Source organism: Dendrobates tinctorius, unplaced genomic scaffold, assembly GCF_039654945.1.
Source record: "Dendrobates tinctorius isolate UK_male_01 unplaced genomic scaffold, ASM3965494v1 ptg000014l, whole genome shotgun sequence".
In the NCBI taxonomy this organism is placed as follows: Eukaryota; Metazoa; Chordata; class Amphibia; order Anura; family Dendrobatidae; genus Dendrobates; species Dendrobates tinctorius.
The window spans coordinates 4,311,464-4,599,821 of record NW_027361682.1 but is presented as its reverse complement, the minus strand read 5'-3'; the positions used below and the strand labels follow the sequence as shown (position 1 = coordinate 4,599,821).

The window sequence follows — 288,358 nt, the reverse complement described above, 5'->3', positions numbered from 1 at the left end:
AGAAAAAATAATCCGCATACAAACAAATTGGTTATGAAAAACATGAGGTGGTCATTGACCAATGAGGAAATAAAAAAATAGCAAAAATATAATATTTTGCAAGTAGTATATAGCTGCATATAAAGTTTACAAAATTAGCTGAGTTTAGTGTTTAACCCTTTAAGCGCTGAAGTAGTCACCAACTGTGCAATTTTCTTTTTAATCGTGCATACTACTGTATGTGCAGGCATAGGGAGAGAATGGTTTAAATTCAATTATATTATGACTCCTGTAAACTGGATCAGATGGACCTGGTGGAGTACCAGTGAAATGCCCGGTCGGCCCCAGAGAGAGAAGGGGAAGAAAAAAAACGTCTTTAGAAACACAGGCTTTTTAAAGTGCAGGAGTGAGCACACGCAGACCTGACCCACCACTACAACCTGGGCCGGTGTCACCACCCGGCGATCCCAGGCAAGTGCTTTGGCACTAGGTAAACATTGAGAGGGGAGGGGACACACGCTATGGGGCCCGTGAGTCGGGGAAGCCCGGTACCAGGTCTGGCACCATGTCCCCTCCCCTCAAATACTCACCTTTGCTTGTTCCCAGCAACTGCAGTGTCTTCAGTGCCTTCTGACTCTGTCTCAGGGCAGAGGGTGCGATGACTTCACTACAGCTCTCTGTCCTGAGCACTGCAGTGAGTCAGAAGATGCTAAGTATGCCAGACCTGTGGCGGGAATGGAAGAGGTAAATATTTAATTTTTTTATGTATACAGCATTATATGGGTCCCATTATACTGTATGGAACATTACATTGGTCCCATTATATACTGGAAGGAGCAATACATGGCGCCCATTATACTGTATGGAGCAATAGATGGGTCCCATTATATACTGTATGAAGCAATATATGGGTGCCATTTTACTATATGGAACAATATATGCGGGCCATTCTACTATAAGTTGCATTCTATAGGGCTCATTATACTGTATGTAGCAATATATAGGGCTCATTATACTGTATGGAACAATATATGGGACCCATTATGCACCACCGTCCCCCCCTGCATCGCGCATTAAACTTATCGGCATCATAGATGAAGATATAGTTGAAATCAGTGATGGAGGAGAGCTCCAGATGACGCTCCCTCTCCCATCAGTCCCTTCTGCTTGTGACTCAGTGGGCACGCAATGACGTCAGTTCATTGTACGCCATGCTATGCCAGCAGTGGAGCTAATGAGACCAGAGCCGAGCCTGGAGCAGCGCAGAGAAGGAGCAGGAGAGGTGAGTATTGTATATGTGTGTATGTATTATACTGTGTGTATGTATGTGTCTATATGTGTATGCATTTTACTGTTTGTGTGGGCTGCATTATACTGTGTGGGGGCTGCATTATACTTTGTATGTATGCATTATACTGTGTGTATGCATATGTATATATGTCTATGCATTTTACTGTGTTTGGGGGGCTGCATTATACTGTGTGTGTGGGCTGCACTATATTGTGTGTGGGGGGTTGCATTAAACTGTGAATGTATGCATTATACTGTGTATGCATTATACTGTGTGTGGGGCTGCATTATACTGTGTGAATGTGGGGGGCTGCACTATACTGTGTGTGTGGGGGGAACTGCATTATACTGTGTGCATGTGTGCATTATACTGTGTGTGTATGCATATGTATATATGTGTATGCATTATACTGTATGTGTTGGAGGGGCTGCATTATACTGTATGTGGGGGCTGCACTATACTGTGTGTGGAGGGCTACACTATACTGTGCATATACATGTGTATGTGTGTGTATGCATTATACTGTGTGTGCGGGGTGGATTATACTCGAAGGGAGCTACATTATACTCTATGAGGGGGCTAAATTATACTGTGTGTGGTGCTGCATTATACTCTATTAGGGGGCTGCATTATACTCTATGACGGAGCTACATTATACTGTGTGTGGCTGCATTATATTCTGAGGGGACTACATTATACTTTATGAGAGGGAGCTGCAGTTTACTCTGAAGGGGGCTGCATTATACCCTGAAGGGGGCTGCAGTATAATCTTTCAAGTACCATGGGGAGTGTATTATACTATATGGGACCTACATTATACTGTATTGAGGACTATCTGTCCCCATCATTCTTCCTCAAACGGTGTAAAGGACCTTTCTTCCACAGTTCAGTTACATTAGATCTACACATATCCCCTTCAGGATGGGAAGCTCAATCATGTCACGTTACTGTGGGTGGTCGTCCATCCCAAGACAGTCCTTGTTCTTTGTTTTTTTTCTTTGTTTTTCTTCTGATACTGATATATTACTGCTCTAGCATTCTATGCAGTGGTGTTACTTTTTACCCTGCATAATATTCTTACAAGGCTGTATTGGACTTACTTATATGTTTGTATACATACATACTCTCGTTTGTATATTTCTATATGTACATGTTTTAATACAGAGCTTACCCATGTATTAAATATTTGTAATGTATTGACAAGTTTTTTTGTTGTTATTTATACTTTGTAGTTCTGATGAAGGCCTTGTTATTGGCTGAAACGTCAATTCTTTCTATACAGTGGATGTACCTATATCAATAAAATAGCGTTATATTTTTTTGCATCTAACTTGGAGTGCCGAATCTATTTTTTACATTGTGTATATACAGGGTGGGCCATTTATATGGATATACCTAAATAAAATGGGAATGGTTTGTGATATCAACTTCCTGTTTGTGGCACATTAATATATAGGAGGGGGAAAACTTTTCAAGATGGGTGGTCACCATGACGGCCATTTTGAAGTCAGCCATTTTGGACCCAACTTTATTTTTTTCAATGGGAAAAGGGTCATGTGACACATCAAACTTATTGTGAATTTCACAAGAAAAACAATGGTATGCTTGGTGTTAACGTAACTTTATTATTTCATGAGTTATTTACAAGTTTCTCTTTGTTAGACTTTTATCTTTGGGGTCATCTGAAGGCAATTGTCTATGCTGTGAAGATACGAGATGTGCAGCATCTGAAACTATGGAGTGGGAGAAAAGGGTTGCATTGACAATGCAACACAATGGGCAGCACTTTGAACACATTTTATAAGTGGTCATAAACTTGTAAATAACTCATGAAAGAAAAAAGTTATGTTAAAACCAAACACACCATTGTTTTTCTTGTGGAATTCTCAATAAGTTTGATGTGTCGCATGACCCTCTTCACATTGGAAAAAATAAAGTTGGATCCAAAATGGCCAACTTCAAAATGGTTGCATGGTCACCACCCATCTTGAAAAGTTTTCCCCCTCCCATATACTAATGCACCATAAACAGGAGGTTGATATCATCAACCATTCCCATTTTATTTAGTTGTATCCATATAAATAGCCCACCCCGTAGTTTGGGCTAAAAGGAAATTTTTGTGGGAAAAAATTTGATTTTATTTTCTTGGCTCTACATTTATACTTCTGTGAATCACATGAGGGTTCAAAGTGCTCACCAGTCACCACACATCTAGATACATTCCTTGAGGAGTCTAGTTTCTAAAATGGGGTCACTTCTGTGGGGGGTTTCCATTGTTTAGGTGCATCAGGGGTTCTCCAAACGCGACATGGCGTCCTTTCTCGATTGTAGTTAATTTTGTACTCAAAAACTCAAACAGTGCTTCCTCCCTTCCGAAACCTACCGTGTGCCAAACAGTGGTTTTCCCCCACATACTGGATATCTTCGCACTCAGGACAAATTGCACAACAAATATTGGGGTCAATTGTCTCCTGTGACCCTTGTGAAAACAAAAAAAAATAAAATCTTAAGGTCCTGTCACACTAAGCGATATCGCTAGCAATATCACTATAACGTCACTGGTTTTTGTGACGTAGCAGCGATATTGCTAGAGATATCGCTATGTGTGATACTTACCTCTGACCGACTCCCCCCGCTGATTATCGCTGATCGCGCGAGAACGTCCTGGACCATTTCTCGTCGTCAGCTTCCTGCTGGGCTTCTTGTGGCACCGACGAGCGACGCGTGGACGCGGGCGGGAGGACGTCAGGATCGCCTCGTCTGACAGGTAAGTAATGACCCCCCCGACCGCTGCTATGTCGCTGGTGAGATCTGCCTGTGTGGCAGCTCACTAGCGACCACTTAGCGATGCACCAGCGATCCTGACCACGTCATATCGCTGGTCGGGATGGCTGGTGCATCGCTAAGTGTGACAATACCCTTAAGCAAAATTTTTGTGAAAAAAGTGAAATGTTTATTTTTTCCTTCCACATTGCTTGAGTTCCTGTGAAGCGCCTGAAGGGTCAATAAACTTCTTGAATATGGTTTTGAGCACCCTGATGGGTGAAGTTTTTAGAATGGTGTCACTTTTCTGTATTTTCTGTCATATAGACCCCTCAAAGTCTCTTCAAATGTGATGTGGTCCCTAAAAAAAGGGGTACATTTTCCTGGAAAAATGAGAAATCGCTGGTCAACTTTTAACCCTTAAAACTTCTTAACAAAAAAAATTAAGTTTCAAAAATTGTGCTGATGTAAAGTAGAAATGCAGGAAATGTTATTTATTAATCATTTTGTGTGACATAACTCTGATTTAAGGGCATAAAAATTCAAAGTTTTAAAATTGAGAAATTTTCTACATTTTTGCCAAATTTCCACTATTTTCACAAATAAATGTAAGTCATATATAAAAGAAATTTTACCACCATCATGAAGGACTATCTGTCATGAAAAAAGCAATCTCAGAATTAGTGCAATTGAGTGAAGCCTTCCAGAGTTATTACCTAAAGTGAGAGCATTTTAAAAAACGCACTCCTCAAATAAATAGTTCAAAATTGCACTCAGGAAATTTGTTAACCTTTCGGGTGCGAACACAGGAATAAATGCAAAGTGGAATGAAAAAACAGAAAAATTTGTATTTTTTCCTATTTAATGTTGCTTTAGCCTCAAATTTTTCACTTTTCAAGGGATAGCACAAGAAAATGGACCCCATAATTTGTTACAAAGTTAATTATGAGCTTGTAGTGTCGGTGGTGGGGTGCCGAGCTGGGGGGGGGGTGGTCCTACTTTTATACCGCGCAGAGATGACAACAGAAACACGATGGAAGCAGATTCTGGGTGCAACAGGTCCAAGTTTATTTCTTCACTTGCCGTCCGACTGACGGCACACCTCGCGGCCCTCCGTTTCCAGAGCCGCTTCTCACACCATACACTGGAGACGTGTCTGCACACACCGTCCCCTCCTTTACTGTCGACGCTCCTGACAGTTCCGTCACTGTGGCCGCCTTAGGTCCATTAACCAACAGCGCTTCTACTGCTCAGTCGTCGTGTCACATACGGTGTCTTACACCCAGTACCTCGTCTCAACTGCGGTCCTTTCCTGTCAGGACCACCCCCCTGACGTCCTCTCTCCTCAGTCCCCCTGGTCTGGATTCTCCTCAGAGTGCACAGACTGTCGTAGTCCTCCTGTCACTTGAGCTCCCCCTGGGGACTGGAACATTCTGGAACCCTCCCTCAGTATTTATAACTCCCCCGGTTCCTTGAAACTGTCACTCTAACTGTCACCACGCCCCCCATGACCAACGGTTTCTAAAGCCCTAAGCTGCTGTAAAGTCCTTTGCTCACACTCCACCCTGCCATCTAATGGTCATCCCAAGGTACTGCACGTCCACTACACTTTCCTAGTTGTTTCCCCACTGTAATCACTGACTCCTACCTACACTGTGCAAACCTATCTTTCTTCGCTCTGACTAGTCCGTCCGTCCGTCAGGTCACCTTCCCTACACTCCCCCTTCCTTTGTCCATTGTCGTCCTCGACAATCGTAATCCCTGCCATCGTCGTTCTGAATCTACACCTACATTCTGTTGTCGGACCAGAAGTTGAGCCAAACCCACTATCTGCGGGGGCTGAACCATACTGGGAGCACTATGCTCTGAGCAGCCTACTGCTACTCACCAGCGCGCACGCCACATGACAACGTCTTTCAAATTGGGCAAGGTACACCCGTATTCTCTCTACGGCGTGTATCTTTCCCCTACTCTCCCCTACTGTTACCTTTCACTATCCGGTACGCCATGATCGAGGCCACTCACCTACCAGATCATTGCCGGCGCCCGCCTTTCCTTCTTCAGGGGTGTCCGTGGTGTTGGGGACCTGACCTAGGACGGCCGTCTTTCTCACGTCTTCCAACTCATTTTCCTTCTTTCAATTACATGTCATGGTCGGCGTCCCGGTCTCCCAGACCTCCTCAACTCTTAGATCCCTACCGGATCTCACACTTTCCTTTGGTCCCGCAGACCTTCCCTTACCCGGACCTGTTGCATTTTACTTTGCATATTATACATCATACAACTTTATAATAGCACAAGTACCCCATTTTTTTATAATTTTTTTTTTTTCCGTTTTCTTTTGCTCATTTTAAAACCAACATATAACAACATAACATTGCATGTCTTCTTTCTCCCCCCTTCCTTGGACATGGACACTCCCTCTCTTCTAAGTATCCCCGCTCTGTCAGTCTAACAAGTAAACACAAACTATCCTGTAAGAGGAACATAGAAAAACAGACATATAAATCACAGATAAACATTTCTTTTTTTTTTTTTTTTAAAAGCTGACCGCGAACTGTCCTTTTGACCTGCACAACGGTGCAACGAACTCCTGACAGTTCAATCCTCCTTTCGGTGGTCAGTAGTATGGGACCCCACAACCGTGGAGCTCCCAGGATGCAAGAAGTGTCCCTTTCTGCAAGATAGTATAAACGAGCCGTCCCGAGGGTCGTGCAGCCGCCATGCCAGCCTCTCCCCTCTCATGGAGCAGGTTCCAGACTTCCTGCCCCCTGGCCCTCTTCTTCTCTATAACTCCTGCGACCCAAACAGAGGGTCCAGCATGAGCCCTGGAGTCCGGTGGGCGGGACTTAACCGAGGATGACGGCGGGGCAGAGGCGGCTGATGATGTCAGCGGCCCTGCAGCCGCTGGGGCCGGGTGGCGGGCAGGGACAGCCGGATTTCTCGCAGATTGGGCCACAGGGCCTGACACATAAGCCGCAGCCGGCTCCACTGCCAGCATAGCCGCGGCCGCGGGATAGGCCACACCCGGAGTTTCAGACCGAGCCGGAGTAGCTGCCGATTCCGGGAATGAGGTCGCTACCGGCAGGGGACATGCAGCAGCGCCTTTTGTAGACAGTCTCCGCACCGGTGACACCAGACGTGGCGCCACCGGGCCTGATGAATCAGGAACGGGAACGGAGGCCCTGCTCAGCTCAGCGTAAACAGTAAGGGCCTCCTCGGCCAGACTTTCGGATATACAGGGGGCCGTGTGCTGCGGCTGAGTAGCGGGGACTTCTTGCGGAGCCGCTGGCAGAGCCGGGGAAACTCTCACCTTCCCCGACGTCGCGGCCTCGGTGGGCAGACTCTCCGCCAGTATTCTGGGTGGCCGCTCCCGGTGATTCCGCACAGGCTCCGCTTCCCCGCTCACCATCCTGCTGCCTGCTTGTGGCTCTGAAGATGACACTTTCTGGCGGAGCTCAATCTCCCGCCACCATTTCCACTCCAGGCGCCCGTTGCCTCGACATCCACAGCGCCTTATATCGTCCGATGGGCAGCAATCGAATGGCGTCAGACAGCCGCAGCCAAGCTTTTCCTCTGTGCCACTACTTCTGCTGGGTGGGGCGATGGCAGGCCTTTCCACCCACTTGTCAGGGTACAGTATGTGGGAGCGTCGGCCTCCTGGCACATATCGCTGGCCCCAGGGGTACGTAGGAGGGGGCCCCAGTCCATTGGGGACAACGGCAAATACCTGGATCTCTCCTCTGCGCCGAAGCAGCACCGCCATCTTGCTCTGGACCTGGTACCGCCCTGGATCCTCTGCTGACAATGCAGATATGCCACAGCGCTCCCAATTTGTAATCCACAGGTGAGTGATTTGTATTCCACAGGTGCTTATAATCCACGCAAAGCAGTCTGAGTCTTTTTCCATTTTTTTTTTTTTAGGCAGGCCTGCCGCAGAAGATGGTGTATTAGCGGCGGCGATCCTGCCGACTACGCCAAATGTAGTGTCGGTGGTGGGGTGCCGAGCTGGGGGGGGGTGGTCCTACTTTTATACCGCGCAGAGATGACAACAGAGACACGATGGAGGCAGATTCTGGGTGCAACAGGTCCAAGTTTATTTCTTCACTTGCCGTCCGACTGACGGCACACCTCGCGGCCCTCTGTTTCCAGAGCCGCTTCTCACACCGTACACTGGAGACGTGTCTGCACACACCGTCCCCTCCTTTACTGTCGACGCTCCTGACAGTTCCGTCACTGTGACCGCCTTAGGCCCATTAACCAACAGCGCTTCTACTGCTCAGTCGTCGTGTCACATACGGTGTCTTACACCCAGTACCTCGTCTCAACTGCGGTCCTTTCCTGTCAGGACCACCCCCCTGACGTCCTCTCTCCTCAGTCCCCCTGGTCTGGATTCTCCTCAGAGTGCACAGACTGTCGTAGTCCTCCTGTCACTTGAGCTCCCCCTGGGGACTGGAACTTTCTGGAACCCTCCCTCAGTATTTATAACTCCCCCGGTTCCTTGAAACTGTCACTCTAACTGTCACCACGCCCCCCATGACCAACGGTTTCTAAAGCCCTAAGCTGCTGTAAAGTCCTTTGCTCACACTCCACCCTGCCATCTAATGGTCATCCCAAGGTACTGCACGTCCACTACACTTTCCTAGTTGTTTCCCCACTGTAATCACTGACTCCTACCTACACTGTGCAAACCTATCTTTCTTCACTCTGACTAGTCCGTCAGTCCGTCAGGTCACCTTCCCTACAAGCTCGCCCATACCTCACTTGTTGTCAGAAACATCTATTTTAACTAATGTCATAGCTCAGAAAGGAAAGAGCACCATTTGAATTTTGGAACACAAATTTGACTAAAATATACTGCGGACCCCATGTTCCATTTGCAAGACCCTTAAGGTGCCTAAACAGCAGAAACTGCATCCCTTAAGAAGGGGTATAGTAAGCATTTTGAACCCCTAGGTACTGCACACAATTTTATAACATTAACCCCTATCTGCCATTGGACGTACTTTCCCGTCCATGTGACCTGGGCTTTACTTCCCATGGACGGGATAGTACATCATAGCTGATCGGCCACGCTCACAGGGGAAAGTGCGGACGATTGTGGCTGGGTGTCAGCTTATTCTCGCAACTTACATCCGGCACTGAGTGGCAGGAGAGGTCACAGACCGCTCCCGGAACTTTATCCCCCGGGAATAGTTCGATCAAACAAGATCGCAGTGTTCCGGAGGCGGCAGAGGGGCTGATCACTATCATGGAGACCCGATGTCATCATGACGACATCCGGGTCTCCAGAGCTGAAAAATTTCCTGTCATACGCAGTGCATGTCAGGAAGTCTCTCAGTGTCAGTGTGCACAGAATGCAGTGCTGACAACTTATATGGCATGCAGATGCTGCTTCATCTGCATGCCATATAAGCGATCACCCTGCACAAAATCAGTGTCCCATAGTGGGACAAAGAGTAAGACTTAGAATAAAATAAAAATTTAATATTTAAAATAATTGTAAAATATAAAAAAAATAAAAAAATCAATATTTGTTCTATCACTAAATAAATATTTGAATGAAAAAAAATCTAAACAATAAAAGCACACATTTGGTATCGCCGCGTCCATAACGACCCGACCTATAAAACTGTCCCACTAGTTAACCCCTTTAGTGAACACCATAAAAAAAACAAGGCAAAAAACAATGCTTTAGCATCATACCACCGAACAAAAAGTGCAATCACACGTGATCAAAAATACGAATATAAAAAATCATGGTATCACTGAAAACGTCATCTTGTTCTGCAAAAGACGAGCTGCCATACAGCATCATCAGTGAAAAAATAAAAAAGTTATAGCTGTCAGAATAAAGTGATGCAAAAACAATTATTTTTTCTATAAAATAGTTTTTATTATATAAAAGCGCCGAATCATAAAAAAAATATAAATGAGGTATCGCTGTAATCGTACTGACCCGAAGAATAAAACTGCCTTATCAATTTTACCACACGCAGAACGGTGTAAACGCTCCCCAAAAGAAATTCAACAATTGCTGGTTTTTGCTCATTCTGTCTCCCAAAAATCTGAATAAACAGCGATCAAAAAATGTCATGTGCCTGAAAATGGTACCAATAAAAAGTCAACTAGTCCCGCAATAAACAAGACCTCACATGACTCTGTGGGCCAAAATATGGAAAAATTATAGCTCTTAAAATGTGGTGATGAAAAAACTATTTTTTGCAATAAAAAGCGTCTTTTAGTGTGTGGCAGCTGCCAAACAAAAAACCCGCGATAAATAGTACATGAAACCCCCCCCTTTATCACCCACTTAATTAGGGAAAAATAATAAAATAAAAAATGTATGTATTTCCATTTTCCCACTAGGGTTAGAGTTAGGCTAAAGATAGGGATAGGGTTGGGGCTAAAGTTAGGGTTAGGGTTGGGGCTATAGTTGGGGTTAGGGTTTGGATTACGGCTACAGTTGGGATTAGGGTTAGGGTTAAGGGTGTGTTAGGGGTTAGGTTTGTGGTTAGGTTTGGGATTAGGGTTAGGGGTGTGTTGGGGTTAGGGTTGGAGTTAGAATTGGGGGGTTTCCACTGTTTAGGCACATCAGGGGCACTCGAAACACGAAATGGTGTCTGATCTCAATTCCAGCCAATTCTATGTTGAAAAAGTCAAACGGTGCGCCTTCCCTTCCTAGCTCTGCTATGCGCCCAAACAGTGGTTTACCCCCACATAAGGGGTATCAGCATACTAAGCGCAAATTGCACAACAACTTTTGAGGTCCAATTTATCCTGTTACCCTTGGGAAAATAAAAAATTGGTGGCGAAAAGATAATTTTTGTGAAAAAATTATGATTTTTTATTTTTACGGCTCTACGTTATAAACTTCTGTGAAGCACTTGGGGGTTCAAAGTGCTCACCACACATCTAGATAAATTCCTTAGGGGGTCTACTTTCAAAATGTGGGGGAGCTATGGGGGTTTCCACTGTTTAGCCACATCAGGGGCTCTCCAAACGCGACATGGCGTCCGATCTCAATTCCAGCCAATTTTGCATTGAAGTCAAATGGCCCTCCTTCCCTTCTGAGCTCTGCCATGCGCCCAAACAGTAGTTTACCTGAATATATGGGGTATCAGTGTACTCAGGACAAATTGTACAACAACTTTTGGGGTCCAATTTCTCCTGTTACTCTTGGAAAAATAAAAACAAATTGGATCCGAAGTAAATTTTTTGTGAAAAAAGTTAAATGTTCATATTTTTAAACATACCAAAAATTCCTGTGAAGCACCTGAAGGGTTAATAAACTTCTTGAATGTGGTTTTGAGGGGTGCAGTTTTTAGAATGGTGTCACTTTTGGGTATTTTCTATCATATAGACCTCTCAAATTGACTTTAAATGTGATGTGGTCCCTAAAAAAAATGGTGTTGTAAAAATGAGAAATCGCTGTTTAATTTTTAACCCTTATAACTTCCTAATAAAAAAAATTTTTGCTCCAAAATTGTGCTGATGTAAAGTAAACATGTGGGAAATTTAATGTATTAAGTATTTTTTGTGACATGTGTCTGTGATTTAAGGGCATGAAAATTCAAAGTAGGAAAATTGTGAAATTTTCAAAATTTTCGCCAAATTTCTGTTTTTTTTTCCACAAATAAACCCCAGTCATATCAAAGAAATTTTTGTATTGCAAAAATTGGCCTGGTCATTAACATGCAAACCCCCCTTGGGGGTAAAGGGGTTAAGTAAGCATATTGAAAATGTTTTATTTTTTCAGAGAAATGTTGCATTAGTCATAAATTGTTAACTTTTTCAAGATTTAACACAAAAAAGTGTATCTCATAGTTTGCCCCCAACTGTTTTTTGCAAGCCAAGCTGCCCCACATGTCATCAAAAAGTTCTGTTTGGACAAACAGAAGGGCTTGGAAGGGAAAAAGATACATTTGGAATTTGAAATGTAAATTTGATTGGAATAGATTGCAGACATCATGTCTAATTTGCATGGCCCCTGAGGAACTAAACCAGCAAAAAAACCTACAAGTGACCACATTTTTGAAACTAGACCCAACAAGGTATTCAACTAGGAGTGTATTGAGCATTTTGAACCTATTGGTGCTTCACAGAACAAAAAAAGAAAAAACAAAGAAAAAAACAGAAAAAAACAAAAATTTCATTTTCACATAGCTATTTAAAAAAATAGCTATGTGAAAATGAAATTTTTGTTTTTTGTTTTTTTTGTTTTTTTCCAACTAAAATGTTGTTTAAACCCCAAATTTGTAATGTTCACAGTAAACAGGAAAAAACAGACCTTATAATTTGTTATGCAGTTTCTACAGAATGCGATGATACCCCCCATATGTGGCAAAAACTGCTGTATGGGCCTATGGCAGAGCTCAGAAAGGAAATATTTGACTTTTGTAATGCAAATGTGTCTGTGAATGGCATGTCGCATTTGTAGATCTCCTTACATGCCAAAACAGCAGAAACATCCACAAGTGACCCCATTTGGCAAACTAAACTACAGGAATTCATATATTAGTGTGGTGAATATTTTTAACCAACAAACTACATCCCAGAATTTGATCAGATTGGGCCGTGGAAACAAAATCAGGGTTTTTTCTTTAGACTTAAGGTTTTCATTCACACAAAGGTAATAGGAGAAAATGGACAGGACAATTTATTATACAATTGTTACCTTATGTGGTAGTACCCCATTTGTGGTTGAACACTACTGTTTGAGCACAAAGCAGGGAACGGATGACAAGCAGCGCTATTTGGGTTTTTGAATGCAGATTTTGCTTGAATAGCTTGTGGGGTTCCATTAGCCGAGCCCCTGAGGTGACAGATCTGCGGAAAACCCCCCTCCCGCCAAGGTGACCCCATTTTTGAAACATCACAGATTAAGGAATTTATCTAGGTTTATTGAGTTTTGAACCTACAGGTGCCTCACAGAATTTTATAACATTGGAACATGAAAATGTAATATTTTAGTTGTAAAAATGTATTTTTTTATTATCTGCAAATTTGTCACTTTCACAAGGGTTAATATGTGAAACTGGCCCCCAAAATGTATTGCACAATTTTTCCTGAACGTGGTGGTGACATACAAGTCATCAGAAACTACAGTTAGGCCACATGTCAAGGCTGAGAAATAAGGAGCGCTATTTGGCTTTTGGAGAACAGATTTTACTGGAAAAGTTTGTGGGCGACATTTGCGAGGCCCCAAAAGTGCTAGAACAGCAAAAAAAAACATAAGTGACCTGATTGTAGAAATTGCACCTTTAAATGAAGTACTGTAATCTATGGCCGCGGAGACCATATTGCAACATCCATGCCATGCTTTTTTCTGGAGAATTGCAAGTATGTCAGTTTAGTGGTCATTCGTTGTGCTCCCATAAAGTGTAAAGCCCCATATATTGTAGAGCCACCATACATTGTTCCTAGCTTATGTCATAATGCACATAAAATTACTGACAATGAATCAACACCACAGAAAAATTCAGTATAACGTGCCAGTATAGAAACATGTACTTTATTAACTCAAACAGAGTACTTAATACATTACAAAACATATTTAGATAAGTATAAATAAAGGTCACCACTTAGCCAAAATAGGGGATTTCACCATCAAAAGAAAGCCTGATCACCTAGCCCATGTAGTAAGTGCATGTGTATTGACCCTAGAAATAGCCACTGCTCTCTAATACCCGGTACCTATAGTATCCAACCAGGGCTATAAAGAAAATCAATAATAGGGTAATAAACACTTACATGGGTAGTGAAATCCCCTATTTTGGTTAAGTAGTGACCTTTATTGTTCCTAGCTTGTGTAGACAAGCACGTCAAAAATTGTTAGTTAGTCTCTCCCCACTAAAATAAGGCCAAACATGTGGCCGGTTATTGTGGTTTAGGCACAGTGGGGATCTGAAGGAGGGCGCATTTGGATTTGATAGCACAAAATTCACTGGATTTTATTTGAGGGAGTAGGAGCTGTCGCTTTTCCAATGTCTTTTTTCTATCAGTAACATGGGAACCTCCGATATTTCCAGTGACACATGATGGATCTGAGTATGGGCTGGTTTTGCATGGAATAAGTAAGGATTTGTATTTGTAAGATTTTGGAGAACATAACATTTTTTGATCGCTTTCAGTATAAGGCTGGGATCACATTCTTGTGTTCTACGATGAGTACTAACAATGGGATTTCCGTGTAAATCCCAGAAAAATGCAATTCAGACCAAACTCCTGAAGGAACCACTTACGCTATTGAGGCAGATGGAGTCACTTTGGAGTCCATTTGGCGTCTGTTCAAGTGGTATTTATCTGTTTAGTCGTTCACAGAACTGTGGTCAACCACACCTGTGCGCTAAAGACACCCAAAATGATGGGACACATCCATCTGCATCATAATAATGAGTGGTTCGTCGGGATTTAGTCAGAACCACGTTTTTTGGGATTTACACAGAAATCCCGACGTAAGCGCTCACTGGATAGTAAAAGATAAATGTGAACTGAGCCTTTTTCCGATTTTTGGGAGGTGGAATGAACAAATAAGCAGCAGTTTTTTGTTTTGCTTTTTTTTTTAATAAAAATAGTTTTTTCGTTGCCATATTCTGTAACTTTTTTATTTTTGGTGAACAAAGCTATATGAAGGCATATATTTTGAGTGACAATTTGAAGATTTTTTTTGGTTACTATTTTGAGGTATATAATTTTTTTTGTCACTTTTTCTTACATTTTGTCAAATGGAAAATGAACAAAAACCATAAATTCAATTTTTGTTTTTATACCAATTCATTCATTCTTAAACAGTTAACAGACGAGCTAGATGCTGGGTGGCAACTGTCCTGATCATGTAGAGCAGCATCTCTCCAATGCCAATGTTACCTTGAATAGAAGAGAGCGGAATCAAACAACTTGTTTATGTAAACGTTAAATTATATATATGATTCTCACAGGTGTATTTCAATAACAATCATTAGTACGGTAATTGTGTACATTTTCTTATCTAATGTTGCAAATTGTTTTTCCTTTTTCTTGTACATGTGTGCCTTTATTATAACTTGCATATTTTTATTAAATACATTTTCAATAAATTTATAAAAAAAGAAAATCCCTAGTTCCTTGTGTGTGTATCCTTTGATGGCGAACAAGACTAGCTTTCACTGTAAAACATTTCCCACATTTTGAACATGAAAATGGCTTCTCACCTGTGTGAGTTCTCTGATGTTCAATGAGATGTGATTGCTTTGTAAAACATTTCCCACATTCTGAACTTGAAAATGGCTTCTCCTCTGTGTGAATCCTCTGATGTTCAATGAGGTGTGATTGCTTTGTAAAACATTTCCCACATTCTGAACATGAAAATGGCTTCTCCTGTGCGTGAATTCTCTGATGTTCAAGGAGATGTGATTTCTCATTAAACATGTCCTACATTCTGAACATAAAAATGGCTTCTCCCCTGTGTTAATTCTCTGATGTCTAATAAGATGTGATTTCCTGCTATAACGTTTCCCACATTTGGAACATGGAAATTCCTTCTACCCTGTGTGAGTTCTTTGATGTGTTATGAGATTTGATTTATCATCAAAACATTTCCCACATTCTGATCATGAATATGGTTTCTCGTGTGTGTGAGTTTTCTGATGTATAATAAGCTGTGATTTCTTAAAGGGAACCTGTCAACCCCCCCAGGTGTTTTTAAGTAAAAGAGCCACCTTGTGCAGCACTAATGCTGCATTCTGTCAAGGTGGCTCTTTTATTCAGCGTCCCTTCCACCGCAGAAATAAGCGTTTTTAAAATTTAACAGACATACCTGAAGTTTGAGTTGGGGGCAGGTCTTTCCCCTTCGTACACAGACGCCTCTCAGCCATCAGTCATTTCCTCCTTCAGTCTTTGCTCTGCCTCCTCACATTCATTTCAAATTCTGGCACCTGTGCTGTACTATATTTTCTTGGGCATGCGCAGTTAGCGCTGCCCGTGCTCTGACATCACATCATGTCCTTCCTATCGCGCCTGTGTGGACGCGTGGCCAGAGATCCCGCCCCGCAGTGTGAATAAATCAGAAGAGACTGCGGAACGGGAGACAGTGGGAGCTACCGCCAGGCACAGCAGAATTGAGGATGTAACACCCTGCACCGGCACTTCAACACCTCATCAGATGGACTCCAGGAAATCCAGGAACCCGGCACTGTCTGGAGCGGCGTCCGGGGGTCCCGTGATGGACCTGGATGCCTTCTTCCTTTGGGATCAGGGCGCCACTGGAGTCCAGGCACCATTTTGCTTCATGGAGGAGGTGGCTCAGGAGCGGGTGGGAGACTCCGGGGCTGATGTCGGAGAAACTGGTGAGAGGCCTTCGGGCCGTACTGCCGCTGACATGTCTGGGGCCTTGACTCTGCATCAGGGTGATGTCCCAACCTTGTGCTGCCCTGCTGGATTACTGCAGGTGTCCTCTTCTCCTGTCCAGCATACTGCAGTACTGGGCGCTGTGCAGCATGCTGTGGGGAGCAGTCATTTTCCTCCCCCACCTGATCCACCTCAAACCACAGATTTACAACAGTCTATCTCCTTAAAGTCTTATATGGTGGGGAATGGCATCCAGGGAATTAAAGGGGTCTTTGCTTCTCATAGAGAACCTCCTAAGTTAACCCCTAGCCATTCCTGCACTGACAATGGGACTGATTATTTAGAGGGGTCTTCTGATGAAGATGTAGGTACATGCGCAGACTGTGGGGTGGTCCGTTTTTCGCCGCGAACAGACTGGAGACAGAAACCGATGTGCATTCAATAGATCCTTTTTATTGGCCGTCCTCCCGACAACCACAGCAATACGAGAGCCTCCGTACACACAGGCCCGGGTACCTTTGACCTTCCTGCTTTCCTTTACAGTGATGTCCCTCATGGTTCTATTGCTGTGGCTGCCCAAGGCCTACCACCACAGCGCTTTGGCTGTCCGAGTCTGTCCGTCTGGTACCCCGGGCATCCTCTGTCCTGCGGCTATCCTGTCAGGGCCATCCCCCTGACTGTTTCTCCTTCCAGTTCCTTCCGGAGCTTCTCCTTCTTTCGTCTTATTCTCAGCTGCACTCAACTCCTCCCGGACTGGATTCCCTCTGGCTCTCTCTCTCTCTTTTATCCCCTTATCTGGGAATTCCCCTCACGAGCTCCCGTAACTCCGCCCACCATGACTCTGCGGTTTCTTAAGCATTAGCTTCTGTAAAGTCCTTTCCCTACTTTCTCTTTTCTCCCTGTAGTGGCCAAACCTCAGTACTGCACCGTCTCCTTTTCCTGCTGTTCTTTGTCTCCCCCAAGTGGCCAAAACACTATATACAAATTCACCTACTGTCCACCTTACATTCACTGTTCCTCTTCAGACAGGTCCATAGGTCAGTCCACTTCCCTACAAAGGGGCTGGCCCAACAGACGATCATCGACCCCAACAGTGGCTGAAGTTCCTTTCTAATTTCCCTTCAAGGGAGGACTTTAAGGCATTAATAATGGAGGTCAAGGACGCTTGCAGGTCAGAAATTGCATGTGTGCAACAGTATCTGCAGCTTTTGGCGGACAGAATTGATTCTTTGGAAGAAGAGCATGATGAAACCAGATCCCATGTGGCTGAATGGCACCAGACATCTATTATGCAGCAGAATGTTATCAGAGATCTGCAAGTTCAAGTAGAGGATTTGGATAATAGGGGCAGGAGGTGTAACATTAAAGTAAATGTTAAAATAATCCTTCAGGAAATATTCACCTCCATCCTGGACGATCCAGGCTCCACTCCCTTTATATTTGACCAGGTACATCGGGCCTTACAGCCCAAAGGATCTTTTTTTTTCCCAAGAGACATTATTTACTGTCTCCATGACTTTGAAATTAAGGAGAAGAATATGAGGAAGGCCAGGACCCTGAATGAGATTTTGTATCAGGACACCGCCTTTCAATTATTCCTGGACCTCTCTTGCATATCTTTACAAGAGGAGACTCCTCTGGCCTTTAATGTCCACTCTAAAGGATCTCAACATCCCCTGAAGGTGGGGGTTCCCCTTTGGCTTAACTGCCCGGAGAGAGGGCGTGTCAGCGACTCTGCGCCCCCTAGAAGATTTGCCACCCTAGTGTGAGAAACTGGATCTTCAGATCCACAAGATTTCTGATTGGTTCATTTCAGTCCCTGCAGGTCAGCCTCCACCTCCGGTTTGGACTCAGAAGAGAAATAAGGCTCGTCTGAGAAACGGAGGAGAAAAGAGGGGAACATCGGATCTTCGCTGATCTCATGGCGGGAACTTTTTTCTTTTTTCATTCCTTGTCGCATTTTTTCCTTGTAAAGAATGCAAAATATGGTTTTGACAATTGTTTAAGACTCTTTGAATGTATTAGCCGGTGCAGGCTCATTTGTTTAGCATTTTAGCATTTTATAACAGTTTCATAGCCGTTTCTCTTTTTACCCTCTGCCCACCTCCTTCAAAATATCTGATGTCTTCCACTGGTCCCTGTTAAAGCCAGTGGGGATGGTTAGGGAAGTTTCCTCGTCCGATACTCCACCAGCATTGGTAGAGGGACAGCTGGAGTACAAGGTGGGGTGCATCATTGACTCTCGGTGGATGCGCCAGAAGCTCCAGTATCTGATACATTGGAAAGGGTATTCTCTTGAGGTCCTGTCCAGTTCGGTACACGCCGATTGTCTGGTGTGGGCCTTCCATGCCAGATATTCAGAGAAGCCTGGGGAACCAGTGTCCTCCCGTTAAGAGGGGGGGTGCTGTCATGGTTTGGACAGGGTTAATGCCCTGCCCTCTCAGGGTTAATTGTTGTAGCCTCCTTTTGGATCTGGGAGGGATATTTATACCCATGCTGGACTAGGATTCTGTCAGTTATACTCCTGCCCTCGGCTGAGTTAAGTTGACCCTGGTGTTCTGTGTGTTTGTGCCCTGTGCCTGAACTGTATGTTTCCTGGTTCTGATCCGGTCTGTCCCTCACTTTGCTATTGCCTGTTGATTCTATACCTGGTTGTTTGGCTCTTTTGGTAATTGACTTCGGCTTGTCTCCTGACAATGTTTTTGTCTCACTCCTTTTGTCCTGTGCTGTCCTCCTGTTACTGACCTTGGTTAGTCTGACACCGCTCTTGGCGTTGCCAGCTCTTACTTTCCACCTTGTGCTCCCCAGTTTGCACGAGTACTTGCTCTAGCCTTTAAGACTTTCCTGCTCTGGTCTCGTGACCCAGCAGGTCCATGTCTGTGTCTCTGCACAATGTCACTTCTGCCTGCTACTTTCGCCATCCCTCCCCCTCTGAAGAGTCTTCTTCTGTACTGTCCTCTCTCTACTGTGTATGCACAGCACACACTGCCTGTCTCCTGACAGTGATAAGCGAATATACTCATTGCTTGGGTGATCTCCGAGTATTTGGATGTGCTCGGAGATTTTGTTTCTATCACCGCAGCTGCATGATTTACAGCTACTTGAAAGTCTGAATACATATGGGAATTTCCTAACAAACAGGCATTCCTCACATGTATGCAGGCTGTCAAGTAGCCACAAATCATGCAGCTGGGTGACAGAAACTAAATCTCCAAACACTTCCAAATACTTGGAGTCCACCCGAGCATGCTCTGGAAAACCCGAGCAACGAGTATACTCGCCCATCACTACTTGTAACCAAAAGGCCGGACAACTCCTTTCATGATGTTTTCCACTTATAAGTTTCTAGAATTTAATTTTCCTGCGCTGGATTAAAATAATAAAATATGATGTTACTGATCCCAAATTTATCTCTACCATTTTGCCACTGCACTGATCTCCATTTACTGGCTGCAGTAGTGACCGCCCAACTACAGTTCACGTCACTGCTGCTGCCAATCACAGAGCTCAACAGCTCAAGCTGTCTACATGGAGTGGAGTCGCTGAGCTCATTGGCTGTAGAGGTGATGTCTCCTGCACTCAGTAACCAGAGATCATAGCAGAGGCAGAAAGGAAGCCATGGAATCGAGGAGGGTGCATAACATCCTATTTTATTATTGTAACCTACTACTGGCTATTAGAGGCCAAAAACTTATAACTGGAAAAATAGAATTAGACTTACCGGTAGTTCGGTTTCTAGGAACCTTCCACGACGGTATACGAAGGTTGGCTCTTTGCCCTGATGGGGGACAGGAAACACAGAGAGGTTAAAAGGCCCTCCCACCTCCAGTGACTTATAACTGAGACCATAGCACTGGTTTACCTTCCGATTCCCAGATTTTTATGCAGGAGTATAGGGTGGGAATTAGTGCCGCCGTGGAAGGTTCCTAGAAACTGAATTACAGGTAAGTCTAATTCTATTTTCTCTAGTCACCTTCCACGACGGTATACGGAGGAATACCAACTAATTTGGCACTAGGGAGTGACAACAGCCTGGAGAACTTTTCGGCCGAAGACTAGATCCCTACTGGATGTTACGTCCAGTCTATAATGCTTTGAGAAGTAAACAAAGTTTCCAATGAACATAATGGGTGTACTTAAATAATGCCAGAGTAGAAAAATTAAAATGTTAATCACCCAAAATCAGGACAAATTATGGACAACTGCATACTGTGATAAAACACTCCGGGATCGCCTTTGCTGGGGTCAAAGGTCACGTGCGTTCAGCATGAAACTCAGGCGCAGAGCTGGGATTCGTGTATAACTAACCCTGGGTCAGGTTTATTAACGGTGAAAGCAATGCAAAAGGAAATAAAACATAAAACAAATCCTTGCCTGTCCGGCACTAACTAAACAAAGTACAACCTAACTACCAACTGGCGGGCTTCTCCCGTCCAGCCAAACCACAGTTGCAGTGGGCACTGCTTCCACTCACGTGTGTCTCTCACACAGACAGGCTCTCTGTGTTCCCAGGCTGAGACACTCACACAACCACCTGGCATCCTTTTATATCCACCTCCCATTATTCATTAGCAAGCAGGTGCGATACTGACCAGACTAGGCCACATTGGAAAGGAATCTGGGCGAGATATACCTGCCCTCATCCACTATTCCCACATGATTCTCACATATCCCCCCCTTCTGCTCAGACCACTCCGGTCGAGCAATGACACCCGCCAAACAGTGCACTCGGGACAGGGCATCTGCATTTCCCATCTGTACCCCTGGGCGGTGCTCCACCGTAAACGTGTAGGCCTGTAGGGCAAGGAACCACCGGGTCACCCGGCTATTCCGTTCCTTGTTCAAGTGCACCCACTTGAGAGGGGCATGGTCAGTGATCAGCCTGAACTTTCGGCCCACCAGGTAATATTTGAGGGCCTCTAGAGCCCACTTAATGGCGAGGCACTCTTTTTCCTCCGGTACGGTATGCGAACAGACAGGACGGGCCAGCTCCGCTGACAAGGCAGACCGATCCTTCCAGGGCTTTATCAGATTTACATGATAAATCTGTTCAGGTTTCCGTTTACCTGCCTGGTATACTTTGTAGTTTACTTCACCAACTCTTTCCTTGACCTCAAAGGGGCCCTGCCACTTTGCCAGGAACTTACTGTCCACCGTGGGGACCAGGATCAGCACCCTATCTCCGGGTGCAAACATACGGATCTTGGCGCCCCTATCATAGATTCTTTTTTGGGCTCCTTGAGCCTGTATCATGTGTTCTTTGACGATAGGCATAACAGCCGCAATACGGTCCTGCATTTGTGTGACGTGATCTATCACTGTTTTAAACGGAGTGACCTGACCCTCCCAGGTTTCTTTTGCAACGTCTAACAGTCCGCGAGGACGTCGGGCGTACAATAACTCGAAAGGCGAGAATCCCGTGGAAGACTGGGGTACTTCCCTGATGGCAAAAAGCAAATACGGAAGTAAATAGTCCCAGTTCTTCCCATCCTTGTCTATCGCCTTTCTCAGCATCTGCTTCAGAGTTTTATTGAACCGTTCGACCAACCCGTCTGTTTGAGGGCGATACACGGATGTGCGTAACGGTTCGATTTGTAACAACCGGCAGAGCTCCTTCATTACCCTGGACATAAAGGGGGTCCCCTGGTCGGTGAGTATCTGTTTTGGTATACCGACCCGACTAAACACATGCACCGGTTCCTTGGCAATCGTCTTGGTGGCCGTGTTACGCAAAGGGATGGCCTCCGGGTAACGAGTGGCATAATCCAAGATGACCAGGATATGTTGGTGTCCACGTGCAGACCGTGGAAGGGGCCCAACTAAATCCATCCCAATCCTCTCAAATGGGACTTCAATAATAGGTAGGGGTACCAAAGGGCTACAGAACCGGGGCTTGGGTGCAGAGGCTTGGCAGTCAGGACAAGACTCACAATATACACGGATATCGTGATGCATGCCTGGCCAAACAAAACAGTGTAATATCCTTTCGGTGGTTTTCTGGACTCCCAGGTGACCTCCCATCACATGTCTGTGGGCCAGGTCCAGCACCTGCCACCGGTAGGGTTTTGGCACGACTAATAGTTGCACCGTATCTTCCCCCTTTTTCTCTATCTGATAGAGTAAATCATTCTCCAGAACCATGTAAGGATATGCCAGACTAGAGCCAGGTTCTACGGGTACCCCCTTTATCACTTTTACATTTGTCCTAGCCTGAGAAAGGGTAGGATCCTTTATTTGCTCGCTTTGGAAGTCATCTTTCTGAACTTCTAAATCCGGCAAACGGGGAGGTGGACGGCTGTCAGCCTCCTCCTCTTCCCCGGTCTCCTCCGTATCACCCGCTATGACTGAAAACGGGAACTGCAGGTCATTTCCCGCAGACTCTTCCCCCGAGTCTTCCGGGGAGACCTCTTCCCGGGTTCGGGACCCACACGCGCCCTGGGAGAAGAATCATGTACACTATTACCCGAAGGCATCAACTGATTCTCCCACAATTGCCAGAAGTGGGGAAAATCCCGGCCCAGGATAACATCATGCAATAACGCCGGGACGAGTCCCACTTTATGTTGCACAGACCCATAGGAAGTTGTAATGCATATGACCGTGGTGAGGTACGAACAGGTGTCTCCATGCACACACGTTACAGAAAATTTGTCTGATGGTCCAGTCGGGGCTGACACCAGACTGGCCTTCACCAGAGTCACCACACTTCCCGAGTCTAACAATGCCACCACATTTTTGCCATCAACAGTTAAATCACACAAGTGTTTTTCCACATCCTTTTGACCGGCATTCACACTCACTACCCGTGCAACCATAGACATGCGTTTTTTAGCGTCTGTGACGTCGCACTGCATGGGTTCAGTAGTGACCGGACAGTTCGCAGCAATATGTCCCATCTCTTGGCAGCGGAAACACCTAACTGGCCCCTTGCTTAGACCATAGTTCGTTACTCTCGGCCTCGCAGTGCGGGCAGTCCCGTTTTCCTCCCCCACTGTCTTAGGGATTTTTCCATCTCCCCTACTCCCTGGAAAAGTCTTACCGGTTCCACGTGGAGATGATGAAGAACGAGGTGGGGTAGCGTCGTCTCGGAGTCCTTCCGCCACGGAGTAACGTTCAACCAGATCCACCAGTTGATCTGCCGTCGTAGGATTTCCATGGCTTACCCACTTCCTCAGGGCTGGCGGTAGAGCTCTCAGGTACTTGTCCATGACGACTCTCTGGATTATCTCTGGCGCTGTCAGCACCTCGGGTTGTAGCCACTTCTTCGTCACGTGGATCAGGTCGAACATCTGTGACCGCGGTGGTTTATCCGGCTGATAAGTCCATTGATGCACTCTCTGTGCACGGACAGCGGTCGTCACTCCCAGCCGAGCCAAGATCTCGGCTTTCAGTTTGTCAAAGTCCTGCGCAGCTTCAGGCTCTAAGTCATAATAAGCCTTTTGGGCCTCACCGGAAAGAAACGGGGCAATCAGGCCGGCCCATCTTGCCTTCGGCCATTTTTCTCGCAACGCCGTCCGTTCAAACGTAGTCAGGTATGCCTCGACGTCATCTTCTGTCGTCATCTTCTGCCAGTACCGACTCACGTGAATCACTCTCGACTTGGCTTCCAGGTTAACCTCAGGTAAGCTTGCCAAACGCTGCGCCACATGCTGGAGAAGCGAACGATCGGTAACTGTCATGTCCACCAACTCCTTCAGCTGGGCCATCATCACCCGATTAGCTTCTTGCTGGACGGCGGTGGATTGTACCAGCGCTTTCACCACGTCCTCCATGCTCATGCTTGCAACGTGATGCCCGCGTTCTCCACCACAATGTGATAAAACACTCCGGGATCGCCTTTGCTGGGGTCAAAGGTCACGTGCGTTCAGCATGAAACTCAGGCGCAGAGCTGGGATTCGTGTATAACTGACCCTGGGTCAGGTTTATTAACGGTGAAAGCAATGCAAAAGGAAATAAAACATAAAACAAATCCTTGCCTGTCCGGCACTAACTAAACAAAGTACAACCTAACTACCAACTGGCGGGCTTCTCCCGTCCAGCCAAACCACAGTTGCAGTGGGCACTGCTTCCACTCACGTGTGTCTCTCACACAGACAGGCTCTCTGTGTTCCCAGGCTGAGACACTCACACAACCACCTGGCATCCTTTTATATCCACCTCCCATTATTCATTAGCAAGCAGGTGCGATACTGACCAGACTAGGCCACATAGGAAAGGAATCTGGGCGAGATATACCTGCCCTCATCCACTATTCCCACATGATTCTCACAATACATAGCAAACAACAACTGAGAAGAAAAGCAGTCACAAAGCCCAGGAAAAGTCAAAGACATCCTTTATTGAACAATTGACACATAGAAGACTAACAGTAAGGTGCAGGCTAAGAGATGGAATCAGATGGACCCCAGCATATATAAATTGCCCAGGGTAAGCTGGACCCTTATGCAGAAAAAACATACTCATAGGGCATGATGTGAATAGTGGTCACCAAAGAATTGCACAGTATATACTTGTGGGTGGAGTATAATAACAAGACTACTCAGGCTACCCTCCTAGTAGAAATACCATAATCAGGTCATATAGGGAGTAAAGGTGAAGTACCCCTGATAAATCCCCACAGACCTTGCCAGGAGAGAACCACACACGCAAAGAAGCATATCAAGACTCCTTAAAACATACCTTAATGAAGCGCAGTACTGCACAGGACCAGCCCCCCTTACCCCGACGCGCATTTCGGCAGATAGTGCCTTCCTCAAGGGGCATAGAGCAGGGGCAAAGTGCGCGATTTAAATACCTGACGATCCGGAAAGCCAGTGCGGTGACGTCATCCGATGTACGCCGCGTCCACCCGCCTGCGCTCCAGCAGGCAGCCGGGAGTCGGAAACACGTGGGGCCCCACGTGATCCAGAAGCCGACGCACTGCCGTGACGCAAGGCAGCAGACACAGCGGCCATCAGAGAGCATGCGCCGACCACACGGAGGCCGAATAGACCATTACAAGTGCTGGCATCTTTAAATATCGTAATCAATATAAGGCATCACCAAAAAGAGAACACATCACCATATATAGGGATGCATAGGTGTATAAAGCACAAGAAATACATATGCATAAGGATAAATATTAAACCCACAGAAAATAATACATGTATATATACACTCACTGGCCACTTTATTAGGTACACCATGCTAGTAAGGGGTTGGACCCCCTTTTGCCTTCAGAACTGCCTCAATTCTTCGTGGCAGAGATTCAACAAGGTGCTGGAAGCATTCCTCAGAGATTTTGGACCATATTGACATGATGGCATCACACAGTTGGCGCAGATTTGTCGGCTGCACATCCCTGATGCGAATCTCCCGTTCCACCACATCCCAAAGATGCTCTATTGGATTGAGATCTGGTGACTGAGGAGGCCATTTGAGTACAGTAAACTCATTGTCATGTTCAAGAAACCAATCTGAGATGATTCGAGCTTTATGACATGGCGCATTATCCTGCTGAAAGTAGCCATCAGATGTTGGGTACATTGTGGTCATAAAGGGATGGACATGGTCAGCAACAATACTCAGGTAGGCTGTGGCGTTGCAACGATGCTCAATTGGTACCAAGGGGCCCAAAGAGTGCCCAGAAAAAATTCCCCACACCATGACACCACCACCACCAGCCTGAACCGTTGATACAAGGCAGGATGGATCCATGCTTTCATGTTGTTTACGCCAAATTCTGACCCTACCATCCGAATGTCGCAGCAGAAATCGAGACTCATCAGACCAGGCAACGTTTTTCCAATCTTCTACTGTCCAATTTCGATGAGCTTGTGCAAATTTTAGCCTCAGTTTCCTGTTCTTAGCTGAGAGGAGTGGTACCCAGTGTGGTCTTCTGCTGCTGTAGCCCATCTGCCTCAAAGTTCGACGCACTGTGCGTTCAGAGATGCTCTTCTGCCTACCTTGGTTGTAACGGGTGGCAATTTGAGTCACTGTTGCCTTTCTATCAGCTCGAACCAGTCTGCCCATTCTCCTCTGACCTCTGGCATCAACATGGCATTTCCGGCCACAGAACTGCCGCTCACTGGATTTTTTTTCTTTTTCGGACCATTCTCTGTAAACCCTAGAGATGGTTGTGCGTGAAAATCCCAGTAGATCAGCAGTTTCTGAAATTCTCAGACCAGCCCTTCTGGCACCAACAATCATGCCACGTTCAAAGGCACTCAAATCACCTTTCTTCCCCATACTGATGCTCGGTTTGAACTGCAGGAGATTGTCTTGACCATGTCTACATGCCTAAATGCACTGAGTTGCCGCCATGTGATTGGCTGATTAGAAATTAAGTCTTAACACACAGTTGGACAGGTGTACCTAATAAAGTGGCCAGTGAGTGTACATGAAGTCTAGCAAAACCAGAAGTGGAGGTAAAGTGTGTTGCAACAATGGACAAAACTATAATGTAATGCAAAAATGCAAAGGTAATAAAATACCACATTGTTGATACTACAAACCCTCCATATCTAGAGAGATGTATAATGCTCTAGAAATGCTGGCAAAATATAATAGCGGTACAAATCTCCATGGTTATATAGATGTCAAAGATAAATAATGCTTATAGACCATAATAAATATAAAAAACCTCAAGAATATAGACAATTTGCGACACCCTATATAAACATTGTGTTTAGAAAGGAATGCATATATATTTTATACATACATATATTATACACATATATATTTTATACATACAATGTAATATGGGCATACAGCACTCAAAAAGAGGGTCAATAGATATAACGGTAGACCAATACGTATAATATATGCATATATAAAAATACACAGAAAATAATGTATAACCAAAAAGTAAGAAATAGAAAAGAATATTAAAGTCCATTAAAGTAGTACCGGTCACAATCCTTCATAAATCTAGGGGGTGATGCTGGATGTAGCCACACAAATGTAGAGCACTGATGGTCACGGTCCTACATAGATCCGGAAAGGCTAATGAGGGATACAATAGCACACACAACTAAATAGAAAAAGAAAAAAACAATATTAAAATCAAATAAAAGCAATATATGCAGAATCACATCATACCGCAGTGCACAGATGACTATAGAAATGGCGCAAAACTAATGTTTTCATTAAGGCCCAAAGGTTGAATAGTCCTCAGGGTCCAGATCCACCTAATGTAGATTCCAACTGACCAAGGCATTTAGATAGATTGCCTCCCCTAATGTTGATATTGAGGGCATCAATCCCCATCAATCACATTGATGAACTGCTTTAAAATGTCCGGGGATCGTTTTGAGGGTGGCCTCATCCGTATTGCCTGCGGCAGCTTGAACACCAAGAACACGTTCCCGAATACGAACTTTAAATTGTCTCGTAGTCATCCCAACGTAGATAAGCCCACAGGGGCAAGTTGCATAATAGATTACATAACGAGTAACACATGTAATTCGCTTCTTTATTTTAAATGTTGTTGTATCACTCGAAATAGGGAATTCACTACACCTATCTACATTGGGACAAGCAACACAGCGGCCGAACGGAGTACAGCCACCCTCAATGGGAATATTATCCAAGAATGTCCTGGAATGCTGTCCCACATAGTGGCTCTTGGTTAAGTAGTCTCGTAGGTTCCTTGCCTGCCTAAATGTGTTCAGAGGACGTTTAGGGAGAAATTTGCTAATAACTGGGTCGACCTGCAGACTCGGCCAAGCCTTAGTTAATGCAGATCGCACCCTCTCAGCATGGGGATGAAAGGTAGTAATAAATCTGCATTGATTCCCACCTTCAGATCTATCACCATGATGATTATATAGCAGATGGTTGCGTACCGAATGTTTCGCCCTATGATAGGCTTTTTTCACAACACGCCTGCTATAGCCACGTTCAAAAAAACAGATTCTCGTCCTGTCTCTCAAAATCAACATCATTAGAACATATCCGGCGGAGGCGAAGAAACTGTCCCACTGGTATTGAGGACACCATACGGCGGGGGTGACAGGAAGAAGCATGTAATAAAGTGTTTGTGGAGGTAGGCTTATGGAAAATATCCGTATATATATTCCCCTTGTCACCCTTATAAAGGGTGACATCCAGAAAATGAATCTTAGTCATGTCACTTTCAAAGGTAAGGGTAATATTTAGATCACTGCTGCTGAGGCATCCCAAAAATTACGCAAGGTCGACAGCCGTGCCTTGCCAGACAAACAGGATGTCATCGATATACTGCGTCCAAAAAGGGACGCGGTTTAATGATGACAGCTGGCCTGACAAAAAGAGGTCCCTCTCCCACATCCCCAGTAACAGATTAGCATAGGATTGTGACCGTTACTGCTTTAATGGACTTTAATATTCTTTTTTATTTCTTACTTTTTGGTTATACATTATTTTCTTTGTATTTTTCATATATCCATATATTATACGTATTGGTCTACCGTTATATCTATTTACCCTCTTTTTGAGTGCTGTATGCCCATATTACATTGTATGTATAAAATATATATGTGTATAATATACTGTATGTATGTATAAAATATATATGCATTCCTTTCTAAACACAATGTTTATATAGGGTGTCGCAAATTGTCTATATTCTTGAGGTTTTGTATATTTATTATGGTCTATATGCATTATTTATCTTTGACATCTATATAACCATGGAAATTTGTACTGCTATTATATTTTTCCAGCATTTCTAGAGCATTATACATCTCTCTAGATGTGGAGGGTGTGTTGTATCAACAATGTGGTATTTTATTACCTTGGCATTTTTGTATTACATTATAGTTTTGTCCATTGTTGCAACACACTTTACCTCCACTTCTGGTTTTGCTAGACTTCATGTATACAGTGGGGCAAAAAAGTATTTAGTCAGTCAGCAATAGTGCAAGTTCCACCACTTAAAAAGATGAGAGGCGTCTGTAATTTACATCATAGGTAGACCTCAACTATGGGAGACAAACTGAGAAAAAAAAATCCAGAAAATCACATTGTCTGTTTTTTTTTTCATTTTATTTGCATATTATGGTGGAAAATAAGTATTTGGTCAGAAACAAGCAATCAAGATTTCTGGCTCTCACAGACCTGTAACTTCTTCTTTAAGAGTCTCCTCTTTCCTCCACTCATTACCTGTAGTAATGGCACCTGTTTAAACTTGTTATCAGTATAAAAAGACACCTGTGCACACCCTCAAACAGTCTGACTCCAAACTCCACTATGGTGAAGACCAAAGAGCTGTCAAAGGACACCAGAAACAAAATTGTAGCCCTGCACCAGGCTGGGAAGACTGAATCTGCAATAGCCAACCAGCTTGGAGTGAAGAAATCAACTGTGGGAGCAATAATTAGAAAATGGAAGACATACAAGACCACTGATAATCTCCCTCGATCTGGTGCTCCACGCAAAATCCCACCCCGTGGGGTCAGAATGATCACAAGAACGGTGAGCAAAAATCCCAGAACCACGCGGGGGGACCTAGTGAATGAACTGCAGAGAGCTGGGACCAATGTAACACTTATTTGAGATGTATTTCTCCAGAAAATTCTTATTCCACCATAATTTGGACAGCTTGATGACTGAATTTTTTAATGGCCATCAGTTTGTCATCACTCCCGGAGCCACCAGCGCACAGCAAATTAGCCCCACCAATACAGAAAGTCTGTTCCAATTGATTGAGCCATACTTTTTCTTTGGCCTGATAGTTCATTTCATCAGAGTGGTAACCTGTGCATAACACAGCAAAACAGATATAAACAAAGTTTCCAATGAACATAATATACACGGATATCGTGATGCATGCCTGGCCAAACAAAACAGTGTAATATCCTTTCGGTGGTTTTCTGGACTCCCAGGTGACCTCCCATCACATGTCTGTGGGCCAGGTCCAGCACCTGCCACCGGTAGGGTTTTGGCACGACTAATAGTTGCACCGTATCTTCCCCCTTTTTCTCTATCTGATAGAGTAAATAATTCTCCAGAACCATGTAAGGATATGCCAGCCTAGAGCCAGGTTCTACGGGTACCCCCTTTATCACTTTTACATTTGTCCTAGCCTGAGAAAGGGTAGGATCCTTTATTTGCTCGCTTTGGAAGTCATCTTTCTGAACTTCTAAATCCGGCAAACGGGGAGGTGGACGGCTGTCAGCCTCCTCCTCTTCCCCGGTCTCCTCCGTATCACCCGCTATGACTGAAAACGGGAACTGCAGGTCATTTCCCGCAGACTCTTCCCCCGAGTCTTCCGGGGAGACCTCTTCCCGGGTTCGGGACCCACACGCGCCCTGGGAGAAGAATCATGTACACTATTACCCGAAGGCATCAACTGATTCTCCCACAATTGCCAGAAGTGGGGAAAATCCCGGCCCAGGATAACATCATGCAATAACGCCGGGACGAGTCCCACTTTATGTTGCACAGACCCATAGGAAGTTGTAATGCATATGACCGTGGTGAGGTACGAACAGGTGTCTCCATGCACACACGTTACAGAAAATTTGTCTGATGGTCCAGTCGGGGCTGACACCAGACTGGCCTTCACCAGAGTCACCACACTTCCCGAGTCTAACAATGCCACCACATTTTTGCCATCAACAGTTAAATCACACAAGTGTTTTTCCACATCCTTTTGACCGGCATTCACACTCACTACCCGTGCAACCATAGACATGCGTTTTTTAGAGTCTGTGACGTCGCACTGCATGGGTTCAGTAGTGACCGGACAGTTCGCAGCAATATGTCCCATCTCTTGGCAGCGGAAACACCTAACTGGCCCCTTGCTTAGACCATAGTTCGTTACTCTCGGCCTCGCAGTGCGGGCAGTCCCGTTTTCCTCCCCCACTGTCTTAGGGATTTTTCCATCTCCCCTACTCCCTGGAAAAGTCTTACCGGTTCCACGTGGAGATGATGAAGAATGAGGTGGGGTAGCGTCGTCTCGGAGTCCTTCCGCCACGGAGTAACGTTCAACCAGATCCACCAGTTGATCTGCCGTCGTAGGATTTCCATGGCTTACCCACTTCCTCAGGGCTGGCGGTAGAGCTCTCAGGTACTTGTCCATGACGACTCTCTGGATTATCTCTGGCGCTGTCAGCACCTCGGGTTGTAGCCACTTCTTCGTCACGTGGATCAGGTCGAACATCTGTGACCGCGGTGGTTTATCCGGCTGATAAGTCCATTGATGCACTCTCTGTGCACGGACAGCGGTCGTCACTCCCAGCCGAGCCAAGATCTCGGCTTTCAGTTTGTCAAAGTCCTGCGCAGCTTCAGGCTCTAAGTCATAATAAGCCTTTTGGGCCTCACCGGAAAGAAACGGGGCAATCAGGCCGGCCCATCTTGCCTTCGGCCATTTTTCTCGCAACGCCGTCCGTTCAAACGTAGTCAGGTATGCCTCGACGTCATCTTCTGTCGTCATCTTCTGCCAGTACCGACTCACGTGAATCACTCTCGACTTGGCTTCCAGGTTAACCTCAGGTAAGCTTGCCAAACGCTGCGCCACATGCTGGAGAAGCGAACGATCGGTAACTGTCATGTCCACCAACTCCTTCAGCTGGGCCATCATCACCCGATTAGCTTCTTGCTGGACGGCGGTGGATTGTACCAGCGCTTTCACCACGTCCTCCATGCTCATGCTTGCAACGTGATGCCCGCGTTCTCCACCACAATGTGATAAAACACTCCGGGATCGCCTTTGCTGGGGTCAAAGGTCACGTGCGTTCAGCATGAAACTCAGGCGCAGAGCTGGGATTCGTGTATAACTGACCCTGGGTCAGGTTTATTAACGGTGAAAGCAATGCAAAAGGAAATAAAACATAAAACAAATCCTTGCCTGTCCGGCACTAACTAAACAAAGTACAACCTAACTACCAACTGGCGGGCTTCTCCCGTCCAGCCAAACCACAGTTGCAGTGGGCACTGCTTCCACTCACGTGTGTCTCTCACACAGACAGGCTCTCTGTGTTCCCAGGCTGAGACACTCACACAACCACCTGGCATCCTTTTATATCCACCTCCCATTATTCATTAGCAAGCAGGTGCGATACTGACCAGACTAGGCCACATAGGAAAGGAATCTGGGCGAGATATACCTGCCCTCATCCACTATTCCCACATGATTCTCACAATACATAGCAAACAACAACTGAGAAGAAAAGCAGTCACAAAGCCCAGGAAAAGTCAAAGACATCCTTTATTGAACAATTGACACATAGAAGACTAACAGTAAGGTGCAGGCTAAGAGATGGAATCAGATGGACCCCAGCATATATAAATTGCCCAGGGTAAGCTGGACCCTTATGCAGAAAAAACATACTCATAGGGCATGATGTGAATAGTGGTCACCAAAGAATTGCACAGTATATACTTGTGGGTGGAGTATAATAACAAGACTACTCAGGCTACCCTCCTAGTAGAAATACCATAATCAGGTCATATAGGGAGTAAAGGTGAAGTACCCCTGATAAATCCCCACAGACCTTGCCAGGAGAGAACCACACACGCAAAGAAGCATATCAAGACTCCTTAAAACATACCTTAATGAAGCGCAGTACTGCACAGGACCAGCCCCCCTTACCCCGACGCGCATTTCGGCAGATAGTGCCTTCCTCAAGGGGCATAGAGCAGGGGCAAAGTGCGTGATTTAAATACCTGACGATCCGGAAAGCCAGTGCGGTGACGTCATCCGATGTACGCCGCGTCCACCCGCCTGCGCTCCAGCAGGCAGCCGGGAGTCGGAAACACGTGGGGCCCCACGTGATCCAGAAGCCGACGCACTGCCGTGACGCAAGGCAGCAGACACTGCGGCCATCAGAGAGCATGCGCCGACCACACGGAGGCCGAATAGACCATTACAAGTGCTGGCATCTTTAAATATCGTAATCAATATAAGGCATCACCAAAAAGAGAACACATCACCATATATAGGGATGCATAGGTGTATAAAGCACAAGAAATACATATGCATAAGGATAAATATTAAACCCACAGAAAATAATACATGTATATATACATGAAGTCTAGCAAAACCAGAAGTGGAGGTAAAGTGTGTTGCAACAATGGACAAAACTATAATGTAATGCAAAAATGCAAAGGTAATAAAATACCACATTGTTGATACTACAAACCCTCCACATCTAGAGAGATGTATAATGCTCTAGAAATGCTGGCAAAATATAATAGCGGTACAAATCTCCATGGTTATATAGATGTCAAAGATAAATAATGCTTATAGACCATAATAAATATAAAAAACCTCAAGAATATAGACAATTTGCGACACCCTATATAAACATTGTGTTTAGAAAGGAATGCATATATATTTTATACATACATATATTATACACATATATATTTTATACATACAATGTAATATGGGCATACAGCACTCAAAAAGAGGGTCAATAGATATAACGGTAGACCAATACGTATAATATATGCATATATGAAAAATACACAGAAAATAATGTATAACCAAAACGTAAGAAATAGAAAAGAATATTAAAGTCCATTAAAGTAGTAACGGTCACAATCCTTCATAAATCTAGGGGGTGATGCTGGATGTAGCCACACAAATGTAGAGCACTGATGGTCACGGTCCTACATAGATCCGGAAAGGCTAATGAGGGATACAATAGCACACACAACTAAATAGAAAAAGAAAAAAACAATATTAAAATCAAATAAAAGCAATATATGCAGAATCACATCATACCGCAGTGCACAGATGACTATAGAAATGGCGCAAAACTAATGTTTTCATTAAGGCCCAAAGGTTGAATAGTCCTCAGGGTCCAGATCCACCTAATGTAGATTCCAACTGACCAAGGCGTTTAGATAGATTGCCTCCCCTAATGTTGATATTGAGGGCATCAATCCCCATCAATCACATTGATGAACTGCTTTAAAATGTCCGGGGATCGTTTTGAGGGTGGCCTCATCCGTATTGCCTGCGGCAGCTTGAACACCAAGAACACGTTCCCGAATACGAACTTTAAATTGTCTCGTAGTCATCCCAACGTAGATAAGCCCACAGGGGCAAGTTGCATAATAGATTACATAACGAGTAACACATGTAATTCGCTTCTTTATTTTAAATGTTGTTGTATCACTCGAAATAGGGAATTCACTACACCTATCTACATTGGGACAAGCAACACAGCGGCCGAACGGAGTACAGCCACCCTCAATGGGAATATTATCCAAGAATGTCCTGGAATGCTGTCCCACATAGTGGCTCTTGGTTAAGTAGTCTCGTAGGTTCCTTGCCTGCCTAAATGTGTTCAGAGGACGTTTAGGGAGAAATTTGCTAATAACTGGGTCGACCTGCAGAATCGGCCAAGCCTTAGTTAATGCAGATCGCACCCTCTCAGCATGGGGATGAAAGGTAGTAATAAATCTGCATTGATTCCCACCTTCAGATCTATCACCATGATGATTATATAGCAGATGGTTGCGTACCGAATGTTTCGCCCTATGATAGGCTTTTTTCACAACACGCCTGCTATAGCCACGTTCAAAAAAACAGATTCTCGTCCTGTCTCTCAAAATCAACATCATTAGAACATATCCGGCGGAGGCGAAGAAACTGTCCCACTGGTATTGAGGACACCATACGGCGGGGGTGACAGGAAGAAGCATGTAATAAAGTGTTTGTGGAGGTAGGCTTATGGAAAATATCCGTATATATATTCCCCTTGTCACCCTTATAAAGGGTGACATCCAGAAAATTAATCTTAGTCATGTCACTTTCAAAGGTAAGGGTAATATTTAGATCACTGCTGCTGAGGCATCCCAAAAATTACGCAAGGTCGACAGCCGTGCCTTGCCAGACAAACAGGATGTCATCGATATACTGCGTCCAAAAAGGGACGCGGTTTAATGATGACAGCTGGCCTGACAAAAAGAGGTCCCTCTCCCACATCCCCAGTAACAGATTAGCATAGGATTGTGACCGTTACTGCTTTAATGGACTTTAATATTCTTTTTTATTTCTTACTTTTTGGTTATACATTATTTTCTTTGTATTTTTCATATATCCATATATTATACGTATTGGTCTACCGTTATATCTATTTACCCTCTTTTTGAGTGCTGTATGCCCATATTACATTGTATGTATAAAATATATATGTGTATAATATACTGTATGTATGTATAAAATATATATGCATTCCTTTCTAAACACAATGTTTATATAGGGTGTCGCAAATTGTCTATATTCTTGAGGTTTTGTATATTTATTATGGTCTATATGCATTATTTATCTTTGACATCTATATAACCATGGAGATTTGTACTGCTATTATATTTTTCCAGCATTTCTAGAGCATTATACATCTCTCTAGATGTGGAGGGTGTGTTGTATCAACAATGTGGTATTTTATTACCTTGGCATTTTTGTATTACATTATAGTTTTGTCCATTGTTGCAACACACTTTACCTCCACTTCTGGTTTTGCTAGACTTCATGTATACAGTGGGGCAAAAAAGTATTTAGTCAGTCAGCAATAGTGCAAGTTCCACCACTTAAAAAGATGAGAGGCGTCTGTAATTTACATCATAGGTAGACCTCAACTATGGGAGACAAACTGAGAAAAAAAAATCCAGAAAATCACATTGTCTGTTTTTTTTTTCATTTTATTTGCATATTATGGTGGAAAATAAGTATTTGGTCAGAAACAAAATTTCATCTCAATACTTCGTGATATATCCTTTGTTGGCAATGACAGAGGTCAAACGTTTTCTGTAAGTCTTCACAAGGTTGCCACACACTGTTGTTGGTATGTTGGCCCATTCCTCCATGCAGATCTCCTCTAGAGCAGTGATGTTTTTGGCTTTTCGCTTGGCAACACGGACTTTCAACTCCCTCCAAAGGTTTTCTATAGGGTTGAGATCTGGAGACTGGCTAGGCCACTCCAGGACCTTGAAATGCTTCTTACGAAGCCACTCCTTCGTTGCACTGGCGGTGTGCTTTGGATCATTGTCATGTTGAAAGACCCAGCCACGTTTCATCTTCAATGCCCTTGCTGATGGAAGGAGGTTTGCACTCAAAATCTCACGATACATGGCCCCATTCATTCTTTCATGTACCCGGATCAGTCGTCCTGGCCCCTTTGCAGAGAAACAGCCCCAAAGCATGATGTTTCCACCACCATGCTTTACAGTAGGTATGGTGTTTGATGGATGCAACTCAGTATTCTTTTTCCTCCAAACACGACAAGTTGTGTTTCTACCAAACAGTTCCAGTTTGGTTTCATCAGACCATAGGACATTCTCCCAAAACTCCTCTGGATCATCCAAATGCTCTCTAGCAAACTTCAGACGGGCCCGGACATGTACAGGCTTAAGCAGTGGGACACGTCTGGCACTGCAGGATCTGAGTCCATGGTGGCGTAGTGTGTTACTTATGGTAGGCCTTGTTACATTGGTCCCAGCTCTCTGCAGTTCATTCACTAGGTCCCCCCGCGTGGTTCTGGGATTTTTGCTCACCGTTCTTGTGATCATTCTGACCCCACGGGGTGGGATTTTGCGTGGAGCACCAGATCGAGGGAGATTATCAGTGGTCTTGTATGTCTTCCATTTTCTAATTATTGCTCCCACAGTTGATTTCTTCACTCCAAGCTGGTTGGCTATTGCAGATTCAGTCTTCCCAGCCTGGTGCAGGGCTACAATTTTGTTTCTGGTGTCCTTTGACAGCTCTTTGGTCTTCACCATAGTGGAGTTTGGAGTCAGACTGTTTGAGGGTGTGCACAGGTGTCTTTTTATACTGATAACAAGTTTAAACAGGTGCCATTACTACAGGTAATGAGTGGAGGAAAGAGGAGACTCTTAAAGAAGAAGTTACAGGTCTGTGAGAGCCAGAAATCTTGATTGCTTGTTTCTGACCAAATACTTATTTTCCACCATAATATGCAAATAAAATGAAAAAAAAACAGACAATGTGATTTTCTGGATTTTTTTTTCTCAGTTTGTCTCCCATAGTTGAGGTCTACCTATGATGTAAATTACAGACGCCTCTCATCTTTTTAAGTGGTGGAACTTGCACTATTGCTGACTGACTAAATACTTTTTTGCCCCACTGTATATACATGTATTATTTTCTGTGGGTTTAATATTTATCCTTATGCGTATGTATTTCTTGTGCTTTATACACCTATGCATCCCTATATATGGTGATGTGGTCTCTTTTTGGTGATGCCTTATATTGATTACGATATTTAAAAATGCCAGCACTTGTAATGGTCTATTCGGCCTCCGTGTGGTCGGCGCATGCGCTCAGATGGCCGCTGTGTCTGCTGCCTCGCGTCACGGCAGTGCGCCGGCTTCTGGATCACGTGGGGCCCCACGTGTTTCCGGCTCCCGGCTGCCTGTTAGAGCGGGGGCGAGCGGACGCGGCGTACATCGGATGACGTCACCGCACTGGCTTTCCGGATCATCAGGTATTTAAATCGCGCACTTTGCCCCTGCTCTATGCCCCTTGAGGAAGGCACTATCTGCCGAAATGCGCATCGGGGTAAGGGGGACTGGTCCTGTGCAGTACTGTGCTTCATTGAGGTATGTTTTAAGGAGTCTTGATATGCTTCTTTGCGTGGGTGGTTCTCTCCTGGCAAGGTCTGAGGGGATTTATCAGGGGTACTTCATCTTTACTCCCTATATGACCTGATTATGGTATTTCTACTAGGAGGATGGCCTGAGTAGTCTTGTTATTATACTCCACCCACAAGTATATACTGTGCAATTCTTTGGTGACCACTATTCACATCATGCCCTATGAGTGTGTTTTTTCTGCATAAGGGTTCAGCTTACCCTGGGCAATTTATATATGCTGGGGTCCATCTGATTCCATCTCTTAGCCTGCACCTTACTGTTAGTCTTCTATGTGTCAATTGTTCAATAAAGGATGTCTTTGAGTTTTCCTGGCCTTTGTGACTGCTTTTCTTCTCAGTTGTTGTTTGCTATTTATGCAGTTGTCCATAATTTGTCCTGATTTTGGGTGATTAACATTTTAATTTTTCTACTCTGGCATTATTTAAGAACACCCATTATGTTCATTGGAAACTTTGTTTATATCTGTTTTGCTGTGTTATGCACAGGTTACCACTCTGATGAAATGAACTATCAGGCCAAAGAAAAAGTATGGCTCAATCAATTGGAACAGACTTTCTGTATTGGTGGGGCTAATTTGCTGTGCGCTGGTGGCTCCGGGAGTGATGACAAACTGATGGCCATTAAAAAATTCAGTCATCAAGCTGTCCAAATTATGGTGGAATAAGAATTTTCTGGAGAAAAACATCTCAAATAAAATGATCCCCAGAGGTCTCAGGGTTCGCGTGATTCCAACTTTCCCAGTGGCAGAGGACCAGTTTATTAAAAAATGGGAGGAATCCTGCAATTTATGTTCAGTCACACTTATGCAGCTTTTGATTAATTTGAACGATAGTAACATTAACGACCTTGATAAGTCGATTGATGAAATGCAATCATCTGTACGTACTGACTGTTCTAAAGAAAAAATTCAACAGCTTGATAATGATCTGGAGAAATCCCTGGATATGGTAGTGATGAAAATCCAGGAGAGTCAGGTCTCGAAGTACAATAGAGATCTGCAAGACTATCAGAACAATAAAGTGGAGGAAAAGCAATATGAACCTGCCTCGTACACCATCTAGTATCTCGCTCTCATCTTTGAGCGAACAGTCTGATAGCTCTGTTTCCTCGGGTCCTTCACGTTTACGTGATCATTCATACCATCCTTATAGGAGAGGATATGTTCATCAACCGAACCCCAGGAAAAGAGATAATAGGGTGATTAATCTTAGTCAATATACGCTTTCTCCGTCTGATATATCTCTGTTGGGTAAGGGTCTTTCCTTCTTTCCTTTTCACCAACTTCTGAGTTTGATACATTCACCACTGTTAAAGACTTGCACCTATTTGCTAGATCACTGCTGTTGAAATGACATTTCTTCGATAAGGATACTAATACTCTTTTCCCCACAGAGGAAGAGCAAAAAGCCCTGAGAACGTTGGAGGAGCTGGCGGTGGAGCATGTCCACGAAGGGGGTAAGATTCCCCCCTCGATTCGTCCACATTCTATCAAGTTTCCTCCCCTGGCTACCTGCTCTAATATTGAGCTTTTCGTTCAGGTTGTGACTCAGGAACTGTGTAAGATCCCTAGATTTTCTACTAATGATAATCTAACTGGGGAAGAACGTACTAGATTAAAATACTTTCAAACTCTACCAGACGTGGTGCTGAAGCCAGCTGACAAGGGTGGTAATGACGTTCTGTGGCCGAAAAAACTATACGAAGAGGAAGCTTTTCGGCAGTTGAACAATAACGTATGTTATAAGAAACTAACTTATAATCCCCTGAGTGCTTACTCTTCTCAATTGGAGATTATTGTACGCAGGGCGGCGCAGAGCGACATTATCATTAAGGAGCTGGCTTCGGCATTACTTGTCAGTGAGCCAACTGTGGCTACTTTTTATCTATTACCAAAAGTTCATAAAAACCTGAAGTCACCACCTGGACGACCCATTGTGTCGAGGAGGGGAAACTTCTTGGAACATGTTAATCGTTGGATTGACTTCCACCTACAGCCCCTCGTAACTGTTGTCCCTTCGTATCTCAAGGATATGGGGGATTTATTGCGCAAGGTCGACGGCCTATGCCTTGAGGGTGAATCCCTTTTAGTTTCAGCAGATGTGGAGTCCCTTTACACAAATATTAAACATAAAGATGGCATTGCTGCAGTCCAATTCTTTCTCCAGACATCGAATTTGTCGGTGGGCCTGAGGGGACTCCTGCTGGAACTATTGGAATTCACCCTCTCTCACAATTTCTTTGTGTTTAAGGGGTCCTTCTTCCTGCAGCTCCAGGGGACAGCCATGGGGGCAGCCTTTGCACCGGCCTATGCTAATCTGTTCCTGGGGCTGTGGGAGAGGGACCTCTTTTTGTCAGGCCGGCTGTCATCAATAGGCCGTGTCCTTTTTTGGATGCGGTATATCGATGACATCCAGTTTGTCTGGCAAGGCACGGTGTTATGATTGAGTCACCGTAGGAGGCAAAAATAGAAATGCTAGCTAAGTCCAGAAAACCAGAGAAGTTGGCAGCTATCGGATTGCAGACCCCTGAACCTATCAACACAACTAGCAGTAGCCGTGGGGGGCTCCTACCTCCACTTCTGGTTTTGCTAGACTTCATGTATATATACATGTATTATTTTCTGTGGGTTTAATATTTATCCTTATGCGTATGTATTTCTTGTGCTTTATACACCTATGCATCCCTATATATGGTGATGTGTTCTCTTTTTGGTGATGCCTTATATTGATTACGATATATAAAGATGCCAGCACTTGTAATGGTCTATTTGGCCTCTGTGTGGTCGGCGCATGCGCTCTGATGGCCGCTGTGTCTGCTGCCTCGCGTCACGGCAGTGCGCCGGCTTCTGGATCACGTGGGGCCCCACGTGTTCCTGGCTCCCGGCTGCCTGCTGGAGCGTGGGCGGGCGGATGAGGCGTACATCGGATGACGTCACCGCACGGGCTTTCTGGATCGTCAGGTATTTAAATTGCGCACTTTGCCCCAATCTATGCCCCTTGAGGAAGGCACTATCTGCCGAAATGTGCGTCGGGGTAGGGGGGGCTGGTCCTGTGCAGTACTGCGCTTCATTGAGGTATGTTTTAAGGAGTCTTGATATGCTTCTTTGCATGGGTGGTTCTCTCCTGGCAAGGTCTGTGGGGATTTATCAGGGGTACTTCACCTTTACTCCCTATATAACCTGATTATGGTATTTCTACTAGGAGGCTAGCCTGAGTAGTCTTGTTATTATACTCCACTACTCCACCCACAAGTATATGCTGTGCAATTCTTTGGTGACCACTATTCACATCATGCCCTATGAGTGTGTTTTTTCTGCATAAGGGTCCAGCTTACCCTGGGCAATTTATATATGCTGGGGTCCATCTGATTCCATCTCTTAGCCTGCACCTTACTGTTAGTCTTCTATGTGTCAATTGTTCAATAAAGGATGTCTTTGACTTTTCCTGGGCTTTGTGACTGCTTTTCTTCTCAGTTGTTGACTACTTTGAGAAGGTATGGAGTGAAGACCATGTTGCTGCCCTGCAGATCTGCTCTGGGGATGCACCTGCTTTTTCTGCCCAGGAGACTGAAGTGGATCTGGTTGAATGGGCCTTGATCCCCACTGATATATGCTTCCACTATAGCTTTTTTTTTATCCAATTGGCTTTAGTGCTCTTTGCCACCTTTTTCCCCTTGTTTTGGCCTGAAGAATGGACAAACAGATTCTGGTCGACTCTGTAAGGACGGGTTTGGTTCAAGTAATGCAGAACAAGGCGTCGGACGTCCAGAGTATGAAACTTTTCCTCTTTAACATTTGCTGGGTTTTGGCAAAATGATGGTAGGACAATTTCTTGGGACTGGTGGAACTCAGAGACTACCTTCGGAAGGAAGGAAGGGTCGAGATGAAAGACTATTGAGTCGTCTCTAACAAGCAAATAAGGCTCCCTTATCGATAGGGCTTGTAATTCACTTACTCTCCTGGCTGTGGTTAGGGCTACCAAGAACACTGTTTTGCATGCCAGGTTTTGAGGAGAGCAAGAAGATAAGGGTTCGAAGGGTGGACCTGTGAGCCCCTGGAGCACCAAGTTCAGATCCCGTGGAGGGACTATCGTTTGTTTTTAGGATTCATTCTGATGGCCGAAATCATGAATCTTCTGATCCAGCGATGACCTGCCAGATCCTGGTCAAAAACAGAGCTGAGAGCTGAGACCTGGACCTTCAGGGTGCTAGGTCTAAGGCCGATCTCTAAGCCCCTCTGTAAAAAATCCAAAATTTGTGACGTATTTGGCCTGAGCGGATCCGGGAAGTCAGGTAGACAAAAAGATGAAAACTTTTTCCAGATTTTGTTGTGGATGGCGTTAGTTACTGGCTTCCTGGATTTTTGTAGGGTAGCAGTCACCGGATCTGACAAACCCTTGGATCTCAGTACCTGGGCCTCAGTAACCATGCCGCTAGATTCCACTTCTGAGGGTTTGCGTGAAGAATCGGCCCCTGCGAGAGGAGGTCGTCTTCTAGTGGTAAGAGAAACGGCCCATCTACCTGCATCTCGGTGATCAAGTTGAACCAACTTCTCTTTGGCCAGAACGGGGCTACCAAAATAGTCAGGGTCTGGTGTTCTCGTACCTTCCTCAGGACTTTCACAGGATTGGAATTGGTGGGAAGGCATAGGCCAGGTGGAAGTCCCAATTCTGGGCAAGGGCATCCACTCCTCTGGAATTGTCTCTGGGGTTTAGGGAAAAAAAGGCTTCGACCTGCGCGTTTTGGTGAGAAGCGAAAAGGTCGATTTACGGTAGGCCCCACTTGTCTACCAGCAATCTGAAGCTTTTGCTGTTTAGACTCCATTCCCCAGGATGGATGTCCTGGCGACTTAAAAAGTCTGCCTGTATGTTGGAGGTGCCCTTTAGATGGGCCACCGTCAGGGACAACAGGTGTTTTTCGGCCCAACAGAATATTCGAGCGGAGATCTTTTTCAGGTTGCTGAATTTTGTGCTGCCCTGGTGCTTGATATGAGCAACTGTGGTCATGTTGTCTGAATTTATTCGGATGTGATGTCGCGAAATCTGGTGACCAGCCGCCAGGAGAGCTTCTTCCACAGCTTTCAGTTCCCTGAAATTGGACGATTTCCCGCTCGTTGTCTGATCCCAGAGTCCTTGGAACGGAGTATGATTTATTATCGCCCCCAGCCCCTTCTGCTGGCATCCGACGTGACTGTAGTCAGCGGAACCTGGTTTCAACTTATGCCTCTGCAGAGGTTTATGGTGTTCATCCACCATGCTAAGGAGGCTCTTACTCGACCCGGCGTGTGCACTTTCTTGTTCAGAGTACCGGGATGATCGTTCCAGTTTTCCAAGATGTGAGTCTGAAGGGTTCAGGAGTGAGCTTGAACCCAGGCTACTGACTGTATAGACGCTGTCATAGAGCCCAAGACCGACATGCTTTCCCGGAGTGTAGTGGACCTCATGTCCCTGAATTTTCTGACCTTTGATATTAAAGTTAGATGGTGGTCGTCTGGAAGGAAGGACATTTGTTTTGCAGAGTCCAAAAGAACCCCCAGGAACTTCCTGGTCATGTAGGGCTGCAGCTGAGATTTTTTTCAAATTGGGATCCATCCCAGAGACCTTAACGTACCCAGGGTTTTTGATACTTGTTCTTCCAGGGTCGTCTCGGTGGAAGCTATCAGTAGGTCGTCCAGGTAAGGCACTATACAGATGCCCTGGCTCCGGATGAATGACACTGCTTCTGCCATTACCTTGGAGAAAACTCTTGGCGCTGAGGAGATGCCAAATGGAAGGACGTTGAACTGATAGTGCTCCACCTGATGACTCCCCTTTACCGCAAACTCAGATACTTCTTGTGTCTCGGGTGGATTGAAATATGAAAATAGGCGTCCTTTAAGTCGATGGTTGACATAAGGAAGTGTGGCCCGATCAGGGGGATGGCTGACCTTACAGATTCCATCTTGAACTTTCGGTATTTTACGTGCCGGTTCAGTCCCTTCAAATTTATGATAATACGGGCCTCGCCTGATGGTTTGGTTACTAGAAATAACTGAGAGTAATGGCCCTGACCCCACTCTGCTCCTGGGACCGGGGAGACTGCATTTGATCCCATGAGGTCCCTGAGATCTAGCTGCAGTGTTGTCTGGTCTTTTGGGGTCGGAAGGCAAGTAACTTTTAGGCCCTGTTGGGGGAGGAGATGAACTCTATCAATAGGCCCTCCCTGATGACGTTGAGGACCCAGTGAGAACTGGTGATGTTTTCCCACTGATGCACGTATTTTGAGAGTCCCCCCCCCACCGGGTCAAAGTCATTGCTTCTCCGGTTGGGCCTGCTGCTGCTGTGGGACGAGAATGTTTTTCCCCCTACCCTTCGCGTAGCTCCATCTCCCTGTTTTGCCTTTGCCTCTTGTTTGGGAGGTTTGAGCCTGTGGGGCACGAAGGGTCGTTTTTTGAAAGGTTTTTGTTCTGGGAGAGGTTTTTTCTTGTCGGTGGCTTTCTCTAGAATTTCATCTAGGGCCGGCTCGAAGACATATTCCCCTTTAAAGGGTATGGCACATAATTTGGCTTTGGAGGTGATGTCACCGCTTCACATCTTGAGCCAGAGCGCTCTCCTGGCTGAATTGGACTGTACCATAGATCTGGCGGCCACCCTAATGGATTCCATGGAAGCATCCGCTAAAAACCCGTAGCCTTATGCAGGATTGGTAGGGAGTCTAATAACTCACCCCTGGAGGTACCCTGTGATATGTGGGTTTCTAGTTCCTCAAGCCAACGAAACAAAGCCCTAGCGACACAGGTGGAGGCGATGTTAGCCTTTAACGTGGACGTAGATGTCTCCCAAGATTTCTTTAGACTCTATTTTTCTGTCCATCGGGTCCTTCAATTGTGAAGAATCCTCGAATGGGAGCGCAGTTCTTTTTGCGACTCTCGCCACCTGAACGTCAACATTGGGGATGTCCCATTTCACAGAATTTCCTTCCAGGGGAACCTATGTTTCATTTCTGAAGGAGTGCTGAGGTGTTTTTCCTTCAGTTCCCACTCCTGCAAAATCATGTCCAATATGTTGGCATACACTGGGAACCCTATGCGTCTTTCTGTCTTAAGCCTACCAAACATTTGGTCTTTAATGGACTGAGGCTCTGGTTCCTTTTCTAACCCCATGGTGCTGTGTACTGCGGATACCAGCTCCTCCATATAGTCAGAGGAGAAGAGGTATTTTCTCATCTCAGCAGCCCTGGGTGATACGGGCTCCTCCCATCTCCCAGAGGACGATGTATGAGAAAGGTCGGACTCAGAATCAGAGTCTTCAACCTGTATTTTTCTTTTCTTTGCTGGAGAATGGGATATTGGTGATGGCGGAGGAGTAAAAGCCGCTAGGGAAGAATGCACCTCCTGTTTGAACAGGGAGCGAATCTCGACTAAAAGGGACGGCTGCTCTGCTCTAACTTTGTCGGTGCAGGACCGGAAAAGCTTTTTATCCCATAATGAGGGCATTTTAATGTTACAGATTGGGCATTTTTTCCTGGTTGCGGCTTTGGGGGTAGATGTTTCTCCCTAAAATAAGAGGGAGAGAAAAGTCAGGATAAAAGGGGGCCCCCTAAATGAAGTCACCACCCCACAGACCCCTTCCCTGCAACACTCACTGTAGCAGGGGCAGCGCTGGGCTCTGCAGACGAAGGGCATGAAGCGCTATCCATGCTGAGGGATTTTCTGTCTAACTTCATGTAGCCTTCAGCAGGGTTTTTATGCTCCTCTGAGCCAGAAACTGCCCTCCAGCGTTGCATTTTTCGCCCCTCCCCTCCTGGGTCCCTGTGCCGGTGTTAGGAGCGGGTACCACGCACTGTATGGGGGTGGCCATTAGCCGGCGCCCTCCTGGAGCGCCGATACCGGAAGTGACGCGAGCGGTCTCCCGATGTCACTTCTGGGACGCCCAGGTGCCGCGCTGGAGGGGGAGAGGACCGGGGAGCTCCAGGAGGCCCCCGGTCGGGGATCCCTGGCTTGCTTTGCCCTCACGGGTGTCATGATTAGGACATGGTTAATGTCCTGTTCTCACAGGGTTAACTTTTGCCGGCCTCTCTTTGGATCTGGGAGGGGTATTTATACTCACTCCAGACTAGGATTCCCTGTCAGCTATACTGTTATTCTGGCTGTGTGCCTGACTCCCCTGGTGTGCGTGTATACTGCATTGCTTGTTTGATTCCCGTGTATGACCTGGTCTGTCCCCTCACTCTGTACTCCATCTCTCGTTTTCGTACTATTGTCTTCTCCGGTTCTGACCTCCTGGCTTAACTATTGTTACTCCGTTACAGTTTGTCCCTATTGTACCATCTGTGAGAATCATGTGGGAATAGTGGATGAGGGCAGGTATATCTCACCCAGATACCTTTCCTATGTGGCCTAGTCTGGTCAGTATCTCACCTGGTGACTAATGAATAATGGGAGGCGGATATAAAAGGATGCCAGGTGGTTGTGTGAGTGTCTCAGCCTGGGAACACAGAGAGCCTGTCTGTGTGAGAGATACACATGAGTGAAAGCAGTGCCCACACTGCAACTGTGGTTTGGCTGGACGGGAGAATCCCGCCATTTGGTAGTTAGGTTGTACCTTGTTTAGTTAGTGCCGGACAGGCAAGGATTTGTTTTATGTTTTTTTTCTTTATGCATTGCTTTCACCGTTAATAAACCTGACCCAGTGTCAGTTATACCCGGTCCCCGGCTGTGCGCCTGAGTTTCATGCTGAACGCACGTGACCTTTGACCCCAGCAAAGGTGATCCCCGAGTGTTTTATCACACATCCACTGCCTGTTCTGGTTTTCTGATCTATTGCTATGTCCTGACTATTTGCTCTGTCTAACCCTTTGGTACTGTCCTGCTATCTCGTGCTTTGACCTGGCTTGATCTGGTTTACGTCCCTGTCTATGACCCTTGGTAACTTGTCCCGTAGTTACCTTTCTAGGCGTTTCCCTGCAGCTCCTAGCTCTGTGGAGCTTAGGTCACGCCCCCAGCAGTCACGTGCTTCAGGTCCTGATAGTCTAAAGCACGCATCATCACCGCTGCTGCCCCGCTCCTTAGGTATCTTTGAGCACTGTTTTTGTACTCAGGACACGCGCACTGGCTCAGTGAGCTAGTGCAGTGCGGTGTTCCTGACAATGGGGGCGCGGGAAGGCCAGAGCGGGTTCCGAGGTCACCCGAGGGGATGACGGGAGCAGCATCACGAAGGAGGCGGGACACGACCACCAGCTGCCCAGCATTTGACAGAGGTAACCCCTGTACCACGCTACTGCAGTCGCCGGCAACCACAGTATACAGACCTCTCCCTGCCCCATGGGGAACAGGAAAGACACTGGGAGGTGGGAGGACCTTTTAACCTCTCTGGGTTTCCTGTCCCCCATCAGGGCAAAGAGGCAACCTCCGTATACCATCATGGAAGGTGACTAGAGAAATATCATTAAATAATAATGTACACTCGTATACTTCCTTCACTGGCACCGTTCTTCCACTCTAAGCCCCGTGTACCCATGTCATTGTCACATGAAGGCTGCTATCATGGCGGATAATGCTATTTACCTGCAGGTATGTGGTTAATCTGCAGGTAAATAACTTTAGGCTATGTGCCCACGATCCGGACGTTGTAGCACTTTGGACGCTGCATCCAAAGCGCTGCCGTCTATTGAACGCAAGTGAATCCGCATGTGATCATTGAACCATGTGGATTCACAGTGTTCAATACATTCTGTTGATGTAATTTCTGTAATGGAGGCTCGCGTCTACGCAAGACAAATTGACGTATTGATGTCCTGAAAGACGTGTCACATGTCAGTGTCAGCGTGTGATCCACGGGTGTCTGTGGTAGCATAGTAAACATGGGATTTCTTGAAATCCCATCAACTATGCTGTAACATCTGGCTGCCATGGTTTTGACGCTACACAAGTACGCAGCATCCAACCCGCAGCTATTACTGATTGTCTGCACGTGCCCAAAGGGTATGTTTCCACTTTCAGGAAATGCTGCAGAGAGGACACAGCTCCGTCCAAAGCATTGCCCCATTTTGTACACGCGGTGATTCCGCATGTGTTCATTGAAATTTCCCAGGCTATTAATATCAGCCTACAGCTGTATAATTAGCCTTTACAGGCTATTATAATCAGGGACCACAAAAAAAATGACGGAGGGTCCCCCTATTATTAATAACCAGCAAAGGCTTTGCAGACAGCTGAGGGCTGATATTTATAGCCTAGAATGGCGCCATAGATAATGGCCCCCCCAGGCTAAAAACATCAGCTCTCAGCCACCCCAGAAAAGGAGCATCTATAAGATAAGCCAATTCTGGCACTTAGCCTCGCTCATCCCAATGGCCCTCTAGCGGTGGAAAGTGTGGTGATAGTTGGGGGGGTTAATGTCATCTTTGTATTGTTAGGTGACATCAAGCTCAGAGGTTAGTAATGGAGAGGCGTATATAAGACACCCCCATTACTAATCCCATAGTCATATTGAATTAACACACATACACACAGAATAAAGTCCTTTAATTGAAAGAATGACACAGACTCCTTTAATAAATCTCAATTAAACCATACTTACGACAACACCCATTCCAGTGACGCGATTGTTCCTGCAATAGAATGAAAATAACAATATAATATATTCCTCACTTTTCCGCAGAAGATGATAATCCATTTATCCAGCAATGGATTTCATAGAATCATAGAATCATAGAATCGTAGAGTTGGAAGGGACCTCCTGGGCCATCTGGTCCAACCCCCTGCTCAAAGCAGGATTCGCTAAATCATCCCAGTCAGATGTCTGTCCAGCCTCTGTTTGAAGACTTCCATTGAAGGAGAACTCACCACTTCTCGTGGCAGCCTGTTCCACTCATTGATCACTCTAACTGTCAATTTATTTATATTATATATATTATTTATTATATATATTATTTATATTATATATATTTTATATTCAATTTATTTATATGTATGTCAATGACATCTATATAGCTATCTATTCTATGTGTATTTACTGTATGTAATCCATCTCTTCTATCCTGCCGGGTCCTGCTGTGATTTTACTGTAACGGTTGCTAAATTGCTGGCTTTTTATCTATCTATTTTAAAATACTTTAGTGGCAACGCAATTATTTTCCCTCACTTTTACTGACTATTTCTATTTTAAGAAAAAATGCTTGTGTTTCCGATCACGAACTTGAATTTGCCATATTCGTGCCGAATTTATGTTTGGCGATAATTTTCCGAACATATTCGCTCATCTCTTTTCCACATTGCTTCAGTTCCTGTGAAGCACCTGAAAGGTTAATAAACTTCTTGAATGTGGTTTTGAGCACCTTGAGGGGTGCAGTTCTTAGAATGGTGTCACTTTTGAGCATTTTTCTGTCATATAGGCCCCTCAAAGTGACTTCAAATGTGAGGTGATCCCTAAAAAAATGGTTTTATAAATTTTGTTGTGAAAATGAGAACACTTTGGTCAACTTTATTTTCAAATAATTTTATTGTTTTTTTAGAAATAAACAGGGTAGGGAAAGGAAGGTAGGAAGGGAGGGAAGGGAGTGAGGAATAAACAACCTTGTACAGGTACGGAAAAAAATGTAAAAACTAGAGAACCCACAAATAGGCATAGAATAACATATATCGACAACCTAAAAGGAAAAAAAAATCGACAATCCTTATTATGGGGTAACATTCTTGGAAGGAGATACAGCATCCCAGTACTAAAGCGCCCAGGTTTAAACTTCAAAATATAGTGCCTCTTGTTAAATCTATTTGATATGAAATTTGTTGTTCCAGGTCTTCCATTTTTTTGAGTATTTGTGAATGTGATTGTTGTTAATCGCACATCTGCGTTCTAAATTGCTGTGTTGGCCTATCTTGTCAAGTATGTCTGAAAACTTGGGAACCTCTGCTTTCTTCCACCATTGTGCTAACATGGTCTTGGTCACTAAGAGGATGTGTATGATAATGTGTCTTACCGAATCATCAAATTGTTCCATGTCTAATGAAAGAAGTGCTCTTTCGGGTGTAATTGTGAAGTCCTTAGCAATGAGGTTAATGTGCTGTGTGACTTGAAGCCAGAGGTTTTTGATTTTTGAACAACCCCAGAAAATATGGTAGAGGTTCCCTTGGTGTACACAATCTCTCCAGCACAAGGAAGATAGCTCTGTGTTAAAATGCGATAACCTCGTCGGGGTATAGTACCACCTATTTAACAATTTGAAATAACTCTCATGAAGACCCATTGATATGCTGGAATTGTAAGTGTTTTTGATGGCATCATTCCAGTTCTCGAGACGGATATCAGCACCAAAATCGGACTCCCATCTCTTCATGTATATGTTTTTGTGGCTCGTTAGGTCCTTGACGACAGATCTATACAAATTACGCAGACTCCAGAGGTTTTTATTTTTAAGGTTGCACAACAGTGAAGTTAGCATTTCATAATTCAAAGTCTTCCCTTTTATGAATTTCCAAATTCTGTCTTTCAACATGGTGTAAAAGACTAGCTCAGATGATGGTAAATTATATTTAGCCCTGATCTCACCGAATTTCAGGAACTCCACTCCACTAAAAACATCCCGCACCCTTTTAATTCCAGATTTTCCCCAAACCTCCGGTATCTGGAGATCATCCATCAGTGCCAATGAAGAAAGAGGCAACTTTAAGATTTGCTCTGCTTTTTTGATATTTTTAGTCGGCTTAATGAGATCCCTCCAGGCTGAGATTATCGGCCGGAATATAGGATGAGATGAGTTTGCACTGGGCTTTTGCAGAAGGAAGTTAAAGAAAAAACCAGGGGAAGAGTCTTGAGGAGATCATTTGCATATTCCCAGTGCCTTCTGGGATAAGTGAAGAGTCTCCGCGAGCTCAACGATCACTGGGTTTTGGCCGTTGCAGCTGAAAAGAGGAAATCGGAAAATTTTGGCTCATCTTTCATCGTTTTTAAGAAAATCTCAAGATGGAAGAGGCCAGGAGCCATTTGGTGAGCTGCATTTCTTGCTACATGTTCACAGATTTACCAGTGGAAAAGCCAAACTTCACATGCTACAAATGCAAGCTTGTGACCCTATTGGAGGAAAAGTTGCAAAATCTCGAAGAGAGGTTAGCTACATTGAAGATCATTAAGGAAGGTGAAGAGTTCTTGGACAGAGCAGAATTATCTCTTCATGTTACAGAAAGAGAAGAAATTCGAAGTGCACCTGAAGAAACAGAGGAATGGAGACATGTGACCCAGAGAAGCAGGAGGATCAGGAGGCAGTCAGCACCCATACTGCTCAGAAACCAGTACCAGGCTCTCACGCAGGAAAACGATGAAGAAATACATCAGGATAAGACTTTGCCAACAAACAGCAACCTTGTACGCCTTCAGAGTCCTCCTGGATGGAGAAAGAAAAATGTTGTGAAGAAGAAACGGAGAGTGGTGGTCATGGGGGATTCCCTGTTGAGAGGAACAGAGGCCGCTATCTGCAGACCGGATATAACTTCAAGAGAAATGTGCTGTCTTCCAGGTGCAAAAATTAAAGATGTGTCTGACAGGATATCAGGACTCTTCAGACCTACAGATGACTACCCATTCCTGCTACTACATGTGGGGACAAATGACACCGTAAGAAACGACCTGGAAACCATCTGCAGAGACTTTGAAGACTTAGGCAAGAAAGTGAAAGAACTGGGAGCGCAAGTGGTCTTCTCTTCCATCCTCCCAGTGGATGGCCATGGAACAAGGAGGTGGAATAAGATTCTGCAGGTGAACAACTGGCTACGTCGATGGTGCCGTCAGCAACGATTTGGATTTCTGGATCACGGAGTGAACTACTTATACGATGGACTACTTGCTAGAGATGGGGTGCACCTTACGAAGACTGGAAAGCAGGTATTTGGAAGTCGCCTTGCTACACTTGTAAGGAGAGCTTTAAACTAGAACAACATGGGAAGGGAAGCAAAAGACCAGAAAAAGCCATACACCTGACAAATGCTATTGAGAACTCTGCTATTAGAAGTGGAAAGGAAGAACAAAAACGAAAGAATCTAATTAATAAAAATATTGGAGAAAGAGAAACCAATCACAAACTAAAATGTTTCTATACTAATGCACAAAGCATGGGCAACAAACAAGGAGAATTGGAACTACTAACACAGGAAAAGAAATATGATGTCATTGGAATCACTGAAACTTGGTGGGACAATACACATGATTGGAATACAAGACTAGAAGGATACAACTTATTTGCAAGAAACAGACTTGATAAACGAGGAGGGGGTGTCGCATTGTATGTTAGAAATGCGTATATCTGCACAGAGATTGAAGCTTCAGAGACTGGGAGTTCTGTGGAAACTGTTTGGGTAAGAATACAAGGACAGAACAATGGAAAGGACACCATTGTAGGCATTTACTACAGGCCGCCTGTGCAAGCTGAAGATATGGATGAACTCTTTATGCATCAAATGGCCAAGTTCTCCAAAAAATATGACATAGTTGTCATGGGAGATTTCAACTATCCAGACATTTGTTGGGAATCTCTCTCAGGCAAAACTAACAGGTCAAGGAAATTCTTATCCTCTCTTGCTGACAACTTTATCTTCCAAAAGGTAAAGGAGAAAACAAGGGGAACTGCTACCTTGGATCTAATCCTTATAAACAGGGAGGAAATGGTTGAGGAGGTAAAAGTGGCTGGGACCCTAGGAGGTAGCGACCATGCTATTTTAGAATTTTGGATAACTAGAGGCGGAAGACCTGTGAAGACTCAGACGTCAAGGTTAGATTTCAGAAAGGCAGATTTTAAGGGATTCAGAAAGAGAATTGGAGGGATCCAATGGCTGGATATCCTTAAAGACAAAAATGTCCAGGAAGGATGGGAAATCTTGAAAAATGAAATTCTCAAAGCACAGTTGTTAACAATTCCGAAAAGAGGGAAGAATAGGAAGCATTTAAGGAAACCAGGATGGATGAACACAGAACTTAAGCACATGCTAAAAAGGAAGAAAAAAAATGTTTATAAAATGGAAAGAGGGAGGCATATCTAAAGAAGAATATAATGCTGTCTGCAGAACCTGCAGGGCACAAATCAGATTATCTATAGCTGAAAATGAATTGAGGCTTGCAAGAGATGTCAAAAGCAATAATAAAGGATTTTGGGGATATGTCAAAAGTAAAAGAAAAGTCAAAGATGCTATAGGATTTTTACAGGATGAAAATGATGAAATGGTAAGACAGGATGTTGAGAAGGCTGAACTTTTAAATTCCTATTTTGCATGTTTTCTCTCAGAAAGGAAATGTAACATCAACTGTTATTCACTGTCCTATTAAGGGAATAGAAGAATCCAGGATATCTATAAACAGAAAGATAGTGAGGAAACACTTAGCTAACCTAAATGAATTCAAGTCTCCAGGTCCAGATGAATTACACCCCAGAGTACTGAAGGAGATAGCAGAAGAAATTTTTGAACCCCTCTCCATAATCTTTGAAAATTCTTGGAGAACAGGAGATGTGCCAGAAGACTGGAGAAGAGCAAATGTTGTTCCTATCTTCAAAAAGGGGAAGAAGGTGGACCCAGGCAACTATAGGCCGGTGAGTCTGACTTCTATACCAGGAAAGATCTTTGAACAAATTATTAAACAACATGTATGTCAATACCTGGATAAGAATGAAGTGATTAAACAGAGTCAGCATGGGTTTGTAACTAATAAGTCATGTCAGACTAATTTAATTTCCTTCTATGACGGTATTACTGATTGGGTGGATCAAGGAAATGCTGTAGATATAGTATATCTTGACTTCAGCAAAGCATTTGACAAAGTCTCTCATACAATCCTTATTGAAAAAATGACTAAGTATGGAATGGACAAGGCAACTGTTAGGTGGATTCATAACTGGCTTAGTGATCGGACCCAAAGAGTGGTCATAAATGGCTGCACATCCAGTTGGAAGAATGTCTCAAGTGGGGTACCACAGGGCTCTGTCCTGGGCCCTGTATTGTTCAACATCTTTATCAACGATTTAGATGAAGGAATTGAGGGTAAACTGATTAAATTTGCTGATGACACAAAGCTAGGAGGGATAGCTAATACTAGAGAAGAGAGAGAGAGGATTCAAAAAGATTTAAATAAACTGGAGAAGTGGGCAGCAACTAACAGAATGGTTTTTAACAGGGAGAAATGCAAAGTACTACATCTGGGCAATAAAAATGAAAAAAGCATATATAGAATGGGAGGAATAGGGCTAAGTGACAGCACATGTGAAAAAGACTTGGGTATACTAATAGATCACAGACTGAATATGAGTCAACAGTGTGATGCAGCAGCAAAAAAGGCAAATGCAATTCTAGGATGTATTAACAGAAGCATACAGTCTAGATCACGTGAAGTAATTATTTCCCTCTACTCCTCTTTGGTCAGACCTCATCTGGAATATTGTGTCCAATTTTGGGCACCACATTTTAAAAAAGACATCAACAAACTGGAGCAAGTTCAGAAAAGAGCGACCAGAATGGTGACCGGTCTGCAAACCCTGTCTTATGAGGAAAGGTTGCAGGATTTGGGAATGTTTAGTTTGCAAAAGAGAAGACTGAGAGGAGACTTAATAGCTGTCTACAAATATCTAAAGGGCTGTCACATTGTAGAAGGATCAACTTTATTCTCATTTGCACAAGGAAAGACTAGAAGCAATGGGATGAAGCTGAATGGGAGGAGACACAGATTAGATATTAGAAAAAACTTTTTGACAGTTAGAGTGATCAATGAGTGGAACAGGCTGCCACGAGAAGTGGTGAGTTCTCCTTCCATGGAAGTCTTCAAACAGAGGCTGGACAGACATCTAACTGGGATGATTTAGCGAATCCTGCTTTGAGCAGGGGGTTGGACCAGATGGCCCAGGAGGTCCCTTCCAACTCTACGATTCTATGATTCTATGATTCTATGAAAAGCTTTTGCAAAGAACCTCTATCACTAGCATCTCTCTCCAAGCCATACCAAGCCGGATGCGTCATGTTTTCAGTAAACCAGTGCCAGCTCTGTTTAATGAGCGAGGCCTGATAATAAGCGTATATGTTGGGCAGTCCTGCACCCCCATGTTTTTTATTTTTGTACATCAAGTCTGCAGATATTCTTGCTTTTTTACCTTTCCAAATAAATAGTCGGATGAGCTCTTGAGCTTTATCAATGGTTTGGCGCGGAAAGCTAACTGGTAAAGTCCTAAATATGTATAAAATTTTGGGAAGGATAAAAGTTTTGACTGCCAGAATCTTCCCAAAGATGGAAGTCTCTAGCTGAGCCAAAAAGGATAGATCGCCTGTAATAGTCTTTATAATGCTGTCTAAATTGGCCCTAACTGTGGCTTGGATTGATCCAGCTATTCTAATCCCTAGATAGACAATCTCTTTCTCCTCCCAAATGAACTGGGTTTGGGCCTTTATTTTGTTAATTTCAGATTGTTTCATGTTTAGAGTTATAAATTTTGATTTGTTTGGGTTTATCTAAAAATAAGATGCTCTAGAGAATTTTTCTAGTTCAGCTGAAAGGGCTCTAATGGAGTTTGCAGGATCCAGTAGCGTGAGGAATAGATCATCTGCGAATAATCCAATTTTAAAATTTCGTGATGGCAGTTCAAAGCCTTTAATATCATTGTTTATTTTTTCGGCTAGGGGCTCTATTGCAAGCACAAATAGAAGGGGGGACAGGGGGCACCCCTGTCTCGTGCCATTGGTAATGTCGAACGGGTCGGAGAGGAAATTGTTTGCATAAATCCTGGCACTAGGACCCGAGTACAAGGCGAAGACTGTTGATAGAAACTTCTCGTCAAAGCCAAATCTAGCGAGAGTTGCTTTTAAGTAAAGCCAGTTTAGCCTATCAAACGCCTTCTCGGCGTCCAGTGCCAGAAAAGCAGTTTGGGTTCTCAGGTTGTTCGCTAAATTTGTTGGTCAACTTTAAACTGTTCTAACTTCCTAACAAAAGAAAACTGTACCTCAATTATTGTGCTGATGTAAAGTAGACATGTGGGACATGTTGTTAACTATTTTGTGTGACATAACTCTGTTATAAGGTCATAAAAACTAAAAGTTTGAAACTTGCTACATTTTCACAAAATTTCCTATTTTTTCACCAAAAACACAAATCATATTGAATAAATTTTTCTACTATCAGCAACAGCAATATGTCACGAAAAAACAGTCTCAGAATTATCGGGATCATTTGACGTGTTCCAGAGTTATGACCTCATAAAGTGACAAAGGTCAGAATTGTAAAATTTGGCCTGGTCAAGAAGGTGAAAACAGGCTCAGGGGTCAAGCGGTTATGTTTGATAACTATTTTCTTGTAAAGATGTAACCAGACAGCGTGTAATTCAGAATGACAATATACAGTAGACTTACACCTTAATCAGATTCCATCAGTTTTTTCTTTGTTAACACGATAAAATACAATTATTGTATATGTTGGATCTGTTTTTGGTCCCAGTGCCCAATTTTACAATCTGTGTGTCATCCAGTATTTTTTTCATTTGTCAAAGCCTCTCATGTCAACTTCTCAGTGAACAATGGACAGCACCGAGATGTCAACACGGATGACATCTGAGTGTTACCAGTGTTTCTCACAGACACATTTGTAGTAGGGGCTGGCCGGGCTAGGGGGGTGGACCACTGCTTACCAGACGAGGCAAAGACGAGATGGAGACAGCTTCCACTTGTAACAGTTCCGGATTTATTTGTCGTCCTCCTGACGACCACCAAACACGCACCGCAGCTTCTTTACACCACTGTATCGACAGGCCCGGGTACCTATTCTTCAGCTCCAGTCACAGTAACGCACCTCACGGATCTTTCACTGGGGGCTGTCCTAGACCAATCTACCCCCAGTGCTTCACCTGCCCGAGGTCGTCTTCCAATCGGTACCCCAGGGGCCTCGTCTGTCTTGCGGTACGTCGAGTCAGGGTCTCCCCCTGGCTGCCTCTTCTCCTTGCCTGTCCTGCAGTCCGTCGGGTCAGGGCCACCCCCTTGACTGTCTCTCCTTTGTCCGTCCCCCTGGCCGAGCTCTTCTCGCTTTCTCCATCTTCTTCTGAGCTCCTCCCGGGACTAAACCCTCCTGGAGACCCGCCTTCTTCTATTTATCCCCTCTCTCACAGGGGAATTTCCCACCCAGGCTCCTATCTCCCCGCCCCCCATGACTAAGCGTATTCCTAAGCCCAAAGCTGATTTTAAGTCCTGTACTACTCTCCCCTGCCATCTTGTGGTCATTTCACGGTACTGCACTCCCTTTTCTGTCTTTCCCTGCTGTTACCTTTCTAACCTGTCAGTCTCTGTCCCTAGTACACAAACCGTCCCCTCTTTCTACCAGCCACGTCTGTCCGTCAAGTCACCTTCCCCACACATTCACCTGAACGGGAAAGTTTCCTCTACAAATCTAATGAAAAACAGACATCTCCATTCTTTGGCTGACAGCCTCGGGCCGTGTTCACACTTTTTGTTTGGGAGTTTTCTTTTTTTCTCTTCCATTTTAGGAATAAATAATCAGGATTCATGTTCAAAATGGATCTGTTGTACAACCAATGCAATCACAGATATTTGTCCTTTTTAGGAATGGAAACCGCAGTTCTGCATCAAGAGCTTTTTCCGTATTCCAAGAACAATTGCGCCATTTATAGAGTGGAATACTATGCTTTAAAGAAGAATGCTACCGAGGTTTTCATGCTGAGAAAGATGAGAAAGGATGAGAAAGTAAAGGTCTACATAACAGTGCAGCCTGTGGCTCACTAGTAATGTTTCTGCCTTCCATATCAGGGGTACCAAGGTCAATTACCCAACACTGACAAGCTTCAAAAGTTGATTTAGAGAAATCCTCTGAGCACAGTGTCTGGTGTTAGTCAAGACTCTGAATACAGAAGACTCCCTTCTACAGCAGAGAGATAACTATATAAAATAATGTGAAAAGGTTTTTGTTTTGTCTTTTCCGTTTTCTTTCAGCGATAAAACCTTAGGTGTAAAATCCACATAAAAAAATTCAGTGTAACAGACGCTAAAAAATTCCTCACAGAATTATACCATCCAGCAACTGATTAGAACATGTGCCTTCTCTGCAGTTAGTGGTCACTACTCACCTGTGCGGTTATCTGTAGGAATCTCCTCTTTACACAGCTCATCACCCCTCACATATGTCTCTGTAGTATGAATATAGGGCAGATCTTTACCCTGAAAAAATTATTGTAAAAAGTCACAAATGGAGAAGTCATGTGAGATGATTAAAGAAACACGAACACTAGTAAAAGCAATTTGCCAACCAAAAATTTATGCATGGCGTTCATTATGCTCTAAGCCAGCGATGGCGAACCTATGGCACGCGTGCCAGAGAGGGCACGCATAGCCCTTTCTGCTGGCACGTGGCATTGCCGGGCCTAACCTGTAAGTGCTCCGTCCTTCCTCAAATGGGATTCAGCAGCGCAGCTGTGTGCCAGTGAGAGGAAGCGTGGGAGGAGAGGAGGAAGCGCGAGAGAAAGCTGCCAGTGCGAGGAGAGCTCAGAGCAGCGGAGAGGTGTGTGTGAGTGATGGGGGTGGGCAATGATGGGGATGATGGGAGTGATGCAGGGGCAGATGGAGATGGGGCAGGATGGAGACATTGGAGGCAGGATTGGAGACATTGGGGGCAGGAATGGAGACATTGGGGGCAAGATGGAGATGGGGCAGGATTGGAGACGTGACAGGATGGGGGCAGTGTTATGATTGAGTCACCGAGGAGGAAAAAACAAAACACAAGCTCAGCCCAGAAAATCAGAGAGGTTGGAAACTAGCGGATTGCAGACCCCTAATCCTATCACACAACTAGCAGTAGCCGTGGAGTGTTCCTACGGTGATCCTAGACACCTCGTCACAGCCGGAGATCTAAATAAGCCTAAAGAGAGAAAAGGGAAAAACTGACTGCCCCAGAGCAGACCCCAAAGCAATAGGCAGCCCCCAACATATAATGACGGTGAAGCAAGATGAAAACATTAACACAGATAGAAAGATAGGTTGAGCAAACGATGGGGCCCAAGCTAACTAAAAAGGACAGGACAGAAAAGCTGCTGTCTGCAATCCGAGAAAACCCTGCTAAAAATATTACCAACACAACTGATAAGCAAAAAGGACCCTGAAGTCACTAGACTTCAAACCCTATATCAACACTCAGAATATTCTGAAAGCAGAGCAAAAGAGAACACTGATCAAAGAATAAGAATCCAGCACACCCCTAGCCGGGGATGGCTGAACTCAAAAAACAAGGTAAACAAAACCAAAACTAATAAGTTCAATAGCAGAGCAAAAACTTATCTTTGGGAAGCAGGAATCAGACTGGTCTCCAAGAATCCAGCAGAGAAATCACCAGCCACTCAGAAGGGCGTCGGCTGCCTTATATCCAGTCTGAAGTTCCTGTTACCCAGTCACAATCCACCTGATCAGGTGTTTGGTTTCTTTCATCCAAATCAGCCTCACTACCTTCCTTCACCAGAAGAGGGAGATCCTCAGACACAAAAGGTGAATGAACAGATGAGCTCACAACAGGGCAGGATTGGAGACAGGGCAGGATTGGAGACGGGGGCATGATTGGAGACGGGGGCAGGATGGAGACAGGGGCAGGATGGAGATGGGGCAGGATGGAGATGGGGCAGGATTGGAGACATTGGGGGCAGGATTGGAGACATTGGGGGCAAGATGGAGATGGGGCAGGATTGGTGACGGGGCAGGATTGGAGATGGGGCAGGATTGGAGACAGGGGCAGGATGGAGATGGGGGCAGGATTGGAGACATTGGGGGCAGGATTGGAGACATTGGGGGCAGGATTGGAGACATTGGGGGCAGGATTGGAGATAGGGGCAAGATGGAGACAGGGCAGGACTGGAGACATTGGGGGCAGGATGGAGATGGGGGCAGGATTGGAGACATTGGTGGCAAGATGGGGGCAGGATGGAGATGGGGCAGGATTGGAGACATTGGGGGCAGGATTGGACACATTGGGGGCAAGATGGAGATGGGGCAGGATTGGAGACGGGGCAGGATTGGAGATGGGGGCAGGATGGAGACAGGGGCAGGATTGGAGACATTGGGGGCAGGATTGGAGACATTGGGGACAGGATTGGAGACATTGGGGGCAGGATTGGAGACGGGGCAGGATTGGAGATGGGGGCAAGATGGAGACAGGGCAGGATTGGATACATTGGGGGCAGGATGGAGATGGGGCAGGATTGGAGACATTGGGGGCAAGATGGGGGCAGGATTGGAGACATTGGGGGCAAGATGGAGACAGGGCAGGATTGGAGACATGGGGGCAGGATGGAAACATTGGGGCAGGATTGGGGGAAGGGTGGAGACGGGGCAGTATTGGAGATGCAGGGGGCAGGATTGGAGATGCAGGGGCAGGATGGCAGACACTGGGGGCAGGATGACAGACACAAGGGGCATGATTGGAGACATGGGGGCAGGACTGGAGACATGGGGGCAGGACTGGAGACATGGGGGCAGGATTGCAGGTACAGGGGGCATGATTGGAGACAAAGGGGCAGGATGAAAGACATGGGGGCAGGATTGCAGGTACAGGGGGCATGATTGCAGGCACAGGGGGCATGATTGGAGACAAAGGGGGCAGGATGAAAGACACAAGGGGCATGATTGGAAACAGGGCAAAATGGAGACATGGGGCAGGATTGGAGACAGATGGGGCAGGATCATGGGGCAGGATGGATACGATGGAGACAGATGGGGAGATCATATGGGGCACAATGGATACTCATGAGGGTGTGATGGGAGAACATATGGCTGAAGCCAGGAATGAGACACGGGAGCCAGGATGGGGGATATTATTACCATAGGGGCTAATTAAAGGATATTATTACTGCAGTGATGTATTTATTTTAGTTTTTGAGTATACTGTTTTAAATGGGGGGGCAGTCCTGTTACTGTGTAGTGATATTATGTTGCCTTTTTTTCTTCATGTGATGTAATGTAGAAGTTGGGAAAAAATAAGTAATATGTTCTGCAAGTGGAGCTCCAGATAACTGTGTTATTTCATGCAGAGATGAGCCCTGGCTGGAAGATGTGATGGCAATCTGTGCAGGATGAAAGATGAAAAGCAAGGATGAAGGACTTTACCTAGAGACATCACTGGTGAGTTAGTGCGTTACCTATACGCTGACACTATACACTGTATACTATATACAGAGGTCCTGTGTATAATGTCACCAGTGAACACTGTATTACCTGTACGTTATATACAGAGCTCCTGTGTATAATGTCATTAATCACTGTATTACCAGTACACAGACACTGGATAGTAAGTACAGATCCCCTGTGTATAATGGCACTTATGGCGATAGTATTGTTTTTTTAAAACTGATCAGTATTGTAGTATTCAGCCATTATGTGGTGGTAATATGTGGTCTGGACATGGTGTTGCGGTATTTGTCCCTTGTATGTGCTATTATTTGGTCACTTTGTGGTGGTATTATGTGGTCTGGTCATGGTGCTGTGGTATTTGTTCCTTGTATGTGATATTATTCAGTCACTGTGGTAGTAATATATAGTCTGGTCCTGGTGTGGTGGTATTTGTTCCTTGTATGTGGTATTAATTATAGGTCACTATGTGGTGGTAATATTGTGTCTTGTCATGGTGTGGTGGTATTTTTACATTGTATGTGATATTAATGGTCATTTTAACAATTGAAAAATAAATACAAATGTACCTAAATTGTATTGCATATTTTAACAAATATTTAATAGGTTACAGTAGAGTAGAGCTCGGCCAAAAGTGTCTACAGTTTTGTGATGGCGGCTTAACAAATATTTTGGCGAAAAAAAAATCTGCTGGCTATATGTGTGATCTGGTGATGGGAACTGTTAATGTGTGATTGGTGAGAAGTGGAGATTTTCAAGAGAGGGCGGTGGGACTATGGACAGTTTAAAGGGTGGAGGTGGGGCTGGGGTGGAGCCTGGGTGGAGTCTTACGGGGGCCCCGAAAATTTTCCCAGTATGGGGCCCCGAAATTCCTAGTGCCAGCCCTGCCCTTGCCCATATGCTGCAGCAGTTCAGGACTGTGCAGAGGGTGGACACTGGACAGTGTGGAATGGATGGATCCTCTTGGTCTGGCCTGCCCTGCATGCTCCAGGTAAGAGTACTACCAGAGCTGAGCAGGACTGAGGGACTGGGACCGAGGCGCAGGCATGATTTTGGGGGGCTCCTGGGGTGGGGGAGAACTGAACATGGCAGGCATGATTTTGGGGGGCTCCGTCCTGGGGGAGAACTGAAACATGATGGCCTGGCTGCTCATGAATGAGGGGCCCCTGGCCTGGGGAGAAGGGAAGCATGGCCTTGGCTGCTCATGAATGGGGGGCCCCTGGGGAAAAGCATGGCTGCTCATGAATGGGGGGGCCCTGGGGAGAAGCATGACTGCTCATGAATGGGGGGGCCCCTGGGGGAGATGCTTGGCTGGTCATGAATGGGACAGCTCATGGGGGGAGAAGAAACATGAATTGGGTGACCCACATAGGGGGAGATGCAGCATAAACTGGGGGGGGCACATGAGGAGAAGCAGCATAAACTGGGGGGCCACATAGGGCAAGAAGCACTATGCCAAAAGTAGACCGCATATGGGGGAGAGCATTATGAAACAAAGGGAAACAGGGGTGCCTATATATATTACCTATCTATATGTTTACATAACTTTGTTGCCCTATGAAGGACGGGGGGGGCCCAAAAAAATTTCTTGCACAGGGGCCCACTACAGTCTGTCCGCCCCTGGAGTGATGGAAAAGGCAATGATGAGGATGATGGGAGTGATGGAGAAGGCAATGATGGGGAGGATGGGAGTGATGGAGAAAGCAATGATGGAGATGATAGGAGGGATGGAGAAGGCAATGATGGGATGATGGGAGTGATGGAAAAGGCAATGATGGGGATGATGAGAGTGATAGAAAAAGCAATGATGGGGATGATGAGAGTGATGGAGAAGGCAATGATGGGGATGATGGGAGTGATGGAGAAGGCAATGATGGGATTGATGGGGAGAGGGCAATGATGGGGATGATGGGAGTGTGTACCTGTTACTAGTTTGGCGGTTGTTAGCCATCTCAGCATCTGGACCACCAGCGATTTTTTAAATATATTTTTTGTCAAATATGGAGCCGCAGCAGCAATTATTTATACTTTCTCAGTTCACGGTGAAGCCTCCTAGCCTGCCATTCTTGCCAGGTGCCGTCCACAACCAGCCAGCTTCCCAAGCCAGCCATCTCCAAGCCAGCCCAGGATTCAGAAGTCGGCAGTAGCCAGATACAGTAAGTGTTATCACATTTGTCTGACTGTGGCTAAAGAATAGAGATATTCACACTGTGAAATGTAGCAGTGGATTTCAGCATGGAATCTGCTTGCATTCCATGCTAAAATCTATCTATCTAATATTCTGCATTTTTTTCCCTAAAGATCAATCCAACTGCTGTGTCTGGAAAGGGCAGTGTGAGTGGCGCAGTGTGAGTGTGTGATAAGCACGCATGAGCTGGAAGCCCCCCTGCTGAACAGAAGACAGCAAAGGTAAGTTTCAAATCAATGAATTGTTGACATAATAGAATTGATCATCAGGGTTTAGGGACAGCAAGCGCTGTACAGGGAAGAGAGTTGGCAGCTGCGAACCTTCCTCCTGTGCAACGCTTATGACGGTCACTGCTGAGTAGTGCTCATTCACTTTGAATCAGGGCAGCGCTGCAGCACCTCCAGATGGCCACTACACATTTTTCATCACACACTACTGTTTTTAAACCTGTGTAACCTGCAATTCTGGTCTGTGCACAGAAAGGCAAATAAATGTTTTATTCCCTCTTGCAGAGTGCTGCTTTGAACTGTTAGAAAAGTTCAAAGCAGCGATGAGTTCAAAGTGGAGTCAAGGCAAGCAAAGCCCAGTTTCCAATGCATATTTGCCTATACGCAGTGCAAAAAGGACCTCTGAAATGGCGCTACACTGTTGTCACTCCATCAACTGTGCGGCCAGAGTAGTTTATTATATGACCGCAAAGTAGGCTGAGATGCAGTGTGCAGATTGGCTCCTCCTTAATAATGTGCCCCCATCCAGTGGTGCCATGTTGGGGATAGGGAGGAACATAGCTCACAGTGTGGTATAGCTGCAGGGGAGCAGAGCGCTCAGGCCACAGCGTAGGCATTGCAGCCCTGACCCTGCCTTGTAGCCCACTGTAGACTTATCTGTATAAATAGTAAATAGATTTAATAGTAAATCATAGTGTTAGTTATTTTTGATAGATTTTTATTGGGAGTTTAATTTTTCTTTTGTTAAACTCAGTCTTGAACACCCAAAAATGAGTGCAGCAAAAAAACAAAAAAGAAAATCAGATAGTGGAAGATCATTTCAAGAGGTCTGGACAGAGTCATTTGGAGTTGTTGAACACAATGGGAAAGCATTATGTATTCCGTGCAGTGAGTGTTGTGTCGCACATCAAGTGTCATGGTGTGAAGTGGTGCACAAGTAGGTTCCCAAGCCAGTATATATAAGAATAAAACTTGGCACTCAACTTAATAGGACAATCCAAAGGAAAGTTTTATTGCAGTCAGTCCATATAAAGACAAAAGACGTTTCAGTGCCACATGGACCTTCATCAGTCCAACTGCTCAGAAGAGAAGATTGAAGTATATAAGTATATCATAAGCTGATACTGTTAGCCTGTAAAGGGGACAGGTGGGTAAAAGATTCAGGAAAAAAGCCCCAGATACGGGGTTTATATCTGTCTAAATCTCCGCAGGGAATTGTTATTTCATTATTGAGGTTCTTGACCGTTCTACATTCATATTTCTTTGTTATCAAACATGTCAATTTTTTGTCTTTTTTGTTCATTTTATTGTATAATTATTTTTTTTAAAAGTTGTGTTTTAATCATGTGACCTGTTGGGGGAGTGTTTTTTCCCCATTGGGGGGGATAAATTGTCTTATTGCTGTCTCAAATGCAGCTCTGACAAAGAACACACATGGCGTTCGAAACGCATTGCTGTGTTACCGCATCTGTCTCTGCGGCATGCTATTTTAATGGATTTTTAATAAAACAGCCTTTTCTACCAGCTGGACTACTCATCTTTTTGTTATCTAATCATTCAGTTCCATTGTATTATACATTAAGATGCTCTGTGTGCCAGGGAAAGCAGCAAAAAAATTTGAGGATGTCCTTAACCCCTTAATGACCGGATTTTTTTTTTGATTTTCGTTTTCATTTTTCGCTCCCCTTCTTCCCAGAGCCACAAATTTTATATTTTTCCGTCAATATGGCCATGTGATGGCTTATTTTTTGTGGAACAAGTTGTACTTTTGAACACCACCATTGTTTTTACCATGTTGTGTACTATAAAACGGGAAAACATTTCCAAGCGCGGTGAAATTGCAAAAAAAGTGCAATCCCACACTGTTTTTTTGGCTTTTTTGCTAGGTTCACTAAATGCTAAAACTGACCTGCGATTATGATTCTCCAGGTCATTACGAGTTCATAGACACCAAACATATCTAGGTTCTCTTTTATCTAAGTGGTGAAAAAAAATTCCAAAGTTTGCTAAAAAAAATTGTGCCATTTTCCATGACCCGTAACGTCTCCAATTTTTGTGATCTGGGGTCGGGGGAGGGCTTATTTTTTGCGTGTCGAGCTGATGGTTTTAATGATACCACTTTTGTGCAGATATGTTCTTTTGATCACCCGTCATGGCAATGTGTAGCTGACCCCCGATCACGTGATGGGGGTCGGTGATGCGCTCATTTCTGGCGGCGCCCCGGAAGTTCTAGTTAAATGCTCACGCCTATTGTGGGAACATGTCAGCTGTTTAAAACAGCTGACATGTCGCGGCTTTGAGGTAAGCTCACCGCCGGAGCCCACCTCAAAGCAGGGGATACTGACCGCTGACGTACTATCCTGTCAGCGGTCAGTAAGGGGTTAAAGATGTCACAAAGATGGTTAATTATATCATAGCTCGTGCTTTGAATTTTTGACAATTTCAAGCACTTCTTGAGGAGGTTCTGGCACATCCGTGTGCGGTACGTGTTTACGTGGACCCATTGACTTGTATGGGTCCGTGTGATCCGTGCTGTTGCACAAAAATGGACATGTCAGCGTATTTTGCACACGGACACACGGTCCGTGAAAACACGCTGACATCTGCATAGACACATTCATTAGAATGTGTCTATGTGTGTCAGTGTCTCCGGTACGTGAGAAAACTGTCACTATACGTACAGGAGCCACTGACGTGTGAAACTGGCCTCAAGTGTATGGGGTCTTTAATCAAACACCTGTACAGTTGAAATATCTGGCCTCATTCAGACAGTTTGTTGTGTTCATGTGCGCGATGAACAGCACACTGACCCTATGTTAATCTTGCATTGATCCCTTTACCCCCGAAGGTGGTTTGCACGTTAATGACCAGGCCGATTTTTACAATTCTGACCACTGTCCCTTTATGAGGTTATAGCTCTAGAACGCTGCAACAGATCCCACTGATTCTGATCGGAGACTGTTTTCTTGTGACTTATTGTACTTCTTTATCGTTGTTAAATTTCTCCGGTATGACTTGCGTTTATTTGTGAGGGGAAGAAAAGGAAATTTGGCAAAATTTGGGAAAATTCAGCAATTTTCCAACTTAGAATTGTCATGCTCTTAAAATCACAGCGATATGTTACACAAAAATTGTTCACTAGAGATATTTTCCACATGTCTACTTTACATCAGCACAATCTTGGAAACAATTTTTTCTTTTTGTTAGGAAGTTATAAGGGTTAAAAGTTGACCAGCAATTTTTTATTTTTCCAACAAAACTTACAAAATCATTTTTTTTAGGGACCACATTTGAATTAACTTTGAAGGGTCTATATGATAGAAGACAGTCAAAATTGACACCATTGTAAAAACTGCACCCCTCAAAGTGCTCAAAACCACATTCAAGTTTATCAGCACTTCACAAAAAAATTCCATCAGATACAAAAAAAATATTTTGACAAGGGTAACAGGGAAAAAGTGGACCCCAAAATTTGGTGGGTAATTTCTCCTGAGTATGCCGATACCCCATACAAGGGAGAGAACTATTGTTTGGGTGCACAGCAGGGCTCGGAAGGGAAGGAGCATCATTTGACTTTTTTGAATGTAAAATTTCCTGGAATCATAGGCATCATGTCCCATTTAGGGAGCCCCTGGTGTGCCTAAACAATGGAAACTCCCCACAAATTACCTCATTTTGGAAACTAGACCCCTTAAGGAATGTTTTTAGATGTGTGGTGAGCATCTTGAACCCCCAGGTGCTTTACAGGAGTTTATAATGTTGAGCCATGAAAATAGTAAAATCACATTTTCCTCAAAAAAAGTTATTTTGGCTCCAAATTTGTCATTTCCATAAGGCTATGCGCCCACGTTGTAGAACAGAAGCAGATTTTTCCTTAGCAAGACCGCACACCCTTGACTGCAAAAACGCATGCGGATTTTGACGTGTTTTTCATGCAGTTTTTCTAAGCGTTTTGTGAGCGTTTTTTAAGTGTTTAGGAGCAGAAATAAAGTTGGGTCAAAACAAAAAAGGCTCCTATGAGGCCATTTCCTAGTCCAGCCCCTCTTCTCCATTTTTTTTTTCTTGTTGTATTCAGGATGCCACAAGTGCAGCCCCAGCGGCATCTCAACCAAGAAAATATGCTGCTTACGTTACTGAATCTGCTGCACCACCACAGCGAGCATGTAACATACTGTCTGTAGATTTTTTTATCCGTTTAATATTTGGATGTATTTTCTACTAAAGACTTTATATTCTCCCATAGGAGTGGTCTCGGAGGAGAACACCGAAAAGAATGTGGGTTCAGGAGCGGGCAGACAAGGGCCACTTCCATCTCCTTTACCATAATTTAAGGAGGTAAGATATATTAGGGAAAAAAGTATATTGTTATCCGTGTGCACCTAATGTATTTTTTAAATGATTTTTTCTTGGTGGTATCCTATGTTAAGATGTAAAATTTTAATTCGTGTGCTAAACCGAACTTTTTTTTTTGTTTACAGATATCAGGAGAAATTTGTCCAGTTCTGCAGGCTCACGATAGAAGCTTTTGATCGCCTACTCGCTCTTCTGTCTCCTGATCTAAATTTCGTGAACAAAGTCATGCGAAGAGCCATCTCTGCTGAAGAAAGGCTGCTCATCACCTTGCGGTAAGTGTAATATTTTTTGATTTTTAACACATTTTTATAAGGTAATCAACATATGCTGCCACGCCCCAACCATTTTTTTACACCAGTATTCTGGCAGTATTTTTGCGCTTTAGTTTGATACAAAATCAGGAGAGGAACAATGACAGAAAGTTAGAAATTCAAAGTACGCAAGCAAATAAACATTTATCATCCACTCCTAGTTTTCACTCACACGCTTTAATAAAAATACTGTGTCTGAATACTGACTGTATTTCTGGTTTGGTTTTTAAACAAACAAGAAATGGTTAAAAACGTATAAAATGTTAAACAAGAAGCAAAAAAAAAGTTCACTCAGTGCTTGAATCTTATTATTAAAAAGAACATATATATGTTTCCGTATAAATTTTAAATGTGCCATTATAAGCTTGGCTACTTCAGGTTCAATTTTTTTATTTTAGCAAGGGTAACAGGAGAAATTGGACTGCAAAAGTTATTGTGCAATTTGTCCTGAGTACGCGGATACCTGATATGTGGGGGGGAACCACTGTTTGGGCGCATGGCAGAGCTCGGAAGGGAAGGAGCGCCGTTTGAATTCTTCACTGCAAAATTGGCTGGAATTCAGATTGGACGCCATGCCACATTTGGAGAGCCCCTGATGTGCCCTATGAGCCCTGCTGTGCGCAGGCGCCAGACCTCTCCCGACTCCTGCGCACTGCAGGACTCTGCTCTGCCCTCAGCAGGGCAGAGCAGTGCACCTGCGCCGGAGCCACTACAGGAAGGGAAGAAGAGGACTACATCGTATGAAGATAGGAGGCGCCGGACCGGACGGCAACACCCATCGGACCAGACCGCCCCTTCCGGTGAGTATAATCTAACGTATTTTTCTTATCTTTCAGGTTACATCGGGGACTTATCTACAGCATTACAGAATGCTGTAGATAATCCCCTGATGTCAATGCCGGCAGCTCATAGGGCAAAAAAAGGGTGACAGATTCCCATTAAGGCATGCTGTGTACTCCACAACTACACTCGTGAATACAGCACAGAGGTAGATGAGGAGTCACAGCTGTCTGAATTAATTGCATTTTCCAACTTGGGTCAAGGAAGGCAATCCAACTCTGGTACCAGTGTGCGAAAAACCTTCACTGACTACTTCATGAGTCCTGAAGGTACTGTGCACTGGCAATACTCCTGTGCCGGTGTTGAGCAGCCTGAACAACAGAGAAGATCTGATGCCTAGCACCAAACGATCAAGGCCCGTTGTTCTTGCACAGTTATTTAAAAAAATAAGTTAAATAAAAAATTACTTTGATGTAAATTTTAAGTCTTGTCCCCATGAGTTTTTGACTTATCACATTCATGTTCAGCAAACATGTTGTTTTAACAAATCCTATCGCCTACAAACAGACTACACACCCAGAGTAGGTGAATATTTGGAAAAGTATAGACGCTAACTGATTGAAATACATTCAAGATAAGGGGCACACTTTTTATGATCCCAATTTCCATTGACAATACCCTGTAATTAAGCATATACTTTTTATGAAAAATGACCACACAGTTTTCCAAATAATTTTTTTTTATAGATTAGATATGTAACAAACATATATACCAAACGACTTAGCTAAACTTATTTAATATCAAAACAATTGGACACTGTCCAAACTTTTCCATGTCCTTCAAAAATGAACAGTATAACGACCTGTCAACAGGACAGGGGAGGGGGGGTTGGGCCGGTCAGGCGGTGAAATAATGTCCTTAAATATGCTGGTACTCCGGCTCGTACCCATACCCCGGGAACATGTCTTGGGAGGACAGGCTGGTAGGGGACAATGTGTGATGGGCAGTTGTTGGAGGGGCTGGTGGGCATCCAGAAATGTAGGCATCAGCAGAGTCGGGCCTGTATGCTGCCGCCTGCCCAAAATGCTGCAATGTAGCTGCTGGTGGTGGTGGAGGCACACTTGGTTTATTAAATAAATTAATAATCCCCATCATTATGGCTGGTGACGGGGGTATAGGGGATGGGACGTCAACAGCCATTAGCATAACGCTGGCTGCTGCCATGAATATGTTCTGCCTGTCCCGCGGAATGGACCTTAGGTGGCTGGCTAACCATGAGCCGAATTTGTCCAGCTCATCTTGTTGTGATGAATTATCTATCAGAATGAGGGTTCGACTAGTGAGTCTTTCAATCACACTAGTCGAAGCCTTTTTTTTTCCCTTCTTGAGTGCCGCTCTTGTCAATGCCACGGGACAGGTAGTATCAGCCCCCATCCCAGTGGGCCTTGACACGCCACCAGCAGAATTAGACGCAGCGCCAGAGGCAGGAGCAGCATCACTAGACCCCAACGCCACTTCCACAGCAGAGGACGAACCTACTTCAGCACAGGACAATGCCAAACCAGCAGCAGAAAAAGAAGAGGGACCAGACTCTAGAGGAACTGGCGAGGAACAGAAGAAAAAGTCATCTGACTCCTCTCCTACTTTGTGCTCCGTGCTGTTGCCATCATGGGACGTGGGTGTTTGGGCCCTTATATTGCCTTCAGTGCTGTAGAAATAATAAAAAAGCCATGTTAATAAGAGTTTTGGAAAAATTGGAGATAAAAAAAAAAAAAAATTACCTCCGCAAATTCCTGCTGCTCAAAATGAATTGAAGCTGGTTAGCGTAGGGCACCTTCCTCTTGGGTGGCGAGGTGCCGCTTTGCGTCCTCAGGGACTTCACCAGCCGGTCGGTCACCGAACGCCACCTCTTCTTGACGTCATCCACTTAAATGAAACAAAAAAATGATGATTTCCAAAATGTATATTTCAAAAAATTACAAAAATACAAATTAATAAATACTTACTAATTATGTGTTGTCCCACTTTTGGTAGATGAGGCCACTGTGGGTAAATTTCTGTGACTATGGCCGGCCACGCATCCCGTTTCTTATGTGAAGCCTTGTACAACTCGCTAGCGCGGTCCCACACCTCAGGATGTTTCTCGATCTACAATGTATAAGATTACAAGTCAATAAATTTAGTTTAAAAAAAATGTGGAATGAAAACAAATATATCTATCTATATCTACTTTTCAACACATAGATACACTGAAACACAAACGCAAAACCTATGCAGATATGTATAAATCTGTGCATACATGCGCACACACACAACCCCCCTACACGACTCTTTCAACAGAATCTCCGGTACGAGTCGTGATGACATTTTCGACACATACCGAGACACTGATAAACACATAACCAACATATAGCCCTAATGATCTTTTTGCCCCCAATTTTTTATTTTCACAAGGGTAACAGGCGAAATTTGACCTCCAAAGTTGTTGTGCAATTTGTCCTGAGTATGCTGATACTCCATATGTGGGGGTAAACCACTGATTGGTCGCATGACAGAGCTTGGAAGGGAAGGAGCACCATTTGACTTTTTCAACGCAGAATTGGTTGGAATTGAGATTAGACGTCATGTCGCGTTTGGAGAGCCACTGATGTGCCTGAACAGTGGAAACCGCCCAATTCTAACTCCAACCCTAACCCCAACACACCCCTAACCCTAATCCCAACCCTAACCCTGATGTGCCTGAACCGTGGAAACTCCCCAATTCTAACTCAACCCTAACCCTGATGTGCCTGAACAGTGGAAACTCCCCAATTCTAACTCAACCCTAACCCCAACACACCCCTAACCCTAATCCCAACCCTAACCCTAGCCCTAACCATCGCCCTAGCCCTAATCCTGATGTGCCTGAACAGTGGAACCCCCCATTCTAACTCCAACCCTAACTCCAACACACCCCTAACCCTAATCCCAACCCTAGCCCTAACCATAGCCCTAGCCCTAATCCTAGCCCTAACCCTAGCTCAAAAATCATTACAGAACCCGACATGATATGACACATGGTTTACATACAGTAAACCATGTCATATCAAAATGATTTATATATGCCAGTGTTTCAACAATTTAGTAGTTTGTGTTAGGAAAAATTTGGAACTCTAGGGGTTAAATTTAAGGCTATAATTACGGAAAAAAATTGCATGGGCTCCTGCGCAATTTTCTCTGCCATATAGGGAAAGCCTATGCGTGAGGGAAGATATTAATAGCCTAGAGAGGGACCATTGTTTTTGCCCCCCTCCCCGGCTAAAAAAATCTGCCCCCAGCCACCCCAGAAAAGGCGCATCTGTAAGATGCGCCAATTCTGGCACTTACCTGCTCTCTTCCCACTGCCGTGTAGCAGTGGCATATGGGGTAATAAAGGGTTTATATCACCTTGCTATTGAAAGATGACATTAAGCCGGATTAATAATGGAGAGGTGTCAATAAGACACCTATCCATTATTAATCCCAAAGTAATTAAAGGGTTAAAAAATACACACAGACATTAATTAAAAATTATTTTAATTAAATAATGACATACACTTTTTGACAAAATTTGTTAAACAGGCAATCCAACTGAAGCCATCGATCCCCTGTAAAAGAAATTTTAAAAAAAGTAACAATATCCATACCTCTCCACAGTACAGTCAGGTCCCATGCTGTAAATCCATCACAAGTGGTTAACTTGTTTACAACCAGGACCGATGCTAATGCGACCGGCCCGGCTGTAAACCACTGCAGAATGAATGAAATCATATCTGCGCAGCCTCCGCGGCTGACCGGAGATGAACTGATTAGCGTGGGAAATTTCCCACGCTCCTGAGTTCACCTCAGGTCAGCCGGGGACTCCACTCAGCCTCAGTGACTACCACCGACGTCTTCGGGTCCACAACGAGTTCACCCGAGCAGCGCGAGCTGCATTCGGGTGAACTCGTTATACAATGAGCGGGGTCGCTTTACGGCCCAGTTCATTGTATCGGCGGCAGCGGTTTAGAGCAGCTACATGTTATGTGGCTGCTCTAAACTTTAGATCATCGTGGGACACTCAATTTAAATGCATTCTACGGAGGGTAGGTATCTTTTGTGATTTGTTATTTTCCTTTTTTTAAGGTGAACGAGGCCTTTGGGGAAATAGGTGTCTAGGTGAGTATATGCTATTTTTTTTTGTATTTTAGGTGGCAATCGGCGGGGACAGATAATTATAATTTATTTCTACAGGTAACCACTGGCCACCAATTAAATTTATTGTGGAAATAAATATAAAAAAAAAGAAAAAAGGGGGCAAAAAAACTAAAGGGTCAAAGTCAAAATATTGGACCATGCAAAAAAAAAAATATATAAAGGGGAAAAAATATTTTTAAAAAATAAGGTGGGGGGGACCCTAAAAACTATAGGGGAAAAAAAGATATATATATTTTGTGTTTTTTTTTTACAGCAGGAAGAGTTCGATGGGAAATATTTCTCCCATCGAGCTGCTCCTGCTGCTACTAGTAAAGAGGGTACATAGGCCGATGGGAGTAGTTGTCTCATCGGCCTATGTCTGAAAGTTACACACATACACCCCAAATACACCACACACAGAAACACACATAGACATGCACATAGACACTTACCACACTTATCATGAACGGCACATCCAGCTCCATGCGGTCATACCATTCCATGTTAGTGTTGAGGAGAACCTTAAGATCAAATACTTAATTAACCTCAAGACATAAGACATTGAGAGGAGCTACCTACAAAGTGTATTATTTCACCTTACATGAGCTTTTTCAGATCAAAGTGTTACACTAAAGATGGCTGCCATTTCCTGTTTCACCACACACCATGTGGACCATGTGGTGATTTACAAGATGACGCCTACCCTGATGACCTCATGGATCCACCCACATCGGTGCCCACTAAGATGACCTCATGGACCAACCCAGCCTGATGACCTCATGGATCCGCCCATGGACTAGCTCACTGCCCCACCCACTAACCAATGGAATAAATCCGAACACTCCCATTTTAGAGTTAGCCGAGCCCCCTTACAGGGCATATATAAACCTATGTTTGGATAAATAAAGCTCTCTCTTGCTCTCTTGGAGCTGTGCCATAGATTGATCAAAGAGAGGTTATATCCATTGGGCCAGAAGGAGGCAACTAGTGAACATTTCTTATTGTTCAACCTAACATTAGCAGCCATCATCCAGGAAGAAGGGAATGATCTGGGATTTTCGTCTTCCTGGATTATGGGATGCTCATGGGATGGCAGGAACGCCTCCCATGATGTCACTTCCCGCTTGAATTCGGCAAACATTTTTCATATTTGCGATTTCAAGCGTTCCAATTCAAGTCTATGACGGCGGAATCACCGCGATTCTGCAAAATTAATGCACATGCTGCGGATTTTTCCGCAATGCGATTTCGCAGCGGAGAAATCCTCAGCATTGGCACAGCAACTGCGGAATCCCATAGGATTGCATGGGATGCGTTTTAATTAGCGTTTTTTAAGCGTTTCCGCGGCGGCCTTGCCGCTGTGGAAACGCTTAAAAGACGCAACGTGGGCACACAGCCTAAGGATAACAGGAGAAATTGCACCACACAATTTGTAATACAATTTCTCCTGAGTACACTTAAACCCTATAAGGGGGTATACTACTTTTCAGGCACAATGCAAAGCTCAGAAGGCAAGAGGCGCCATATTGGAGTTCAGATTTTGCTGGAATGGTTTGAGGGTGCCATGTCATTGGCAGAGCCCCTGAGGTGCCAGAACAATAGAAATCCCCTATATGTGAACTCATTTTACAAACCACACTCCCCAATGAACTCATCTAGGGGTGCAGTGATCACAGAATTTTATTCCGCTGAGCGATGAAGAAAGAATAAATTATATTTTTACCACTAAAATGTAGTTTTAGCCCCAAGTTTTTAACTTTTTAACCCCTTACTGACTGCTGACGGAATAGTTCATCAGCGGTCAGTATCCCCTGCTTTGAGGTGGGCTCCGGCGGTGAGCCCAGCTCAAAGCCGTGATATGCCATCTGTTTTCAACAGCTAACATGTGCCCGAAATAGGCACAACCAAAATCGCGATCCGCCCGCGCCTATTAACTAGTTAAATCCCGCTGTCAAACACTGGCAGCAGGCATTTGACTAGAACTTCCGGCGCCCGGTCGGAAATGAGCGCATCGACGACCCCCATCACGTGATCGGGGGTCAGCGACACGTTGCCATGACAACCAGAGATCTCCTCGAGACCTCTATGGTTGTTGATGACAGATGACAGTTTGCTATGAGCGCCACCCTGTGGTCGGCACTCATAGCAATGCTGTATTTCTGCTACATATAGGCGATCTGAGCATCGCTTATATGTAGCAGAGCTGATCAAGTATGGCTTGTTTCTAGCCTCCTATGGAGGCTATTGAAGCATGCCAAAAGTTTAAAAAAAAGTGTTTAAAAATAAAAAAAAATAAAAAAAACATAAAAGCTTAAATCACCCCCCATTTTCCCCAATCAAAATTAAGCAATAAAAAAATCAAACCTACACATATTTGGTATCACCGCGTTCAGAATTGGCCGATATATCAATAAAAAAAAGGATTAACTGCTAAACGGCGTACGAGAAAAAAAATCAAAACGCCAGAATTACATTTTTTTAGTCAGTGCGACATTCCATTAAAATGCAATAACGGCAGATCAAAAGAATGTATCTGCACAAAAGTGGCATCATTAAAAACGTCATGTCAACACGCAAAAAATAAGCCCTCATCCGACCTGAGATCACGAAAAATGGAGACGCTACAGGTCTCGGAAGATGGCGCAATTTTTTTTTTTTTTTTTAAGCAAACTTTGGAAATTTTTTTCACCATTTAGATAAAAGAGAACCTAGACATGTTTGGTGTCTATGAACTCGTAATGACCTGGAGAATCATATTGGAAGGTCAGTTTTAGCATTTAGTGAACCTAGCAAAAAAGCCAGACAAAAAACAAGTGTGGGATTGCACTTTTTTTGCAATTTCACCGAACTTGGAAATTTTTTCCCATTTTGAGCACAAGACATTGTAAAACCAATGGTGTCATTCAAAAGTACAACTCGTCCCGCAAAAAATAAGCCATCACATGGCCATATTGACGGAAAAAATAAGAAAAAGTTATGGCTCTGGGAAAAAGGGGAGCGAAAAACGAAAACACAAAACCGAAAAAGACGCCGGTCATTAAGGGGTTAAGGGTGAATAGGAATTTTTTTTACAACAAACTGAGGTCCATCGGGAAATATTTTTCAGGCACAGTGCAAAGCTCAGAAGGCAAGTAGCGCCAGATTTTAGTGTTTTGGCAGCAGAACCTCTAATAAGTAAACCCAAATTACAAACTACACCTCTAAAACAAATTGATCTGGGGGGGGGAGTGATCATACTGACACCATGGGTGTGTCACCGAATTTTATACCATTTGGCAGTGAAGAAAGAATAACTACATTTTTACCACCAAAATTTTGTTTTTACCCCAGATTTTACATTTTCACACAAGAAGTGGGTAAAAATGGCACCATAATTTGTCCCACAATTTCTCCTGAATGTGGCAATATCCCATATGTGGCTGTACAGTACTATTTAGCCATAAGGGGAGACTCAGGAGGAACTGAGCGCTATTTGCCTCCTTGAGCACAGATTTTCCTAGAACAGTTTCGGACTCCATATACAGAGCCCTTAAATGCTAGAAGAGCAGAATACCCCCTCAAGTGAACCCATTTTGGAAATTATACCCCTTTGGGAATTTATCTACAGGTGTAGTGACAATTTTTACTCCATGGTATTTTCCAGAAACAAGCAGCAATGAATGTTGCAGAATTGAAGCTTTTATTGGGGAACATTTTACATAACGTTAGGGATTACATTTATCCGGCGCTTTATGCTGAGCACTTACTTTGGGATTTCCATCTAAATCTCTGAGTGACGTGATTCAGATGAAACACCCGAAGGGATCCATTCACTATAATGATTCAGCACATTTACACTGGACTCGGTCTGCCATCTGTTCAGCAGTGTCTTTCTTTTCAGAAGTGCACAAAACTGTGGACGACGGCACGTATATGCAATCCTATAAAGACGGACACAGGGCAGACGGCGTCCACAGTGCCTCCATCTGCCTCATTATAGGGAATCTTCCACCAGAGGTTCCATCTGAGTCACATATTTCAAAGATTTACATGGAAACCCTGGTGTAAGCGCTCAGCGCAGAGTGCAGGATAAATGTGCTCAGAGTTTTACTGCAATCTTTGGAAGGCAGAATGAAACAATCAACAGCAGGGAAATAATTGGTTTTATTTATTATTTATGCCGTTCCTCATGTGGTATAAGTGACTAAGTGACTTTATTCTTCGGGTCGGTGCGATTACAGCGATATCAGATTTATATCGGGTTTTTATGTTTGGCTGCTGTCACATAGCAAAAGACTCTTTTTATTGCAAAAATTAGCTTTTGCATAACCACATTTTGAGAGCTATTATTTACCATATTTTGGCATAAAGAATCATCTGAGGGCTTGTTTTTTGCAGGACGAGATGACTTTTTTTATTGCTACCATTTTTGGACACATGACTTTTTTTTGATCGCCTTCTACAGGGTGGGCCATTTATATGGATACACCTAAATTAAATGGGAATGGATGGTGATATCAACTTCCTGTTTGTCTCACATTAGTATATGGGAGGGGAAAACTTTTCAAGATGGGTGGTGACCATGGCGGCCATTTTGAAGTCGGCCCACCCAGGTGTATCCATATAAATGGCCCACCCTGTAATTTGGTTTTTGGGAGGCAGAATGAACAAAACTCAGCAATTCAGTGTTTTTTTGGGGGGTGGGTGATAAAATTGATAAGTCAGTACAATTACAGCGATACCTCATTTACATCTTTTTTACGTTTTGGTGTTTTTACACAATAAAAACTATTTTATAGAAAATAGAGTTATTTTTGCATTGCTTTATTCTGAGAGCTATAACTTTTTTTATTTTTCCGCTGATTGCTGCTTGTTTTTTGCGGGACAAGATGATGTTTTCAGCGGTACCATGTTTATTTATATCCATCTTTTTTCATCTAGTTTTATTCCACTTTTTGTTCGGCGGCATGATGATAAAGCATTGTCTTTGCCTTATTTTTTATTTATTTTTAATGGGGTTCACTAAAGAGGTTAACAACGGGGGACATTTTATAGGTTGGGTCATTGTGGACGGGGCGATACCAAACATGTGTACTTTGTTTTTTTTCTTACAAATATTTATTTATAAATACCGTATATACTAGAGTATAAGCCCCGAGGCCCCTAATTTTGCCACGGAAAACTGGGTAAGCTTATTGATTCGAGTATAAGCCAGATATGCATTGTCCCCTCATCCCTGTCCTGCTCTGTGTGGCTCTCCCACCTCCCAGTATGCATGGCTCAGCTCCTCTGACCCATCCTTCTATGTATGGTTCAGCTCCCTGTCCTCCTCCATGCTCCTTAGTGCTCCACCGTCCTGCTCCGTGCTCCCCCATCCTGCTTTGTGATCCCCTGTCCTCCTCCATGCGTCCCCCATCCTCCACTGAGCTCCCCCATCCTCTTCTGCCGGTCCTCCTCTGTCATATTCACCCTCCTGTGCCATTGCTGAACGTCCCCTGCATCCTCCGCTGTCCCAGGGCTGGCAGCTTCTTCCTGTGTTGAGCGGTTATGTGGTACCGCTCATTAAGGTCATGAATATGGACACAATGCCTATGAGAGAGGAGTTACGTCCATATTTATGACCTTAACCCCTTCACGACCTATGACGCCTACGTAGGCATCATGAAAAGCAGTGCCCAAACGACCTATGACGCCTACGTAGGCGTCATGCTATAAATAGCCCCCCTGCGGGTCGGGTGACCGGGGTCACTGAAAGGTCACCCGACCCGCACACAAAGGACCCTTCAGAGTTAACACCTGGGGTGTGGCTTAGCCCCCACGTGCCTACGATCGCTCTGATTGGCTGTTAAAAGTGAAACTGCCAATCAGAGCGATTGTAATATTTCACCAATGAAAATTGGTGAAATATTACAATCTAGCCATGGCTGATGCTGAAATAGCATCGGACATGTCTGGACACCGAGACCCGACCCCCCCCACACCGACTGATGGCACCGATCGGCTGCCGCCACCGTCTGACGGCACCGATTGGCAGCCGCGGTCATAATCTGCCCCCCGCCTTCCCTCCGCCCCCCCCAGCCCTCCGATCACCCACTCTCACCCTCCTTTGTGCCTCCGACCTCCCGCTATCCGTCCCGGTGTCCCGCCGTCCAGCGTCATGGGCGCCGCCATCTTGGAAGATGGCGGGCGCATGCGCAGTGCGCCGAATCGAATCTGCAACGCTGCAGATTCATTCATTTATTTTGATCACTATGATAAACTTTCATAGTGATCAAAATAAAAAAAAAAGTAAATCACCGCCCCCCTTATCACCCCCCATAGGTAGGGACAAATAATAAAATATATATTTTTTTTTTCCATTAGGGTTAGGTCCAGGGCTAGGGCTAGGGTTAGGGCTAGGGTTGGAATTAGGGTTAGGGTTCGAAATAGGGTTAGGGTTGGACTAAGGGTTAGGGTTGGACTAAGGGTTAGGGTTGGAATTGGGATTAGGGTTGGGGTTGGGATTACGGTTAGGCTTGTGGTTAGGGTTAGAGTTGGGATTTCGTTAGGGGTGTGTTGGGATTAGGGTTGTGGTTAGGGTTATGATTAGGGTTGGGATTAGGGTTAGGGGTGTGTTGGGGTTAGGTTTGGAGATAGAATTGAGGGGTTTCCACCGTTTAGGCACATCACGGGGTCTCCAAACGCGACATGGAGCCACCATTTATTCCAGCCAATTTTGCGTTCAAAAAGTCAAACGGTGCACCCTCCATTTCGAGCCCCGACGTGTGCCCAAACAGTGGTGTACCCCCACTTATGGGGTATCAGGGTACTCAGGAAAAATTGCACAACAACTTTGGGGGTCTAATTTCTCCTGTTACCCTTGGGAAAATAAAAAAATGGGGGCTAAAATAATTATTTTTGTGGAAAAAAAAGATTTTTTATTTTTACAGTTCTGCGTTATAAACTTCTGTGAAGCACTTGGGGGTTCAACGTGCTCACCACACATCTAGATAAGTTCCTTGGGGGGTCTAGTTTCCAAAATGGGGTCACTTGTGGGGGGTTAACACTGTTTAGGTACATCAGGGGCTCTGCAAATGTAACATGACGCCCACAGACCATTCCATCAAGTCTTCATTTCAAAGCGTCACTACTTCCCTTCCGAGCCCCAACGTGTGCCCAAACAGTGGTCCCCCCCATATATGGGGTACCAGCGTACTCAGGACAAACTGGGCAACAACTTTTGGGGTCCAATTTATCCTGTTACCCTTGTGAAAATAAAAAATAGTGGGCTAAAAATCATTTTTTGAGGAAAAAAAATATTTTTTAATTTTCACGGCTCTGCGTTATAAACTTCTGTGAAGCACTTGGGGGTTCAAAGTGCTCACCACACATCTAGATAAGTTCCTTCGGGGTTCTAGTTTCCAAAATGGGGTCACTTGTGGGGGAGCTCCAATGTTTAGGCACACAGGGGCTCTCCAAATGCGACATGGTGTCCGCTAACGATTGGAGCTAATTTTCCAATCAAAAAGTCACATGGCGCTCCTTCCCTTCCGGGCCCTGCGGTGCGCCCAAACAGTGGTTTATGACCACATGTGAGATATTGATGTACTCAGGAGAAATTGCCCAACAAATTTTAGGATCCATTTTATCCTGTTGCCCATGTGAAAATGAAAAAACTGAGGCTAAATAAAATTTTTGTGAAAAAAAAAGTACTTTTTTTTTACAGATCAATTTGTGAAGCACCTGGGGGTTCAAAGTGCATACTATGCATCTAGATAAGTTCCTTGGAGGGTCTAGTTTCCAAAATGGGGTCACTTGTGGGGGAGCTCCAATGTTTAGGCACACAGGTACTCTTAAAACAAGACATGGCAACCGCTAAATATTCAAGCATATTTTACATTCAAAAAGTAAAATGGCGCACCTTGCCTTCTGAGCCCTGCCGTGCGCCCAAACAGTGGTTTATGACCACATATGAGGTATCGGTGTACTCAGGAGAAATTGCCCAACAAATTTTATGATACATTTTATCCTGTTACCCATGTGAAAATGAAAAAACTGATGCTAAAAGAAAATTTTGGTTGGAAAAATTAAAATGTCCATTTTTTCATTCCATGTTGCTTTAGTTCCTGTGAAGCACCTGAAGGGTTAATAATCTTCTTGAATGTAGTTTTGAGTAGCTTGAGGGGTGCAGTTTTTAGAATGGTGACGCTTTTGGGTATTTTCTGCCATATAGACCCCTCAAAGTGACTACAAATGTGAGGTGGTCCCTAAAAAAATGGTTTTGTAAATTTTGTTGTAAAAATGAGAAATTGCTGGTCAACTTTTAACCCTTATAACTTCCTAACGAAAAAAAATGTTGTTTCCAAAATTGTGCTGATGTAAAGTAGACATGTGGGAAATGTTATTTAACTATTTTGTGTCACATAACTCTCTGGTTTAACAGAATAAAAATTCAAAATTTGAAAATTGCAAAATTTTCCAAATTTTCGCCAAATTTCCATTTTTTTCACAAATAAATGCAAAAATTATCGACCTAAATTTACCACTAACATGAAGCCCGATATGTCACGAAAAAACAATCTCGGAATCGCTAGGATGCGTTGAAGCGTTCCTGAGTTATTACCTCATAAAGGGACATTGGTCAGAATTGCAAAAAATGGCCAGGTCATTAAGGTCAAAATAGGCTGGGTCATGAAGGGGTTAATGAGCGGTACCATGTGACCGCTCAACACAGGAAGAAGCTGCCAGCCCTGGGACAAAGAAGGATGCAGGGGATGTTCAGCGATGGCACGAGGAGGGCGAGTATGATATCCCAGCCACCGACTCCTGCCACCGCTCCCCCTCCCCCGCTGGTTTCTGCACAATGACTCGTGTATAAGCCGAGGGGGCATTTTCAGCAAAAAAAAATGTGCTGAAAATCTTGGCTTATACACGAGTATATACGGTACAATATCTTGATTTATTATTATTTTAAAAAAATATATTTTTACAATTATTTAGAAAAAAGTTTTGTGTTTTTTTTTACTTTACTTTGGGACAATCATTTTTTGCAGGCTGATCGCTTGTACAGCATATAGATGCAGATACCACAAAGAATCCCCCAATGTTATAAAAGGCACTAATTAAACTACTCCATGACATCTATACCGCACACCAAACATGGTTTTGACCACTATTCAAATTAACCAAGTTTAAGGAAATTAGTATCCAGTGAGAAAATTAAGGACACTTGCACACTACGGTGCAAATAGAGTGTTATGTAAAGTGCCTATAGTGCATAAACAAACAGATCAATAAAGCGCCCAGTGAAGGATTATCTTACAATTTTAGTCCAGTGACACAGTCCCCAGTCCTGCCGCCCCTACACGCGTTACACCACAGCTTCGTCAGGAGGCGTGGCTTAAGCTAGCACCGAGATAGATATAAATAGACACCGGTGTCCAATTGGAAGCGCCGTATGAAGGGTAACGTCAGGTCTCAGCCGGCGCATGCGCGGTGGTAAAACCACTATGTATATAAGCATGCTTAATTTATTATTGATTTAATCACAATTTTGCCTAAAAGTTAAATAAACCCGTGAATCACTAGATATGTACCATGAACACTAAATATTTAATCACCATTTGGATACCATTGATGAAAAATAGGCTCCAAAAACAATGGTACTTCAATTGAAATAATTTTTTTTATTAAACACCAATTGATTAAAATACGGGTATAAACAGAGAGGTGTGTATCCAAACAGAAAGCGGGACTATACAAAGCCATAGGGTATCCAATAGAAACCCTAAATAGGATATTACAACAGTTTTATAGTGCACTCTAGGCACTTTACATAACACTCTATTAGCACCGTAGTGTGCAATTGTCCTCTATTTTCTCACTGGATACTAATTTTCTTAAACTTGGTTCATTTGAATAGTGTTCAAAACCAGGTTTGGTGTGCGGTATAGCTGACAAGGAGTAGTTTAATTAGCGCCTTTTATATTGCATTTTTCAATAGTGTGCCGTGTACGATATTGTCTTTTTGGTTCCCTATGTTTACTGCATTTGCGGTGATTCTCTGTTGTGATTTTATCTACTTATATAATTGTCAATAAAATTTGTAATTTTTTAGCCCAAAATACTCTTGTCATGGCGCTTTTGCTATAATTGGCCTAGTGAGGGATTGTTTTTGGTATCTATATAATCTTTGAGTTGTGTTGATTATTTATTTATCCTGATGAGCAGGGAATTTCAGTGTTTAATAGCATGGAGATGCAGTAGCATCCCCATACTATGCAAATTGTCAGCTCTGTAATGACAGAGGAAGTATGTTATCATGCACAGCACACGATCAAGCAACTTTCCTAGCTCTGGTGACTCGGATGTCGTCGGGTCACCATGGCAACGATCGAGACCCCGTGTAACGCCGTGCGGTCTCCGATCTAAAGGCAGAAGGGCTGTCATCCCTCTGCCAGCTCCTGGAATGCTGCGATTGTGTTCAATTGCAGCATTTAGGGAGTTAAAGTGCCAGGAACGGAATCTCCACGGATATGCTATAAATTAAAGGGCCCAAGATATATAAAAAGCTCCCAAAAGTGTAGTTACTCGCTAATGTGCATTTACGTTGGCTGATATTTGAACTGGCCTATATAAAACAGGCTGTCACTCACCAGAAGCAAAATGTTCGTCCATCGGGTAAAATGTTTTTTAAGCTTGTTTAAATATCATTGAATTGAACAAATATGCTATTCTATACGCACATATCGATTATGTTACAGTTGTTCCGTGCACACATATGTGCGATCAACCTGTCTAAATGTTATTATATGACTATATTTTGCGTTTCCGTGCGGTCGCTGCCCACATCAAATCGCCACATGCGGACGCTTCCGCATACAACGCATGTCCCTGCGTACCTAATGTTAAAGATAGGTACGCAGGGAAATGCTGGGCGCATGCGGCAGTAGGCGGAGCTTCACGGAGGAAAAAAGGAGGGAGTGGCTGCCATCCGCAGCCCTCCTGAATGCTAGTGTGAAACTAGCCTTAGTCAACTGGTCCTGAAACCATGATGACTTTTCACATCCACAGCTCGTCTCTACAGACAACCGCCACACTGTCCTCCCTTATGGATAACCCCTTTCCACACGTTCCTTCATTGTGAACTATTATCTCCACACTATTGATTCCATCTTCAAAGCGTCTGCCTCACACTGCCCCATGACTATTCGACCCTTGTGGGTTCTTCTACCATAAACTAAACAGCTGCCATGAAGAGATGAATTTGGTTTCTCACAATACTTATGCAATCTCTAGTGTTCCAACCTCCATCTACAGATATCAGGGGTACCAGGATGTGGCAAGAAAATATTCCCACATTATTATCCCACCTTCACCAGCCTGAAGTGTTGATGTTGGATGTTTTTCCTTCATCAACACATTCTCAGTATAGCTTTCATACCATAGCAAGGAGAATCTCAACAAGGTTGGTAGATTTTGAAATATTGGTCCTGTCTAATGTAGCATCGATAACCAAGTTTATACTTGCTCAGATCACTCACTCTTCCAATTTAATGTGGATTCTGGCTGATAACTTATTACTCCATTTTATACTATACTCCAGGGGAACAGGTCTCACTCCACACAATGAAGCTCAAATCAGGAAAGTGCCGGTGTCTCTAATACATTGTCCGTTCAGTGTATTATACTGGTGGATAAAACAAGACTGAACACAAGACCTTCACAGCTTCTACACAGCATAGGGGAGATCTCATGACACCTTCTCTCCATTTACCTGATGATCCTGAGGAACATTGGGATCTTCTTGCTTATAGTCCTGTGGAAGAAGAGGACAGGGACATCTCTCTGTTGTTGTCCTCTCACTGGATAGAACTGGAGGAAACACATACAGGGACTAAATTCAATCTTTACATACAGATAATTATAGGCTGTGTTCATTTAGTCCTGCCTATTACCTGGTGATGTGAGGGGCTGGAGAACCTCCATCATGACATCCTTGTGCAGATCTTTGTGTCCTTGTAAATACTCCCACTCCTCCATGGAGAAACGGATGGTGACGTCCTGACACCTTATAGGAACCTGACACATACAATGATACCGTCATCCCCCCCGATCCCTCCATAGCGTTACTGTATAACGTCTCAGCATTCCCAGCAGTGTTACCTCTCCTGTCAGCAGCTCAATCATCTTGTAGGTGAGTTCTAGGATCTTCTGGTGAGTGATGTCCTCATGTATCAGGTGGTGAGGTGGAGGCCCAGTGATTAGGCTCAGGGGTCTTCCCCATCCCTCAGACTCAGGGGCCTGACAGCGCTCACTGGAGGTCTTTACTAATATGTAATCCTGGTTATGCAGAGACACATTAATAAATCTCACTACAGACATTACCAGAGTCCTCACATCTCCCGTTCTGTCCATCGGTTATTCCCATAGATAAGAATGATGTAATATGACGTCATCAGAATCTCTCACCTCTCCAGTAAGCCGGAAGAGGATCTCTAGGGTGAGGTGTAATATCCTCTCCGCCATCTTGTCCCTGTCCCTATCCATCCTTGTAGGGTCACTCAGGAAAATTCTCTTATATAGAAGATCTCCACTGAGAGGATCCAGTATTGTAAGGACCTGAATGGGGAGAAGATGACGATGTAACATCATAAAGATCCCATGTAAGAAATCTCCGGAGCTGTTACCGGCTTCACATGATCACTACATCCAGTCATGGCCCCATCCTGCCCCCGGTATAACACACAGTCCCATTATAGTTAATGTCCCCTGCCCCTTGTACCCAGTAATGGGGAATCTCCAGCACCTACCTCCACCTGCAGAGCCGCACACCACATATATGGCTGTTCTGTGCGCACATGGCCTGTGATGAGGTCACAGGAGGGGAGTAGTCAGGGGTCACAAGATCAGGGGCCTCAGTGTATGCAGGACTCTGCTGTGCGGGATGTCAGGCTATGTTAACACGTTGCGGATTGTAAGCTGTGCTAATGCTGCGTATTTTTCCGTGGCGGAATCGCATAGCGGAAAAATATGCAGCATGCTCATTGTTCGTGTGGAATCGCCGCGATTCCAAACATATAGGAATGCATTGATCCGCTTACTTTCCGCATGTGGCTAAGCCCACTGTTATGAATGAGTCACCGGAGGAGGAAAAAACAAAAACACAAGCTAAGTCCAGAAAACCGGAGAGGTTGGTAGCTAGCGGATTGCAGACCCCTGATCCTATTCACCACAACTAACAGTAGCCGTGGGGGGTTCCTACGGTGCCCTAGACCCCTCGTCACAGCCGAAGAGCAAAATAAGCCTAAAGAAAGAAAGGGGAAATCTAAACCGCCCCAGAGCAGACCCCAAAGCAGTAGACAGCCCCCAACAAGTATTGTCGGTGAAAAACAGATGAATAAACAAACACAGACAGAAAGACAGGCTGAGCAAATGATGGGGCCCAACTAACTAGATAGGAAAGGACAGAAAAGATGCTGGCTGCAATCACGCAAAAAACCCTGCCAAAAATAATGTCCAACACGTCTGATAGAAAAGGCCCTGAAGTCACTAGACTTCAAAATCACTATATCAGCACTCAGGTATATTCTGAAGACAGAGCAAAGAGATCAACTGATCAGAGACAAAAATGGAGTTTAGCCCGTACCAACCAGGGCAGGCTGAACACAAACACTAAGTAAACAGACAAAATCTCATGGAAAAATAGCAGAGCAAAAACTTAGCTTTTGGTAGACAGGAACTAAACTGGATGCCAGAGCTCAGAGCAGAAAGGATCACCAGCAACCCTGCAGGGCGTCGGCTGGCTTATATCCACTCAGAAATTCCGGATGTCCAATCACACTCCACCGACAGGTTCTTCCCATCCAGATCAATTTCACTACCTCCTTTCACCAGCAGAGGGAGTTCATCAGACATCAGAGGTGAAGGAGAAAATGAACTCATAACAGTACCTCCCCCCTTGAGGAGGGGTCACCGAACCCTCATCCACGCCACCAGGGCGATCAGGATGGGCCCAATGAAAAGCACGAACCAATCTTTCGGCATGAATATCGGATGCAGAGACCCAAGAATTATCCTCCTGGCCATAACCCTTCCATTTAACCAAATACTGGAGTCTCCATCTAGCCAGTCGAGAGTCCAGTATCTTCTCAACCTCATATTCCACATTACCTTCAACCAATACAGGGTCAGGAGGTGCCACCACAGGAACTACTGGCTCAACAAACCTCTTTAACAGAGACTTATGAAACATGTTATGGATCTTGAATGTAACAGAAAGAGCCACTCGAAATGAGACTGGATTAAGAATCTCCAAAATCTTGTAAGGTCCAATAAATCTAGGTTTAAACTTTGGAGAAGCCACCTTCATAGAGATATTCCTTGATGACAACCAAACCATATCACCCACCTTAAACCGGGGACCAATGGTCCTATGCCGGTTGGAAAACCGCTGGGCCTTTTCCTGGGAGAGAGACAACTTATCCACCACTTGGTCCCAGATCTGGTGCATTCTCTCCACCACAGTGTCACAGGATGAAACCCAAAGTTACAAAAAAAAGGTGACATCAAAGTGGCAGAACTAGCTCTATTATTTAAAGCAAATTCGGCCAAGGGCAAAAATGAAACCCAATCATCCTGATCAGCAGAAATAAAACATCTCAAATACGACTCCAAAGTCTGGTTTGTTCTCTCCGTCTGCCCATTGGTCTGAGGGTGAAATGCAGAGGAGAAGGACAACTGAATTCCCAGCTTGGAACAGAAAGTCCTCCAAAATCTAGAAACAAACTGAACTCCTCTGTCAGATACAATGTTCTCAGGAATCCCGTGCAAGCGAACCACCTGTTGCAAAAATAAGGGCACCAACTCTGAGGAAGATGGCAACTTAGGGAGTGGTACAAGATGGACCATCTTAGAGAATCTATCACAAATCACCCAAATAACAGTCATTCTCTGAGAGACAGGCATATCAGAGATAAAATCCATTGAAATATGGGTCCATGGCCTCCTGGGCACCGGCAAAGGCATCAACAAACCACTAGAGCGAGAACAAGGTTTAGACCGGGAGCAAGTCCCACAGGACTGCACAAAATTCCTGACATCACGAGACAAGGCGGGCCACCAAAAAGACCGACTCACCAAATCTCTAGTACCAAAAATACCTGGATGACCAGCCAATGCGGAGCAATGAACTTCAGACATTACTCTCTGCCTCCACTGGTCAGGAACATACAATTTTCCAATGGGACAACGCTCAGGTTTGTCCTCCTGAAACTCTTCCAGAGCACGTCTCAAATCGGGCGAGATGGCAGAAAGAACTACCCCCTCACCTAATATGGTAGCAGGCTTGGTCACAATAGGAGAATCAGCAAAGAAACTCCTAGAGAGGGCGTCTGCCTTGACATTCTTAGTGCCCGGAAGAAAAGAGACCACAAAATCAAAACGTGTGAAAAACAAGGCCCACCTAGCCTGTCTAGGATTCAAGTGTTTGGCCGACTCCAGGTAAATCAAATTCTTGTGGTCAGTAAGGACCACGACTTGATGTTTAGCTCCCTCCAACCAATGTCTCCACTCCTCAAATGCCCATTTCATAGCTAACAGTTCCCGATTCCCCACATCATAGTTACGTTCGGATGGGGAGAACTTTCGGGAAAAGTTAGCACAGGGATTCATTTTAGATGTTACAGGATCTTTTTGGGACAAAACAGCTCCTGCACCAATCTCAGAAGCGTTCACCTCTACCTGAAACGGGAGTGAGACATCAGGTTGCCGCAAGACCGGAGAAGAAGTGAACCTTCGCTTCAGCTCCTGAAAGGAAGAAACAGCCTCCGGAGACCAATTCAGCACATCAGCACCCTTCTTAGTCAAATCAGTCAATGGTTTGGCAATACCAGAAAAATTAGCTATAAATTTACGATAAAAATTAGCAAAACCCAAAAACTTCTGGAGGGCCTTCAAAGAAGTGGGCTGAACCCAATCATAAATGGCCTGTACCTTGGCCGGGTCCATTTCAATAGTTGACGGAGACAAAATAAATCCCAAAAATGAAATCCTCTGTACCCCAAAAAGGCATTTCGATCCCTTGACATACAGGGAATTCTCCCTCAAAATCCGGAACACAGTCCGAACATGTTCCACATGAGAATCCCAATCCCTGGAAAAGATCAAAATATCATCCAGATAGATGATCAAAAATTTATCCACAAAGTCTCGGAAAATATCATTCATGATGCACTGGAAGACAGAAGGGGCATTAGTGAGCCCAAAAGGCATCACCAGGTACTCAAAATGTCCTTCCGGAGTATTAAACGCCATCTTCCATTCATCCCCATGCTTAATGCGAATAAGATTATACGCCCCCCTGAGGTCAAGCTTGGTAAACCAGCAAGCACCTTTAACTCTGGTGAATAGATCAGAAATCAGGGGTAACGGATACTGATATTTAACAGTAATTTTGTTGAGGGAACGATAGTTAATACAAGGCCTTAATGAACCATCTTTCTTGGCCACGAAAAAATCCCAGCACCTCAGGGTGAAGAGGATGGTCTAATATGACCCTTCTCCAACGACTCCTTAATATAGGATCGCATAGCCTCGTGCTCAGGTACAGATAAATTGAAAAGTCGATCCTTGGGAAATTTACACCCAGGGCTCAGCTCAATTGCGCAGTCATAACTCCTATGAGGAGGCAAAGACGCAGACTCATTCTCACTAAATACATCATAAAAATCAGCCAAATAGTCAGGAACATCATGCGACGGGGGAGAGGTGGAGAAAACAGGAGCATCACAAAGGGCACACCGACAACCCCAACTCACCACAGACAAAGATTTCCAATCCAAAACTGGATTATGGATTTGCAACCAAGGAAACCCCAGAACAATGGTATCATGCAAATTACGCAACACCAAAAATCTGCAATTTTCTTGATGGTTTGGGGCGACCCACATTACCACCTGGGTCCAAAACTGAGGTTTATTCTTTGCCAAAGGAGTAACATCAATACCCCTCAAAGGGATAGGCGTCCGCAGAGGTGTCATAGGAAACCCACAACGTTTAGCAAAATCCAAGTCCATCAGGTTCAGAGCTGCTCCCGAATCCACAAAAGTCTTAGCGGATAATGTGGACAGGGAGCAGATCAGAGTAATTGCCAGAAGAAACTTAGGTTGAACACCACCCACAGCAAATGTGTGTGCAATACGTTTCTCTCGTTTAGGGCAGACAGAAATAATATGAGAGGCATCTCCACAAAAAAAATACAGCTTATTATGCCTTCTGAACTCCTGACGTTGCACCCTAGACAAAATTCTATCACATTGCATAGGTTCAGACATTTGTTCAACAGGTGGCAACACCTCTCGTGCAGAATGACTAATGACATAGAATCGTCAAGACCAGAGGGAACAGGAAATCCCACCATAGTATCTTTTACGGTTTCTGACAAACCCTTCCGAAAGAGAGCTGCCAAGGCACCATCATTCCAGGTAGTAAGGACCGCCCACTTTCGGAATTTTTGACAGTACATCTCTGCAGAATCCCGACCCTGGCTCAATGCCAACAGGGCCTTTTCAGCCTGATCAATAGCATTAGGTTCATCATACAACAACCCCAAGGCTTGAAAGAATGCGTTCACATTAGTTAGAATAGGATCATCAGGTTTTAAAGAAAACGCCCAATCCTGGGGATCGCCGCGCAGCAAAGAGATGACAATTTTAACCTGCTGTGCGGAGCTCCCCGATGAGTTAGGCTTCAAGGCAAAAAATAATTTACAATTATTCTTTAAATTCAAAAATTTAGACCGATCCCCAAAAAACACATCAGGAGTAGGGATCTTTGGTTCAGCAGCATGTGAATGAGCAAGATAGGTGGAAATTCCCCGCACTTCAGCAGTGAGCTGCTGCACACGATCAGACAAATTGCTTAATCTCCATTGAGAAAAAATTCCCCCTACGGCCTCAGAGAAATAGAGGACAAATCTACACAAAAAAAAATAATTCTGACACTTTTTTTTTTTCTTTTACAATTCTTCCTGCTATTGAGTACCCTAGAATCTGTGGTATGGCTGGTGATTCTGTTATGAATGAGTCACCGGAGGAGGAAAAAACAAAAACACAAGCTAAGTCCAGAAAACCGGAGAGGTTGGTAGCTAGCGGATTGCAGACCCCTGATCCTATTCACCACAACTAACAGTAGCCGTGGGGGGTTCCTACAGTGCCCTAGACCCCTCGTCACAGCCGGAGAGCTAAATAAGCCTAAAGAAAGAAAGGGGAAATCTAAACTTCCCCAGAGCAGACCCCAAAGTAATAGACAGCCCCCAACAAGTATTGTCGGTGAAAAACAGATGAAAATACAAACACAGACAGAAAGACAGGCTGAGCAAATGATGGGGCCCAACTAACTAGATAGGAAAGGACAGAAAAGATGCTGGCTGCAATCACGCAAAAAACCCTGCCAAAAATAATGTCCAACACGTCTGATAGAAAAGGCCCTGAAGTCACTAGACTTCAAAATCACTATATCAGCACTCAGGTATATTCTGAAAACAGAGCAAAGAGATCATCTGATCAGAGACAAAAATGGAGTTCAGCCCGTCCCAACCAGGGCAGGCTGAACACAAACACTAAGTAAACAGACAAAATCTCATGGAAAAATAGCAGAGCAAAAACTTAGCTTTTAGTAGACAGGAACTAAACTGGATGCCAGAGCTCAGAGCAGAAAGGATCACCAGCAACCCTGCAGGGCGTCGGCTGCCTTATATCCACTCAGAAATTCCGGATGTCCAATCACACTCCACCTGTTCAGATGACAGGTTCTTCCCATCCAGATCAATTTCACTACCTCCTTTCACCAGCAGAGGGAGTTCATCAGACATCAGAGGTGAAGGAGAAAATGAACTCATAACAGCCCACCATGCGCAAAGTAAGCGGATCATGTGCAGATGGTAACCAGGGTCTGGAGGAGAGGAGACTCTCCTCCAGGCCCTGGGTACTATATCCCTGTTAAAAAAAAGAATTAAAATAAAAAATCGCGACATTCTCACCTTCCGGCGGAGTCCTTCCCGTCCCAGTGATGCCTTTCGACAATGACCTGTGATGACGTAGAGGTCTCGCGTGATGCTACGTCATCTGGGGTCATTGTCGCAAGGCATCCCTGGTAACGGGAGTTGCTGGGAGCATCGCGAGGATCAGAAACGCTGCGGGGGACGCCGGTAGGTGAGAAAATCACGATTTTTTATTTTTTTAATTATTTTTAACATTCTGTCTTTTACTATTGATGCAGCATAGGCAGCATCAATAGTAAAAAGTTGGTCACACTTGTCTAACACTATGTTTGACAAGAGTGACCAACCTGTCAATCAGTTTTCCAAGCCATGCTACAGATTGCTTGGAAAACGCTAGCATTCTGCAAGCTAATTACGCTTGCAAAACACTAGTTTTACGTGGGAATACGCATGCCAATTCCGCATGCTTATTTCCCGCGGGAGGGAGTTGCGGAATTGCCGCGGAAATTTTCAAGGCAATTCCGAACGTGTGCACATACCCTCATGGTGCTGGATGAGGGGAAGTTTATGTGTGGGGTGAGGAGGGGTTTACTGGGTAGATGCAGCGGAGTCGTGTGTGTATGACGCGTACAGAGCGGAGCCGCGTGTGTACGAGGCGTACGAAGCAGGGCCGCGTGTGTACGGAGCGGGGCCGCGTGTGTACGAAGTGTACGGAGCGGGGCCGCGTGTGTACGAGGTGTACGGAGCGAGGCCGCGTGTGTACGAGGTGTACGGAGCGGGGCCGCGTGTGTAAGGAGCGGGGTCGCGTGTGTACGAGGTGTACGGAGCGGGGCCGCGTGTGTACGAGGTGTACGGAGCGGGGCCGCGTGTGTACGAGGTGTACGGAGCGGGGCCATGTGTGTACGAGGTGTACGGAGCGGGGCCATGTGTGTACGAGGTGTACGGAGCGGGGCCGCGTGTGTACGAGGTGTACGGTGCGGGGCCGCGTGTGTACGAGGTGTACGGAGCGGGGCCGCGTGTGTACGAGGAGTACGGAGCGAGGCCGCGTGTGTACGAGGAGTACGGAGCGGGGCCGCGTGTGTACGAGGTGTACGGTGCGGGGCCGCGTGTGTACGAGGTGTACGGAGCGGGTCCGCGTGTGTACGAGGTATAAGGAGCGGGGCCGCGTGTGTACGAGGTGTACGGAGCGGGGCCGCGTGTGTACGAGGTGTACGGAGCGGGGCCGCGTGTGTACGAGGAGTACGGAGCGGGGCCGCGTGTGTACGAGGAGTATGGAGCGGGTCCGCGTGTGTACGAGGTGTACGGAGCGGGGCCGCGTGTGTACGAGGAGTACGGAGCGGGGCCGCGTGTGTACGAGGTGTACGGAACGGGGCCGCGTGTGTACGAGGTGTACGGAGCGGAGCCGTGGTGTGTGTACGAGGTGTATGGAGCGGCGCCTTGTATGTACGAGGTGTACGGAGCGGGGCCGTGTGTGTATAAGGTGTATGGAGTGGGGCCGCTGTGTGTATGATGTGCGTTTCCATATTATGATAAATAATAATATTATTTCTATATCGCTGACATATTCCGCAGCACTTTACAGCTTAGAGCGGACAGGTATGAACTATACAAAACATTACAATATTGAACAATTCAGTCAGGAGGAGCGAGGGTCCCGCTTACAAGCTACAATCTGTGAGGGAAAACGAGGGCACATAAGGTAAATAATGGGCTTGTTGTGTTTGGTCCAGTCAGGTTATTGTAGAACCACACAAGGAGGCGGCAGTATCAGGTATAGGACGGTTAGTGGAGGGAGGAAACAAGGAGTTTATTTATGAAAATATAGTTTTAGATGGAGGAAGGACGTGATGTTAGAGACAGCGGACAATCACTGGTATTTTGCAGTAATGCAGGGGTGATGTGATACTGGAAACCGAATCTGCTAATGGTTAGACAAATAGCGGTGGTGTATAGAGAGAAGAGGAGAAGACCTAGGACTGAACATTGAGGAACCTCAACACTAAGGGCTCTTTCAGATTTTAGTGTGTCCAGTACGTATGGTGACAGTTTTCAAACGTACCGGAGACACACATGTAGACCCATTCAAGTGAATGGGTCTGTGTCGGTGTGTTTCCATGGACTGTGTGTCTGTGGGCAATACATGCTGACATGTCCATTTTTTACCAGCAGCATGGGCCGATAAATGACCCACACAAGTGCACATGGATGACACAGGGATGTCATCCATGTGATATGCATTGGCACATGAGAAGCAGTGGTACAGTAAGCATGGTTCCCCGGCACCGGGTGCTGAAGACAGCTCTCATCATTTTGCCCTGCTCTGTCGGCAATCATTGCATGCAGAGGAGAATGATGACCGTTATATCCAAGTGATAATAATGAGAGCAGGCTGAGACTGATGTGACTATTACTCCCATCTGCTTACATCTGCTGCTGCTAATAATAATAAGTGAGTGCAGAAGCTGCTGATGGGAGTATACATCACCTGTCGCCTGCGCTATAAATAAAGAATCCGGTGTGGATTTGCCTGCATTTTTATAACCAGCCTGGCAAAACTGACAGCTTGGGGCTGCAACCTTCAGCAGTTTCTCATCGTTAGCAAACCTAGTTATCAAGAATAGAGTTGGCAAGTGGGGTAATATTTGTGGGGTTGATGTCACCTTTGTATTGTCTGGTGACATCAAGCCCACAGGTTAGTAATGGAGAGATGTCTATAGACACATATCCAGTTCTAATCCTATAGTTATGTAAGGAGGTGGCAGAGACCTTCATCTACCTCCACGCTCTTGTGGTTATGTGTGTGTATTATCTTGTAATGTTCATCATATGTATTACTGTATGTGCTGTTTTTGACTTGTCCTAATGTTATGTCTGTAGCTCAGGGTTAATATAGGGTTAAGTTAGTGGGCTGAGCCAGCAGTCTCCAAACAGACAGGAAGTCTGGCAGGTCATGCTCCCCTGTTGGGAGCTTGCCACACCACTGGAAGGGACAGAGCTGCCAGGGGACTATTGGGCACAAGGACTGAGTGTGTGCCCCACCAGAAACTTTTCGCTCCAGAGAGCCTACTGTGATGTATTGCCTGGTCTGCTGCAGCCGTTTCTAGAGATAGGGACAGTTCAGGAATTGTACCTTCTGTTCTCCATCACCTTTATGAAATACCAGTTGCCACTGTTGGGCCCTAGAGAGAGTGATGTGTTGTGCCTCCGGAGGATGCTGTTCCAATATGGAGAGCAGCCGTGATTCTGAGGTAACCCACTGTGACCTGGGGCTGGGACTAGAACTGCCCTTTCATGTGCAAGGGGCTGGGGTGCTCACTGACTGTGCCTTAGTAGACTCGTCCATGACTACCACCCCGTGCCACCTTGTTACATTTGGCATAGTCGGCAGGATCGAACCCAGCAGCCTTGAAACCCTTAGACTGCCAGAGAAGGATCCGGAGTCTACGACCGGGGCAGGAGCAGTTGAGATGGCGTTCCCGGCACTTTTCCCAATTGGAACCGGGCGAGGAACTGACAGTGATTTTGAAATGCTGATGGAGAAGACACCCGAGCCTTGTGAACCGTCGTGAAGGAATTGAAGATGGCGGCTGACAGTGATTTTGAGATGTTGACCGCCGTGAAAGAGTTAAAGATGGAGGCTGACAGTGACTTAAAGATGGCGTCGAACACTGGTAAGGAAACAGCCAGTGGCGCAAAAATGAAGGCGGATGCCGCCTTTCGTTGGCATTATGCAAGAGATTTGGCATCAGAAAAAAGAAGGTCGCACTCCACTGTGATGGATGCCCGCCTGAAATGGGTGCAGGCAAAGAGAGAGCTCACGCCCTCGCAGCAGAATCTAGAGAAACTGGTGAAGCTGCCGGAAGTGACCCCACCCACGAATGGGAGGAGCCTGGCAGAGTGACTACCTGCTAATGAATGAGGCGCCATTGCTGGACATGATGTAGAGGCGCAGCACATCTTTCCTCAGCGGCATCGGCCGTCAAGACTAGAGATGATCTGTGGCCTGGGCGGAGACAGGTCTATGCTTCGAGTCCTGGTGGTCGGAGGAGCTTGAGGAATGGCATCCTTTCCGGTGGCCGTTGGAGAGCGAGGAACACGTAGAACCGGAGGAGCCGGAACCGGAAGGAGCCCAGAGGATAATAGAGGTTGCACTGAGGGGGATCGTTGCGGCTGCAATCACCGGTCCCTGTGGCCACACAGGAAAACTGTCACTGGACGCAGCGGCGTTGAGTTGGAAGTTTCCGTCCGAACGACCTGCTGCCCTGACTGCTGCCCTTTCAACTCCTGTGGCCCGCCGTCGTCTTCAGCTGCACGTCTCCCGAATCCACCATTGTCTCCGGTGTTGGCGAAACCTGCGTCTTTCCGGTCCGCCCCATCCTGTCTGGTGCCTACAGCACGTACATTGAGGAGCCCAGGCTGCCCCTTGCAGGCGAGGCTCAGTGGAGCGTGATCCAGGAAAAGGAGCGGTGAGCGCCACATTGTCTGAGAATTACAGCGCCCAGGCAGGGAAGCTGCAGCTGGCCGGATGATCAGCGGTATGGTCCGGCATCTTGAGCTTGCAAGGGGATACGGCTTTATCCAGGAGGCCGAAACCTAAGCGAAGGTATATGTTAATGCTGGATCTGTTGTTTCTAGAGGTCTCCTGCAGCAACGGGACCATATTGCATTTGTCAAGGAGCAGTGACCTCGAGGGCCATATGCTGTGGCAGTGCAGAAGGCCTCCAATCGGGAGGACGATCTACCGCAGGGGGCCCCACATTATGAACGGCCGAAGAAGCGGTAGCGAAATGCGTCGGGGCAGAGGGACGCCTGGGGGATTCCATGTGCCCATAATAGGTATGTGCCCATAATTAGTATGACTGCCCATTTGCTTCACTAGCGGTTTTTGGTTTTAACATTGTGCTGAGCCTTAGTTCTGACAGCGGTTAATACAGGGGTTACTACATGCTGGGAATTCCTCCTCCTGTTAGCTTTTGCATGCTTTTGAAGCAAGGTTTAATAAATGTGAGCAGGTCAAGCTAGTGTTTTTTGTAAATATCCCTATTGTTGATATTATTGCTGCTAGTCACCTGGGCTATATTAAGACGCAATAGGACGGCATATCCCATTTAGGGTTTCTATTGGATACCCTATGGCTTTGTATAGTCCCGCTTTCTGTTTGGATACACACCTCTCTGTTTATACATGTATTTTAATCAATTGGTGTTTAATAAAAAAATATTTTAATTGAAGCACTATTGTTTTCGGAGCCTAATTTTTATTAATGGTATCCAAATGGTGATTAATTAATTTATTATTGATAGACGTGCCCTATTTGTTCTGATATTAGTTATCATAGTGTTAATTTATATATTTTTTTCATTCAGAAGAGCATCTTTCACTTAGGCTTTTTCCTATTTTCCACATCACCCCCACATAATTATAGTGGGTTAATATTTATTTATTAAGAATATGGGATGAGGATTTCTTATTTTGATGTTTTTATTGACTAACAGCTATATTGATATTTATGTTCACATAATATTTTATATAACATAATATATTATATATATTCATTCTCTGTTTAAACACTTAGATCTTAAACTAAAGTACAATCCACAAAAATGTATCTAGTTCTATAGTGCACACTAGGCACTTTACATAACACTCTATTAGCACCGTAGCGTGCAATTGTCCTCTATTTTCTCACTGGATACTAATTTTCTTAAACTTGGTTAATTTGAATAGTGGTCAAAACCATGTTTGGTGTACAGTATATGTTATGGATCTGCAATATAGGACTATGGTAGAGGGGGGAAAACTGACCCTGCACTATGACTAGGCTGATACCCTACGATGGAGTGGGCGACCCATTCCTTGTGAATAGACCCACCGACGATCCTAAGTTAATCTCAAGCAAAGACCTATAGGTGGTGTACAAAAACTGGTCACCTCCTAATAGAAAACACAGAGAAGGCTGCAGAAACCAACTGAAAACAGAAACTAAGACTAGCAGAACCAGAGGTCCCAGCACTGCACAAATTACACACACAGAAGGCAAAGCAAGGTTCCAAGCCAGAACTCAAGCGGATTAACACTGTTGTCCAGAAAGGAATGGGAGAGAGGTGCAGGTTAATAAAGGGTGATAGAATCACCTGACCCAAGCAAACCCAGCACCAGGGGAAAAAGACCAGCAGCCAGAACACTACAAGAAAATGGCGGATAGTAACAAACTGAACAGATTCTAACAGTATAGCTGTCATGGAGTAGTTTAATTAGCGCCTTTTATATTGCATTTTTCAATAGTGTGCCATGTATGACATTGTCTTTTTGGTTCCCCATGTTTCCTACATTTGCGGTGATACTCTGTTGTGATTAAATCTATATCTATAATTGTCGATAAAATTTGTGTTTTTAGCCTAAAATACTCTTGTCATGGCCCTTTTGCTATAATTGGCCTAGTGAGGGATTGTTTGTGGTATCTATATAATCTTTGAGTTGTGTTGATTATTTATTTATCCTGTTGAGCAGGGAATTTGCAGTAGCATCCCCATACTATGCAAATTGTCAGCTCTGTACTGACAGAGGAAGCATGTTATCATGCACAGCACACGATCAAGCAACTTTCCTATCTCTGGTGACTCGTGACTCATGACGACATCGGGTCACAATGGCAACGATCGAGACCCCATGTAACGTCGCGCGGTCTCCGATCTAAAGGCAGAAGAGCTGTCATCCCTCTGCCAGCTCCTGGAATGCTGCAATTGTGTTCGATTGCAGCATTTAGGGGTTTAAAATGCCAGGAGCAGTCGGGGACCACTCCTGGCAATTAGTACCTGGTGTCAGCTGTCAGAAATAGCTGGCACCCGGCGGCGATCGCCCACACACCACCCGTGTGCGCGGGCGATCGCGATGACGTAATAATCCATCCCTGGACAAATAGTCCCAGCACACATGGATGGAATTTTACAATCAGATGTCAGAAAGGGGTTAATAAATTTAAGATTACTACAACCAACATTAATAAAAGGATGAGAACCACCATCAGGATATTGGTGGAGCTCTCAAAACGGAATCCCCACGGATATGCTAAAAATTAAAGGGCCGAAAATATATAAAAATCTCCCAAAAGTGTAGTTACTCGCTAATGTGCATTTACACTGGCTGATATTTGAACTGGCCTATATAAAACAGGCTGTCACTCACCGGATGCAAAATGTTCGTCCATCCAGTAAAATTTTTTTTAGCTTGTTTAAATATCTTTGATTTGAACAAATATGCTATTCTATACGCACATATCGATTATGTTACAGTTGTTCTGTGCACACATACGTGCCGTCGGCATGTCTAAATGTTACTGTACGACTGCTGATCAGCTTCACATAGCGGGTCGGTGGCAATTTAATGCCTGTGAAGCTCCATTGTAAATACACCCTTAGACCCAGGAACTTTATAGGTGACATTTACTCTGATGGAGCTGTTCTCATTCCTTTCTTAGTCATCTGGTCCCGAAACCATGATGACTTTTCACATCCACAGCTCGTCTCTGCAGACAACCGCCACACTGTCCTCCCTTATGGATAACCCCTTCCACACGTTCCTTCATTGTGAACTATTATCTCCACACTATTGATGCCATCTTCAAAGCATCTGCCTCACACTGCCCCATGACTATTCGACCCTTGTGGGTTCTTCTACCATAAACTAAACAGCTGCCATGAAGAGATGAATTTGGTTTCTCACAATGTAGTCTCTAGTGTTCCAACCTCCATCTACAGATATCAGGGGTACCAGGATGTGGCAAGAAAATAGTACCATATTATTAACCCACGTCTACCAGCCTGAAGTGTTGATGTTGGATGTTTTTCCTTGATCACCACATTCTCAGCATAGCTTTGATACCATTGTAAGGAGAATCTCAACAAGGCTGGTAGATTTTGAAATACTGGTCCTGGCTAACGTAGCATCGATAACCAAGTTTATACTTGCTCAAATCACTCACTCTTCCAATTTTAATGTGGATTCTGGCTGATAACATATTACTTCATTTTATACTCTTCTCCAGGGTCACGGGTCTCACTCCATACTATGAAGCTCAAATCAGGAAAGTGCCGGTGTGTCTAATACATTGTCTATTTGTGGGGAAGGTGACTTGACGGACAGACGTGACTGGTAGAAGGAGGGGACGGTTTGTGCACTAGTGACAGAGATTGACAGGCTAGAAAGGTAACAGCAGGGAAAGACAGAAAAGGGAGTGCAGTACCGTGAACTGACCACAAGATGGCAGGGGAGAGTAGTACAGGACTTAACATCAGCTTAGGGCTTAGGAATCCGCTTAGTCATGGGGGGCGGGGAGATAGGAGCCCGGGTGGGAAATTCCCCTGTGAGAGAGGGGATAAATAGAAGAAGGCGGGGCTCCAGGAAAGTTTTAGTCCAGGGAGGAGCTCAGAAGAAGACGGAGAAAGTGAGAAGAGCTCGGCCAGGGGGACGGACAAAGGAGAGACAGTCAGGGGGGTGGCCCTGACCCGACGGACTGCAGGACAGGCAAGGAGAAGAGGCAGCCAGGGGGGAGACCCTGACTCGACATACCGCAAGACAGACAAGGCCCCGGGGGTACCGATTGGAAGACGACCTCGGGCAGGTGAAGCGTTGGGGGTAGATTGGTCTAGGACAGCCCCCAGTGAAAGATCCGCAAGGTGCGTTACTGCGACTGGAGCTGAAGAATAGGCGGTACAGTGGTGTAAAGAAGCTGCGGTGCATGTTTGGTGGTCGTCAGGAGGACGACAAATAAATCCGGAACTGTTACAAGTGGAAGCTGTCTCCGTCTCGTCTTTGCCTCGTCTGGTAAGCAGTGGTCCACCCCCCTAGCCCGGCCAGCCCCTACTACATTTGGCGTAGTCGGCAGGATCGCCGCCGCTAATACGACACCTTCCGCGGCAGGCCTGCGTTTGAAGAACCTAGAAGGACTTGGACTGTTCGTCTGTGGATTACAAGTGCCTGTGGATTACAAACACCTGTGGATTACAAAACGTTGACCTGTGGATTATAAATTGGATACTTTGTTCCGGATCATCGCTGCCATCAGAGGATCCAGACCGGGAAAGAAACTTCACAAGATGGAGCCCGCGTGGAATACCAATTGGGGCTGCGTTTGGGATCACCAGAGGAAAATCCGAAAAAGGCACTGTGCCTCTCCAGCGCTGGTGACCGCCGGGCAGGAGGAGGTTGGTGCTGAATTGCACTACTCAGGGCTGCCGCTGGGGGAACTGTAACCGACCCCCCTCTGCGGAGCTATCGGGCCTGGAGGCTGGTTCTGCCGGACGGCGGGATGAAGAACAACAGCGGAACTCCAATGACGGGACCGGGAGCTGCGGAGGAGCCGCGGAGAACAGCGACTCCTCACACCGATCCCTGGGAGAACGATGGGACGGCCTGGACAGAGCTGCGGCGCCGGGGCAGGTGAGCGCTCCCCCGCAGGCAGGTCCCGTTCCCCCACTCCATGCTCCCGGAGACTGTGGCCCCTGCAGGGCCGACCAATGCCCTCGTCCATGACCCCGAGCCGCCGCGTCCGGCGGCGCCCCGTCCCGTGTCGCCGGCGCGGAGCGGACTAGCGGCCATCCCTGCCGCACTTTACCCCCCCGGCAGCGGCCTACCTGTCTCAGCCTGCCGCTGCCACGACCGTGCTCCAGTCCGCCACGGAGGCTGGGCCGTTTGTCGTTGCGGCCTCCTTGCTGACAGCCACTGTTGTTCCATCCCCGGCCTTGGCTGCGGTCTGTTCTGCGGCCGCCGCTGGTACGTTTGCGGTGCCAGCCGCGGCCTACCCGGCAGCATCCGCAACCGCTTCTGCCTCGCTCATGGTTCCAGCTGCGGCCTGCTCACCGATGTCCGCGGCCGCCTCTGCCGCGCGCCATACCGTGGCTGCAGCCTGCCCATCAAGGTCCGTAGCTGCTCCGGCCCTGTTCCAGATTGTGGCTTCGGCCGGGTCATCGGGCTCTGCCGCCTCTGCGGAGCCGTCTGCTAACCACACTAGCAGGCCCCAGCTTCACCGCTCCGCTTCTCATCGGTCCACGACCCCGGTCCCTCACCTGCGGTTGGAGCTGCAGGAGCTGGGGGCCGGACGGAGCGAAGCCACCACGTCAACAGAAATGAGAGCGCCCACCCACCACCGGTGGTGGGCTGCTGGTTCCCAAGCGTAGAACTGGCGCGGAACGCGCGCCGTGGAACCACTTTCGGCCCCTTCTATCCCTTTTGACTCATCTCTCAGGAGGGAGATGGCCCCTGAGCCCTGGGCAAAAAGAACACTCAGGGCTCGGGAACAGTCGAGACATCCCAGGAACCTCACGGCTGTGGGGTTCCCCTGCTGGACTGGCGCAGTATCCGCCGTCAGGAGATGGCCCGGACTGTTGGGATTTCGTTGCACCGTTGTGCAGGCCTAAAGAGGACAGTTATGCGTCCAAAGTTGAGGAAAAGGTTTATTGTTTTCTCCTGATAGAGCGGGGATGTGGGAAAAAGTGCTAATGTTAAAGGGAGGGGGAGTAGTTCCATTTTATGTTTGAAAATAATGTGTTTAACGAAGGAGTTAAAGAAAAAAAGAGAGAAAAAGAGAGAAAGAGAAAAGGGGGTTGCTCCGGTTCAGTAACTCCTACTGTTAATAGAATAGTGGTAATCATATATACGGTATGTTAAAGTTGATTTAATAAGTAGTGTGTTTAACAAAAAAATAAAAAAATGTATGTAACAGGTTCCGGGTACGAGGTAGTTGTGACGAAGACACCGACCATGACTCTTTTAATGAAGGATGAGGAGATGAGAGATATCGAACCAGACAGTGGTCCCAAGTCAGATCCCCGACACCACAGACACCCCAAAACGGAAGAAATGGTTGAAGGTAGTGGAAGGGGAGAGCAGTGGGAGGTACACGCCGTAGAGTAGTCCGGGTGGACCTCGCCAACCTAAAAGAAGTTGTCACGTGGCGTGCGCGCTGGCGGGTAGCAGTAGGCTGCTCGGAGCATGGTGCTCCTGGTTTAGTTCGGTCCCAGTGGCGGTTGTGGCCCAACGACCGGTCCGACAACAGACTGTGGATAAGATTCAGAACGACATAGGTAGGACGTACGATTGTCGGGACGACAATGTACAAAGGGTGGGGGAGTGTGGGGAAGGTGACTTGACGGACAGACATGACTGGTAGAAGGAGGGAACGGTTTGTGCACTAGTGACAGAGATTGACAAGTTAGAAAGGTAACAGCAGGGAAAGACAGAAAAGGGAGTGCAGTACCGTGAAATGACCACAAGATGGCAGGGGAGAGTAGTACAGGACTTAAAGGGAAGGTGACATCCAAAAAATTTTTTTTCAGCAATTGAAAAAATGTAAAGAATTAATGTTTACATTTTCTTAAAAAATATTATCATTTGTTTTTAATTTTGTAAAATATGAAAAACAATTTTAAAAAGTTTGGCATTTCCACTTGTTAACACTAGGGGGAGCAGCTACTGAAGTTTGGCACAAAAACCTAGTGCAACTAGCTCACATTATTGCACTGGAGTAAATATGGGTGGAGTCTGCTGACATGGGTGTGGTGTCACTCCTCTCCTCCCCTTCTGGGTGTTTGCTAAGGGAAAAGAGAGGATGACATCTAGGAACACAGTGAGCAGCCATTTTGATGGGGCCTGCAAAGTTACTGACTGTCTTTGCACGTAAAGTCTGGATCAGAACAGGCCACCAATCAGAAGAAATATTTCCTGGATTTCTGTGGAGCAGACAAGCAGACTGTCCATCCATGTGTATAAAACACAGCACTCTATGTACAATCCCTGGCACCGAACAGGGTGCCCCCCATAGACCAGCACACTGCTCTCCTGAAATACTCTGTGCTGCTGTCACCCTGCTCCTCCCCCATATATCTCCCTCTGTGCCCCCCATAGACCAGAACACTGCTCTCCTGAAATACTCTGTGCTGCTGTCACCCTGCTCCTCCCCCATATATCTCCCTCTGTGCCCCCCATAGACCAGCACACTGCTCTCCTGAAATACTCTGTGCTGCTGTCACCCTGCTCCTTCCACCATACATCAGGCCCCTGTCACCTCGCTTTCACACATCGCCAGGACAGGATCTGAGGAGAGGAATGGTGTCTTCGGTCACTGAGGATGGCAGGCAGCAAGGATTCTGGGAGCAGGGTGACAGCAGCACAGAGTATTTCAGGAGAGCAGTGTGCTGGTCTATGGGGGGGGCACAGAGGGAGGTATATGGGGGAGGAGCAGGGTCACAGCAGCAGAGTATTTCAGGAGAGCAGTGTGCTGGTCTATGGGGGCACAGAGGGAGATATATGGTGGAGGAGCAGGGTGACAGCAGCACAGAGTATTTCAGGAGAGCAGTGTGCTGGTCTATGGGGGGCACAGAGGGAGATATATGGTGGAGGAGCAGGGTGACAGCAGCACAGAGTATTTCAGGAGAGCAGTATCACATGGGATGGGATTAGATACACGGCTCAGCAGTCAGTATCACACAGGATAGGATTAGATACACGGCTCAGCAGTCAGTATCACACAGGATAGGATTAGATACACGGCTCAGCAGACAGTATCACACAGGAGAGGATAAGATACACAGCTCAGCAAATAGTATCACACAGGAGAGGATTAGATACACGGCTCAGCAGACAGTATCACACAGGAGAGGATTAGATACACGGCTCAGCAGATAGTATCACACAGGAGAGGATTAGATACACGGCTCAGCAGGCAGTATCACACAGGATAGGAATAGATACACGGCTCAGCACAGTATCACACAGGAGAGGATTAGATACAGGGCTCAGCAGTCAGTATCACACAGGATAGGATTAGATACACGGCTCAGCAGTCAGTATCACACAGGAGAGGATTAGATACACGGCTCAGCACACAGTATCACACAGGAGAGGATTAGATACAGGGCTCAGCAGTCAGTATCACACAGGAGAGGATTAGATACACGGCTCAGCAGTCAGTATCACACAGGAGAGGATTAGATACACGGCTCAGCACACAGTATCACACAGGAGAGGATCAGATACAGGGCTCAGCAGTCAGTATCACACAGGAGAGGATTAGATGTCCAGTGTTTTAAAACAGCAGGGAGCAGCTCCTCCTATGTTTTGCAGGGGCAGCAGCTGGCCGTGTGTTTTGGAAAGAGCAGCTTGGTGTCCAGGAGCTCGTTCCTCTCCTGCAGCTGGTATGTGCAGAGTGAACATCCAAGCCCTGTTATGCTGGAACAGTACAGCATCCAGGGCTTGCAATAGAGTGTAAATGAAGCTAAAAGAAAAGCACTGGGCTCTAATAAGATGGCGCCTGGCCACACCTACAGCTGTGAATTGAGCTGCCCACAGGGGCGTGGCCAGTTCACTCCTGATGCTGCTGCAATGAAAGAGATAGGGTCAGCAGCCGACTATTGTCTCTTATGCCCAGGGACTGCCGTAAATGAGCATGGAAAGTGTCGTTCAGCAGCCAGAGAGGTAAGATGGCAGCCCCCAGTGGCTGCATTACTACAGAAAAAAATAAAATCCATACACACCACTGAGTCAAGCTTAGGGGACAATATCTTTTTATACTATTTTCTTTTTTACATTAAATTATGAAAAAACACGGCACCTTCCCTTTAACATCAGCTTAGGGCTTAGGAATCCGCTTAGTCATGAGGGGCGGGGAGATAGGAGCCCGGGTGGGAAATTCCCCTGTGAGAGAGGGGATAAATAGAAGAAGGCGGGGCTCCAGGAGAGTTTTAGTCCCGGGAGGAGCTCAGAAGAAGACGGAGAAAGTGAGAAGAGCTCAGCCAGGGGGACAGACAAAGGAGAGACAGTCAGGGGGGTGGCCCTGACCCGACGGACTGCAGGACAGGCAATGAGAAGAGGCAGCCAGGGTGGAGACCCTGACTCGACGTACCGCAAGACAGACGAGGCCCGGGGGTACCGATTGGAAGACGACCTCGGGCAGGTGAAGCGCTGGGGGTAGATTGGTCTAGGACAGCCCCCAGTGAAAGATCTGCGAGATGCGTTCCAGCAACTGGAGCTGAAGAATAGGTACCTGGGCCTGGTGATAAGAGATAAGATAAGATAATCCTTTAATCAGTGGTGTAAAGAAGCTGCGGTGCGTGTTTGGTGGTCGTCAGGAGGACGACAAATAAATCCGGAACTGTTACAAGTGGAAGCTGTCTCCTTCTCGTCTTTGCCTCGTCTGGTAAGCAGTGGTCCACCCCCCTAGCCCGGCCAGCCCCTACTACATATTCGGTGTATTATACTGGTGGATAAAACAAGACTGAACACAAGACCTTCACAGCTTTTACACATCATTGGGGAGATCTCATGACACCTTCTCTCCATCTACCTGATGATCCTGAGGAACATCGGGCTCTTCTTGTTTACAGTCCTGTGGAAGAAGAGGACGGGGACATCTCTCTGGTGTTGTCCTCTCACTGGATAGAACTGGAGGAAACACATACAGGGACTGAATTCATTCCTTACATACAGATAATTATAGGCCGTGTGTATTTAGTCCTGTCTATTACCTGGTGATGTGAGGGGCTGGGGATCCTCCATCATGACGTCCTTGTACAGATCTTTGTGTCCTTCTAAATACTCCCACTCCTCCATGGAGAAATAGATGGTGACATCCTGACATCTTATAGGAACCTGACACATACAATGATTCCGTCATCCCCCGATCCCTCCATAGCATTACTGTATAATGTCCCAGCATTCCCAGCAGTGTCACCTCTCCAGTCAGCAGCTCAATCATCTTGTAGGTGAGTTCTAGGATCTTCTGGTGAGTGATGTCCTCATGTATCAGGGGGTGAGGTGGAGGCCCCGTGATTGGGCTCAGGGGTCTTCCCCATCCCTCAGACACAGGGGCCTGACAGCGCTCCCTAGAGGTCTTCTTCACTACTGTGTAATCCTGGTTATGGAGAGACAGATTAATAAACCTCACTACAGACATTTCCAGAGTCCTCACCTCTCCAGTTCTGTCCGTTATTCCCATAGATAAGAATGATGTAATGTGACGTCATCAGAATCTCTCACCTCTCCAGTAAGCCGGAAGAGGATCTCTAGGGTGAGGTGTAATATCCTCTCCGCCATCTTGTCCCTGTCCCTATCCATCCTTGTAGGGTCGCTCAGGAGAATTCTCTTATATAGAAGATCTCCACTGAGAGGATCCGATATTGTAGGGACCTGAATGGGGAGAAGATGACGATGTAACATCATAAAGATCCCATGTAAGAAATCTCCGGAGCTGTTACCGGCTTCACATGATCACTACATCCAGTCATGGCCCCGTCCTGCCCCCGGTGTAACACACAATCCCATTATAGTCACACACAGAGATTTATCCCAGGCTCAGAATCTCCAGCACCTACCTCCACCAGCAGAGCCGCTCACCACATATATGGCTGTTTTGTGCGCACAGGACCTGTGATGAGGTCACAGGAGGGGAGGAGTCAGGGGTCACATGATCAGGGGCCTCAGTGTATGCAGGACTCTGCTGCGCTGGTTGTCATGGTGCTGGATGAGGGGAAGTTTATGTGTGGGGTCTGGAGGGGTGTACAGAGTGGGACTGTGTGTGTACGAAGCGGGGCCGTCTGTGTATGAGGTGTACGGAGCGGGGCAGTGTTTGTACGAGGTGTACGGAGCGTGTCCGTGTGTGTATGAGGTGTACGGAGCGTGTCCGTGTGTATGAGGTGTACGGAGCGTGTCCGTGTGTGTATGAGGTGTACGGAGCGTGTCCGTGTGTGTATGAGGTGTACGGAGCGTGTCCGTGTGTGTATGAGGTGTACGGAGCGTGTCCGTGTGTGTATGAGGTGTACGGAGCGGAGCCGTGTGTGTATAAGGTGTACGGAGCGGGGCCGTGTGTGTATGAGGTGTACGGAGCGTGTCCGTGTGTGTATGAGGTGTACGGAGCGTGTCCGTGTGTGTATGAGGTGTACGGAGCGTGTCCGTGTGTGTACGAGGTGTACGGAGCGTGTCCGTGTGTGTATGAGGTGTACGGAGCGGGGCCGTGTGTGTATAAGGTGTACGGAGCGGGGCCGTGTGTGTATAAGGTGTACGGAGTGTACGTGTGTGTATGATGTGCGTTTCCATATTATGATAAATAATATTATTTCTATATCGCCGACATATTCCGCAGCACTTTACAGCTTAGAGCGGACAGGTATTAACTATACAAAACATTACACTATTGAACAATTCAGTCAGGAGGAGCGAGGGTCCCGCTTACAAGCTACAATCTGTGAGGTAATACGAGGACACATGAGGTAAATAATGGGCTTGTTGTGTTTGGTCCAGTCAGGTTATTGTAGAACCACACATGGAGGCGGCAGTACCAGGTATAGGACGGTTAGTGGAGGGAGGAAACAAGGTGTATATTTATGAAAATACAGTTTTAGATAAAGGGAGGACTTGATGTTAGAGACAGAGGACAGACAATCACTGGTATTTTGTAGTAATGCAGGGGTGATGTCATACTGGAAACCGAATCTGCTGATTGACAAATAGCGATGGTGTTTAGAGAGAAGAGGAGAAGACCTAGGACTGAACATTGAGGAACCTCAACACTAAAGGCTTTTTCAGAATTCAGTGTGTCCATTACGTATGGTGACAGTTTTCAAATGTACCGGAGACACACATGTAGACCAATTCAAGTGAATGGGTCTGTGTCGGTGTGTTTCCATGGACTGTGTGTCTTTGGGCAATACATGCTGACATGTCCATTTTTTACCAGCAGCATGGGCTGATAAATGTCCCACACTGGTGCACATGGATGACACACAGGGATGTCATCCATGTGATACGCATCGGCACCTGAGAAGCAGTGGTACAGTAAGCATGGTTCCAAACCCAGCAGCCCTGAAACCCTAAGACTAAGGGGATCTACAACCGGGGCGTGAGCAACTGAGATGACTTTCCCAGAACCTTTCCCAATTGGAACCGGATGAGGGACTGACAGTGATTTTGAATTGCTGATGGAGAAGACTCCCGAGCATTGTGAATTGTTAACCGCCATGAAGGAATTGAAAATGGCGCCTGACAGTGATTTTGAGATGTTGACCGCCGTGAAAGAGTTAAAGATGGCGGCTGACAGTGACTTAAAGATGGCACCGAACACTGGTAAGGAGACAGCCAGTGGCGCAAAAATGAAGGCGGATGCCACCTTTCGTGGGCATCATGCAAGAGATTTGGTGTCAGAAGAAGATCGCACCCCGCTGTGATGGATGCCCACCCGAAATGGGTGCAGGCGAAGAGGAAGCTCCCGCCCCGCAGCAAAATCTGGAGAAATGGGTGGAGCTGCTGGAAGTGACTCCACCCACGAATGGGAGGAGCCTGGCAAAGAGTGACTACCTGCTAATGAACGAGGCGCCATTGCTGGACATGATGTAGAGGCACATCTTTCCTCAGAGGCATCGGCCGTCACGACTAGAGACGATCCGTGGCCTGGGCGGAGACAGGCCTGTGCTTCGAGGCCTGGTGGTGAGAGCTCAAGGAATGGCATCCTTTCCGGCGCCAGACAAGGGGCCGGTGGAGAGCGAGGAACCCGCACTACCAGAGGAGCCAGAACCGGAAGGAGCCCGGAGGATATATTAGAGGTTGCACTGAGGGTGATAGTTGTGGCTGCAATCACTGGTCCTTGTGGTTGCACAGGAGGACTGTCATTGGACGCAGCGGTGTTGAGTTGGAAGTTTCCATCCGAACGACCTGCCGCTCTGACTCCTGCCCTTGCACCTCCTGTGGCCCCGCCGTCGTCTAAGGCTGTACATCTCCCGACTCCACCGTTGTCTCCGGTGTTGGCGAAACCTGTGTCCTCCCGGTCCGCCCCGTGCTGTCTGGTGCACACAGCACGTGCGCAGAGGAGCCCCGGATGCCTGTGGCAGGTGAGGCTCAGTGGATCTGGAGCGTGATCCAGGAAAAGAAGCTGTGAGAGCGCCTCATTGTCCGAGAATTAGAGCGGCCAGGCGGGGGAGCTGCGGTATGATCCGGCATCTTGACCTTGCAAGGGGATATGGCTTTATCTAGGAGGCCGAAACCTGAGCGAAGGTATATGTTAATGCTAGATCTGTTGTTTCTAGAGGTCTCCAGCACGTATGGGACCGTGTCGCATTTGTTAAGGAGCAGGGACCCCGAGGGCCATATGCTGTGGCAGTGCAGAAGGCCTCCAATCGGGAGGACAATCTACCGCAGGGGGCCCCACATGATGAACGGCCGATTGCCGCGTCTGCAGTTCCTGCAGCTAAGCAGAAGAAAGCGGCACTTGGACGCAGTGAGGCGGCCACAAATTTAGCAGCAGAGCCGGAAGCTCTGGGAGCTGTAGGACCGCCACTGGAGGGGGTGCAGAGCAGAAGGAACAGTGGAGACTCCTCCAGCGAATCCTCATCCTACACCTATATTGTTCTGCAGAGTCCGCATGAGGTCCATTACAGTAACAAGCGGCTGTGTATTGAGTAATGCGGCCCCTTTAAGAGAAAATGTGGGTTGTGCCAGTTGCACCTGATAAATGAAAGGGACTGTTCCGCGTCACTGTGAGGGCAGTGAGCCCTGTATGGCGCCAAGGGACTGCGGCATCAGGAGTGGCCACCACAGTCACAGATGAAGGACTGCGTATAGTTTACCCCCTCCTCCAAGTTTATTTGCGCACGTTAGCACACCCCTTGCTGGATCACGGGCCTGAAAACCATATGAGGATTAACTGAGAGAGAATGTGTGTGCGGCTGTTGCAAGGACTGAACTCTCTTAGCTCAGAACTTTGTCCCCAGTTTACCCTGGACTAGCCCCTTGTTTAGCACAGCTCACCAATTTGTTGCTAAGCCGGTGGTTTGGTCAAAGGGGGGAGGGGGAGAGCTTGGTCAGGAGGACCCGAGGCTCGAGCTGTAGGATAAGTTGGTCATCGGGCCAGTATGACTGTTTTGCTGAGCCCAGGAGCAAGGGGACCAGGGTCAGGCGGACCCGCTACAAGAGAGACAGACTCTTTATACTGTTTTTACTGTTTTATACATATTTTCTGCTTTTAACCTTGCAGGTGTCGTCATGGTCAGGGACAATCATGTTTTAGGGGGGAGGAGTGTAAGGAGGTGGCAGAGACTCTCATCTGCCTCCCCTCTCTCCTTCCCTGTATGTGGTCATTTGTGTGTATTATCTTGTAATGTTCATCATATGTATTACTGTATGTGCTGTGTTTGACTTGTCCTAATGTTATGTCTTAAAAAAGGTAATTTTATTGATAAATTTAAAAGCTGAAATAGCAGAAATGCCCAGTAGGAGGCACTGGAGCCACTAGCAAGTATTTACAGCCACCTAATATATAAATGTGCCCTAGAATACAACAAGTATAATAAATAAGGCTACTTGAAAAAATCACTTATTTTGATCCATGCTGGATATCAAATATTAATAACAAGTGCCTAATAATACAAAAATCTCTAGTAGTAGATTCCTACCTACATCACATTAATTCCTAGCAAAAGATGTGAACCTATCAAACTATAAGAGAAAATAAGAAAGAAGTCCTGGACTCAGATAAGGTACGGTTCATTTCAACCTATAATCGTCAATGGCAGGGTTTGACTGGAATAATTTGAAGGATATTTTAGTCCATAGCCACTATGTGTCAGATGAGAGTAAAAAGGAATTGAGTAAAAATATGGGCAAACCGGGATTTTTTCCATGCGGTATCTGCAAAGGTTGTTTGAATCTTGTAAAAACCAATACTATTCTGACTCATGGATATGTAGAACATATGGTACCTGGATAGACCTCTTTCTGGGCCCCTTCCGTATCGACCTGTACTCACGTTCATACCGATTAATCAGACAACTTAACTCAGCCACGATCTCATGTAAGAAGACTCCAGGAAAAGAGGGATGCTTTAACTGAAATTCTTGTGTTATGATGAAAGCAGCAGGTAAAAAGGAATATTCTTCAGAGGACATGTAACAGGAAGCATACAGATGGAGGGACGATCACAAAATGGAGAATAAAGGAGGGAACAAACATACATCACAGGACTACAGGGAGAGAGTTGGAACAAAATACAGGGAAAGGCAAACTTCTGCCTAGCAACAGAGATGCAACACAAACAATGCAAATATTAAATGATTTCCCAAGTCGTGGGACATGACACTCCCCATCTGAAATCATTGGATTTCAGATGTCCGTAATTCTTCGAAGTCGTTCGAACCTGAAAAACAAGAAAAAAGAAAAAAAAACATGTATGCAATAATAAACATCAAGCATTTTTAAAGTCCAACTCGTTGTTGTTGACCCGCAGATCACACCGGGAGATAAGTCCAAGACTATAAACCCATCATCGGATTGGGGAAGCCGGAAACATGCCAACTCTTCCACCAACCCAGCAATCCAATGGAAAATGTCAATGTTCAATAAAAAAAAACTGGGGAATGAGGAGGAATGCTCCCCGCCATGAGCAACGTCCAGGAGCAATGTTCAGTTCATGTGACGTCCTCCTTTGGCAGTAGCAGCACGAGATCGGTGACCGGACGGAGGAAGGTTCGGGTAGAGCCCCCTTTTGTCACCTTAACTTCTGTCTTACGAGTCTTTCCGTCCTTGCTGGGCATGACCTTGGTGATAAGACCCATTGGCCAGTCGTTACGATGAGCCTCTTTGTCTTTTAAGAGAACAAGGTCTCCTTCTTGGAGATTGGGACTGGGTGTCTGCCATTTGTGACGGTTTTGAAGCAGGTGCAAGTATTCGGTCTTCCAACGGTGCCAAAACACGTTGGCTTTGTGTTGTACTTGCTTCCACTGACGTTTGTAAATGTCCTTGTTATCGAAATTCCCGAGAGGAACTGTAGCAGCTCCAATCTTCTGTGTAAGAAGTGTAGCTGGGGTAAGAATCATTGGAGTATCAGGGTCAGATGATACTGGGACCAAAGGTCTAGCATTTATTATGGCTGACACTTCTGCGAGGAAAGTGACCAGAACTTCATGAGTAAGAGGAAGTTTATGGTCCAGCAACATGGAGTCAAGGATCCTTCGTGCAACTCCAATCATGCGTTCCCAGGATCCACCCATGTGTGAAGAGTGTGGAGGGTTGAATACCCAAGTGCATCCATTGTCGGACAAGAAATTGTCAAACTGCAATTCCTTGCAGGCTCCTACAAAGTTGGTGCCGCAGTCGGACCAGAGTTGCTTGGCAGGTCCCCGGATGGAAAAGAATCTTCTTAGGGCGTTGATGAAGCTAGAGGTATCCATGGATTCAATTACCTCGATGTGAACTGCACGGATACTGAGACAGGTGAACAGGACAGCCCACCGCTTACTGTTTGCGGCTCCTCCAAGGGTTCTTCTGGCAACAACCGACCATGGGCCAAAGACGTCTACACCAACGTATGAGAATGGTTGGTCTGTGCTCAGTCAATCTGCTGGAAGGTTCGCCATTTGTTGTTGTTGGTGTCTTCCTCGTAACCTTCGACACTTGACACATCTATGGAGAACTGAGGAGACGCACCTCTTCATCCCCATGATCCACAAGCCAGCAGACCTGATGGCACCTTCAGTAAGATGTCTGCCTTGGTGCTGCACTCGTTCGTGATAGTGCCGAATCAACAGAGTAGTGACGTGATGCCAAACTGGAATGATAGGGTTCTGCTCCTTATCGTATTGGTCAGATTTATTTAAACGTCCACCCGCTCTTAGTAACTGGCGATGATCGACTACTGGGTTCAAGTCAAGCAGAGTGCTGTTTCTAGACATACCGACTCCCTTGGTAATACTGTCAATCTCGTGTGAATATTCTTCTTGTTGCACACACCTGATGATGACTTGTTCAGCATGGTCTATGTGGTCGGCAGTAAGACGACTCTTACACACATGCCAACCATGGCACCCTGAGGGCTTGTCCTTTGTAAAACAGCGAGCAATGTGGATGAGACGAGCTATAGTTCGTACAGCGGAGGACCAGCTAGAGAAGCGTTCGAAGCGGTGAGACTTCAACCCTTGCCTAGGTGTCGTTGAAGTATAGTGAACAGAGATAGTTTGTCTGATTTCCTTATCAGATTCTGGTTTCACCAGCTCATAAGCATTGTTGGTGTTGCTCGCACAGAAATCTTCGTACAGGAGACTGGGAGGCGTAAACCACATGTTGTCTCCAAACTTAGAAGCAGATGTAAGTCTTGTACCTCGGTCAGCTGGGTTTAGATCGGTGGAGATGTGATGCCACTGCTCGGGGGTAGAAAAACTTCTGATGCGCTCTACTCTGTTGCTTACATATACGTAGAACTGCTTTGTTTGGTTGTGTATGTACCCGAGTACCACTCTGCTGTCTGTGTAGAAGGTAAAGGAATCAATTGCAATGTCCATTTCGTCTCTTACAACTTCAGCAATTTCTACTGCCAGTACTGCAGCGCAAAGTTTGAGTCTGGGTACAGAGTGTGCAAGCTTCGGAGTTAATTTGGCCTTACCCAGGACGAAACCACAATGCACCTTATCAGCTTCTAAGGTCTTCAGATAAGCTACTGCGGCTATGGCTTCTGTAGATGCATCACAGAAAATATGGACTTCTCTTCTGGTTGCAGCCAAAGATGATCTTGGAGAATAACAACGTGGGACTTGGAGTTGCTCTAAGAACTTCAAAGACTTCTTCCATGTCTCCCACCTTTGCTGTTTCTGAGTCAGAAGCGGGGTGTCCCAATCAGTGTTCTCGGCAGTGAGCTGTCTTAACAGTATCTTGCCTTGAATAGTGATGGATGCTACAAACCCGAGAGGATCGTAGATGCTGTTTATGACAGATAGGACTCCTCGTTTGGTAAAGGGTTTGTCACAGGGCGACACTTGGAAGATAAAGGTGTCCTGTTTGGTATTCCACAGTAGACCAAGGCTGCGCTGTGTGGGAGGAACATCAGAACCTAGGTTGAGGTCCTTTAGGTTCGTGGCATGGTCCTCAGATGGAAACGCGCTCATTACTTCTTGACTGTTAGAGATGATCTTGTGGAGTCTGAGGTTTGATGTGGATAGCATTTCCTGTGTCCTGGAGAGTAAGTCAATTGCCTCTTCACTTGTGGGCAAGGACTTGAGCCCGTCGTCTACGTAGAAGTTCTTCTCTACGAATTGACGAGCATCGGATCCGTACTCTCTCTCACCTTCCTGGGCTGTCCGTCTCAGTCCGTAGATCGCCACAGCAGGTGAAGGACTGTTGCCGAAGACATGGACCTTCATCCGGTAGTCTATGACTTGATTGTTGACATTGTTGTCTTTGTGCCATAGGAACCTAAGATAGTTTCTGCTGTCTTCCTTCATGATGAAGCAATGAAACATCTGCTGGATGTCGGCCATTATAGCAACAGTTTCTTGTCTGAAGCGGATCAATACTCCAAGGAGGCTGTTGTTCAGGTTGGGTCCAGTTAGTAGCAGGTTGTTGAGAGAGAGGCCTTCATACTGAGCACTGGAGTCAAACACCACTCTGATCTGGTTAGGCTTGCGAGGGTGATAGACACCAAAGGATGGAAGGTACCAACATTCTTCTCCTTCCTTCAGTGGTGGCGCAGGTTCAGCATGATCTTTGTCAAAGATGTTCTGCATAGAGTCAATGAAATGCTTCTCCATCTCTGGTTTCCTCTTTAGGGTACGTTTTAAGGATGAGAACCTTGCAGTTGCTTGCTGCAGGTTGTTTGGCAACCTCGCTCTTGGGAAACGAAAGGGTAAAGGAGCTACCCAACTGTTGGAGTCATCTTGAACAAATTCTTTGTCCATAACCTTTATGAATTCTTTATCTTCCCTTGTGGGTGCTAACTTGTTGTCTTCACTTGTGGAATCGAACACTGTTGACCCGAGGTTTTCGTCCCAGGGCTGGAGCATGTTCATGTTGTTGAAGGATTCCTGTTGCCTCTTGGTGTTGCTCACTTTCTCTTTCACCCGGTAATGATGTGGGCATGGCTGAAAATGAGTGCTGTGACCATTTGGCAAGATGTGTGTTTTGTAAGAGGAGATGTTATTAGGTCTCTTCATCTTGTGTATGCAAACATCGCCTATAATTACCCAGCCTAGATCAAAGCGTTGGGCAAATGGTGCGTCGCGTTGTCCGTTAATTTGCTGACATACCTTGTGCAGCCGGAGAATGTCTCTGCCAAGCAGAATCAGGATATCTGCGCTGTTGTTGAGGGCTGGTATCTTGTTTGCTATCCCCTTGAGATGTGGGTGATGAAGAGCAGCCTCTGGCGTTGGGATCTCTTCTCGATTGGATGGAATCTGGTTGCACTCGACAAGTGTGGGTAAGGGTATCTCCACGGTGTTGTCGAGGGATGTTGCTATAAGACCACTGGCCCTTCTCCCAGAGACCTCTGTAACACCGCTGCAGGTACCTAAGGTGTAAGGGTAAGCATTTCCCTTTAAGTTAAACATATCAAAGAGTTCTGACCTTGCAAGTGATCGGTTGCTCTGATCATCCAAGAGGACGTACACCTTCACGGCTTTCTCTGGGTGACCGTTGGGATATACGTTCACCAGGCAAATCTTCGCACAGGACTTGTCCCAGAGACCTTCTCCGCAGACTTCTGTGCATGAAGAAGATATTGTGGTACGACTTGCAGTTTGAGCTGCGTCCTCCCCGACATGGCTCGTGGTGGGGGAAGGAGTACGTGTAGAGTCAGGACGGTATGGGTGGAGTGCTTGTACGTGATCCTCACTGTCACACTCCATACACCTAATTGTAGTTTTACAGTCTTTAGCAAGGTGTTCAGTAGAAGCACAACATCTGTAGCATACCCCGAACTTCCTTAGAAGTTCCTTGCGTTCTTGGAGCGGTTTCTTCCTGAAGCCGATGCACTTTTTTAAGGGATGTGGCTGCTTGTGGATGGGACACTCACAATTTGGGTTCTCTATCTTTTCACCCTTGTTGCTCTTGCCTGGGGCTGATGTTGGTAAGAGAAGAATATCCGTCTTCTTCACTGACACTGGACCCCTGCGGTTTCTGTCATTCGAGCGTGTGCTCACGCATTTAGAGGGAGGTGAAGCTGGGCCACTGGATTCTCCATAGGAAAAGCTTGGGTCGTTCTTACGTTCTGCAATGTCTTTTATAAACTCACAGAAGTAGGAGAACGGAGGAAATGACACTTGATGGTCTTTCTTGTATTTTGACCCTATTGCAGTCCACTTCTCTTGTACATTGTATGGTAGCTTGGAGATAATGGGGTTTACTCCACGAGCAGTGTCCAGGTAGCTAAGGCCAGGTAGGTGGGTGTCTGCCTTGGCCAGCTGGAGCTCTATCAGCAGGTCACTGAGCTCTAGGAACTTTGAACTGTCCTTGCTTGATATCTTTGGAAAACTCTGTAGTCGCTTGAACAGTGCATCCTCTATGGCTTCTGGACTGTTTCTCTCTAGTCTTTCCCATGCAGCCATGAAACCAGCCGTTGGGATTACTGATATGTACAGACCTGAGTCTCTTGACACGCTCTGTGGATTGTGGTCCTAACCATCTGATCAGCAGGTCCAGCTCTTCCGCAGCAGTGATGCCGAGGTCACCAGTTACGGTTCTAAAGGCACTTTTCCAACCTCTGTAATTTTCAGGTTGGTCGTCGAACCTTGTGAGACCGGTTTTAGTAAGTTCACGGCGAATCATGTACCTTGCGAAGTCAGACATGTCTGTTCTTTCTGACTTAGGATGCACAATTGTAGGCTGAGCGGTGTTGTACATAGGGGTGGAGACGTCTTGGCCTTGAAACATGGGGAAGTATGGAGTGGCATATGCATTTAGTCCAGCAATTGGTTTGGTGGGTATAGTTTCTGCTACATGTGGAGGTGGCACTGTGTGGTTGTCGAGGGTATAATGACCTTGAATGCAGGATTCTGTAAGTGGATCGGCATCCTGGTGCTCTAGAGAAGCATCAACACCATCAAGAGTGTTAGTGATGATCTGCGGTTCGCCATCTTGGCTTAGCACGTAGTCTCTTGTGCGTTCAATAGGGTCTTCTGCCTCCATTTCACACAAACTGACGCTGTCTCTTTGACTCCCACTGATAGCCTGCTCGAGTACCTTTAATTCTGCCATGGCTGTTGCATGCTCACATTCCTTCTCTAGAGCTTCCATTTCCGCTTTCACGCGTGCCGCTTCTGCATCCATTTCTGCTCTATTTTGTGCAGCAGCTGCGTCCATTTCTGCTCTCATTTGTGCAAAGGCAGCTTGTACCTTAGTAGTTTCAGCCTTAGCACGTGCTCTTATAAACTGCTCAGTAAGAGTAGAATATTTTGATGAACTTGACCTAGATGAACGTTTTGAGTGCTTACACGATTTGGATGAGCGAGTTGTTGCATCTGGTGTTCGTGCGATTCTAGCCTCTATCTTGGCTTTAATGTCACGTACAGTGCAGTCTCTTTCAGAATTAAGCTGCTGGAAACCTTGCAATTCGTTTAAAGTCTCTGGGAGATTCAGTTTCTTCAGGAGAATAATGTATTGGTCACTCTTCTCCATATATATTTGGTATGCTGTGCATAATTGTTCTAGGACTCCCTCTGGTGGTAACTCATGAGAAGCAGGCCTTGATACAGTGTCTATGTGACTCAGCACTTTCTTCCATACTGAAGACACATCACTATATAATTCACATTTTGCAGTCTCTAAATTCTCCATGACTTTCCACGTGGGTTTGACTGTACGTTTTCACCTTTCGCTAGATGGTGGATGGGGGTCTGAGTCTCTTTCCTGTGCTTGTAAGTCTGGTAGGGACATTGTATTCCTTGCTTCAGACATGATTAGATTGCAGGCAGGAAGAGTTGATGATGGGGGTTATACTTCCCACTGTTCAGCAACAGGAAATACACAGAGACTCTGCACAGAGTTGATACTTTGTATCTAATGCTGGAGCAGCTGCAGGGTCCTGTGTAATGATGGGAGTTATATTCCTCTCTGTTCAGCTGCAGTGTGTGGCTTCTATGCACGCTGGGGTCTGGCTGGAACTGGGTTACAGTCTGTCTGGGAAATGTCCTTTTCCACTGAGATTTAGCACAGACCTTGAGTTACTGTCTCTGAAGGCAGGTTATTCCTTTTTACTATTCTGACTCATGGATATGTAGAACGTATGGTGCCTGGATAGACCTCTCTTTCTGGGCCCCTTCCGTATCGACCTGTACTCACGTTCATACCGATTAATCAGACAGCTTAACTCAGCCACGATCTCATGTAAGAAGACTCCTGGAAAAGAGGGATGCTTTAACTGAAATTCTTGTATTATGATGAAAGCAGCAGGTAAAAAGGAATATTCTTCAGAGGACATGTAACAGGAAGCATACAGATGGAGGGACGATCACAAAATGGAGAATAAAGGAGGGAACAAACATACATCACAGGACTACAGGGAGAGAGTTGGAACAAAATACAGGGAAAGGCAAACTTCTGCCTAGCAACAGAGATGCAACACAAACAATGCAAATATTAAATGATTTCCCAAGTCGTGGGACATGACAAATACCTTTTCAACTCAAGATGGATCTAGAATATTTCAAATAAGAAAACACATTAATTGTTCCCTCACAAGGCGTTGTTTATCATGCCCAGTGTCCGTGTGGTAAGATCTACTGTATATAGGTCTTACCACACATGAACTTAAAGTTAGAACCAGGGAGCATGTGAGGGACATAGAGAAGGCCAAAACCACAAAACCTCTTTTAAAAACCCTGCTACGACATTTTAAACGATATCATGAGTAATGCCAAAGGCTTGATAGTAAAGGGTATTGACTTGGTTTCTTTGGGCGTTCGAGGTGGGGATTTAAGTAGAGCCCTTGCCAAAAAAGAAAGCCAGTGGATCTATCGCCTTGGCATCATGAGCCCTTCAGGTTTAAATGAAAGTCTAGATTTTGCCTTTTTGTAGTATGACAGTTTGTATAATGATTTAGAGTGGCATTCTTTTTAAGGGTGGGTGGGGTATATATTTATTTATTAGGTCTATTGTGTTTTTCGCATTTGTTATTATTAATTTTCTTCATTTTTGATTCATCTAGATTAGCACCTTATAACTTCAGGATTTGTGTGGTGATTCCATGGGATTTTCATTGTTCCATTTAATGAAGACTACCTTCAAGCATCCTTAGAAAATTGTCAATGGGGTTCCTGGACTCTTGTTGATTTAGGGGACATACTATCATAATATATACTGTGTACACTTATTTGTATATTTCTGCACGTATGCACTTTACATTTATATTATCATGATGTAATTTATAGTTGATAAATATAATTATTTATCTATGAATTATTGTTGTTATAAAAAGATTTAGTATATATTTAAATGGAGCAACATATATTAATTATGCACTATTCACTTTATATTAGATGTTGGATTTTCTTCATATGGTATTATTTATTATTAAAATTATGTAATTTTTATTATATATTATATGAGCACTTTTTCTTCTTTTCCTTGTCACTTTTGTTATACATATATATATATATATATATATGCACATCGTTCACTTTCTTTATATCTATGATTATCAGTGGCAGACTATAAGTATTTAATATATTTGGTCACCTTAATATATGCATTTGCACGTTAAATTCACGAGCCATATGCACTGTTAGTTTTCCATACATTCCTTGACTGTGCGCCTGCGTGGAGACTGGAGCGCTGTTCATTTCCGTGAGCGCTTTGACATTGTGCCGCTTTGCATTCCAGCTTGCGGTTCAATAGGAGCGTGTCACTGGAAGTGACGTTTTTATCCAGCTGCCCAAATCTGCACATGCGCCACCTCAGTCGGAGCGATTGCTTGGGATGATTCACTCACCGCCATGACGCACACACTCCTGATTGGTGCTTTGGGGTATTTAAACATGTACCATCCGCTGCCTAGACATAACCCCCAAAAGAAGCCAGTGCAAAACGTGCATTGGGGTGGAGGAGGTCACACCACACTGAGTCACCAATACCCCGTCACTTGAGGTAAATAACTCCTTTCTGGCTACCTTTATGTTATCATTAACCCTGCTTTGAAAGCGCATCTATTTATATGGCCAATTTATATTTTTCTATAGCTATGTGGGTGGTTGATTGGGTCACATCTTTTGCTAGTAATTAATGTGATGTAGGTAGTAATCTACTACTACAGATTTTTGTATCATTAGGCACTTGCTATTAATATTTGATATCCAGTATGGATCAAAATAAGTAATTTTTTCAAGTAGCCTTATTTATTATACTTGTATTCTAGGGCATATTTATATATTATTGTGGTGGCTGTAAATATTTGCTAGTGGCTCCTGTGCCTCCTACTGGGCATTTCTGTTATTTCATCTTTTAAACTTATCAATAAAATTACCTTTTTTAATACTACTGGATCGCTTTATTTTCGGGTACCAAGTGGTGTAATTCCGATTTTTGTTTTGAGTTCATGTCTTAAAGTGCCAGTTTTTTGATTTTTTGTATTGGGACATTATTGATTTAACTAATGTTATGTCTCTAGCTTAGGGTTAGTATAGGGTTAAGTTAGTGGGGTGAGCCAGCAGTCTACAAGCAGACAGGAAGTCTGTCTGCAGTGCAGAGCCTGAGCAGGCGTGCCCGTGGCAGTATGTGCTCCCCTGTTGGGAGCAGGCCATACCCCTGGAGGGGACAGAGCTGCCAGGGGACTATTGGGCACAAGGACTGAGTGTGTGCCCCACCAGAAACTTTTAGCTCCAGAGAGCCTACTGGGATTTATTGCCTGGTCTGCTGCAGCCATTGCTGGAGATAGGGACAGTTCAGGAATTGTACCTTCTGTTCTCCATCACCTTTTTTAAATACCAGTTGCCACTGTTGGGCCCTAAAGAGTGTGACGTGTTGTATATCCGGAGGATGCCGTTCCAACATGGAGAGCAGCCGTGATTCTGAGGTATCCCACTGTAAGTGGTCTGGGTGCTCACTGATTGCGCCTTAGTGGACTCACCCATGACTACCACCCTGTGCCACCTTGTTACAGTTAAATGGTAAATAACCATATCATTTTTTAAAAAAATATTAATTTAAATAATTAAAAAAACATTGTGGGGACCCCTTTATTCTTGATAACAAGCCTTGCTAATGCTGACAGCCGACGGTTGCAGTTTTGCCTGGCTGGTTATAGAAAATACAGGAAAACCCACACCTTTTTTTTAGTTCAGGCAGCCTGTGTTGAATACTCCCATCAGCCACTCCTGCTCTCATTGTTATTAGCGGCAGCAGGTGCAGGCTGATGGGAGTAATAGTCCAATCAGCCGCTGCCTGCTCTCATTGTTCTCACTTAAATACTACTCTCATCATTATCCCCTGATAACCGGCAGAGCAAAGGAGAATGATGAGAGTCGTCTTCAGCACCCGGCGCGGGGGAAAAGCGCTAACTGCACTGCTGCTTCTCAGGCACTGGTGTGTGTGGTTCTGATACGGCACATGGTTGCCACACGTATTGCACACATAAAGACAGATCTCTCTGGTACAGTTTTTTCCATTAGGCCGGGGTCACACTAGCAATTAAATCGGACGAATGCAATGCGATAAAATTGCATTCGTCCCAATGTTATTCTATGGGGCAGCTCACATCATGTGATTTTTTATCGGATCCGATCCTCGGACCGAGACAATCTCAGCATGCTGCGATTGTCACCGATTTTCGGATCGGATTCGACAATGCAAGTCTATGGGGGCGAGAAAAAATTGGATTGCGAACGGACCCGATGTGTGAGTTGCGGTAAAATCGCATCAAAAGCCGGCAATTTTTTTTTCAAATACAGTAAAATCACAGTGACCGGTTAAATAAAGAAACGAATTAATAGATCTAGAGACATATATATATATTTTAGACATGTCATAGAGAAACATTTATATATATTTTTCTAATTCATACAGTTCTTCATTGCAGAATAGCCGCTGAAACATTTGCCGGCTTTTGTATAGTCATTCAACTGCCCGACATGAAATGACACATGGTTTACATATAGTTAACCATTTCATTTCATGTTTTTTTTTTATGTCTATCACTATTAATTATATGAGGGTTTGTGGGTAAAATTTTGGAGATGTAGGGGTTCATTTAAGGGGTTAATTCGTTGTATTAAATTGCTGGGACTCCCGCTGAGGTCACTGAGGCTGCAGGGAGTCCCCGCAATTTAATACAACGAATTAACCCCTTAAATGAACCCCTACAACTCCAAAATTTTACCCACAAACCCTCATATAATTAATAGTGATAGACATAAAAAATGAAATGGTTAACTATATGTAAACCATGTGTCATTTCATGTCGGGCAGGAGAATGATTATACAAAAGCCGGCAAATGTTTCAGCGGCTATTCTGCAATGAAGAACTGTATGAATTAGAAATATATATATAAATGTGTCTCTATGACATGTATAAAATATATATATACAGTGCCTACAAATAGTATTCAACCCCCTGCAGATTTAGCAGGTTTACACATTCGGAATTAACTTGGCATTGTGACATTTGGACTGTAGATCAGCCTGGAAGTGTGAAATGCACTGCAGCAAAAAAGAATGTTATTTCTTTGTTTAATTTTTTTTTAAATTGTGAAAAGTTTATTCAGAGGGTCATTTATTATTCAACCCCTCAAACCACCAGAATTCTGTTTGGTTCCCCTAAAGTATTAGGAAGTATTTCAGGCACAAAGAACAATGAGCTTCACATGTTTGGATTAATTATCTCTTTTCCAGCCTTTTCTGACTATTTAAGACCTTCCCCAAACTTGTGAACAGCACTCATACATGGTCAACATGGGAAAGACAAAGGAGCATTCCAAGGCCATCAGAGACAAGATCGTGGAGGGTCACAGGGCTGGCAAGGGGTACAAAACCCTTTCCAAGAAGTTGGGCCTACCTGTCTCCACTGTTGCGAGCATCATCCGGAAGTGGAAGGCTTATGGAACTACTGTTAGCCTTCCACGGCCTGGACAGCCTTTGAAAGTTTCCTCCCGTGCCGAGGCCAGGCTTGTCCGAAGAGTCAAGGCTAACCCAAGGACAACAAGGAAGGAGCTCCGGGAAGATCTCATGGCAGTGGGGACATTGGTTTCAGTCAATACCATAAGTAACGTACTCCACCGCAATGATCTCCGTTCCAGACGAGCCCGTAAGGTACCTTTACTTTCAAAGCATCATGTCAAGGCTCGTCTACAGTTTGCTCATGATCACTTGGAGGACTCGGAGACAGACTGGTTCAAGATTCTCTGGTCAGATGAGACCAAGATCGAGATCTTTGGTGCCAACCACACACGTGACGTTTGGAGACTGGATGGCACTGCATACAACCCCAAGAATACCATCCCTACAGTCAAGCATGGTGGTGGCAGCATCATGCTGTGGGGCTGTTTCTCAGCCAAGGGGCCTAGCCATCTGGTCCGCATCCATGGGAAGATGGATAGCACGGCCTACCTGGAGATTTTGGCCAAGAACCTCCGCTCCTCCATCAAGAATCTTAAGATGGGTCGTCATTTCATCTTCCAACAAGACAACGACCCAAAGCACACAGCCAAGAAAACCAAGGCCTGGTTCGAGAGGGAAAAAATCAAGGTGTTGCAGTGGCCTAGTCAGTCTCCTGACCTTAACCCAATTGAAAACTTGTGGAAGGAGCTCAAGATTAAAGTCCACATGAGACACCTAAAGAACCTAGATAACTTGGAGAAGATCTGCATGGAGGAGTGGGCCAAGATAACTCCAGAGACCTGTGCCGGCCTAATCAGGTCTTATAAAAGACGATTATTAGCTGTAATTGCAAACAAGGGTTATTCCACAAAATATTAAACCTAGGGGTTGAATAATAATTGACCCACACTTTTATGTTTAAAATTTATTAAAATTTAACTGAGCCACATAATTTTTTGTTTTTTAAGATTTATGCATCTGTTAATAAATCCTGCTCTTGTTTGAAGTTTGAAGGCTCTAACTTATTTGCATCTTATCAAACCTGCTAAATCTGCAGGGGGTTGAATACTACTTGTAGGCACTGTATATGTATTTAATGTGTCTAGATCTATTAATACATTTGTGTGCGGAAACCTGTCAGTGGGCTCTATTATATGTCCATTTAGCTATCCTGCGAGAAAATCTCGCCAGACGGATGTCAAAAGGATCCTTACATGCGATTAAAATCGCATCGATGAAGAAAAATCGCATCAAAAACGGATCACTGGTTAAGATACCTTTGTGCGATTTCTGACCGTTAAAATCGAACCGTTTTTTTAATCGTTATGTGTGACTCCAGCCTTACTAGAAATATCAGGACGTATGAAACCAGTCTAAGGGAAGGGGAGCCGAAAATTCAGTGAAGTAGCGGTCAGAGATGTACAAGGAGAATCAAGACAGGACCATGTCCTTAAGGCCGATGGAGTGTAGCATAGTGAGGAGGAGCTGGTGGTTCAACAGGTCAGATGATGCAGAGATATCCAGTATAAACAGCAGGGAGTAGTGTCCATTATATTGAGCTGTTGGTAGATCAGACTTAAAACGACTTAGCTTCAATTAGAAAGATCTGTCCACTTCTGCAGGGGTGAACTACTAATTATGTCAGATGTACTATTCCTTTGTATAGTAAGTCGAGGGACATAAGCTTTTGTTTCATGAGAGACTGTCCAGTGCCCCTTTTTGTATTCTAATTTGTGGATTGCCCGACTATGGATTGCATTAGCCCTCTGTGATGTACTAGTCTGCATCATTTAGAGGACAATTATGCAGATTAATTGAACTACCGAACAATGAGGGAACAGCCATGATTATTTTCCCTCAATCCTATGGAACACAATGCGCTATAATGGAAGCTGACTGGTATGAAAAGGGGCCTGGTCTTGTCACTGGTGTGATTCTACAGAACTGCTCCACCACCCAACACCGAGCCCACAACCTGGGATAACCTGGCCACATACCTTGCTGTGCTCGGTCAGCTTCTTAAGGTTGCCACTACCTCCTCTCTGTGGGTGTTTGCCAAAAGCAGGGTGGTGCTGGTTGGGGTAGGAGGAGGTTCTATTGCAGGCGACCCAGCGTAATTGTGAGACTCTGTCACTTGCACCATCTTTTTGTTCTTGCTGGGAATGTGTGCTGTTAACGATTAGTGACTCAATAAAAACTTGAAATAGATCACTCTGTTTGTAATGACTCTATATATGGGTCCACGAAAACCTGGAGGTGGATGAAATTCCCGAGGGATCCCTTCACTATAATGATGCAGCAGAGTTACTCTGGACTTTGTCTGGCCTCTGTTCAGAGGTGTCTTTTTCAAAAGTGCACGAAACTGTGGTCTGCAACGCATTTATGCCTGCCTAAAAAGAACACTTCCGGATCACAGGTCCTATGGCATGAACAGTGTCTCCATCTGTTTTGCCAAGTATTTAAAGGGGTCGGATACGGCTTTAAAGAAGGTGATTAACTTTATTATAATAATTAAAATATTACAGAAAATAGGAAATATTGTGATATTGCGTACACTTTTGCATAATATAAATCACAAAGGTAAAGTACTTACATTGCACACTACACAGGAAAAACTTCAACAGGAGTAGCACATCATCTGTCCGGGAACATCAGCTGTGGGAAGCAGAACACGGAAGACAGAGAAATTCCTGGGATCCGCACTGTGGCGTCATGGGCGTACCTTTTTTAGCCCACAGGTTAACAGGGCTTTTGTCTTAGCTGAAGTCTTCCCCAACTTATATCTTGTTTAGAAACAAATGCTTGCGTAACCAAGTATTACACAAGCCCTAACAAGTTCTATTTGTCCAGTATAGTATCCCTTTGGCGGAATGGCCAACTTTTCAGACGTCAATCAACATCGGACAAATACATCACCGGATAAAATATGCCAAAGGCTCTCCTGCTACCAAATGTTTTACCATACTAGAAACACAACATTTCTCACTAAACATGGATAACGAAACTATGCAGAAATTGGATGATACTATAAACATACGTACGCTTTCTCACTAAGGATTGATAAAAGAGCTATGCGGTCCAGGTGTTGGGAAAATAACAGAAAATACAAGTCTAATATAAGCTGAACTGAAATATATAAGCTTATATAAATATAAGCTGAACTGAAATATTAAAGGTTCCTTAAAGACAGGCTACCAATATGGATTCCTGATGGCCATTAACATCTTAGCACTACACCATCTACCTCATTATATGGAATCTTTTGCCGGGGAATGCATCTGAATCACGTATTTGAAGAATTTAAATGGAAACCCCGATTTAAGATCTCAGTGTAGAGTGTAGAATAAATGCGAGACGAGCCTTACTGCAATTGTTAGGAGGCATAATGAACAAATCAACAGCAGATGAAGAATTGGTTCTATTTATTTTTTACGCCATTCCTCGTGCGGTATAAGCAATTTATTCTTCAGGTCGGTGTGAATACAGCGATATCAGATTTACTGTATATCAGGTTTTTATGTTTGGCTACTGTCACACACTAAAAGACATTTTTTTTTAGCAAAACCTAGTTTTTGCCAGACCTTATTTAGACCGCTGTACTTTTTCCATATTACAGCCGACAGAGTGATGTGACCACTTTTGTTGGTACTAATTTCTGGCACATGACATTTTTTCAGCACTTTTTTCTTTGATTTTTGGGAGGCAGAATGAACAAAGCCAGCAATTCAGGAATTGTTTATTTCTCTTTTAAATATCAGTCTGCATGTGGTAAAATTGGTAGCTTTATTCTTTGGGTCAGTACGATTACAACGATAACACATTTAGATTTTTTAATTTTTCCACTGACAGAGCTTTATGGCAGCTTGTTTTTTGCTTGACAAGATGACTATTTCAGAGCTACCATTTTTATTTACATTTGTCTTTTTAATCGCATTTTATTGCACTTTTTGTTCAGCTGTATGATGATAAAGCATAGCCTTTTGCCTCGCTTTTTACTTATTTTTTACGTTGTTAACTGGAGGAGTTAACTAGTGGGACAGTTTTATAGAGCGGATAATTCCGAACGCGGCAATACCAAATATGTGTACTTTTTTATGTAAATTAATTTATTGGATTATATTTTTTCTTTGGTCTTTATTGTGGATTTAGAAAAAATATTTTTACAATTTTTAATAACTTTTTGAAACTGTTTTACATTATCTTACTATGGGACATTATATTAACACTGACATATTAACACTAACAGATCGATGATCTGATACTCTGCAAGGTTTCTGCACTGCAGGGCATCAGAGCAGCAACTGACAGGCAGGGAGAAATCATGTCAGCTCTTGCTCTAAGGCTAGGTTCACACTTGCGGATGGGCGAGATATGGAGGGAAGCGGCCTGAATAACCTATCTTTAACATTGGGTACACAGGCCGTGCAGATGTATTCAGATGCATCTGCATGCGTCGTTTTGACGATGCGGTGAAAAAAAGAAATTCCAACCCCATGCGTTTGACACAGGTTGCTGCAACGTCAAAGCGACGCATGCAGATGCATCTGCATACATCCGCACGGCCTGGGTACCCAATGTTAAAGTTAGGATACGCAGGCCGCATGCGGACGTAGGCGGAGCTGACCGGAGGAGGTGCAGCCGTGGGCAGAACATCACGGCAAAAGTCTGCATCCCTCCACAGCTCGCCCATCCACAAGTCTGAAGCCTGCCTAAGCCATCTTGCAGTCTGGGGTCACCATAGACACCATCGGCAGAACACGAGCAGATAGGGAGCTCACTTTTGCTCCTCGATGTCGCTGTGACTATTGACAGCAGCATCAGAAGGGTTAAATGTCCAAGAACGGTGCTAGAACTGATCATGTGCGTTGCTGCAGGGTGTCAGCTCTCACATAGAGCTGACACCTGCACCCGATCGTGGCAGACAGCATGAGCCCGCACAATCGTGGCACCGTATATATATGGCTCATGTTAAGACGGGGTTAATAGGGCAAAAGGTGGGTGATTTGAACTTTTCTTTAATTTTATAACTTTTATTTTACTGTGTTGAATACTCCCCTTAGGAGACTTGAAGTTGCGATAATCCGATAACCTGTGCTATACATAGCAGTGCTTCAACACAGCTATGTATAGAAAAATTACCTATGAATGCCAGCCAGTGAAATTGACAGCGGCATTTAACTGATTAATAGCCATGGCTGCATCTCGGATCCATCTGCAGCTGTTAGAGGCACTTGATGGCTGATTAAATCATTATAATGCCTCATTATGAGTGGTTCTGTCAGGGTTTCACGTGAACTGCAGTTTTTGGGATTTACATGAAAACTCCAACGTCAGAGCTCAGCGGAGAGCAGAGGATTAGGTCTTGTGCACATGTTCAGTATTTGGTCAGTATTTTATATCAGTATTTGTAAGCCAAAACCAGGAGAGGAACAATCAGAGGAAAAGTATAATAGAAACACGTCACCACTTCTCGTATTTATCACTCACTCCTGGTTTTGGCTTACAAATACTGATGTAAAATACTGACCAAATACTGATAGTGTGAACGTGGCTTTAATTTGAGCCTAGCCTTATTACGGTTTTTGGGAGGTAGAATGAATAAATAATCAGCAGTGCAAGAATAGTTCTTATAACAATAAAAGATTTAGATTTTTTAGGTTTTTCTTTTTCTTTTTTATAAAAAAAAGATTTCTGTTGCCATATTGTGAGAGCTGTAAATTTTTTAATTTTTTGGTGGACAAAGCTGAATCAGAACTAATTTTTTATCGAATAATTTAAAAGATTTTTTTGTGTAACATTTGGGGTATATAACTTTTTTGATCACAAACCAGATTTATAAATTTATTTATGATTTCCTACTTTTACACACTAAAAACTTTTTATACATTTTGTTGTAAGTCAGTATGATTAAAACATGGAATTTGTTACATATTTTTTTTTTTACGTGTTCGCCATACAGAATAATTAAAGACACCATTTTATAGTTTGGTTCGTCCTGGTTGCAGCAATACCAATTAAGTGACTATTTTGTTTTAAGATAAAGGTTGCATTTTTAGTGGTGAAATGTGATTTTGTAATTTTTGTGTGCACTTTGTGTGTTTGTTTTTTTTACATATTATATATGTTTTAACCAACATAGAGTCAATTAGATGCTGGTGTCGCAATTAACCTCATTTAAGGGTTTAATTGGATCCAAAACTTGTTGGGTTTGATACCGCAGCTGTAACCTGCATGGGGGTCCATCGGGGGGGCTCTGTTTACTTATCATAAGGCCCCTTTAATATGTATACATGGTCATTAAATTGTTAACAGATGGGCTAGATGTTGGATGGCAACTGTTTTGATCATGTTCTTATCATGTCTCATATCTTCAATGCCAATGTCACATCGAACAGATGAGAGCAGCTTTAGACAACTTGTTATATAAATGTTAAATATTTTATATATGATTCAAATATAGGTGAATTTCAATTACAATAATTAGTAATTGTATACATTTTTTAATAATCATCTAATGCTGTAAATTGTTTTCCCTTTTTCTTGTAGATGTATGACTGTATTATAACTTGCTTTTTTCTTACACGCTTTCAATAAATTGATAAAAAAGCAAAATCACTACCTCTTTCTGTGTGTCCTTTCATGACAAGCAAGATGTGATTTTACTGTAAAACATTTCCCACATTCTGAACATGAAAATGGCTTCTCCCCTGTGTGAAATCTCTGATGTACAATAAGATGTGATTTCTGTATAAAACATTTCCCACATTCTGAACATGAATGTGGCTTTTCTTGTGTGTGAATTCTCTGATGTTCAATGAGACGTGATTTCTGTTTAAAACATTTCCCACATTCTGAACATAAATATGGCTTCTCCCCTGTGTGAATTCTCTGATGTATAACAAGACTTGATTTATATGTAAAACATTTCTCACACTCTGAACATGAAAATCGCTTCTCCCCTGTGTGAATTCGCTGATGTACAATAAAATTTGATTTCTGTTTAAAACATTTCCCACATTCTGAACAAGAAAATGGCTTCTCCCCTGAGTGACTTTTCTGATGTTCAATGAGATGTGATTTCTCATTAAAACATTTCCCACATTCTGAACATGAATATGGCCTCTCTTGCGTGTGAGTTCTCTGATGTCTAATAAATTCTGAAATCGAACGATAACATTTCTCACATACTGAACATGAATATGGCTTTTCCTGTGTGTGTATTCTCTGATGTGTAACAAGACTTGATTTATCTGAAAAACATTTTCCACATTCTGAACATGAAAATGGCTTCTCCCCTGTGTGAACTCTCTGATGTACAATAAGATGTGATTTCTTTACAAAACATTTACCACATTCTGAACATGAATATGGCTTCTCCCCTGTGTGAATTCTCTGATGTTCAGTGAGATATGGTTTCATAGTAAAACATTTCCCACATTCTGAACATGAATATGGCTTCTCCTGTGTGTGAGTTCTGTGATGTCTAACAAAATCTGTTTTCGTACTATAACTTTTCCCACATTCTGAACAAGAAAACGGCTTCTCCGGCATGTGAATTCTTTGATGTGAAACTAGACTTGATTTATATGTAAAACATTTCCCACATTCTGAACATGAAAATGGCTTTTCCCCTGTGTGAATTCTCTGATGTTCAATGAGATGTGATTTCTCATTAAAACATTTCCCACATTCTGAACATGAAAATGGCTTTTCCCCTGTGTGAATTCTCTGATGTGTAACAAGATGGAATTTCCTATTAAAACGTTTCCCACATTCGGAGCATGAAAATCTTTTCTCCTTTTTAAGAGCTATTGCTTGTTCATTAGTCCTTCTATGACTTTTGTTTTGCGTATCGGTCATTGATGAAACAGAAGAAATGACCTGTTGACAACGATCAGATAATGGATTTTTCCTGAGAAGGGCTGGAGGTATATCTGGGATAATAGTATGTTTTTCATATGTATCTGGTGTAATACCATAATCATCGGTTGTAAAATCTGAAAGTTTCAGATGTCCTTTTGAGCTCTTGGTACACTCATCTGCCAAAAATAAACGCAATGTTATTGTTTTTCAATAATACTGCATTACAATCATATCAATATTATATAATTTATACAATTTTAATACAAATAAATTATCAATAAGTTGAGTACATAGCATGGATTATTAGATTATGACGTTAGGCCACCAGGTTGCCATGTTTTAAATTATCACTTTTTTGCTGGCATTGTCTACAGTTATTACCAATTATATCAGGCATGGAGAACTGTTATGATTGAGTCACCGAGGAGGAAAAAACAAAACACAAGCTCAGCCCAGAAAATCAGAGAGGTTGGAAACTAGCGGATTGCAGACCCCTAATCCTATCACACAACTAGCAGTAGCCGTGGAGTGTTCCTACGGTGATCCTAGACACCTCGTCACAGCCAGAGATCTAAATAAGCCTAAAGAGAGAAAAGGGAAAAACTGACTGCCCCAGAGCAGACCCAAAAGCAATAGGCAGCCCCCAACATATAATGACGGTGAAGCCAGATGAAAACACTAACACAGATAGAAAGATAGGTTAAGCAGACGATGGGGCCCAAGCTAACTAAAAAGGACAGGACAGAAAAGCTGCTGTCTGCAATCCGAGAAAACCCTGCTAAAAATATTACCAACACAACTGATAAGCAAAAAGGACCCTGAAGTCACTAGACTTCAAACCCTATATCAGCACTCAGAATATTCTGAAAGCAGAGCAAAAGAGAACACTGATCAAGGAATAAGAATCCAGCACACCCTAGCCGGGGATGGCTGAACTAAAAAAACAAGGTAAACAAAACCAAAACTAATAAGTTCAATAGCAGAGCAAAAACTTATCTTTGGGAAGCAGGAATCAGACTGGTCTCCAAGAATCCAGCAGAGAAATCACCAGCCACTCAGAAGGGTGTCGGCTGCCTTATATCCAGTCTGAAGTTCCTGTTACCCAGTCACAATCCACCTGATCAGGTGTTTGGTTTCTTTCATCCAAATCAGCCTCACTACCTTCCTTCACCAGAAGAGGGAGATCCTCGGACACAAAAGGTGAATGAACAGATGAGCTCACAACAGAGAATCTTTTTTCTGTCAGGGTGTCATGAAACTATGAACCATTTTCTAGGATTTCGATTACACCTCCAGAACTTTCCGCTGTATCTCCTTGGTTTTTAAATGACATGCTGCCCTTCCCCCCCTTTGATTTGTAAAGAACACTGTGCTCACCAACATTCCCCTTCACAGCTGCCTGCCCCTTCAGTCTGCCTGTGTAATTCTATCCCACTCTTTCCCCCTCCCTCAGGAATGTGGTTTGTGATCAGCTAACTCAGCCTTTGTCTAAAAGCACATGGTTCCATTGTTTATCTCAGATCGAATATAGCAACACAGTATATTCATAAATGCAAGAAGACTACATTTTTGGAATCTACATCATAAAAGCTATTCACAGCAACGTTGGAGATTGGGCGGCCACCGGAACCCGAGTAAAGTTTTTATGCCTCACAGTAATGCATAGGTATACGATGTTTGGTATAAAAAAAACGGTAATTTCGTAATAAGAAAAATGATAGTCCTGCCATCACTCTGCGAGCCTCGCAGCCAGAGTTTTGGCTCTCATAAGTTTGCTAGTAACTTTCAAAAGGGAGCGCATTCCATAGTCATCATTCACCCGGGGTGACAGCTAGAAAGCTATGCTGATAGACCATTTTCCCTTGGGGAAGGTGCACATTCCTCCTCCTCCACATGGCGTGCCATTGACTGAGGTATGTAAGTTTCATATTTTAATCCATTTTATTTTGTAATTGCCTGTATATACTGTATCTTGTCTTATTTGTAACATCTTTTATATTTTTGTAAACACTGCCTATAGTTTCTGGAGTCAATCTATAAAATTTACGAGTTTCATTTTCCTTGCTCTATAAAGTACAGCCATGTCCTCTGGGCTAAATTTCGCTACCGCGTGGGTTGGCTCCTGACCTGATATTGATTTTTATGTAGAACGAGGAGCTGGTGGCAGCACTGTGTTCTGGGGATTTGGGAAACTCGCAGTGACGGAATGGAGGGTTTATTCAATAATCAGGACCTCCCATTCTCGTCTCCAAGACTTTTCAGGTGCTGCGCCAATTCTTTGAAATGCACTACCCAGGTTAATATGATTAATCCCCAATCCCCACAGTTTTAAGCCTTCCCTAAAACCGCATTTGTTCAGTCTGGCCTACTGCCTCAACGCATTAACCTAACTATCTCTGTGTTACTCATTCAAAATTTTTACCATAACCAGGATCCTCGCATCATGATCTCACATGCTTTAGGCATTTAATAGCCCTCTGTGTCTGTACTGTTACATACTTAGGCCGATAACCGGTTCATGTAGCATTACTTGAACACCTGATTCTTACACTATGGCTAGTCCAAACAACGAAAGCAATTGTTACAATCCACCTTTCGTGTCTTCCCCTTTTTCTTCATAGATTGTAAGTTTGCGAGCAGGGCCCTCATTCATCTTGGTATCTGTTTTGATCTGTGTTTGTTATGCTGTAATGTCTATTGTCTGTACAAAATGGTCGGGACAAAATTGTGGGTAAACAACATTGTTTTAAGCATGTGATGCTCGAACAAACTCATCTGTAGCAAGTACCAGGTGTAGGCAATAGGAAAATCACATCTAAAGGGGCATGGCCTGGGCAGGCATGTGAGCGGTCGTGCAGCAGAAGAGCTCCGGGGATAAATAGCCTGTCAGAGGTTCCACTAGGCCCCTAAAAGCGTGAGACCTGGCTATACAGTTACCTTGCATACCCTGGCACTTACCAGTGTACAGTGGTGGGGTAATCATGGCTGGAGGGGTGGCAAAAAAACACCATTAAGCAGTAGGAGACACTAATATCCAAGATGGCACCGACGTGCCCTCTGCAGGTTCAAGAGTGTGAATGGCGGCAGCATGAAAACTAACACTGGGCAAAGGAGCTCCCTCTTGAAATAAGGTGCAAACACATCCTACAGAGGTGACTAATCACTTCTCTGCACTTTCAAGGGAGGTGGATGATCATGCTGGAGACAACTTTGCATCTGGTTGGGGCTGCAGAACTTGAGAAGAGTCAATCTCTTTTAATAACAACTCAGAGCAAAGCACATCTGATCCTACAATAAAGGATGAGTATATTGCTGTAACACAGTATGGTTCTGCTCTATCCTCACTTAGCAAGTCAGATGGGGGAGATTAAAGGGGAATTATTGCTAGAAAGGCCTAGGATGGTGGACATTTTACCAAGAAAGAGCACAGGATGGAGGACAATGAAGGGTCCTCAGAATAAGGGATATTTTACCAATGAACCCAGGATGGGAGATATTTTATCATGAATGTACACTAGGATGAAACAGTTTTACTTGTCACAACAAGGGCACATACATCTGATCAACATGCAGGTGGGGGCCCAGGTCCAAATTTTGCTAAGTATTTGATAGCACCCTCTCCCACCCCCAATTTCATTATAAGACCCTGATAATGTCTTATCCCATCCCACAATTCTTTACAATCAAGGATTTATAATGAATGGAGGGGGTGGACCCAGTATTGGAATTAAAGAAAATTCTGCTGCAAATTCAGATGTGTTAGCAGGAAAAACGCGGCATAAAATACTTGTTTTTGCCATGTGTTTTTTTTTACATGCGTTTTTGTTGCAGACATTTCTCAACTCAATTGTATTGTGTTAACTATATTGCAAAGTGCTGCAAGAATTGATGTGTTGCAGATTTTAATCTGCTGTAAACCATCTGCAAAGAAAAAAAATAAGCATCCCGTGCATGAGATTTCAAGGAATCGCATTCATTTTTCTTGTACTGTAAAACTGTGTTCTTCACAAATCCATGCAGAAAAAAACGCAGAAAAAATGCAATGTGTGCACATACCCTGAAAATGAATTGAAGTGTTAGGGCTCATATTCATTTGGCAGAAAAACGGACGAGTGCAATCCAATAAAAACTCGGATAGCACTCTGACCAATGTTATTCAATGGGTTACATCTCATATGCGATTTTTTTCTCAGCTGAAGTCATACTGAGAAAAAAAACGCAGCATGCTGCGATTTGTTGCGTATCTTGGACGAGACACGCCAATTGAAATCCATGGATGCGAGAAAAAATAAATCGTGCCGCATTCTGACCATGCGAGTGTTGTCTGATTTTTACACACCAGTGTCCTTTGAAAAGCCGGCAATTCATTTGTTTTCAATGTTTTATTTATTGAAAATTATTGGCAACATGACAGCGATGCAGTAAATCCAACAATGCAGGCGTAATACAGCACAAGTAAACAATACAGTAAGCCGGCAATTCATGTGCTGTATACAGTAAAATCACACTGACATTTTAGAATATAATAGATATATACACATAGAATACATAGATATCTAGATGTCAGTGACTCCTATATATATACAGTATATATATATTTATATATATATGTGTGTAGAAAAAAGGGAAAAACAGCACAAAAAATAAACAAACAATGCAGGTGCAAGCCTTCCAGGCATATATCAAACCTCAAAAATAGTCCTCAAGATGAAAGCAGCACACCAAAGAGATTCCAGATAAAGTGCTATTTATTAGCCCATCAATAATAAATAGCACTTTATTTGGAATCTCTTTGGTGTGACGCTTTCATCTTGAGGACTATATATCTATATATCAAGACGTCAAACTGTCCACTTAGGAAGCAACAGTGATTGACAATCAATTTCACATGCTGTTGTGCAAATGAAATAGACAACAGATGGAAATTGTTGGCAATTATCAATTCACACTCAATAAAGGAGTGGTTCTGCAGGTGGGGACCACAGACCACATCTCAGAACCAATGTTTTCTGGCTGATGTTTTGGTCACTTTCGAATGTTGATTGCGCTTTCATACTCGAGGTAGCATGAGATGCACTCTACAACCCACACAAGTGGCTCAGGTAGTGCAGCTCATCCAGGATGGCACATCAATGCGAACTGTGTCAAGAAGGCTTGCTGTGTCTGTCAGCGTAGTGTCCAGAGGCTGGAGGTGATATCAGGAGACAGGCCAGTACACCAGGAGATGTGGAGGGGGCCGTAGGAGGGCAACAACCCAACAGCAGGACCGCTACCTCCGCCTTTGTGCAAGGAGGAACAGGAGGAGCACTGCCAGAGCCCTGCAAAATGACCTCCAGCAGGCCACAAATGTGCATGTGTCTGCACAAATGGTTAGAAACCGACTCCATGAGGATGGTCTGAAGGCCCGACATCCACAGATGGGGGTTATGCTCACAACCCAACACTGTGCAGGACGCTTGGCATTTGCCACAGAACACCAGGATTGGCAAAATCTCCACTGGTGCCCTGTGCTCTTCACAGATGAAAGCAGGTTCACAATGAGCACATGTGACAGACGTGACAGAGTCTGGAGACGCCGTGGAGAGCCATCTGCTGCCTGCAACATCCTTCAGCATGACCGGTTTGGGAGTGGGTCAGTAATGGTGTGGGGTGGCATTACTTTGGAGGGCTGCACAGCCCTCCATGTGCTCGCCAAAGTTAGCCTGACTGTCATTAGGTACCGAGATGAGATCCTCAGACCCCTTGTGAGACCATATGCTGGTGCGATTGGCCCTGGGTTCCTCCTAATGCAGGACAATGCCAGACCTCATGTGGCTGGAGTGTGTCAGCAGTTCCTGCAAGATGAAGGCATTGAAGCTATAGACTGGCCCGCCCGTTCCCCAGACCTGAATCTGATTGAGCACATCTGGGACATCATATCTCGCTCCATCCACCAATGTCACGTTTCACCACATACTGTCCAGGAGTTGGTGGATGCTTTAGTCCAGGTCTGGGAGAAGATCACTCAGGAGACCATCCACCACCTCATCAGGAGCATGCCCAGGCGTTGTACAGTAGGGAGGTCATACAGGCACGTGGAGGCCACACACAATACTGAGCCTCATTTTGACTTGTTTTAAGGACATTACATTCCACTTTAATTTTGTGTGTGACTCCAAATCCAGGCCTCCATTGGTTAATAAATTTGATTTCCATTGATGATTTTTGTGTGATTTTGTTGTCCGCACATTCAACGTTCTACAGAACAAACTATTCAATGAAAATATTTTATTCATTCAGGTCTAGGATGTGTTATTTAAGTGTTCACTTTATTTTTTTAAGCAGTGTATATTGCATAGCTAGATAGATAGCTAGTTAGTGATAGTAAAATCACTGCAGGCGCTGACAGGATAGAAGAGATGGATTACATACAGAAAATACAGCTTTTTCCCTCTCGGAGTAAATAGAAAAGATAGCTGTATAGATGTCAGTGACAAATACAATTAGTGCAGTGTGTGTGCAAATTACTGGACATGTATTTAATTAATAAAAGATTATTTTTCGGAAAATGGCGTGGGCTATCGCGCCATTTTCATAAGCAGCAGAAAGAAAGCTGACGGCTGGGGGCAGATGTATATAGCCTGGGAAGTGGGTAATAACCATGGAGCTTCCCAGGCTATTAATATCAGCTCACAAATGTATACATAGCTTTTACTATTAAAATGGAGGACCCTACGGGGGGCGTGTCCGGATGCTGGTGTGAGAGGACGTGCTCCCGCCAGGCACCATACATTACCAGGAGAGCTGAATTTTTTTTCTCATTATTCACCATAGATTACAGGCTTAAGAGCCCTGCACTGGCTCTCTATCCTGCCCACGATGGGTCCGAGGAGGGGGAGAAACGCGTTCTCCGGAGCGGTACAAAACGGCCCTGCAACAGCCCTGGACGTTTTTCTTCCTCGGAAGCGTGGAACCGCTGGACCGAGATCGCCATCTTGCAGAGAGGGGGAGGCGGCCAGCAAGCACAAGGAGGACATGCTGCATGGAACTGGAGAGGAGGGAGAGCTACAGTTCAGTCCTTTGGATGCTGAGCCCCCAGGGGGTAAGGAGACAACGGCGGATGGCAGGGAGGCTCAGGGGACATGTTGCACTGAAGGATCCATGGGGTCTCTATCCCCACGAAGTCTGCATGCTGCTGCTGGCGATTACCATCAGGTTGGAGAAGAAGACCACCTCACCCCCACCCCTGATTATCATCAGGCTAAGTTTCCTGCTCCCCAGCAAAATCATGTAGCGACCCTTACAGAAGGGAAGGGTAAACCAGGGAAAAAAGGTGTATTAAACTATCAAAAAGATCCTCCCAAGCTAACCCCTAGTATCTCCCATGAAGGTGACAAGTGTGACTATTTAGAGGGGTCTTTTGATGAGGATGGGGACCACCTGGATGAGCACTTTCCCGCACAGTGGCTGAGGGTTTTTGCACATTTCTCCTAAAAAAAAAAGACTTTAAAGCACTTATATCAGACGTTAAAGACACATGCAGATCTGAAATTGCCTGCGTGCAACAGGACTTGCAACTTTTGTTAGGCAGAATTGACTTCTTGGAGGGAGAGCATGACATAACTAGATCCTACATGTCAGAGCTTTAGCAGTCACCCAATAAACATCAGAGTGAGAGGGGTCCCAGAATCAAACAAGCAGAAAAATACTAATCTTACAGGAAATCTTCTCGTCCATTTTGGATGACCCAGGCCTTCCACCCGTTAAATTTGACCAGGCACATCGGGCCCTTCAGCCTAAAGGTTCATTACCATTTCCAAGAGACATTATCTGTTGTTTACATGATTTTGAAACCAAGGAAAGAATAATCATGGAATCATAGAATGGTAGAGTTGGAAGGGACCTGCTGGATCATCTGGTCCAACCCCCTGCTCAAAGCAAGATTCACTAAATCATCCTAGATAGATGTCTGTCCTGCCTCTGTTTGAAAACTTCCACTGAAAGAGAACTCACCACCTCTCGTGGCAGCCTGTTTCACTCATTGATCTCACTGTCAAAAGTTTTTTTCTAATATCTAATATGTGTCTCCTCCCATTCAGTTTCATCCCATTGCTTCTAGTCTTTCCTTGTGCAAATGAGAATAAAGATGATCCTTCTACAATGTGACATCCCTTGAAATATTTGTAGACAGCTATTAAGTCTCCTCTCAGTCTTCTTTTTTGCAAGCTAAATATTTCCAAGTCCTGTAACCGTTCCTCATAGGACATGGTTTGCAGACCGGTCACCATTCTGGTCACCGGCCAGGTCCCTAAGGGAGATGACGTATCAGGACACGGCCATTCAATTATTCACAGACCTATCTCGCATTACTCTACAAAAGAGGAGGCTGCTTAGACCTTTGCTGACAGTCCTGAAATACCTTAGAATCCCTTATAGATGGGGATTCCTGTTATGAATGAGTCACCGGAGGAGGAAAAAACAAAAATACAAGCTAAGTCCAGAAAACCGGAGAGGTTGGTAGCTAGCGGATTGCAGACCCCTGATCCTATTCACAACCACTAACAGTAGCCGTGGGGTGTTCCTGCGGTGGTCCTAGACACCTCGTTCACAGCCGGAGAACTAAATAAACCTAAAGAAAGAAAGGGGAAATCTAAACTGCCCCAGAGCAGACCCCAAAGCAATAGACAGCCCCCAACATGTATTGACGGTGAAAACAGATGAAAACACAAACACAGACAGAAAGACAGGCTGAGCAAACGATGGGGCCCTCACTAACTAGATAGGACAGGAAAAAAAAGCAACTGTCTGCAATCACGCAAAACCCTGCCAAAAATAATGTCCAACACGTCTGATAGAAAAGGCCCTGAAGTCACTAGACTTTAAAATCACTATATCAGCACTCAGGTATATTCTGAAAACAGAGCAAAGAGATCAACTGATCAGAGACAAAAATGGAGTTCAGCCAGTCCCAACCAGGGCTGGCTGAACACAAACACTAAGTAAACCAGACAAAATCTCATGAAACAATAGCAGAGCAAAAACTTAGCTTTAGTAGACAGGACTAAACTGGAGGCCAGAGCTCAGAGCAGAGAGGATCACCAGCAACCCAGCAGGGCGTCGGCGGCCTTATATCCACTCAGAGATTCCGGATGTCCAATCACACTCCACCTGTTCAGATGACAGGTTTTTCCCATCCAAATCAATTTCACTACCTCCTTTCACCAGCAGAAGGAGTTCATCAGACATCAAAGGTGAAGGAGAAAATGAGCTCATAACAGATTCCCCTTTGCCCTAACAACCCGGAGAGAGGGGGTTTTGGCGATGCTGCGGTCCTTTGAGGATCTTCTGGCCTTCTGTTAGAGGTTGGAGCCCCAGGTCCCTAAGATCTCGGACTAGGGTGACCCCGTCATCTTGGGTCCGCCCCCATCACCGGTTTGGACCCAGAAGAGAAGAAAAGAACGTCTGAGTGGCAGGGGCGGAAAAAGAGGAACAACAGGTCTTCGCTGATACTATAGATTACACTTACAACAAGGATCTCCCTTATCTCTCTTTTGTATTCTTCAAGACTTAATCTCCTTAAAAATAGTTTAGAGTATGCTACCTAGTAATAGCCAGTGCAGGCTTACCTTTACAGTTTTTCATACTTGTTTAAAAGCTGTTTTTCTCAGTGGGCGAGGAAATCTCGCCAAGTATTAAAATTATATGCCTGGGGGCGCCCTGGAATTTCTGGTGACGGAGGACAGCTTTGGTGTAGTTGTTCTTCCTCTGTAGGGGTCGGGTACTGGGCTCCGCCTCCCTGAGAATCTTCTCTGTGGCTACGTTTTTTTTTTTTTTATCCTTCCTGGTGGAATAGACATATTCCACGGGGGGTAGCCACAGACCAGGATTACTACTCCTGGGAATTATAATGTTTTACTTTCAAAAGTTGTATGTTTCTATTTTTTGTTTTTATTTTCTTTGTCTTTCCCTAATGTTTCTCTCCTTTCCATTAATCCGATTGCAACATTCAGAACATTGGACGCTATTGCTCTGGGAAGAAAGGGGGGTCAGTGATAACAATTGGGGGTCATATGAGAGTGAGTAAACTGAATAATATAAAATGACGTGCATAATTTCACTGAATGTCAGGGGACTTAACTCCCCTAGGAAAAGGAGGCTTACCTTCCAGGAACTGAAGTCCCAAAAGGCTGATGTTGCCTTCCTTTAGGAGACACATTATGACAAGTCGGGTAGTTTCAGGTTTGCTTTCAACTCCTTCCCTATGTGCTATTGTTCTTTAAATAATAATAAGAGAAGGTGTGTGGCCATCTTACTATCATCAGGTTGCCCAGCACAAGTGAATAAAACACATTGATTCTGAGGGTAGATATGTTATTTTGGAAGCTTCTTTGAAGGGTAACCCTATTATCCTATGAAAATGTATATGCCCCGAATTCTGGTCAGATTAAATTTTTGAGTAAAGTCCTTTCCCTGACTCGGAAACTTTAGCCGGCAGCTTTACTAGTGGTAGGCGATTTTAATATTCATTTCTCAGAAACATTTCATAGACAATCTATTAATAATGATCCCCCACCACAAAACCTAATTAGAATGGTGAGAGACTAGGAAATTAATTAGCACTAACTCCTTGTTTGACTTGTGGAGAATAGATCATCACAGGGACAGGGTCTTCTCTTTCTACTCCTTTCCTCATCATAACCACTAGAAACGACTATTTCTTTGCAAACATTTTGACCCTTAGAATGATGGTGAAGGCTGAGATGGGACACATCACCTGGACCGATCATGCTTTTGTGGTGCTGGACCTTAAATCTACTCAACAGTTTACCAGAAAGTGTCACTGGCGGTTGAATGAGTATCTAATTAAGATTCGACTATTCAGAAAACTTTACTGAACCATCTCACTGACTTCTTCCAACTGAATGAGGGTTCGGTTTCCTCTCCCTCAGTTCTGTGGGAAGCCCATAAGGCTGTCATGAGGGGATATTGTATCAAAGAGGGTTCTAGATTAAAGAGAAACACTAAATTTGAATTTCATAAATTAACTTCTCAATTGATTAAGGAGGTGCGAAGGTTAGGAGTCTCTCCCTCGGTAAGGGTCTTGAATAGGGTTGTAGCAACTAGAAATAAACTAAAAGATCTCTCAATGCATAAAGTTGAAAAACATTTTCTTTATACTAAACAAAAATATTACGAGAAAGCAAATAAAGCCCATGCTCTCTTGGCCAGTTTACTTAGGGATAGAACCCTGAACTCTTTTACCCAAGCTAAAAGAGAAGCGGACTGCACAATCCATTATAATCCAACTATTATTTCGGATATATTCTATAATTTTTATAGTAAATTGTATAATTTACTGTCTACTTGCCCCACAAATGAAGATGATAGAAATGGGGTATTGAAGCAGTTTTTATCAAAATTAAAACCTTTGAATCAGTTGTAGGAGATGTCAATAGAAAAATCATATGAAAAAAAGACCCCTTAAAAAATAGCTTTGATTAGAAAAAATGTATTAAAAAAATCACCTAAAAAAGTGATATGTGCACACCCAACAACACAGTGAACAAACAAAAAATATTGCTACATGTCCCTATTATATAGCCTATATACACATCTGCCTAACTGCGGGGGTTGGCGCCCTAGGGGGTAGCGTTTTGGCGCCCCCGCTCAACGATGGCTGCCCCAAGTAGGCCCTAAGTACAACCTATAGCTTACTGATGCCCCCCGCACCCACAATAGGGAACCACTATCTTTAGACAGATAACACTCCTGCTATAAAGGAGACCCTATAGCCCCAATTCCATTAAAGATATACAGTATATAAAATGCTCAATCGGATATAGCTTGTAAAGGGTATTGAACATACGGCTGACTTCAGATATTCATTGATAACAAGATTATTACTTATCACAAGTAGGTTCCTTATCAGATATATAAAGGATTACCAATGGCAAATGAGCTGATACAATAATATCAATCAAGCTGAATATGGATCCATTTAGATCCAGGGGACAAAAACAAATAACATTGCCCCTTTATCATCCTGCAATCTCCGACTTGATAAGTCTCATCCAAGATATAAAAATATTGCAGTTAAATGTGGCTTCTGACGAGTACTCAAAAGCAGGCCACTCATTGATATATATTGCAATTTCTGTTATTGCGCACTATCCAAGACACCTTCGATATAAATCCAGAGCTGCCACATCACCAGAGCAGCTAACGTCCGACCACCAATAAGAAGACGTCACATCACAGACATGCTCAGTAAGGTGATCCCTAGACTTAGACTCCAGAGCGCAACGCTGCACCTGTATATCACTGGTTACCATAGACTTGGCTGGAGAGCCAGCAGTAACCAAACATCTACCACGAACCTGAGCAAGACGCTGGGACCGACTTCTGTACTGAGCAGCAACCACAATGGCCAGACCTAAATGAGATCACAGTACCAGATAATGCTTGGTATCTATCCCTCGCAGCAGGAGAATCCTGATGCCTAACATTATCCCCCCCCCCCGACGACGCTCGCCACGCTCGAAGGCTGCAATAAGTTGAGGGGCACGAATGTGCTCAATGGGCTCCCAGGTCCTATCCTCTGGTCCATGACTCTTCCAGTGAACCAAAAAAATTTACATACAAGATGGGAACATGATCGCCCGTGTGAGCTGGATATTTTAAAGAATTAGCAAAGTTTGGGGCTAAACAAATCCTTTGTCTACAGTGGGCTCGCTCTAATCGATGATCGATGAAGATCGATGCGAGTGGAAACTGTGGCGTAGCGCCTACTATGTGTGCTGGGGAACACTTGCTTGGCAGCACATTAACGTAGTCAGGCACGGTTTTTCACACGAAACAGTCCATAGGGTTTATTTGAACATCATAAACCACACTGTAAGCCAGGTTGCACATCACTGGCTTACACACAGTCCATTACTTCATCACGTGTGGCTTTTAAAAGAATTCACTAGTCACGCCGGACTCTCTCCAGTCACCAGGTGACCGCACAGTTCAGTAACTGTTCTTTGTCAATGCACATAGTTATTTTCCCATACCCGGGGTTACCTCACAGGAGCTCCTGCTCCACAGGCTGACTCCTTGTCAGACCAAGGTCCTCAACAGAACAGTGTCCTTATCAGTGTGGGGTCGTCCCAGGCTCTGCCCACACATGTGGCCTGTCCGGGTGCTATTCAGGACACTTGTCCAACACCCAGGCCACCAGGTCCAAGGTCTCACCACGTGCTCCAGGAATCCGATCCTACTCCCAAGATCTTCCAACACAGACCTTCCAGGACCTCCTCATCGCCCCTATGATTGCCCTACAGACCTCATTCTGGGGCAGAGCCTCCTCGTGGGCGTGTCTACCCTTTGTCTCTCCCGGATACTGAAGCTATGTCTGAATACATCAGGGAGAATTTGGCGAGGGGGTTTATCATGAAGCCTGTGTCTCCTGTTGGGGCTGGTTTCTTCTTTGTTCAGAAGAAGAATGGATAGTTACGCCTTTGCATTCATTATAGGGGTTTAAACGCAATCACCATTAAGAACAAATATCCTCTGCCATTAATCTCAGAGCTCTTCAATAGGCTGCGGGGTGCTAGGATATTTACAAAAGTTGGACTTGTGTGGGGCCTATAATCTTGTTCACATACATGAAGTGGACGAATGGAAGACCGCGTTTAATACCTGGGATGGTCATTATGAGTACTTGGTCTTGCCGATCAGTCTCTACAATGCCCCAGCAGTCTTTTAAGACTTCATAAATGACATCTTTCGGGGATTGTTATCCACATCTGTGGTAGTATATTTGGATGACATACTCATCTATTCCCCAGAAGTTGACACTCATCTTAAAGATGTGTGTAGAGTCTTTGAGCTCTTATGCGCCAATTCTCTTTATGCCAAACTGGAGAAGGGCTGTTTGAGCAGGAGTCTCTACTTTTTCTTGGTACATTGTTTCGACCAAGGCTTTAGCTATGGACCCTGCCAAGCTGGAGTCGGTGTTGAACTGGCAGGACCCTCATTCCCTTAAAGCTGTGCAGCGCTTTATGGGTTTCATTAATTATTACCGCCAGTTCATTCCCCACATTAGCAGCTCCGTTGGTAGCCCTCACCATGAAGGGAGCTAATCCTAAGCAGGGGTCTGAGGAGGTCTCCAAGGTCTTTACATCCCTGAAGTCCTATTTCGCTAGTTGGTGCTGGGGCAGTCCTGTATCAAAAGGATGCTCAAGGTCGGAAACATCCATGTTTCTTTTTCTCTAAGACCTTTTCACCAGCGGAGAGGAATTATTCCATAGGGGACAGGGAACTGCTCACCATGAAATTGGCTTTTTTGGAGTGGAGACATCTCCTGGAGCGAGCTCGGCATCCCTTTTTAGGTTTTTATGGACCAACAAAATCTTTTATACCTTCAAACTGCCCAACGGTTGAATTCTCGCCAGGTCAGGTGGTCCTTATTCTTTTCCCAGTTCAATTTTACCATCCTTTTTTTTGTCCGGGAAGAGGAATTTATGTGCCGATGCCCTGTGTTGTCCAGTAGTCTCGTCTGAGGATGGGGACAAGCCACTTCTAACAGTCCCTTCGGAGAGTCTTCGAATGGTGGCACCGGTGTCTCTAGAGCAGGTACCTCTGAGCAAATCTTTTGTACCACCTAAACTGCAGTTGGAGTTTCTCTCAAGGGCACACACCTCCAAATTGGGTGGTCATTTTGGCATCAAAAGGACCACTGAACTGCTAGAGAGGTCTTATTGGTGGCCTCGGATGGTGCGAGATTTCAAGGATTACGTGCAAGCCTCGGCCTTACAGGCAGAGACCCACGGGCTTGCTCTATCCCTTGCCTTTGACAGATAGGCCCTGGGAGATGGTCGGGATGGACTTTATAGTGGACCTGACTAAGTCCCATAATAACAGGGTCATTTGGGACGTCATCGATCATTTTTCCAAAATGGTACACCTGGTTCCTCTTCCTTGTATACCATCCGCACAAGCTCTGGCGGTATTGTTTATAAAACATGTATTGCGCTTTCCTGGGATGCCTGATAAGATTGTTGGTGATCGGGGTCCCCAGTTTACGTCTCTTTTCTGGAGGGAGCTTTGTCGCATGATCAGTATAGAGCTCAATTTGTCTTTTGTGTATCATCCTGAGACGATTGGGCTGGAGGAGAGGACAAATCAGACTCTGGTCACTTATCTATGGCATTTTGTGTCCGCCATGCATGTCAACTGGTCGTCATTGCTGCCGTGGGCAGTTTGCTTTAAACAATGCCGTCTCCGATTACACGGGGAAGACTCCTTTTCTCCTGAACTACAGTCAGCATCCGCGTGTCCCTGTGCCGATGCCCGTCTCGTCTTCCAACCCAAGGGTGGTGGACTGGGCAGTGGAGGCTCGTGACATCTGGGACCGCACGCAGGATGCAATTAAAGTGTCAAAGGAGAGAATGAGGGCTTCTGCCGGGGCACATCGTCATCCTTCTCCAGTCTTTGCCCCGGAAGATTTAGTGTGGCTGTCAGCTCATAACATCAAGCTTCGTGTAGAGTCCACTAAATTTGTTCCCCCACTACGTGGGTCCGTTCAAGATTCTTGAGCAGGTGAATCCTGTAGTTTATCATCTCAGTCTTCCACTGCACTTGAATATCACCGACACTTTTCATGTGTCTCTTTTAAAACCCGAATATACCCTTTCGGAAACCACCATTACCACCATATTAAGTGGCCCTTTAAGTCAATATCCAGCTCTTTGCGAGTTTACAGATATGACAAGGGAAATACCAAGGCCAGGTATCCATCCACAGACAGCTGTTTCGGGGTGTTGCCCCTCATCAGTGTGGAGTAGGATTCTGGCTAGGTGGGAGCAATGCCTAGTAGACCAACATCACGAAACAATCACTGACCTCAGGGAGACCAGTCAAAGAAAACACTACGGCAGCCAGCAAAGGCGCTCAATCAGTGAAATCCTAGGTGCAATGCTCCCTGGGAAATACGAATATGCAAATAAAGTCCGTGGAGCCTCATTTAAGAGTCTCAAACACGGGACTATCCAGATCTTCCTCCATGGAAGGACCCAGCCAAGGGGTGGCTCCTTTCGGAAACCACCATTACCACCATATTAAGTGGCCCTTTAAGTCAATATCCAGCTCTTTACGAGTTTACAGATATGACGTGTATATGGCCCGGTTTTCTGGGACTACTGCTGGGAGTTCGGATACGTCCTCGAACGATTTTGAGGTCACTGCTATTGACGGGTCCAAGGTGATGCGCAGCTAAAAAAAAATTTTTGTTGGCACCTGTCCCCATCTTCTCTTTGTCTGTCTTCTCAGAGGGTGTAGTTTGTTCAGCCCCTTTTCGGCCTTTAGGTACAGGTTCAGTAGTATCAAGACTGGGGTAACTAGCCGCTGGGCTTAGCATCTGTTTCGTTCATGTGTGCGGTTAGCACAGTTCAGTTACAGAGCAAGCTCAACCCTTATGCTATTCTTCTCTATGAAGGCAACAGGGTATTGTACCTAGCGTCATAAGAGTAATTTCTATCGGCTCAGCATCTGCTTCATTTGTGCGTGCGGTTAGCACAGTTGAATTGCAGAGCTAGCCCAATGCACGTGCTAACTTCCCTGTGACGTTAACAGGGTATAGCACTTAGCATACTTGTGCTGTACCTCTCTGTGAAGTAACAGAGCTTGGTACTCAGTGTTCCAATCCCACTGTGTGGCGTTAACACAGTGCATGTAAGGTGAATGATTGCTGCTTTTTTCCGTCATTGTTCACACTAGTAGCAGGTTACATCTCTGCACAGTGGACCCCGGGTTGCGATTACACTTTATTTTATTATTTTATTTAGTGTAATCCGCCAATCCTAAAAGTACACTAGCGCCCGGGTCTGGCTAGTGATGGCGGACGAGCAGCAACTCCAGCGGTGCATCCAGCAGCTAGAGGGCAGGTTGTCCACTCTTGAGGGCGACTTGAGCTGTGGATCTTACTGCAGTGGCAGCACAAGCAGCCAGCAAAGCCGCCACTATGGTTACTGCTGCGACTCCTGTTCCACCTTTTTCTCGTTACTCACTGCCCGATAAGTTCTCAGAAGACAGCCAAGCTTGCAAGGGCTTCGTGAACCAGTGCTCAATTCACCTGGAGCTAGTGACCTCACGATTCCCATCCAAGAGGGTGGGATTGTGGTGTCCCTTTTGACTGACAGGGCATTGGAGTTGGCTACACCATTTTGGGAGCGTAACGACCAGGAGGTTCAGAACATCTCTCGTTTTTTGAGTGCTCTGAGACAGGTCTTTTTGGGACCAAAAAACATGAAAACGGATTCTCTCAGAGTGTGTCAGACCTACCCGAAGCTCCACCAACCCAGTCAGGAAACGAACAGGCTCAGTCAGGGCTCTGCCATCCACGGAGGTCACGAGCACGGGGTTCTGGAGGCACTGGACAGGAATCCAGTAATGGTCCACCACGTCCTGCTGAATGAAGTTCCCCGTGGACCTGGAATCCAGGTAGCCTGACACAGAAAAACTGACAGTGCCGAAGGACAAAGGTACGGTTATCATCAATGAAGGAGAAGGACGATCCTCACCCAGGGAAGCCTCTCCTACCAACCCTAGGCTCTGGGGTTTCCCGGCCTCTCAGGATAAGAGCGGATCAGATGCTCGGAGATGCCACAAAAGAAACAGCTCCCCTTCAAGCGGCGTTCTTCTTGGCGCTGTCTAGCTAAGCCCACTCGGTCGACTTGCATAGCCTCTGGGGGGGGAGCAGAGTTCTGAGGAGCAATCGGACTCTGGAAACTGGGAGCTAAGCGATAAGGCCTCCTCTCTTGCTTAGTCTCCTTGGAGCGCTCTTGAAACCGGAGGTCGATACGGGTTGCCAGGGCTATCAGATCATCCAGAGACGTAGGAACGTCCCGGCCCGCCAGCTCATCCTTTATTTTTCCAGACATACCCTCCTAAAAGGCGGCCACTAAGGCCTCATCATTCCAGGACAATTTAGAGGAAAGGGTGCGCAACCAAACAGCATACTGAGCCACCGTTAGGTCCTCCTGGCGTAGGTGAAGTAGAGAAGCACTCATGCCCAGTCTGTTGAGGCATCGCGGGCCAATCCGGAGCTGCCACATCACCAGAGCAGCTAACGACCGACCACCAATAAGAAGACGCCACATCACGGACATGCTCAGTAAGATGATCCCTGGACTTAGACTCCAGAGCGCAAGGCTGCACCTGTATATCACTGGTTACCATAGACTTGGCTGGAGAACCAGCAGTAACCACGAGCCTGAGCAAGACGCTGGGACCGACGTCTGTGCTGAGCAGCAACCGCAGCGGCCAGGCCTAATTGAGAGACCACAGTACCAGATAATGCTTGGGAACTATCCCGCGCAGCGGAAGAATCCCAACGCCTAACACACAGTATCACATTTTCTGGTCATATACTGGGATCAAGGATTTTTGAGAGGGGGTGAAACAATTGATCTCCAGGGTCCTTTATGTGGAGGTGGGTCTAGACCCGACTTTATATCTATTATTACACCTAAGGGGATGGGGAAAAACTCAGCCAAGTTGCTACTGTAGCGCCTCCGGCCCCCAGACCTCACCTGTTGCCTCGGGGCCGCCGCTTCAGAGTGGTGCCCGACGGGGATGCTTCCTGTGCGCCCCGCAGGTCTCCGGGCATGCCACTAACGGCGAGCGCACCCCCGGTCTCTTAAAGAGACAGCGCATCTGTGGCACCCTACGCCACAAAAGGGTTAAATATGTACTGTTTTGCGAGCAATGGGAGTTATGCTTTCTCTGCTAGACCACAACACACACACAATTCACCTCACTCCCTCGCTTGTCTGAAGCTTAGCGCTTTGCAGACATACCCTAACTGTGTGAGGGGGAGGAGTCATAAGTTGTTGTTTCAGTGAAGAAGGAAAGGAGGAAGAACGCTCTTGGGAGCCATGATGACAGGAGTAAAGCTAATAAGAACCATCAGGGAATCAGCCACTAGGCCATCCATGCTTTCAGAGCAGGGTGGAAAGCTGAGAGACTGTGTGAGTTTATACAACCAACAGCGCAGTGTTTTCCCTGGGATTACAACAGCAAGCTAGGATCAGTGAGGATTGTACAAGAAGGAACGTGAGCTTCACAAAGGATCCAAGCTGCAAGTTGCCAGTGGAGAAATACACAGTGAGTAGAGGCTACACTAGAAATACTAGAGTCACGGCAGAGGAAGGATAACTTCGATTCTCCAGAGCAGACTGTAACCTGGTGTGAGTTGTAATATCTCCTCTGAACTGCACCTGAACTGCAATAACTGCAGTAAATGATAAAGTGACTTTTCTTGTCTCCTGCCTTATTACTCCGTGCCTTCTACTTCCATTCACAATCTCTGGGGGTCGGCCCTGGTTGGAAAGGGTTAAATATCTGCACTGCCATCACCATCTACTCCCCCAGGGATCATCTGCAGTGCCGGCTATGCTACAGTCGAACACTCCAACTGGCATCACGAATCACTATATAAACTTTATCCCTAATCAATGCTCCCCTTTTACATGACCGCCTGGGGCCACGGACCGGGTCACCGCCACTGTGACACATCCCTTTAAGATGACCGGCCTGGTACTGAGCATCCCACGGCCCCTCGGGCGTGTCACACCATTTTCAAAATAGGACTCAGCCAATGGCTGAGTGCCTCGTATTATTTCAGGCACCTCTGCCCTTAGGGAGGTGCCTGAGCAACAAGTGTTTCCTGTTGCTATTCTCAGGTTCCCCACACCTTCATGCCAGTACTCCACTATTATCCTGCTAACTCCAGTATGTCTTCCCAGTGTGCCGGCCGTGTTTTCCTACATCTCCTTGGACGACACCTGAATTTTCTGTGCCTGTTCCTACCAGCTGCTGCCCGCTACCCGACTCAGCCGCTTGCCACCTGCCGAGTAGTCCGCTACCTGCTACTCCTGCCAGTCCGCCAGTCCTGCTGGGTCAGCTTCCACCTGTCCATGGTCTAACTGGAGGTAGCACCTTGCGTCCCTCGGGTATTCCCAATCGATCCTGTTTGAGGGGTCTTACTACGGGTGTCTGGGGCTCGCTTAGTTATGCCCCCTTTGGAGCCCACTGGACAGTGGTCCCGTGGTTCCACAAAAATTGCAATAAACGAATGTACACTTCAACATCTGAGCCTTCATTTTAATTTGTTACAGATTGCTCAGGCCATGGAACCCGCTGGCTCCCATCCAACCCTGGCCGCTGAGTTATGTCAAGAAGTCACCTGCCTAAGAGACCAGCAGGAGAAGATCACGACCTATCTGTGCAACCATTCTACTCGCGTAGACTCAGTGATATCCTTGGCTTCTGCAGCTTCTGCCACGGCTGTGACCACCCCAGCTGCTGGTTTCCTGGTTCCCAGTTATGCGTCAGGACCTCATCCTGCGGCTCCCGCCCAGTTCGACGGTGATCCCACCTTGTCAGGGGGTTCATTAATCAGTGCACGCTGCACTTTGAACTTCTGGGCCATTTGTTTGCATCTGATCGGGCCAAGGTAGTGTTCATTATGTCTCACCTCGCGGGAGAGGTACTCGCGTAGCTCAATCCATTGTGGGAGAGAGGGGATGCTCTGGTCAATGATATTCAGTCTTTCCTTGGGGCGTTCCGCAGGACCTTTGACAAGCCTGGTCGTACCACTTTGACAGCTTCTTCTCTACTTCACCTAAACCAGGAGGACTTCATGGCGGCTCAGTATGCTGTTTGGTTCCACACCCTTTCCTCTAAATTGTCATGGAATGATGAGGCCTTGGTGGCCGCCTTTTAGGAGGGTTTGTCTGGAAAAATAAAGGATGAGGTGGCAGGCCGGATGTTCCTATGTCTCTGGATGATTTGATAGCCCTGGCAACCCGGATTGACCTCCGGTTTCAAGAACGCTCCAAGGAGACTAAGCAAGAGAGGATGCCTTATCGCTTAGCTCCCAGTTTCCAGAGGCCGATTGCTCCTCAGAACTCTGCTTCCCCCCCAGAGGCTATGCAAGTCGACCGAGTGGGCTTGGCTAGACAGCGCCAAGAAGAGTGCCGCTTGAAGGGGAGCTGTTTCTTTTGTGGCAGCTCTGAGCATCTGATCCGCTCTTATCCTGAGAGGCCAGGAACCCCCAGAGCCTAGGGTCGGTAGGAGAGGCTTTCCTGGGTGAGGATCGTCCCTCTCCTTTGAAGACAACCATATTTTTGTCCTTCGGCACTGTCAGTTTTTCTGTGTCGGGCTACCTGGATTCCGGGTCCACGGGGAATTTCATTCAGCAGGACGTGGTGGACCATTACCGGATTCCTGTCCAGCGCCTCCAAAACCCCGTGCTCGTGACCTCCGTGGATGGCAGAGCCCTGACCGAGCCTGTTCGTTTCTAGACTGGGCCAGTGGAACTTCGGGTAGGCCTGACACACTCTGAGAGAATCCGTTTTCATGTTTTGCTTGGTTTATCTCATCCCTTGCTTTTAGGTTTACCCTGGCTTCAAGCACATGAGCGTGTTTAACTGGAAGACCAGCGAAGTCCTGCGCTGAGGAAACTCCTGTTTCAACCGATGTCTCGCTCCTATCCATCCGGTTAGCTCTTCTGTGGCACCATCAACTCTACCTGGTTTGCTGCCCTCTTACTGGTTTTTCGCTGACATATTCGATAAGAGAGAGGCAGAGAGGCTGCCTCCTCACAGGTCGTATGACTGTTCCTTTGATCTGCTCCCAGGGACATCTCCTCCACGGGTGTCGAATATATCCTCTACCCAGGCCAAGACCCAGGCCATGTCGGAGTACATTAAGGAGAAACTAGCTAGAGGATTCATTCGGAAGTCATCATCTCTAGCGGGTGCAGGTTTCTTTTTTGTCAAGAAGAAGGATGGATCTATAAGGGCCTGTATCAATTATAGGAGTCTAAACCAGATCACAGTAAAAAAAACAAATACCTGTTGCCACTCATCTCGGAGTTGTTTGACCGTCTCAGAGGAGCCAAGATCTTTACCCAGATGGATCTCAGAGGGGCCTACAACTGGATCCGTATACACCAGGGAAATGAGTGGAAGACGGCCTTCAACACTCGAGATGGTCACTATGAATACTGGGTTATGCCATTTGGGCACAGTAACTCTTTCAAGTTGGCCGGTCATGCTGGGCAGAAGACTTTGCAACTCATTTCCCATTACTATTGGTGGCCTAGCATGGGAAAGGACATCTGGGAGTACGTCTCGGCTTGCTCCTCCTGTGCCCGAAACAAAACTGCGAAGCACCTTCCATCCGGACATGTTCTGCCGCTTCCCATTCCTTCAGTCCCTTGACAGCACATTGCTATGGACTTCATTACGGATCTCTCCGTCTCCTCTGGCTGCATCGTTATCTGGGTTGTGGTGGATTGAAGATGGCTCACTTTATTCCTCTGCCTGGTCTTCCTTCGGCTCCTGAGCTTGCCGACTACTTCACTCATATTTTCCGCCTCCATGGGTTTCCTCTCCACATTGTGTCCAATAGGGGTGTTCAGTTCACTTCAAAGTTTTGGAGGGCGACCTGCAAAATAATGAATGTGGAGCTGGATTTCTCTTCTGCTTATCATCCTCAATCCAATGGTCAGGTGGAGAGGATAAATCAGATCGTGTCTGGGTTCCTGCATCACATCACCGTGCATCATAATGACTGGGTCATGCTACTTCCATGGACGGAGTTCTCCTATAACAATCACGTGAGTCATCTGCTAAGTCTCCTTTCCCGGAGTTTGGACTCCAACCCGGAATCCCTCTTCCTATCTCTGGGTCATTGGGCATTCCAGCTGCTGACACCCTTACGGAGGATTTTTCTAAAGTGTGGAGAGACACCAAGACCGCTTTAGAGAGAGGGTCGCAGCATATGAAGAAGCACATAAGCCAACAACAGAGTGAAAATAACAAAGTTCACTAAATTACAAAATGTATATGGATATTCATAATAAATATATTAACCTACTCAAAAATGAAAACACCAAAAAGAGTCCAAAAGAATGAGACTCAAATACATTTATTGAAAAATTACAGGTATAAACAGAACCAAAATAACATAATAAAAAAAATTACATAATGTGTAATCACAAAAAATACATATATATTAAACACAGCAACCACAAAAGATACATAATCATACAGAAAATGATAAGGGTAGTAATACCAATAAAGTGCATAATGTAAGCTGAAAAAAACCAACTACTATAAAAAGTGCATATTAATAATGTAAACCCAAATCAAAAATACCTGTAATAAGTGGCTCAGTGTGTAAAAGCTCCCTCCAACGTACGTTTCGCCCACTGTGGCTTGAAAAAGCCACAGTGGGCGAAACGTACGTTGGAGGGAGCTTTTACACACTGAGCCACTTATTACAGGTATTTTTGATTTGGGTTTACATTATTAATATGCACTTTTTATAGTAGTTGGTTTTTTTCAGCTTACATTATGCACTTTATTGGTATTACTACCCTTATCATTTTCTGTATGATTATGTATCTTTTGTGGTTACTGTGTTTAATATATGTATTTTTTGTGATTACACATTATGTAATATTTTTTTATTATGTTATTTTGGTTCTGTTTATACCTGTAATTTTTCAATAAATTTATTTGAGTCTCATTCTTTTGGACTCTTTTTGGTGTATTCATTTTTGAGTAGGTTAATATGAAGAAGCACGCCAATAAGAGACGCCTGGATGCTCCGACCTTTCAGCCTGGGGATAAAGTGTGGCTCTCCTCCAAGTACATCCATTTGAAGATGCCATCCTACAAATTGGGTCCTTGCTTCATTGGTCCCTTTGAGCTCTTAAAACCAATCAATGCTGTCTCTTACAAGTTGAAATTGCCTGCTTCTTTGCGTGTGCCTAACTCTTTTCATGTTTCCTTTCTCAAACCGGTAATCTTGAGCTCTTTCTTTAAGGACCCAAGTATCACACCTGATCCTGTCAGTGAGGCGGATGTCTTTTTTTTGGTGGATTGGAAGGGCTTTGGGCCTGAGGAGAGGTTGTGGGAGCCCAAAGAAAATATCCAGGCCCCTCTCCTGCTGGAGAGATTCTTGAAGACTTGAATAAGAGGGGGCATAAAGGAGGGAGTACTGTAGTGCCTCCGTCCCGTTTCCAGTCCTCAACTGTTGCCTCGGGGCCGCCGCTTCAGCGTGGTGCCCGGCGGGGATGCTGGTCTCCTAGGGATCATGTCTCATGTTTCACGCTGCCTGCCCCTGCTGCTGCTTCCTGGACTTTTCGCGCGCCCCGCAAGTCTCCGGGCACGCACTCCCAGTCTCTTAAAGAGACAACGCGCCATTTTCAAAATAGGTCTCAGTCAATGGCTCAGTGTTGCATATTGCCTGAGCAACAAGTGTTTCCTGTTGCTATTCTCAGGTTCTCCACACCTTCATGCCAGTACTCTGCTATTATCCTGCTAACTCCGCTTTGTGTTCCCAGTGTGCCGACTGTGTTTTCCTACATCTCCTCGGATGACACCTCAAGCACCTGCGCCTGTTCTTTCCAGCTGCTGCCCGCTACCTGACTCTGCTGCTTGCCACCTGCCGAGTACTCCGCTACCTGCAACTCCTGCCAGTCCACCTGTCCTGCTGGGTCAGCTTCCACCTGTCCAGGGTCTAACTGGAGTTAGCACCTTGCGTCCCTCAGAAATTACATTCGATCTTGTTTGAGGGGTCTTACTACGGGTGTTTGGGGCTCACTTACTTACGCCCCCTTCAGAGCCCCCTGGACAGTGGTCCTGTGGTTCCCCGAAAATTGCAATAAACGAATGTACACATCAACATCTGTGCATTCGTTTCCATTTGTTACAGCTACTACATATTCTTACTGCGGCCAGGTGCCTGATAGCTCTCAACTGGAAACAGACCTCTCCTCCTGATCATCTGCATCTTACATAGAATCAATTATATTCAAATGATGGAATATAGGACGGCTCTTCTGAATGCCAGGGTGGATAATTTTGATTCCATGTGGGCTCCATGGGATTACTATTGGGCTCAGAGAAATGTCTAGATCATCTTTGTACCATTTGATTCATCCTCTTCTGCTCTCCCCTCTCCCCTTGTGTGGCTGTCCTGTCTTCTTGTTCGTATAATATGAGAATTTTCTCATGATAATCCACTTCAGTGTTTCTTTGTGTGTTTTTACTGTTTTTTTTCAAAACCAAGGTATATAGTGGGTTCCCCAATATTGGGCATTGCTTGAGATTATGGGTGGGATTGTCCCAACCTATGTTTACTATGAAAGTTTTTTTTGTACGGGGGAGTTCTCTCATCGATTGCATCCTACACTACCTTGTCAATGTAATTTTTCCATTCCAGACTTTATATGTCCTTAACTGTTATTATGTGTCTGGACTTTTGTTCATTTATTCAAACTTATAAAATCCCAATAAAAAATTTACAGTTATAAAAAAAATGTGGGACCCTAAAAAAAATGAGGTAAGGTCCCCCTATAATTAATATACAGCAAAGGCTATGCAGACAACTGCGGGCTGATATTAACACCTTAATGACCGCCAATACGTCTTTTAACTGACCTGAGATATAAGAGAATAGCATCCCCATACAGTTGACAATCCAGCAGCTGTCTGCTGTACACTATAGCTAACAACTTGCTGCATCAGCCAAGATCATTGTTTGCAACATCCAAATCTGTTTAACCCCTTAGATGGTGCTGTCAATAGTGACTACATGATATAAATGGTCAACAGAGTGTGGAGGCTCTCTCTTTATCCCCATCGGCACCCTGTCATTTCTGTCATGCCACTTTGCATTAATTCCTGAAAATCACATGAAGGGTTAATAAACTGCCTGACTGCAGTTTTCAATATGTCAGGGGATGCTGTTTTTAAAATGGTACCACTTTTGGGGTTTTCCAATATATATGACCCTCAAAGTCACTTCAAACCTGGATAGGTCCCTCAAAAAAATAAATTTTGTAAATTTCCTTGAAAAAATTAAAAATTACTGCTACATTTTTAAAACTCCTAAAAGGCTAACAAAATAAAGTAACATTTTACAAATGGTGCTGATGTAAAGCAGGCATGTGGGAAATGTTATTTATTAATGTTTTGCTGTGGTATGACTACCTGGATTAAAAGGGAAAATCATTCAAACTTTGAAAATTTCAAATTTTTTAACATTCTTCTCAAATATCTGATATTTTTTATAAATAAACACAAAACATATCAACCTAAATTTACCATTATCATAAAGTATAATGTGTCACGAAAAAACAATCTCAAAATCACTGACATTTGTTGAAGCGTTCCAGAGTTATTACCAGATAAAGTGACACTGATCAGATTTCAAAAATTTGGCTCCATCACTATGGGATTAATAGCCTAGGAAGGGGCCATGGATACCGCCCCCCCCCGGCTAAAAACATCAGCTCTCAGCTGCCCCAGGAAATGTGCATCTCTAAGATGTGCCAATTCTGGCACTTAACCTCGCTCTTCCCACTTGCCTTGTAGCGGTGGCGAGTGGGGTGATAGTTGGCGGGGTTTGATGTCATCTTTGTATTGTCAGGTGACATCAAGCCCTGAGGTTAGTAATGGAGAGGCGTCAATAAGACACTCCCAATGCTAACCCAATAGTCACATTGAAAGAAAACACAAACACCCAGAAGAAAGTCCATTAATTGAAAGACACAGAATCCTTTAATAATCTTAAATAAACCATACTTACGACCTCGCCCATTCCCCCGATGCCCTCATCATCTGCAAGAGCGTTAAAAAAACAAACAACAAAATTCCTCACCTTTCCGCAGAGATGCTGCTAATCCATTTATCCCACGACAGGTCTAGCTCTTCTACATCTAGATGACAGGCTGCATGGATGCATGATACGAACATACAGCCTGTCATCCAGCAGGTGCTGACCACCGTGTGCTCAGTGTCTGTCTGTGAACTGCTATTCCCTGTGTGAGGGCACCGCAAGCGTGAGAAAGTTCTGCTCGAGGTGCCGTCTGACAGGTCCTGCGAGTTCACGGCCAATGTATAAACTGTATAAATACAATATATGTGACCTTGTTATTTTCAGGACTGCGGTGATCAGTCGGACAAGATGAGGGTGATAGGGAGATGTCGACATGAAGGTCTGACCAGATGGAGAAGAAACAATAGAAAACCACTCCAATAAAATGAGACATCAGCGGTCACCTGATGAAAATATTATTCTGTATCAGTACTGTAGGACTTGGAAAAATTCTGCTATTTGTAAAACAACCATCCTAAGGCCCCTTTTTCACATTTGCGTGAGCTGTCCTTGTGCTTCCTGATTTTTTTTATCGGATGGCACAAGGTTTCATAGATCCATTCAGATATCCGTGAAAATCACAGATCGGAGAATGTGATCTGCCAGACTCAGAGGATGTCCATCTCTGATCCAACTATGATGATCAGAATAGGACATACTAAATGAGTCTGTGTGCGGTCCAAGAAAAAAATAAAATTGGGTAGCACAATGACACTTCACATTGGTACAGGAATGTAAACTTAGCACATATCGCGCAGTCTCTTAGTATATAGTGTACTTTCTTGTTATCTATAAAACCATCGTTAAAGAGGTTGTCCACTACTTTATCACTGATGACCTTTCCTTAGGGTAGTTCAACAATGTCTGATCGGTCAGGGTCCGACACCCAGCACCCCCCGTCGATCAGCTGTTCTTAGCATCAGCGTCCGCAAATGCTCGATTGCCGAGCTGCTCCGTCTTCTGAAATTAGCTGCAGGTACTGCACATCAGTGTCCTATTGATTTGAATAGGAGGTGGTGTGCAGTACCCAGTTGCACCCATTATTAGAAGACAGAGTAACTCCACAACTGAGCACTTCCGGCTAGCGGCTGACGCCGAAAGCAGCTGATCAGCGGGGGTGCCGTTACAGGAAAGGTCATCAATGATAAAGTAGTGGATAACCTTTTTAATTACATAGTTTTCCCTTAACATCCTTTATTACGTAGCATCCTTGAGCACAACCGGGCACGTGTGGGACTGGATCTACCAATGCAAGCACATATTTCAGCTACATGGGAGTCCAAGGATACACATTCAGCTGAAATGCATTGTGGCGCAGAGACCAGCCAAGTACCTGCACTGCAATACACTTTGCAGGCCATTCAGAGGCCAGCAGCTAATGTCTGTGTGTAAGTTACTTGTGTGCTGGCTGTAGAAAAGGACGCTGTACGGCGTAGCAACAGATAAAGGTTAGTGCAATCATTTTTTCAAAGGCAGAATAGGGAACATATCCAGCTCTGTCAAAAATTAAAAGACCACTTCCAAATGTTCAGTTTGTCTGATTTTTCTCTTTATAGGTATATTTTTCAGTAAAATGTAAATTGTTCTTCTAGTCTACAAACTTCTGACAACTAGTGATGAGCGAGTATACTCGTTGCTTGGGTTTTCCCGAGTATTTTGGCGTGCTCGGAGATTTAGTTTTTGTCATCTCAGCTGCATGATTTGCGACTGCTAGCCAGCCTGAATACATGTGGGAATTCCCTAACACACATGCAATCCTCACATGTATTCAGCCTGTACAGCAGCCATAAATCATGCAGCTGAGACGACGAAAAATAAATCTCCGAGCACGCCAAAATACTCGGAGGTCATCCGAGCAACGAGTATACTCGCTCAACACTACTGACAACGTGTCTCCGAATTTCTAAGCAATAAATTTTGTTTTGTTTTTTACTGAAAAGGAGAAATGGTCAAAATGAACAAAAAACAGTGCTTTCAGATGTCAAACAATGCAAAGAAAGCAAGTTCATAATATTTACTGTATATTCCAGGTTTGTGGAGAAATATACTAGGAGGATATTTTACCAAGAAGGGGCTCAAGATGGGGAACATACTGTATATACTGGTGTGGGGGGAGAAATATACCAGGAAAGGGTCCAGGATGTGGGACATACAGTGGCTTGTAAAAGTGTTCACCCCTTTGGCATTTGTTTATATTTTGCTACCTCACAATCTGTGATTTCACCGTTTTTAAGGAGCTTGCTTCAGTTTATGTAAAGAACATGCTTACTACTGGGAACATTTATTTTAGGTTTAATTTGTGAAGTAAGCAACAAATGGAACAAAATAACTGAAAACTTCAGTGTGCATAACTATTCACCCCCTTAAAGACAGTACTTTGCAGAGGTTGTTTTTGCATCAATTACAGCTGTAGATCGCTTTGGATAAGTCTCGATGAGCTTTCCACATCTTGCCACTGGAAGTTTTGCTCAATCCTCACGGCAAAACTGTTCCAGCTTCTTCTAGGTAGATGGTTTCTTCTGGTGAACAGCAATCTTCAAGTCTGACCACAGATTCTCAACTGGATTAAGGTCTGGGCTTTGACTAGGCCACTCCAAAACATTTACACATTTCCCCTTAAACCATTCGAGCTACGCTTTAGCAGTATGCTTTGGGTCTTGTTTGAAGATGAACCTTCATTCCAGGCTCAAATCACTGACAGACTGAAAGAGATTTTGCTCAGGAAAATCCCTCTATTTCGCAATCCCCACAGCATGATGCTGCCACCATGATGTTTCACTGTGGGGATTGCTCCGTACATTTGGGGAGTCTCTAACATGTCTTTGGGCAAATTCAAAATGAGCATTACGATTTGTGTGTGTAAGTGGAAGCTTTTTTTTAGCCACTCTTCCATAAAGGCCACCTCGATGGAGCTGCATGCTCCGTTCTCGAGTGCCGGTGGCAGTGCCGAGTATTAAGATGTGAGACTCGTCCGAGTTTCTCTCATGTGTTATCCCGGCCTTGTTGTATGGACAGCTACCCCAGTCTCTGGTTGGAAACTCTGCAGCTCCTGGCTGAGTTTTGGAGGACGGCCCTCTTTTGGCAGGTCTGTTGTGGTGCCATGTCCTTTCCATTTGAAGATAATAGATTTGATGGTGTCCTGGGAATCATCAGAGATTGGGATTTTTTTTTTTTCATAACCCGACCCTGACTTGTACTTCTCAACGACTTTGCCCCTTACTTAGGGCTTCATGGTATTGTTTGGTTAGTGATTCCTCTTGCGTAACGGTGTTGCAGTGACTTTGTCACAGGTGTTACAGTCTCTGTAGCCTTTCAGAAAAGCTGTATATACTGATAGACAATGTGACAAACACAGGAAGACTTCCTTTCACTAAGCACATTAGACTCATGAAGGCAATTGCTTGCACCATAAATTTTTAGGGACTTCATAGTAGTCAATGCCTGATGAAGAGACCTAAGTAATCTCGAAAGCTTGCAATGTGTTACCATCTTTTCAGTTAGCCATCAAAAGGTATCAACCACTGAGGACTCTCAATTATAAATATTTTTCTAGGGACTTCATAGTAAAAGGGTTGACTACATATGCACATGCAAATTTTTATTTATTTTTTCCCATAAATTAAATTTTTGCTAATATTTTCTCACTTCATTAACTTAGACTATTTAGTCCAGATGCATCACACACAAATCAGATTACAAAAATATTTAAACACAGGTTGTAATGTAAAAAAGGTGAAAAGTCAAGGGTGTGAATACTCTCACAAGCCACTGTATATACCAGGAAGAGGCATAAGATAGGGGACATTTATACAAGATACTTGGGAACGGGGCAGTACATATGACCTTATAGGATTTAGAACGCTACAAGTGCCCATAGATCTGACCAATATGAGTGGGAACAAGTCCAAATTTTACATCAGGGCCCATGAGATTCTAATTATGCCACTGTGTACAAGAGTAGTAAAACAGAAATAAAACTATATAAATTTGGTATTGCCATAATTGTGCAGACCCTCAGAATAAAGGTAATGCCGTGTATGTGCAGCACGTGAATAACGGATAATGTAAAACATCAAAAACCAAGAGAATTGTTTCTTTTTTTTTTTCAATTTCTCTCTATAAAGAGTTAATAAAGAGTTAATAAAAGTTAGGTAATAAGTTAAATATAAAATCCATAAAAATGAAGTAAAAAAAGAAAAAACAAAACAAAATATTTTTCCTAGAGACCCAAAATGGGCACATCCTAAAGGGTTTGATGGACATGGCATGGGCACATTTGCAGAGTATTTTCATTTATAAAGATGTAATCCTCAGAGTGCACTTCACAATGTGAATACAGACTTATGCCTCAATCAGACGATATCTGTCTTTTTTTTATTTATACCCTAAAATACAATTTTTATTTCAATATGTTTGATCTAATTTTGGCCCCTGCCTGTTTTTACAATCAGTGACAGTGTATTTTTTCTTCATCAGAGCCTCTAATATCAAGTGACAGCACTCAGATGACAGCATGGATAACATCTGAGAGTTACCAGTGTTTCTCACAGACACATTCACCTGAACAGGAAAGTTTCCTCTACAAATCAAATGAAAAGCAGACGTCTCCATTTTTTGGCTGACAGCCTCGGGCCGTGTTCACAGCTTTTTTTGGGAGTTTTCATTTTTCTGTTCCATTTTAGTAATAAGCAAAGAGGATTCATGGTCCAAATGGATCTGTTGTGCAACCAATGCAATCAGAAGCAGATTGGCTCCATTCATTCTGGTGTCTGTCTGGGTTCTGATAATACCATATATCCTTTTCAAGAAAGGAAAACATAGGTCTGCATCATGAGCTTTTTACTGTTCTAACAACAATTGTACCATTTATATACTGGAATATATTGCTTGAATAGGAGAATGCTACTGAGATTTTCAGGGTGAGAAATGCTTAGCTACTGTACTTACCGGTATCAGTGTTTTTCAGAGCCCATGACAGCGAGTGAGGGGATCCACCCTTCAGGGACAGGAAACCTACAGACATAAAAGGGCGGCACCTCTCTCCCGCATCTGTTGTATTTCAGCCAGCGGGTGGCGTGAACACTGTCTGACCGACTTGTTCACACTTGTGCATGTCACATATGTTTTTAATCCGTTTTCTCCTTGCTCAGCATGGTTTGGGAAACCCCACCCCTCTCTTGTGTGACATGCACATAAATGAGCTGTCTTGCACCATGAGCCCATACTGGGGGGCGCCTGTCTGTATCCTGTTCATTTAGACACTGTTCACATGTTCAGGTTTTAAATACATTAGATAGGGACTGCTCCGTGAAGGGTTACCGTGACGTGGTGGAGCAGCTTGCTATACAGTTTTTGCAAAAAATGTATCGACTAAATACCCTGTATTTGTTATCCAGCACTTGCTGATTACTATCAAATTTTTTACTGCAGAGGATTTTTGCAAATTTGTCATTTTGTGTTTTCTTGTTGTGTTTCAGCCAGCGGGTGGCGTGAACACTGTCTGACCGACTTGTTCAAACTTGTGCATGTCACATATGTTTTTAATAAATATAGTACACAGCCTATAAGTCCCTTTTTTTGCACACCATGGTCTAACATGCTTGGAAAATCCATGGAAATGGAACAAATAAATAATGCTAAGTGCTATACAAAAAGTAAAGTAGAGGTGCAAATATTTACCAGATGTCCAGAGGCCGCCACAAAGTACCCCCTGACGCGCGTTTCGAATTTCTTCCTCAGAAGGGGTGCATACACCTTGGCCAGGTGTCCTCTTGGATTGGTTTTGTGCCCCTAGCTATGTTTTGTAATTTTTAGACTTCAAATGTCTGTATTTGCATTATTATATACTTATTGGCAAAAAATTCTTTTGGATTTTGATATCTATCAGCACATAAAGGGCAAAAAAACTTTTCCTCTCCGCACAAAGTTTTGCATTTATTTTTTCTCTGTATGTCATCATCCCCTTTTTTAACTTGTGTAATGACATTGTTCAATAAAAATCTATTTTTAAAGTATAAAACCTCTTGGAGGGCCTGTTTCCTTATATAGGTTGTTTTTTCTCGTAATAGTCTGGTAGCGGAACTCCGCAAACCTTGTGTTTGGATTTAGCGGTACATTTCTTCTCCTAACAAAATATGGAGAGATAAAGGGGAAAACTAGATCACCAGGCAAACTTTCACGAACATCACTTACCAGTGACGTGCAAATGAATGGTACCGTAATCCGCGGGGGCTTCTCTCAGCCGAAGGGGGGTCCTTATGGGCTGGAGACTCGTCCAGTCAACTCTTTTGACTGGATCTCGTATCACCAACACAACCACATGCTGTAGTACTACGCGGTCGTTGCTGGGTAACTTTCATGTGGGGCTTCTCCATGAGCTGCTGCTGCACTGGTGACTGCTGCTGCATCTGCTGCTCTGGTGACTCCATAAAGGATTATGGGCCAGAAGTCCCTGGCACCCACCATGGCCTCCTTAAGTAGTTCCAGCCACTCCCCCTTTGGCACTGCCCCCGGCCGGGGCCAGCAGGTCCTCCATGTGGCCTGCTCGATGCTACTATGCAGGTTCCTGGGCACGCCACCCCCCTCAAGGACCGCGCCCCTGGCCCACGCACGCGGCGACCCTACACACGATTCAGCGTTTTATCCATACAGCTTGATGCACTGCCCACCACCCCCGACTCACCGCCGCGGCCTCCATCCTTACCGGCGACCCCCGGCTACGACATAGGGGTTCGACTGAACCCGCCCCAGACACTCACTGCGCATGCCCCAGACCGCGTCACCGGGCCATGCCGGATGCCACCGCACAAGCCTAGGAAATCAGATGTGCCCCACAGCCTTTCGCCTCCGGAACCAACCAGCCCTGCCAGCCGTCAGAGGCAACAGCACCGAGAGCCCGACGCAGCACCAGGACATGGATGCCGTCGTAGCGCATACTCACCTGCACCCGTGGCGATCAACGACCACCAAGCCTGCTCTCCTCCCCGGAGGCTGCTTCTTCTGCTGTAACCTACACCTGCAGTCCCCCTGCAGTGTGGTGCTTCCAGCATAGCGGACAGGCCGAGGCAGGGGACCCCCGCTGCCTGAGTCGACATGGCGGGCCTGGGCACATCTTCATTCTTCCACCTTCTTCAACAGATATTTCTGAAGAGGTTCGTCTGTCAGGGACAGGAAACCAACTGATGCGGGAGAGAGGTGCCGCCCTTTTATGTCTGTATGTTATGTTTCCTGTCCCTGAAGGGTGGATGCTGATTTCCTGTCTCTTGGTGCTGTCATGGAAGACCGAATAAATTCATTATCTCCATAGCAATGCAGCCTGTGGCTCACTAGTAATGTTTCTGCCTTCCATACCAGGGGTCCTGAGTTCAAATCCTTTTCCAGTATATACAGTAAATGGTGCAATTCTTGTTAGAACGGTAAAAAGCTCATGATGCAGAACTGTTTTCTTTTCTGACAAGTTTCAGAAGTAAATTTAGAGACATCCACTGAGCAGTGTCCGGTTTTATAGAAGACTCCCTTCTGAAGTAGAGAAATAACTATATAAAATAGTGTGAAAAGGGTTTTTTTGTTCTGTTTCAGTGATAAATCCTTAGGTGGAAAATCAAAATAAAAAAAACTCAGTGTAAGAGTCCCTAAAAAATCCACATAATTATACCATCCAGTGACTGATTAGAACCTGTGACTTCTCTACATTTAGTGATCACTACTCACCTGTGCTGTTATCTGTAGGAATCTCCTCTTTACACCGCTCATCACCCCTCACATATGTCTCTGTAGTATTAATATAGGGCAGATTTTTCCCCTGAAAAAAATAGTATAAAAGTCACAGACAAATGGAGAAGGCACGTGAATTGATTAAAAAACAAAACAAAACACAGAAACACTAATAAATGACCAAAAACTACAATGTATTTGGCGTTCATGGTGTACACACCTCCTAAAGTAAAACAAAGTGTATGTGCGCATGACGTCATTTTCAGATGGATTCTGCCTGGAACCCATGTGAAAAACAATGAACATTTTCACTGAAATGTCAAGACGACTTGACGTGATATGTTTAGTCTTTTGAATGTAAGGTTTTGAAGACATAAAGCGGTCAAAAGAAGTAATCAGACAATTTTACTGGTGGCCTCTGCTTGGAAGTCGCTCTGTAGTATATTCAATACAATTTTTGAATAAAAAGCCGGGGACCAAAATATATGTCGGAAAAACAACCGAAAAGATGCAAAAAAAGATGCTTCAAGACAAAAGATACAGGCATTTCCTGAAGCATCATCTGCTTGAAATATTTGCTGGTTTTGCAAATTTATATAAGGAGTAATGGTGGCCTAACCTGCTGATACCAAGAGGCTTGGCCAACAGTTCATTGTGTATCTGTGCCTCTGACTGATGACATCAGTGGAGAGAATCATGCCCGACTGCAGATCCTTTTGCTCACTAAAAGATAAACAGCTGGCAGACATGTCCATCCAGCAGCAGTTCTCTCGCTGAAAGCAAAAGAGCACTCGGCTGAGTCAGAGACATAAGCGAGAGTCAAACTAGATTACTGCCAGATGCTTAAAGTGTATGGGGACTTTAATCAAACATTTGTTCAGCTGAAATATCTGGCCTCATCAGATAGCTGTATTTTAAGCGTTTGGGTTGTTCATGTGTGCAATGAACAGTACACTGACCCTATATTAATCTTGCATCAATAAATTAAAGATTACTGTAATAAACATTAATACATGATGAGAACCACCAACAGGACATGCTTTCATTACCAAAACAACCGTCAGAACATAAAAACAGCACCAGAACCAGCATCAGTACATGAACACAGCACCAAAATCACCATCAGTACATGAATACAACACCAAGCTTAATATAGCAATCAATTGCAATGTCAGGTCAGCCTATGGCATATCCAATTGCATAGGCAAAAACTTGCAACTCCCAGTATGTCCTTAACTATGATAAGGAGATGATGGGAGTTGTAGTTACAATCCAACATCAGGCTGCGGAACACACAGTAACAATAGTACTTTTTAGACACAGGAACAAGCACTATTAAAGATTAAAAGAGTAACTTAAAGAGGCACTCCTACTGTAGTAATATACTCAGTTAATGCTGCTTTCTCTGGCACCCAGCACTGTTCTTCTCTGCTTCTCAGTCACGTCACCACAATTGTGACTAGCTGGCTGACACTACATTCTGTGTGTGAGCCTAAAGTTTCTTTTACAATGAAAGCTTACGGAGCCTCATTCTGATCCTTCATTGTTTACATTGTGAAAGTCACTTCCGGCTCACGCAGAGCACAGTGTGACCCGGACAGTCTGCAGAACGGTGATGTCACTGAGAAGCAAAGAAGAGCGGCGCTGGAAACCGTAGAGAGCAGCAGTAGGTGAGTATACTAATACACACACATTTAATTAATAAAATAGATAGTGGGAGTGCTTCTTTAACTTTGGGGGATTTCTAATATGTATTTAAGCATTTTAATCCTGAACAGATTGGTGCAGGCCTGGGTGTTGAGACCCCACTGATATCTCAAAAACTTTTTAGAAGTGCAGGAGCCTATGACTCTCTACTGCATTCGCTCTGCGCACTCCAGAGAGGCGTTGTCATGACACAGCTGTCGGGTGACCCGGGACCAGGGTCTCCTTCCCTGTCCCTAACACTAGGGGGCACCCTACTCCCAGGGATACTTCTGAAGGTAAAGATGCCGGGGCCTCCCCCCTTGCCTTATCTCCTGAGTTAGCCTTCCCTCTGTTCTCTTCCACCACCCAGGGAAGAGGAGTGCTACTGTGCACCATAGTACACCAACTCGACAAACAAGGCAACACAAACAAGGGTTAACAGAAAACTTCAAGCATACAAAATATTCACTCACACATAACAGAGGAATGCCCCGGGCCATGGAGGTAGGGGAATAAACCAAAATAGAGAAGGATGGGGAATTTCTACACATACAAACCAAGCAACAGTCACAGATTACTCCTCCAACTCTCCTTCTCATAAGAATCCCTCTCTCCCTCCGTTAGCCATGCAGCAAATGCTAGGTCTGACAAGGAATTGTAACACAGCCCAGATTAAGAAGGGGAAAGGAGTGGCTAACCGAGCTCAGCTGGAGAACAAGGATTTCCAACATGGCCGATTAACCCCTGTTCTGCCAAAAGGAATAAACACATTTAAAATGAAGGCGAAGTGCTTTTTCTCGGCGCCTGAGTGGGAGCAATCAGACGCTGCAGTCTTCTGGCTCCACACTGTCACGGTAACCCCGTGACCAGTGCACATCTAAGAGGTGATTTGAGCAATTAGTGGAGATCTCAGAACTGGGTCCCCAATGATATGCTCAGAATTAAAAGGCCTAAAATATATATAAAGCTTCCAAAGGTGTAGTTACTCGCTAATGTGTATTTATACTGGATGATAATTGAATTGGCCTACATAAAACAGGCTGTTACCCATCAGAAGCACAAGCAAAAATGTTCGTTCATCCGGTAAAAAGGTTTTTAAGCTTGTTTAAATATCATTGATCTAAAGAAATATTCTATTCTACACGCACATATCGATTATGTTAACAATTGTTCTGCTCACACATAAGTGCAGTCGGCCTGTCGAAAGGTTATTATACGACTGCTGATCGGCAACATATAGCTAGTCAGCAGTCGTTTAATGGGCGTGATTATCCATTGTAAATACACCTTTAGAACCAGAAACTTTACATCTACTCTGATGGAGCTGTTCTCATTCCTTTTTTAGTCATCTGGTCCTGAAACCATGATGATTTTTCACATCAACAGCTCATCTCTGCAGACAACCACTACACTGTCCTCCCTTACGGATAACCCCTTCCACACGTTCCTCACCTGTAAACTATGATCTCCACACTATTAATGCCTCATACTGCCCCATCTTCAAAGTGTCTGCCTCATGCCGCCCCCTGAGTAATCAACCCTTGTGGGTTATTCTACAATAAGGGAAACAGCATCCAAGAAGAGATGAATTTCATTGGCCACAATAGTTATGTAATCCCTGGTGTCTAAACCTCCATATACAGATATCAGGGGTACCCAGGATGTGGGAAGAAAATATTATTAGTCCATCTCCACCAGCCTGAAGTGTTGATGTTTGATGTTTTTCCTTGATCACAATATTCTCCAAATGGCCTGGATACCATTGGAAGGAGAATCACAAGGCTGGTAGTTTTTGAAATACTAGTACTGGCTAATATGGAATTGTTGGCCATGTTGGAACTCATTCAGATTCCTCGCTCTTCCAATTTTAATGTGGATTCCAACTGATAACTTATCGCTTTATTTTATACTACACTCCAGGGTCACAGGTCTCACTCCACACAATGAAGCTCAAATCTGGAAAGTGCCGGAGTATCTAATACATTGTCCGTTCAGTGTATAATACTGGTGGATGAAACAATGAAACAAGACTAAACACAAGACTTTCACAGTTTCTACACATCATAGGGGAGATCTCAGGACACCTTCTCTCCATTTACCTGAAGATCCTGAGGAACATCGGGATCTTCTTGTTTACAATCTTGCGAAAGAAGAGGACGGGGACATCTCTCTGGTGTTGTCCTCTCACTGGGTATAACTGGAGGAAACACATACAGGGACTGAATTCATTCCTTACATACAGATAATTATAGGCCGTGTGTATTTAGTCCTGTCTATTACCTGGTGATGTGAGGGGCTGGGGAACCTCCATCATGACGTCCTTGTACAGATCTTTGTGTCCTTCTAAATACTCCCACTCCTCCATGGAGAAATAGATGGTGACATCCTGACACCTTATAGGAACCTGACACATACAATGATACCGTCATCCCCCGATCCCTCTATAACATTACTGTATAATGTCCCAGCATTCCCAGCAGTGTCACCTCTCCAGTCAGCAGCTCAGTCATCTTGTAGGTGAGTTCTAGGATATTCTGATCATTGATGTCCTCATGTATCAGGGGGTGAGGTGGAGGCCCCATGATTGGGCTCAGGGGTCTTCCCCAACCCTCAGACATAGGGACCTGACAGCGCTCCCTAGAGGTCTTCTTCACTATTGTGTAATCCTGGTTATGGAGACACATTAATAAATCTCACTACAGACATTTCCAGAGTCCTCACCTCTCCAGTTCTGTCCATCTGTTATTCCCATAGATAATAATGATGTAATGTGACGTCATCAGAATCTCTCACCTCTCCAGTAAGCCGGAAGAGGATCTCTAGGGTGAGGTGTAATATCCTCTCCGCCATCTTGTCCCTGTCCATATCCATCCTTGTAGGGTCAATCAGGAAAATTCTCTTATATAGAAGATCTCCAGTGAGTGGATCCGAAATTGTAGGGACCTGAATGGGGAGAAGATGATGATGTACCATACCATTGCAAGGAGAATCTCAACAGGGTTGGTAGATTTTGAAATACTGGACATGACTAATGTAGCATCGATACCCAAGTTTAAACTTGCTCAGATCCCTCACTCTTCCAATTTTAATGTGGATTCTGGGTGATAACTCATCACTTCATTTTATACTACACTATGGGGTCACGGATCTTACTCCACACAATGAATCTCAAATCAGGAAAGTGCCGGTGTCTCTAATACATTGTCCATTCAATGTATAATACTGGTGGATAAATGAAGACTGAGCACAAGACCTTCACAGCTTCTACACAGCATAGCGAAGATTTCATGACACCTTCTCTCCATCTACCTGATGATCCTGAGGAACATCGGGATCTTCTTGTTTACAGTCCTGTGGAAGAAGAGGACGGGGACATCTCTCTGGTGTTGTCCTCTCACTTGATAGAACTGGAGGAAACACATACAGGGACTGAATTCATTCCTTACATACAGATAATTATAGGCCGTGTGCATTTAGTCCTGTCTATTACCTGGTGATGTGAGGGGCTGGGGAACCTCCATCATGACGTCCTTGTACAGATCTTTGTGTCCTTCTAAATACTCCCACTCCTCCATGGAGAAATAGATGGTGACATCCTGACACCTTATAGGAACCTGACACATACAATGATACCGTCATCCCCCGATCCCTCCATAGCGTTACTGTATAATGTCCCAGCATTCCCAGCAGTGTCACCTCTCCAGTCAGCAGCTCAATCATCTTGTAGGTGAGTTCTAGGATCTTCTGGTCATTGATGTCCTCATGTATCAGGGGGTGAGGTGGAGGCCCCGTGATTGGGCTCAGGGGTCTTCCCCATCCCTCAGACACAGGGGCCTGACAGCGCTCACTAGAGGTCTTCTTCACTACTGTGTAATCCTGTTGATGGAGAGACACATTAATAAATCTCACTACAGACATTTCCAGAGTCCTCACCTCTCCTGTTCTGTCCATCTGTTATTCCCATAGATAAGAATGATGTAATGTGACGTCATCAGAATCTCTCACCTCTCCAGTAAGCCGGAAGAGGATCTCTAGGGTGAGGTGTAATATCCTCTCCGCCATCTTGTCCCTGTCTCTATCCATCCTTGTAGGGTCACTCAGGAGAATTCTCTTATATAGAATATGTCCACTGAGAGGATCCAATATTGTAGGGACCTGAATGGGGAGAAGATGACGATGTAACATCATAAAGATCCCATGTAAGAAATCTCAGGAGCTGTTACCGGCTTCACGTCAGCACTACAACCAGTCATGGCCTCGTCCTGCCCCCGGTATAACACACAGTCCCATTATAGTCACATACAGAGATTTATCCCAGGCTCAGCACTGAGGGGGTTATTGTCCCCTGCGCCCAGTAATGGGGAATCTCCAGCACCTACCTCCACCTGCAGAGCCGCACACCACATATATGGCTGCTCTGTGCGCACAGGACCTGGGATGAGGTCACAGGAGGGGAGGAGTCAGGGGTCACATGATCAGGGGCCTCAGTGTTTGCAGGACTCTGCTGTGCTAGTGGTCATGGTTTACAGAGGGTGGATGTAGCAGAGCCGTGTGTGTACAACGTGTGCGTGGTAGAGCAAAACTTTACACAGCGATATATTATTGGACAGCTCAGTCAGGACTCGGAGCGAGGGTCCCGCTTACAAGCTACAATCTGTGAGGTAATACGAGGACACATGAGGTAAATAATGGGCTTGTTGTGTTTGGTCCAGTCAGGTTATTGTAGAACCACACAAGGAGGCGGCAGTACCAGGTATAGGACGGTGAGAGGAGGGAGGAAACAAGGACTTTATTTCTGAAAAGATATAGTTTAGATGGAGGAAGGACGTGATGGTAGAGACAGAGGTATCCACATTCACCCAGGAATTCAGATGTCAGCCTAAGAGAGGTATTCAGATTAGATTTGTAGCGCCCCATCAGTTTTTGAGACCACCTTGACGTTGATTGATGGGCAGACAGGAATTGGCCAAATTATGTGCAAAGTGTCTCATTTTTTTCCTAGTGTTCAGCAGCTGTATTGCTATTCATATTTCTCATATTTCACATTGTGGGGGAGCTCCAATGTTTAGGCACACAGGGGCTCTCCAAACGCGACATGGCAACCGCTATAGAGTTGTGGCCAAAAGTATTGACACCCCTGTAATTCTGTCAGATAATACTCAGTTTCTTCCAGAAAATGATTGCAAACACAAATTCTTTGGTATTATTATCTTCATTTAATTTGTCTTAAATGAAAAAACACAACAGAGAATGAAGCAAAAAGCAAAACATTGATCATTTCACACAAAACTCCAAAAATGGACCAGACAAAAGTATTGGCACCCTCAGCCTAATACTTGGTTGCACAACCTTTAGCCAAAATAACTGCGACCAACCACTTCCGGTAACCATCAATGAGTTTCTTACAATGCTCTGCTGGAATTTTAGACCATTCTTCTTTGGAAAACTGCTCCAGGTCCCTGATATTTGAAGGGTGCCTTCTCCAAACTGCCATTTTTAGATCTCTCCACAGGTGTTCTATGGGATTCAGGTCTGGACTCATTGCTGGCCACCTTAGAAGTCTCCAGTGCTTTCTCTAAAACCATTTTCTAGTGCTTTTTGAAGTGTGTTTTGGGTCATTGTCCTGCTGGAAGACCCATGACCTCTGAGGGAGACCCAGCTTTCTCACACTGGGCCCTACATTATGCTGCAAAATTTGTTGGTAGTCTTCAGACTTCATAATGCCATGCACACGGTCAAGCAGTCCAGTGCCAGAGGCAGCAAAGCAACCCCAAAACATCAGGGAACCTCCACCATGTTTGACTATAGGGACCGTGTTCTTTTCTTTGAATGCCTCTCTTTTCTCCTGTAAACTCTATGTTGATGCCTTTGCCCAAAAAGCTCTACTTTTGTCTCATCTGACCAGAGAACATTCTTCCAAAACATTTTAGGCTTTTTCAGGTAAGTATTTGCAAACTCCAGCCCGACTTTTTTATGTCTCGGGGTAAGAAGTGGGGTCTTCCTGGGTCTCCTACCATACAGTCCCTTTTCATTCAGATGCCGACGGATAGTACGGGTTGACACTGTTGTACCCTCGGACTGCAGGGCAGCTTGAACTTGTTTGGATGTTAGTCGAGGTTCTTTATCCAATATCCGCACAATCTTGCGTTGAAATCCCTTGTCAATTTTTCTTTTCCATCCACATCTAGGGAGGTTAGCCACAGTGCCATGGGCTTTAAACTTCTTGATGACACTGCGCACGGTAGACACAGGAACATTCTGGTCTTTGGAGATGGACTTGTAGCCTTGAGATTGCTCATGCTTCCTCACAATTTGGTTTCTCAAGTCCTCAGACAGTTCTTTGGTCTTCTTTCTTTTCTCCATGCTCAATGTGGTACACACAAGGACACAGGACAGAGGTTGAGTCAACTTTAATCCATGTCAACTGGCTGCAAGTGTGATTTAGTTATTGCCAACACCTGTTAGGTGCCACAGGTAAGTTACAGGTGCTGTTAATTACACAAATTAGAGAAGCATCACATGATTTTTCGAACAGTGCGAATACTTTTGTCCACCCTCTTTTTTATGTTTGGTGTGGAATTATATCCAATTTGGCTTTAGGACAGTTCTTTTTGTGTTTTTTCATTTAAGACAAATTAAATGAAGATAATAATACCAAAGAATTTGTGTTTGCAATCATTTTCAGGAAGAAACTGAGTATTATCTGACAGAATTACAGGGGTGTCAATACTTTTGGCCACAACTGTATATTCCAGCATATTTTCCATTCAAAAAGTCAAATGGCGCTCCTTCCCTTCTGAGCCCTGCCGTGCGCCCAAACAGTGGTTTATGATCACATATGAGGTATCGGTGTACTCAGGAGAAATTGCCCAACAAATTTACGGATCCATTTTATCCCGTTGCCCTTGAAAGTGAAAAAATTGATGCTAAAAGAAAATTTTTGTTGGAAAAATTAAAAATGGATGCCCCAAAAGGAAATTATAATTATGGACACTATTCTTTTTGCTCTTTTCATACCACAGGGGATCGGATACGGATTGGCCTGATATCACACTGTGTTCGTGATTTTATCACTTGTAGAACCAATTACTTAGTTTGCGTGTTGTTTACCTGTAAGTGCTTTTACATTGGAAAAACGATATGGTCACTTTTTGTCAGGTTTTGGGAAAATTTCAATTCTATTCACACAGAAAAGCAACCTGAAAGACAGAAATAAAAACAACTGGGGCTGCAGCATATCCATCACAGAAGTCACTGAGGCTGGAGCATTTACATCACTTGAAATTAGTCCAAATACCACATATATTCTGGCACTTCAAAATATCAGAAACAGGGGGGCGTGGCCTGGACAGCAATGGAGTAGGGTGTGCTGTCCCTGAGCTCTGAGGAGGTATCCTCTCAAATCGGCAAACATCCACTATAAAAATCGTTTTTTTTCTCACTTTATCCTTGGATATCGTTTGCACTACCAGCAAGGAGAAATTTGAGACCTTTATGGACTATCTCGGGCAGATTTTGAACTTTTCTGGGATCCGCCGCATAGTAGAGGCCTCATACTCGGCCCAACCACAGGGTATATCCTGAAACCCTGAAGCCCGTATATCTGGGCAGAAGAAACAAAGCTGGTGATTCCCCTCCACTACTCTAAAGGAGTTCCGGTGCTATCTTCGGCTGATCCCCTGCTCCGTCCCCCGACTGCCTGATTGCCTCGTGATCATCGGGCTTCCCCCCCCTGCAGGGGTGCGTGAGTGCCAGGATATTGCTAAGGCCTGTCATTGTCGCTGCGTGGTGGCTGCAGAGGCTCGTTCACCTGAAGAGCAGGGATCCTACACAGCAACGTGCCGGGAGTAAGTGAAGCCGGCCGTAGAGTGTGACGGCGGGCGTTGGGCTCCGGAGTGCCCGAGCGGCCCCTGCACACCGTTTTACAGCGGAGGAGCCGGACAGAGGGAGGGGGGCCCCCCTCGAGGGTCACACCAGGAGGCTGAAGGGCTGACTGCAAAACGCGGCCACTGACGTGGAGAATCAGCACGAGTAAGTAGCCCCTGCGAGCCGCTGCGGTGTAACGGTGCCAAAGCACGGGAGGTTTTCCCCGGGGAGAAGGACTGAGGTGGACGAATACTGCAGCGCCATACAGACGTGGAGGTCCCCCTAAGCAAGAAGGCTGTAACCGGAGGTAAGAAGGCATCAGAGGATCAGGGGAGCGAGCAGCACTTAGATAACAGCCTTCATTAAAAGCTGCATTTGCAGGACTGTTTATCGCCCACGCTGTGAAAGCACCGATAATATCAGCGTTTCCCACTCTTTTTCCCTGGGGACTCTGGGAATTTGGGAGAGATCTCGGGGGCTGTTTTTTGTGCGCCAAGTGGGACAGAGACGTATGGTTGCAGCCGCAGACTCTGATCTCTCTATATACTCGCCATCCGTGAACTATTGCATCACTACCTGTGGATTTGGAACACGCTGCTAACTAAAAGTGTGGGCTTCAAAGTTTGTTAACAGACAAAGGGCATCTCTTGCCACTGGTTATCATACAAACCTATAACCCTACAGAACATTTGCTACTTACTATATGTGTGTTCCTAACTGTTAGCTTGGATAATAAGTCACTTTGACTCCCTGTCATTTGGTACAAAGTATTTTATTTGTTGTTTGTCTCTGACATGATTAAGCGTAAATTATGCTAGACACTCCGTTGGTATTTTGATACAAACCCTCATTCATTGCTATAGGTTGAACTATTTAGGGCGAGCGTGCAATCAGCCTACTGAATTTATTCTGCTTAATCCATATTCCTTCTAACATTTCTAACATTTAGCGAGCTCAAGGTAACAATACCTTGCTCTTCTCTTTTCTGGTTTTCGGATCTGGGGCCACTTTTGTGGTGTTTCTACCATCCAATCTGTTGTCTTGGGACCAAACTTGGTGGCGATTACCACCAGTGTAAAATTCATTATCAAGTCTCCAATCTGGGACCACTGTGGTGGTGACCTCTATATCCAGTCTATTGACTAGGGGACCACCTCAGTAGTGATTCTCATAACCAATCCTCTGATCTGGGCCTTCTTCTGGGGTTTTTATTTTATTTTATTCGTTCCTAATCTTGATTTGTCAAAATGAGTCATAACAACTCTAAAAATAACTCCTCAAAGCTTCCTTTACCTAATACCCAAAAGGCCAATAAACCACATATATCATTTTGAAATCCTTCAGAGGACTCGATTAATCTCCCAAGCCCAGGTAGGTCTAGGTCACCAAGGTCACCATCAAAAAATCCTGGCAATAGGGCAGAACCTAAATTTTACTTAACTACCCAGCAGAGTAAAATTCAAAACAAAACCACTCCACTAAAGTCCAAAAAAGAACTGCAATTAACCACCGACGAAATGGATACTACCATTTCTAGGAAGAGGACTGATCCAGAGGATTGGGGGAGAGGCAGTAGGGGCCCGTCAGACTACTCAGGCTCTGAATCAGAGGACCCCTCCCCTAACGCGAGCCCTGCGAGAAGTAGATTCAAAAAGTCACAAACATGTTCAGATGACGTAACATCCCAAATTTCTAGCATGATGGATGCATACATGCAGAAAATAACTAAGCAAATAAATGAAGAAATGCAGACTAACTTCGAAAAACAGACTAATTATATACAAAGGACAATGGAGTCATTTACTAAAAAATTGGAAAAACAAGAAGAAAGGATTATAGGGCTAGAAAAAATTGTAAATAAACATACAACCGAAAACCGAGAACTTAGGTCCGAAATTGACCGTTTGAGAATTAAAATGGCAGATCTGGAGGACCGAAATAGACGCAACAATATTAAAATCCGAGGTATTCCTGAAAACGTTCCTCCTGATAAGCTTCTTGATTATGCCCAATCCTTATTTAAGAAAACAATTCCATCCCTCTCTGATCAAGAGCTCACAATAGATAGAATCCATAGATTGCCTAAGCCTTCTGGCATCGCCACTGACCTTCCAAGAGATACGATTCTTAGGATTCATTTTTTTCATGTCAAAGAGCAGATACAGAACTACATCAAAGCTGAGAAAAAATTTCCTGAGCCTTTTGATAATCTTAAACTGTTCGCTGATTTGTCTAAAGAAACCTTAGAGGGCAGGAGGGCTTTTAAAAAGATTACAGCCCCCTTGAGGGACATGGGAATCCCATATAAATGGGGTTTCCCGTTGAAGCTTCTGGTGCAATATAGGGGCAAAACAATCCCCCTTATTACCCCTGCTGAAGGAGAAAAGTTTCTAGCTTCAATCACATAAGTTGAACCCGGAGAATAATGCCTAAAACTTTGTTAATTTAAAGTATATCCTGAAAGAGGTTGCTCATGGGGTTTCGGGAGTACTGTCTTAAACTTTGCTGGATCAAAAGTATAATATAATATTTTGGTAAAGTATGTTTATTTGGTTAAAAGATAGCCTATAAGGTTTTTTGTGTTACATATACTATATTTGTTAATACTTCTGTTTTTCTTCCTCTGAATACTACTTTTTACTTCGGAGGATACCTCAAATTTTGAGCTCATTCACGAACTTTCCCCCGATCAGTGAAGAATCCACTGGAGGGATTCTTCGGAGAGGATTTATTTTGTTTACTTATACACTGTATTAGTGTAAATTGTTCTGTTTTTAGTTGTTCAATAGTTCCACTTTTCAAGTAAAGCTTCCAACACCTGCTAATAACATAGTGTTCTGCTTACACTAAACTTGGACATAGTTTACTTTTTGAACGTAATCTCCAACCCCTAAACCGATACTTAAAAATGTCTATTAAAATTATGACATATAACGTGAGGGGCCTCAACAGTCCGAGGAAAAGATTTACTGTTAAGGATGAATTGCGCAAATCCAAATCAGATATCATTTGTATTCAGGAAACTAAGTTTAGAAATATTGACCATCCAAAATTTGAAGACAAAAAATTCCCACACATATTTGAATCAAGTAGTGATAGGAAAAAGGCAGGGGTCATGACATTGATTGGACATAATCTCACCTTTGAGCTTCTGGAAGAACACAGGGATGTAAAAGGAAACTACCACATTCTAATTTGTAGCATCAATAGTCATTTGTATACGATTGTAAATGTCTATGTCCCGAACACAGGTCAGATTAAATTTTTGAATAAATTAGTGAAGAAACTACTAGAAATTAAAAAAGGGGACCTAATAATGATGGGAGATTTTAATGTAGTACCTGATGGCCACCTTGATTCTTCAGCCAAAAACAGATACAAAGCCTTAACACTAAACAACTGGTTACACCAAAATGAGCTGTATGACGTGTTTAGATGTCTTAATACTACATCCATAGAATATACCCACTTCTCCGATGTGCATAAAACTGCTTCTAGGATTGATCTGATGATTTCCGATGTCTTTTCTCTGCCCAAATTTAAACAAATATCTATAATGCCCAAAACAGTATCTGATCATGCTCCTGTTATTGGTGAACTGATTTCCGGTCCTTCCTCTAAGAAACACTTTCTATGGAAGTGTAATGCAAACATTATTAACAACCCAACCCATAAGAACACAATTATTTCAGCTATTAAGAACTATTTCCGAGAGAACGGGTCAGATACAGTGGACCCATTTATTCTCTGGAATGCCCACAAGGCTGTGATTAGAGGGGCCCTGATTCAAATTTCATCTAAGGTAAAGAAACAAAATAGGGCTAAGATTAAAGAATTGCAATCGACGATAAAACTCAAAGAATCAGAACTAACTAATTCCTCAACTCATTCAACCACAATCCAATCTGAAATTATAAATCTGACAGGAATTGAGATCATTGATTTTTTCTTTTTATGATTCAGTTGTCAAATCATCCAAATTTAAACATTACGCCTCTTTAAATAAACCAACTCGTTACATGATGAACAGGTTAAAAAGACAGAGAATTCATAATAGAATTGCTAAAATCTCTTCCCCTAGGGGACAGTTGCTGACTCACCCGCAAGACATTGTGGATGCGTTTGCTTCCTTTTACTCCGAGTTATATAATCTTAACCAAAATCCACATCAAATCCAACCAAAAGAATCAGAAATTAAGGCGTTTCTCTCAAATCTCACCTTGCCAAAACTTACGCTTGACAATCTGACTGACCTCACAGCTCCTTTTTCAATAGAAGAAATTATTGAAAACATAAAAGATTTAAAAGCATTCAAATCTCCAGGGCCAGACGGCTTCATTAATGAATATTACAAGTCCTTCAGTGAAATCTTAGCGCCACACCTATCCAAAATTTTCAACATAGCTTCCTCAACTGGCAAATTCCCAAAAGAAATGCTGGAGGCTACAATCATTTTCATCCCAAAATCCAAAGGAGATACAGACCAACTAACAAATTACAGGCCAATATCATTAGTAAACACAGATATTAAACTATACTCAAAAATTCTTGGCAATAGAATCAATAACTTCCTACCTAAATTAATAAACAATGATCAAATAGGCTTTGTTAGGGGTAGACAATCCGTGGATGGAACAAGAAGGATTATTGACTTAATGAAAATTATCAACTCTAGAAAAATCCCTTCAGTTATTGCTTCTTTAGATGCGGAAAAAGCATTCGACCGATTAAATTGGACATATCTAAACTTAACTCTACAAAAATTTGGCTTCAACCCACAGAGTCTTTCTGCAATAATGGCTCTGTACTCGAATCCCTCTGCAAAAATTTTTGCAAATAACCACCTTTCATCATCATTTCTAATCTCGAATGGTACACGACAAGGTTGCCCCCTTTCTCCCTTGTTGTTTGCACTGGCTATTGAGCCTTTAGCTCAAGCAATAAGGGAGAAAAAAAATATTTCAGGAATTCAAACAAAGTGTAGGGACTTTAAAATTGGCCTATTTGCCGATGACGTTGTTCTAACCCTGACAAATCCTTTAATATCCATTTTTGAAACCCAAAACATACTTGATTGGTTTTCTCGATTATCATACTTTAAAATTAATGAGGTCAAGTCTCAGGTAATGCATTTTAATTTGGACCCTTCTCAGATTGATGAGATTAAGAAAGTTATCTCATGGAGCTGGGTGGAAAAAGATTTCACCTATCTTGGGATTAAAATAACTAAAAATATGAACTCGCTTATCCCCACAAATATCGACATTTTAATTAGAAATATCTCACTCGATTTTAATTTTTTTGCGGGGAAAGATTTATCGTGGTGGGGAAAAATATATCGGTCAAGACCTTCATAATTCCAAAAATTCTATACATTTTTAGATCCATACCTATTCCAATTCCCACATCATACTTAAATAATATTCAGTCATTAATTAACGCCTACCTGTGGAACATCAAAAGAGCGAGAGTTGCTACTGGAACACTTCACAAAAATAAACTCACGGGCGGAATGGGTCTACCTAATATTACGGCTCATTACTACACCAATCTAATTAAGCAAAGTTTCCACTGGTGGTCCAAGGAGGAAGCCCCTGCTTGGTTAGATCTTGAGACCACGCTAAATCTAGATTCTGCTCCTAAAGAACTCATTCTCAAACAATTAATGAACATTAAAAATATTAGTACCAAAACGCACCCAATATTTATAGCGGCTAGCAAGGCCTGGTCTAAATTGGCTAGGCCAAAGAGAGGCTTGGATAGATTTGAATCTCTAAGTAATCTTGCCATTTCTTTCATTTTTGAACTACCGTATTTTTCGCTTTATAAGACGCACTTTTGTTCCCCCAAATTTGGGGGGAAAGTGGGGAGTGCGTCTTATAAAGCGAATGTGTGCTGCTGTGCTATAGAGTGGGGGGGGCGGCTCTGGCATGGAGTCGGGGCTGGGGTGGGCTGGATGGGGGCTGCAGAGACAGCGGGAGGTCCTGTGCTCCCGCTCATTAGGCTCATGTCATATTCACTGCACCCGCTGTCCATCACCTTGGTGCTGGAACAGTGCCGAGTTGGTAGACAGGGGAGCGGTGCATATTACATGTGCCTGCACTCACCCCCAGTCACTATAGACACTTACCTACTGATGATCACTCCTGCTCTCAGCTCCCCCATGGCTTTCCTGTGTCTAGTCTGCTGTCATCCTCCTCCTGCAGGGTGAGCGGCAGCAGCAGCTCATTCAGGCAGCTCATCAATTCAGGACTTTGCATGATGTGACCATAGGACCTGCGGTCACATGACTCCCGTGCACTGCGAGTCACATGACCGCAGCTGAGCAGCTCCTATTGGTCACATCATGGAAGGTCCTGTAGCTACAATGAGCTGCTTGAATGAGCAGCAGCTGCGTGTGCCCTGCAGGAGGAGGATGACTCAGCACAGACACAGGTAAGCCACAGGGGAGCTGGGAGCAGGAGCGATCATCAGTAGGTGAGTTAACTGTTTATTAATTTAGCATGTGCTTGCCATGTGAAATATAGGGACGGGGGCCATGTGTGACAGCAGGGGGAAATATAGGGATGGGGGGGCAATATGTGCCAGCAGGGGGGAATATATGGAGGGGGGGCAATGTGTGCCAGCAGGGGGAATATATGGAGGGGGGGACAATGTGTGCCAGCAGGGGGAAATATATGGAGGGGGGGACAATGTGTGCCAGCAGGAGGAAATATATGGAGGGGGGGGACAATGTGTGCCAGCAGGGGGAAATATATGGAGGGGGGACAATGTGTGCCAGCAGGGGGGAATAAAGGGATGGGGGGCAATATGTGCCAGCAGGGGGAATATATGGAGGGGGGGACAATGTGTGCCAGCAGGGGGGAATATATGGAGGGGGGGCCATGTGTGCCAGCAGGGGGGAATAAAGGGATGGGGGGGCAATATGTGCCAGCAGGGGGGAATATATGGAGGGGGGCAATGTGTGCCAGCAGGGGGAAATATATGGAGGGGGGGACAATGTGTGCCAGCAGGGGGAAATATATGGAGGGGGGGACAATGTGTGCCAGCAGGGGGGAATAAAGGGATGGGGGGCAGTGTGTGCCAGCAGGGGGAAATATATGGAGGGGGGGACAATGTGTGCCAGCAGGGGGAAATATATGGAGGGGGGGACAATGTGTGCCAGCAGGGGGAAATATATGGAGGGGGGGCAATGTGTGCCAGCAGGGGGAAATATATGGAGGGGGGGCAATGTGTGCCAGCAGGGGGAAATATATGGAGGGGGGGACAATGTGTGCCAGCAGGGGGAAATATATGGAGGGGGGGACAATGTGTGCCAGCAGGGGGAAATATATGGAGGGGGGACAATGTGTGCCAGCAGGGGGATTATAGGACCGGGGGGACAATGTGTGCCAGCAGGGGGGATTATAGGACCGGGGGGACAATGTGTGCCAGCAGGGGGGATTATAGGACCGGGGTGACAATGTGTGCCAGCAGGGGGGAACATAGGGACGGGGGAGGCTGTGTGAATGCCAGCAGGGGAGAATATAGGGACAGGGGGACAATGTGTGCCAGCAGGGGAAATATAGGGACGGGGGGCCGTGTCCGTACCAGCAGGGAGGCATATAGAGAGAGGGGGCCATGTGAGTGTCAGCAGGGGGGCATATAGTGACTGGGGGGTCATATCCAGGATAGGATGGGGCTTTGTGCCAGCACAAGGGGGCCATGTGCCAGGATGGGGGTTATATAGATACCAGGATGAGGGACATATATATGATTTGTAAGACGGACACTGGCATTATAAGACACACCTCCATTTAACATAAAAATACATTTTTTTCTCTTTTTCTTCACCAAATTTGGGGGTGCGTCTTATAATCAGGTGCGTCTTATAAAGCGAAAAATACGGTATATAACAAAGTGGTCAACCCTCTATGGACAGAATATAAAATCATAAAATTAAAAGACATATTTGATGGGAAAAAATTTTTACCCTTTAATACTTTAAAAAGTAACTTTGGTGTTCCTTCTTCTGCTTTTTGCGAACATCAGATTGTAAAAGATCAGATACAAAAATTTCTCTCCAATAGACCTTTTTTCTCCGAAGCAGCACAAAATATCATTTGTAACCCTGATCACAAAATCTTTTGGAGCTACAAGTATATATATGGATGGTTCAATCATAACATTGAATTTGCTAAATCCCCGTTTATGTTAAAATGGGAGGAAGCGCTTCAACTAACAATTGATGCGGACGAGTGGGAAAAGGCTCTTGCCCGTACTTATTCCTCTACTATCTCAATGACTCTACAAGAGTCGTATTTTAAGATAGTTTCTCGGTGGTATCTAACTCCCGCAAGGCTGTCTTTGATTGGCAGTCGTAATTCCTTGGACTGTTGGAGAAATTGCGGCCATAGGGGTAATTTACTTCACATTTTCTGGAATTGCCCTAAGATAAAACCGCTATGGAAAAAGATTTCCTATATGATTAACGTTCTAATAGATGGGAATATTGTCCTTTCCCCTCAGATGGCATTGCTTTCTGTTGGTCTAAATTTTATACATTTCTCTCTTAGGGCTATTGTTATTCATATCTTACTGATTACAAAAAATGCTATTGCATACAAATGGAAGAGTACTACTCCTCCTTCCGTCCAAGAGATTGTGGAGCAGATTGTTCTTCACAAGACATATGAACAAAAGTTCTCCATTGCTAACGATTGTTTTAAAAAATTTTATGATAAATGGTCCCGTTGGTCAGAGGCTTTCCCATAACATACTGTAGTTTGAACTACTGTTTCGATTTTCGGAGATTCGTCCGCGTAGAAGTTTAGCTTATGCTGCTAGGCGTTTATGTGGTACTTTGATGTAAATGTGTTTACTTGTGTATGTATATCACAAATGTCTTCTCACTCCTATTTTTCCCTTTTCTTTCCTTCCCTCTTTCCCATTTCCCCCTCCCACTCTTTCCTTAACTTCCTTATCCTTGTTTTTTCCACCACCTTTCAAATTTAAAATTTCAATAAAGTTAATTTGAAAAAAAAAAAAAAAAATATCAGAAACAAACATTTTCGGGCCAATATTCCATGACGGCACCAAAAATCATGAAGAGATCAAGTATGAGAATAAAATATCAAATTTTATTGAAAAAAACATTAAAAATATTGTAAAATTACAAAAAGGAGGCGCTCAAAACATTCATGCCATTAGTTATTATAGTCACCCAGACAAATGTGAATCCTTGCACATAAGTAATTATAAATAATTTCCAGCAAGAGTATAATCTCTCTATAATTGTAGAGAATATTCACACCATAGTATTAAAAAATATATTGAATATAAATCAGGCCCGATATATGTAACAAATAACCTCAGTGTCAAAATAACTGAATATATCGTGACAAAAAAAATAAACAAATACTGTGTGGAAATAAAATTAAGTTGCACCTGAATGAAGGTAACCCAGTCTGATATATGCTGCAGGTGAAAGTAAATGACCTCAATGTCAGCACGCCCCCGGAAGAAGCTAGTGCGAAACACGTGTTGGGGTGAAGGAGGTCTCGTCATTCACATTCACCAGAGACCTGGCATCAGCATTTTCATAGGTATTACCCTTTTTATCTTTATTTTGAACCTTTGTGGATTTATGCAGCAATCCTCTAGTGCTTTCTCAGCTGTGATATATCTTTATTTTGAACCTTTGTGGATTTATGCAGCAATCCTCTAGTGCTTTCTCAGCTGTGATATTATTTAATCGTGCTGACATTGAGGTCATTTACTTTTACCTGCAGCATATATCAGACTGGGTTACCTTCATTCAGGTGCAATTTAATGTGGGTCTCTATTACATTCAGAGTGAGTTGCCTGTAGTGTTGTCACAGATTATTTCCACACAGTATTTTTTTTGTTTGTTTGTTTGTCACGATATATTCAGTTATTTTGACACTGAGGCTATTTAATTAAGTTATATATATCGGGCCTGATTTATATTCAATATATTTTTTAATACTGTTGTGTGAATATTCTCTACATTTATAGAGAGATTATACTCTTGTTGGAAATTATTTATAATTACTTATGTGCAAGGATTCACATTTGTCTGTATGACAATAATAACTAATGGCATGAATGTTTTGAGCGCCTCCTGCTGGGCATTTTTATAATATTTTTAATGTTTTTTTTCAATAAAATTTGATATTTTATTCTCATACTGGATCTCTTCATGATTTTTGGTGCCGTCATGGTATATTGGCCCGAAAATGTTTGTTTCTAGCATTTACATCACGTAGTATACAATATGGCTGAAGCATATACATAACATAGGATACAATGTGGCTGGAGCATATACATTACATGGGAGACATTGGGCTGGAGTATATACAATAGGAGACTGAGGCTAGAGCATGTACATCACACAGGATACACTAGAGCTGCAGCATATGCATCACATAGGAGTCACTGAGGCTGGGGTATATGCTAAGAGATATTCGGGCTGGAGCATATACATCAAAGGGGACAAGGGGCTGCCGCTGCTGTCTTAAGTAACCCCATGACTAAGACCCGGGAGGGTCGAAACATTTGGTGCTTCAGTCGTATTATACTAATATGAATCCATATTGTTTGGCATCTATTTTGGATATTTAATGGTTGAATAAACTTTCAATATATTTTTGCAAACAAAATTAAGTGGTGGGGTGGCAGCGCATCGTGCACTAACTCCAACCACAATATACGTCCAGAAGCTGACACTGTCTAATGTCAAGACGCAATCCTTTAGTACTGATTGCTGCGTGCGCTTGCTTGCAGTGCTATAAGAAAATAAAGACCAGGTGACTGGCAAAATGGGACTGCCAATGTCATGATTCCACCACTTGCACTGTCCTAGGGACACAATGAGTGACAGCTCAGCCACCTTACAGAATCAGGGGCATGGTGCTGGGCAGTCAGTATTGTGAGTGAGAGCCCAGCCACCCAATCAGAAGCACCGGCATGCCAGGATGTCAGTTTTTTGAGAGACAACCCAGCCGCCAAATCTGGGTTTCCTCCAAGTTTCACCCATTCTGGGTGATTGCAAGTCATAGCTTTGCTCGTTGGTGTGTGTGCCTTGTACTCTGCGCTCAGCTGTTCAGATCTTTGTTTTCTGACCTCGAACTTTGCCTTTTGACCACTCTTTTGCTTTGCCCCTTCACCTTTGACGTACTCTGACCTCTGCTGCCTTACCTTGGACATTACCCATTCACCATTATTTTGCCTTACCCTTTTTCCTTTGATGGGCTCTCCTGGTATCTAACCCTGAACTCCTTGACTTCCTTGTCTCACAGCTAGTCCGTGAGAACTGACTCAGTGTCATAGCCAGCCTGAGCACTGGAGCCCTGTGGTCACTGAAAATTGGCCAAGTGCCAGAGAAAAGGTCATCCTGACCATAAGCGACCTGCGAGCAGGAGGTTCCCCGACCGAGTTATATGATAAGTTGAGACCCATAAATGGACTTTTAAATCAGTGCTATTAGTTGGTGTCTGTCTCACGCCTTCCCTGTCAGATACATGCAGTCTAGCACAAAGCAGGGCACAGGGGAGATTTATAAGAAGCCATGAATTTGGATCGGTTTTGTACTTTTTTTTTAAAGAACTAAGCAGAGAATACAGAAAAGGAAAACACGTCTTTTATATTCTTTCATACATGACGGCAGCCAATGGAAACAAGGCTATGAAAATCAGTAACCACACGTGTGACTAAGTCAATAAAGACACTCTTGTCTGTTTTTATCATTGAACTTTTCTTTTTTATCAGAAACCCCCCTAGCTGTTTTTTCAACTTATGTTCATTAGTGATGAGCGAGCACTAAAATGCTCGGGTGCTCGTTGCTCGGGTCGAGCAAACTGGAATACTCGGGTACTCGGACAGAACAACAAGCCCAATGTAAGTCTATTGGAGACCCGAGCATTTTTACAAGACCCCCGGAGGGTCCTTTCAAGGTCTAAAAACGTCAGAAAATGATGGAAACACTGCTCAAATGACACAGGAACATCATGGCAACTGCCTCTGGAAGCACAGGAAAATCCTCTTCACATTATTCATTTTGTACTTCCATTTTGTTTTCTTATGCATTGACTGCAAGGCCTGCCCTGCTACCAAGTCATATGCACCCCAATAACCCCAATCCACCCTTGGAAAAAACTTGGAGGAGGGCCTCATAGAAAAAAATGTCCCATTACCAAGGAGCGGGTCTCCTAAACTTGAAATGCCCATATACTAAGTGTATGTGCTGGCAAACATTTCCCCTGTGGGGTACACCACAACCTTTTTCAGAACAAGTATGTTACACCCAGCATAACCAACCACCCTTGTTAAGAAATTGACACTGGTTGTAGCAGAAAGGAACATGTTAACCCTGGTGATCTAGTAGTGGTGGATGATGAGATGTGGAGGAAGGCCTGATTCAAAAATGGGCCCAATGTAAAGGAGCGGGTCTCCTAGACTTGTAATGCCCACACACACTAAGTGTATGGGCTGAAAAACATGTCCCCTTTGGAGGGGTACATATTTTTTTTAAATTTGGTGATGGGTATTCTAACACCCTTGCCAAAAAATTGAGTGGCTGGAGCATAACGGAATACATTCACCCTGGTGTTCGAGTGGTGGTGGATGGTGCTGAGTATGAGTAGAAGGAGGAGCAGGACACTTAAAAGCCAAAATCAGGAAGCATATACCCATGTGTGGGTGTGAAGAGGTGCATGGGAATACACCTCCCAAAAAGACACTACATTGTAGGTTATGTTTCGCTGTCATCATTTGGTGGTGTCGAGGAGACTGGCCCAATCCATCTCTTGTTCATTTTTATAAGAGTCAGCCTGCCTGCGTTTTCCGTTGACAGGTGAATGCGCTTATCTGTGATAATTCCACCAGCGGGAACCAAAAACCCTCTCTGACAAAACGCTAGCGGCAGGGCAGGCCAGGACCTCCAAGGCATAGAGAGCCAGTTCATGCCACGTGTCCAGCTTCAATACCCAATATTTAAAAGGCACAGAGGAATCACGGAGGACATTAGTACAGTCAGCAAGGTACTCCCTCAGCACTACCCCACGCTTCAGGGCCAGGGCAATGGGAGGGTCTGAGAAAACTGTCCCTGAACTTTGCCAGTGTTCCCCCACCTCTGCTGGATTGGAGTTGTGTCTCTCTCGCCTGTCCTACTTGGTTATCCAATGAACTGTTATGTCTGCCGCCAGCGTTTTGAGATGGGGATTTTTTAAAATAATTCTGTAACAATGACCCTCTGGTATTGTACCATTTTAGTACACCTGTCTGCCTCTGGAACAAGAGATTGAAAGTTCTCCTTGTAGCAAGGGTTTAAGTGTCACTACCCAGTATTGACTGTTACCCAATATTTTTACCATACGATGGTCACGGGAAAGGCAGCGCAGCATAAACTCAGCCATGCGTGCCAGACTGCTAACAGGCAAGCCTTCCGTGCCCTCACCAACAGGATGACTGACCAAGGTGTCCTCCTCCTCTTCTTCCCTGTCCTCAGGCCATCCATGCTGAACAGACGGTATGACAGTTGTGGCTGTAGTACCGTCTATAGCACATGAAAGTAGCTCCTGTTCTTCCTCATCCTCCTCTTCCTCATTGTCAACCAATTCACGTTGGGATGACATGAGGCTGGGCTGTATGTAATCACCCTGTATGGTTCCTTGCTCCATGTCCTCATGCTCCACCTGCAATGCATTATCTTTCATTGTGAGCAGAGAGCTTTTCAGAATGCAGATGAGCGGGATGGTGACACTAATATTTGCATCATCGCTGCTCACCATCTTGGTGGACTCCTCAAAGTTTTGGAGGATGTTACATATGTCTGACATCCATGTCCACTCTTGAGGTCTTGTGTGGAGTCAAACCGGAATAACGACGGCCTTGTTGATGCTGGTATTCAACAATTGCCCTCTTCTGCTCACAAATCCTTTCCAACATATGCAGTGTAGAGTTACAACGCGTGTGGACATCACACACCAGTCGGTGAGCTGGAATCTGCAATCGCTGCTGAAGCACGGCAAGGGCGGCTGAAGCTGTAGCTGACTTTCTAAAATGGGCACACAGGCGGCGTACTTTCACCAGCAGATCTGGCAGCTCTGGGTAGCTTTTTAGAAAATGTTGAACAATGAGGTTAAGCACATGGGCCAGGCATGGTACGTGTGTCAGTTCACCTTGCTTCAGAGCTGCCACCAGGCTCCTGCCATTGTCACACACAACCATGCCTGGCTGGAGATTCAGCAGTTTCAGCCACACATCAGCCTGCTCTTTCAGAGCTGTCAACAACTCTTCAGCATTGTGCGGTTTGTCACCTAAGCAAATTAGCTTCAGCACAGCCTGTTGCCGCTTGGCTTTGGCAGTGCTGCAGTGCTTTCAGCTTGTGACTGATGTGCTCATTTTGGAGATGGAGGATGAAAAGCAGGAGGTGCAGAAGCTGTACACAGTGGGGGCAACACTGATTGACGTAGGGCCCGCAATCCTTGGCGTCTGGAGGACCTGTTCCATTCCAAGGTCTGACTGGGTCCCAGCTTCCACTATGTTAGCCCAGTGTGCCATCAGTGAGATGTACGGTCCCTGCCACAAGCACTTGTCCACGTGTCCGTGGTTACGTGTACTTTCCCAGTAACTGCATTGTTGAAGGAACAGGTAATGTTGTGGGACACGTGGCTTGTGTAATGCTGGGACGGCACAGCTGAAGAAATAGTGGCGTGGGACTGAGTACCTTGGTACAGCCACCGCCATCAGGTTGAGGAAAGCTTCTGTCTTCACGAGCCTAAAAGGCAACATTTCGAGTGCAAGCCAATGAGAAATGTGAGAATTTAGTACTGTGGCATGTGGGGTGTTGGCTGCGCATTTCTGCTTATATTACAGTTACTGGGGTATGGACAACTGAAGGCTATGCTGGGACAAGGACGTGGACATGCTTGATGATGGTGCTATTTGACTGTGGGCAACGGCAGGTGCAGGGCAGGAGGCATCTTCGCATGCACTGTGGACAGGGGATTGGCTTGCACGCACAACAGTGGATGAAGCAGTGGTGTCACCCGCAAACACTGTTCCTGGAGCCTGTGGTTGGGCCCACAAAGTCGGGTGCTTTGCTGCCATGTGCCTGATCATGCTGGTGTGGTAAGGCTGGTAGGTTTGCTATCTCTGCTGATGCTGGCATGTCAGGTGTTGCATATGGCCTGTTTGGGGTTATCGGCAGAGTTTTTAAAAAATAACCAGATTCGGGAAGGCCTAACAGTTGAACTGGCAACTTCCGTCATGTTGGCCGCCTTCTGTCTGCAGCCATCACACTGCTTCTTCCTGCCTGAAGGGGTGCTAGGCCTCCCTCCCCCTGTGTGCTGCTGTCCTCGCTCTGCATGTCCTCCTGCCAGGTTGAGTCAGTTACTATATCATCCACCACCTTATCTTCCACTTCCGCACTCTGGTCCTCCTGACTTTCCGGCAATTGTGTCTCATCATCATCCACCTCTTGTGACCATGGCTTCTCAAATATTTGTGCATCGCTACATGGAATCTCATCTTGCCCTGCTTCAAGAGGCCCAGGCGAGAGGCACGAATCTACAAATGGAAAACTGAACAGCTCTTCGGAGTATCCGAGTGTGGGATTAGTTATCTCAGGGCACTTAGCATGGTGGGAGGAAGGAGGATCAGGGTGAGGAATATGCAGTCCAAATTCACAGCTACTCTGACTTGACCGTGTGGAAGACAGGGTGCTGGTGGATAAGTAACTGGAAGTATCCGCTATCCAACCAACAACCTTTTCACACTGCTTGGGCTTCAATAGTGCTGTCTTGGTGCGGTCCTCTAGGACTTCGGACACTAAGGTCCAGCGAGAAGATGAGGGTGTTTTGGGTGGCCCAATTTTAGCTTGCCCACGGCCTCGGCATGCACAATCACAATCATGTCCACTTCCCCGTCCCTTGCCACGCGCCTTATATTATACACGTTCACAACAAATGGCTGAATTAGGAGCGAACTTGTATGTGATACGTGTGCGGGAGAACCACACTTTAACCTATCTGGACTGTAGTTAAAAATGTTTTTTGCTTATCAAATTGGTGTCAATAAGTACGGTAAAAGACTGCAAAAACACTAGAATATGTAGGCCTAAAATGGCCAAATTTTTGAACAGATAAATGAGGCCTGTTACGGAGATACTACACTGCCAAATATGTGGCCTGTATATAACTAGAGTGACACACAGGAAAATACTGGAATACTGGCGTGATATGGCCAAACTTAGAGTACGCAAATGTCACGGGGGCTTAGTTCAACTAAGGCTGAAATACCCGGGGCCCCTGTGGTGTCCCTTTACTAGGGGAAACCCTGTCTGACCCTCAACCCAGGGTTTTTGCTGAAGGTGCAAATGCCTGAGCCTCTGACCTTTCCTTATCTCCTGCTCAGCCCTGCACTTAACCCTCCACCCTCCACCCAGTGAGAAGTCACCACCAAAGCTCCCACACAAATAATGACAGACAGGGAGAACTTAAACTGCACTGCGCCGCACACACACAGGAATAAACAGTAATGTGAACAGGGCACAACTAAACACAAATATGGGAAGGAGAAAGGATAACGACGGATCATACGACACCAGATATGAATCTCTCTCTCTTGAACACCTCCACTCCAGACCGGAACCACTTGGTATGAAACACAAGCTATAATCGGCGACGCCCATAGGCCAGCATGACTATTTAAAGACCGTGGGCGTGACTAACCATCCAACCTGGTCTCCAGCAGGATTAACCCCCGAGAGCCTGAAGATCAGGCCGGCGCCACTGAGGCTATAGTGGCTGGAGGTGGAACTACCTCTGCCTGCCGGATGCTGTGGTGTGAACAGCGTCCGACATGACAGTACCCCGTCTTCTACGAGGGACCCCAGGGCCCTCAAGACTCATAGGACCCGGCTTGTCCGGATGACGACGGTGAAAAGAACTGACCAGCCGATCCGCATGTATGTCTGAGGCTGGAACCCAAGACCTCTCCTCTGGACCATACCCCCGCCAGTGCACCAAATACTGAAGAGTACGGCGTACTACTCGAGAGTCCACTACCTTGGCGACCTCGAACTCTAACTCGCCATCCACCATGACTGGAGGTGGCATCGGCGTCGTGTCCACCAAGCCTACCACCTTTTTCAATAAAGCCCTGTGAAACACGTTGTGTATCTTGTACACCGCGGGAAGTTCCAACCGATAAGCTACTGGGTTAATGATGGCAGAAATCCTAAAAGGCCCAATAAACCTTGGACCCAGTTTTAAAGAAGGGATTTTGAGTTTTATGTTCTTCGTAGCTAACCACACCCATTCACCCACACACAGGTCCGGACCTGGCACGCGTCTACTGTCAGCCACCCGTTTGTACCTGGCACTCATGCTCAACAAACGCTGTTTCACCCGCCTCCAGACTGATGACAATTGGGCTCCTAGCTGATCCTCCTCCGGGACACCCCCGGAGTCACCCTGACGTAAGGTACAAAACTGAGGATGTTGACTGTACACACAAAAGAATGGAGACTCTCCTGATGACTCTTGGCGGTGATTATTTAATGCGAATTCGGCCAGAGGAAGGAAAGTAGACCACTCCTCCTGGTTGTCGGACACAAAGCATCGTAAATACTGTTCTAGATTTTGGTTCATGCGCTCAGTTTGTCCATTAGACTGTGGATGAAACGCCGATGAATGTGACAACTTGATCCCCAACCTTGAGCAAAAAGCTTTCCAAAACCTCGCCACAAATTGCGTACCCCTATCAGATACTATGTCAGACGGTACTCCGTGGAGTCTGACCACCTCCTTCACAAATACCTGAGCCAACGTCTTAGCATTGGGCAAAGAGGACAACGCCACAAAATGCGCCATCTTTGAAAAACGGTCAACCACCACCAGGATGACCGTGTTCCCTGCCGAGGCTGGCAAGTCAGTGATAAAATCCATGGAGATTTCTGTCCATGGCCTATTGGGTACCCCCAGAGGCTGTAGCGTGCCAGCAGGACGGGTTCGGGGTGACTTAGCCCTAGCGCACGTGATGCAAGCTGCCACGTACGAGACCACGTCCTGCCGGATTTTGGGCCACCAGAAACGACGCGATACCAGCTCTAAGGTGCCCTTCACCCCTGGGTGACCAGCCAGTACCGAATCGTGGTGTTCCTTCAACACCTTAGGCCGAAGATGCAGGGGTACAAATGATTTGTTGGCGGGAAGTCCTGGTGGTACCTCCTCTTGGGCCTCGGCAATCTCCGCCTCTACCTCAGTCGTGAGAGCCGAGACCACTACCCCTTTCTGGAGGATGGGTACCGGCTCTTCCCGAGGTTCTCCCCCCGGAAAACACCTAGACAAAGCATCCGCCTTGGTGTTTTTAGCCCCGGGACGGTACGTCACAAGAAAATTGAAACGAGTAAAAAACAATGCCCAGCGAGCCTGCCTAGGAGACAGACGCTTGGCCGACTCCAGGTAGAGCAGATTCTTATGGTCGGTGATAACTGTGACCTGGTGAGCCGCCCCCTCCAAGAAGTGTCGCCATTCCTCAAAAGCCAGTTTGATGGCCAACAACTCCCTGTTGCCGATATCATAATTCCGTTCGGCCGGCGACAACTTCTTGGAGAAGTAGGCGCATGGATGCATCTCGCTCAAGGACGAGCCTTGAGACAGTACTGCCCCCACTCCCACCTCCGACGCATCAACCTCTACCACAAAAGGTTTAGACACGTCTGGTTGCACCAGAATGGGGGCTGAAGCAAAACTATTCTTCAGACGCTCAAATGCACGTATAGCCACCTCAGGCCAGTTCGCCAGATCGGCACCCTTTTTTGTCATGTCCGTGAGCGGTTTGGCGACAGTCGAAAAGTGTTTTATAAATTTCCTATAATAATTCGCAAACCCAAGGAACCGCTGGAGTGCTTTCAGACTCTCCGGCCTCTCCCATTGCAACACCGCTTGCACCTTAGCGGTGTCCATTTTAAAACCAGCTGCGGACACAATATATCCCAAAAAGGGCAACTCCTGGACAAAAAATAAACATTTTTCCAGCTTAGCATAGAGCTGGTTCTCCCGGAGCAACTGTAACACCTGCCTAACATGCTGCAAATGAGTGTCCCGATCGCTAGAATAAATGAGGATATCATCCAGGTATACAATCACAAATCTCCCCAGGACATGAGCGAAGACATCATTAATAAAATGTTGGAAAACGGCAGGCGCGGTGGTCAACCCAAACGGCATAACCAGACTCTCAAAATGACCCTCAGGAGTGTTAAACGCCGTCTTCCACTCATCCCCCTGACGGACCCTTATGAGGTTATACGCCCCCCTGAGGTCCAGCTTGGAAAACCATTTTGCCCCCGCTACCTGGTTGAACAAATCCGGGATCAACGGCATTGGGTAGGGATCACGGATAGTAATCTGGTTTAACTCTCGGAAATCCAGACACGGGCGTAACCCCCCATCTTTCTTCTTAATGAAGAAAAACCCCGCGGCTACAGGCGAGGACGAAGGCCGGATGTGACCTTTGCTCAGACTCTCCGCGATGTAGTCTTTCAGAGCTTGTCTCTCAGGACCAGAAATATTAAACATCCTGGCCTTAGGTAATTTGGCCCCGGGTTTTAACCTAATAGCACAGTCATAGGCTCTATGTGGAGGCAGTTCTGAGCAACCCTTCTCAGAGAAAACATCCGCGAACTCCTGCAAAGCCTCCGGCAGGCTGGGCGTCACGGCGGACACACATGTGGCCAAGCAATTGTCTTGGCAGAAACCACTCCATTGTACTATGTCCTGAGTTTTCCAATCAATTACCGGGTTGTGCCTGGACAGCCATGGAAAACCCAGGACCATTTGAGCTGGGAGATTACGGAGGACCCTACATGTAACCGACTCAGAATGTAGGACCCCAATGTGGAGTTTCACCTCTGCCACAAACTCAGTAATCTCCCCTTGAGGGAGGGGAACAGCATTAATGGTCACCACCTGTATGGGGTGAGGAAGTTTTTCAATCTTAAACCCGGCGGTGTGTGCAAACTCCTCATCTATGAGATTGGTGGCAGAACCGCTATCCACAAACACTGATATAGGTAGCTCTCTGCCGGCGACAATAACCTTGGCAGGGAGCATACATTGAGATACCATCATGGAGGATATGCATACGCTCAGTTGGGTCTCCTCCATACCCTCTGAGCTTAACAGTTTTCCGCCGGTGTGACCCTCTTAGGTAGTACCGGGCAAACATTAACATAATGACCTCCTTTACCACAGTAGAAACATGCTCCGGACTTCCAGACTCCCGGAGCGCGAGGCTGAACCTGTGCCACGCCAGCAATCTGCATAGGTTCAGGGGACTCATCTACTTCAACCACACCTGCACCTCTGTTTTCCCCCAGAGGTAGCGTCTCCTGTGCCCCCTGACGAAAACGGCGATCAATACGTATCACCAAACTCATGGCAGACTCCAATGATGCCGGAGTCTCATACATCAGGAGGGCTTGTTTCACCCTCCCTGATACCCCATGAATAAACTGGCTCCGCAGTGCTGGGTCATTCCACTGTGTGTCTACAGCCCAGCGGCGAAATTCCGAACAATAGTCTTCTGCCAAGCGCTCCCCCTGGCGGAGGGCGCGGATTTTAGATTCCGCTAGAGCCAGTCGGTCAGGGTCATCGTAAATGAGCCCGAGGGCAGAAAAAACATTATCGACCGAATGAAATGTAGCAGAGTCAGGTGGTAAGGAAAATGCCCATGCTTGGGGGTCACCACTCAGTAATGACAACACCAGCCCTACTCGCTGGGCCTCATTACCTGAGGATATTGGCCGCATGCGGAAGTATAATTTGCAGGCCTCCCGAAATACGACAAATTTGCTGCGATCGCCTGAAAATCGTTCTGGCAGCGGAAACTTCGGCTCTGCACCGATACCTGCAGATGCCGTTTGCACCTTTGCTACTACCAGGCCCTGCTGCTGAACTGCCCCATTCAACTCGGAGACCTGTATGGACAGCGCCGCCAACTGGCGGGTTATGGAATCTAATGGATCCATGGACTCCTGAAAAAATGTGGGCCGATTATAATGTCACGGGGGCTTAGTTCAACTAAGGCTGAAATACCCGGGGCCCCTGTGGTGTCCCTTTACTAGGGGAAACCCTGTCTGACCCTCAACCCAGGGTTTTTGCTGAAGGTGCAAATGCCTGAGCCTCTGACCTTTCCTTATCTCCTGCTCAGCCCTGCACTTAACCCTCCACCCTCCACCCAGTGAGAAGTCACCACCAAAGCTCCCACACAAATAATGACAGACAGGGAGAACTTAAACTGCACTGCGCCGCACACACACAGGAATAAACAGTAATGTGAACAGGGCACAACTAAACACAAATATGGGAAGGAGAAAGGATAACGACGGATCATACGACACCAGATATGAATCTCTCTCTCTTGAACACCTCCACTCCAGACCGGAACCACTTGGTATGAAACACAAGCTATAATCGGCGACGCCCATAGGCCAGCATGACTATTTAAAGACCGTGGGCGTGACTAACCATCCAACCTGGTCTCCAGCAGGATTAACCCCCGAGAGCCTGAAGATCAGGCCGGCGCCACTGAGGCTATAGTGGCTGGAGGTGGAACTACCTCTGCCTGCCGGATGCTGTGGTGTGAACAGCGTCCGACATGACAGCAGATATATGAGCTGGCACTGAGAAACCAGACTGACAAATATGTGGCCTGTATTTTTTTTTTGTTATGCTAAGAGTGACACACAGGAAAACACTGGAATACCTGCCTGAAATGGCCAAACTTGGAGCACCCAGATATATGAGTTGGCACTGAGATACCACACTGACAAATATGTGGCCTGTTTTTTTGGAAAAAAATGCAAAATATTGCTGTATATAATTTGAATGACAGACAACAAAAAAAAATGGAATACCGACCTTAAATGCCCAAACTTTTAGCACGCAGATATATGAGCCGGCACAGAGGTACCACACTGACAAATATTTGGCCTGATTTTTTTGAAAAAATTCAAAATAGTGCTGTATATAACTAGAGTGACACACAGGAAAGCTCTGGAATACCGGCCTGAAATGACCAAACCTAGAGCGCTCAGATATATGAGGCCTGGCATGGAGATACCACATTGCCAAATATGTGGCCTGTTTTTTTTTTTTAAAAAAAAGGCAAAATAGTGCTGTATATAACTAGAGTGACAGATAGCAAAAAAAATGGAATTTAGACCTAAAATGCCCAAATTTTTAGCACATGGATGGATGAGGCGTGTCATAGATATACCACACTGTAAAATAGGGATTTTTTTGTGCTCACCGTAAAATCCTTTTCTCCAAGCCAATCATTGGGGGACACAGAGACAGTGGGTTTTATGCTGCTGGCCACTAGGAGGACATTAAGTAAACCAGAAAAAAAAGTTAGCTCCTCCCCTGCAGTATACACCCTCTCGCTGGCTGAGATTTCCCCAGTTTGGTGAAAAAAGCAGTAGGAGCATAAACAGTCAATAATAACCATAACTAAGTCAAAGCCTAAGAATGCTACAGTGAGCCAATAGGCTCAACAAGGTGGGTGCTGTGTCCCCCAATGATTGGCTCGGAGAAAAGTATTTTACGGTGAGTACACAAAAATCCCTATTTCTCCTACGCCTCATTGGGGGACACAGAGACAGTGGGACATCCTAAAGCAGTCCCTGGGTGGGGAGCATACATCTGCTAATACCCCATGTACCACTGAGTCAACAGTGAGGTACTGCCGATTGCAGTCTGCATCTGCAGAGGCCTGAGAATGAATTAAACAATGTTTGTAAAGGTATGCAGGCTGGATCAAGTTGCAGCCTTGTGGACAGGCCTGAGAATAAAATTGGTAATATTTTGTAAAAAGTATGCAGACTGGACCAAGTCGCAGCCTTGCAGACCTGTTCTGCCGAGGCCTGGTGCAGAATGGCCGAAGAGGCGCCCACTGACCAGGTAGAGTGCGCCTTAATCCCCACTGGGACAGGCGCGTTCCTGATACAGTAGGACTACTGAATCACCAGGGGAATCCACCTGGCTAGCGTTGCTTTGACACGGCTAGACCCTTCCTATGCCCCTCTGGAAGCATGAACAGGGCATCTGACTTGTGGAAGGGAGCTGTCTGCAAGATGTACCGTCTCAGCGCCCTAACCACATCCAGGGTGTTGAGGGCCTTCTCAATGCGATGGACTGGTGCTGGACAAAAGGAAAGGCAAAACACTTTCCTCGTTGAGATGGAAAGAGGAGACGAAATTGAGCAGGAAGGACGGGGATGTCCTGAGAACTACCTCTTCCTGATGAAAAATTCAGGACAGCAGCAGGACAGAGCTGCCAATTCCAAAACTCGTCTGATTGACGTAATTGCCATTCGAAAAACCACCTTCTAAGAGAGGACGGACAGTGACACGTCCTGCGGCGGTTCAAAAGGAGCCTCCTGTAAGGCCCCGAGAACCAGGTTAAGGTCCCATGATTCCAATGGCCTTCTATAAGGAGGCGCCACATGGGAAACTCTCTGAATGAACGTCTTGACCTGAAGTTTGGTGGCAATTTTGCGTCGGAAAAGCACTGACAAGGGCGAAATTTGGCCCTTGAGCGAGCTAAGCACGAGGCCTGATTTTAAACCAGATTGAAGGAATTCCAATATGGCCGGAATGGAAAAACACCAGAGGTGATCGAACATGATCCTTGCATCACGAAAAGAAGGTTGTCCAGGTGCGGTGATAGATACACATGGACACAGGCTTCCTAGCACTAATCATGGTGGAAATCACGTCGTGAGAGAACCCAGCCTGTGCTAAAATCCAGGATTCAACGGTCACGCCCTCAAAGACAGGGCCCCGGAGTTCTGGTGGTAAATCGGGTCCTGCGAGTGTAGATCCATGCAATCTGGAAGTCGCCAGGGGACGTCGGCAACTAGTTGTATTAGTTCTGCATACCATGCTCAGCCAATCTGGCGCGACAAGGATCACTGGTACTCCCTCCGCTCTGATCTTCTTAATGACCCTTGGAAGCAAGGGAAGAGGAGGGAAGATGTACGGGAGCCAGAACCGGTGCAATGGCAGAAACTAGGGCGTCCACTCCGATGGCGCATGGATCACACGATCGGGCAATGAACCGACGAACCTTGTTGTTTAGTCTTGAGGCCATGAGATCCACAACCGGAGTCCCCCAACGATGACAAATCTGTTGAAAGACTTCCGGATGAAGAGACCACTTCCCCGAGGCAATGCCTTGGCGACTAGGAAAATCTGCCGGACAATTTTCTACGCTCGGCCCAATGGAGGATGTGACTCGCTTCGTGCATGGCCATCCTGCTCCGGGTACCTCCCTGGCAGTTGATATATGCTAAAGCCGTGGCGTTGTCGGATTGGATCCTGATGAGACCTGCGAGGAGACGGTGGAAACTCCATAGAGCTAATCTGATCACTTGCATCTCCAAAATGTTGATGGGGAGGCTGACGCTCGGGTTGACCAATGACCCTGTGCCGTATGGCGATGAAATACCGCTCCCCAGCCGAGGAGACTTGCGTCGGTGTTTACTACCAACCACCTTACTGGGAGAAAAGACCTCCCTTGATTCAGGGAGGACCTCAGTGTCCATCACCTGAGGGATTGCCTGACCCGCAGGGACAGAGGGATCTGTTATGAATGGGTAACTGAGGAGGAAAAAAAGACAACAAGCTAAGTCTCAGAAAACCAGAGAAGTTGGTAACTATGCAGATTGCAGATCCCTGATCTTAACCGCACAACTAGCAGCAGTCGTGGAGCGTTCCTACGATGATCCTAGACGCCTCGTCACAATTGGAGAACTACATAAGCCTAAAGCAGGAAAAGAGGAAAACTAACTGCCCCAGTGCAGACCCCAAAAGGAAAGACAGCCCCCAACATGTATTGACGGTGAAACAAGATGAAAATACAAACAAAGGCAGGAAAATAGGCTGAGCAAACGATGGGGCCCGGCTAACTAAAAAGGACAGGAAAGGAAAGACACTGTCTGCAATCTGCCAAAAAAAACCTACAAAAATATTGTCCAACACTTCTGATAGCAAAATTAACCCTGAAGTCACTAGACTTCTAAACCTATATCAGCACTCTGAAATATTCTGAGACAGAGCAAAAAAGAGAGGGACAATAAGGGACAAAAAGCAGATTGGCAAATACTGATTAATAGAAGTGGAAATTCAGCATAGCCCCAGCAGGGGCAGGCTGATTACACAAAAAACTGAATTGACCAACAAGCGCAAGTGTGAACATTAGCAAAAAACAAGCTTAACTTGAGAAGACTGGAAGAGAGCTGAAGTCCAGGACCTGAGAAGCAGACTGAATCACCAGCACCAGGATAGGGCGTCGGCTGTCTTATATCCAGTCTGATACTCCAGAGATCCAATCGTTATCTTCCTCATCAGGTGGCAGATCACTACCACTTAAACCAACAGCACTACCTCCTGTCACCACCAGAGGGAGAACGGAAGGGGAACTCTCAACTGGTGGAGCAGAAAATGAGTTCATGACAGTACCCCCCCTTGAGGAGGGGTCACCGAACCCTCATCCATGCCACCAGGCCGATCAGGATGGGCCCGGGGAAAAGCACGAACCCATTTATTGGCATGAATATCAGAGGCAGAGACCCAAGAATTATCCTCCTGGCCATAACCCTTCCATTTGACCAAATACTGGAGTCTCCGTCTAACCAAACGAGAATCCAATATTTTCTCTACCTCATATTCCACATTGCCTTTAACCAATACAGGATCAGGAGGTGCTGCCACAGGAACTACTGGCTCAACAAACCTCTTCAACAGTGACTTGTGAAATATGTTATGGATTTTGAACGTAACTGGAAGAGCCAATCGAAAAGAAACAGGATTAAGAATCTCCAAAATCTTATAAGGTCCAATAAATCTTGGCTTAAATTTTGGAGATGCAACCTTCATAGGAATATTCTTAGACAACAACCAAACCATATCACCCACTTTAAACCGGGGACCAATGGTCCTATGCCGGTTGGAAAAACGCTGGGCCTTTTCCTGAGAGAGTGACAACTTATCCACCACTTGGTCCCATATCTGCTGCATTCTCACAACCACAGTGTCCACACCTGGGCAGGACGAAGATTCCACTTGCCCTGAAGAGAATCGAGGATGAAACCCAAAATTACAGAAAAAGGGTGACATCAGAGTGGCAGAACTAGCTGTATTGTTCAGCGCAAATTCGGCCAAGGGCAAAAATGAGACCCAATCATCTTGATCAGCAGATATAAAACATCTTAAATAAGACTCCAGGGTCTGGTTTGTTCTCTCAGTCTGCCCATTGGTCTGGGGATGAAACGCGGAGAAGGATAACTGAATTCCCAGATTGGAACAAAAGGCTTTCCAGAATCTGGAAACAAACTGGACCCCTCTATCGGACACAATATTCTCAGGAATCGAGTGTAACCGAACCACCTGTTGTAAAAACAAGGGCACCAACTCAGCGGAAGATGGCAACTTTGGGAGTGGTACAAGATGGACCATCTTCGAAAATCTATCACAAATCACCCAGATAACAGTCATTCTCTGAGAGACAGGAAGATCAGAAGTAAAATCCATTGAGATATGGGTCCATGGCCTCTTGGGCACCGGCAGGGGCATCAGCAACCCACTAGAACAAGAACAGGGTTTAGACCGAGAACAAGTCCCACAGGACTGTACAAAATTCCTGACATGACGAGATAAGGCAGGCCACCAAAACGACCGACTCACCAAATCTCTGGTACCAAAAATACCCGGATGACCAGCCAATGCGGAGCAATGGACTTCAGACATCACTCTCTTTCTCCACTGGTCAGGAACACACAATCTTCCCATAGGGCAACGCTCAGGTTTATCCTCCTGAAATTCCTCCAGGGCGCGTCTCAAATCGGGCGAAATGGCAGAAAGAACTACCCCATCACCTAGCATAGTAGTAGGCTCAGTCACATTAAGAGAATCAGCAAAGAAACTCCTAGAAAAGGCATCTGCCTTAACATTCTTAGTGCCCGGGAGAAAAGAGACCACAAAATTAAAACGCGTGAAAAACAAGGCCCATCTAGCCTGTCTAGGATTCAAGCGTTTGGCCGACTCCAGATAAATCAGATTCTTGTGATCGGTGAGGACCACAAATTGATGCCTAGCTCCCTCCATCCAATGTCTCCACTCCTCAAATGCCCATTTCATGGCCAACAATTCCCGATTCCCCACGTCATAGTTGCGTTCAGATGGGGAAAACTTTCGAGAATAGAAGGCACAGGGATTCATCTTAGAAGTCACAGGGTCTTTTGGAGACAACACAGCTCCTGCACCAATCTCAGAAGCGTCCACCTCCACTTGAAATGAAAGTGAGACATTAGGTTGCCGTAAAACTGGAGCTGAAGTAAATCTTCGCTTAAGCTCCTGAAATGCTGAGACAGCCTCAGGGGACCAATTCAGCACATCAGCTCCCTTCTTGGTCAGATCAGTCAGTGGTTTGACAATACTAGAAAAATTACCTATAAATTTACGATAGAAATTAGAAAAACCCAAAAACTTCTGGAGAGCCTTCAAAGAAGTAGGCTGAACCCAATCATAAATGGCCTGTACCTTTGCCGGGTCCATTTCAATAGTCGATGGAGACAAGATAAATCCCAAAAATGAAATCCTCTGTACACCAAAGACACACTTCGATCCCTTAACAAACAGGGAATTCTCCCTCAAAATCCGGAACACAGTCCGGACATGTTCCACATGGGAATCCCAATCACTAGAAAAGATAAAATATCATCCAGATAGATGATCAAAAACTTATCCACAAAGTCTCGGAAAATATCATTCATAAAGGATTGGAAGACAGAAGGGGCATTAGAGAGTCCAAAAGGCATCACCAGGTACTCAAAATGTCCCTCCGGAGTATTAAATGCCGTCTTCCATTCATCCCCGTGCTTGATGCAAATAAGATTATACGCCCCCCTGAGGTCAAGCTTAGTAAACCAGCAGGCACTCTTAACTCTGGAGAATAAATCAGACATCAGAGGTAACGGGTACTGATATTTAACGGTCATCTTGTTAAGGGAACGATAATCAATACACGGTCTTAATGAACCATCTTTCTTGGCCACAAAAAAAAACAGCGCCTAACGGTGACGAGGATGGTCTAATATGACCCTTCTCCAGCGACTCCTAAATATAGGATCGCATAGCATCATGTTCGGGTACAGATAAGTTGAAAAGCCGACCCTTGGGAAATTTACACCCAGGCATCAACTCAGTTGCACAGTCATAACTCCTATGAGGAGGTAAAGACGCAGACTTACTCTCACTAAAAACATCAGAGAAATCAGCCAGATAATCAGGAATATCATGAGACTGAGGAGAGGTGGAGAAAACAGGAGCGTCCCTAAGAACACACTGACAACCCCAACTCACCACAGACACAGATTTCCAATCTGTTATGAGTTTGCAACCAGGGGAACCCCAGAACAATAGTATCATTCAAATTATGCAGCACCAAAAATTTACAATTTTCTTGGTGGTCTGGGGCAACTCGCATTATCACCTGGGTCCAAAACCTGAGGTTTATTCTCCTCCAAAGGAGTGGCATCAATACCCCTTAAAGGAATAGGCGTCTGCAGAGGCGTCATGGACAAACCACAACGTTTAGCAAAGTCCAAATCCATCAGATTCAGAGCTGCTCCTGAATCCACAAAAGCCTTAGTGGAAAATGTGGACAAGGAGCAGATCAGAGTAATTGCCAAAAGGAACTTAGGTTGTATACTGCCCACAGCAAATGTGTGTGCAAAACGTTTCTCTCGTTTAGGGCAGACAGAAATAGTATGAGAGGCGTCTCCACAGAAAAAACACAGCTTATTACGCCTTCTAAACTCCCGACGTTGCGCCCTAGACAAAACCCCATCACATTGCATAGGTTCAGACATTTGTTCAAAAGGTGACAGCGCCTCCTGTGTAGTTTTACGTTCACGTAAACGCCGATCAACTTGAATGGCTAATGACATAGAGCCATCCAGACCAGAGGGAACAGGAAATCCCACCATAACATCTTTTACGGTCTCTGACAAACCTTTCCGAAAGAGAGCTGCCAATGCACTATCATTCCATGTAGTAAGGACCGCCCACTTTTGGAATTTTTGACAGTACAACTCTGCAGGATCCTGACCCTGGTTTAATGCCAACAGGGTTCTCTCAGCTTGATCAACGGCATTAGGTTCATCATACAACAACCTCAAGGCCTGAAAAAATGCATCCACATTAGTCAGAATAGGATTTTCAGGTGTCAGAGAAAAAGCCCAATCTTGGGGATCGCCGCGCAGCAAGGAGATGACAATTTTAACCTGCTGCACAGAGCTCCCCGATGAGTTAGGCTTCAAAGCAAGAAATAATTTACAATTATTCTTAAAATTCAGAAATTTAGACCGATCCCCAGAAAACACATCAGGAGAAGGAATCTTGGGTTCAGCAGCATGTGACTGAATAAGGTAGGTGGAAATTCCCTGTACTTCAGCAGCAAGCTGCTCCACACGATCAGACAGTTGCTTAATCTCCATTAGGAAAAAAATCTTCCTACGGCCCCAGAGAAAAAGAGGAAAAAATACATAATAAAAAAAAAAATTCTGACTCTTTTTTTTCTTTCTCTAACTATTCTTTCCTGCTTTTGAGTACCCTAGAATCTGTGGTATGGCTGGTGATTCTGTTATGAATGGGTAACCGAGGAGGAAAAAAAGACAACAAGCTAAGTCTCAGAAAACGAGAGATGTTGGTAACTATGCAGATTGCAGTTCTTAACCGCACAACTAGCAGCAGTCGTGGAGCGTTCCTACGATGATCCTAGACGCCTCGTCACAACCGGAGAACTGCATAAGCCTAAAGCAGGAAAAGAGGAAAACTAACTGCCCCAGAGCAGACCCCAAAGGAAAGACAGCCCCCCACATGTATTGATGGTGAAACAAGATGAAAATACAAACAAAGGCAGGAAAATAGGCAGGACAAATGATGGGGCCCAGCTAACTAAAAAGGACAGGAAAGGAAAGACACTGTCTGCAATCTGCCAAAAAAACCTTCAAAAATATTGTCCAACACTTCTGATAGCAAAATTAACCCTGAAGTCACTAGACTTCTAAACCTATATCAGCACTCTGAAATATTCTGAGACAGAGCAAAAAAGAGGCCAATCTAATAAGGGACAAAAAGCAGATTGGCAAATACTGATTAATAGGAGTGGAAATTCAGCATAGCCGCAGCAGGGGCAGGCTGATTACACAAAAAACTGAATTGACCAACAAGCGCAAGTGTGAACATTAGCAAAAAACAAACTTAATTTGAGAAGACTGGAAGAGAGCTGAAGTCCAGGACCTGAGAAGCAGACTGAATCACCAGCACCAGGATAGGGCGTCGGCTGTCTTATATCCAGTCTGATACTCCAGAGATCCAATCGTTATCTTCCTCATCAGGTGGCAGATCACTACCACTTAAACCAACCGCACTACCTCCTGTCACCACCAGAGGAAGAACGGAAGGGGAACTCTCAACTGGTGGAGCAGAAAATGAGTTCATGACAGGGATCCAACGGTCCAGGTAGAACGGGTACTTGTCCTAAGCTAACAGCAATGCGTGTTGTAAGGGACAGAGGTAGAACTGTGCAAATGGAACTGCTTCCATAGCTGACACCAACTTTCCTAGAACTCTCATGCTGAAACGAATAGAGTGAGAAAACAGTCACGCTGCCTTTTGTAAGGTTTGGGTCTCTCCTGGAGGGAGCATGACCAACCCGCTGGAAGTGTTTCCTAGATCATCCCTAAAAGGGAAATCTGCTGAGCCGGTTTTGGGAAAGACTTTTCAAAGTTTATTTTTCACCCCAGGCGAGAAAGTGTTTTTACTGTTATCCATGGATTTCTCGCAGGCTGGAAGGGACGGACGCTTGATGAGCAGGTCGTCCGGATACGGTAACACCACCACTACTCAAGAGAGAATGGCCATGACAGCCGCCACGACCTTTGTAAAGACCCTGGGGGCGGTGGTGAGTCCGAAGGGCAAGACAATGAACTGGCAGTGTTCCTTGTGAATTGCAAAACGCAGGAACTGCTGGAGGGACGGGCAGATCGAAATGTGAAGGTAAGCGTCCTTGATGTCGATGGATGCTAGGAACTCTCCTTTTTCCATGGAAGCGACAACTGATCGGAGAAATTCCATTCGGAAACGCCATACCCTGACAAACTGATTTAACAGTTTGAGATCCAGAATGGGTCACATCGTCCTTTTTTGGAAACACAAAAAGGTTTGAATATAATCCTCTGAACCTTTCGTGATGAGGGACCAGAATGATGACTCCGACCCTTAACAGAGCCTGAACAGCCCGAAGGAAGGCTCTTGTCTTTCTCTTGGGGGGAGAGGAAAGGAAAAACCGAGTTGAAGGGGGAGAAGAAAATTCTATCTTGTATCTGGAGGACACAAGCTCCCTGACCCACTTGTCATCATTGGGTAGATCTATGAGATCTGGTTCCCCTAGATCCAGAAGCCCTAGGCCTGGGTTTCCAAGAGCGGTTAGGTCTGTATGAGACCTGGGAGCCTCTATCTCCACGCGAGGACCGACCTGATCCGGAAGAGAAGGTAGAAGAGGACCAACCGGAATTGCTGCGAGAACTACAAAAACTCGTCGGCTGATGATTGCAAATCGGCCAAACAACCCCTATTGTTGAGGAAGGAATTTACTTTCCCCCCCGGTAGTATCAGAAATGAGTTGGTCCAGTTTCTCTCCAAAACAACGACCCGTTTGAAAGGGGAGAGGAGACAACGATCTTTTAGGTGTGGCATCTGCCTGCCAGCCGCGGATCCATAGGGTTCTTCTAATGGAGATCGCATTAGCGGCAGTTTGAGCCGCACAATTGGCGGCATCAAAAGAAGCGTCTACTACAAAGTCAGCTGCGTGAACTATCTGCCTGGCGACAGTGGTGGCCTCCGGAGGAATATTTGGTGCCTTGGAAGTAATCAGAACTTCTGCCCAAGCGGCCATTGCCTTACTGACCCAAAATGCCGCGAAAGATGGAAAAAACTCTGCTCCTGAAGCTTCAAAAACTGAACGGGCAAGGTAGTCAATTTGACAATCGGAGGGGTTTCTGACTGAGGAACCCTCAGAAACAGATAGGAGCGTTTTAGAAGCAAGACGCGATACAGGAGGGTCCACCGGACGGGACTGTAACCAATCGTACATTAGGTCTGGTTGAAAAGGGTATTTAGCCTGAGTAGACTTTTGCCCTGTGGACCGCTCATGTGGCCGATCCCTATGTTTCAGGACGGCTGGTAAATAACGTGCGCACCCGCTAGGTTTTCTTAAATGAGCTAGGGTGTGCTGCAGCTGGAATATTTCCCTCATTCAACCTCAGAATCCTGTTGACTGATTCTATAAAAGAATCAAGCGACTTGATTTGAATTCAGAGCCGTGCTCGCTGTGAACCTCAGGTGAGGGCGAGCGAGAGACAGGAGTCGCCGATGCTGAGGCGCTGACCGTCCCTTGGACGAGTATGGCCCCTGCTGGGGGACGGTTCCTAGCTGACGCCAGAGCCCTCCTTGGGAGGTAAGGACGCTGTCTGCCTGGGTCAGAGACTCCACCGACCGTGACAGGGACGCAGCCCACTCAGGGTTACTAAACGCAGGAGGCCCGCCAGCAGCGGCGGCGAGGGACATTGGAGCGCAGGTCAGGGCGCAGTGCGGGTCGCAGTCCGTGCATAAAGGATTAGTCTGTGCACTGGGTAAGGCAGACTTGCAGGTGATACACATGGTAAAAAACGCAGTGTGCTTTTTAACAGCCCGTTTAGCCTCCTTAGATTGAGGCATAGCGCTCCTTAAAGGGTTAAGGGCAGTCTGCAGCTGCAGGGAATGTGCCGTGAAGGGGTTAAGCTTTAATCTGAGGGCAGATGCAGCTTACCCGGTCCTGTGCTGGGTCCCCCCGGGAGGCATAGCGCTCATGAAAAGGTTAACGGCAGCTGAAGACATAGCCCCCAAGAATAGAGTTGCGCGTCTCGTAAGTAATGAGAGGCGCCAAGAGGAGGGGGCGGCGATGTTAGCGCGGGCGGCGCCGTTCAGATTGCAGCCTAGCAGGCCGGAAAAGCCGAGGACTAAATTTTTGGCCTTCCCGAGCGCTGAGAGCGGGGGGGGGTCGTGATGGAGCGCTGGGCGCTGGTGCACCGCCGCTGATGTTAAGTCAGTGCTTCTCCCGGGGGGCAGGTCCCAACCCCATTCCTCATACCTCCACTCCTGTGCTCAGGCAGGTCGTCGCTGTCCGGGGTCTTCTTGTCTCATCCTCCGGGCGATGTAGCAGAGCTGCAGGAGGTCTTAAAGGGGTATGCTCAATCGATCCACCCTGTGGTAGGGGGATGGAGAGCTCTGGGGCTGATTCAGGGCATCCGAAAAAAGTGCTGCTCAAGTCCTTCTCCATGCACTCCTGTGCTACGTCCTGTTGCGCTTGCCCTTGTATCCGTGGAGTACCGACCGTAAGGGAACCATCATCACAGGAATCAGCCCCATTCGTAGCAGGAAAGTGTACGGGGAGGTATACTCCGCGTGCTTGCCTGTTGTTGGTTCGGGGGAGAGCGGGCCGTAGAAAGGAACCGTCGCCCCCTTCACTCCGTTAATTAAAAAATAAAAATTTACAGAAAATTCAAAAATAAAATAAAAACGGTGGGGTCTGAAACCAGACCCAAGTGCCTCCTACAGACACTAAGCAAAGAACAGGAGAAATCTCAGCCAGCGAGAGGGTGTATACTGCAGGGGAGGAGCTAACTTTTTTTTTCTGGTTTACTTATTGTCCTCCTAGTGGCCAGCAGCATAACACCCACTGTCTCTGTGTCCCCCAATGAGGCGTAGGAGAAATATGTGGCCTGTATTTTTTTGGGGATTCAGCAAAATGGTGTCAAGAAATTGTGTAAGACACTCAAAAAGAATTCTACTTTACCGTATCAAATAAAACTGAAATATTTCTCTGAGCACTCAAAAGTGATTTTTGGGACCCCAGGTCATTAAGGTCAAAATAGGCTGGGTCATGAAGGGGTTCATGACCCAGCCTATTTTGACCTTAATGACCTGGCCATTTTTTGCAATTCTGACCAGTGTCCCTTTATGAGGTAATAACTCTGGAACGCTTCAAAGCATTCTAGCGATTCTGAGACTGTTTTTTCGTGACATATTGGGCTTCATGTTAGTAGTAAATTTAGGTTGATAATTTTTGCGTTTATTTGTGAAAAAATCAGAAATTTGGTGAAAATTTTGAAAATTTCACAATTTTCAAATTTTGAATTTTTATTCTGTTAAACCAGAGAGTTATGTGACACAAAATAGTTACTAAATAACATTTCCCACATATCTACTTTACATCAGCACAATTTTGGAAACAAACTTTTTTTGTTAGGAAGTTATAAGGGTTAAAAGTTGACCAGCGATTTCTCATTTTTACAGCAAAATTTACAAAACCAAAAAAAGTCATTTTGAGGGATCTATATGGCAGAAAATAGCCAAGTGACACCATTCTAAAAACTGCACCCCTCAAGCTACTCAAAACTACATTCAAGAAGATTATTAACCCGTCAGGTGCTTCACAGGAACTAAAGCAACGTGGAAAGAAAAAATGGACATTTTAATTTTTCCAACAAAAATTTTCTTTTAGTATCAACTTTTTCATTTTCACATGGGCAACAGGATAAAATAGATCCTAAAATTTGTTGGGCAATTTCTCCTGAGTACCCCGATACCTCATATGTGGTCATAAACCACTGTTTGGGTGCACGGCAGGGCTCAGAAGGGAAGGAGCGCCATTTGACTTTTTGAATGGAAAATATGCTGGAATATTTAGCGGTTGCCATGTCGCATTTGGAGAGCCTCTGTGTGCATAAACATTGGAGCTACCCAACAAGTGACCCCATTCTTTAAACTAAACCCCCCAAGGAATTATTTAGATGCATAGTGATCACATTGAACCCCCAGGTGGTTCACAAATTGATTCGTAAAAAAAAAGAACTTTTTTTCCACCAAAAATTTTTTTAGCCTCATTTTTTTCATTTTCACATGGGCAACAGGAGAAAATGGATCCTAAAATTTGTTTGGAAATTTCTCCTGAGTACACCGATACCTCATATGTGGTCATAAACCACTGTTTGGGCGCACGGCAGGGTCTGGAAGGGAAGGAGCGCTATTTGACTTTTTGAATGGAAAATTAGCTCCAATCGTTATTGGACACTATGTCGCATTTGGAGAGCCCCTGTGTGCCTAAACAGTGAACCCCCCACAAATGACACCATTTTGGAAACTAGACCCCTTGTGGAACTTATCCAGATGTGTAATGAGCACTTTGAACCCCCAAGTGCTTCACAAAAGATTATAACGCACAGCAGTGAAAATAAAAAATCTTTTTTTTCCTCAAAAATGATTTTTTAGCACACATGGCTAACAGGAGAAATTGGACCACAAAAGTGGTTGTCCAGTTTCTCCTGAGTACGCTGGCACCCCATATGTGGGAAAAACCACTGTTTGGGCGCACGGCAGGGCTCAGAAGGGAAGGAGTGCCATTTGACTTTTTGAAATGAAAATTAGCTCAAATCGTTAGTGGACACCATGTCGTGTTTGGAGAGCCCCTGTGTGCCTAAACATTGGAGATCCCCCACAAATGACCCCATTTTGGAAACTAGACCCCCTAAGGAACTTATCTAGATGCATTTATTTTCACAAGGGTAACAGGATAAATTGGACCCCAAAAGTTGTTGTCCAGTTTGTCCTGAGTACGCTGGTACCCCATATGTGGGGGGTGACCACTGTTTGGGCACACGTCGGGGCTTAGAAGGTAAGTAGTGTCATTATGAAATGCTGACTTTGATGGAATAGTCTGCGGGCGTCATGTTACATTTGCAGAGCCCCTGATGTACCTAAACTGTGGTAATCCCACACAAATGACCCCATTTTGGAAACTAGACCCCCCAAGGAACTTATCTAGATGTGTGGTGAGCACTTTGAACCCCCAAGTGCTTCACAGAAGTTTATAACGCAAAGCTGTGAAAATAAAAAATCTTTTTTTTTCCTCAAAAAATGATTTTTTAGCTCACAATTTTTTATTTCCACAAGGGTAACAGGAGAAATTGGACCCCAAAAGTTGTTGTCCAGTTTGTTCTGAGTACACTGGTACCCCATATGTGAGGGGGAACCATTGTTTGGGCACACGTCGGGGCTCGGAAGGGAAGTAGTGACGTTTTGAAATGCAGATTTTGATGGAACAGTCTGAGGTCGTCGTTAAGTTTGCAGAGCCCCTGATGTGCCTAAACAGTAGAACCACCCCACAAGTGACCCCATTTTGGAAACTAGACCCCCCAGGGAACTTATCTAGATGTCTGGTGAGCACTTTGAACCCGCAAGTGCTTCACAGAAGTTTATAACGCAGAGACGTGAAAATAAAAAAAATCTTTTTTTTTTCCACAAAAATAATTTTTTAGCCCCCATTTTTTTTATTTCCCCAAGGGTAACAGGAGAAAATAGACCCCCAAAATTGTTGTGCAATTTTTCCTGAGTACGCTGATACCCCATATGTTGGGGTAAACCACTGTTTGGGCACACGTCGGGGCTTTGAAAGGAGGGAGGACCATTTCACTTTTTGAACGCAAAATTGGCTGGAATCAATGGTGGCACCATGTTGCATTTGAAGACCCCCTGATGTGCCTAAACAGTGGAAACCCCTCAATTCTAACTCCAACCCTATCCCCAACACACCCCTAACCACAACCCTAACCCCAACACATCCCTAACCCTAATCCCAACCCTAACCATAACCCTAACCCCAACACACCCCTAAGCCTAATCCCAACCCTAACCATAACCCTAACCAACACCCTAACCCCAACACATCCCTAACCCTAATCTTAACTCTAATTCCAACCCTAATTCTAACCCTAACCCTAATTCCAACCCTAAACCTAATTCTAACCCTAACCCTAATTCCAACCCTAACCGTAATTCCAACCCTAACCCTAATTCCACCCTGAACCTAACCCTAATTCCACCCTGACCCTTACCCTAATTCCAACCCTATCCCTAATTCCAACCCTAACGGAAAAATAAAAATATTTTCTTTATTTTATTATATGTGCCTACCTATGGGGGTGATAAACGGGGGGTTTATTTACTTTTTATTTCATTTTGATCACTGTGAGAGTGATCAAAATTAATGAATGGAATCTACTGTGCATGCGCCTGCCATTTTCCAAGATGGCGGCGCCCATGATCCGGGACCGCGGGACACCGGGAGTGACAGCGGCACTCGGAAGATAGCCGGGCGGTGCAAGGGGAGGTGATCGGAAGGCGGGGGGGAGCGGAGGGAAGGCGGGGGGAGCAGATGAGGACAGCGATGGCAGATCGCCGCTGTCATTCAGTGGCTGGGGGCAGATGGCCCCCGTTAACCGTGGGGGGGTCGGGTCGCTATGTCCGATGCTACTGCAGCCACATAGGCGTCACTGGTCATAATGGCACAGGTTTTCTTGACGCCTATGTGGCATCATTGGTCGGGAAGGGGTTAAAATTGCTGGATTTTCACGCTGTGCTAGGAAAAGAATATGGCTGTATTGTGCAGTGTCAAAAAGCAAATGGAGAAAAAAAAAGGTCTCTGGATTGCTTGGCAAGAAAATAAGGTCTATTGACCTGGCAAAAAATCGTTCCTAGCCAGTGAGACCTGGGGCTAGGTATATACGTTCAATATATGCTATAGGTGGCAGTAGCAGCAGACAGTAAGGGAATGGAACCTCTTGATGTATGCAATGATCTATATATACACACACAGTGCCTGCAGGCCTTGCACTGATATGTATAGAGCGACGTACAATTCCCTGCCTGCCTAAAACACTGCAAACTATATACTCCGGAATTAGTCCTTAGAAGGACTGTTACATTGTATGAAAAAGAACAAAAGGGATGGCACTCACCGTTCTGAAGAAGTGAATTTATTTTCAGATAAAAAGCATAGGCTCGGGAGAGATGTGTGGACAACGGCCGTTTCACGCCAACTGCGCTTCAACGGGTCCTCGCAGTCTTTGAAGAGTACGTATATTCCACCCACAATCCTTTCTTGAAACACATAAAATTGTTCATTCGTTATGTGGATGATATTTTCATAGTCTGGGATGGGACAGAAGTGGTTTTTCAATCATTTGATGATTTCTTAAATAGAGAAAATCTCATGAATATGAAATTTACATCAAAATTTGGAGGTTTACAGTTAGAATTTTTGGATATTAATTTATGGATAGAAGAAGGTTCGATTCACACTGAAATTTACCGTAAACCTTCATCTGCAAACAGTTTATTGCATTTTGAGAGTGCACATCCCTCTTATGTAAGAAATTCCCTACCTTATGGGCAGTTCCTTAGAATAAACAGGTTCAACAGCAATAAAGAGGGCTTTTACAGGCAAGCGCATGATTTGCGTAAACGGTTTATTGAAAGAGGCTATCCTGGTCCAGTACTTGATACCGCAATGGCACGTGTTGAAAAGCAGAGTTCCACCCAGGTTAATTCTACTAAAAAAACTAAAGAAAAAAGGTTCACATTTTGCTTCACATTTAGTCCCATGGACAATTATATCAGGACTGTGATCAGGAAAAATTGGCATTTACTTGAGAAAGATAAAGATTTAACAGAAATCATCAAGAGAGGTCCTTTATTTGCCGGTCGCCACAGCACTAATCTCCAAGACCTATTGGTCCATAATCGGTTTATTAGTGGGAGTGAGATTTGGCTACGCTCGAATAGCCCTGTAGATAACTATAAATGCAAGAATTGCCCTTTTTGTCCTTTTAAATTTACAGGCAAATCCCTTAAAATTGGAACCATTCACCATGAGATTCGGAATTTCGTTTCATGTAAAACATCATTTGTTTTATATGTCATTTTTTGCCCATGTGGCTTTTTTTATATAGTAAAAACTTCGCCCATTATATGTTCGATTTAGGAAGCATTTTACTCCATATCCTCTGGAAAAGGGGTTCCTCACTTGATTGATCACATAAAAGAAGTGCATGGGGGCAACCCAGAATCTATGCGGTTTGCAGAGGGGTTTTTTTACCGCAGCAAGGAGGAAATCATCGCAGACTTCTCTTACAGAGAGAAGCCAGATGGATTCTGCGGTCTAATGCCACAGGAGTGGACCACTAGGACTAAATGAAAAAATTGATATGTCTGTTTTCTTGTAAAAATTATAATGATATCAACAGTGTCTAGGTGTTTTTCTGTATTTAGTTATTGTGTTTTAATTGTATTATGTGTTTTAATTGTATTATATGTATATTCACATTTTGTTCACTCTATTAAGTGGAAGTATGTGAAAACAGGACCCGTTGAAGCACAGTTGGCGTAAAACGGCCGTTGTCCACAGTTCACACATCTCTCCCGATCCTATGATTTTTATCTGAAAATAAATTCACTTCTTCAGAACGGTGAGTGCCATCCCCATTGTTCTTTTTCATACAACGTAGCCATGCATATTGTTCTTTGGATTGAGCACCCGTTCTGTGGGTAGCTGGCGTGCAGCCCAGGTGTGTGAGTTTGTAACGCACTATAGTGCACATCAGGGTGGCGGCAGTGGTGCCAAATTTTCTTCTTCTTGGATCTTAGAAGGACTGTTGGTTTAGCTGGATTTGAGTGCTTTAGGATGGTAGACTCCACACTGACTAATAAGTCTCCAGTTCTGACCTATATCGGCATCAGCTCTCCCTAAACTATCTCAATCCGGAGCTGAATGTGCCAAGCAGGGCGGCGTCTGTTCTCTTATACCCCTGATGATGCTGTGCGGCCAGCCAATCACTGCACAACCACAACAAAAATGGCTGCGGCGTATCAGTGCCTGGCAGACAATCCTTGCATGGTGATTGGTCTCTAAAGACCGCCAAAAATGCTGGGTGGAGACCCGAGTTCCCGCCGAGTAATCCCGGAAATGCTTGGTGCTCGCCGAGTACACCGAGTACTGTGATACTTGGGCGAGTAACGAGTAGTTGCGAGCACGTTCGCTCATCACTAATTTTCATACCTTTTCCTCTGGTAAGGTTTCCCCAACACTATTCACATGGTCTGTTTTGATTTCTCATGAACTAGCACAGCACAAGCTCAGCTCCTCCTGCATGCAAAAAGAATTATTAATTTGTTGGACAAGTAATGCAATTGACTTGTAATTTAAAATTATATCATTATTAATGCTCCATGGTGAAGGTCGTAAAAAAAAAATACATAAAACAAAATTTTTAGATTTTGCTCATATTGTCTTACAAAAATTGAAATAAAAGGTTGTCTGTAGGTAGAAATGGCACCACTGAAGTAGCAATTTTAGAATTGCTGCTTCTTTTGTATGTTCCACCTCCAAAAATTGTAATACGTGCTTGAATTGTCATATGGCACCACTAATAACTGCTTGCTACACAAAAAATAAGCCGTCATACATCTCAACTGATAGAAAATTGTAAACCGTCTAGCTCTCCAAATAGGTCAACACAAAACAAATGATTTTCTCATAGTATTTATTGTACAAAAGTACTAAAACACAAATTAAAGTACGGTAGATAACTTTGGTATTGCCATAATCGTGCAGACCCACAAAATAAAGATAACTACTTTTATGTGCAGCACACGAATAGCGGAAAATTGAAAACATAAAAACAACAAAATTACATTTTTTTTTCGTTTTTATTTCTCCCTACAATGAAATAATAACAGTTAGCAAATAAGTTATATCTATCAACAAATCCTGCCACTGACAACTGCATCTAAAAAAACAAGCCCTCATACAACTATAATGGTGCAAAAATAAAAATATCATGACTCTTGAAACAGAACAAGTAAAAAAACAAAAATGACCTTTTGTCTTAAAGTCCCAAAATTGGCACCTCCTTAAGAGGTTGACTGGCAAGATAGGGGAACGATTGCATACTATTTTCATGTATTAAGAGTTAACTCCCAGACAAAGTGCGCTACCGAATGTGAATATAGACGTAGGCCTCAATTATACAAAATTGTTGTGTATATGTTAACCCCTTAACGAGCAGAGGTATTTTTGCTTTTGCATTTTCGTTTTTTGCTTCTCTTCTTCCCAGAGCTATAACTTTTTATTTTTTGGTCAAAATGGCCATGTGAGGCTTGTTTTTTGTGAGATGAGTTGTACTTTTGAACGACACTATTAGTTTTAACATATTGTGTACTGGAAAACAGAAAAAAAATTCCAAGTGCATTGAAATTGCAAAAAGTGCAATCCCACAGTTTTTCTTTAACCATGTTCATTAAATGCTAAAACTGACCTGCCAATATGATTCTCCAGGTCATTATGAGTTCAAACACACCAAACATGTCTAGGTTCTTTTTTATCTATATGGTGAAAAAAAATTCCAAAGTTTGTTAAAAAAAAAGCGCCATGTTCCGAGACCCGTTGCGTCTCCATTTTTCGTGATCTCGGGTTGGGTGAGGGCTTATTTTTTGCGTGCCTAACTGACGTTTTTAATTATGTTGAATCTATTTTTATTGAAAGAAGTTGAAAAGATTTTAACATATAACAAACAAGACATAAGGTACAAGATACAGTATTATACACGGTTATACACCAAGCCATACCGGATTCGCCAACATTTTGCCCATAACCTGTGAGGGTGTATTACGAATATCAAAGAGAGAGAGGAATCAGAAAGAAAAGGATAACTCACAGGAAGGGGGGGGGACAGAGGGATGGGTTACAGATCTCCGAGCCGGTCTCTAAGAAACATTTTCAGTTAATCGAAGTAGTCCAGGCGTCTCCCTGAACACGATCCAGGGCTGCCATGTTCGAATCAAACGGGAATTATCTCCCTCCAATTCAGCCATCAACTCCTCCATACGAAAAATGTCTATAAACTCTGATAACCACTCTGCTATAGTTGGCTTTGTCGTTGTACGCCAGTAGCGCGGGATCACCATCCTTGCTGCAGTAATACAAAACCGGAGAAGGCTCTTCTTTTGTGTGGATATGGAACCCGGGAGAATTGATAAAATGGCAATTTGTGGGGAGGGAAGGACACATTTCCCAGAGATCTCCTGGTAGGCCCGAAACACCCCTTCCCAGAAGGGTCGTATAGCAGGGCATTGCCACCATATGTGGTATAGCGTGCCTCTCTCCATTGCACATCGCCAGCATGTATCATCCAATGTCGGGAAGATGGACTTCAATCTAACGGGGGACAGATACCACCTAGTCAGTATCTTATAATTTTTCTCTTGAGTGCCCCCGGCCGGAGACATTTTATGTGTATAAAGAAAAACTTTATCAAGGTCCTCCTTCGAGAACTTGCAACCCATCTCCTCCTCCCATGCGCGGATGTAACTTGGAACCCCTTCCGAATCCCCTGAGTGAAGTTCCTTATATAAAAAGGAAATCAAATGTGAGGGAGGGTCTTGCATTTGTAAGAGAGCTTCCAACCGCGTCATGGGAGGGCGAGAAGCACGGTCGGCCAAACGTCCCCGTATAAACGATCTCAACTGGTTATACTCCAACCAGGAGAGTGACCTACTTGGGAACTTTTCCCGTAAGGCATCCCATGTCGGAAAATTTCCGTCTACTAGTATCTGTCCCAATCGTAAGTCAGAACTCCTATGCCAACCTAAAAATTGGTCTCTGTGACACCCTGGGGGAAAGTCCGGATTACCAAATATCGGTGACAGTGGGTTCAAATTACTGATCAGTTTCTGTTTATGTTTAACACGATTCCAGACCTGTAGAACTTCTCGAGTCAAGAAACCTGTTGGTCCCTTATAGTCATTTGCAACCTGTTCAGTTCGTCTGATCCACGGGAGATGACGCAATGGGACGCCGAAAGATACCTGTTCCAATTGTACCCATTGTTTAGAATGATGACCGAACTGCCAGTCAAACAGACGTGCAAGCAGGGAAGCTCTGTGATAGAGTTCCAGGTCAGGGAGGCCCGCTCCACCTCTGGGTTTCGGGGCGGTTAGAATAGAATATTTAAGACGAGGTTTAGATGTCTGCCAGGTAAAGCGGATTAACGCAGATCTAATGGTCTGAAAGAATGTCTTCGGCGGCACTATCGGGACCGCCTGGAATAGATATAAAAACCTTGGAAGAATGTCCATTTTAAATGAATTCATCCTACCAAACCATGAGATGTTCTTCCGTCCGTATTCCCTCAACCGTTTCAGAGTCGACTCCAACAAAGGCACATAATTTAATTTATATAAGTCGGTCGTGTCAGTAGGGATTTGAATGCCTAAATATTGAATGGCCCCAGTCTTCCACCGAAAGGGGAAATTTCCCATAAGTCTGGTAAGTTCAGTCTGTCCTAGGGATATATTTAGGGCTTCAGTTTTCTGAAAGTTAATCTTGAAGTTACTGACCTCTCCGTATTTTTGGAACTCTTCCATCAATGATGGAAGGGTTATGTGTGGCTGGGATATATACACTAAGAGGTCATCCGCATAAAGAGAGACTTTATACTGAATATCGTCCACCCATAGACCGTGTACACTAGGGTTCTTCCTGATCGCCACTGCCAAGTGCTCCATAACTATCGCGTATAGAAGGGGCGACAAAGGGCATCCCTGCCTGGTCCCGTTCCCAATGGTCATAGAGCCCGACATTGCTCCATTTACCTTGACCCTGGCCGACGGGCCAGAGTATAGGGCTGCGACCCTATGCAGAAAACGGTTCCCCAGGCCCAGCTGTCGCAGGGCCGAAAACATGAAACCCCAGTGCACACGGTCGAAGGCCTTCTCCGCATCCATCGACAGTACAACCAACGGTTTACATTTCGATTTAGCATAGGCAGTCAAGTTGAGGGTCTTACTTATGCCGTCCCTCGCCTCTCTTCCTCGCACAAACCCCACCTGATCTGAATGTATTACTGAGGGCAAGAGAGGAGCCAGACGATTTGCCAGTATTTTGGCGTATAATTTTACATCAACATTGATGAGAGATATTGGGCGGTAATTTGTTACTAATTTAGGGTCCCTGCCCGGCTTTGGTAACACCGTAATAAAAGCCTCTAAAGACTGTGGGGCGAACGGGGACTCAGCTGTGATGGAGTTAAATACCCCCGTCATAATAGGGCTAAGTTGTTCCTGAAACATCTTATAGAAATGAGGGGAAAACCCATCCGGTCCCGGGCTTTTACCAGCCGGAGTGTTTTGGATGACTTCAACAATCTCCTCTGTCGTAAAGTCCGAATCCAACGGGATGGTTAAATCCGTGGCCAGTGTGGGAAGAGCGGTGTCGTGAATATAAGATTCTATGCATGGTTGAGGATCCAAAGGTGACTGAGGGGAACAATCTCCACCAATATTATATAATGTATGATAGTAACGCCTCATTATGTCCAAAATTTCTGTCGGGTTTGACGTCGCTCGACCCCCTTTTTGCTGGAGAGAAGAGATGTATGTAGTCTGGTTACGCGGATGTAAGAACCTGGCCAGTAGACGTCCACATTTGTTAGCTTGACCGTATAATATACTTTTAAAGCGATTTCTGTGGTGTCGGTATTTCTCACTCAGTAGGGACTTCAGATCGTCTCTGTATTTGATCAAGTCAATCAGCGTTTCCGTGTCCTTGTCCGTTTTATGCTTCGTCTCTAACGTCAATATCTTTTCTGTCAAGTCTGTAATCTCTTTACTTTTTATTCGTTTCAAGCGAGATCCATGCTTAATGAGGACCCCTCTGAGAACACATTTAAGGGCCTCCCATTTAACAGGGATGGCAGTAGTGTCGTGCGCATGGTCTTGTAAGAAGTCCGCTATGGTAGACTTGATGTCGGCCACGCAAGTATTATCTTTTAAAAGATTATCGTTCAATCTCCACGTCCACTGCCGCTGCCCCGAGTCAGGAGGGCTAATGTCCAGAAACACTGGAGCATGATCCGACCATAGAAAACTCCCGATAGAAGGTCTCGGGTTCCAGGCCAATGCACAGTGGCTAAGGAGAAAGAAATCAATCCTCCCATAAGAGTTATGCGGTGTGGAAAAGAACGTATAGTCTCTTTCATTGGGATTACAAAGTCTCCAGACATCAGTGAGTCGCAAATCCTGGAGATCCCTTTTCAGTGAGGATAGCTGGCGATATGAAAGATATGACCTCGCTGCCGTGGAGTCTAGAGTCGGGTTAAGAGTCATGTTAAAGTCACCTCCCAGTATGACCACCCCCTCGGCAAACTCAGCCACGATCTTCAGGAAAGATCTAGCAGCTCGTATTTGGTCCCGGCCGGGAGCGTACCAACCCGCTATAGTATATGTGGTTGAAAAAATTTGAATTTTCAAAAGCACGTATCTGCCCTCCGTATCAACTAAGGTGTCCAATATGTTATGCTGGAGAGATTTATGGAGCGCTATAGATACCCCGCGGGAGCGTGAATCCGGGTTAGCACTATGAAACCAGGTCGTGTAATGTCTGTCGTGAATATTAGGGATGTGTCCGACTTTAAAATGTGTCTCTTGTAGGATTACTATATTTACTCTTTTCTTATGCATACCATATAAAATATGTGACCGCTTCTGCGGAGTATTAAAGCCTCTAGTATTCAAAGAGCCCAATGTTATCTTTTGTACAGTGGTCTTACCCGACATTGTATCTGCAGCGTGAGGTCAAGGATGCAGGCTACGGTTAACAAGATGGATCGGCTTCGGAGTCCTACGCCCATTGTTGATGAGGGAGGGAGAGCTAGTGAAGGGAGTGGGTATTAACAAAGAAAGTAGACGAGAAGTTAGAAAAAGGAAAAAGAGAAAGAAGACAAAGAAATAGGATTTTTAACTATACGAGTGTAAGTAAGCACACTCCAGGAAAACCTGTTGGAGGTAAAATATAACAGCTGCGTGCCTCGATGGCAACCCAGCGCCTCCGGGGGTTAAGTGTACAGCAAAAAGAGGAGTTGGAGACACCTACTCCCCCGGTTCCCGACCCCGTAATGATTTAACCATCGTATTCCCTTTATAACGGGGACTGAACAGATAGAGAATATACGTATAACATCTAATTATAGGCTAGTGAAGCATGCCCCAATTCTTAACTATTTTCGATATCGACAACACTGATAGTATTATAAATGCTTCGCTTTTAAACTCAAACCCAATATAACCTTCTAGACTGTAAGTTAACCCTCAAAACATAACACCGCAGGGCCACCTGCAATTTAGGACAAGGCATACTATCCAGCCTCGTCGTCCACAGGATGCACGTACCCTGGACCGTTGGGCCGGCCCCTGCGACGACGTTGCTGCTGAGGGTTCTGGCCTCTTTGGAGACCTTCAAGTCTATAGTATGAAGGCAGGGGTGGCCAGTCAGGTATATCCACCTCCGTTAGATCGAAGGCATCTGAGAACGCCGGAACTCCGCCAGGATGGCTCAAACAATGCACTCTACCTCCCTTCCGAACCCGAAGACAGAATGGAAATCCCCAAGTATAGGGAAGGCCGCGTCGTTGTAGTTCGTCTAAGAGGGGGCGGAGAGCTCTGCGTCTCTGTAGTGTCCATCTGGACAAGTCTGCGAAGAGCTGTATACGAGATCCCAAGTGGTTTATAGATTTTGCTTTCCTGGCTGCTCCCATGACCGCATCTTTAAGTTGGTACTTGTGAACCCGGCGTATCACATCTCTCGGTGGATCTTGCTCGCCGGGACGCGGGCCCAGGGACCTGTGTGCACGATCCAGTTCCAGTGGGGCATCCTGAGGCCTATCTAGTACCGAGTTAAAAATATCTCTCAAAGTGGTGTTCAACTCTTGGGGGGATATAGTTTCAGGCAATCCCCTTACTCTTATATTATTTCTGCGTCCCCTATTCTCAGAATCATCCAGCATTTCTGCTAGAGTTTGCAACTGTCTTGCTTGTGCGGCTGTGGCGGCTTCCTGAGCCTCCATTCTTTCGGTTAGGGAGGCTATAAGCTGGTCATGAGATTCCACTTTCTCACCACATTGTTGAATATCATCTCTTAGTACGGAAAGTTCAGCCTTATAGGAGCATTCCAGACGAGCAATGTACTGCTCCATATCCTGCTTCGTCGGGATATCTTTTATCTTATTGTATAATAGGCTGAAATCAGCTCCCATGGGTGTCACGGAGCACCCTGTCGTGGAGAATGATCTCCCGTGTTGCGGTGTCAGGAGTGCGTCTGGTCGGCGGGTTAATTATTTTGTATATCTGATGCTGCGGTGTCCATCATCATGGGGTCTGCTGCTCCCAACGCTGCAGGGACAACTGTAGTGGCCATGTCGACGTCTGGGGGGACACTGCCGCCTCTCTGTGACACGGGGGGTTCTGCACTCATCCCCCCGGGGTTCTTATCTGATCCGCCGGCCTGTATCTGCGCGGGACCGTCCGCGTGGTGCCCCTGTGATTGACGGATCTCCTGGGCCCCAGAGGATTTATTAGGAGATAGCCTCGCTGCCTGCTGGGCCCCCGTGGATGTGCCCCCTTTCCTCCCAGGGGATCCCCCTCCGTCTGCAGTCTCACCAGTTCTCTCTCCTCCTGCCTGCACCTTACTTCCTGGTGGCGGCGGGGCCTGCTGCGCTCCGGTCTCCACACCTGTCATGGCGCCCGCGGCCTTCCTTCTTCCCGCTCCTATAAGGTAGCGGGAGATGCCTCTGGGAGTGCTGTCGGGTGCTGAGGGGCCCGCGGACGTATTCCCCCTGGTCCTTCTAGCCGACATCAGAAGGTGGGGTGAGTATTCTGGGCTCTGTTCGGGTCGGTCACCGGTGCTGGAGCGGGAGCTCTCTTACATGCGTCCTCACTCCTCGCTCGCCATGCCACGCCCCCTGACGTTTTTAATTATTTCATTTTGGTGTGTATACGATTTTTTGATCGCCAGCTATTGCATTTTAATGCAATGTTGCGGTGAGCAAAAAAACCGTAATTCTGGCGTTTTGAATTTTTTTCTCATTACGTCGTTTAACGGTTGCATTAATTCTTTTTTTATATTGATACTAGCTGAAGAGCCCAGCGCTGCCCGGGCATAGTAGCTAACTGTGGTTAGTTATAGAAAATTATAATTATCCTCCATCCCATAGTCCCGTGCCCATATACCCATCATACATATCCACGATCCCATAGGCCCGTGCCCATATACCCATCATACATATCCTCCATACCATAGTCGAGTGCCCATATACCCATCACACATCCTCCATCCCATAGTCCCATGCCCATATACCCATCATACATTTTCCCCATCCCATAGTCCCATGCCCATATACCCATCATACATATTCTCCATCCCATAGTCCCATGCACATATACCCATCATACATATTCGCCATCCCATAGTCGAGTGCCCATATACCCATCACACATCCTTCATCTCATAGTCCCGTGCCCATATACCCATCATACATATCCTCCATCCCATAGTCCCGTGCCCATATAACCATCATACATATCCGCCATCTCATAGTCCCGTGACCATATACCCATCATACATATCCTCCATCCCATAGTCCAGTGCCCATATACCCATCACACATCCTCCATCCCATAGTCCCGTGCCCATATACATATCCGCCATCCCATAGTCCCGTGCCCATATACCCGTCAAACATATGCTCCATCCCATAGTCCACTGCCCATATACCCATCACACATCCTCCATCCCATAGTCCCGTGCCCATATACATATCCGCCATCCCATAGTCCCGTGCCCATATACCCATCATACATATCCTCCATCCCATAGTCCAGTGCCCATATACCCATCACACATCCTCCATCCCATAGTCCCGTGCCCATATACATATCCGCCATCCCATAGTCCCGAGCCCATATACCCATCATACATATCCTCCATCCCATAGTCCCGTGCCCATATACATATCCTCCATCCCATAGTCCCGTGCCCATATACCTGTCATACATATCCTCCATCCCATAGTCCAGTGCCCATATACTCATCACACATCCTCCATTCCATAGTCAACCATTATGACATCATAATGAGCGGCGGCGGGGCTCTTGCAACCTATGATGACATCAGCGTCACCATGGCAACCATTGTGACATCATAATGAGGGGTGGGGCTTGATGTGCACACACTGCACACACTTTTCCCCCCAGTATGTAGATAGGGGCAAAATTGTTTGGTGAATTGGAACGTGCGGGGTTAAAATTTCGACTCACAACATAGCTTAGGACGCTCTCGGGGACCAGACGTGTGACTGTGCCAAATTTTGTGGCTGTAGCTGCGACGGTGCAGATGCCTATCCCGGACATACACACATACACACACACACACATACATACACACATACATACACACTTTGAGCTTTATATATTAGATATCAGGCCACTCTGAAAGCGGTGATACCAAATATGTGTATATTTGATTTTTTTTTTATTTTATTTTGAATGTGGCGAAAGGGTGGTGATTTGAACTTTTATATTTTTTTAATATTTTTAAAAACTTTTTTTTTTACTTTTTGCATTCTTCAATAGTCTCCATGGGAGACTAGAAGCTGCAGTTGTCCGACGTGCTCTGCTACATACAGGCGATGAACAGATCGCCTGTATGTAGCAGAAATGCTCACTTGCCATGAGTGCCGACCATCGGGCAGCGCTCATAGCCAGATTGGTATGACAACCATAGAGGTCTGCTGGAGACCTCTGGTGGTAATGCTAACCCATCGGTGACTCGCGATCATGTGACGGTGTCACCGATGGGTGGGATTTCCGGCGCGCTTGCAAGAAGCGCGAGTTAAATGTCGCTGTCAGAAATTGACAGTGGCATTTAACTAGTTAACAGCCACGGGTGGATCGCGATTCCACCCGCAGCTGTTGTGGGCACATGTTAGCTGTATATATCAGCTGACATGTGCCCAGAAAGGTGCGGGCTAAAGCACCGGAGCCCGCACCAAAAAGGGGGAGTCTGACATCGGTGTACTATTACGCCTGATGTCGGAAAGGGGTTTAAATACAATTTTTATTTCAATATGTTGTATCTACATTTAGTCCAGTGTTTTTGTCAAAGCCTCTCATATCAACTGCTCAGTGAAGAATGGAAAGGACTGAGATGACAACACGGATGACATCTGAGTGTTACCAGTTTTTTCACAGAAATTTTCTCTTGAATGGGAAAGTTTACTCTACAAATCAAATAAAAAACAGATGTCTCCTTTTTTGATGGACAACCTCAGGTTGTTTTCACACTTTTGTTTGGGAGTCTTTTTTTTCTGTCCCATTTTTGGAATAAGCAAATAGAATTTATGTTCAAAACTGATCTGTTATACAACTAATTAAAATAGAAGCAGCATGGTCCTTTTTATTATGGGGTCTCTCTTGGTTTCAATATGCATATTTTTTAAGAGTGTGTGACATTACTATAACTTGCTTTTTTTTCTTACTCAAAAGGTTAAAAAATGCTACTTCCCTGTGTGTGTTCTTTGATGTCTAGCAAGATTTCCTTTCATTGTAAAACATTTCTCACATTCTGAACATGGATATGGCTTCTCTCCTGTGTGAGTTATCTGATGTGCAACAAAATGTGATTTCTTTCTAAAACATTTTCCACATTCTGAACATAAAAATGGCTTCTCCCCTGTGTGAATTCTCTGATGTACAACAAGATATGATTTCTGCATGAAACATTTCCCACATTCTGAACATAAAAATGACTTTTTTCTTGTGTGAGTTCTCTGATGTCTAACAAGTTTAAATATCTCGCTGTAACTTTTTCCACATTCTGAACATGGAAAGTGCTTCTCTCCTGTGTGAATTGTCTGATGTACAACAAGTTGTAATTTCTTTAGAAAACCTTTTCCACATTCTGAACATGAAAATGGCTTCTTCGCTGTGTGAATTCTCTGATGTTTAACGAGAAGTGATTTCTTATAAAAACATTTCCCACATTCTGAACATAAAAATGGCTTCTCCCCTGTGTGAATTCTTTGATGTGTAACAAGAAATGATTTCTCATTAAAACATTTCCCGCATTCTGAACATGAATATGGCTTTTCCCCTGTATGAATTCTCTGATGTTTAACGAGATGAGGTTTCTCATTAAAGCATTTCCCACATTCTGAACATGAATATGGCTTCTCCCCTGTGTGAGTTCTCTGATGTACAATAAGCTGTGGTTTCTGTTTATAACATTTATCACATTCTGAACATGAAAATGGTTTCTCCCCTGTGTGAATTCTCTGATGTGTAATAAGATGTGATTTCTTTTTAAAACATTTCCCACATTCTGAACATAAATATGATTTCACTTTTTTGATAGCTAGCTCATGTTCATTTGTCCTTCTATAACTTTTGTTTTGTGTATCAGTTATTGAAGAAGCAGAAAAAAGGACGTGCTGAAAATGATCAGAAGAAAGTTTTTTTCTGAGAAGGGCTTGAGGTATATGTGAGATAATGGCACATTCTTCATATGTATCTTGTGTAATACCATGATCATCTGTTGCAAAATCTGAAAATATTGGATGTCCCTCTAAGCGCCTGGCACCTGTCAAGAATAAAAGTGATTTTATTATTTTTCAATAATAATGCAGTGAAATCATATAAATATTATAAATCCTATACATTTTCATATTTCATTTTCACGGCGGCACGGTGGCTCAGTGGTTAGCGCACCAGCCTTGCAGCGGTGGGGTCCTGGGTTCAAATCCCACCAAGGACAACATCTGCAAGGAGTTTGTATGCTCTCCCCGTGTTTGCATGGGTTTCCTCCGGGTACTCCGGTTTCCTCCCACATTCCAAAGACATACTGATAGGGAATTTAGATTGTGAGCCCTTCGGGGACAGTGATGCTAATGTGTGCAAACTGTAAAGCGCTGCGGAATATGTTAGCGCTATATAAAAATAAATATTATTATTATTTCATACAAATTGTAATAGATATCAATTGACTAAGAAAGTAGACCACAAAGCAGGGACTATTAGATTAGGCCACCAGGTTGCGCTGTTTCAATTTGTCAGTTCTCTGTAATTGGTTATTGTTTCACTTTGTCTGTCACCAATCATAACCAGTTATATCAGGGGTGGAGAACCTATATTTCTGCCAAAGGTCATTTGGATATTTATACAATCATTCAGTGATATACTTGAAATTTATTCTTGCTATATTTGGTCAAACATTTAATCAACTGACCCTAATGTGATGGTTGGAGCTGCTTCTATTTGATGAGGCTTGTGATGTTAGCTGGTATTAATGATGTTACTACTCGCAACTGCTTTTATAGGTTTGTGTTGGTCTGCAGCATAGTCAAATCTTTGTGAAGAGTTTTGTAAAGAACATCACATAATAGACACTGAGACTGCTATATTTACATCCCATAGGAGACACCGAGACCGTTCTATATATATCATATAGGAGACAACAAGACTGCTGTACATATATCACATGGAAGACACAGTGAGTGGTGCATATACATCACATAGGAAACACAAGGCTTATGTAATGCAGTGGTGTTCACACAGTGCAGTAAAGAGGCAGTGCCTGTTTCCTTCGGATCGCAGCCGGATTGTCTGTAACACTCTGTTGCACACACTCTGTATCCCTTGTGTGTGCGTTAGGGGCTTTGATTTCTGGCTCTGGCCTGTGTTCAAACTCACACAGACCTGTCCTGCACAGAGCTTCCTACTCTATTGGTAGTAAAACACAAACTCATCCACCCAAACATAAACAGAAAGTTTAAAAGTGAAACGTGGACATTAGCCACTTGCAAAACTCGGAGTTGAGGGAGAGACCCGCACTACTACCAACTTGCAGAGCTCCCCAAAAATAAAAGCCCATTTCAGGTTTTTTTAAATCTGACATGACCAAATAGTTTGACCAAATCCATACTCTTTTATTTTGCATTGCAACCACAGCTGTGGCTGTGAATACAATGCCAACAGTTGTTTCGATTTGCTTTTAAGCACATTCTGGGGGATACACTGTCTCACACTTGGTAAATATACATCACATTGGAGACACTGAGGCTGCAGCGTATACATCCAACAGGAGTCTCTATAGCTGAAGCATACAGATCATATAGGAGGCACTAGGGTTGGAGCATTTATAGCACCAGTGTAGTGGAGGGGATTTTATGACATCTCATCTCATCTATACGCTGAGAAAAGCTACGGTGGGAATTGACCGATGCAGTTTTAAAGGGGATCTGTGCTGTCACCCCATTTTAGCCCTATCAGCTGCCAGCACCGCCATCAGGGGCTTATCTACAGTATTCTGTAGATAAGCCCCCGATGTAACATGAAAGATAAGAAAAAGAGTGAGATTATACTCACCCCGGCGTTCGGTCTGGTCCGATGGGTGTCGCGGTCCGGTCTGGCACCTCCCCATCTTCATACGATGATGTCCTCCTCCTTGCTTCTCCCTCGGCTCCTGCGCAGGCGTACTTTCTCTGCCCTGTTGAGGGCAGAGCAGAGTACTGCAGTGCGCAGGCGCCGGACCTCTCTGACCTTTCCCGGCGCCTGCGCACTGCAGTACTTTACTCTGCCCTCAATAGGGCAGATATAGTACGTCTGCGCAGGAGCCAAGGGAGGAGCAAGAAGGAGGACATTATCGTATGAAGATGTGAGGCGCCGGACCGTGACACCCACCGCCCCCGGTGAGTATAATCTAACATGTTTTTCTTATCTTTCAGGTTACATCGGGGGCTTATCTACAGCATTACAGAATGCTGTAGATAAGCCCCTGATGGCAGTGGCCACAGCTTATAGCGCTAAAATGGGGTGACAGATTCCCTTTAACAAATTCACCACCGATTTCATCATTTGCAATACAAAGAATCAGGTCAGTGGTAAAGGTGCGTCATTACATAGTAGTAAATGCAGCAATATCTGCACAATGTCTGTGTGGATGTTTTTGCTGTTAATTTGCTGTTTGATTTCTGCAGCAAATACATTATGTGAATGCCCCCTCTTCTAGTGGTGGGGGTCCTAAATCACTTATATCTGACATTGGAGTAATATCAAAAGAGTTTTCCCTCACATCCCCCCATATACTTTTTACAGAAATCTCTCTGCCACCTATAAGACCATAACATTTTATGAAGAGCCTCATTTTGTTAGTAGTAGGGAAAGAAAAGTTTTAGTCAGGGGTGATAAAGGGGGAGAGGGGCTCAATTAGGGTAATACAGGGGGAGGTGGCGCAGTCAGGGGTGATAAAGGGGGAGAGGGGCTCAATCAGGGTAATACAGGGGGAGGTGGTGCAGTCAATCAGGGGTAATACAGTGAGAGAGGGGCTCAGCCAGGGTGATACAGAGGGAGGTGGCGCAGTCAGGGTGATACAAAAGGAGGTGGCGCAGTCAGGGTGATACAGGGGAAGGTGGCACAGTCAGGGTGATACAGAGGGAGGTGGCACAGTCAGCGTGATACAGAAGGAGGTGGCGCAGTCAGGGTGATACAGGGGGCGCAGTCAGGATGATACAGGGGGAGGTGGCGCAGTCAGGGTGATACAGAGGGAGGTGGCGCAGTCAGGGTGATACAGAAGGAGGTGGCGCAGTCAGGGTGATACAGAGGGAGGTGGCGCAGTCAGGGTGATACAGAGGGAGGTAGCGCAGCCAGGGTGATACAGAGGGAGGTGGCGCAATCAGGGTGATTCAAGGGGAGGTGGCGCAGTCAGGGTGATACAAGGGGAGGTGGCACAGTCAGGGTGATACAAGGGGAGGTGGCGCAGTCAGTGTGATACAGAAAGAGGTGGTGCAGTCAGGGTGATAAAGGGGGAGAGGGGCTCAATCAGGGTGATACAGAGGGAGGTGGCACAGTCAGGGTGATACAGAGGGAGGTGGTGCAGTCAGGGTGATACAGAGGGAGGTGGCGCAGTCAGGGTGATACAAGGGGAGGTGGCGCAGTCAGGGTGATACAGAGGGAGGTGGCACAGTCAGGGTGATACAGAGGGAGGTGGCGCAGTCAGGGTGATACAGGGGCGAGGGGGTGCAGTCGGGTGATTCCGGGGCGAGGGGGTGCAGTCAGGGGTGATTCCGGGGCGAAAGGCTGCAGTCAGGGCTGATTCCGGGGGAGCGGGTACAGTCAGGGTGATTCCGGGGCGAGGGGGTGCAGTAAGGGGTGATTCCGGGGTGAGGGGGTGCAGTCAGGGGTGATTCTGGGGCAAGGGGGATGCAGTCAGGGGTGATTCCATGGGAGGGGGTGCAGTCAGGGGTGATTCCATGGGAGGGGGTGCAGTCAGGGGTGATTCCGGGGCGAGGGGGTGCAGTCAGGAGTGATATAGAGTAAGGGGTGCAGTCAGTCAGGAGTGAAAGGAGAGATGAGGTAATGGGGCCCTGATTTATCCCTAAGTAACTTAGCCCCTCCCCCTCTCTCACCCCAGACAAAAGGCCCCCCATTTAGGCTGAGTTCACATGTCGCGTTTTTTTCGCGAAAACACGGAATCGCAGCGATCCTACACCCATAGGATTGCATTGTTCCGCTTACTTCCCGCATGTGGCTGTGCCCACCATGCGAAAAGTAAGCAGAACATTTGCAGATGGTACCCACGGTCCGGAGGAAAGGAGACTGTCCTCCGGGCTCTGAGTACCATAGCCCTGTAAAAAATAGAATTAAAATAAAAAATATTGTTATTCTCACCTTCCGGCGTCCCGCGCAGCCTTCCCGCCTCTCTCCTGGTCCCAGTAATCCTTTGCGCAAATGACCGCGAGACGTCACACATAGCGTACACATAGCCTTAAGGTACTGTCACACTTAGCGATGTACCAGCGATCCCGACCAGTGATATGACGCGGTCAGGATCGCTGGTACATGGCTAAGTGGACGCTAGTGAGCTGCCACACAGGCAGATCTCACCAGCGACATAGCAGGAGTCGGGGGTCGTTACTTACCTGTCAGTCGAAGCGATCCTGACATCCTCCCGCCCGCGTCCACGCGTCGCTCGTCGTCTCAGCAGGAAGCCCAGCAGGAAGCTGACGACGAGAAACGGTCCAGGACATTCTCAAGCGATCAGCGATAACCAGTGGGGGAGCGGTCGGAGGTAAGTATCAGACATAGTGATATCGCTAGCAATATCGCTATAACGTCACAAAAACCTGTGACGTTATAGCGATATTGCTAGCGATATCGCTTAGTGTGACAGGCCCTTAACACTTACTTTTAGGCTGGCAGGGGGCCCTCCTTCAAACATTGCAGCTGAAGTAGGGAGTCATCTATCTCCCTCTGCTGCTTACACTGTGGGGAAGGGGCGTTATTGATGACAGCAGCTCATTACCTGAGCTGTGCTGTACGGCTGGGGAGAAGAGGACACAAACTTAAGCTAACACTGATTAGCTGTGCTGCAGCCAATCAGTGTTAGCCTTGCCAAGAGCTGCTCCACTCTCTCTGCCTGCTCATCGCAGGGAAGAGCAGTAACACAAAAAGTCATCAGGACACAAGAGCGCTTACTACTTACAAATAGTAGTCCCCAGTCTGCAGCAGCCGCACATGTGATGCCCACCCGCACTGCTCTGGGCTCCTCCCACAGAGAAGTGAATATTACTTTTTCTTTAGTATCAGGGACAGCAGAAGCCGGCCCCTGGAGCAGTGGGGGCCCTAGACCAGTGGTCCCCAACCTTTTTTGCACCAGGGACCGGCTTGAAGCAAGACCATTCTTCCATGGCCCGGCAGGGCGGGGATGGAGATGTGACAGGGGTGGGGCTTTGGTCATAAGGGGGCGGGGCTATGGACGCGGTTGTAGTTTAGCAGTGCATACTTATCATTTAATTATAACATTTAAAATGTGACTCAACTCACCATAGATTTTAAATGAGTGCGAGCACCTGGCTTGTTTCTCTGTTTCAGTGGGAGCACCGGCTACTTCTATTGATGGCTGTCACTGCTAATGATGATTGGAACCTACAAGGAAATGGAGCATTGAGCACTTAAGAAAAATTGAACTGGAGTTCTGTACATGCTGATTATTTTCTAATCATCAGAAAATGTATGTGTGGTTCCCCCCGTCCTGTCCAGCTCTGTGTGGCTCCCCCTGTTGTATGCATGGCTCCCCTGTCCCATCCTTGTATACATGGCTCTGCTGCCATCCTCCCATCCTTGTATACATGGCTCTGCTCCAACCCTCCCATCCTGTATGCATGGCTCCCCTGACCCATCCTGCATACATGGCTCTGCTCCCACTCTTTCTCCCCTGTATGCATGGCTCCGCTCCCACTCTCCCTCCCCTGTATATATGGCTCCGCTCCCACTCTCCCTCCCCTGTATATATGGCTCTGCTCCCATTCTCCCTCCCTTATACAGTGGGGCAAAAAAGTATTTAGTCAGTCAGCAATAGTGCAAGTTCCACCACTTAAAAAGATGAGAGGCGTCTGTAATTTACATCATAGGTAGACCTCAACTATGGGAGACAAACTGAGAAAAAAAAATCCATAAAATCACATTGTCTGTTTTTGTTTCATTTTATTTGCATATTATGGTGGAAAATAAGTATTTGGTCAGAAACAAGCAATCAAGATTTCTGGCTCTCACAGACCTGTAACTTCTTCTTTAAGAGTCTCCTCTTTCCTCCACTCATTACCTGTAGTAATGGCACCTGTTTAAACTTGTTATCAGTATAAAAAGACACCTGTGCACACCCTCAAACAGTCTGACTCCAAACTCCACTATGGTGAAGACCAAAGAGCTGTCAAAGGACACCAGAAACAAAATTGTAGCCCTGCACCAGGCTGGGAAGACTGAATCTGCAATAGCCAACCAGCTTGGAGTGAAGAAATCAACTGTGGGAGCAATAATTGGAAAATGGAAGACATACAAGACCACTGATAATCTCCCTCGATCTGGTGCTCCACGCAAAATCCCACCCCGTGGGGTCAGAATGATCACAAGAACGGTGAGCAAAAATCCCAGAACCACGCGGGGGGACCTAGTGAATGAACTGCAGAGAGCTGGGACCAATGTAACAAGGCCTACCATAAGTAACACACTACGCCACCATGGACTCAGATCCTGCAGTGCCAGACGTGTCCCACTGCTTAAGCCTGTACATGTCCGGGCCCGTCTGAAGTTTGCTAGAGAGCATTTGGATGATCCAGAGGAGTTTTGGGAGAATGTCCTATGGTCTGATGAAACCAAACTGGAACTGTTTGGTAGAAACACAACTTGTCGTGTTTGGAGGAAAAAGAATACTGAGTTGCATCCATCAAACACCATACCTACTGTAAAGCATGGTGGTGGAAACATCATGCTTTGGCGCTGTTTCTCTGCAAAGGGGCCAGGACGACTGATCCGGGTACATGAAAGAATGAATGGGGCCATGTATCGTGAGATTTTGAGTGCAAACCTCCTTCCATCAGCAAGGGCATTGAAGATGAAACGTGGCTGGGTCTTTCAACATGACAATGATCCAAAGCACACCACCAGGGCAACGAAGGAGTGGCTTCGTAAGAAGCATTTCAAGGTCCTGGAGTGGCCTAGCCAGTCTCCAGATCTCAACCCTATAGAAAACCTTTGGAGGGAGTTGAAAGTCCGTGTTGCCAAGCGAAAAGCCAAAAACATCACTGCTCTAGAGGAGATCTGCATGGAGGAATGGGCCAACATACCAACAACAGTGTGTGGCAACCTTGTGAAGACTTACAGAAAACGTTTGACCTCTGTCATTGCCAACAAAGGATATATCACAAAGTATTGAGATGAAATTTTGTTTCTGACCAAATACTTATTTTCCACCATAATATGCAAATAAAATGAAACAAAAACAGACAATGTGATTTTCTGGATTTTTTTTTCTCAGTTTGCCTCCCATAGTTGAGGTCTACCTATGATGTAAATTACAGACGCCTCTCATCTTTTTAAGTGGTGGAACTTGCACTATTGCTGACTGACTAAATACTTTTTTGCCCCACTGTATATATATATATATATATATATATATATATATATATATATATATATATATATATATATATGGCTCCGCTCCCACTCTCCCGGCCTCCCTTGTATATATGGCTCCACTCCCACTCTCCCGGCCTCCCTTGTATATATGGCTCCACTCCCACTCTCCCGGCCTCCCTTGTATATATGGCTCCGTTCCCACTCTCCCTCCCTTGTATATATGGCTCCGTTCGGCTCCCCCATCCTCCCCCATCATACTTACCCTCACATCGCTGACCTTCCTTCCCGTCGCTGAACTTCCCTCCCTGCATCTCGCGGCGCTTCAGCTCCTGTGCGGAGCGGTCACGTGCTACCACTCATTAAGGTCTATGAATATGGACGCCACGCCTATGGGAGATGAGTGGCGTCCATATTCATGACCTTAAATGAGTGGTACACGTGACCGCTCAGCGCTGGATGAAGCCGCCGCGGGATGCAGGGTGAGTATCAGCTGCTGCACCGCCGCCGGCTCCCCTTCTGTCCGCGGACCGGCAAGGGCACTGCAACGGCCCGGTGCTGGGCCGCGGACCGGTGGTTGGGGACCCCTGCCCTAGACAACTGCTGGCCAGTATGCCTCCGGTTCTCCGGTGGGCCAGTCCGACCCTGTGTATGATGGAAAAACACGGGTATTACATACCAGGTAATGGGTTTTTTCATGAGACATGACGGCACCCTTATATTCCCTCCCTATTGCTCACATCATTAGTTGGGTGCATTATTAGCATTATACACTCCCTTGGGTGTTGGTAATTAGTAGTATAAAGGATGTATTATTTATATGTACACTAACCTGCGGAGTTCCTCTCGTGCTCTGTAAAACAACTGATGGGGAGAGAGGAGCCGCCCCTTTTATCTTGAAGGTTTTCTGTCCTTGAAGGGCGGATCCCTACTCTCTCGTGGTGCCGTCATGTCTCTTGAAAAAACACATTACCAGGTATGTAATACCCGTGTATTTCTCCAGTGACGGAGCTGTGTGGCAGCTGTTTTTTTTCTGGGACAAGTTTTTTTCTATTTAACTTTTTGATCACGTTTTACTCCAATTTTGTTTCGATGGTATGGTGAAAAAGCATATTTTTTGTCTTGGATTTTTTTTTCTACAGCACTCACTGAAGTGGTTATCTAGTGTGACGGGGATTTTTTTTAATGCATTTATTTTTACATAAATATGTGTATTTATTGGTAGAATATCTTTTTCTTCTTTTTTTGTACTTTTTTTTCTTAGTCCTCCATGGGACGTTAACATTTTTTACTCTGATCACTGGTATAAAGCATTGCAATGCATTACACGTGTCAGTGTTGCATTAACAGAAGCCTCTTAAACTTTGCTCCTGTCAAGTTCCAACAGGGTAGCCATGGCTGGCTGATCCGCAGGAATTCACTGAAATATGTTGAAGCTTTCAAGAGTTATTATCACATAAAGTGACACTGGTCAGATTTGAAAAATCGGGCTCTGTCAGAAAAGTAAAAATGCACTTAGACAGTAAGGGGTTAAACGATAAATCTTTAAAGAGGTATATCCAATTGCCAGTGGCTGAGAATTATCTGCATTTAGTGGCTACTACTCACCTGTGCAGTTATCTGTAGGAATCTCCTCCTTACACCGCTCATCACCCCTCACATATGTCTCTGTAGTACTAATATGGGGCAGATCTTTACCCTGAAACAAAGATTCTAAAGTCACAGACAAATGGGGAAGTCGTGTGAAATGATTTTAAAAAACAGAAACAATAGCAAATGATCATGGCGACCAAAAATGGCACTTTCTTATTTGGCGTTCATTCTGCCTTAGACACTTCAAGTGGTCACGCCCCCTACTGGTAAGTCAGACTAAGCGTATGTGCACATGATGTCTTTTTCAGGCAGATTTCACCTGGAACCCATCTGAAAAATAATGAACATTTGGACTGCAATGTCAAAGCGACTTTCCGCGCATATGTTCTGTCTTCTCAGGGTATGTGCTTATGACATCTTTTTCAGGCGGGTTACAGAGAAGTAAAGAAAAGAATCACCATATGCAGTGCAGCGTCAAAACGACTTGCTGTTCCTAGGTTTAGTCTTTTGAATGTCAGGTTTTCAAAGACGTAAAGCGGTTAACAGAAGTGATCAAAATTAAAAAAAAAAATAACGTAAATGAAACCCCACTTTATCACCCCCTTAGTTAGGTAAAAATAATTTAAAAAATGTATTTTTTTTTTTTCATTTCTCCATTAGAGTTAGAGCTAGTGTTTGAGTTATGGTTGGGGTTATAACTAGAGTTAGGGTTGGTCTAGGGTTATGGATGGGGTTAGTTAGAGCTATTGTTAAGGTTGAGTTAGGGTTAGGGCTGTGTAAGGCTGGAGTCACACTAACCTGCGCAAAATACGGTCAGTATTTTACATGCGTAATACGGATGACAGACCCCTAAATAGTGCTCCGTATGTCATCCGTAATCAAGGTGTGGTCGCGTATTTTGCGCATGTCAGCATCCGTATGTAATCCGTATGGCATCCGTATGGCGAGATTTTCGCGCAGGCTTGCAAAATGGACATATAATGGAGCCCTATGACAGTTTTAATAAAGAAATGAAAGAATAGATATAGACACATAGAATGCATATATATTCTATGTGTCTATATCTATTCTTTAGTTTATTTATTAAACCTGTCAGTGTGAGTTTACTGTATAGCGCACTGAATTGCCGGCTTTGCTAAAAGACACCGGGTGCGTATTTCTCGCAAGTCACACGTGTGGTCCGTGTGTAATCCGTATTTTTTGCGCAACCATAGACTTGCATTGGCGTATTACGGGCGTAGTACGCTGACAATCGCAGCATGCTGCGAGTGGCACGGAGCGTAGGATACTGAGGAGAAATATACGCCTGGTGCGAGGGACCCCATAGAGAATCATTGGTCTGTGTCTAATGCGTGCTTTTTGCGCCTCTCACTCGGCCGTATTCTTCGCCAGTGTGACTCCAGCTTTAGAGTTAGAATTGGGGTGTTTCCACTGTTTAGGTACATCCAAACGTGACATGGCACCCACCAATGATTCCAGCCAATTTTGCGTTCAAAGAGTCAAACAGTGCTCCCTCCCTTCTGAGCCCTGCCATGCGGCCAAACAGTGGCTTTCCCCCACTCAGGAGAAAAAGCACAACAAATTTTATGGTCCATTTTCTCCTTGTGAAAATAAAAAAGTTTGGTTCCAAAGTAAACTTTTTGTTAAAAAAGTAAAATGTTCATTTTTTCCTTCCACATTGCTTTAGTTCTCGAGAAGCACCTGAAGGGTTAATAAAATTCTTGAATGTGGTTTTGCGCACGTTGAGGGGTGCAGTTTTTAGAATGGTGTCACTTTTGGGTATTTTCTGTCATATTGATCCCCCAAACTCACGTCAAATGTGAGGTGGTCCCTAAAAAAATGGTTTTGCAAATTTTGTTGGAAAAATGAGAAATTGCTGGTCAACTTTTAACCCTTATAACATCCTAACAAAAAATTATGTTTCCAAAATTATGCTGATGTGACGTAGACATGTGGGAAATGTTGTTATTTATTAACTATTTTGTGCGATATGACTTTGATTTAAGGGCACAAAAATTAAAAGTTTAAAAATTGAAAAATTTTCAAAATTTGTGCCAAATTTCTGTTTGTTTCATAAATAAACGCAAGTCAAATCGAAGAAATTTTACCACTAACATGAAGTACAATATGTCACGAAAAAACAGTCTCAGAATCAGTGGGATCCGTTGAAACGTTCCAGAGCTATAACCTCATAAAATGACAGTGGTCAGAATTGTAAAAATTGGCTTGGTCATTAAGTACCAAATTGGCTCTATCACTAAGGCCTCTTTCACACTTCAGTTTTTTGTGTCAGTTAAAATCCGCCAAAAAGGAGGAAAAGCGGATCCGTTCCTAACTGATGTGAACGGATGCCATTTTTTGACGGATCCTCAGAATGAAGAATTTTAAAAGAACGAGAGAGAGAGAGATTTTTTTTTCCTCCGCCAGAAAGGATTTCAGGGTTAATTTTCTCCCTGAGTTCCTTTCTCCAGGCATGCGCAATGGAAAATGCGGATCCAACAACAAAAAAAGTTGCAAGGTCCGTCCAGGCATGCCGGCGGCCGAAAAAAATTTGGCAGATCCTCACAAAAACGGATCCAACAGATGGCCATCCGTCGAGATCCGCCAGTAATGCAACTCAATGGGGAAAAAAAAACGGATCCGCAAAAAAAAAAAAAATGGTGGATCCGTTTTTTTCAAAACCTGGCGGATTTTGACTGATGGTCAAAAACGGAAGTGTGAAAGAGGCCTAAGGGTTTAAAGGGCCTAAACATGTATAAAAAGTTGCCAAAAGTTTAGATACTCTCTAATGTGCATTTTACTGGTCAATAATTGACAACCAAATATCAGTCTCTTTACACAGGCTGTCAAACACCAGATGCACAAGCAAAATGTTCATTCATCGGGTGAAATGGCTTTTAAATTACCGCATATTTCGCTTTGTAAAATGCACTTTTTTCCCCAAAATTTTGGGGGAAAATGGGGGTGCGTCTTACAAAGCGAACATGCCTTACCATAGGCCGTGATCAGGGGGTGTCTGGGTGACCGGCGGTTCCTGGCCGGTGCTGCGGGTGTCTTCGGTGCCCAGCGGTGCAGCATGTGTCTGACACTGCCCCTTGGCTCTCCCGACATTTTGTAACAGGCCAGGGCCCCGGCAATTCCACGGTTCCCTATTTGTGCGGTGGTTCCGGTAAAAAAATGGCTGCTTGGGCATGCTCAGATGTGATATCGGGACCAATATCTTGAGACATGAGATTTCAGCGCTGAGATCTCATCTATCGAGATCTTGGTCCTGAGATCCTGGAACCACAGCACACATAGGGAACCGTGGAAATGCCAGGGCTCTGGCCTGTCGCAATATGTCAGCAGAGCCCCGGGGTAGCGCCGGACACACACGCAGCACCTCTGGGCACCCGGAGAAATCCGGCAGCAGCAAAAGACCCCACAGCAGCACAAGAACCCCGCAGCAGTGGCGCACATCGGAGCCCCCCCTCATCCCTGAATGCGGCCTGCAGCATCACCCCACTCCTGCCACCTCCAGCAGCGACCTTGGGACCCCGCTACACTGCAGTCACCAACCCGGGTAAGCAATAAGATGCAAGGATTATAAGAAGCACCACCATTTTATTCAAAAATATTTTTTTCTTATTTTTCTCCTCAAAATTTGTGGTGCGTCTTATAATCCGGAGCGTCTAATAAAGCGGAAAAAAAAGAAAAATGCTATACTCTGTGCACATATCTAGCAAATTAACAATTATTTGTGCACACACAACCTTTTTCAGCTTATCTACAGGTTGCAACTGTAGATCAGCTTTACATAGCGGGTCGGCGGTCATTTAATGGCTGTGATTCTACATTGTAAATACACCAATTGACCCAGGCACCTTATGTGTCATCTACTATGATCCTTTCTTAGACATCTGATCCTGACACCATGATGACTTTTTGCTATGATAGTTTAGCAACTCACTTGGAAAAGTAGGTAACACAGTAAAAACTGCAATTGACCCTGCATGTTCTTGTACAGACTAGAGATCCTGATCCCGCAATCCCTAGTGGTTCCTGAATGAGTTGAAAAAGTCTTAACTACAGACTACATGATGGGAACTCGGACTTATGCTGTCTAAAAGGCTGTCAACTGCTTCACGTTCCTCCTAAAGAACCGGAGGGCACAGCAGAGTGTAAATTACCTAAAGAAGGGAAACTAAAAAGAGATTCCAGAGTGCGTAAAACAAGTAAAAAAATGCAAAAGAAAGGATTACGTATGCACATAATGAGACCATCACCAGCAGGAAATACAAGCAGGGGGAATGTATATAAAGCTGGACCCGGAAGGTGAAAGGACAGACAAATTAGTAAATGAAAACACCTGTTACCTGATTGGTATCTGCTGTGGCTCGGTGGACAGAGGAGAAGTCAACCACTAGGCACAGGCTCAAGGGTTCAAACCCAGATGCATGATACTTTTCACATCCACAACTTGTCTCTGCAGACAACCTCCAAACTGTCCTCCCTAATGAATTACCTCTATCACACCTGCCTCACTTATGAACTATTAACTCCACACTATCCATGACTTTTGCTGCCCCCTCTTCTAACTGTCCCCCTCAGACAGCCACTAATCCATATTGAACCACCTCTTCAAACTGCAACTCTACGCTGTCCCCTGATTACTGAAAAATGTGTGGGTCCTTCTACTGCCAGTTAAACAGCTGCCATGAAGAGATGAATTTGGTTGGCCAGAATAATTAATTAAGCCCCAGTGTCCAAACCTCCATCTACAGATATTAGAGGTACCAGAATGTGCCAAAAAAACATTCGCACAATATTAATCCACTTTCACCAGCGTGAAGTGTTGATGTTGGAAGTTATTCCTTGAAAATCCCCACAAGTTTAGTAGTTTTGAAATATTGGTCCTGGTTAATGTGACACCGATGTCTGTGTTTGACATCACTCAGATCATTCAATCCTTTAATTTTAATGAGGATTCCAGCTGACAACAGATCACTTCATTTTATGGGTTACATGTCTCACTCCACAAGCAAGACCTTCACAGCCTTCCACACATCATAGCAGTGATTTAATGACACCTTCTCTCCATCTACCTGATGATCCTGAGGAACATTGGGATCTTCTTGTTTCCAGTCTTGTGGAAGAAGAGGACGGTGACATCTCTCTGGTGTTGTCCTCTCACTGGACAGAACTGGAGGAAACACATACAGGGACTGAATTCATTATTTACATACAGATAATTATAGGCCGTGTGTATTTAGTCCTGTCTATTACCTGGTGATGTGAGGGGCTGGGGAACCTCCATCATGACGTCCTTGTACAGATCTTTGTGTCCTTCTAAATACTCCCACTCCTCCATGGAGAAATAGACGGTGACATCCTGACACCTTATAGGAACCTGACACATACAATGATACCGTCATCCCCCGATCCCTCCATAGCGTTACTGTATAATGTCCCAGCATTCCCAGCAGTGTCACCTCTCCAGTCAGCAGCTCAATCATCTTGTAGGTGAGTTCTAGGATCTTCTGGTCATTGATGTCCTCATGTATCAGGGGGTGAGGTGGAGGCCCCGTGATTGGGCTCAGGGGTCTTCCCCATCCCTCAGACACAGGGGCCTGACAGCGCTCCCTAGAGGTCTTCTTCACTACTGCGTAATCCTGGTTTTGGAGAGACACATTAATAAACCTCACAACAGACATTTCCAGAGTCCTCACCTCTCCAGTTCTGTCCATCTGTTATTCCCATAGATAAGAATGATGTAATGTGACGTCATCAGAATCTCTCACCTCTCCAGTAAGCCGGAAGAGGATCTCTAGGGTGAGGTGTAATATCCTCTCCGCCATCTTGTCCCTGTCCCTATCCATCCTTGTAGGGTCACTCAGGAGAATTCTCTTATATAGAAGATCTCCACTGAGAGGATCCGATATTGTAGGGACCTGAATGGGGAGAAGATGACGATGTAACATCATAAAGATCCCATGTAAGAAATCTCCGGAGCTGTTACCGGCTTCACACGATCACTACATCCAGTCATGTCCCCATCCTGCCCCTGGTATAACACACAGTCCCATTAGGCTAAGTGTCCACGTTGCAGTAATGCTGCTGAAATTTCCGCAGCATTTCCGCAACTCCCTGCCGCAGGTAAAATGCATGCGGAATTCGCATACGTTTTCCAGCAAAACACAAGCATTTTTAGCTTGCAGAATGCTTGACCTTTTCCAAGTGATTTGAAGCATCGCTTGGAAAAGTGATTGACAGGTTGGTCACACTTGTCAAGCATATGCAGCATCAATAGAATATTAAAAATAATAAAAAAATAAAGAATAGGGATAAACTCACCTTCTGATAGCCCCCCGGAGCGCTCCCGCCTGTCAGCCACACCGCCAGCATCTTCCGTTCCCAGGGATGCCTTGCGATAATGACTTCTGATGATGTAGCATCTCGTGAGACCGCTATGTCATCAGAGGTCATTTGCGCAATGCATCCCTGGGAACGGAAGATGCTGGCGGCGTGGCTGACAGGCGGGAGCGCTCCGGGGGTTATCAGAAGGTGAGTTTATCCCTATTCTTTATTTTAATTCTACTTTTTACAGGGATATGGTACCCAGGGCATTGGTGGGAGTCTCCTCTCCTCCAGACCCTGGGTACCATCCGCACATGAAGCGCTCACTTTACACATGGTGTGCATAGCCACATGCGTAAAGTGAGCGTTTCAATGCAATCCTATGGCGGCGGAATCGCCACAATTCCGCAGTAAGGATGGACATGCTGCGGATTTTACCGCTATGCGAATGCGCAGCATAGGCACAACTGCGGAATCCAATAGGATTGAATGGTGATGCATTTTTTAAGCATTTCCGTGGCCGCAAAAACATGGCGGAAACGCATAAAAAACGCAACGTGGGCACACAGCCTTATAGTCACATACAGGGATTTATCCCAGGCTCAGCACTGAGGGGGTTATTGTCCCCTGCGCCCAGTAATGGGGAATCTCCAGCACCTACCTCCACCTGCAGAGCCGCACACCACATATATGGCTGTTCTGTGCGCACAGGACCTGTGATGAGGTCACAGGAGGGGAGGAGTCAGGAGTCACATGATCAGGGGCCTTGTATGCAGGACTCTGCTGTGCTGGTTGTCATGGTGCTGGATGAGGGGAAGTTTCTGTGTGGGGTCAGGAGGGGTTTACAGGGTGGATGTAGCCTGTGTGTTATATGTGTATGTAGCAGAGCTGTGTCTCTATATTTTATATTACATGGTTATACGCGGTGGTAATATAAGTTTTACCTTATCTGGCAGTGACTATTCTCCATAACATATGTTGCACACCTTTCCTCTGTTTTATCGTCCATATTCTTCTTCTTTTCTAGGTCTGAAGAGCCCTCTTCATTTCTGGAGTCGTCTCAGTGGGATTTTTTTCTACTCCCTACACAAATTGGTTATTGGAGCACAATTGTGAATACAGCTTTGGCCACATGGACCCAGATTCATCATTTGCATTTTGTTTTGTTTGTTTTTTTTATTTTATGGTATTCATTGATGGTTTTTGTGCCAAATTCATCAAGAATGTGCTAAATCAAAAATGTCATTTTTGTCTTTAACCCCTTACTGACATCAGACGTAATAGTACTCCCATGTCGGTATCCCTCTCTTTGATGTGGGCTCCGGCAGGGAAGATGTAACTAGAGTTATCATCCCCCTTTAACCTCATTGGTGGCAGCGGTGCTATCTGCGGCTCTGTGCTTGGGGTCGGCAGCAGCTCCTCTTGTGTAGCATGGGGACTCTGTGCTGGTGGTCATCGGCGGCTCCTCTTTGTGCAGCTGGGGGATGGCGGTGGCTCTGTGTCAGGGCTCCGCCGGCATATCCCCAAAGCCCGGAGGCCCCCGGCAGCTCCATTGCTGTGATGCGGTGGCCTCCGGGAAAATGGCCGCTGGAGCCCACGCGAGCTCAGATTCAGATATCGTCTCCTGAGATCTCAGGATGAGATCTGAATCTGAGCATGCGTGGGCTCCAGTGGCCATTTTCCCGGAGGCTTTGGGGATATGCCGGTGGAGCCCCAACGTAGGACATAGAGCCGCCACCCCCCCAGCTGCACAAAGAGGAGCCGCTGCCGACCCCCAGCACAGAGCCACAGATAGCACCGCTGCCACCAATGAGGTAAAAGGGGGATGATAACTCTAGTTGCATCTTCCCTGTGAGACGCCTCTTTCCTTCATCATGGGGACCACTCCACCACTATATGCAGACTGCTCCACACTCGGTGTATATGATGACACACGGCGTATGAGAAGACCCCCCCGACTTTTATGAAGATTTTATATTTTAACTGGAAAAGTTGGGGGGTCGTCTTATACGCCCATTCGTCTTATACGCCGGAAATTACGGTATTAATTTGCTGCTGGGCCTTACGAGATCTTTCCTCTTAGTCTGGGAACATCTGCCTGCAGATTCTCCTCCATGCTGCCTCCTTACGTGCCCGGTCTGCATAGTGTGCATCCCATTGATCCCATAGTTCTGGCCTCTCTTGCACTAGAACTATGAGCATCTCCACGGTAATGTGTGTGGCCATGATGCTACACTCCGTGGAGGTGTGTTCTTGGATTTCTAGAGGTTGCCAGGGAAATTTGCATGCCAAAGCTTCCTGACAATGCCTAATTCAATTTCCTGTCACCTGGAGAATGCTTGCGTATTTCTCGCAAGTCATCTGCATGGTCCGTGTGGTATCCGTTTTTTTCTCGCACACATAGACTTGCATTGGTGAGTCTCAGCCGATATACTTGCAGGAACTTCTGGTAGAGAGAGCATCCTTAACATGCACCACCAAACCTCTCCAGAACACAGGGATGAGGGCTTTGTCAGACCACTCCAGCTCGGAAGCCAGTGTCCAGAAACAAACGGCATACTGACTAACCGAGAGGGATCCCTGAGTCAAAGCAAGTAGCTGCAGAGAGGTGTCATGTGTGGTCCTAGGAAGACCTGCTTAATAGCTGTTAGAAAGTGAGCAGCGGTCCGAACCTCTGGGTCACCACGCTCCCATAATGGCGTAGCCCACTCCAACGCCTTGCCCGACAGAAGGGAAACAATAAACCCCAACTTGGCCCGTTATGTAGGGAATCGCGCAGCCAGTAACTCCAGCTGGATAGAGCACTGGCTGACGAAACCCCTACAGGAGGCGCCATCGCCAGAAAATTTATTGGGCAACGGGAGGCGGGTAACTGTCGGCGCGTGGGAGGACGTGGACATACGGGAAACCGCCTCGGCGATCACCTGTACAGCAGCCTCCGAAGACTTCGCCGCTGCGATGACACTCTCAAGAGTAGCCAACCGGCCCTCTAGCTGGCGAATGCACTGAAGGAGTTGCTGCTGATCTGCCATCACTAGTCAGACCCTGGCGCTAGTATAATGTTAGGAATGGCGGAACGCACTAAATAAAATAATAATAAAGTGCATTCGCCGCTCGGGGTCCACCGTGCAGTAGGTGGAATAACTGCTGCTAAGTGATGGCAGACAAGCAATATGGCGGTATGATGTACACGGGTTAAACTTCACCCGGAGTGTGCAGAGCGGCCTCTGTTCACACACAGAGGCAGGGGCGGGCTGGGTCGAGTGGCAGGGAGGCATATGCCCCCCGGGCCGCTTCCCCAGCAGCTGTGCAGGGCCAGCCGCCTGATGGCCCTGCACAGTGAACTGCGTGCGGCCGTGTCTGCTGTGCTGTGATGTGGCCGGCAGCAGACACGGCCGCGCACTTGTCTGTCTCAGCCGCGGTCTGCGGCTTTAAGCTTATGAGACAGACTGTGTTGTGCTCGCAGGCGGCGCGATGACGCCATTGTCTCACGCCGCTCTACAGGCCAGAAGAGGACACGGAGGCCGAGGTGCCAGGAATCAGGAAAAGGTGAGTATAACCTTTATTATGTTTTATATGAGCGGGCTGTGGGGCCATCATACTGTATATATGGGGTTGGGTTGCGGCCATCATACTGCATATATGGGGGCTGGGGCCATCATACTGCATATATGGGGGCTGGGGACATCATACTGCATATATGGGGAAAATCGGCCAGGGGCCATCATACTGCATATATGGGGGCTGGGGCCATCATACTGCATATATGGGGGAAAACGGGGGCCACCATACTGCATATATGGGGGCTGGGGACATCATACTGCATATATGGGGGCTGGGGACATCATACTGCATTTATGGGGGAAAACGGCTGGGGGCCATCATACTGCATATATGGGGGCTGGGGACATCATACTGCATATATGGGGGAAAACGGGGGCCATCATACTGCATATATGGGGGCTGGGGACATCATACTGCATATATAGGGAAAACGGGGCCTTCATACTGCATATATGGGGGCTGGGGACATCATACTGCATATATGGGGGAAAACGGGGGGCCATCATACTGCATATATGGGGGCTGGGGACATCATACTGCACATATGGTGGAAAACGGGGGCCATCATACTGCATACATGAGGGCTGGGGACATCATACTGCATATATGGGGGAAAACGGGGACCATCAAACTGCATATATGGGGCTGGGACAGCATACTGCATATATGGGGGAAAATGGGGACCATCATACTGCATATATGGGGGCTGGGGACATCATACTGCATATATGGGGGAAACCGGGGGCCATCATACTGCATATATGGGGGCTGGGGACATCATACTGCATGTATGGGAGAAAACTGCGGCCATCATACTGTGTATATGGGGAGAAACTGTGGCCATCATACTGTATATATGGGGGGGAACTGCGCCCATCCTACTGTATATATGGGGAGAAACTGCAGCCATCCTACTGTGTATGGGGAGAAACTGCAGCCATCCTACTGTATATATGGGGAGAAACTGGCCATCATACTGTGTATATGGGGAGAAACTGCGGCCATCATACTGTGTATATGGGGAGAAACTGCGACCATCATACTCTATATATGAACGGGCTGAGGGGCCATCCAACTGTATATATGGGGAGAAACTGCTGCCATCTTACTGTATATGGGGAGAAACTGCGGCCATCCTACTGTATATATGGGGAGAAACTGCAACCATCATACTCTATATATGGGGCTGGGGCCATCCTACTGTATATATAGGGAGAAACTGCTGCCATCCTACTGTATATGGGGAGAAACTGTGGCCATCATACTGTATATATGGGGAGAAACTGCGACCATCATACTCTATATATGAACAGGCTGAGGGGCCATCCTACTGTATATGGGGAGAAACTGCAGCCATCCTACTGTATATATGGGGAGAAACTGCTGCCATCCTACTGTATATGGGCAGAAACTGCAGCCATCCTACTGTATATATGGGGAGAAACTGCCACCATCATACTCTATATATGGGGCTGGGGCCATCATACTGTACATATGGGGGGAAACTGCGGCCATCCTACTGCATATATGGGGGGAAACTGCAGCCATCATAATGTATATATGGGGGCTGGGGCCATCATACTGTATATATGGGGGGAACTGCAGCCATCCTACTGTATATATGGGGAGAAACTGCGGCCATCATACTCTATATATGGGGCTGGGGCCATCCTACTGTATTTATGGGGAGAAACTGCCACCATCATACTCTATATATGGGGCTGGGGCCATCATACTGTACATATGGGGGGAAACTGCGGCCATCCTACTGTATATATGGGGAGAAACTGCGGCCATCATACTGTATATATGAACGGGCTATGGAGTTATACTGTATATATGGGGAGAAACTGCTGGCATCATACTGTATTTATGAACAGGCTGAGGGGCCATTATACGGTATATATGGGGAGAAACTGCAGACATCATACTGTATATATGAACAGGCTGAGGGGCCATCATACTGTGTATAAGGGGGCTGGGGACATCCTTCTCTGTATATGGGGTGGAACTGGGACCACCATGCTGCATATGTGGGGGCTGTGGTCATCATACTATATATATGAGTGAACTGGGGCCATCATACTATATATATATATATATATATATATATATATATATATTAGTATGATGGCCCCAGTTCACTCATATATATAGTATGATGACCCCAGCCCCCACATATGCAGTATGGTGGTCCCAGTTCCACCCCATATACATAGAAGGATGTCCCCAGCCCCCTTATATATATACACACACACTAGATGAACTAACTGTGGTTAGTTATAAAAAATTATAATTATCCTCCATCCCATAGTCCCGTGCCCATATACCCATCTCCATCCCATAGTCCCATGCCCATATACCCATTATACATATCCACCATCCCATAGGCCCGTGCCCATATACCCATCATACATATCCACCATCCCATAGGCCCGTGCCCATATACCCATCATACATATCCGCCATCCCATAGTCGAGTGCCCATATACCCATCACACATATTTGCCATCCCATACTCGAGTGCCCATATACCCATCACACATCCTTCATCTCATAGTCCCATGCCCATATACCCATCATACATATTCGCCATCCCATAGTCGAGTGCCCATATACCCATTACACATCCTTCATCTCATAGTCCCATGCCCATATACCCATCATACATAGCCTCGATCCCATAGTCCCGTGCCCATATACCCATCATACATATCCGCCATCCCATAGTCCAGTGCCCATATACCCATCACACATCCTCCATCCCATAGTCAACCATTATGACATCATAATGAGCGGCGGGGCTTGCAACCTATGATGACATCAGCGTCGCCATGGCAACCATTATGACATCATAGTGAGGGGTGGGGCTTGATACGCACACACTGTTTCCACATTATGTAGATAGGGGCATTATGACATCATAATGAGGGGTGGGGCTTGACACACACACACACTTTTTCCCCATTATGTAGACGGGCAAAATTGTTTGGTGAATTGGAACACGCGGGGCTAAAATTTTGCCTCACAACATAGCCTAGGACGCTCTCGGGGTCCAAACGTGTGACTGTGCCAAATTTTGTGGCTGTAGCTGCGACGGTGCGGATGCCTATCCCGGACATACACACACACACATACATACATACATACATACATACATACACACTTTGAGCTTTATATATTAGATATGGGAACTGGGGTCATCATACTATATAGTTGTGGCCAAAAGTATTGACACCCCTGCATTTCTGTCAGATAATACTCAGTTTCTTCCTGAAAATGATTGCAAACACAAATTCTTTGGTATTATTATCTTCATTTAATTTGTCTTAAATGAAAAAACACAAAAGAGAATGAAGCAAAAAGCAAAACATTGATCATTTCACACAAAACTCCAAAAATGGGCCAGACAAAAGTATTGCCACCCTCAGCCTAATACTTGGTTGCACAACCTTTAGCCAAAATAACTGCGACCAACCGCTTCCGGTAGCCATCAATGAGTTTCTTACAATGCTCTGCTGGAATTTTAGACCATTCTTCTTTGGCAAACTGCTCCAGGTCCCTGATATTAGGAGGGTGCCTTCTCCAAACTGCCATTTTTAGATCTCTCCACAGGTGTTCTATGGGATTCAGGTCTGGACTCATTGCTGGCCACCTTAGAAGTCTCCAGTGCTTTCTCTCAAACCATTTTCTAGTGCTTTTTGAAGTGTGTTTTGGGTCATTGTCCTGCTGGAAGACCCATGATCTCTGAGGGAGACCCAGCTTTCTCACACTGGGCCCTACATTATGCTGCAAAATTTGTTGGTAGTCTTCTGACTTCATAAAGCCATGCACATGGTCAAGCAGTCCAGTGCCAGAGGCAGCAAAGCAACCCTAAAACATCAGGGAACCTCCGCCATGTTTGACTGTAGGGACCGTGTTCTTTTCTTTAAATGCCTCTTTTTTTCTCCTGTAAACTCTATGTTGATGCCTTTGCCCAAAAAGCTCTACTTTTGTCTCATCTGACCAGAGAACATTCTTCCAAAACGTTTAAGGCTTTTTCAGGTAAGTTTTGGCAAACTCCAGCCTGGCTTTTTTATGTCTCGGGGTAAGAAGTGGGGTCTTCCTGGGTCTCCTACCATACAGTCCCTTTTCATTCAGACGCCGACGGATAGTACGGGTTGACACTGTTGTACCCTCGGACTGCAGGGCAGCTTGAACTTGTTTGGATGTTAGTCGAGGTTCTTTATCCAACATCCGCACAATCTTGCGTTGAAATCTCTTGTCAATTTTTCTTTTCCATACACATTTAGGGAGGTTAGCCACAGTGCCATGGGCTTTAAACTTCTTGATGATACTGCGCACGGTAGACACAGGAACATTCAGGTCTTTGGAGATGGACTTGTAGCCTTGAGATTGCTCATGCTTCCTCACAAGTTGGTTTCTCAAGTCCTCAGACAGTTCTTTGGTCTTCTTTCTTTTCTCCATGCTTTATGTGGTACACACAAGGACACAGGACAGAGGTTGAGTCAACTTTAATCCATGTCAACTGGCTGCAAGTGTGATTTAGTTATTGCCAACACCTGTTAGGTGCCACAGGTAAGTTACAGGTGCTGTTAATTACAGAAATTAGAGAAGCATCACATGATTTTTCGAACAGTGCCAATACTTTTGTCCACCCTCTTTTTTATGTTTGGTGTGGAATTATATCCAATTTGGCTTTAGGACAATTCTTTTTGTGTTTTTTCATTTAAGACAAATTAAATGAAGATAATAATGCCAAAGAATTTGTGTTTGCAATCATTTTCAGGAAGAAACTATTTATTATCTGACAGAATTGCAGGGGTGTCAATACTTTTGGCCACAACTGTATATATGGGAGAACTAGGGCCACCTTACTATATACATGGGGGAACTGGAGCCATTCTACTCTCTCTCTCTATATATATATATATATATACCGTGTGTGTATATATATATGGGGTCATCATATATATGGGGTGAGCTTGGGCTATCTTACTATATATATGGGGAGAACTGGTGCCTCCATACTATATATATGGGGCTGTGGGACCATCATACTTTATATATTAGGGAACTGGGTTCATCATACTACATATATGGGGGAACTAGGACCATCCTATCATATTCACGGGGGCAACTGGGGCCACCAAACTATTTATTTGGTGCAGTGGGGACCTTTATACTATATATACAGGGCAGTGGGGCCATCATACTATACAGTTGAAACTAGAAGTTTCCATACACTATATAAAGACACATATGACCTAAAATGGGAAAGGTTTATTCTGATTTCATGTCAGATATTGAGAAAAACATGCAGATTTGTATTTTTATACAGTATATAGTGGATGTAAACTTCTGGTTTCAACTGTTTATACATAGGGGGCAGTGGAGATTTCATACTATATACAGGGAGCAGTGGGGACCTTCATACTATATATAGGGACAGGAAGACCTTCATGCTGTATATAGGGTCATTAGGGACAATCATACTATATTTAGGGGCAATGGGAACATCTTATTTTATATAGAGGCTATGTAGCCATTTTACTATATATAGGGAGATCTGGGGTCCTCAATGTATAATAAAGGGCTTTGGGGACCATCGTATTTTGTTCTGTGGTATGTATGGCCATCATTCTGTATATTCAGAGCTTTGTGGGCACTCAGAGGACATTATTTGTTATAAATGGGGACATTATTAGTTTTGATAGGGGCACTCAGGTTCCATTATTTTTTTCTTAAGGCTCGGTTCTCCTCCCATATCTCTGTAAGCTCGGTTCTGCTCCTATATCTCAGTAGTAAGCTTAGTTCTGCTCCCATATCTCTGAAGTAAGCTCGGTTCTGCTCCTATATCTTTGTAGTAAGCTCCGTTCTGCTCCTATACTTCTGTAGTAAGCTTGGTTCTGCTCCTGTATCTCTGTAGTAAGCTCAGTTCTGCTCCTATATCTCTGTAGTAAGCTCGGGTCTCCTTCCATATCTCTGTAGTAAGCTCTGTTCTGCTCCCATATCTCTATAGTAAGCTCGGTTCTGCTCCTATATTTCTGTAGTAAGCTAGGTTCTGCTCCAATATCTCTGTAGTAAGCTCGGTTCTCCTCCATATCTCTGTAGTAAGCTCCGTTCTGCTCCTATACTTCTGTAGTAAGCTTGGTTCTGATCCTATATCTCTATAGTAAGCTCGGTTCTGTTCCCATATCTCTATGGTAAGTTCCGCTCTGCTCCTATACTTCTGTAGTAAGCTTGGTTCTGCTCCAATATTTTTGTAGTAAGCTGAGTTCTGCTTCCATAGCTCTATTGTAAGCTACGTTTTGCTCCTATATCTCTGTAGTAAGCTCCGTTCTGCTCCCATATCTCTGTAGTAAGCTTGGTTCTGCTCCCATATCTCTGGAGTATTCTCCATTCTGATCTATATTTCTGTATTAAGCTAGGTTCTGCTGCCATATCTTTGTAGTAAGCTCAGTTCTGCTCCCATAGCTCTATAGTAAGCTCCGTTCTGTTCCCATATCTCTGTAGCAAGCTCTGTTCTGCTCCTATACTTCTGTAGTAAGCTTGGTTCTGCTCCCGTATCTTTGTAGTAAGCTCAGTTCTGCTGCCATATCTCTGTAGTAGTAAGCTCGGTTCTGCCCCCATATATCTGTAGTAAGCTTGGTTCGGCTCCCATATCTCTGTAGTAAGCTCGGTTCTGCCCCATATCTCTGTAGTAAGCTTGGTTCTGCCCCCATATCTCTGTAGTAAGCTCGGTTCGGCTCCCATATCTCTGTAGTAAGCTCGGTTCTGCCCCCATATCTCTGTAGTAAGCTCGGTTCGGCTCCCATATCTCTGTAGTAAGCTCCAGTTAGTTTCCTTATCTACGTAGCAATCTTGGTTCCAGTCTCATGTCTATGTAGTCAGCTTGCTTCTGTTGCAGTATCTATGTAGGCAGCAAACTTGGTTCTGCTTCCATATATATGCAGCTAGCTCCGTTCTGTTCCCATATCTATGTACCACCCTGTTATCTCTGCTTCTTTAATGCAGCGGCCAGAGATAAGCAGGGCAAAAGCACCGCAACTGGAGGGCCACTGCCTTGTGATTGCCCCCCAGGCTGAAAAGTGCCAGCCAGCCCCATCACAGAGGTGCCACAACAAAAAACATACAAAACGCTGAACCTGTTAGTGACACAGGCTTCATGTAGATGCACACACGGTATCTGGTCACAGGAGCAGGACCCAAGACAGAGGAGCTGCATCCCTCTAGACCTACCGTGTGTGTGGCGTCGCTTCTGCAGACGCCAAGGAGGGCTGCAACTGCAGTGTGGCGTAGGACAATGCCGCTCGATGACAAAGCCAGAAAGCAAGCGCGATGTCGGATGCTAGCGTAGCGGTGCGGTGGGCACAGTGGCTTAAGGCTTGCCACTGACTGGCACTGACTGCTATACTAATTCCCTATCCACATGCGTATTATCAGAGGGAAGGGGTTTCAAATGAGTCAGTCACCAGAATCATGCATCCGTCACCATTCACACATAGCAGGTATAGTCTATACTAGCGCATGGCGGAACGGCCATGTGCGCCTTCCATAGCCGTGCGGGACCTTCCAGATCTCCGAGATGGACCAATGAGATCTGGAACAGGACCTGGGCACATGACTCCCGATATCTAATGGGAGATCGTCTCGTGAGCATGCCCAGAAGGAACACAGAGGAACTTAGTCTCTGGAGCCGTCTGCTGCAAAGTAATCTTCTCTGCAGTAGATGGGCAGCAGGAGAACGCAGAATGTGAGGCTCTGGATTCCTGCAAAGCAGATGCAGAAACCAGATGCCTAACACTAGCACAGCACAAGCTCAGTTCCTCCTTTTCCACTTTCTAAGGCTGTTTACCATAACCTCACCCACACACTTTCTGTCATCTTTTCCCACCCCTCACACTGATCATCTGTTCATATATTTGTACAATGGAGTTCTGTGCCGTTAAAAAATAAATAAATGGTGTTTCATGGTTCACAAGGAGAAACTTGCATAAAATGGACAGCAAACAAAATGCATTTCTAAAACTGATTTGTTGCAGAAGTTATGCAGTTAACTCATACTTTAAAACGATACCGGTATTAACGCTTCAAGGTGAACACCATAAGAAGAAAATATGCAGGAAGCAAAATTGCTAGATTTTGCTCATACGGTCTCATAACAAAATGGAATAAAAAGCTTAGAAAAGTTGTCTGTCTCAGAAATGGCACCAGTGAGAACTATAGCTTACCCCACTGAAATACCAATTTCTAATTGCTGTTTCTTTTGTACACTAAAAAAAAATAATACGTGATCAAAATGTCATAAGTACCAGAAAAAAGCACCACTGAAAACGACAACTTCTCACACAAAGTATAAGCCGTCATACATCTCCGCTGACAGCAAATAGTAAACAGTCTGGCTCTCAGAATATAATGGCACAAAAACAAATTATTTTTTTTCACACAGTACTTATTCTACAAAAGTAGAAGAACGTAAATACAAATATATAAATTTAGTAAAGACACAATCGTACGGACCCACAAAATAAAAGTAATGCCTTAGTGCAGCACAGGAATAGCGGAAAATTGAAAACATAAGAAACAACAACAGAATTGCTGTTTTTTTTCTATTTCTCTGTATAAAGAGTTAATAAAAGTCACTTAAGTTATATGCACCCCTTAATCCTGCCTCTGACAAATACAACTCATGAAAAAAAAAAGCTCTCATACAGCTAAAGTGGCATGTAAAAGTTTGGACATCCCTGGTTAAAATTATTGGTATTGTGAACAGTTAAGCAAGTTGAAGATGAAATGATCTCTAAAAGGCCTAAAGTTAAAGATGACACATTTCACCTGTATTTCAGGCAAAAATATATTTTCATCTTTTACATTTTGAAAAATTACAAAAAGGAAAATGGGCCAATGCAAACATTTAGGCACCCTTGGAGATTTGTGTGCTCAGATAACTTTGACCAAGGTTTCAGACCTCAATTAGCCTTTTATTATGGCTTGTTCACTATCATTGTTAGGAAAGACCAGGAGTGCCCAAACTTTTACATGCCACTATATGATTATGAAAAATAATAAAAAAAATACCATGGCTCTTGAAATGGGACAATTAATAAAAAAAAATTGTCCTGAAGACCGAAATGGGCACATTAGGGTCACGTAATATCATGTATAAAGATGTGACCCCCCAATACAGAATGCAAATATAGACTTAGGCCTCAATCAGGCATTTGCTTATTCTGTTTATAAATTGAAAAAAAAAAAAATTCTATGTGTTGGACCCATTTTGGACTGTGAGTTCGTTTTTTCAATCTGTTTCATCTATTTTTTTGGTTTGCCAAAGCCTCTCATATCAACTGCTCAGTGAAGAATAAACAGCACTCATATGACTACCTGGATGACATACAAGTGTCGTCAGTTTTTTCTATAGACACAATCACTTGAACAGGAAATTTTACTCTACAAATCAAATGAAAAAGAGACGTCTTCTTTTTTGGCTGACAGCCTCAGGCTGTGTTCACATTTTTGTTTAGAAAAGTTCTTTTTTCAGTTACATTTTTGGAATAAGCAAACAGGATTCATGGTCAAAACTGATCTGTTGTACAACCAAGCAGAGTGACCCATTTACTATGGGGTACCTCTGGGTACTGAAATGTGTCCTTTTAAGCATCTGTGACTTTACAATAACTTGCATTTTTTTTCTCTTACTCATGTATTCAATAAAATGATAAAAAAAATTGCTACATCCCTGTATGTGTCCTTTGATGTCTAGCAAGATTTCCTTTCACTGTAAAACATTTGTCACATTCTGAGCATGAATATGGCTTCACTCCTGTGTGAATTCTCTGATGTTTAACAAGATGTGATTTCTGCATAAAACATTTCTCACATTCTGAACATGAAAATGGCTTCTCTCCGGTGTGAATTCTCTGGTGTAAAACAAGTTTAGATTTTTCATTATAACAATTCCTACATTCCGAACATTGAAAATTCTTCTCCCCTGTGTGAGTTCTCTGATGTACAACAACCTGTGATTTCTGTTGGTAACATTTCCCACATTCTGAACATGAAAATGGCTTCTCCCCTGTGTGAATTCTCTGATGTCTAACAAGATTTGATTTCTGCATAAAACATTTCCCACATTCTGAACATAAAAATGGCTTCTCCCCTGTGTGCATTCTCTGATGTACAACAAGTTTAGATTTTTCACTATAACGATTTCCACATTTCAAACATTGAAATTTCTTCTCTCCTGTGTGAATTCTCTGATGTACAACAACCTGTGATTTCTGTTTAAAACATTTCCCACATTCTGAACATGAAAATGGCTTCTCCCCTGTGTGAACTCTCTGATGTATAACAATATGTGCTTTCTTATCAAAACATTTCCCACATTCTGAGCATGAATATGGTTTTACTTTTTTAAGAGCTAGTTCATGTTTACCAGTCCTTCTATTACTTTTGTTTTGCATATCGGTAATTGACGAAGCAAAAGAAAGGACCTGCTGAAAATAATCAGATGAAAGATTTTTTCTGAGAAGCGACTGAGGTGCATCTGTGATAATAGCATGTTCTTCATATGTATGTGGTGTAATACTATGATCATTTGCTGCAAAATCTGAGAATATCAGATGTCCCTCTGAGCTCCTGGTACAGTCATCTGAAAAGAATAAAAGTGAATTTATTGTTTTTCAATAATACTGCATTGAAATCATAGCAATATTATATACTGGATTTTATATATTTTCATACAAATTGTAATACAAATCAATTATCAATTGACTAAGAAAGTAGAGCACAAAGCAAGGACTATTAGATTATGATATTACACCTCCAGGTTGTGTTGCTTCAATTTTTCACTTCTCTGTTGCAGTCGTCTTCTCCATAGATTCATGTTTCACTTTGTATGTCACCAGTCATTACCAGCTATATCAGGGTGAGTAACCTGTTTTCTGCCAGGGGCCATTTGGATATTTCTACCATTCTACCCGCTATATTGGTCAAACATTTTATTAACTCACCCCTAATATGATGGCTGGAGCTGCATCTCTTTGGTAGGGCTGTGATGTCAGAGGGTATTAATGATATTGCTACTCCCATCTGCATTTCCAGGTTTGGGTTGGTCTGGAGTGCAGACAACTATTTGTGATAAGTTTTGTAAAGAATTCATAGCAGAAAGTTGTACCAAACAGAGATGTATATTACACTGCATGTCTACTCAGTGGGCAATTCATCACTGGTCAGGTTACATTTATAAAACTCAAGCAGTGGGAGGTCTGCTGTACACACTACATAGAAAACACCAAGACTGCTTTATATATATTATATAGCGAGAGACACCAGGAGTGGTGCATATACATCACATAGGAGACACATGCCTTGGTAACTATACATCACTTAGGAGCCAATGGGGCTGGAGTATATACTTCACATAGGATACACTGGGAGTTGAGCATATACATCACATAAGAAACAATGTGTTTGGAGCAAATACACCCCATAGAATACAATGCAATAGGGCTTGAGCATATATATCACATAGGATACACTGGGAGTTGAGCATATACATCACATAAGAAACAATGTGTTTGGAGCAAATACACCACATAGAATACAATGCAATAGGGCTGGAGCATATACAGTTGTGGCCAAAAGTATTGACACCCCTGCAATTCTGTCAGATAATACTCGTCCCTTACTTACAAACTATGTTCTCCACCCTATCCATGACTCTTACTGCCCATTGTAACAAACTATCCCCCTCACACAGCCACTACTTCATATTGAACTATCTCTTCACACTGCCTCCTGACTATTCAACCCTTGTGGGTCTTTGTACCACAGGTTAAACAGCTGCCATGAAGAAACTAATTTGGTTAGCGACAATAAGTAAGCCACAGTGTAAAAACATCCTTATGAAGGGTACCCAGGATGTGCCAAGAAATCATTCCCACATTATTAATCCACCTCCACCAGCCTTAAGTGTTGATGTTGGATGTCGCTCCTTGAAAATCCCCACAAGGCTGATAGTTTATAAACTATTTGCCCATGTTTGTCACTCAGATTATTCAATCTTCTACAGTTGTGGCCAAAAGTATTGAAACCCCTGCAATTCTGTCAGATAATACTAAGTTTCTTCCTGAAAATGATTGCAAACACAAATTCTTTGTTATTATTATCTTCATTTAATTTGTCTTAAATGAAAAAACACAAAAAGAATTGTCCTAAAGCCAAATTGGATATAATTCCACACCAAACATAAAAAAAGAGGGTGGACAAAAGTATTGGCACTGTTCGAAAAATCATATGATGCTTCTCTAGTTTGTGTAATTAACAGCACCTGTAACTTACTTGTGGCACCTAACAGGTGTTGGCAATTACTAAATCACACTTGCAGCCAGTTAACATGGATTAAAGTTGATACAACCTCTGTCCTGTGTCCTTGTGTGTACCACATTGAGCATGGAGAAAATAAAGAAGACCAAAGAACTGTCTGAGGACTTGAGAAACCAAATTGTGAGGAAGCATGAGCAATCTCAAGGCTACAAGTCCATCTCCAAAGACCTGAATGTTCCTGTGTCTACCTTGCGCAGTGTCATCAAGAAGTTTAAAGCCCATGGCACTGTGGCTAACCTCCCTAGATGTGGACGGAAAAGAAAAATTGACAAGAGATTTCAACGCAAGATTGTGCGGATGTTGGATAAAGAACCTCGACTAACATCCAAACAAGTTCAAGCTGCCCTGCAGTCCGAGGGTACAACAGTGTCAACCCGTACTATCCGTCAGCGTCTGAATGAAAAGGGACTGTATGGTAGGAGACCCAGGAAGACCCCACTTCTTACCCCGAGACATAAAAAAGCCAGGCTGGAGTTTGCCAAAACTTACCTGAAAAAGCCTAAAACGTTTTGGAAGAATGTTCTCTGGTCAGATGAGACAAAAGTAGAGCTTTTTGGGCAAAGGCATCAACATAGAGTTTACAGGAGAAAAAAAGAGGCATTCAAAGAAAAGAACACGGTCCCTACAGTCAAACATGGCGGAGGTTCCCTGATGTTTTGGGGTTGCTTTGCTGCCTCTGGCACTGGACTGCTTGACCGTGTGCATGGCATTATGAAGTCAGAAGATTACCAACAAATTTTGCAGCATAATGTAGGGCCCAGTGTGAGAAAGCTGGGTCTCCCTCAGAGGTCATGGGTTTTCCAGCAGGACAATTACCCAAAACACACTTCAAAAAGCACTAGAAAATGGTTTGAGAGAAAGCACTGGAGACTTCTAAGGTGGCCAGCAATGAGTCCAGACCTGAATCCCATAGAACACCTGTCGAGAGATCTAAAAATGGCAGTTTGGAGAAGGCACCCTTCAAATATCAGGGACCTGGAGCAGTTTGCCAAAGAAGAATGGTCTAAAATTCCAGCAGAGCATTGTAAGAAACTCATTGATGGTTACCGGAAGCGGTTGGTCGCAGTTATTTTGGCTAAAGGTTGTGCAACCAAGTATTAGGCTGAGGGTGCCAATACTTTTGTCTGGCCCATTTTTGGAGTTTTGTGTGAAATGATCAATGCTTTGCTTTTTGCTTCATTCTCTTTTGTGTTTTTTCATTTAAGACAAATTAAATGAAGATAATAATACCAAAGAATTTGTGTTTGCAATCATTTTCAGGAAGAAACTGAGTATTATCTGACAGAATTGCAGGGGTGTCAATACTTTTGGCCACAACTGTATATCACATAGGAGACACTGGAGCATAAACACTAGGAGACTTTGAGCCTGGAGCACATACATCACTGGAGACATGGGGCTACCTCTAATGTCTTCAGTGGGACGAGATTGAATCAGTCATGAGAATGTTACGTCCACCTGGAAGACCTGGAATTAGACGATCACATCGGGAAATGAATTGCATGTCTTCTTTAGAGATGGTGTGATTTGTGTCCCATATTAAATGGGTTTAGTTTCCTTTGGTAGTTAAAAGGGTTGTCCACTACTGGGACAACCCCTTCTTAAACTAAATGTTCGGCACCGATAAAAAAAATGAAGCCTATACTTGCCCCCAGTGCTGGCTCGATTTCAGATGTTTGGTTATTCCTCGCGGTCTCGGAGATGCGATGGAATGACACTAGATGCCCAGTGCCCAATCGGCGCTGGATTCACTGTCTACACCTTCGGACAAACTGAACATGAATTGGAAGCCCAGGATGAGCTGCAGCCCTGGCTTCCTCTTCATGTTTAGTTTGTCCGAAGGAGGAGACAGTTATGCCAGCTCCTGGTTCCTGTTCTAATTTAGTTTATTCCTCTCTGTTCGTATCCTCCCCCTTACTGTTGGTTACAGCTTTTGTATGGTAGAGGTTTTCTGTTATCCCTGTTTTGTCTTTGTCTTGTTTACCTTACATTTCTGTCCCATGCCTCATGGGGTGTGGAAGTGGACAGATCATGGTTCAACAGGAACATAGTAAGGTCAGATACTCAGGCCTTTCTACCTTCAAGAGCCCCCCAGGACAGGGACAGATAGGGTCACAGTTCCAGGGAAGTTTGAGGCCCCCTTTCCTTACCGAAGATCCTCACATCATGACAGAATTGCACGCTAGCACCTCCCAAAAACTATGTACAGATGCTAGCACAGGCCAACATCAGGACATAATCCTTATTTGCATGCAACACAGAGTTCAATAGTGAAAGCTGCGTGCAGGTGCAAAAAGGAATTAAAGGGCCGGCAGCCAGCAAAACAGGACTGCCAGGCCGAACACTGCGATCACTTCAATAGCACTGTGCATGGAAACAGTAGTTTTCCATGACATATAGGTATACTCCAAAGAAATTGAACAAATTGAGAGGTCCACTTTCTCCTTTTCTTCTTGGGAAAATACAACTTTTTGAGCTAATTCAACATTTTTTGAAGTTACCATTATAGAAAGTCCATTCAGTAATCCCAGGACAAAGTGAGTTACTTTAAAAGGGCCATGGGATCAGATTAGGGTTAAACAGCAGCATAGCAAGGTCGGAGACCTGGGCCTATCTACCTTCAACAGTATTTCCAGGAAAGGGATAGTGAGGGTCCCAGTTCCAGGGAACGTTTGAGACCCTTCTCCCATACTGAAGACCATCACAGCGTGAAATGAATGCAGTGGGGAATGTCTAGGATACTCGATTGACAACTCAAACGAGTCCCTCACAGAGGTACAGAATGGGATTGGGGATTCAACCTGTGTGCCAAAAGCTTTTTCAATCCCTGCAATGAAAGCTCAGAGTGTGGCTTTAACCAGGATTCATATACCGATGTCTCTGGTAGCAGTTCTATGGGGAAAAATTACTGTAAATATACTATCTTTGTATGCTCCTGTGCATAGGGGAATGCCAGAGTAATTCAGATGACAACGAAAGTTAATCCCACGTAAGGGCACAAATTGGGAGTAGTGATCTTATTATGAAGTCAAATGATGTCACCTACCCTGTCAGCTCTTACATGAGCCGGAAGAACTCAGGATGCGGTCCTGACAAGGATACTTATAAGTATGTCTTTGGCAGTAATTCACTTAAATATATAAACAGCTTTACCATTAATGCTGCACAATCCCTAACCAATGAGATAATAACTAGGTAATCCATAGAGGATAGTCCTGCCTAAGATAATACTGCTTTCATAGAATACATAATAGAACTTTTTAATGCTCTTTTAAGTTCACTTAATCATCCTCCGTTAAATATCACCAACTTAGACAGTGAAACAGACTGAGGGATCAGTGACCTGTCAGCAGTCTGCATTATGAATATCTAATCAGAGCACCACGTACACCAACCCCCGCCTTAGGGCACGAGAATCTCAGTAACGTAAAACTGAAAATAAAGATTAAGAAACAGCCACAAGACGGATTTCATCACCAGGTATCATTTTAATCAGTATAACGGTGCCGACCTCACACTCTATGTAGGTTACTGTGCACAATCCTGCTGACAGGTTCCCTTTAATACGGTTCTGTTTAATGTTAAAAAGCAACTAATATTAGGGTTAGTTTCAAGTAATGTGTACTTCTTACTTTCCTTTTCCCTATCTTTATAGAAAATTTCCTTGTTCCATCTCCTCTGACGTTTTCTTTTCCAGATAAAAAAATTTTTATGTCCTTCACCCCCACCATTTCCTCACTGTACTCTCCTTTCCTACGGAATTGTTGTGTGTATATTGTTTGCATAGTGTTTGTTCCATTTTTTCCTTTAAAAATTTTAAAAATCCTAATAAAAATTATTGAAACACAAAAATATGTTTTAAAAAAATGATGCTGGGGTATATTAAACATGTAGAAAGGGTTACTTAATAATTATTTGATTATTTTTATTGGTATGGCTATCTATTTTAAGGGCTGAAAATTTTGAAGTTCAACAATTGCAAATTTTTCCAAATTGCCATAAAATTTCAATTTTTTTCATAGCTAAACGCAAATCATATCAACTGATATTTAGCTCTAATGACAACTACAATGTGCCCCAAAAAATCATTCTCAGAAACACTTGAATATGTTGAAGCATTCAAGAGTGATTACCACATAAATTGACACTGGTCCGAGTTGAAAAATGGTGCTGTGTCAGGAAAGTAAAAATAGGCTTCGGCAGTAAGGAGGGGTTGTCCAGTCCAAAATGACAAATCCGCAGTTTACTCTGTGTGACTGCAGACTTATAATTCACCCCAGCGCACACGCTACGGGGATTCACGGATTTCTGAGCCGGGACAAGCTTGCACGTATGCGTTATACACTGTGTGCAGAATTATTAGGCAAATGAGTATTTTGATCACATCATCCTTTTTACACATGTTGTCCTACTGCAAGCTGTATAGGCTTGAAAGCCAACTGCCAATTATGTAAATCAGGTGATTTGCATCTCTGAATGAATCATAGAATCATAGAATCGTAGAGTTGGAAGGGACCTCCTAGGCCATCTGGTCCAACCCCCTGCTCAAAGCAGGATTCGCTAAATCATCCCAGTCAGATGTCTGTCCAGCCTCTGTTTGAAGACTTCCATTGAAGGAGAACTCACCACTTCTCGTGGCAGCCTGTTCCACTCATTGATCACTCTAACTGTCAAAAAGTTTTTTCTAATATCTAATCTGTGTCTCCTCCCCTTCAGTTTCATCCCATTGCTTCTAGTCTTTCCTTGTGCAAATGAGAATAAAGTTGATCCTTCTACAATGTGACAGCCCTTTAGATATTTGTAGACAGCTATTAAGTCTCCTCTCAGTCTTCTCTTTTGCAAACTAAACATTCCCAAATCCTGCAACCTTTCCTCATAAGACAGGGTTTGCAGACCGGTCACCATTCTGGTCGCTCTTTTCTGAACTTGCTCCAGTTTGTTGAGGTCTTTTTTAAAATGTGGTGCCCAAAACTGGACACAATATTCCAGATGAGGTCTGACCAAAGAGGAGTAGAGGGAAATAATGACTTCACGTGATCTAGACTGTATGCTTCTGTTAATACATCCTAGAATTGCATTTGCCTTTTTTGCTGCTGCCTCACACTGTTGACTCATATTCAGTCTGTGATCTATTAGTATACCCAAGTCTTTTTCACATGTGCTGTCACTTAGCCCTATTCCTCCCATTCTGTATATGCTTTTTTCATTTTTATTGCCCAGATGTAGTACTTTGCATTTCTCCCTGTTAAAAATCATTCTGTTAGTTGCTGCCCACTTCTCCAGTTTATTTAAATCTTTTTGAATCCTCTCTCTCTCTTCTCTAGTATTAGCTATCCCTCCTAGCTTTGTGTCATCAGCAAATTTAATCAGATTACCCTCAATTCCTTCATCTAAATCGTTGATAAAGATGTTGAACAATACAGGGCCCAGGACAGAGCCCTGTGGTACCCCACTTGAGACATTCTTCCAACTGGATGTGCAGCCATTTACGACCACTCTTTGGGTCCGATCACTAAGCCAGTTATGAATCCACCTAACAGTTGCCTTGTCCATTCCATACTTAGTCATTTTTTCAATAAGGATTTTATGAGAGACTTTGTCAAATGCTTTGCTGAAGTCAAGATATACTATATCTACAGCATTTCCTTGATCCACCCAATCAGTGATACCGTCATAGAAGGAAATTAAGTTAGTCTGACATGACTTATTAGTTACAAACCCATGCTGACTCTGTTTAATCACTTCATTCTTATCCAGGTATTGACATACATGTTGTTTAATAATTTGTTCAAAGATCTTTCCTGGTATAGAAGTCAGACTCACCGGCCTATAGTTGCCTGGGTCCACCTTCTTCCCCTTTTTGAAGATAGGAACAACATTTGCTCTTCTCCAGTCTTCTGGCACTTCTCCTGTTCTCCAAGAATTTTCAAAGATTATGGAGAGGGGTTCAAAAATTTCTTCTGCTATCTATAGGGGTGTGGTCTAATGACATCAACACCCTATATAAGGTGTGCTTAATTATTAGACAACTTCCTTTCCTTTGGCAAAATGGGTCAGAAGAAAGATTTGACAGACTCTGAAAAGTCAAAAATTGTGAGATGTCTTGCTGAGGGATGCAGCAGTCTTGAAATTGCCACACTTTTGAAGCGTGATCACCGAACAATCAAGTACTTCATGGCAAATAGCCAACAGGGTGGCAAGAAGCGTGTTGATAAAAAAGGCACAAAATAACTGCCCATGAATTGAGGAAAATCAAGCGTCAAGCTGCCAAGATGCCATTTGCCACCAGTTTTGCCATATTTCAGAGCTGCAACGTTACTGGAGTATCAAAAAGTACAAGGTGTGCCACACTCAGGGACATGGCCAAGGTAAGGATGGCTGAAAAATGACCACCTGTGAACAAGAAACATAAGATAAAACGTCAAGACTGGGCCAAGAAATATCTTAAGACTGATTTTTCTAAGGTTTTATGGACTGATGAAATGAGAGTGACTCTTGATGGGCCAGATGGATGGGCCCGAGGCTGGATCAGTAAAGGACAGAGAGCTCCACTCCGACTCAGACGGCAGCAAGGTGGAGGTGGGGTATTGGTATGGGCTGGTATCATCAAAGATGAACTTGTGGGACCTTTTCAGGTTGAGGATGGAGTGAAGCTCAACTCCCAGACCTACTGCCAGTTTCTGGAAGACACCTTCTTCAAGCAGTGGTACAGGAAGAAGTCGGTATCGTTCAAGAAAAACATGATTTTCATGCAGGACAATGCTTCATCACATGCATCTAAATACTCCACAGCGTGGCTAGCCGGTAAAGGTCTAAAAGAAGAAAAAGTAATGACATGGCCCCCTTGTTCACCTGATCTGAACCCCATAGAGAACCTGTGGTCCCTCATAAAATGTGAGATCTACAGGGAGGGAAAACAGTAGACCTCTCAGAAAAGTGTCTGGGAGGCTGTGGTGGCTGCTGCACGCAATGTTGATTGTAAACAGATCAAGCAACTGACAGAATCTATGGATGGAAGGCTTTTGAGTGTCATCGTAAAGAAAGGTGGCTATATTTATCACTGATTTTTTTTTTTGTTTTTGAATGTCAGAAATGTTTATTTCTAAATTTTGTGTTGTTATATTGGTTTACCTGGTGAAAACAAACAAGTGAGATGGGTATATATTTGGTTTTTATTAAGTTGCCTAATAATTCTGCACAGTAACAGTTACTTGAAAAAACAGATATCCTCCTAAGATAGCCAAATCTAAAAAAAAAACCACTTGAACTTCCAAAAATATTAAGCTTTGATATTTATGAGTCTTTTGGGTTGATTGAGAACATAGTTGTTGTTCAATAATAAAAAGAATCCTCTCAAATATAACTTGCCTAATAATTCTGCACGCAGTGTACATACTCCCTACCAGAACCCGATTAGTGTGTGTGGCCTCGCTTCATATACTAGTATACAGCGTGGTCGCGCCCGCTAGTCGGCCCACATCCACTTGTCGGCCGCGTCACTAGATGGGGTATGCAAAACACAAGCCGCGGAGACACCATCACATGTTTCTCAACGCAAGCAATGACCAGCCAGGTCTTTCCCCGGGAAGGAACAACCACGGGAAGGGCAGTCTCCAATGAAGGAAACCACCTATGCCAAAACATGGTATCCATCCACAGACAGCTGTTTCGGGGTATTGCCTACTCCACACTGATGAGGGGCAATACCCCAAAACAGCTGTCTGTGGATGGATACCATGTTTTGGCATAGGTGGTTTCCTTCATTGGAGACTGCCCTTCCCGTGGTTGTTCCTTCCCGGGGAAAAACCTGGCTGGTCATTGCTTGCGTTGAGAAACATGTGATGGTGTCTCCGCGGCTTGTGTTTTGCATGTTTTTGCATATTTCCCATAAGGGATGGGGGCATTGCTCTAGAATCACTGCGTTGAGAAACATGTGATGGTGTCTCCGCAGTGTTGGATGTTGATCTCCATGAGTTCATTCATCCTCATTGTTCACTAGATGGGGTATGGCATACAAGTGTATGGAACGAGCAGGGGCGTAACTACTGTGGTCTCAGGGGTCGCAGCTGCGACGGGGCCCTGGAGTGATTAGGGGCCGGCCCAGTCCAGCAAAGAAGCAGCAGGCTTCCTGTGGGACCTGGGCTTCCATCACGTCCTGCGCCCCTCCTCCAGCATGGACTCGGTTTTTCCTCCCCCTGAACTCTGCACTCCACCCCCCCAGTGTCTCACGTGATGGAGGATGAGACCTGCTGCCGACACCTCTTAGTGACCAGTCATGGAGCTCCATGACTACAGAGTGCAGGGGGAAGGCACGCATTCAGGAGCGCATGATGGCTGTTCTGTGTGTACAGGACCTGCGATGAGGTCACAGGAGGGGAGGAGTCAGGGGGTCACATGATCAGGAGCCTCAGTGTATGCAGGAGGACTCTGCTGTGCTGGTTGTCATGGTGCTGGATGGGGTAAGTTTATGTGTGGGGTCAGGAGGTGTTTACAGTGTGGATGTAGCAGAGCTGTGTGTGTATGAGGTGTACGGAGCAGAGCAGCGTGTGTACGAGGTGTACGGAGCGGAGCTGTGCATGTACAAGGTGTACGGAGCGCAGCCGTGTGTGTACGAAGTGTACGGAGCAGAACCGTGTGTGTACGATGTGTATGGAGCGCAGCCGTGTGTGTACGATGTGTACGGAGCAGAGTCGTATGTGTACAATGTATATGGAGCTCAGCCGTGTGTGTACAATGTGTATGGAGCGCAGCCGTGTGTGTACAATGTGTATGGAGCGCAGCCGTGTGTGTACGATGTGTACGGAGCAGAGCCGTATGTGTACAATGTGTACGGAGCAGAGTCGTATGTGTACAATGTGTATGGTGCTCAGCAGTGTGTGTACGAGGTGTATGGAGCAGAGCCGTGTGTGTACAATGTGTATGGAGGGCAGCCGTATGTACGAGGTGTACGGAGCGGAGCCATGTGTGTATGAGATGTACGGAGCGGAGCCGTGTGTGTACGATGTGTACAGAACGTAGCCGTGTGTGTACGAGGTGTACGGAACGGAGCCATGTGTGTACGTGGTGTACGGAGCGGAGCCGCGCGTGAACGAGGTGTGCAGAGCAGAGCCGCGTGTGTACGAGGTGTACGGAGCGGAGATGTGCATGTATTTTGGCATGGGGGGGCCCCATTTGAAAATTCGCATTGGGCCGATAACTTTGTAGTTACGCCACTGAGAACGAGGCCACGCCCACTAGTCCGGAGCTGGCTTAGAAACTTGCAAATCCTCACAGCGCACTCATAGAGTAACTGCAGACATCATTTTGGACCGGATAACCTTTTTAAGTGATAAATCTTTAAGTCTCAACTACACATAAAAACCTCAGTGCAACAATCCTTAAAAAAATTTCAAACATCATTATACCATCCAGTGACTGAGAAGAACCTGTGACTTCTTTGCATTTAGTGATCACTACTCACCTGTACGGTTATCTGTAGTAATCTCCTCTTTACACCGTTCATCACCACTCACATATGTCTCTGTAGTATTAATCTGGGGCAGATCAGTACCCTGAAAGATATATAGTGTAAAACTCACAAACAGATGGAGAAGTCATTTGAAATTATTAAAAAAAAACAAAAAAACAGAAATAATAGTAAGTGAACATGGCGACCAAAAACGACACCCTATTTGGTGTTCGAGGTGCACTTGGCAAAGGGTCCTGCCCCCAACTGGTGAGTCAGACAGAGGGTATATGTACACAAAGTCTTTTTCAGGCAGATTCTACCTGGAACCCATCTGCAAGACAATGAACACTTGCACTGCAAAGTCAAAGCAACTTTCCACACTTATGTAATGTTCCGTCTTCTAAAGGTATGTACACATTACATTTTTTCAAGTGAGTTACATAGCAAGAAATAAACTCTAGAAGCAATCATCATATACTGCACTGCAATGTCTAGATAACTTGCTGTTCATATGTTTAGTCTTTTGTACTTCAGGTTTTCAAAGAGTTAAAGCGGTTAACAAAATTGACCAGACTATTCTCGCTGTGCCTTGGACTTGGAAGCTGCTCTCTAGGTTACTCAATACAATAACTAAAAATCAGGCCGCCAAAATATAACCAGAAAAATTACTGAAAAGATGAAAGAAAGAACCTTTAAAACAAAGGACACTTGCATTGACTGAAGCACCTTCCGCTTAAAAATTTTGCTAGGTTTGTCAAACAGATATTGTGTGCACGACTACTAAGGGTGCACTTACCTTTTAATAAATAGCTCAGACCTGCATACACATTAAACCAGGGTTGGCCTAGTCAATGGTTACCACTGAGTTTTTCCGACAGTTTGACATGTATCGCTACCTCTGACGAAGTCAGTGGTGATAATGATGTCCGATTGCAGATCCTTTTGTTCTCTAAGAGATAAGCCGCCACCAGACATTTTTTGCAAGCAGTTCTCTCATTGAAAACAAAAGAGCGGTATTACGCCTCCTGTTACGCCGCCCCCCCCGAGCCCTGGAATACTTACCCATCCTCGGCATCCCGGCATGCTCCCGGAGCTGGTGCGCATCACCCGGCGTCTCCTCTTCCTGTCTCGCGGCCAGCTCCTGGCTCCCGTTGGGTGCACGTGCGCGCCTCCTGCACTGCACTCAGGCGGCGCACATCTCCCTGCTCGACCACGACCGCTCCTTCTCCACATCTCTATGACCCGGGAGGACCCTGACTCAGAAGTCCTGCGGCACGCTCTGCATATCAGGTAGCCTCTCCCACTAGGCTGTGCCTGACTATCATTTGAGCCTCACCAATGATTCGGGCCCCACGCTTCCCTGCGTCTCCTGCTCCCTGCCTACCTGCTTGGTCTTGCGCTATTGCGCTACCATTCCCACAGTCCTTACCTAGGTCCCTCTCTGTGCTTTCTCCTTGTGCTCGCCTGCTCCAGCCTGTGTCTGTCTCCTCCTGTGTCGCCATACCCCTCCAGACTGTTCCTCTTCAGCCTCTCTCTGCCAAATCGGCAGTTGTCTCCCCTGTGGTCTCCAGTTCCCGCTGCCAGCCTCTCTGCTAGTCCGTCCTGTCTTCCGCTTGTGTCTCCTACTGCCCATCCCTGGGTACCAGCTGTTGCGGTGATAGTCTCCCCTGGGCCTGTCCCTGACACTCCCTGTATAGGGGGTGGTTCACTAGGCCATCTCACTCGAGGGAGGTTCGTTGTCACGGCCCTGCGGGTTCACTTTAGGAGTCCCAAGTTCTCACAGTATAGTCAACCCATGGACCCCGCTGGTACCTTGACCACTGCCCAAAAGGAACTGGTGTTCCTATGGGAGAAGCAGACGAGGATTATGCCCATTTTGAAATCCATGGAGTCCCGTTTGTCGGCCTTACAGCCCTCTGACGTTTCCCAGCTGGCCAGTCTCCAATAGGAGCTCACACAGCAACGCGACACCCAGGCCCACATTCTCAATTATATGGCGTCGGTAGATAACCGACTCCTTTCCTTATAGTCCGCCTCCTCTGTTCCTGCTCAGGCCTCAGCCCCACACTCGCCTCCCTGTTTAGGTAAACCTCCGCAGTATAGTGGAGACCCCCAAGTTATGATGGGGGTATCTAAATCAATGCCAACTACACTTTGAACTGCTGCTGCAGCAATATCCCACCAACCGAGCTAAGGTGGCCTTTGTGGTGTCCCACTTAGAGGGGGAGGCTTTAGCCTGGGTGAACCCTCTTTGGGAATGTGATGATCCTCTAGTATCGCAACTCTCCACCTTTCTGGACACCTTTCATAAGGTGTTCGATGAGTCGGGTCGCCTGGCCTCCACCACCTAGCCCCTTTTTAACCTTCACCAGGGTACCCACTCTGTTGGCCAATAAGCCATCCGATTTCGTACTTTGTCTTCCGAGCTGGGCTGGAACAATGAGGTCTTGGTAGGAGCTTTTTGGCGAGGTCTGTCGGGTCGAATTAAAGACGAGCTGGCGGGTCAGGACACACCAACCTCTTTAGAGGATTTAATCTCCCTGGCGACTCGTATTGAGAAGACCTCCCTGTCTAGCTTCGGCTACTCATACTCCCGTGGCATCTTCTGCGGCCTCTGCACCGGAGCCCATGCAGGTGGACCGACTCAAGCTGGTGAAACAGCGCCGTAAAGAGAGACTCGTACAAGGTCTCTGTTTCTACTGTGGGAGTGCTTCCCATCTGTTGCGTTCCTGTCCCGAAAGGCCAGGAAACTCCTCCGCCTAGGACAGGTAAGAGAGGCCTCCCTAGGTGTCTGTGACACCTCTCTACCCTTGACCCTCTCTGTTCTATAGAATCTGGGCTCTAGGCATTTCTCTGAGGTGGCCTACGCAGATTCTGGTGCGGCAGGAAACTTCATTCAGCTCGAGGCGGTCAGAAAGCTTCGGATTCCTCTCAGGTCCTTGGAGACTCCTCGGCAGATAGCTTCAGTCGACGGCAAGCCCTTGCGGGAGTCCGTTACTCAGGTAACCGAAGAGGTGGAGCTACAGATCGGAGCCTTGCATCGGGAGAAGCTAGCCTTCTACATTCTGCCTTCGTTGTCCCATACGTTTTTTCTGGGACTCCCTTGGTTAAGAGCTCACGAGCCTATCCTTGACTGGCGGTGATATTCTGCGTTGGGCAAAGTCCTGCCAGAAAAAGTGCTTGCTTCCCGTCCAGCCAGTGGATTCTACTCGGCCAACTTCGGTGCCTGAAGACCTGCCTTCAGCCTACTGGCTCTTTGCGGACGTCTTCAAAAAGAAAGCGTAGAGCCTGCCTCCGCATCATCCGTATGACTGCCCGATCAACCTCGTTCCAGGCTCTACTCCGCCTAGGGGTCGAATTTACCCACTGTCCCCTGCCGAGACCCAAGCCATGACCGAGTATGTCCAGGAGAATCTGGCCAGAGGCTTTATTCAGAAGTCCTCTTCGCCTGTGGGCGCTGGTTTCTTGTTAAGAAGAAGGTTGGATCCCTCCGTCCCTGCATTGACTACCAGGGTCTCAATGATATCACGATCAAGAACAAGTACCCACTTCCTCTTATTCCGGAGCTGTTCAATCGGCTATGGGGAGCAAGAATCTTCACTAAGTTGGATCTTCGTAGCCTACAATCTAATCCGTATCCGCCCCGGAGATGAGTGGAAGACCACTTTTAACACCCGGGACGGACACTATGAGTATTTAGTCATGCCATTCGGTTTGTGCAACGCCCCCGCAGTGTTCCAAGAGTTTGTGAATGATGTTTTACGGGACCTACTGTACTCCTGTGTGGTGGTGTACTTGGGCGATATTCTCGTGTTCTCCCCGGATGTGTCTGCCCATAGAAAAGAGGTCAGACAAGTACTTCTGCATCTGAGGGAGAATCGTGTTTATGCTAAGCTCGAGAAGTGCGCCTTCGAACAGTCTTCTCTACCGTTCTTGGGTTACATCATCTCAGACTCTGGCTTATGCGTGGATCCAGGAAAAGTGTCCACCGTGCTCAACTGGCCACGTCCCCATAGTGTTAAGGCGCTCCAGCGGTTCCATGGTTTCCCGAATTACTACCGCCAGTTCATCCCACACTTTTCCTCCTTGCAGGGGCGGACACTGACAGCTTGGGGCCCCTGTGCAAGAAATGTGTCTGGGCCCCCCTCCTTTTATGGCGTCAAAGTTACATGTGTATATACATATATATATATATATATATATATATTTTGATATTGATATTATGTAGCCACACACACATACATGTATATATATTACATAGTCTCCCTTATTATGTACAGTATATTGCTGTCCCTTACACAGTGCCCCCTCTTATGTACAGTACCGTCCCTTACATATTGAATTATATAGAGCCCTGTTTTTTATTACATACCGTCCTGTGTTGTTAGCTGTATAATGCAATGATGACTGATGGAGCATGGGAAAGCTTCCTTTCTAATGGAGGAGCTGATGGACTGGTAGTTTGGTCACCGGCTGCTCCATCAGCAGTCATTTTATATCTAACAAGAGAGGGGACTATGTAATAAAAGAGGGCACTGTAAATAACAAAATTAACAAGAATACACTATGTAAGAGACAGCACTATACATAACAGCAGAGGAAGCTATATAATAAGGGACGGCACCATATATAACTAGAGAGGATGGTACATAATAAGGGACGTGTTATACCTAATAAAAGAGGAATCTATGTAACTAAGGGTGGTGTTATACAGAATTAGTGAGTCCACTAATATACTAAGGGACTGTGTTAGACATAGTGAGTACACTATATACTAAGGGACTGTGTTAGACATAATAAGCGATAACGTCTTCCTCCACCTCCCCCTGTTCCTAAGGCCATTATAAGTCCCCCTTCCTAACATCCCAATCCCCCACACCCCTCATTGTCCTCCTCCCCTCGCATCCCATTATTGTCCTCTCCCCCACCCCATCATTGCCCTCTTCACCACCTCCATCATTTTCTTCTCCCCCACCACTGTCTTTGCTTTCTCCCCCACCACTCCCATCATTGCCCATTCCACCACCTCCATCATTTCCTCCTCCTCCACCACCTCCATTATTGCCCTTTCCACCACCACCAGTGCATTCTCCCCCACCACCCCATCATCATTTCTTTTTCCCCCACCACCCCATCATTGCCCTCTCCATCACCCCCATCATTGCCTTCTCTCCATCACCCCATCATTGCCTTCTCCCCATCACTCCCATCATTGCCTGCTCCATCACCCCCCATCATTGCCTTCTCCCCATCATTGCCTGCTCCATCACCCCATCACTCCCATCATTGCCTTCTCCCCATCACACCCTTCTCTCCATCACTCCCATCATTGCCTTCTCCCCATCACTCCCATCATTGCCTTATCCCCATCACTCCTATGATCCCATCAATGCCTTCTTTCAATCACCCCTCATGGCCTTCTCCCATTACCCCTCATGGCCTTCTCCCATCACCCCGGGCATCATGGCCTTTACTGCTCATCATAGTCTTCTCCTCATGTCTGCATCTCCTCCAGGGCCAGGTTCCACCTACATACACACATACATACACACAGACACACACACATGCATCATACACACAAACATACACACACACACAAGTGACTGACTGACCTGCGGGTGCAGCCACCGTCTGGCCGGCGCCACAGGCACAGTGAGTGAGACAGTCTGTCTCCTCTCCTCCCCCACAGCAGCACAGCACAGCGTGACTGACGCTATCATCTCACCTCAGGGCTGGCACCTCTCCTCCTTGTGCCTGGCGCTCTACATGGCTAATTTGAATAATTAGCCATGCGGTGCTTGAGGCTGGAGGTGCCCCCCGTGCAATGCACGGGCTGCATGGGCGGTAGGTCAGCCCCTGCCTCCTTGGCCGGTCCTATCTCCGCTCTGATCCACAAAGGGGCCAACCCTTACGTCTGGTCGTCTGAGGCCGAGAATGCCTTCCTGTCCTTAAAACAAGCCTTCGCTACGGCTCCCGTACTCCATCGTCCAGAGGTTAACAAACCCTTCATTCTTGAGGTAGATGCTTCAGCCACCGGGGCCAGTGCGGTGCTTTCTGAGAAGTCTTCCTCCGGACGGCTGGCCACCTGCGGCTTCTTTTCCAAGACGTTCGCCACCTCGGAATGGAACTACTCCATTGGTGACAGGGAGCTGTTGGCCATCAAGTTGGCTTTGGAAGAGTGGAGATACTTACTAGAGGGTGCTGTACATCCTTTTAAAATCTACACTGACCTTTAGAATCTGGCGTACATCCGGTCAGCACAAAGACTTAATCCCCGGCAAGCCAGGTGGTCTCTGTTCTTTGCCCGTTTCGATTTTGAACTCCATTTCCGCCCTGGCAATAAGAACCTCAAGGCTGACGCATTGTCCAGATCCTTTCTGTCTGTCGATACAGAGGAAGAACCTTTACACATTATGGATCCTTCCAAGGTCATCATGGTAGCTCCTGTCAGTCTGACTTCTTTACCTCCGGGTAAGACTTTCGTTCAAGAGAGCAATAGGAAGCGAGTCTTACACTGGGGTCCTGCCTCCAAACCTGCAGGACACATCGGGCTCAAAAAAACCCTCATTCTTGTTTCTCACTATTACTGGTGGCCATCCCTTTTCCAGGATGTTCGAAGCTTTATAGCCTCCTGTCTGTCTTGTGACAAGAACAAGGTTCCTAGGCAGCTACCCTCTGGGCTCTTTCACCCGATTCCAGTTCCTTCGGCTCTATGGCAGCACATAGCAATGGACTTTATTACCGATCTACCTTGGTCTTCTAGTTGCAGTTATCCTCGTTGTTGTGGACCGATTCTCCAAGATGGCTGATTTCTTCTATCTGTCTGGCTTGCCCTCTGCACCTGAGTTGGTCAAAGTTTTCATCCACCATATTTTTCAAATTCATGGCTTTTCTCAACATATAGTTTCGGACAGAGGAGTCCAGTTCACCTCCCGGTTCTGGAGAGCTTTATGCAAGCCTATGAATGTGACACTAGACTTCTCCTCTGCCTACCATCCCCAGACCTCCGGTCAGGTGGAGCATACGAATCAGATCCTGGTGATGTATCTCCATCATTTCTCTAACGCCCACCGGAACGATTTGTCCAGCTTGCTTCCTTGGGAGGAGTTTGCGTACAACAACCACACCAGCGAATCTTCATCCAAGTCACCATTTTTTTATTGTCTACAGGAAACATCCTGGCGTGCCTCTGCCGGTCCCTCCTGTCTCGGGTGTGCCGGCGGCTGATCTTCTGTCCGAGGAGTTCTCCAGGGTCTGGCAGGAGACCAAGACCGCACTTGAGCAAGCACGTGACCGAATGAAAAAACATGCAGATCCTCCCTTGTATCATCCGGGTGATAAGGTGTGGTTATTTTCCAAATTCATTCGCCTTAAGATTCCCTTGTATAAACTGGGCCCACGGTACACCGGACCTTTTGAGGTCTTGGCACGCATTAATGATGTCGTCTACAAGTTGAGGCTACCCGCCTTGCTTCGCATTCCTAATTCTTTCCACGTTTCCCTCCTGAAGCCTGTAGTACTCAACCGTTTCCATGCCTCTACTGGTCATTTGCCTCAGCCTGTTTCTGCAAAGGATGTCTTTGAAATTAAAGACTTTCTTGCTATGAAGAAGATTAGAGGGAAAACCTTTTTTTAATTGATTGGAAAGGCCTTGGTCCCGAGGAAAGATCTTGGGAACGCCGGTAGAACATCCAGGCCCATTCAATTTTGGCAAAATTTCTTTCCGGCCTTAGGAAGAGGGGGTGTAAAGAGGGGGTACTGTTACGCCGCCTGTTACACCGAGCCCCGGCATACTTACCCGTCCTCGGAGTCCCGGCGCACTCCCGGAGCTGGCGCGCGTCACCCGGCGTCTTCTCTTCCTGTCTCGCGTCCGGCTCCTGGCTCCCGTCGGGTGTGCGTGCGTACTTCCTGCACTGCACTCAGGCGCACATCTCCCTGCTCCACCACGGCCACTCCTCCACATCTCTATGACCCGGGAGGTCCCTGACACAGAAGTCCTGTGGCGCGCTCTGCATATCAGGTAGCCTCTCCCACTAGGCTGTGCCTGACTATCATTTGTGCCTCACCAATGATTGAGGCCCCACGCTTCCCTGCGTCTCCTAATCCCTGCTTACCTGCTCGGTCTTGCGCTACTGCCTTACCATTCCCACAGTCCTTACCTAGGTCCCTCTCTGTGCTTTCTCCTAGTGCTCGCCTGCTCCAGCCTGTGCCTGTCTCCTCCTGTGTCGCCATACCCCTCCAGACTGTTCCTCTTCAGCCTCTCTCTGCCAGACCAGCAGTCGTCTCCCCTGTGGTCTCCAGTTCCCGCTGCCAGCCTCTCTGCTAGTCCGTCCTGTCTTCAGCTTGTGTCTCCTACTGCAGGTCCCTGGGTACCAGCTGTCGCGGCGATAGTCTCCTCTGGGCCTGCCCCTGATGCTCCCTGTATAGGGGGTGGTTCACTAGGCCAGCTCACCCAAGGGAGGTTCATTGTCGCGGCCCTGGGGGTTCATTTAGGAGTCCCAAGTTCTCACAAGCGGTTGGCAACGTCAGGGTAATTGGGCGAGAGTAAAACGTTAATACAGGATGAGAACCAACATCAGGACATACATTCATCACCAGAACCACCATCAGAACATAAATACAGTGCCAGAATCATCATCAGTACATGAATACAGCTCAAGAACCATCACCACTACATGAATACAGAACCAGAACCATCATTATTACATGAATACAACACCAGAATCACAATCAGTACATGAATACAGCAATAAAACCAAAATCAGTACATGAATACAACACCAGATCTATCATCAGATAGATCCCTAGAAGAATCAATATATAAATGCATCTTCAGATCCATTACCAGTACATATACAGTGGGGCAAAAAAGTATTTAGTCAGTCAGCAATAGTGCAAGTTCCACCACTTAAAAAGATGAGAGGCGTCTGTAATTTACATCATAGGTAGACCTCAACTATGGGAGACAAACTGAGAAAAAAAAATCCAGAAAATCACATTGTCTGTTTTTTTTTCTTTTTATTTGCATATTATGGTGGAAAATAAGTATTTGGTCAGAAACAAGCAATCAAGATTTCTGGCTCTCACAGACCTGTAACTTCTTCTTTAAGAGTCTCCTCTTTCCTCCACTCATTACCTGTAGTAATGGCACCTGCTTAAACTTGTTATCAGTATAAAAAGACACCTGTGCACACCCTCAAACAGTCTGACTCCAAACTCCACTATGGTGAAGACCAAAGAGCTGTCAAAGGACACCAGAAACAAAATTGTAGCCCTGCACCAGGCTGGGAAGACTGAATCTGCAATAGCCAACCAGCTTGGAGTGAAGAAATCAACTGTGGGAGCAATAATTAGAAAATGGAAGACATACAAGACCACTGATAATCTCCCTCGATCTGGTGCTCCACGCAAAATCCCACCCCGTGGGGTCAGAATGATCACAAGAACGGTGAGCAAAAATCCCAGAACCACGCGGGGGGACCTAGTGAATGAACTGCAGAGAGCTGGGACCAATGTAACAAGGCCTACCATAAGTAACACACTACGCCACCATGGACTCAGATCCTGCAGTGTCAGACGTGTCCCACTGCTTAAGCCTGTACATGTCCGGGCCCGTCTGAAGTTTGCTAGAGAGCATTTGGATGATCCAGAGGAGCTTTGGGAGAATGTCCTATGGTCTGATGAAACCAAACTGGAACTGTTTGGTAGAAACACAACTTGTCGTGTTTGGAGGAAAAAGAATACTGAGTTGCATCCATCAAACACCATACCTACTGTAAAGCATGGTGGTGGAAACATCACGCTTTGGGGCTGTTTCTCTGCAAAGGGGCCAGGACGACTGATCTAGGTACATGAAAGAATGAATGGGGCCATGTATCGTGAGATTTTGAGTGCAAACCTCCTTCCATCAGCAAGGGCATTGAAGATGAAACGTGGCTGGGTCTTTCAACATGACAATGATCCAAAGCACACCGCCAGGGCAACGAAGGAGTGGCTTCGTAAGAAGCATTTCAAGGTCCTGGAGTGGCCTAGCCAGTCTCCAGATCTCAACCCTATAGAAAACCTTTGGAGGGAGTTGAAAGTCCGTGTTGCCAAGCGAAAAGCCAAAAACATCACTGCTCTAGAGGAGATCTGCATGGAGGAATGGGCCAACATATCAACAACAGTGTGTGGCAACCTTGTGAAGACTTACAGAAAACGTTTGACCTCTGTCATTGCCAACAAAGGATATATCACAAAGTATTGAGATGAAATTTTGTTTCTGACCAAATACTTATTTTCCACCATAATATGCAAATAAAATGAATAAAAAAAACAGACAATGTGATTTTCTGGATTTTTTTTTCTCAGTTTGTCTCCCATAGTTGAGGTCTACCTATGATGCAAATTACAGACGCCTCTCAGCTTTTTAAGTGGTGGAACTTGCACTATTGCTGACTGACTAAATACTTTTTTGCCCCACTGTATACAGCACCAGAATTATTGGTACAGGAAGACAGCACCAAACTTAGTATATCTATCAACTGCAATGTCAGGTTTAGCCTTCAGTATATATAAATGTATGCCATGAACCATCAACTTCCAGTATGTTCTTAACAATGATAAAGAAATGATGGGAGTTGTAGTTACCATCAGGGCCGGATTAAGGTTGGTGGGGGCCCCTGGGCAGAAAATCTGGTGGGGGCCCCCATATCATTAACATTTTAGCCATAACAGTAGAGCGCGAACTGTAGCACTCAGATGTACAATCTAATCTTATCCTCTTGTTCTGCCACATTCAGATTTACAGTACTACAATAGAGATACAGTCCAGGATAACTCAAAGCAGTCCAATTATAGACAGAAAGAGTTACTCACTTTTTTTTATTGAACCCAATGTTAAGACAGCCAAGGAATAATAAAAATGCAGAAAGGGAAAGTTTTCACCGGCAGCAATTGTTGCTAACTACTGTATAACAATATGCTCTCTACTGTATTATCTCCGGAGTACAGCTCCCCCCCCACGCAAGGGTATACAGCTCTTGCCCCCTACAAGGGTATACAGGCAGCTTTCCCCCCCATGGGAATACAACTCCCCCCCAACGGGTATACAGCTCTTGCCCCCTACAAGGGTATACAGGCAGCTGTCCCCCCCCCCCCAAGGTTATACAGTTCTCCAATGTTTCGTCTTTATACAGTTCCCTCCTCCAGGTATACAGGCCCAAATGTACAGCTCCCCTCTCGCGCATACAGCTCCCCCGATCAATATATAGCTAGCTGGAGCCTGGAGGCAAGGGGGTTAATCACCGTGGCGCTGCAGAGTTGATTGGCGGGTACACAGCAGGCGGCGGGCGCACGATGCTCGTGAACGCGGCGAGCAGGCAGAGGAGATCCACAGGACAGGAGGCGTGACAGGAGAGGAGGCGTGACAGAAAGAAAGAACAGAGAAAAAAGAAAACAGAGAAAGAAAGAACAGAGAGAGAGAAAGAAAGAATGGAAAGAAAGAACAGAGAAAGAAAGAAAAGAAAGAAGAAAGAACAGAGAGAGAGAGAGAGAGAAAAAAAAAAGATTAGAGAGATAAAGAAACAGAGATAGAAAGATTCTATAAAGATACTATAGCAGCCCGGCTCCCACTGTAGTGCCCACCTGAGCCTCCCGATGCAGGAAATATAACGATCCGCTCACATGGCCGGCATCCCCGATTCCAAGGCGATCCTGCTGTCTGCGCTGTCGGAGGAGGACATGGTGATGGATCTGAAGCATTCCCTAAAGTGCCTCCATGGTTCCGTCACAATCTCCTCCCGAAATTACCTAATTTCCGGTCAGCTTCTAGCACGTCACTTCCGGTGGAACGTCACATGCGAATTTTAAAGTGCTCCTCGGGGCTCCGCCGTGTACTCCTGTGTCCGCACGAAAAGTAAGCTCCCAGCCGGGGCAGTATCTCTCTCAAAATCGAGACTGTCTCGCTGGGAGGTATGAATGCTCTCCACCATACACCTTGTAAACGTATGGCACCGCATACAATATACACACACGGTTCCGCTTTTTATGCCTCATACACACGGCTCCGTTCTGTACACCTTGCACACACACACTGCTCAACTCAGTACACACATGGCTCCACTCCGCAAACCTCGTACACATGCGGTTCCGCTCCACACACCTTGCACACACGCAGCTCCGCTCCATACACACACGTGGGGCTCAGCTCCGTACACGTGCGGCTCCGCTCAGTACACCTCACACACTCGCGGCTCTGCTCCGTACACCTCATACACACACACACACACGGCTCCGCTCCGTACACCTTGTACACACACGTCTCTGCTATATCCACCCTGTAAACCCTCCCTGACCCCACACAAACTTCACCTCATCCAGGACGATGAGAACCAGCACAGACAGCAGAGTCCTGCATAAACCAAGGGCTGATACTGGGTACTGGGGGAATATTATACTGTGTATGGGGGGGATGGCGGTACTGGGGGAACATTATACTGTGTGGGGGATGGCAGTACTGTGGGAATATTATACTGTGTGAATATTATACTGTGTGGGGGTGACGGTAGTGGGGAACATTATACTGTATGTGGGGGGATGGTGATACTGTGGGAACATTAAACTGTATGTGGGGACGTGATACTGTGGGAAAATTATACTGTATGTGGGGACAGGAAAGGGACATTGCAATATGTGTTTTGTTACTTCCTGTTTTCCATACTTGGGTCACATGTACAAGGAACAAAATGCTATGATTCTTAGAAAGTGACAACAAAAAAGCACCAAGATAGTCTCAGCTCTGAAAAGGTTACTGCCCCCTCTGCCCAGTAATGGGGAATCTCCAGCACCTACCTCCACATGCAGAGCCACACTCCACATAGAGAATAATGGAGCCTCCAGCACCGACCTCCACCCGCAGAGCCGCACTCCACATAGAGAATAATGGGGCCTCCAGCACCGACCTCCACCCGCAGAGCCGCACTCCACATAGAGAATAATGGAGCCTCCAGCACCGACCTCCACCCGCAGAGCCGCACTCCACATAGAGAATAATGGAGCCTCCAGCACCGACCTCCACCCGCAGAGCCGCACTCCACATAGAGAATAATGGGGCCTCCAGCACCGACCTCCACTCCATATAGAGAATAATGGAGCCTCCAGCACCGACCTCCACCCGCAGAGCCGCACTCCACATAGAGAATAATGGAGCCTCCAGCACTGACCTCCACCCGCAGAGCCGCACTCCACATAGAGAATAATGGAGCCTCCAGCACCTACCTCCACCCGCAGAGCCGCACTCCACATAGAGAATAATGGAGCCTCCAGCACCGACCTCCACCCGCAGAGCCGCACTCCACATAGAGAATAATGGAGCCTCCAGCACTGACCTCCACCCGCAGAGCCGCACTCCACATAGAGAATAATGGGGCCTCCAGCACCGACCTCCACTCCATATAGAGAATAATGGAGCCTCCAGCACCGACCTCCACCCGCAGAGCCGCACTCCACATAGAGAATAATGGAGCCTCCAGCACCGACCTCCACCCGCAGAGCCGCACTCCACATAGAGAATAATGGAGCCTCCAGCACCGACCTCCACTCCATATAGAGAATAATGGAGCCTCCAGCACCGACCTCCACCCGCAGAGCCGCACTCCACATAGAGAATAATGGAGCCTCCAGCACCGACCTCCACTCCATATAGAGAATAATGGAGCCTCCAGCACCGACCTCCACCCGCAGAGCCGCACTCCACATAGAGAATAATGGAGCCTCCAGCACCGACCTCCACCCGCAGAGCCGCACTCCACATAGAGAATAATGGGGCCTCCAGCACCGACCTCCACTCCATATAGAGAATAATGGAGCCTCCAGCACCGACCTCCACCCGCAGAGCCGCACTCCACATAGAGAATAATGGGGCCTCCAGCACCGACCTCCACTCCATATAGAGAATAATGGAGCCTCCAGCACCGACCTCCACCCGCAGAGCCGCACTCCACATAGAGAATAATGGAGCCTCCAGCACTGACCTCCACCCGCAGAGCCGCACTCCACATAGAGAATAATGGAGCCTCCAGCACCTACCTCCACCCGCAGAGCCGCACTCCACATAGAGAATAATGGAGCCTCCAGCACCGACCTCCACCCGCAGAGCCGCACTCCACATAGAGAATAATGGAGCCTCCAGCACCGACCTCCACCCGCAGAGCCGCACTCCACATAGAGAATAATGGGGCCTCCAGCACCGACCTCCACTCCATATAGAGAATAATGGAGCCTCCAGCACCGACCTCCACCCGCAGAGCCGCACTCCACATAGAGAATAATGGAGCCTCCAGCACTGACCTCCACCCGCAGAGCCGCACTCCACATAGAGAATAATGGAGCCTCCAGCACCTACCTCCACCCGCAGAGCCGCACTCCACATAGAGAATAATGGAGCCTCCAGCACCGACCTCCACCCGCAGAGCCGCACTCCACATAGAGAATAATGGAGCCTCCAGCACTGACCTCCACCCGCAGAGCCGCACTCCACATAGAGAATAATGGAGCCTCCAGCACCGACCTCCACCCGCAGAGCCGCACTCCACATAGAGAATAATGGAGCCTCCAGCACCGACCTCCACCCGCAGAGCCGCACTCCACATAGAGAATAATGGGGCCTCCAGCACTGACCGCCACCCGCACTCCACATAGAGAATAATGGAGCCTCCAGCACCGACCTCCACCCGCAGAGCCACATTCCACATAGAGAATAATGGGGCCTCCAGCACCGACCTCCACCCGCAGAGCCACACTCCACATAGAGAATAATGGGGCCTCCAGCACCGACCTCCACCCGCAGAGCCGCACTCCACATAGAGAATAATGGGGCCTCCGGCACCGACCTCCACCCGCAGAGCCGCACTCCACATAGACAATAATGGGGCCTCCAGCACCGACCTCCACCCGCAGAGCCGCACTCCACATAGAGAATAATGGAGCCTCCAGCACCTACCTCCACCCGCAGAGCCACACTCCACATAGACAATAATGGAGCCTCCGGCACCGACCTCCACCCGCAGAGCCGCACTCCACATAGAGAATAATGGAGCCTCCAGCACCGATCTCCACCCGCAGAGCCGCACTCCACATAGAGAATAATGGAGCCTCCAGCACCGACCTCCACCCGCAGAGCCGCACTCCACATAGAGAATAATGGAGCCTCCAGCACCGACCTCCACCCGCAGAGCCGCACTCCACATAGAGAATAATGGGGCCTCCAGCACCGACCTCCACCCGCAGAGCCGCACTCCACATAGAGAATAATGGGGCCTCCAGCACCGACCTCCACCCGCAGAGCCGCACTCCACATAGAGAATAATGGAGCCTCCAGCACCGACCTCCACCCGCAGAGCCGCACTCCACATAGAGAATAATGGGGCCTCCAGCACCGACCTCCACCCGCAGAGCCGCACTCCACATAGAGAATAATGGAGCCTCCAGCACCGACCTCCACCCGCAGAGCCGCACTCCACATAGAGAATAATGGAGCCTCCAGCACCGACCTCCACCCGCAGAGCCGCACTCCACATAGAGAATAATGGAGCCTCCAGCACCGACCTCCACCCGCAGAGCCGCACTCCACATAGAGAATAATGGAGCCTCCAGCACCGACCTCCACCCGCAGAGCCACAATCCACATAGAGAATAATGGGGCCTCCAGCACCGACCTCCACCCGCAGAGCCGCACTCCACATAGAGAATAATGGAGCCTCCAGCACCGACCTCCACCCGCAGAGCCGCACTCCACATACATGGCTGCTCTCAGTGCTCTGTGCTGTGCGCACAGGACCTGTGATGAGGTCACAGGAGGGGAGGAGACAGGGGTCACATTATCGGGGGCCCTGACACCTTCCCTCCTGTGATCTCATCACAAGCCTTTGCACGCTACCAGCAGTATCAGCGTTCACGCTACTTGTAGATGCTGCTGGTAGCAGAGCACATAATGCCGCCCCCACGGTCACTCACTTTTAGGTGGGGAGAAGATGGAGTGCCATTGCAGCAGCCAGCAGGAATGTGGTGGGGGCCCCCTTAGAAGCTCTTGTGGTGGGGGCCCCGGGGCTGAAGCCCCGCCTGCCCTGCCTATAATCCGGCTCTGGTTACCATACATCATCAGGCTGTTTAACATAATGTAACCACAGTACTGATTAGATGTAGGCAATATCACTATGAAACATTTAAAAAGTAACTTAAAGAAGCACTCCAACTAAGTTTTTTATTCATTAATTGTGTGAATTAAAATACTCATCGACTGCTGCTTTCACCGGTGTTTTTCTCTGTTCTTCAGTGACGTCATCACAATTGTGACTACCTGGCTCACTCTATACTGTATGTGTGCAACAGAAGTCTGTTTTACAATTAAATCATATGAAGCCTCGTACTGATACTCCATAGGCTTACATTGTAAAAGTCACTTCTGGGTCACGCAAAGCACAGCATGACCTGGACAGCCTGCAGAGCTGTAAGTCACTGAGAGGAGGAGAATAACGGAGCTGGACACCTAAGAAAGCATCGATAGGTGAATGTATTAATACACTCAAACTACATTACATGCACATGTACACACACATCTAATAAATAAAAAAGGAGTGGGAGTGCTTCTTTAACTTTTAGGCACTATCTAATATGTTTTTATGACTGGAAATTCTGAGCAGATTAGTGCAGGTCTGGGTCCTGAGACCCCACAAATTTCTCAAAAGACCTTTTAGAAATGCAAAGGTCAGGACAGGAGCCTATGACTCTACTACATCCGCTGTGCGCTGTATGTGACTTGTTTTGAGCGATTTTTGGGGAAAATCAAAGAGCCTAAAACATTTATAAAAAGTTGCCAAAAGTTTAGTCACTCTCTAATGTGCATTTGCACTGATCGATAATTAACAACCAACTATCAGTCTATTTAAACAGGCTGTCAATCTCCAGATGCACAAAAAAAATGTTCGTTCATTGGGTGAAATGGTTTTAAAGTTTGATTTCTTAATAAATATGCTATACTATGTGCACCTATCAATGAAATTATCAACTGTCCTGTGCACACATAGCTGCGGTCAGCCTGTCTACAGATTGTTATACGACTGTAAATCGGTTTCATATAGTGGGTCGGCAGTCGTTTAATGGCCATAATTCTCCATTGTCAATACACCCATAGACCCAGGAACTTTAGAGGTGACATCTACTCTGATTGGAATTTTCCTCATTCCTTTCTTAGACATCTGATCCTGACCCCTTGATGACTTTTCACATCAACAGCTTGTCTCTGCAGACAACCGCCACACTGTCCTTCGTTATTAATTATACCTACTGCACGTCCCTTACTTACAAACTATGTTCTCCACACTATCCATGACTCTTACTGCCCCTTGTAACAAACTGTCCCCCTCACACAGCCACTACTTCATATTGAACTATCTCTTCACACTGCCTCCTGACTATTCAAACCTTGTGGGTCTTTGTACCACAGGTTAAACAGCTGACATGAAGAAACTAATTTGGTTAGCGACAATAACTAAGTAAGCCACAGTGTAAAAACATCTATTCACACATATGAAGGGTACCCAGGATGTGCCAAGAAATCATTCCCACATTATTAATCCACCTCCACCAGCCTGAAGTGTTGATGTTGGATGTCGTTCCTTGAAAATCCCCACAAGGCTGATAGTTTATAAAATATTTGTCCTGGTGAATGTTGCACCGATGCCCATGTTTGTCACTCAGATTATTCAATCTTCTAATTTTAATTTGGATTACAACTGATAACTCATCATTTTATTTTATGGGTTACTGGTCTCACGCCATGCACTGAAGCTCCAATCAGGAGATATATCTAATAAATTGTTCATTCAGTGTATAATACTGGTGGATAAAACAAGACTGAGCACAAGACCTTCACAGCTTCTACACATCATAGGGGAGATCTCATGACACCTTCTCTCCACCTACCTGATGATCCTGAAGAACATTGGGATCTTCTTGTTTACAGTCCTGTGGAAGAAGAGGACGGGGACATCTCTCTGGTGTTGTCCTCTCACTGGAAAGATCTGGAGGAAACACATACAGGGACTGAATTCATTCTTTACATACAGATAATTATAGGCCGTGTGTATTTAGTCCTGTCTATTACCTGGTGATGTGAGGGGCTGGGGAACCTCCATCATGACGTCCTTGTACAGATCTTTGTGTCCTTCTAAATACTCCCACTCCTCCATGGAGAAATAGACGGTGACATCCTGACACCTTATAAGAACCTGACACATACAATGATACCGTCATCCCCCGGTCCCTCCATAGCGTTACTGTATAATATCCCAGCATTCCCAGTAGTGTCACCTCTCCAGTCAGCAGCTCGATCATCTTGTAGGTGAGTTCTAGGATCTTCTGGTGATTGATGTTCTCATGTATCAGGGGGTGAGGTGGAGGCCCCGTGATTGGGCTCAGGGGTCTTCCCCATCCCTCAGACACAGGGGCCTGACAGCGCTCACTAGAGGTCTTCACTACTGTGTAATCCTGGTTATGGAGAGACATTAATAAATCTCACTACAGACATTTCCAGAGTCCTCACCTCTCCAGTTCTGTCCATCTGTTATTCCCATAGATAAGAATGATGTAATGTGACGTCATCAGAATCTCTCACCTCTCCAGTAAGCCGGAAGAGGATCTCTAGGGTGAGGTGTAATATCCTCTCCGCCATCTTGTCCCTGTCCCTATCCATCCTTGTAGGGTCACTCAGGAGAATTCTCTTATATAGAAGATCTCCCCCGAGAGGATCCGATATTGTAGGGACCTGAATGGGGAGAAGATGACGATGTAACATCATAAAGATCCCATGTAAGAAATCTCCGGAGCTGTTACCGGCTTCACATGATCACTACATCCAGTCATGGCCCCGTCCTGCCCCCGGTATAACACACAGTCCCATTATTGTCACACACAGAGATTTATCCCAGGCTCAGCACTGAGGGGGTTAATGCCCCCTGTAATGGGGAATCTCCAGCACCTACCTCCACCTGCAGAGCCGCACACCACATATATGGTAAATGCTAGACTGTATGGGCTCCTTCCAGGTGTGATGTCAGCTCTGGGGGCGTGTCATACCAGGTGGGGCGTGTTCTGACAGCAAAGGCAGGAAGAGAAGACGCCGTTACAGGTGTCTCTGCCGTCTGGTGCAGGGAGAGAAGCCTCCATTACATACTGTCTCAGCTGTCTCTATGGTGCCGGCGTCTGTGAGCAGTGTGGAGTGAGGTCAGCCGCGTCGGTGACAGGCAGGAGGGTTTAGTAAGTAACAGGTTGGTGTCTTCTTAGATGTTTGGTTGATGGGGCTGATACTTGGGGCTAACTAGTGGGATTTGGGGGCTTACCTGGGAGCTGTTGGGCTCCCGGAGGGGAGGGGGAATTAATGCACGCTGGTTGGGTCGGGGGGTTAATTCATGCTTACGGGCTCTATTTGGGTTCGGGGGGGGGGGGGTTAATGCACGCTTACGGGGTCTGTTTAGGGTCTGGAGGGGTTAATGCTTGTGGGGTCTGCTTGGGCTCCCAGAGGGGTTAATGCATGCTTGCAAGGTCTATTTGGGGTCTGGGGGTTAATGCATGCTTGTGGGGTCTGTTTGGGGCAGGGGGCTTGGGATATATAATGCACACTTGTGGGGTCTGGTTGTACTTTGGGGGGTACTAATGCATGCTTGTGGGGTCTGGTTGGGGAAGGGGGGTGGGGCGTTAATGCACGCTTGTGGGGTCTGGTTGTACTTTGGGGGGTTCTAATGCATGCTTGTGGGGTCTGGTTGGGGGGTGGGGGGTTAATGCATGCTTGTGGGGTCTGGTTGTACTTTGGGGGGTTCTAATATATGCTTGTGGGGTTTGTTTGGGGCAGGGGGGTGGGGGTTAATGCACGCTCACGGGTCTGGTGGGGTCCGGGGGGGTTAATGCATGCTTGTGGGGTCTGGTTGTGCTTCGGGGGGGTACTAATGCATGCTTGTGGGGTCTGGTTGGGGAAGGGGGGTGGGGGTTAATGCATGCTTACGGGTCTGGTGGGGTCCGGGGAGGGTTATTGTATGCTTGTGGGGTCTGGCTGTACTTTTGGGGGGGGTTCTAATGCATGCTTGTGGAGTATGTTTGGGGCAGGGGGTTAATCCACGCTTACGGGTCTGGTGGGGTCCGGGGGGGTTAATGCATGCTTATGGGGTCTGGTTGGGGGTGGTGGGGTTAATGCACGCTTGTGGGGTCTGGTTGTACTTCGGGGGGTACTAATGCATGCTTCTGGGGTCTGTTTGGGGCAGGGGGTGGGGGTTAATGCACGCTTGTGGGATCTGTTTGGGCCAGGGGGGTGGGGGTTAACGCAAGCTTGTGGGGGTCTGGTTGTACTTGGGGGGGGGGGGGGGGGGGGGGGGTGTTACTAATGCAGTTTTGTGGGGTCTGGTTGGGGGTGGGGGTTAATGCACGCTTGTGGGGTCTGGTTGTACTTCGGGGGGTACTAATGCATGCATGTGAGGT

At 45.3% G+C, this 288,358-nt stretch overlaps 3 protein-coding genes and 1 long non-coding RNA gene across 4 annotated transcripts; 1 reads left to right on the top strand and 3 right to left on the bottom strand.

Moving 5' to 3' along the window:
- Window positions 1-69,635: 69,635 nt before the first annotated feature.
- On the bottom strand, window positions 69,636-107,013 carry LOC141070518 (uncharacterized). The gene is made up of 11 exons (XM_073559526.1): window positions 106,792-107,013; window positions 106,586-106,709; window positions 106,405-106,502; window positions 85,538-85,687; window positions 85,232-85,408; window positions 85,024-85,147; window positions 84,843-84,940; window positions 73,561-73,629; window positions 70,921-71,062; window positions 70,696-70,840; window positions 69,636-70,622 (listed from the first exon to the last, which is right to left on the bottom strand). Exons 1-11 carry the CDS (start codon window positions 107,011-107,013, stop codon window positions 69,833-69,835), a joined length of 2,139 nt encoding a protein of 712 aa, XP_073415627.1. The 3' UTR covers window positions 69,636-69,832.
- Window positions 107,014-126,369: 19,356 nt separating this feature from the next.
- LOC141070511 (uncharacterized) lies at window positions 126,370-172,105 on the bottom strand. Its single transcript, XM_073559512.1, has 10 exons — window positions 172,076-172,105; window positions 171,858-172,007; window positions 171,549-171,728; window positions 171,162-171,281; window positions 170,646-170,795; window positions 170,339-170,518; window positions 170,133-170,256; window positions 169,952-170,049; window positions 166,164-166,254; window positions 126,370-131,929 (listed from the first exon to the last, which is right to left on the bottom strand). Exons 1-10 carry the CDS (start codon window positions 172,103-172,105, stop codon window positions 130,506-130,508), a joined length of 2,547 nt encoding a protein of 848 aa, XP_073415613.1. The 3' UTR covers window positions 126,370-130,505.
- A 102-nt stretch (window positions 172,106-172,207) lies between these two features.
- On the top strand, window positions 172,208-243,585 carry LOC141074291 (uncharacterized). Its single transcript, XR_012227178.1, has 2 exons — window positions 172,208-172,533; window positions 243,479-243,585. It is a non-coding gene; the product is annotated as an uncharacterized lncRNA (long non-coding RNA).
- Window positions 225,987-280,802, bottom strand: LOC141074234 (uncharacterized). Its single transcript, XM_073561826.1, has 4 exons — window positions 280,740-280,802; window positions 267,866-267,956; window positions 255,757-256,669; window positions 225,987-226,959 (listed from the first exon to the last, which is right to left on the bottom strand). Exons 1-4 carry the CDS (start codon window positions 280,764-280,766, stop codon window positions 226,113-226,115), a joined length of 1,878 nt encoding a protein of 625 aa, XP_073417927.1. The 5' UTR covers window positions 280,767-280,802; the 3' UTR covers window positions 225,987-226,112.
- Between the last annotated feature and the right edge of the window lie 7,556 nt (window positions 280,803-288,358).

Bases quoted from the DNA above. Each gene is read 5' to 3' on its own strand.
- LOC141070518 (XM_073559526.1), bottom strand. From the start codon at position 107,013: ATGTCTGTAGTGAGGTTTATTAATCTGTCTCTCCATAACCAGGATTAC. The intron at 106,503-106,585 runs GTAATAGACAGG...TGTTTCCTCCAG, and splicing joins CCAGCCCCTCACATCACCAG to TTCTATCCAGTGAGAGGACA. The intron at 84,941-85,023 runs GTAATAGGCAGG...TGTTTCCTCCAG, and splicing joins CCAGCCCCTCACATCACCAG to TTCTATCCAGTGAGAGGACA.
- LOC141070511 (XM_073559512.1), bottom strand. From the start codon at position 172,105: ATGACTGGTTGTAGTGCTGACGTGAAGCCG. The intron at 171,282-171,548 runs GTGACACTGCTG...GAATGAATTCAG, and splicing joins TTGAGCTGCTGACTGGAGAG to TCCCTGTATGTGTTTCCTCC. The intron at 170,796-171,161 runs GTAGATGGAGAG...CTCCCCATTCAG, and splicing joins ATGTTCCTCAGGATCATCAG to GTCCCTACAATTTCGGATCC.
- LOC141074234 (XM_073561826.1), bottom strand. From the start codon at position 280,766: ATGTGGAGTGCGGCTCTGCGGGTGGAG. The intron at 267,957-280,739 runs GTCGGTGCTGGA...TATATCTTTCAG, and splicing joins GTGCGGCTCTGCGGGTGGAG to GGTACTGATCTGCCCCAGAT. The intron at 226,960-255,756 runs GATGTAGCAATT...AGCTATCAAAAA, and splicing joins CATCAAAGGACACATACAGG to AGTGAAATCATATTTATGTT.